This window comes from Lethenteron reissneri, chromosome 8 (assembly GCF_015708825.2).
Source record: "Lethenteron reissneri isolate LAM-NWPU_2019-01 chromosome 8, ASM1570882v1, whole genome shotgun sequence".
Taxonomy (NCBI): domain Eukaryota; kingdom Metazoa; phylum Chordata; class Hyperoartia; order Petromyzontiformes; family Petromyzontidae; genus Lethenteron; species Lethenteron reissneri.
Window position 1 is genome coordinate 7,485,424 of NC_083786.1, and position 288,358 is coordinate 7,773,781.

A 288,358-nucleotide genomic window follows, 5' to 3' on the forward strand; every position below is an offset into this window, starting at 1 on the left:
TTGGGTTAGGCCACGTGGTACTCGTTGTATTCCAAATTTCTTGTCGTTAGCCTTCCACCACCCGACACGAATGCTAGGTTCACACAGTTAGTTGTTGTTGTTAATACGTTGCCCAAGGCATTGATCAAATTGTGAGCGATACGGCTCCGGCTCATATTCGAACTTTTCACGACTGAATTGAACAAGAACAACATGATCATCATCAGTCGGTGAGCTCGGAGAATCAAGATTGACGACGGTCAGAATTTGACCAATACATTGGCACGGTATGAGCATTCATCAGAATCTGACTCTTTATTTAGACTGGAGGAATCCGATGAGCTATGAAGCTCTTCTTTTTTTTCAGATGTTTCAGTAGGGGCGAGTCAGAAAGTTACAACAACAACAACAACGAGACAATAACCGACGGGAGTGCAGAGTGAGCATGTCACTAAAATACATAAGTAAAAATAAAGTATAAATTGCAAAAGTGTATCAATTCCTGCTGATTATTCAACAATAAATGCAAGCTTGGGCAAGGCAGCAAAACAACAACAGTCACAGACCACAGCAAGATAACAATACACGGTCCCTCAATAGAATTGCACTTTACATAATATATTCATAAAATTGTTGTGACCGTGGCAATCTTGTCCGGTGGTGGAGGGTTAACGACAATAATACCACGTGACCTTACAACATATGGATCGGTGTACGCGTGCTGGGCTGCGAGAAACCTCTGCGTTTTGAATATGCATGGGTCGGCACACAGATGCACACATTGATTGCATACACAAACACATACATTGCATACATAAACACATACATACATATATTCAGCACACATACACAAAGCATCCCCTCCCCCACCCTCTCCTCCTCGCCCCTCATCGTCTGCTAGGCCAAGTGCTGTCAGCGAGCATCTATTAAGGGCGGAACGACGGACGTGGCGTGGCCAGTATTACGCCCGACCATCTTTGTATCCCCGCTACTGATGGTTTTATCACACGAAGTACGTACGCAAACCACTGTGCCACCACTATTCGTGTATATACGCAATCCATGCATGTGTAGTGACTGTACTTATCACTTTGTGAGATGCACACAGTGACAAGGACAGTCGCTACACATGTGAGAATCTCATTCGTTCATAATGAAGATGATGCTGGATGTAATTACCAGCGAAACGTCGTACTCAAACATGTAAATGATGTTGAGTCACTCTTCAACACACCGGTGGGCTAAAGTAGTGAACTTTTTTGTAAACGTGACACATTTTTTACTGTTTGGCCGTGTCGGGTGGTGGAGGGTTTACGACGCATTTATAAATAACGCGATCTAAACCAAAAATCTTTACTGTGAATAATATTGGACGCGAAATCCTACGTGTTAAACTCGCATTCATTTATCGATAGCAATGTTAGTGGTGGTGGTTGTTCGTTTTTGTTGTTGTTGTTTAAACGGAGTGAGAAGTCACGAGACCAGGGTAAGAACCACGAGTGACCTCGGTTCTCACGAAATTGACAAAAGAAAAAATAAAAACAACTCAAAGTAAACGAAGCAAATGGACATCAGACTGCTAGGCCAAGTAACTTGAGAAGTTGAAAATATCGCAGGAAGTTACAAATTCGATCTTCTCAAGCGCGACACCCTGTCTGTCGCGTGAGTAGCCGAGGTACAGATTCTCAGTCAGACCGATCACAGCACGATTGGGACATTAAGTTACGAACACGCTAAACAAATAGAGAGGTGGGGGGGGGGGGGTTGGCTATTGTACGAGCGTATAAACAGACGTTGATTGATCATACGCCGTCAGAATGGAACCTCACGTGAAATGATCACACAATCGACAGTTGACCATCGCAGGGTGGCTGTAGCCTGATGAAGCTCGTTGTAATCACTGGCGAAACGTCGTACTCAGATTGTAATCGTTGTGGATTTGCTCTCCAACGCACCGGTGTTGCTGTACTAGTAACGAATTGGCCCCGTTTTGTTTACGTGATAAACATTACGAATTGGCTGTGTCGGGTGGTGGCGGGTTTAACGACACATTTATATTTACACGATCTAACCCAAGACAAAACCTCTATTTTCTTGGTTCTTTCGGTAAAGTCGCGTAGAAGGGAAATAATAAAATAATAAAAATAAAACATAATAAAATAATTCTCACGACGTTTCGGCCACAACGCAAGCAGCCGTCATCAGGTGAAGAGCAGACGCTGTCTCCTCGACAGACCTGGTTTTCACCTGAGGACGGCTGCTTGCGTTGTGGCCGAAACGTCGTGAAAATTATTTTATTATGTTTTATTTTTATTATTTTATTACTTCCCTTCTACGTGACTTTACCGAAAGAACCAAGAAGATAAAACCTCTATTATGGATGATATTGGTCGCGAAAGCCTCCGTGTTAAAATCACAGGGTGATTTGGATGTGAGAGGAACCACCGACTTTGTTTGATGGGGTGGAATCCCACGTGGTTTGTGTGATTAAGGCGAAGTATACAAAGACAAAAGATCCCCCTCGTATAGCCTCAACAGGCTGTTGGGGCAAGTGCTGTCAGCGAGCATCTATGAAGACGGGCACGGCACAAGAAGGGGTGGGTGACCAGCACCACGCCCGGCCGCCTTTGTCTCCCGAGTGGCAATATTTACACACTGCACCAGGTACTCATTTGAGGCTGAGTCGACCTAGGCAGTTCCATCACCGGTTGAGATCATTGTCGCCGGTGTTGGCCGTGAGAGGGAATCGAACTCGGGTCGCTAGGTGCTGTGGCGCAGCGCGCTAACCACGACACCACAAATGTAGTACACAACAACAACAACCGACATTCGCCACTAAGTAGCGGTGATGTCACCACGGCGCTTGTGCCAGGCTAGGTGCACGTCGAGGCCACGTGAAGTGTCGAACGCCCGCTGGCAGCAGGAGGTCACGGGGCAGACCCAGCAGGTGCCATGGGTTGTCTGACTGAGATGGAGTTCGCACATACATATTCACTCGCACGCAGATACAATACACGCGATGCCTGAATACAAGCATCAGGTGCACACGCAACAACTATATAAATATACAAAGACAAAGATCCACTGTGTAGCCTGCCACAAACTGTGGGTGCAAGTGCTGTTAGCGAGACCCTATTAAGGCCGGTACGTCGAACGGAGGAGTGGGTGGCCAGCACCACGCCCGGCCGCCTTTGTCTCCCCAGTTCTTATGTTCGCAAATCGCAGCAAATAGACAAAGATAAAGATCCCCCGTATAGCCTGCAACAGACTGTTGAGGCTGAAAAAAATGTATTATTGATGATATTGGTCGCGAAAGCCTCCGTGTTAAACTGTTGGGGCAAGTGCTGTTAGCGAGTAGCACCTTTATGAAGGCCGGCACGGCGCACGAGGGGGTGGGTGGCCAACACACCACGCCCGTACGCCTTTGTCTCCCTCGCGGCGATGTTTACACACCGCACCAGGTACGTATTTGAGGCTGAGTCGACCTAGAGAAAGCCCAGGACCGGTTCAGATAATCGTCACCGGTGTTGGCCGTGAGCGGGAATCGAACCTGGCGAGCCGGGGATCGTAGCGCAGCGCGCTAACCGCTACACCACCGCTCCCCACACGCGTGCATACACACACATGTACATAGATCTAAACACACACACATGTACCTACATTTAAACACACACGCATGTGCATACACTTTAAACACACACGCATGTACATACATCTAAACACACACGTACACACACACACGCATGTACATACATCTAAACACACACGCATGTGCATACATTTAAACACACACGCATGTACATACATCTAAACACACACGTACACACACACACGCATGTACATACATCTAAACACACACACGTACACACATCTAAACACACACACATGTACCTACATTTAAACACACACGCATGTACATACATCTAAACACACACGTACACACACACACGCATGTACATACATCTAAACACACACACGCATGTACATACATCTAAACACACACACGCATGTACCTACATTTAAACACACACACGCATGTACCTACATTTAAACACACACACGCATGTACCTACATTTAAACACACACGTACACACACACGCATGTACATACATCTAAACACACACACGCATGTACATACATCTAAACACACACACGCATGTACCTACATTTAAACACACACACGCATGTACCTACATTTAAACACACACGTACACACACACACGCATGTACATACATCTAAACACACACACGCATGTACATACATCTAAACACACACGTACACACACACACGCATGTACATACATCTAAACACACACACGCATGTACCTACATTTAAACACACACAATTGTACCTACATTTAAACACACACGCATGTGCATACATCTAAACACACATGTACACACACACACGCATGTACACACATCTAAACACACACACGCATGTACACACGTCTAAACACACACACATGTACCTACATTTAAACACACACGCATGTACATACATCTAACACACACACGTACACACACACACGCATGTACATACATCTAAACACACACACGCATGTACACACATCTAAACACACACAGATGTACCTACATTTAAACACACACGCATGTACATACATCTAAACACACACGTACACACACACACGCATGTACATACATCTAAACACACACACGCATGTACCTACATCTAAACACACACACAATTGTACCTTGACGTCGATTAGTGGCGATATATAAAATATATAAAATGTGTGTACATGCATATCGATATAGACGTGAAGATAATGTCTAAATTATGCTGTATCCCGGCCGCCTTTGTCTCCCCAGTGCTGAAGTCGTGAGTAGTGCAACTGATGTCTAAGCCGCTCGACCCGAGACTCGACAAGCGGCTAGAACTTAAAACTAAAATAAAGACAGAGGTCACCCGTGTAGTCTACACAGACTAGTTGGGGCAAGTGCTCTTAATGATCACCCTTGCAGGCCGGTAGGCCGCCCTAGTTGAGTAATATTGCAGCCGGCGTTTTGTCTCCATAGTTCTGATGTGGCGCGATTGGCTGCGTACGGTGCGAAAGAAGTTCAACATACACGCTGCACGTACGCGGTGCACACACCACACTGCATGGGACGCGTCTCCAGGATTGCGATTTTGCGATGCACCGCTGATGTTAACGCGCGGCCGGGTATCTCGAACCAGGCTGGGTTCCGCATGGATTCGTAGCGCAGTGCGCTAACCAGTGCGGCCACCGCTCTCCAAACCACAGCCGATGTGAACACGAGACCGAAGGGAAAGTGGCAGCGGTTTCGCGAGCTCCGCTGCGAGCTTTAGCGTCGTGCTCCGAGCGTGGCGAATTACTCGGTTCACCCTGAACGATGGTGGGTGGTGGTGGTAGAGCGCGTTGAGCGTGCGACGCAACGGGTTGTTTTGACTTCAGCCTGAGCCGGCCCCGTCACTTAAATCGTTCATCAGCGCACGCGGCGCCGTTAATTTCTGGGGGGGGGGCCAAAATATTCGTATTGTTTTTTAAAATTACGGAACTTTAATTTGTCAGCATAAATTCGACCTTATGTCTAGATTTGAAGCTTTCGTGACTGCAAGGATTCATATTCTTCTTAGGTTTTTTTCGGTAAAGTCACGTAGGTAAAAAAATAAAATTAATAAAAGTAAAATAAAATAAAAATCACGACGTTTCGGAGGCAACACAAGCTTTCGTCTTCAGGTGGAACCGTCACAGCACGATTGCTGAAACCTAAAAATATCGACCTTATGTGTACAAACTCCCCCCCCCCCCGCCTGCCCAGCTCAACCGCCGAGCGAGATGTTAACTCCCTCGCATGGTATGCAGGTAGTCCGTGAGTTCGATCCCGAATCCTGACGCCTGCTGCATTTGTGGATTTTTTGCGGCGTCTTTCTCCGCCTACTGCGGGGGGCTTTCCCCTCGACTTTTAGAAACACGCGCTTAGAACATTTGGCTGCTGAACATGTCCACACGGTGATGAAGCCCGCTTCGTTGAGCTATCATTCTTGATAACCAGGTCGCTTTTGAAAGGACCCGTATAGCTCAGAGGCCTTACATGGTACAATAAAAAAAATATTTACAAGAACATTGCCTCCCCCGGCCCCGGTATAGTTTGTATATGTTTACGCTCAAACGTTCCCCACTCTCTCAACCTGTGTGTGTGTACTGGGTAGACATTCTCGCTCTGTATTACCTTGCCTATTACATTACCTATGACTTCTCTAGATTATATAATGCATGCGTTGCCTATGACTGCCAGTTATCTATAACACATCTACATTCCCTGTATATATATATATACCGTAATCGACAATCCATAGACAATCCAGAGATTGTATATGACTGTGCCTATGGATATAATACATATACGTATGCTCTGTATATATATGTGGACAGTAATTGACAATAGATGCATCCCTTCTATGTGACTTTACCGAAAGAACCAAGAAGATGAATCCCTGCAGTCACGAAAGCGTTAAATCGAAATAGATGCATTCTCTATGACTCTGTCTTATCTTTAACATATATACATGTAAAGTCGTAAACAATGCACAGATTGTCTATGCCAGTCCGAGACAATATATCCATATTCTATCAATGCGTTTTCTCTATATAACAAATACGCATGCTCTGTATATATACACATAGGCAATACACGCATTGTATATGACTGTGTCTTATCTATAACATATATAAATGTTAGTTTAACACATAGGCTTTCGCGACCAATGTTATTCATAATCAACGTTTTTGGGTTTAGATCGCGTTTATTTATAAATGTGTCGTAACCCTCCACCACCCGACACGGCCAATCAATTACCAGCGAAACGTCGTACTCAAATTGTAAATGTTGTGGCTTCAACACACCGGTGGGCTAAAGCAGTGAACTATTTGTCTTTGTCAACGTGACACATTTTTACTGATTGGCCGTGTCGGGTGGTGGAGGGTTACGACACATTTATAAATAAACGCGATCTAAACCCAAAAACGTTGATTATGAATATATAAATGTTCTTTATGTATATATACATTATTACATGATGCTCACCTCTGCAAGACGGCCTCGCCTGTATGGCAGAGCAGTTTCCAAAGGCACCCCCCCCCTCTTGCCGGGTGCTCTCTGGAGCTCCCTTTAAGTGGATGAGCCCCTTCTGCCAACAGCGACGGTATCAACACATTGCAGGGCTGCGCCCTTACCAGCCCGGCCAGCTTTTTAGATTACCCATGCTGACACATCCCTTCTCCGGAATACAAATCGACCTCACGTGATTACCTACTAACTATTCTATATAGTACATATACAATGTATGTATTGTGTATATATATATACATTGTATATATACTCATGTGTGTATAACCAGGTCTTAATTTCTCACGCGATATTTTACCAAAGGCTGCTGCTGCTGCTGCTAGACTGGACCGGGCTTAGAATTGACAGGGATCACGGGCGTATGGTACACTATCACTGGACGTGCGAGCTCTCCGCCTCTCTGTCATAATCCGATACTGTTGTACACCCCGTAGTATTGCTAGAATCTGATGCATATGTCAGTGCACATTGTAGATGCCTGTAAAACTCACCGTTGCGTGTCAGTGGGTGGCAAAGTTAATTCCTGGATGAGCGTTCCGTACTTTTTCCTCCGGCTGAAATTAATCAATGGCTAGGACGATATTTCTATTTTTTTGTTTTATAGAATCAACATAAATTAAATTATATTGTCTATAATATCACTGTGTTCTAGAACGCACATGCATGGATCTCTATCTCTATCTATCTCGCATTAGATACGCGTGTGTTTTAAATGGTGTACACATCTGGTCCCACACTATCCCACGCTAGCCCACACCAACGCACACGCGCAACCACCATCACACGCGAGCCCACACGAACACAGGTTATTCCCACCCTAACACGCGCTGTCACACATTCGCCTACACGAGCCCACGCTAGCTCAGGCTAGCCGGCGCCAGGACACGCTCCCACTCACTACTCCCCCCCAATATATATAGGAACCGTCCCAAGTCCCTAACCCTGGGGATCTGCAGGTCCTATCGATGCAAATCAATGCGCCCCCCCACCCACCCCCGTCCTTCAGCCCTTGTATGAGCTTCACGAGGGTTATGTCTCCCGTTAGAATGCGTCTCCCACAAGACTTTGGAAGGGTGTGGAAGGTCGCTTGGTGGGGGTGAGCGGGGGGTGTTGAGGCTGAGTCGACCTAGTGGTAAGGAGACCCACGACCTCTTCACGCATCATTTGAGCACTGGTGACTGTTAGCCGTGGTCGGGAGTAGAACTCGAGTCTCTGGGTTCGTAGCGCGGCACGCGGACCACTGCGCTGCTGCTGCTCCCCGCACGCACACACACACACAGGTGCACACACACACAGGCACACACACAGGCACACACACAGGTACACACACAGGTGCGCACACACAGGCGTGCACACACAGGCGCGCACACACAGGCGCGCACACACACAGGCACACACACACACACAGGCGCACACAGGTACACACAGGGCGCACACAGGTACACACAGGCGCACGCACAGGTACACACAGGTGCACACAGGTGCACACAGGCACACACAGGCACACAGGCACCGGTACACACACAGGCACACACAGGCACATACAGGCACACACACTCACAGGCGCACACACACAGGTACACACAGGCACACACACACACAGATGCACACAGGTATACACAGGTACACACAGGTACCATGAGGCACAGATCTCCCTGTATAGCGATCCGCGCCTACAAAAGCCGGCGCAGCACACGGCGGAGTGACGTGGCCAGTCTCACTCCCGACCCACGCTATCCTCACCGGCGCTGCTGTTTACACACGATCACGGGTCCTCGTTTGAGGCTGAGTCGACCTAGGGGAGGCTCAGAACCGGTCGAAACATTCGCCATTGTGATATTTTTTGTTTATTTGTGTGATTCGTAGCGCGATGCGCTAACCACGACTATACGGCAACACGCATGCTCACGCATCTACATTGCACACTCACACAACGCGTACGGGTTCGTAGCGCAGCGCGCTAATCGCTACACTACCGCTCCCCACCAATACTCGTCACTAAGTGACGGCGGCTGTCACCACGGCGCCTGTGCCAGGCCACGTGCACTTTGAGGCCTACGTGAAGAGTCGAAGGCTCGCTGAAAGTAGGTCTCGGGACATGCCCGGGTGCCATGGGTTGTCTGACTGAGATGACCGGTAGATGCACCACCTGTACCCCCTACTGTGCCAACTTGCTGTATTTTAGCCGCACAGCGCAGCGTTCGTTGTTGTGAGCGTCGCTCCTCCGCCCTCCGTTGTTGCTGGAGGGCGACTGCCTCTATCTGTCCAGCAGTAGCGTCCTTCACGAGCCTCCTCCACAGAGGCCGATCGTGACACCGCTGGTACCGGTCGTCGGCGATGACACTCAGCTCCCCACCACACTTACGCACACTCAAGACAGAAAGATCCTCAATAATCCGTCATACACACCTCACCACATCCTACTTGCTGCACTTGCATTTATAGTAGCATTGCGTGCACTGCCTTCTACAGCTGCCCTGTGGTTAACAGGCCATGCATGCTAAAGGCTACACCGTTGTGTGTTGCGGTCCGAATTAACGAATTCCCTTAAATTATTCATGGTTAATTAATGTCTAAGGAGAGGAGCGGTCGGTCTGCCGATTACCTGCCGAGAGTAATCTTGTTACCGCTGGCGGTACGGGATGATTGGCCCGCTAACGCGATCTCATTGCGGCGGCTCTCTGGAGATGCGTTTGATAATTTCGCTGAACGAAGCAGAATGAATAGATTGAGAAGACATTAGAATTCTGGGGTTGTTGTTGTTTTTTTGTGTTTTGAGATCTTAAAACGTATCCGGGATTGGATTGGGAGCCGCTGGTGGCATTTGAGTATTGGTGGTTCCGTTCCGTAATTGCGAATGGCAGCGATGTTGTTGTCCAGGAGGTCGATGACAATGTCGAGGTCTGCTGCTGTTGGCCACGACGAAAGAGCTGTAGCAGAGAGAGAGAGATCGTGTCGATCTGCTGTTCCTCCTCCTCCTACGTTGAAGGAGTGAAGACCACCATGGTCGTGACTGTGCGGTCAATAGTTTTGGTTGCATAACCACAGTCGCACTCATGTGGCTTTGTCTTCGTGAGTCTCTGTGTTCATAACAAGGCCGTAGCCATGGAGTCAACATTGGGGGGGACCAAATCTTCCAGATTGTCTGGGCCCCCCCCCCCCCCCAGAAAAAAAAATCTAAATTTGAAAACGAATTTCCTGCCTAAAATATTAAAAAATTCACTAACACATAGGATGGACTTTTTTTGTTTACAATTATGTCTAATAGTGTATTGTATTACATTGCTCTGTTTCTTTCTTTTCTTTCTTCTTTCATTGCATGTAATAGCAGAGATTATGGATTAATAAAGTACAGTACAACCATAACCACAATCATATAAACAGGAATCTATTTTGAATATTGCGCTACAAACCCGGCGACCCGAACTGATGCATGGCCAATAGCAGCTGGCACTGGCGAATGCTATATTTAAACCTGTCCCTAGCCTCCTCTAGGTTGACTCAGCCTAAAGAGGACCTGGTGCGATTTCTAAACACCAGTAATGGGGAAACAAAGGCGGACGAGCATTGTGCTGGCCACCCCCCCCCCCTTTGTCTACTGCGCCAACCTTCATATGTGCTCGCAAACAGCACTTGCCCCAACTGTCTATTAAAGTCTATACGGGGGATTTTTGTCTGTATCTGTGTCAGTGAACATGGAACTTCATCTGAAGACAATTTCCATGATAGACACCGCGTGGGGAAGCACCATTAAGCAGTGGATTATCGTAGGCGCTGTACATGCAGACATACGCACACGTACATGCACGGCTGGTGGTGTGTATATGTGTGTGTGTGTGTGTTAAAATCAGTCCGGGCGTGGTGCAGGCCACCCACCTCCTCGTGTGCCGTGCCGGCCTTCATAGGTGCTACTCGCTAACAGCACTTGCCCCAACAGTCTGTCAAGGCTGCACGGGGGATCTTTGTCTTTGTTAAAATCAGCACGAGCGGAGGCTCGTTAAATAGCTTCTAATTAAGCGGAAAATTGCGACTAACTCAGCCTTTATTGTGTGCTCATCCGTCCCCTAACGAGTGGATGCGGTCCAGAGGCGGCGTGTATACGTGCGTGAGTGTATGTGTGTTTTTTTGCCGGGCGTGGCGTTAGCCACCCACCCCCTCGTGTGCCGTGCCGGCCTTCATGAGGTGCTCGCTAACAGCACTCGAGGCTATATGTGAGCGCATTGCGCTAACGAACTCAACGCCGAGTTCGATTTCTTGCTCATGACCAACTAACAGTGGCGAATACCCGAACCTGTCCCGGGTCTCCTCTTGGTCGGCTCAGCCTAAATCGAGTACCTGGCGTAGTGAGTAAGCATTAGCACTGGGGCGACAAAGGCGGTCGGGCGTGGTGTTGGCCACCCACCCCCTCGTGTGCCGTGACTGCTTTAATAGGTGCTCGCAAACAGCATTTGCCCCAACAGTCTGTTGAGGCTACACGGGGGGTCTTTGTGCAGAGGAGCGGGGAAGCCAATGAACATCTGCCACAGGCACGGGGATGAAACCCCCAGAGAATTAGGGGTTGGCGTCGCGCAGAGAGATGGGAAATGGGACCTCCAGACCCTGGCCCCAGTACAATCCCCTCGACACTTAGGGGATTTCGCTCGCTCAATCATCGATCCTTCATTCACCGTTCATTCAAATGTCCGCCCATTCAAATGTTCAACATCGATTGTTCAAGTTTGGCGAGGTAATTGACCAGCTAATTGTGCCCGTTAATTGACGGGTCAAGTCAAATAGGGTGTCCGTTGTGTTCATAAATTGTTGGGAGCGGTAGCGCAGTGGTCGGCGCACTGCGCAAGCTGCCCCTGTGAATTTCGATTAACAAGCCACGGCTCGCATCAGTGGCGAGTGACATCGCAAATATATAAATGGACAAAATAAAAATTTCAGGGCGGGTAGGATTGCACAGTGGTGACGCTTGTGCTATATAACAGCAAGCCGGACATGGGTTCGATCGCCGACTCGGGCGCTTTTTTGTGCGGAGTTTGTATGTTCACCTTCCGCTGTTCTGGGGTTCCTTCAATAGCTGCACAAAATATCCCTGCAATGTAACTGGTATTTGGAAACATGCGTTTGGAGTATTTGGCTGCGATAAAATTCCACGTGATAAGCCACTATCTTTGAGCAATTATTTTTGATATCCAGGTCGCCTCTAAAAAATAGCTATATAGCTCAGTGGGCCGTATCTGGTAAAATAAAAAAAAATAGTTTAGTATTGGCCATGCATCCCAATGCTGAAAAAGTACATGCAGATTACTCAATTGAGACCACACACAGCAGCAACATCGTCACCCTACTGCGACAACTTGACAGGACCCTCCTGCAACGAAAGTCTTGAGACTCTGTGAGGCTTTCCTGGGTAAACTAGCGGAATAATTTTTTAAAAAATAGCGTCCAATGAAAATAATATGCAGGAATTGTTTGGAATAAGTTGAAGAGAATCCAGGAAAACCAACAACTCAATCGAGGGGGATCAACGCTCACATCTCCGCACAGATAGATTAATTAATCCACTGCTGTACTACCACCTCGCATACAATGAGACTTAGAAACGATACAAGCAAGAAATCATTGATTGCATACCCTGCAGTAATACGTGTAATTTATACTTAGCAGTAGTATAAATTACTAAAAAGTAGTATAAATTGCGTTGTAAATAAATAATCGATTCTTACACGTAAGATTCGATGATACTTAAGCATAAAATAATCGACAGATAGTTACAGGCATCTCGTAATTCAACTAATTTCCTTAATTTAAGATCACGGTTCCACTCAATAATCGATTCAAACAAATACTGTGGCCAATGTAGCGGCCTCTGGTGGCTGATGTGATCAACCCGTGACAGTGCTGCACACGATACGACACACACATAAACAAACACGCGCATCAAAATCAATCGATTATTTTCACCCGCGATTCGATCCGTGTATTTCGAGATCAAGTACTCGATTTTAATAGGTAGCCATCGATTGATATGTGAGCCTTGTGCAGTTCAGTGATTAATTTGCACGTCATTCGATCTATGTACAATATTGGGAGAGAAAATAAGTATAACCCGTAAAAACAAAGTTTTTCACTCTAAATCCTTTATATGCGTCGTGGCTAGAGTCCTCTCGTCCTCTGACTTGAGATGGCTGCCACCTATGGGTCAGATGATTGTCTGCCAGTATTAAGCAATTGGTAATTAAATATTAAATTTGTTTTCCCTAAACAGTGTAAAATTTTGGAATTTTTTTTTTCACGAACATTAATTGTCTCGCACAACGAGTCTGTGTGCAAAATGTCAGCTCGATTGGATCACGGGAAGTGGGTTAAAAAACGACCGAAAGGTTTGCACGGTCGTAAGCAAGCAAGCACGCAAGCAAGCAAGCAAGCGAACTTAATATAAAGGATTTAAAAACCTCACATTCAGTCAAGAAGTGAAACATATAAACAGAACAACGTTTCGGCCAATGGACCTTCTTCATGGTACACAAACATTTTGTTAAGGACCATTTCCCGAAAAGTCGCCTATTACATCCATCCATAATATAGGGGGTTTTTTGGGAGTTAGATCGCGTAAATATATAAATGTGTCGTTAACCCCGCCACCATCCGACGCAGCCAATTGTTAAGGTTTGTCACGTGATCAGAACGTGGCCAATTCGTTACGAGTACAGCGACACCGGTTGTGTGTTGGAGAGCAAATCCACAACATTTACAATCTGAGTATTACACACACGTTTCATTTCAATGCAGCGTAGTGTTGTTAATCGACGCTTCATTTGTGCGCTACTGCAAGCAATCACCGAGTAATCGATGATAATAATCGATTATCATAATCGATTACTCTTAATCGAATCGTCGGTCGATATCGAATCCGTGTTGCTTGCGGTCCCACGTGACCCCACCTTCACAGCCAGCAATGGCGCCGACCATCCAGAGTGCACAGAGAGACGCGGAGTCCAGGTTTGGTTCCCCTCCCGAATTCCCCGAACCCCCGAAACCCCAAATCGAGGGGGGCGCCTCTCGCCGGTGCTCGGGGATACCGCAATGGGGATATAACCTAAAACTTCCCCGGGGTCGCGTTCTCACGGGGTATAAATAGCGACTCGGCCTACGAGGACCGAGGGCGAGGCGCTGCTGGCCTAGAATCGCTGCCGCTTTGCGATGTGCGAACCCGGCGGGGAGACTAGGCGAGCACGCCCCCGTTTTTTCGGTGTCGCAGTTATTGTTCTTTATTATTAATTGCGTCGTTTCGCGTCGATATAATTGACGTGGTTTTATTTTGGCAGGGGAGGTTGTGCGGCGATGTCGGTATCGCGGCAGGGTTGCGTGTGTGGCGATTGTTAAGTTGCGTCTTAGCAGTGGTGGCGTTTGTGTTGTTTTAAATGTGGCTCGGCTGGTGCCGAGAATGATGGAGAAAGTTGGGCTCAGGATTTAAACGTCAACACAGCCAAGGTTGTGTACGGTATTGCAATAAGTTCGCGCAACAATTGGGAGACGCGTCTGTCTCGTCTTTGGTTAAGTCACGTAGAAAGAGAAACTTATAAATTAAATAATAGCATACGACGTTTCGATTGCAACGCAAGCAATCATCATCAGCAGGTCGCTATCTAGAATCGCAGTTGCAGGCGGATCGGAATGATAATTATGACACGTGCGGACGGGAACTGGCAAGTGATGGGAACTTGACAATGAAAAGTAACGTCCCATTGTGCCTCGAGAACAAACGGGTTTTACTTAGGAGCCATCCTTTTAGTACGTACGCATAGAGGGGGGAGGGGGGGGGTGAAACCTCGATAATAATTTGTGTACATTGGCCTTCAAATGAGTTAGTTAGTCCGGCGGTGGACTATCTGTTTGCTTAAACACGTTAATATTATTAATCCTTGATCGTTTTTGCGTGGATTAAATATCGACCGTTCTATAGGATTCGGGGGGGGGGGGGTGTAAAAAGTCCGCGTGCGTACAGGGAGAGGGGAGAGGGATCAAGTTTTGACAGATGTTTGCGTACCTACTAAATCGATGTCCCCATAGCGGTGCGTACTGCCTGCTGTGACGTGGTTTTAGAAATACTTTAATGAACAAAAACAAATAGAGTGTAACAAAAGCTCAAACGACGGCATTGTAATTGAGAGAGACTGCCAGGGGAAAACACGGATTGCAGAACATACGCAGGTTCTAGACAATTTAGAATGTTAGTAGAAAGTCAGTGCGCCTCGTCACAGGACACGTGGCTCGAAGGGAATGATGGCCGATAGTTAAGACTCGTGACGGGAGTGACAGCCAAGGAATATAGAACGCGTGTTAGAGAGGACATCCCCGCGGTGTTGTTTAACGAGACTAAGAATCAAGTCGGAACTCTGGCAGATAATTCCAACCTTTCGCGTTTGAAAACAAGCCCGCCTTAAACCGATATCTGGGAACTACCTCTGAGATCATTTTAAGCGACCTGTAACACCCGTGCTGCTACAGAGAGGGTTGTGTGCGATGCATGACATCAACATCGATATTTTTACATCTCAGTCATTTTGTTGTGGAGCTGGGACCATCAGTTCACAATACGTGAGGCCCCGGTTTAATTACAAGGTGGTTGTTTGGACTTAAATCCAGGTTCTTGGCAGTGGCAAATCAGCCACATTTAGATTCATAGTTGAATTTTGGGTCAAATCGAGTAAGTAAAATGTGTGCTGTAAACCCTCCTCCACCTGACCAAGCCAATGAATAGAGTTGTCACGTGAACACATTTCACTTACACGATCTGACCTAAAAATGCATTATTAAACAATATTGGTCATCAAAGCCTCTGTGTTAAATTCACCTCATAGAGTCCGTGTTTAAATCAAATGTTTTAATCCATTGCACAAATTGATGAAAGTGGATGTGATGTCCTGGCTACACACGTGTGCAGTTTTGTTGTTAACTCTGTCCTTGTTGTGTTCAGTAGGTCGAGTTCACACAGAGGAACTCCAGAGAGGTAAGTTCACCACTTCCTCACACTCAACCTACACAAATAACAAACATCCGTGATAATTTCTGGTCGCGACACATCACGTCCTTTTGCGTCCACATGAAAGTGATACTGGGTGGTCAATCCAGTGAGGTCACTGCAGTGACACTTGTGAAATGTATTACATTCAGCGGTGGATTGACACACGCCTGTGTATATACATCAGTAGTAATCGCGGTTGTTGTGTTTAAATCTCCAGGTCCGGGTTGGTATGCCGAGTCAAATACTGCAACACCCTTCCCGACATCCCTTTTGACCCCAAGTTCATCACCTACCCATTCGAGGCGAACAGGTGAAGTCTTAACACCAGTTTCACATAGCATAACATCCCTTATTAATTGCACTAATAGGTGTGGGTGCAGTGGTTAGCAGATTGCGATGTACATTGGGCGGCTTGCGTTTGATCCCTGGCCAATGCCAGTACGAGTGGTGAGTGATATCTGAACTGGTCCAAGGATACGATGAGGTCGACTCGACCGTTAATTACTATCTGGTGCAAGGCCGTAATTATAATATACTAGCTTTACTCCCCGGCTTCGCCCGGGACTTGGATTCACCATGCCCGGCCGCGTTTGTCTCCCCAGTGGCGATGTTGACACACCACACCACTTACTCGTTTGAGGCTGAGTCGACCTAGGGGAGGTCCAGGACCGGTTCAAATAATCGTCACTGGTGGTGGCCGTGAGCGGGAATCAAACTCGGGTCGCCGGGTTCGTAGCGCAGCGCGCTAACCACGACACTACAATGCGTTATGCTTCTACATGCGCCGGTCACATGACAGATTTGAAATCACAGCTCACTTGCCGTGCAAAAAATATATGCATTATTGAGCTCCCACCCCCCCCCCCCCCCCCCCCCCAAAAAAAAAGACAAAAGTGTGTTTTATAATTTTTGCATGGTGTACAGTCTGGAAAGTACCCACGTGGCAAATTTCAAGTGTGTTGCATGTTGGGAAGTACGCTAAACATTTTGAACAGACACACATACTCACAACTTTGCGTTTTATATATATGAAGATATTTGGGGGGACACATCCCCCCCAATGTTGACTCCATGGCTACAGCCTTGATCTGGAGTAACGTGTTGTTGGTCACACCACCCTATCGTGCACTGTCGTCAAGCCACACTGTCCAACGTGTGAAAGTATGGCCAAGCAACCCCATGACTGAAAGGAGTAGGAAGACCCTCATCCAGCAGTGGAGTGATAATGGACTCTACTGTATGTAATAATCATAACCAGAAATCAATAATAAAGTTCATTGGTTTTTTTACCCTTTTATCTGGCAACAAAACTGACACCTTTTTCTTTTACAAGGAGTCATGTTTGCATTGACCACAATACCTGCGGTTGGAATGCAAAAAACAACACAACTCTGATAATGTATGCACTGTCCTTGGAATTGATTGGTCCACACCCGAGACAGCTTTTCTTAGAGCCTAGTCTCACATGGTGTTGGACCAGATGACGCCAAAAGGCGTCGTAAAAAATAAGGTGTCAGTTTTGTTGCCAGATAAAAGGGTAAAAAAAACAATTATCATTTTGCTACTGGCAAAGGAGGTTCCAATGGAATAATAAGTTATTGATTTTAATAATAAAAGTAGTTTACAGTGATGAATAATTATAAAAAACACAAACACTGAAAAGTGTGCAAAGAAGCATGGAGTGATGCAAGCTTGCAATTACATGTAAATACAGAAAGAGGAACGCATGGATGAAACAGAGGTTAATGATTTTGAAACTATAAAGAAAAGTGGGCTTGGGCAATAAATGTCACTCGAGGGCAGTAATGACGGATGGTTAGAATAAGAATTGTTAAAATAATTATGCAGTGGTCACCAAGGAATGGAATGCTTAAATTTCGATTTAAAGCTTTCGTGACTGCAGGGATTCATCTTCTTGGTTCTTTCGGTAAAGTCACGTAGAAGGGAAATAATAAAATAATAAAAATAAAACATAATACAATAATTCTCACGACGTTTCGGCTGCTTGCGTTGTGGCCGAAACGTCGTGAGAATTATTTTGTTTTATTTTATTATTTATTATTTCCTTTCTACGTGACTTTACCGAAAGAACCAAGAAAATGGAATGCTTCTTAGAGGATGACTACCAAGGAGATGGAGCAATGAAATCGGTTCATGTCCATGTGCTCATGGGAGGTGGCGGCGGATAGGGGAGGCCTTCATCCAGCAGTGGATTTTTTGTGTGTTTAGTTTGTTGTCCTTCCCCCGCACCTCCAATTAGCATGGTTAGCTATGTGTATGGTGCAAAGAGGTTCAACAAACGTGCATTTAGATTATTTTGCTGTTTTCAATTTTCAGATAATAATCCACTTTGTTGAGCTGTCATTTATGACCAGGTTGCTTCTGAAAAATAAGCTAATGGGCTTTACATGTAAAGACATTTTTTGTGTGTGTGTATTTTTAAAGTGATTTGTTGACTTTTCTAACACTTTGCACTCGTATCGTGTTTTTGTATTGTTGGAACGTTCTGACCCTCCCCTACTGTACATCTTTAAAAAATAGCTTTATATCTTGTTGGATTCCTCCAGTATAAATACATATTCTGATACATAAAAGAATAAGCAGGAATTGTAACTGGCGTCCGCTGCAGGTTCGTGCAGTACAAGGCGACGTCGCTGGAGAAGCAGCACAAGCATGAGCTGCTCACAGAGCCTGACCTAGGGGTCACCATCGACCTAATCAACCCTGACACCTACAAGATCGACCCCAATGGTACGCAGCAGTTGTATAAAATCAACAGATTTAATTGTTAGGATAAGTACAAATAGTGAAATCAATCCAGCTGTTATTTTTCATATTTCTCCTAAGACAATGCCATTTTTTTGTTCATATTTTCCTGCCCTTTTCCCCCAAATTACATTTAAACTTGCAAGTGAGCAGTGTACCATGTTGTGTGTTAGATGTGGTCGCGTGATGCAAGTGTGCCTATTCTGTATGCAGCGTACCTGGACCCAGCTGACGAGAAGCTTCTGGAGGAAGAGATCGCAACACCACAGGGATCGCGGAGGTAAAGAGGCCCCGGGAGTCTTTATTCACCTGGAAAAACAAAATCGGACTGAAATTAAATATCTAATTTACACAGTTTGAGCATGCGTGCCACTGCTTAAGTCGTGAAGTAAGATGCAACTCACTTCGAGACGCAACACGGCAACAAGATAAGAGCTCTTCAACCTTAGCCTGGCCATACGTGGGCTCGCCCAAGGGGACACCCCCCGCTCAACCTGGTGCTGCCCCCAGATCATCGCACTCGATGATGCGGACCATGCTTATTCAGGCGGCCTGGCTCGGGACGATGGATTCGCAACACCTGGAGAAACATCCAACACAGCCCCGTTGACGGCTTTGCGACTGCTAACTACGACTACTACCAGAACGTGCACAAGTTAGAGCCATCGTAGGGACTTGAGGACAGCGTGTGGGCTTGGCTAGAACACGTCACGGTTAAAAAGGGATGATGGACGGTGGGCGAGGCTAGCGGCAGTGTGGCAGCCAAGGGAGGAGGGAACGGGAGCCAGAGGGGACGTCCACCGAGGTGAAATCAGCTCATGCGAAGAATCTTGTTTCTATGGGACTCTTTTATGCCAGTATCAAGGGTCCCATAGATATAACTCCTCCACCCGAACCATTAATGCTTTGATATTCGCATTGTTTTTGTGCTGTTCACCTTTTGGTGTTTTCTGGTCTGACACTGTTAAGACAAGGCCATAAAGGAGGCCGTCTCTGGTGTAGGCCAATCAGTTTCAAGGACTATTCTATTTCGGTTTTATAAAACGCTCTTTCCAGGACAGTGCATACGTGAGAAAAGCACGTTGGTTTGCATGTTTGGTGGAACCTGTGATAGGGGTGGTGGTGATGGTGGGAGATGTGTGATTTAATGCAAACTTGATGTCTTGTGATAGGCGTCTATTTGGCGATTGAACATCTCAACACCTCCTGTATTCTTTCCGAAATGGTAAAGCCTATTTATTCTTTCATCATGTGGGTGCTAGGTTAAACGTTGCATCGCAGGTTCATGAGAATTGGTGATGGCTTCACCCGGCAGTGAACTGTTTCTACTTTGCAGGTCCCAGCAGCATGCGAAGGTGGTGCCGTGGATGAGGAAGACGGAGTACATCTCCACCGAATTCAACCGTTACGGCATCAGCAACGAGAAGCCCGAGATCAAGTGAGTTTCTGCTGCCCCTTCACAGGCCCTCGGTTCACACACACACACCGACACACACCGACACACACCACTCCCCGGCTTAAAACTCACTGATACACGTAGAGGGTTGTGACGGACTGACACAGTGAGTGGCTTGTCCAGAAAGATTCTGTAAAGGGTTAGAAAGATGATCATTGCTCCTCCGTATAAAATGCTGAAGCATCGCATAGTTATATCAAAATGAGAATCTTGATTTATCCTGGAGGAATCCGATGAGCTGTGAAGCTCTTTTTGTCAGATGTCCTGTATACTGGCAGGTGGTACCGACCAACACTCTTGGCCCATGGGCTAAATTATTTGATTTACTGTGGCCTTAAAAAGAAAAGTATAGAACAGGTGCAGTTTCAAACAAAGTTTCAGTTTCATTTATTTGGTATAGCCCCGTGAGCCATTCAGCTCTTGAATCGGGTGCAACCGCAACAAACAAAAACATGAACAAGACAACATCTAAAAGTGACTGCGCAAACAGAAAAATCCAGGAAAAACCAGCAAAAGTCTTCCAGAAAAAAGCACCGTACACCGACGCTGTGTGCAAAAATCCCAGTAGGATGCAAGTCAAACAACAACCACAAGACAACTTAGATTAAAGCCACCAGTCTAACTCCGTACTACAACAAACAAACATGGCCAAACCAAAAAACTTTTCGAAATCACCCAAATAAAGCCATAAAAGCAATGTAACAGTGATCATAGCAGTGATAGAGAGGGCCCTTCATAGCACATGAATTGGAGAGGCCAGAGAGGTAGTGGATAACAGTTGGAGACTGCCCTTTACACCATTGGGCCTGGATGAGAAATCAGTGTTAATTCTAGATTTGAAGCTTTCATGACTGCAAGGATTCATATTCTTAGGTTTTTTCGGTAAAGTCACGTAGGTAAAACATTAAAATTAATAAAAGTCAAATAAAATAAAAATCACGACGTTTCGGAGGCAACACAAGCTTCCGTCTTCAGGTGTAACCGTCACAGCCACGACAGCTGTATTACTTGTATTACTTGATACAGCTGTCGTGATTTTTATTATTATTAATTTTAATGTATTACTTGATACAGCTGTCGTGGCTGTGACGGTTACACCTGAAGACGGAAGCTTGTGTTGCCACCGAAACGTCGTGATTTTTATTATTATTAATTTTAATGTTTTACCTAAGTGACTTTACCGAAAAAACCTAAGAATAAATCAGTGTTAAGAATATTATCCTGATGAGCGGTTGTTGTTGTTCTCGACGTGCGTGTGGAGTTTTTGTGTTGCTCGTGCTTTGTGCAGCGCACCGCCAATGCAGCAACAATGCCGCTGGATAATTTGTTCGACTCCGTTTGAGCTGCATTGGCTTCCGATTGCTGAACGAATACATTGTAAGGTCGCGCTCGTTACACGCAAAAGTGCTCGCCACAAATTAACCAAAATACCTGGCTGATCTCGTCAAGGAGGATAAACCATCACGCATACTCCGGTAATCCTCGCAGCGGCTTTTGGCGAACCGCCGAACAAAGATGGACACTGCATCGCGTGCTTTCAGATGTGCTTCTGCGGCCATCTAGAACGCTTTTCTGATGAGGAAGCCACTGGAGCTATGCACTTGTAAATCTAAACTAAAAACGGTTTTTATTTAGAACTGCTTTTTGTGTTTAGTTTGTTGTCCTTCCCTCGCACCTCAGATTAGCACAATTGGATATGTACTGTGCGAAAGAAGTTCAACATACATACTAAACACTCCCGTCTTTTCCATGCGTTATGCTAACCTGCCCTCCCTCCCGTGACGGCAGAATCGGCGTGTCCGTCAAGCAGCAGTTCACAGAGGACGACATATACAAGGATCGCGACAGCCAGATCTCCGCCATCGAGAAGACCTTCGAAGACGCCAAGAAGGAGGTGCTGTGCCCCCTCCCCCCTACCCCCCCACGTCGCTGGCGACGATTGAGAGCGATTTGGAAACTAACGGAGTAACGCATTCGTTCCATTTGAGATTGATCTCCCTCCTGTGTCTCCTTCGCCCTCACAGATCGAGGCGCATTACAGCAAGCCGCGGGTCGTCCCTGTGGAGGTCATGCCAGTCTTCCCGGATTTCAAGGCAAGTTGTGGAAGAGAGATGTGTTTTGCCAGTTTCGTTGTACGGTGATGCGGAGGCCTGGACGTTGCTTCGAGCTGATTTGGATCGGCTGCGGTCCTTCCATACGCGATGCCAAAGACGGCTTTGTTGACAGCCGATGGTTCAACTTGGTCAGAAATGTGACCGTTGCACCTGCAGCCGGTCTCCTCGCGATCGAGAGCTTCGGTCGAGGGAGGAGACGGCTGCCACTTTGCGGATACGTCGCCCCGTCTTGACACGCAAACTCCAGCAGCAGATTGCGCACTTTGGTTCGGGGTCAACGTTCGAAGTGAAGAGTGCGACCCTCAAAGGAATGGCGCCGCTCCCATGGTCCCCCCCCCCCCCCGCAACCCCTCCCCCCCCCGAGATCCGCGGATCAAACATACCGCTTGAGACACCGGTGCTAGACGGCAGCAAGAACAGTTGATGCGAATGCTGTCGCAAGAGGTCACACGTTTGGCGAATCGGTCCTTCGCTGACGATGCGTGATGAATGTGGAAGAGTTAATTTGCATTGAGACCGCGCGAGAACGTTTACACACCCGTGGTGTGACCCTCGGGGAACGAGCCCCGGCACCACCACCACCACTACCACCACCACTACCACCACCACTACCACCAAAGATGCTCTGGGACTCGGTGACGCGGTCCTGCGATTAATCTTGCAAAAAATGCCGTATTTGGCTGTTGTCCGGCGAACAGTATTCCTGTTAGCAAGGTGGGTGAGTAAACTGCTGCCCCCGTATGCGTGATGTCCGCTTGTGCGGGCCATTCTCTTAACATGATGGGGGTCGTGCTTGCTCTGCCAGATTTATCAACGGATTCTTCTTCTTCTTATGACGCGACAGTTAACAGAATCGTCGTGACAGGGACGAAGACAAAGCGTTTCAGTATAGATGGGTCGTTTAATACAATTATAACAATAATACATTTATGCAATAATTGTCTGTGTTTGCCGCCCCCCCCCCCCCCCCCACCTCCTGCAGATGTGGATCAACCCGTGCGCTCAGGTCATCTTCGACTCGGACCCGGCACCTAAGGACATGCCCGGGACGACGGCCGTGGAAACGATGTCGCAGGCCATGATCAGGTACGCCGCGTGTTGATCCGTAGGGCGTGGCGGTGGAAGATGTGATCGGAGTGGGGGTGGTGGTGATGGCGGTTGTGATGCTGTCAAAGCAAGTTTATTTTTGTTTACACATGCAGCACCTTTCTGGCACAAGTCTGCCACTCAAAGCGCCATCACAATCATACTGAAACACAAAATCTGAAAATTCAAAAAAATATGAAAATGTGTATATATGTATATTTACATACTATTTTTCGTTGTTTAAGATGTAAAAAAAACAAAAGCAAGTTGTGGCTGCGAGTTAGTTGTTGGTCGTGGAAGATGTGATCGGGGTGGGGGGGGGGGGAGGTGGTGATGGGGGTGGTCAAAGTGATAATGGTGGCGGCCGTAATGGTCGTGGCAGTAGGGGTGGTGGATGCCTACACGCCCCTCGGTAAGGAAGCGCTCTCCATCTGCTGCATTGGGCAGTCGACCGCTAAACCCGTCGGCAGCGTTACTCGCCGAGCGTTGATTGTCGAGCCGTCCGTCGTGCCTTGACCGTTGCCTTGACCTCCCCAGGGGCATGATGGACGAGGAGGGAAACCAGTTTGTGGCGTATTTCCTGCCGTCGGAAGACACGATGCGCAAACGCAAGCGCGACTTGGACGAGGAGCTGGACTTCATGGCCGAAGAGGAGTAAGGATATTTTCGTTTTTTTACTTTTACTCGTGCTTTCCAAGCACGGTTAAAAAGCGTTGGTGCATTAACTCCGTCCGTCTCTCTGTCTTTTTGTAATGCAGGGAGGGTGAGGGTGGAGGGTGCATGATAACTCCCAGAAAACGATCAGATAAGAATGAAACTCCAGGCCAAATTTCGATTTAAAGCTTTCGTGACTGCAGGGATTCATCTTCTTGGTTCTTTTATTTTTATTATTTTATTATTTTCTTTCTACGTGACTTTACCGAAAGAACCAAGAAGATAAACTACAGGCCATTAATAAAAACTGAAAAAATTACCAAAGATCACTAAAAACTGAAAAAATTACCAAAAACCGAAAAAAACCCAAAAACACTAAAAACTGAAAAAATACCCCAACACCACTAAAAACTGAAAAAATGACCAAAAACCGAAAAATACCCCAAAACAACTAAAAACAGACGAAAATACCCCAACACCACTAAAAACTGAAAAAAATGCCTTTGTGCTTGTTCGCCTTTTGGCGTTCTCTGCTCTAACAGTGTTGAAGGCAAGGCCACAAATCGAGCCGTCTCTGGTCTACCCCAATCAGTCTCAAGGGCAATGCGTGTTTAACCGCAAGCATGATGTGCGGTTAAAGCAGACTCGATGATGCATTGCAATAGGTGTCTGGTTGGTGTCGGAACGTCTAAACGAGCGTGGTGGCAGTCGTCGTAGCAATGACGCCCTCCTCTTCGCGGCCGTGTCCCCGCAGTTACGAGTACCGCATGGCGCGCGAGTACAACTGGAACGTGAAGAACAAGGCGAGCAAGGGCTACGAGGAGAACTACTTCTTCATCTTCCGGGAGGGCGACGGCGTCTACTACAACGAGCTCGAGACCAGGCGAGCACGAATCCCCCCCCCCCACCCCCTGTCTTGATTGTCTCTGCGTCCGTATGTCCCCTCTGTCCCCTCTGCCTGCCAGTTCATGGAAACCCATTGCGTGTCTTCTCGTCCATCTCACTGCTTGCCAGGTTGTCCGTCTGTCCACCGTTACATCCGTCAATTTGTCTGCCTGCCTGCCTGCCTGCCTTCTTTGTCTGCCCCTTTGTCTGTCTGGTCTGCTTGCCTGCCCATCTGTTTGTCCATCCCTCTGTACGTGTGCCTAATTACCTGTCTGCTCATCTGTCCACGCGTCCGTGTGTATGTGTTAATGGGGTCGCAGTGTAGCTGTTAGCGTGCTGCATTACGAACTCGGGAGACCCAAGTTTGATTCCTCACTCGTTGCCAACACCAGCAATGATCTTCTGAATCGGTCCTGGGCCTCCCATGGGTCAACTCAGTCTCAAACGAGTACCCAGTGCGATGTGTAAACATCGCAAAGGCGGCCGGGGGCGTGGTTCTAGCCACCCACCCCCTCGTGTGCCGTTCCGGCCTTCGTAGGTGTTCGCTAACAGCGCTTGCCCCCAAAAGTCTGTTCAGGCTATAGGGGGGTGGGGTGGGGGTGTGGATTTCCGTGGTTGTGCTAATGGAAAGTGTGTGGCTTTGTGGCTTCGTGCAGAGTGCGGCTGAGCAAGCGGAGGGCGAAGGCCGGGCAGAGCGCGCAGACGAGCGCCAACACGGTGCTCGGCGTGAGGCACCGGCACATGAACGAGAAGGAGCTCGAGGCACAGGTGCGTGGGCAGGGGTGGGGGTGGGGGCAGGTGCGTGGGCAGGGGTGGGGGTGGGGGCAGGTGCGTGGGCAGGGGTGGGGGCAGGGGTGGGGGCAGGGGTGGGGGCAGGTGCGTGGGCAGGGGTGGGGGCAGGGGTGGGGGCAGGTGCGTGGGCAGGGGTGGGGGCAGGGGTGGGGGCAGGTGCGTGGGCAGGGGTGGGGGCAGGGGTGGGGGCAGGTGCGTGGGCAGGGGTGGGGGCAGGGGTGGGGGCAGGTGCGTGGGCAGGGGTGGGGGCAGGGGTGGGGGCAGGTGCGTGGGCAGGGGTGGGGGCAGGGGTGGGGGCAGGTGCGTGGGCAGGGGTGGGGGCAGGTGCGTGGGCAGGGGTGGGGGCAGGTGCGTGGGCAGGGGTGGGGGCAGGTGCGTGGGCAGGGGTGGGGGCAGGTGCGTGGGCAGGGGTGGGGGCAGGTGCGTGGGCAGGGGTGGGGGCAGGTGCGTGGGTGGAGGGGAGGGGTGGGAGAACGGTGAGTGAAGGCTTTGGGCTCGGGGTTAGAGTTGTCGTCGTTGAGAAGCGGGTCTCTTGCGCTCACTGTGCGTGGTGCCATCTGCTGGTCGTCTCGGTCAGTCAAGGTCAGGGTCAGTCGTGTGACCTCGTGACAGCGGTGAGCACTTCAGCACTCGGCGCGAATGCCTCGGAAGTGCACATAGCCTGGCACCACAAGCGCCGCAGCGACGTCGCCGCCACTCGTGGCGACTGTTGTAGCGAGTAGACCTCCTGGGGACGCTGCCATGGCGGGGTAATGGTTCGCACAGCGGACTTGCAACCCCAAAGGTCGCCGGTTCGATTCCATCTCTCCTGGCGTGGCTGTTGAAACAATAGGTGCAAGTTTTTAGTCTCTGCACACAGCAGTATAAATTGCTTCACCACAGATAGTCTACGGTCGGTAGGTCACGTGTGGTGGGCTAAAGTGTGGGGGGTATTCCTGCCCACCTCTTCCAAAACCTCTCGCCAGTGTTGCAAATGGGCCGCATGCGGAATCAGAATCTTTATCTCAACTGGAGGAATCCCATGAGCTATGCAGCTCTGATTCACAGATGTCCAGTGGGGGCGGGTCAGCAAGTTACATCAACAAACGATTGGAGTGCAAAATGGAGAAAGGGCACGCAAGTCATAAATCATTTCACGCCGATTTGGGCAAGATGGCAAATTAACAACAATCCAAGACCCACAGCAAGACAACACAACACGCAGTGTCTCAATTAAATTGCATATTGAAATATAACTATCCGTACACGGGGTGAGAGAGGGGTTATAAGGTTCAGAGTTACAATACCTTCCGGAACGCCCTCTAGTGGAGCGTTGGTGTGACGTGGAGTGTTGACGCTGGCGCCCCTTTGCTCCGTGCAGGAGGCGCGCAAAGCGCAGCTGGAGAACCACGAGCCGGAGGAGGACGAGGAGGAAATCGAGCCCGACAAGGAGAATCGCGAATCAGGTGCGTGACCGTGATGATGATGATGGTGGTACGATGATGGTGGTGATTGTGATGATAATGATGGTGATGATTGTGATGATGATGATGGTGGTGATTGATGATGATGGTGGTGATTGTGATGATAACGATGGTGGTGATTGTGATGATAATGATGGTGGTGATTGTGATAATGATGGTGGTGATTGTGATGATAATGATGGTGGTGATCGTGATGATAATGATGGTGGTGATTGTGATGATGATGGTGGTGATCGTGATGATAATGATGGTGGTGATTGTGATGATAATGATGGTGGTGATCGTGGTGATGATAATGATGATGGTGATAATGACGGTGATGATAATGATGACGGTGATAATTGTAATGATGATGGTGGTAATGATGGTGATTGTGATGATGATAATGGTTGTGGTGGGGGGGGTGGTGGTTGTGACATTGACAGTATTGGTTATATTTGTGATCGTGGTGTTGATAACATTCGTAACACCAACCAAGATGATAACATTAACCATGTTGATGTGTGGGGTTGGGGGGCGATTCCGCAGGCGCGGAGGATCGCGCTAGCGGCGACGAGAAATCTGACAGCGACCGCGAGGATGACGCGGAGGAGGGGGCCACAGCGGGCAGGGGGACGCCCCCCGCGGGGGGCAGGAAGGGCGAGGAGGAGGAAGGGGGGCGGGCGAGGAGCAGGAGCAGCAGCAGCAGCAGCAGCAGCGAGAGCGGAGACGACCGGCAAGCGAGGGAGGCGCGAGACGAGGAGGAGATCTTCGGCAGCGGCATCGACGACAGCGACAGCGACGAAGGTCGGTGTGGGGGGGGTGGGGGGGTGGGGGGACGACACACGAGGCCGTGCGCGCCTGTGTGTGCGCGGAATGGCGGCCGCGCTAACCGCTGCCAACCCTGGCGACCCGAGTTCGATTCCCGCTTACAGCCGGTGACGATTATCTCAACTGGTCCTTGGCCTCTGCTGGGTTTGACTCGGCCTCAAATGAGTACCTCGTGCGTGCGGCGTGTAAACATCACCACTAGGGGAGACAAAGGCGGCCGGGCGTGATGCTGGCCACCCGCTCCCTCATGCACTGTCTTGGCCTTCATAAGTGCTGGCTCGCGGCACTTGCCCCGAAAGTCTGTTAAGGCTATAAGGGGGTTCTTTGTCTGGTCTGCATGTGTGTGCGTGTGTGTGGGCAGCGGTTGTGCAAGGGTAGCACTCGCAGCAAATACCAGTGACGATTATCTGAACCGATCCTGAGCCTCCTCTACATTGACTCAGCCTCAAATGAGTACTTGGCGTGATGTGAAAACATTACCACTGGGGAGACAACTGTGGCTGGGTGTGGTGCTAGGCACCCACCTCCATCAGGTGCCTTTCCAGCCTTCATAGTGCTTGCTAACAGCATTTGCCCCAACAGTCTGTTAAGGCTATAACGGGGGGATTATTTTTTTTCTTCATGGAAGTGGTTATATCGCACTGCGCTTCAAACCCCGCGACCCGAGTTCAATTCCCGCTCACGACCAACACTTGACAATTACGTGAGCCGGTCCTGTTGCTGTACGTGCATGGTAACAACTGCTTTCGTACCGTACCCAGCTGACCGTGCCAATCGGAGGTGCGATCGATACGCACGCGGCCTATAATCCCGCAGCAAGGGCTGACGGATCACGAATGCCTCTGCACTTCTTTCCCGTGGCCGTCGTGGTCGCCATGTCCGCTGGCAGCACAGCACGTTGAATCCCTCTCGCTCTGTCCGTCTCGTGCGCGCCGGAACAGGGGCTGAGAGCGGACAAGGGAGCGACAGCGACGGAGGAGCCGGCGGCGACACTCGGAGGAGCGGCGGCGGCGGAGCGAACAACAACAGCGGTGGCGGTGGCGGCGGGAGCAGCAGCAGCAGCGGGAGTAGCAGCAGCAGCAGCAGCGAGGCGGGGTCGGACGCCAGCGAAGCAAGCGACGACGACAACTAAGGGCAGCTCGGCAATCCTCATCGTCGTCGTCACGAAGAGGCCGCCGTCTTCCGCAGGTTGATGGCGAGAGTCCCCTGGCGTGCCGAGCCGCACCCTGGCAGTGCAGTCGCACCGCCTGCACACCTCGCCCGACAGCGCACCGTTCCTTCCGCCCGTCAGCCTGGACGTTACCACCCGGGGTGGCGCAACTTTCGCGGTGCCGCTTTCATTCTGCGTGGAAACGGTAACGGCGAATTGTGTGCGATAACCACTGGAAATGAGTGGGCGTTGGAGTAATAAATGGGTACCACTAGCGCTTTGTTAACTTGGTGTTGGTACCGATTTCTGCTCTGGCTCGGTGGACTATTGTTGATTTGCTTCGCCATGGAGCGTAGCTGCGATGCCCAACGCAGCCCATGTTAGAACACGCTAGGATCACGGCGGCACGTGCGTTCCATCTACAGCGCGTGTCAGAATAGGGGGGGAGGAAAGCCCATCACAATCGTTGCAGGGTGGTTTCTAGTTCACCATTTTTGAAGTCTATTGAGGGTAGCTGTTGTTCCGAAGAAAACCTGTCCGACTCGCGAACTGGATTAAAATTCACTTGCAGCCCCCTTCGTGCGATCTGCTTCTGGATAGAGGGGGGGGGGGCCCCCTCTCGATGCCACGCGAGTCATTAAGGCGTTGTTTGACCGTGCTTTGGCAAAGTACGTTCCGTGGCCAATCCATCGATCTTGATTGCAGCTATTCGAAACAGAACTGTTAACAAAAACCATCTAATCACCACGCAGGTGGTGGTGGCCATTAACCAGAAACCACTGCGTTTTGGGAGAATAAAAACAAAACACCTCTAACCTACTGCAAATGAAAACGGAGGCAGTTGAGATTCGAAAAAGTTTAGCTACGTCTCCTGTCTGAACGTGAACGTAGTCATGGTGGTCATCGTTGGTTCAATTTCAAAAGTCTAGGGCCAGACCCCCGCGCATGTTGATAAACAGATTAAATGTGCAGCGCATCGGCCATGTTCGATCCACTGCATCTGACCTGCACAAGCAGATTGACGCTCCATCTCCTCGTCAGGAGTGCTTCCAGAAACGCTCCATTCCTCGGCTGGCCGCTCCCATTATTCTTAACCATAGCCTCCAAGAAGAGTTGGGGAGGCCTTCATCCAAGTGGATAAAGCGTGGCTGATAAATAACAAAAAACTGCATTAATTTGGACCCCATTCACTATTGAATCAATAACTATTCGTCACCACTGTGAAAACAACCACCAATCGCATCCATTGACGTCTACGCTAATTAAGTGAACGCCACACTCAATTTGGGGCAACACCAAAGCAAGAAATCACCCGCCCCCCCCCCACTGGCAGACTGCTGCACAGTCACCTCGTGCTGCACAGGGACAGCTGCCACCTCTGGGGGGGGGGGGGTGCCCCTTTGCCCCCCCGCACGTTGAGCTGCCGCCACGTCATGCTCCGAGGGTGTTTGGGAAAATGCTTAATTAGAAACAAAATCGGTTATTATTTCAGGAGATTGAGTCTAACCATCACCGGTCAGAGGCCAATGCAGTTGCCACCATACTTTCACAGGTCGTGAAAGCATTGAATGATGGAAAAACCAAAGGCTTTACCCCTTTTCAGCAGAAACAGGGAGGCGTTTAGATGTTCCAACCCACCAAGGGAGACCTGTCACAAGGCACCGAGTGTGCATTAACCACGTGCATTTGGTAAACCGTGCAAAGAAATATGCGTTGACAATGCACGGTCCTTGAAACAGGTATGGCCTGGACCAGCGTCTTATTTTATGAGCTGGTCGAAGTACTACCGACCAAAGGACACCAAGAGGCAAACACACAAAGCAACCACCAAAGCCTTACTAGTTGGGGTTAAGCAGTTCTATGTAGGTCTTGATACTGTCTTAAAGGGCCCCATATCCTTAAAATTGTTCACCTTCATTAGGTCTATAACACCCAGAGCAAGGATCGGTGCAGAGAAACCTCAAAGGTTTCCCGCACCTCCGATTAGCACGGTGTGCTACGTACGGGCTCGGGGTTCCAGTTGACCTGTTGCACAGGCGGGTCGCTTGCTCACTCAGCGTGTGTTGGCGCCATCACGAGTGGACGTGACCTAAACCAGCCGTGTGCTTGGCAAGGAGCAGAGAGGCGTGTAAAAATATGTTGATATTACTTTACGCAAAGTCAACGACTTAGTGGGCGAGTGATTGCTAGGACTCTTTTTTTATGTAGAGTTGACCATTCAAGTTTCTCGTGTATACCAAGCCTGTCTATATTTTTAACTTGTGCCGAGAGTTTAATAAAAATTGTTTTAAGCCATGCAAAGCCATCCTGTGTTTGTCTGGGAAAACATCCCTTTAATTGGGGGGAGGGTACTGAAATGCTGCTACCACAGGGTGACAGCACACCAGGGCTTGCCATCCACAGGCCTGTCCGTCGGATTCCTTCTCCCAGCGTTGTTGAACAAATCGACATGCTTCTACTTTTTAGTTTGTGGTCCTTTCCCTGCACCTATGATTAGCAGTTGGTTCCGTACGCCGCAAGAGTTCATACACAAATCCTCTGCCCACCTGTCCACCCAAGTGTGTACACCAGTCGATCGGCAGCTCGCATTTGGGTTACTCCCACTTCTTCCAAGGGACTTGGTCATGGCACATGCCTGTGATCCAGCAGTAGAAGAAGAGGGTTAGTGGATCGCACAATGCTGCGAAACATCCTTCCCACGGGTGCAGAGGTCACCAAAGGTATGATAGCAAGTCAACTAAATATCTATGGGCATAGCGTGTTGGTGCCCCCCCCCCCCCACCTCGTGCAAGACCTGGGGTTTCCTCCCCACCGTGTATAAAACAACTCGGCTTCAATTTTATTTAGAGCAGTAGCAGCACCGTTACTAAAAAGACATTGTACTCACCGCATAGAACTAGCGACACGACCGCACTCTGATATCCGGCGTCAAACTGCCACACACACGCTTCTCGCACCTGGGAGCCACGGCACTTGTTATGACCGGAAGACATGCCCGTAAAGTTATCTAATTAAAAACCCAATGAAGCAGGACCATCTTGAAAAAAAGTTCAAGAGGGTCGGTGTGGCTTTCATGGATAAACAATTTATTGTATTTGTAGAACGTTTGGAGTGTAGTAAACAGGACATGCCAACGAGGTGGGGTTCAAGTGCTCTGGGTGGAGGACCTGCCTGCGTTTAATTTGTTGGCTACATACGGTGCAAAAGAAGTTGTAACATGCTTGTGCTGCTGCCAATGGCAAAATATGCAATAGCAGGCCTGCACCTTAATACATTAACCTCTGACGAAGCACTGCTGTACGAAAGACAAAAAAAACTGGCAAACCGGAGGTTATACAAGGTTTTTATTCGGCATCTCCAACATGTCCCGCTCTCCATTCATTCTCTCGGTAACAAATACCGTGTTACACGTTTAAAACAATAGCCAAAAGGTAAACACTTAAACAAGAATAACATGCTGTAAAGATTTATTCGAAAAATGTGCAGAACTGCATATTTTTTGTTTTTATATATATATCATCGGTCGGCAAAACCCTGTGGTTTGAGCTTTTTAAGAATAACATTTTATTTAAAAAACGGTGCGACGGGCCAAAAGTTAGGCCTTTTGTTAAAATGTATTTTTGCGGCCGATGATGCAATCGGCTGTGGTACCAACACCCCCCCCCCCCCACATTTTCTCATTGAAAACCCCAAATTGCGCAAGTTTAATTTTTTTAGTATTTTTATGAAAACTTTTCTATAAAAAAAAGCATGCTGCAAAAATCCTTTTAAAAAAATTCAACCACATCGTGAAGGGAGGGCTCTGGACGTGTCAAGCGTAAAAGGAGGCGCGGTACACCAGTGGGTAACTAGAATCGGCGATGAGATGTGCAGAATAATTTTAAATAATAAGCTATAATTGACTTAAACCAGCCTCCGTTTGCTTTCACGCGCCTCTGGGAAATAAAATCGGAAACATCTGGGTGAGAAAGTACGCATATAAAAAAAAAAAATCGGAGGCTTTACAACAATTTTATATTTGCCAGCTTGTCAATAGTTCGTCAAATACCACACAAACTCGCCTCCACCCCTCCCCCCCCCCAATAAACCAACAAGAAACCCCAACGTAAACCACCGCCGTGCATGTTGACAGCACCGCAGATCACCGCTGTCGAGTCAACACAGGGACGTACGTGGGAGAAATTCCTCCCGTCACTTGAATTTTGAGATCGTCGCGATACACAAAAAAAGAGGGGAGGAGCCGGGAAAAGAAACTCAACGGAACTAAGAAGAATAAACCAGACGTACATGCGCTCTTGCGAGCAATCCCACCGTCCCACCCATCCTGTGCGCGCACCTCCACTCCCTAAAATCTTTACAATTAAAATAAAACCACGTGTTTGCCCCACGCTCGAGGAGCGATATTTAGTTTGTGGGTATGGCTTCTCGATGGATGGTGGAGTGGTGACGAAGTGGGAGAGGGGGGGGGGGTGCTGGATTTAGAGAAATAGCCAGTGGGTTGGGCGACGCGATTCCGACATTAGGAGGTAAACTGCTGCGACTCGGGCACCTGGCCAACGCCTGGCACGGCGGCGGTGGCAGGACCCTTGGCTCTCTCAAGCCGATTGTGAAAGCACCGTGGACGGGCAGACGTGGCGGGCAAGACTGTGCGCAGAGCGGGGGGGGGGGGGGCGGCGGAGCCAGGGAGCGCTGCTCCCAACACACAACACCCCCCCCCCCCCCGTATAGGGGAGAGTTAAAAGCCCATTTTGGTCCTGGGTGCACAGACGTGCGATTAGAAAAGGGGGGTGTTAAACAAAAATAAACGAAATATCCAAAACAAAACGTCCCGACAAACCGGCTGTGAAAGTGTCTGAAAGAATTGGAGTCTCTTTGTTGTTGTAAAGGTTAAACAATAGCAATGGTGGTAGTAGTAATAACTAAACAAAGTATTTGGTGAGACTGCTGCGTTGGCAGTGGTGTACGAACACAACTCGTCCGTCAATAACACCGTGGGGAGGCCTTTAAGTTAACAAGTTGTGGATTAGTTTACACGTGCTATGAATTAGGACCATTCCACAAAACGGCCACCACTATTTGACGTTTAACTTTCGTCGCCACGGCGTTACCGAGAAACGTTTACATGTTGGCTTGCGCTTTTGTTATATAATAGTAACAATAAATGATAACGTAGAACTACAACTGAGAAGAGAATTATATAAGTGAAAAATTAAGTGCAGCATTATAAGAGAGTTAAAAGCCCTTTAGGTGAAAACCAAACTTCACAGCAAACGTCAGTAAGGCTTCTAGGAGGGATCGATCGATCATCCTCTGGGCCAGTGAGGGCATCCCCAGGCACATTGCCCCCATCCGCTCGGCCCCACTGGACAAACAAGCCGCTTGCTGCAAATCCTGCACGGCATAAGACAAGGGCAGCCCAATGTAATATTAACAATACGAGTTACGACACACACACACGCACGTATCGTTCATATAGGAGAGGACTCTTCTACACGCACTCAACACGGTACATCCATTGTCCTTGCAAGCTTTTTAGAAACAAAAAAACGAACGTGAAGTCTGAAAATGTTCCATCGTATGCGACGCGCGTGAGAAGGAGGAGTGCAGGAACACAACTTTGGCCGAGCATCGGCCGATGCATTTTGGAGTCGTACAAAAGAAAAGTTGCCCCGTGGCTCAAGTAATTTTTTTAAATATATTTTTTGTTTAAATCTCTTGACGTTAAAACAATTGGTTATTTGTATATACTTTTAACGCCATCCACCATCGCTTTTAGTGTAAGAACGTCGACGGACACAAAACCACCGGGCGTAGAGTGGGGCAGCGCTTTGCAAAAATAAAAATAAACCCAACACGTTGCATCCGCAGTACAAACGCACCGACACGCACGACCGATCTTTCGCGTGGGTAACAAACTTTATATTGTATCATTCCTTTTTATGCTTCTTCCTATGAAAATACGATTTTTTATATTTTCTTACATTTTTCTGCATTTATTTCTTGCGTACGTAAAAAAATTTGTTAACGGGGGAGAAAACAAAAACTACTACAAATGGTTGCCAGCCATTTACCATTGTTCTGCGTCGTCCAGGAGAAAGAGGAAAATAATATTAATGGAAAAAATTCGACGACGAAAATCTGCCCGAAAAAAACAGGAAGGCGCGGGGGGGGGGGGGGGGTGTTTACAATGCAATAAATATGAACATAAAAATCTAAAATTGGGGTCAAGGGGAAATATATATTTATATATATGGTTTAAGCAAATGACCAAAAAAAAACTTAGTTCGTACAAAATTAGTCTAAAAAAAAAAGTAGTAAGCTTAGCGTCAAAGTGTACGGGAGAGATGGGACAAGTTCACGCACTTTGGTCTTCCCGACTGCCGGTGGGAGGAGGTGGGGGGGGCTCTCCCGTGCGGGAAGATTTGCGTACCGGTGTTGATGCAGGAGGCGGGAGTTTATCCCAGTCTGCCAAGATGTTAGTGGATAAAAACTCAGCCACGCTGGGCACCGCGCGCTCACGGTCCAGTTTGGCCGCTGTCAATCCGTCAAATGTCGGTGCCAGCAGCACGCCGGTCGCATCTTCCGCCCGCACGGAGGGGGGAACAAACAACTGCCACGGTGCGGGGAGGTTGTTGTGCGTGTGCAGTTGCTCAAACTTTGTTGGCTTAGGTCCTGGCACGCCACGCACGCACTTCCTCCCCCCTCCCACCCCCCCACCCAATAATACCATGCCCGATTTAGCATTTTTGAAACGTGCGCATCCTAAAACTAGATAAAAACCCACATTCCCCAACGTAATACATCTGCCAGGAAACACGAAGTGCGGTTTTGGAATCCCATGCCATCGTTTAAAAAATAAAGAATAAAAAAATTAAAAATTTTTTTTTTTGTTATCCAACACTGCATTTTTCAAAAGTGAACAGCACAGCTGGCCAAGAGAATAAAAAAAAAAACTGCTGTTTGCGCAAGTTTTAAAATAAACGTAAATAATCATTTGCCATCTTTGTACAAATTCACAGCGCCTCATGGCGACGTGCCGATCTCGTTCCAACACCAAACGCCAACAGAATTAACCTACCGCAACACGGCCAACTCCGACGACGACATGCCCAAACACCCCCATCAGCCAACCACACCACAAGGACAACCCCTCAACGCCACTACGCCAATCGCTCTCCAAAGTGACACCGCCACCATCGCAATGAAAACAAACACTTCATTATGGCCATCTCCCAAGTTTCAAGCGGGGAAAAAAAAATCGGAGACAGGGAGGAGGAGGTTATTCGTGAACGTCATTCGATCGGATATCAAAATGGCTTTGCTTGGATTAAATGGGAGCGAATTTCGGGTTTAAAAAAATAAATCTAATTTTAAAAACGTGCGGGAGAGGGGGATGACGATAAACTCACTCCCCCCTCTCCCCCTCCTCCACCAAAAAAAACAGAGTGGACGTCTAAATAAACCCCGACGCTATCCTGGACCCTCCGTTCTTAAAACTCACAACGGCAAAAACGTAAAAACACGTCCTGAAGATCCCACACGCACCGAGAACCCCGTTCAACGACTTAATCCCTCGCTTCTTCAAAACACAGCCTCCTCTTGAGATTTCCTTAAACTTTCCCTTAAGCACCCACACAACGACAATCGCCAGCGCGGATCACACGAGGCTCCCCTCCCTCCCCACCACCCTACAGGGGTTTCTCTCCATCTGCTGCGACCGCCCCCCACTCCCCACCATCCTCTACCCCCCCCCCCCTTTTGGAAAACCCCACTTGATTTTACAAGACAAGAAGGAAGAGGAGGAGAGCCAAACACTCCGGCCAGCACAGATCCCCGGCATCTCCCCGGGCCATCCTTAAAAAACGCAAAACAAGCTCGCCAACAACTTAATGACAAGAAATAAAACTATTTAAAAACAAACAAAAAAGCGATAACTTTTAAATATCTTTACACAACATTTTAAACGATGGACGTCCCCGCAAGCCTGTACAGCCATATTTGGTTTCGGTAGAAAAATATTTTGGAGCGCCGAGGTCACCGGTCGCTCGCTTTAACCCCTCCCATCGCCTCCAAGGTCAAGCGGCGTCGCGCATCAAGCGGACAACACCCGAACCGGGCACCACGGCACCACGGTGCGTGTGTGTATATACACACACACACACGCACGAGCTGCAGGTAGCGGTCGCGCTGACGCTCGTTACATAGATTTGAGTTTCCGACCTTTTGTCAAGTCGTGCCTAAAAAATCTGAGAAGATTTAATAAAACTAGGCCAATCTCCGATTCCGGTTTGCATTGGGGAGAGATTTGGCAACCTTCTCCACGTTTTGGATGGTTAAAGACGGCCACCAAAATACAGCTGCCCCTGTCAATTTTACCCGGCAAATGAATCATTCATCGGATAGAGAGCAAGGTGGGGGGGCTTGGTGGGGCTAGTAATAACTCCCCGTTGCCACTGGCACCTGGGGCTGGTCCCAACCCCAGCACGGCACACATGTGCCAGTGGAAAAGACGAGGGAGGTATTGCTGTAGGCCTGCCAGTCTCACGGACAACTTTGCCCGTCCCATGTGCCATTTGTGCTCAATGTCGAACGTAAAAATATAAAGTTGCCGATTCCTTTTGTGCTGTTTTCACCAAACAAAAAAATGTGAGGTGCGGGGGGGGGTGTGCGAAGTAAAAAAAAACCATTCACAACAAATGCACCCAAACGTGCAGAGAAACGCAAACGTTAAAAAAACGCCACCACCACAGAGAAAAATAACACCCCGTGAGAGAAATCCACCGCTGTGCACTCAATGGAGGGTAAAGTGACCGTTAAATATTCCGTGATATTTCAAAACGTGAGCTCCAAGCCAAAGGGGAAGGAAAAGCAACATTATATTGAAACAAAATAATAATATTTAGTGTTTGAAACGCAAAACAGCACAGAGGAGGTGGCGACTGCGTTTCGCGAGCACTGTGGGAGTTGAAGAGCGCGATCCCCGCAACGTCGGAAGGGGAAACTCCCCACGCGGAGGAAGCGAGGACGGGTCGTCTGGAGCGGCGTGGAATGTAGCGACACGGGGGGCGGTCAACCTCTGCACGAATCCACTCGCGCCCCGCCACCGAGAGAGCGAGTCAATTAAAAATTTAAAAAAGATGGTAAAATTGGCAACGTTACCGAGAACCAACGAAATTTTAACACACAGACCTGAAGAAGAGCATTACGTGGACCGAATGGTGGAGCGCGTTCATTTATCTTGATAAGAACAGAACGAACCCGATAAGAGGTTAAAACGTTAAAAACTACTCGCGGCAGTTGCCCCCGCAGCGACGGTTACAAATTTCAACGTCATTCGGGCATTACTGCACGCGCGCCATCATAGTCGTCGTCGCCAGTCGTGGCTCAAACAGCACCATCCTTGCCCACACCCCCGGTGTGTCTTAAGCCACAACTGGCGATTTGAATAAGAAAAAAAACGGACGTGCAGCCGTAACCGAATAAAAGTCAAAATATTAATTCTAGAACTTTAACAAAACCAAACAAACCACTCAAGGCCCATTAGCCGCCACCATAGCTTACACAAGATCCCATTAGTGTCCTTTCTGAGAGAAGTTTGATTTTTCCAAGCTGGCTGAGCCATGAAAGTTTGAGTGAGATGGGGTCTGGAAAGGGGGGGGGGGGGGGGGGGGAGCGGTGGCGGCCCCCGTCCCTCTCGGTAAAAACTCGGCAACAAAAATCGGAGATCTCAAATCGTCGAGGTCCGGTCCACTCCATCTGTGGGCAGAGATATGAAAGACAAACTGAGATTCAAATTGCGAGCTTTCAATAAGAAATAATTTGAAGATAAACTCAATTCTAAAAACTAAACCGTTTTGTATTTTAGCAGGTTAAGGGCTACTGGAGCTGTACAGATTTTTTCAGAAGCGACCTGGCCACAAATGATCACTTACAGAAGTGGCTTATCAAGCGAAAACTTACAGCTGCAGCCAAAGACTCTAAACGAGTGTCGATTAAAAAAATCTGCTTCATCCTCCCGTTAAAATAAAACAAAAACCACGATTTGCATGTGGCCACCCCAACTCTTTATCCGCCCTCTCCCCGCAGCCCACTGGTGGACTTCAGTCACAGCCTCTTCCTCCCGTTCCTACCGCTTCCCATTCCCCCCCCACCACCACATCCCCCAACTACGCTTCCATTCCTGTAGTACGCCACGGGTAACATGTTCTGTGTGTATGTGGAACTTCTTCTGCACCGTATGTAGCTAACCGTGCTAATCAGGAGGTACGGTGGAAAGACAAACTACCCATGCGTTCACAAATCTCAAGCCAAGTGTTGTTTTTAATATACAAAAGGCATGTTCATGGAATAAGTTCGCACTTAAACAATTTTTACAATTTGGGGGAAAAAACATGCAACGGTGATAATATCTGAATGTGATAGCAAGCATGGTAGTGCGTTCGTTTGAGAGCAAGCGTCATAGCGAGTATACAACGGTAGGGGGCAGTAGTGTGTGCCAGCGTCCGTGTGTGTCTATGTGTGCCTGCGTGTCGCCGTGACCGCCTGCCAAGCGAGCCTTGACACTTCACGTGGCCTCAAACTGCACCCAAACTGGCACAAGCGCTGGGGGTGATGTCACCGTCACTTAAATGGCAGGTGGCGACTGTTATTGTGCCAGTACGTGCGGCAGCGCAAGTGCAGCAGTATTAAATGTTAGGCGGCTTTTCGTAGCGGTGTTAACAGGCACTTGTTAACAGCACTTGGCCAAAGTCCATTAAGGCGATGGGGGATCTTTGTCTTGTGCGCGTCGGTACGCGCTCGTTTCTGTACGAGCGGTGAGTGCGCTGCGCTACGAACCCGGCGACCCGAGTTCGATTCCCGCTCACGGCCAACACCAGTGACGATTAATAATCGGAACCGGTTCTGGGCCTCCCCGAGGTCGACTCGGGTCTCAAATTAGTACCTGGTGCGGCGTGTAAACATCGCCACTGGGAAGACAAAGACGGTCGGGCGTGGTGCTGGCCACCCACCCCCCCCTCGTGTGCCGTTCCGGCCTTCATAGGCGCTCGCTAACAGCACTTGCCCCTACAGTTTGTTAAGACTATACGGGGGATCTTTGTCTTTATTTCCATATCACATAATGATGCTCATTAGTAGTCCGTTTGGCAGCAAGCGTGTAGTAGTGATCGATCGTGTGTTGGGGGGGTGGGGTAGGCGGATCACTCTGAGAAGGGGGTGTGCCGCTCACCTCCGAGAGCGTGCTCCGTCATGCGCAGGCACAGCGACTCGAGCCGGTTGTTGATCTCGGGCTCCGTCACGGGAACCGGGAACTCTGCAACAGGAGGAGGAGATCATTCATGGCGCTGAACTCAGCTCTTGGAGCCAATTCCAAAAGACATAAGCTCATGTATCTCGGACGCCTAGATTATGAGGTATAACTTGCATTGGGGGGAGGGGGGGTTTCAATGGGAGAGGTCATAGACGCTGTCTTTCCGACAGACCTGTTCTTCACCTGAGGACGGCTGCTTGCGTTGTGGCCGAAACGTCGTGAGAATTATTTTATTAGGTTTTATTTTTATTATTTTATTATTTCCCTTCTACGTGACTTTACGGAAAGAACCAAGAAGAGGTCACAGGAGCTGTATACGGGATGTGTTGTGTGCGAGGATGTAGCACTGCATGTGTGTGTGTAATGACAATAGAGCCTGCATGCGGTGTGAGGGGACTAGTGGCCACGGGAGGTAATGACAGCAGGGGCATCAGCGGTGAGTGCTAAGGGACTGGTGGCTACGGGAATGTTCGAGCAGGGAGCGCAGTCAGGCGACAGAAGAGGTCGGGTCGAGTCTGCCAGTAGAGCGAGCGTCCAGAGTCAGCGAGAAGGATCGAGAAGGGGGGCGTGTGGCCTCGTGTTGATATACAACGGAGGAGATGTGAGGGAGACTTGGGGCTGTTGCAGTGGGGATCTTCGCCCGATGTCAAGTGAACGTGTCGTCAACAAAGTGGCATCTCAAGAGAAGTGGGTCAGGCCGTCATTACATGTGTATGCGATTTTATAGCAAACAGCGGGCACAGCTGGTGCATCTGTCAGTCAACCCATGGCATCTGGGTTTGTCCCGTTACGTCGCGTCAACGAGCCTTCGAAACTTCACGTGGCCTGGCCAGGCACAAGCGCAGTGGAATTGTCACCGCCACTTAGGAGGCAAATGGCGGGTGTTGTTGTTGTTGTGTAGTATGCGTCACTGTGTAGTGGGCAGTAGAGACCCACAGGTGCCAGTCTCAGCTAGTCAACCCGTAGCACCTGGGTCTGTGCCACGACCTCCGACCAGAGCCTTTTTACACTTCAGACAGCCTCAAAGTGCACCTAGCTTGGCACAAGCGTGCCGCAACAACGTGTCCACCACCTCATCGGCAAACGACGGGACGGTCATTTTCGCTGGTGCTGCCATAAGTTGCGGTGCGTGGCACCAATGGCGTCGTTAACCGCACCGCCACGGAAAACGCCGACTTGGGTCCCCACAATCTCCAGCCACGGCTTAACCAGTTACCCAGCACACCACGAGTTCGACTCAAGTGTGTGAGCAATGCCCCCGCCCGAACTCACCCATCTCACCTGGCTGCTGGAAGAGCAGCATGGCCTGTGGGGAGGTGTGCACGGGCAGCGATCGCGTCCTCTGCACGGAGCTGTGGGTGCGGCTCGGCATGCTGTTACTGCCGCCGCCGGCACCGAACCAGATGTTCTGCACACGCAAACAACAACAGCCATGAAATAACACGCAAAGATCCCGCACCACAGTGCAGGCCACACCACTGCCACCAACACTAGGTGGGCAACTGGCAAAAAAGACAGATTTTCCTCATGCACTAACTTCACAATAAGTTCACAAGACACACACGCATCATACATAGCGTAACAAATACAGGAGACTGGGACCGGATCATTAAAAATAATTGCTGTCACTTTTCAATTTGTGTTCTTAATATAATACTTAGCCACAATATAGAATTTTTAAAAACCATCTCACAATACACATGATCACAGCACATTTGTCAGATTATTTTTAGCGCTCCAAGTACAGGAACATTGAGAGAGGAGCATGCAACCGCCAGCCGTCTCTTACTTTCCATTGCAATGCAACGATGTTTCTCTGCTCGTGTACCAAACAGCAATTCCGATGACCTGCAACGATGTGACGAGAGGCCATCGTCCAGAAGTGGATCAAAGAGCAGCGCCGTTGCATGCGTGTGGCACCTCAGGCCTATCTCGTGACCTCCTGCTAGCAGGAGAGCCTTCGACACTTCACGCGACGGCTTCAAAGCACACCTAGCCCGGCACACGCGCCGTGGAGACGTCATGGCGGCGGCCGTTGTAGTACCTGACGTCCTTTGCTCAGCACGGCCGAGGTTCCCAGCATGGTGCCGGCCACACCTCTCTGCGTCGGACCCAACAGCCCCAGTCGGGTCCCTTGTGGCGCTGCGGGAAGGCCCCGGGCACCCAGCGGGAAGGGGCGCTGTGGCCTCCAGGGCAGACTCAGGCCACTGGCCAAGGCACCAGGAGGAAGGGGCAGGGGCTGCCCAAATACTCCCCACCTGCAGGGAGAAGGCAACGGGGTCGGGGGGGAGGAAAAGGTCGACGAGAAATGGGAACGGTTCGTCAATTTAAATTCCAAATTGTCCAAGTGTCGCACAGTGGGGTGGGCCGCTATCAAGTGTGCAGGTGCATCGGGGCCCACGGGGCCTGTGACGGAGGACAGGCTACAACCTGCTGAGCATCGCCAGTCAGGGAAGATGGGCTTCCGCGGAAAGGCTGCAGCCCCGCCGCCCACACTCTCCCAGCGTCCACGCAACGCTCCCCCCCCCCTCCCTTGTTCCTCCCCCCTTCTCGCCTATATAACCTCCCGTCAAGGCATATCTCCCACTTCAGCAAAACAAAAAATGTTTTTGCTGTGGTTTTCCCACCTGATGACGATTGCTTGTGTTGCAATCGAAACGTCGCGATTTATTTTATTTTATTCCTACCTACGTGACTTTACCGAAAGAACCAAAGAGTATGGATTCCTGCAGTCACAAAAGCTTCAAATCAAAAATTGAATCTTTCGATGCAATCAATAATAAAAACACACTTCGCCCAGCAATGGACTTGACGAGCGTCTCACCTCATTTGCAAAAGGATTGTCCCTGCTACATTGGAATCAGCCAAATATTCAACTACACATACAAGGAGGGGGCGAGGGAACAAAAAAAATGGAAATAGGGTACCCCCCCCCCACTCCCACACCATTTCATTTCCTTAAGCCAGGGCTCACGCCAAGCTCGTGACTGCATCAGGGTCACGTACAGGGTGGGAGGGGAGGGGGGGCATGGCACATTCCGAACACTCGCGGCTAGCAGCGCATCACCCAGTGTGTCGAGAACGGCCCTGGAAGATAAAGACAAACGGTGGCGGGTCCATCTTCTTGGTTCTTTCGGTAAAGTCACGTAGAATGGAAATAATAAAGTAATAAAAACAAAACATAATAAAATAATTCTCACGACGTTTCGGCCACAACGCATGCAGCCGGTCCCTCAGGTGGAGAGCAGGTCTGTCGAGTAGACAGAGTCTGAAACGGTGGCGGGTTCACGTCACCGTCGCTCGGTGGTGGCCGCCGTTGTTGTCGCCGTGTGCGGTACCCACCCGCGTCCCTGCTGCCGGAAGGCTTGCATCTCCATGATGGGCTTCCGGGAAAAGGCTCTGAAGAGCTTCTGCACCTGCTGCTTCCAGGAGAGAATCCTCTTCTTCTGGGTCTCGGTGAAGGCCTAAAACGCACACGAAAAAATCGACCGTCAAACTTTGTCGGCCAAACTTTAAAAAAACTATAGATTACCACCACGCTGGCCAAACGCAGCCAGGCAGATCGCTGGTTATGAGCAAGCAGCTCGCAAATCGGAACGTCGCGTTCAACTCCTGGTTGTGTGGGGGTGGTGGGTGTTTACTCTGTCCATCAGCCCTCTGGAGTAACTAAGCTTCGCAACATTGTGGGTAGGTCAACGATTTTGCCGTGGATAAATTAATCCCCGCCATGAGAATGTGGATTTTCCATCCAGTGCATCGGGGACATAAACAGATGAGAAACCAATGCCTCAATGGAAAATTAAGGCATTGACTTTTGACCATCAGATATGATCCATCTGGTGCTGGACAAAAGCTTCCCCCCAATGCCAGTCTCATCACCCACATTCATCATCATAATCATCAGACACGATTTAGCCACTGCTGTGTGAAGGCTTCCCCAAGCTGTTACCGCCTCATTATTTTACTCTGTTGAACTTGTTTTGCACGTAGCCAACTTGCTAATCAGAGGAAGTTCAAATTAAACAAAACGAAGTTCTAAATAGAGTTTTCAATCTAGATTATTTTTGAAAGTGCATAGCTCCAGTGGCTTCCTAATAATCGGAAGGTAGGTAAAAGCATTCCAGACGGCCGCAGAAGCACATTGGAAAGCGCGCAATGCGGCAACGAAACCAATTTGATCATTTTATCTCCGTGGAGTCAACCCTCTTCGTCCTGTTCAACAGGTGTTAAAAGATGGATGGAAACAGGCACGGGAAAAATACTACTAAACTATAACAAAACATGTTTTACCAGGTAAAGCCCACCAAGATAGACCTTTTTCAGAAGCGACTTTGCCACAAATTATAGCTCTACGAAGTGGCTCATCATAACGTGGACATTTATATAGCAGCCAAATAATCTAAAACGCATGTCGATTCTAAAATGGGGAACGAAATAACTGGACGACCCGGGAGGAAAAACCCACCCACCACGGGAAGAGAGACATGCAAACGCCACATACACAGCAAGGATCGGGATCAAACCCGTGACCTCCTGCATACCCAGCGAGGGAAATAACATCTCCACCATTAGTCTTGACTACCAACCATAGCCCCCCCTTCTAGCGGCAAGTATCACGCAAGAGTGCACTCCTTCCAACAGCCAAATGGCGGAATCTTCCCGCGTGTTCTGCAATGCACGCGGCCTTCTCCCCCCCCCATCCGCGCGTATTGCCATTAAGATGTTCGCACTGCTGCTGGCGATGCCGCCAAAAACACAAACCGTGCGACAACTCTGCCCCCCCCCCCAGCCCCCCCCTCCCCCGACGCGAGGTGACGCAATGCGGCGTTACACGCGGAGAAGAATGCCGTCGGTGGCATTGCTTTGCAAGGCAAATTAACGCGTGGCTGGGTTTGGGGAGGGAGTATCAAGTGCTTTTTCAAAGGAACACGACTTGTGTCTTTTTCCCCCAAGCTATGAGCCCATGGCCAAATCATCCAGAATGCGCTCAGAAGCCATGCAGGTTGGAGCCTGGACAGTGCACGGACCGACAGGTTCTTTAAAAATCTGCCGACTCGCAATCAATGGGCTTGTGAATGAGCACACACAAAGCCGAATGGGTGTGGTACAATACCCCTCTAGCCGACACAGCCAAACAAAAATCACATTTAGTAGGTCACACGGAGCAAAAACCACGTGGCCACTGGTGTTTGTTTACAGCAAAGCGGCTCTGCTGAAAGAAGCCAGGCAACGGCTCCATACTTTTGGCGATCGAACCCTCGCAAAACAAATGCGAACCATGACGTCGTCGGCCGTGGAACCCTACGCGTTTGTCATCACGGGCTGCTGCTGCAGGCCCATGTTATCAGCAGAGGGCAGCTAAACACATTGTTATACTGTAATTCTACACCCCCCCCTTCCAATACTAATACCCGCCATTCGCCACCAAGGTGAGGGTGATTGTCACCACGGCGGCTATGCCAGGCCAGGTGCACTTAAGAGGGTCTTCGACACCTCACGTGGCCTCAAGTCACGTGACAGACCCAGGTGCCATGGGTTGACCGACTGGGATGACTAGCAGATGCACCACCTGTGCCCTCCCCCTACCGTGCCAACGGGCGCCCACACCCCCCAACGTCCTACCCACTTTAACCAACATGCACGGACCAGCATGGTGAAGTATAGTCAGTGGATTTGACAAAACCCGCTGCGGCGTAGGTAGGGTGTGCGCGCGAGTGACGACTCGGTCCGGTCGCCGTCTGCCATCTGCAGAGCTGCGGGGGGGCCTGCAGGCATGGCACTCGCTCTCCGCCCTCGCTCACCGCGTGGGTGAGACACTTGTCCAGGAGCTGCAGGTAGGAGCTCACGTTCTCCTCGTCGGGCCGAGACACGAGCAGCTGCGTGCAAGCTGAGAGGGGCAGCGGGAGAGGGGGGAGGGATAGAGAGAGACATTTCTTTTGAACTGCTTTGTGTTTAGTTTGTTGTCCTTCCCCTCCCCCGCGCCTCCGATTACCACAGTTGGCTACGTACGGTGGGCGAAGGCAGCTCAACGTACATATACCCCGCGAGACAGTACACGCCGGGAGAGAGACACGTACGTCTTGTTCACACGCAACTATATCCATGTAAAATTTTGATTGAAAGCTTTCGTGACTGCAGGGATTCATATTCTTGGTTCTTTCGGTAAAGTCACGTAGAAGGGAAACAATGAAATAATACAAATATTAAACAATAAAATTCTCACGACGTTTTGACTGCAACACAAGCAATCATCATCAGGTGTGAAAAATTCACAGCAACAAAATAAAAAAAACAATACACATCCACGTTATCCAACTGGTCGATTAATTCAAGACAATAACGGCCAAAGATGGAACCATCATAGCCACTGCCGCCACCGCCACCACCATCATCATCACCTTTCCCGAGCACACGTGTGAACTGTCCCGGGATGTCCCCCTCGGCGATCAGGGCCGCCACCGACTCCACCTCCCCCCCGGGCGTCTGGTGGACCTGTGCGGACAAAGCCACAACCACGCACGTCAGTCACCACCCCCCACCATGCGAAACACCCGCGGGGCTGCGTGGCACAATCGTTACGCGCACAGCGGTTGCGCTTATCGTCATTATTATCATACTCCAGGTGAATAAAAATCCCAAACGTAATTTCAAATTGCCGAACAATTAACCCCTTCTCTTCAATAAGTTTTATTTGAAAGGGAAAAAAAATGTACGTGAAAGTTTAATGAGATTTGAGAGTCGAAGGAACTGCAATCCACCAAGACGCACGAACGGTTTTGAAATGTTAACGTCATCAGTCGTGTAAATCACAGCCGCCCACCCACCAATGGTCGCGACGCGTAAAAAAAAAAAATCACGAGCTGAACCGTAGCTCCGCCCACCTCCACCACAGCGCTTACCTCTTTGCCGTCGCCAGGCGGTTCCACGGAAAGGAGGCCACCGGCCGTGCCGGGCCCCTGGTCGGCGCGGTGTGGCCTGAACGGCTGGATCGGCGTGACGATCGTCTGGTGCAGCTCCGACAGCGCGTTGCGTAGGTTTCCAGTCTCCAGAACCTCCTGCCCGCACGCAGAAATACAAAGCGTTGTTATTACGATTATTTGTATTAATTCCGCTCGTTTATGTCAGAAGGCCTCGCAGAGTCTCACTACTTTTTTTCCCCCCCAGGGAGGGTCCCTGCCAAATTCTCAGTAAGGGGCAACATATGCCGTGTGTGTATAATCCTCATCGATTAATTCTTCGTGGCCAATTTGCGACCATCGCACGCCAGCACAATGGCCGACTCTTACGAATGATATCGCAGACCTTTTCGCACCGTACGTAGCCGACCATCTACTGCGAAGCTGATGGCACAGTATTAAAACTCGGGGAGGCCACCGAAATCGAACTGTGAACCTCTGCAAAGAGAGACAAACTCGCTACTGCTGGGCCGAATCACTGCCCTAAAATAGTGGACGACGCCGGCTAAAACGCACCATGGGTGGGACGGGCTGACGGGGAAGATTGGTGGATGGTTGAGTGGGTAAAGTGGTGGGTGGACTGGTGTGTTCATGGAAGGGCAGGCAAACGGATAGGACAGATAAATTAATCAATTGGTGGGTGGCCGGAAGGTGGACAGACACGTGTACAACTTTTTTAAAAACGGGTAGACGTTTGTTTGCCCAGAACACAAAATCATATCCCCGCTGCAGGAACGCGTCAAGGCAGGGGCCAAGTAGCCCACATCCTGTCGGCAGCACCACGGCATCACCGGCAGGCACGTCACGCGGCGACTCAATGGGCCGATTCTACGCGAGTCTCCCAGACGGTTTCGCGGTCTTCCGGCAAAAAAAAAAAAAAAAAGTGTGAACGGCAGCACCAGCTGGCACGGACACACGTGGGCAACAAACATACCCTCTCCAGCGCCCGCAGTGTGTTCTGCCGGTCCTTGAGCTTCTGTATGCTGAGAACGATCTTGTGCCGTGCTCCTTTTGTCACGTTCTGCAATGTACGTTACACGTATGTTGGTAGATCTTCCCTTTCGCACCGTACGTAGCCAACCGTGCTGAAGACCGCAACGCAGGGATTCCGCGCGGAAAGGCGGTGGCAAATTTAAGTTTTCAACTCAAGACCCTTTATAAATATGGGAGCGGGGTAAGAAAGTTGGGCGTTGGGGGAAAGGGGGCAGCAGTTCCGGGGAGGGAAACATGGGGGAGACAAAGCAACCAGGGCCCGGCACCGACGACGATGGAGAGCCACAAGGACAGCGGCTACGAGTGTCAGGGAACTCTCACAGGGGCGAGGGTAGTACACCTCCGGTGGTGATCTGCCAGTTTTACGAAGGACGGGGCTATTGGCACATTCCCCCCCCCCCCTCCACCATGGGAATTAATGGGGGAGGAGGGTAATTCTTTGACGGTTGAAAATTGCAATTCCTGCCTCTTCATTCAAGCAAACGGAATTTCTAAATATCGCCACTAGATGGCGCACTCAGCCTGCTAGCATCCCAGTCAAGCAAACGGACGAAAGCTGGCTAAGGCTTCTGGGTAGAGCCAAAAAGACAAAGGGGCATCCCTGCCCAGGGTCGCGATTCCATTCAAGAATCGATATGTTTAAGATTGATGGTCAATTACGAGTTACTGCCAAAGCCCACACTTCTGCTAACGGTTTAAATGACGCCAAACCTGCAACTTTCCAAAGCCTCCTTCAGTCTCGCACACAGATGTAGAATAAAAAAAAACATTACACTTGCGGTCCGATGCACGTATCGAGAGCATGACAAGCGATATTAAAATCGACACTTCCCATTAATTTTCATGCCCTTTGTCCTTTCACCGCCACATAGTTTGTTATTTTTTTTGGTTGCACATTTCATAAGCATCAGGGCCAAAAAGTGGGGCCTTAGCCGACACGCGTGGGATTGTGGGTAGAGGGCGGGGTACATCAGATGGCAGGAATGGGCACCAAAATCGAAGACTGCATTACACGCTCGTATGGCCCTGCGGAAACTCAACGATAAAAACAAAGAAATCCCCGTGGACGGGAACATCGACACAGAAAAACACAACCGGCAGCAACTCCTCCACCCCCAACCGCCCCACCAGACCGCAGTAAAGACGGCAAATAAACTCACCTGGCACTCGAGTTGCTGTTCGGACAAGGCCATCATCTCGTCGTAGTTGAGCTGAGAGAAGAGGCTCGCGTACTTGTGCAGCCTCAGGCTCTTGAGCCAGGCGGGAACATCTGCGACAAAAGAAACACGGGAGGCACCATACGGCCGATAGTTAGGGAGTCCGTCCCTACGAAGCACACGAAACTAAAAACCAAACCATTTTATTTTGCCAGGTAAGGCCCACCCCCCGAGCTATAAAGCTCAATCAAGAGGCTTATCATTGGGAAAATTTAGAACAGCCAAATACTTAAAGCGAACATTTCTAAAAATGGGAAAAACCGGAGGGCCCGGGAGAAAGATCCACGCAACCACGGTGAGACATCAGGGTCTGGATTGAACTCATGACTTCCTGTATACCAGACGAGGTAGTTAACATGGAGAACTTATTTCGCGCCGTACGTAGCCAACCGTGCTAAAATCGGAGGTGCGAAGGAAGGACAACAAAACCCAGATTCGAATTTTGGATCTCTCCGCGGTGATGGCCCAAGCGCTAGAATCCTCCGAGCCACTTGGCCAACATCGTTGCAAACGTGGTCAGCGCAGGGGGCCGAGTGGCTGCAAGGGTCTCACGCGAACCCGTAGGACGTACAAACCACGGACGGCCAAAAGGAAACCCCGGACCTCGGGATTATCCGCGATGCTGGCTCAGCCGGACGCATCAAGTACCCCGGCGCCTCCTCCGTGCCATAACTTTTTTTAGTTTGTGGTCCTTCCCCCCCCACCCCCACCACCTCCGATTATCACAGCAGTCTACATACGGTGAAAAAGAAGTTCAACGTGCATACACACACACCAACAAGAGCCACTTAACCATTTCATTCCAAACCTCCCAAAGCAGTCCACACCGCGTGGTTCAGCGGAAAGCCGTGCACGCCCGCACTCTCACCCCTCATGCCCGTGCCCTCCTCGTGGAACGTATTCCTGTTCGATGCCCCCGGCAGGAGGATCAGATCCTCCGGGTGCTCGCTACCTCCGCTGCCCGACGACGCCACGCTGCTCTGCGGGGAGAGCGGCGCGTGGTGGTGGTGGCCGTGGCCGTGCGGCAGCGGCAGAGGAGGAGGAGGAGGCGGAGGCGGCGGAGGCCCATGGTGGTGGTGGTGGTGGTGGTGATGGTGGTGGTGCGGCAGGGAGTGGTGGTCGGAGGAGACGTAGTGCTGCTGCGTGGAGGAGGACGAGATGGTGGAGGAGGGAGAGATGCCGCTGCCAGTCGAGCGCGGAGGCCGGAGGTCTTCGTGGGAGAGCCACTCGTTGGAGAGGCCCACGGTGGACAGGGAAATGGGCGGGGTGAGCGACACGGAGCGCTTCAGGGAGCCGTGCTGGGTCTGTCCCGACAGAGCTGCGATACACACAAAGACCCCCCCTGTTTAGCCGACTTGGAGAAAGTGCTGTTACAGAGCACCTATGAAGGCTGGACCGGCACAAAGGGGTGGGGGATGGCCAGCACCACGCCCAACCGCATTTGACTCCCTAGTAGCGATGTTTACACACTGCTCCAGGTACTCATTTTTTAGGCCGAGTCGACTTAAGGGAGGCCCAGGACAGGTTCAGATAATCGTCACTGGTGTAGGCGGTGAGCGGGCATTTAACTCGGGTAACCGGGTCCATAGGGCGGTGCGTCAACCACTACACGACTGCTCCCCTTGGACACGCACACAGTGAAACCCATAGCACTCTGGCGACGATCGAAACGATTTCAAACTCGCGTCTCGACACGGCAACATCAGCGGCTCCGCTTCTGTCTCCGACAGCCACGTGGCGCTCACCAGGGTTGGTGGTGTTGATGCCCAGGCTGTTGTAAGATGGGGAGTTGGTTCCCGGCGCAGCCTGGTGATGCCCGTTCTCACCGAGCCCGCCGTGGTCCTGCCAGCCGCCGCCGAACTCTCTCTGCTGCTGCTGCGGCTGCTGCTGCCACCCGTTGAGTTTGCTGCCACCAGAGCTTTGCCTCTGGTGGTGCGGCTCGAAGGTGAAGCTTGATGCCGTCGACTGCTTGGGGGAGGGGGGGTGGCACAGAGATACGTACAACCACGTGAAACGATAATAAATTATTGGAGTAATTATTTGGCGTTACACTGCTACGTTGACAGTGGTGGTGCACAAACGCAAATTTGTCATTGGGCCACTTCACATAAGCGGGGTGAGTTTAACCACCACCCCGGGAAGGGGGGGGGGGGGGCTGGATGGCCCTGTGGAATCGGAAACCCACAAGCGAACTTACCGCGGGATGATCGTGTCCACTCCCACCGCCGCCACCGCCACCGCTCCCGCCGCTGTACGACGTCGCGGGCCCCGGCACGGCCACCCGCTCCTCGAGGTGCGAGAACCAGCCGGCGAGCGAGCCCCGGTCCTCGAGCGAGACGGCCGGGTGGATGAGCGCGAACGAAAGCAGCTGGCGGCTCTCCTCGACGCGGTGGCCGCTCTCGATGGCGTGCGCCAGCACCCCCGGCAGCAGCTTCATGTACTCGGCCTTCGCCTCGGCGTTGCGCGGCTTGAGCAGCGGGAAGTGGGTCAGCAGCAGCGCCAGCGCCTTCTCCTTGGGCTCCTGCCACCACTGGCTTACGCAGGCTGAGCGCGTGCCGGTGACGGTGGGCGGGCGAGTGGTGCGTGCGTGTGGGGGGGGGGGGGGGGGGGGGCGAGCGAGCGCATGTGGGCGAGGAGTAGGCGTGCGAGTGGGTGGGTGGATGCGTGGGCGGGTGTGAATGTGCGTTCATGGGCGGTTGGATGCGTGCACGCAGGTATGTGGGTGGGCATGTGCAGGTAGGTGGGATGGTTATGTAGGTGCATGGCGGGGGTACGCGCATATGAGGAGTGTGGTCGCGTGCGTTTGCGAGAGAGACAGACAAGGGCAGCAATCTTTAGACAGTCATACTTCCACACAGGTGGTCATTACAAGGCACGTTATGAACGGTTATACATTTTGAAATGCCTGGTGTGTACTCGGCATTACTGGTGTAACAGATTCACCGACGATGCATATTGAATTGTACGTATTGTCGGCCAATGACCATTTGCGGCAATACAATAAAACTCACTACTTTGGTTATTTCGGTAAAGTCACGTAGATAGAAATTTAATAATAATGGAATACGACGTTTTGATTGCAACACAAGCATCACCAGGTACAAATGAATGAGTTTACTATGTTTGTTTTCTCATTCATTTGTACCTGATGATGGTTGCTTGTGTTGCAATCGAAACGTCGTATTCTATTATTATTACTACATTTCATTCTACGTGACCTTACCGAAAGAACCAAAGAGTAATTCCTGCAGTCACGAAAGCTTCGAATCTAATAAACCTCACTGTTGAACCAACATCGAACTCAGATTCCATTTTTGAAATGGAATTCGATCAATCAATTTGTGGCGACTCCAGAATAAATCCCCGTTTGCACGAGGACATCGCACGGAGTGGTGGTGGTGCTGCTATGGTTGAGCACACTGCCCCCTTAGGGCCGTCCATAAATGACGTCACGCGATTTTGGACGATTTTTGACCCCCCCCCCCTTCGTTACAAAAAGTCAGCCCCCCCCTTCAAAGACGTCACAAAGCTCTGCCCCCCCCCCCCCAAAAATAAAACGTGCTGCCAATCGCTTTAAACTATTGTCATTGTAGTGCGTATTTAATGTGGCGCTGCACTCTGATGTTGTAGGATAAAACATTTATTGAGAAGTCCATTTAATTAAGTAGAAAGTGTTTATATTTATTTAAAGTTGCGCATTTTAATGTGACGTCGCATTTCTCAAACCCCCCCCCCCCCCGGTGCATGACGTCATGTATGGACGGCCCCTTAACCCAGGTGACCCAAATTTGACTCCCAAACCACAGCTAACACACCAGTGGTGAATGATGGCCATTCCACTTCTGGGGGAGGGGTGGGGGGCAGGCTCCCCCCCCCGCCGTACAACCCACACCGTTATATTATGCATCACCACTTTGAGTTAAGGACACTTGCTAAAGAATCCTTTGTCTTTCCTGGCGCACATCGCAATTTTCTGTCAACAGCCCCCCCACACCCCTCCTACACAACCCTCATCAACAAAGCACTCGATGGGGTTCACCTTCACACAAGTGAAACGTGGAAACGTGAGCGCACAGACTCGTATGCACGGAAACAGGCACACGCACAAAGACAAAGATACCCCCCCCCCCGTATAGCCTTAACAAACCATTGGGGCAAGTGCTGTTAGCAAGCACCTATGAAGGCCGACAATGGGTAGGCAGCCAGCAACCATGCCTGGCTGCCTTTGACTCTCCAGGTGCTGATATTTTACACACACCGCCCCAGGTACTCATTTGAGAGTCGAAGCTGAGTCGATCTAGGGGGGAGCCTCAAGACTGGTTTAGAGCATGAAATATTATTGGTGACCGCAAACGGGAATTGAACTCTGGGTCGCCGGGTTCGTAGGTGCAGCGCGGCAACCACGACACACACACGGCGATGTTCACGCGCATAAACTTGGGCAGTGACACAAAACATTCAACTTAGTGTGTCCGCCAAAGTACACAAACACGACACACACGCACACAAGCTCATCCTAGTTTGTTGGAGTGTGTGTGTAGCCTGGCAACAATGTGCTACCACCATTTCCTCATTTGCCACGCTCCTGTATGTACATAGTCATTTAAAAAAACAAATACTGGAGGTGAAATGGAAATCTTTTGACAATGTTAAAGTGGTTTCTGGCCTCTTTCCCAAATCAGAAATCTTTCAGCAGCAGCAGCTGACATCACCCTCGTGCCATCTTAGACCCTACCAGCCAAATACAATAAAGACAAAGATCACCCATATAGCATAAACAGACTGTTGGGGCAAGTGCTGTTATCGAGCACCGATGAAGGCCGGCACGGCACACGAGGGGGTGGGTGGCCAGCACCACGCCCGGCCGCCTTTGTCTCCCTCGTGGTAATTTGTTTTATACCACGCCAGGTCATCGTGAGGCAGTGTTGACCTAAGGGAGGCCCAAGGACCAGTTCACGTAAAATAGGTCACCTGGTGTTGGCCGTGAGCGGGAATCGAACCCTCAGGTTCGTATCTCAGCCCGCTAACCGCTACACGACGACGACCTCTGCCCTACCCAGCCAGCCTCGCAGCACAAACACCTCGCGTACAAACAACGTGGTGGCACCACACACCAGTCTGCCCCCACACCAGCTCTCAAGTCTTTACCCATAACCACACACACACACATCATTCTTTCCAGCCTGGCTCCACTCACGGCAAACCGTGATGTTAGAGAGCATCTATTCAGGTGGGCAGCGAGCACGTAAAAACACAAACGTTGACGGCACGGCAAAACGCCCTACGCGCTAATAACCGGGAAAAAAGCTAACAAAATCAGAGCACAGGGACGCGTGCACGGAACAACGGTAAAAACAGAAAACTCCAACGTTGCAAAGGCATTTTCACGTGTGCGATAATGCCCCAGTGGTTTAATTGGCTTGTCATTATCAGATGATCCTGCTTTCACCGGGTCACTACAGTGGATTTATCAGCATCATTTTAGGGTCGTCCTCCTCGTGGCTCTTTTACTGCTACCATCTCGCCCGCGAACTTCGCACCTTGACATACGTGCGCTAAATGCCAAGGGCTCATTCCTCGCAGGCCGAGAGAAGCGAGGCGACAGGGGCCGGACAGAGCGTCCCCCGCCTTTAAAAAAAAAAAGCGCTCCCTCTCTGCACTCAGATTCGTGCCGACGACAGAAAATGAGTTTACGAATAACCACCACCACCGCCGCCAGACGGTGACATCGATAATGAAAAAAAAACACCGTGGTCTGGTTATAGTCACGGGCTTGCCAGGCTCCGGATTTCACGCGAGAGAACGGGAACGCGAGAAGGGGGGGGGGCGGCGCACGGAGTCCCGAGGCATCTGTGACCGCCGCGCGATATCCCGTGCTCCTGCACAGCCAACGAGCCGTTAGTGGGGGGGGGGTAGGGGGGTGCACCGACCCCACTCGAGCGACAAATTCCACCGTGGGACGGCAGAGACGGCGCCGCTCAGAGCCTCCTTGCACAGTAACGTATTCACTGAGCCGTCAGGAATGTTCCTTTACGAGATTCTTTTTACACGTCGGTTTGGGAAAGCACTATTATGGGACGGAATCGATTTCTGGGCTAGCCACCCGACTAGAGGCCAAGGCATTAACATGGGCGGTGTGTACAGCCGTTTAAACAACGGGCCAATTCCGTTTGAACAATTCCCGCAACCAAGCGTAAGCAACTTTAGATACTAAATCATACACGTGGACAATGCAATTTGTTTGCCTACGGTCCGTCCGGTGAAGGGTGTTACAGAAATTGGGCCAGATCGCTCCGAAGTCCAAACCAACATTCACGAATCGATATACGTTACTTTCATTTAAATTTGGTTAAAAATGCAGTGCGTGCAACAATGCAGCGGGTTTTCAACTCGTGGGTCGTGCACCCACTTGAAAGCCGCTCAGGGGTGCAGGCTGCGGCATGGATACCGTGCAGGAGAAAGTCTAAATGTGTCGGGGATTGTCGGGAAAAAAAAATATCATAAAATGCAAATACTACAACCTGCAAAACAAATGCCAAACTACAACCGCACGCGAAAGCCTCAGAGGCGTGTACATGCGATCGTTTGTACGTTTATGGTCATCTCGTGCATTGTGCCCCGAAGTGACCTATTCAGTAACCGATAACTTATACTATATTATCTGTTATTCATCAGCATCTTCTCCTTCTCCTGGATAGACGTCCCTCTCACCAAGAGTTCAACATTCCTTGGCTGCCACTCCGTTATTAGTCTTGTCCACCCATCATCCCTGCTGGCCATGACGGGTCCTGCCCAAGTCCACCTTTCCAACAATCCAAATTTTGCCACTTGTGGTGCCATGGTGGTGAGAGGTCAACTACCTCACGTAGTATACAGGTGGTCGTGAGTTTGATCTCGACCCCGATGCCTGCATATTTGTATGTTCTCCCCGCGGTGGTGTGGATTTCTCACATTTAGAAACAACATGCGTTTAGAACATTTCCACATAAGCCACTTCGTTGCGCTATCATTTGTGGTCAGGTCACGTCTGAAAAAGAACTATACGGCAGTGTGCCTTGCCTGATGAAAAAAAAAAAGCTGTAAGTTTAGCAATATTATTAACGTGAGCACGTTCTCCAATTCACGAGTTCCCGGGTCTCAACGTTATTCCAAAGCGCAATTCATTATTAAGAATATTAATTCGCCGTGCGGACTTGCGAGTGCCTCGGCACACGACGACCCTTGGCAAGGTACGCTTCAAAAGAGAGAGAGAGCCTTGCGAGATTTTCCATCCATCACTGGGTGGCAGGGGAACGTCGCAGGGGGAGGGGGAGACCATCCCCCCCCCCTCCACCTCCACTGCGAGCCAGTAGCTCGGTGTGAAGGCAAGGTTTTGTTCTGTCAAAACCTCTCGCTTACCCGCCCCTCCCTACCACCGCCGCCGCCACACGTAAGGATTGACAACTTTACACGCTAATAAATAATTAGATGCTCCACGCGGCCGATGGGACGTACGAGAATAAATGTATTTTAAGCGGAGGGACAGATGTGAAAGAGGCGAGGAGTTGGCTTATTTTTGTTGTGAATTATTTCTCCATGGACATGGATTAATTTTTTTAAATATTTTTTTAATTTGATTAATGTAAATTTGCATATACCAGGGCACTTTACTGCCCCCGCAATATGCCCCACAATTTCAAAGTGCCGTTCAATTTACCGGTTCCAATGCCCAACTGTATCTACTCCCGTTTTAGCCTAGAGGGACTGACCCCCCCCCCCCCTCATGGCAGGCATCCTGTGCGGCACAAGGCGACGCAGCACCGGCCAGCAAGCGGGCATTAGTCTGCCGGCAGGGGATGTTATTGGTTCTTTCAATCAAGCGATTTTTTTTTTTCTAATTTAGCAAATCTAGACCGCAACGCCAGCACACGTGGCCTACTACACTTTATCAAAACAAACGTCACGGCATCTTTAACGTCCGCATGACCATGCTTGCCCCTACAGGTGGGCCAAGAGTCCTTCAATTCAAATGTATGCACGAGGGTTTGGATAAACTGGATACACTTTTTTAATCATGAAAGGCAAAGGGCATCATTAATAACGTGCGTGGTGGTTTTTTCCAACTTGCGCTCACCCAACGGTAACACCTCGGCTCCCTTCACCACCAACCCTCCCATCATCATCATCAACAACTCTCCTCCTGCCCCTACCCCAGAACCACAAAGCACAGCTCCCATTTCTTTTTTTTGCATTTGACAAGAGGCCGGGCGGAAACGGCGGCATTGCCAAAAAATGCCGATGGAAGAGAGAGCGAGAGAGCGAGGAGAGGGAGTGGGGTGCGGGGGGGGGGAGACAAAAACCGTTTGCAGATGTGGAGCGAGTTTCGTTTTCGCGCAGCGCCTGGGCTCTGCGTTAGCAGAGAGAGGAGCAAATTCACGTCTCCCCTCCCACGCTCCGTCTCGAAGATTCGGGTGCGAGTCCTTGAATCCTATTGTTGCCGTTTCTTGGTCGCGTGGCGTAATGCCATTTCGTTTGTAAAAAGTCCGTCATCCGTCTGGGTCGATTGTTACGGAGGCACAACGAGTGTGTTGGTACTTATTGCTTGCACCGTCTCGTGTACCGCAAGTTTTTACACACCTAAACGCACCAACACGTTGGCCTAGCGTGGCTGCCATGGGGCCCCGGTGCAAGGAATTAATTGGCGTTGGCTGCGAGCAGGACCCCCCCCCCCCCCCTTTACAAATCAGCATCTTTATCTTAGACTGGAGCAGGAATATATACTCTTAGTTCTTTCGGTAAAGTCACGTAGGTAAAAAATGAAATTAAAATTAATAAAAATAAAACGATAAAATCACGACGTTTCGGAGGCAACACAAGTCTCCGTCATCAGGTGGGACCGTCATTTTTTACCTACGTGACTTTACCGAAAGAACTAAGAGTATGAATCCTTGCAGTCACGAAAGCTTCAAATCTGGAGCAGGAATACCATGAGCTACAAAGTTTTTTTTTGCACAGACGTCCAGCATGGGCAGATCACGACTCACTTCTCCCCAATCACACAAAACAAGACGATGCACGAACCGTCATCACCAGACTTCAAACTCAAAACGCACCGAAGGTTAGAAATGCACACTGGCCCAGCGCAGAGTAAAGGTCGAACTCATGGATTCGGTGGAAAAGACTGCCGGGGTTAGGGGGGAGGGGTGCGGGAGGCAGCGAGAAGCGAAGGTTGGCTCGGAGGGCTGCTGGTGGGAAGCGGCTAGGGCAGTGCTGCTGTGGGGGGTGGGGGCGGGGGGGAGAGGTGGTGGGTGGCTCGGCATTCTTGGGATTCATTGAGAATTGCCCCCCTGGCTCAAGACGCCAGAGCCGAGGATACCAGATGGGATATCAGAGGAGGAGCCGGCACTTTCTGCAGTTCACCATTCAATGCAGACGCTCAAAGTTTAGACTTCTCCCCACCATGAGGGAGGGAGTTTGAGACCCTGCGAGAAGAGTATGTTGGCCTACTCTTCCAAAATGGCCAGACGTTTTGAAAGACTATGGAGCAGTTCAAAATTAATAAAACCAAAACCCCGTAGGACCTGATACTTCAGCTCATTGGCCCTGCACTGCTTATAATGCTCTACGAAACACCTCCCCCCACCCCTTGCAAGCCACTCACATCGTCGTCATCATCATCATCATCAGGAGGCAAGCCCAGGAACGCTCGGGGAGGCGTGAACCACCGTGGGGAGGGGCAGGAGGGGGGTGGGTGGATCCATCGGCAACGAGAGCCCCACTCAAAATCCTACAATGGACAGACACGTGTAAAGGAATCTCAGGCTCGCCGCCCTCGCCCTCCACAAATGAAAATGAGATGGCAAGAGGTGGGGGGGGGGGGGAGTAACGCGTCAGGATTCCAGAGGACGTAGCGAGACTTTGGGAGGCGGCCAAGGATGCCAGCGAGGGACACGCACAATTTGAACTTGAAGTGCGGACTCCATTGCAATTCTCAAACCCTCAAAACAGGAAAACGAAAAACCACAGAAAAATGCGACCTGGGTCGGGGAGGGGAATCATTGTTTTTTACAATCCAGATGGGGGCCCTTAAAATCGGCATATAGGAAATCACGGTAAGAGAAGCCCCCCCCCCCCCACACCACTTTTTGGCCAAATAAAAATCTTAAATACAACAATAAAACAAATGTTTAGAGAACGATTCGCGGAAAGTTTCAACGACGCCAAGTGAACGCTGCGGATAGTCGCGCGCTGCGAACGGCCTGCGTTCGCCTCACTCCCACGACCCCCCCTCCCCCCTCGTTCCCAAACGAGCGCAGAATGAAAGTGAATGCTGTACAGCAAGGAGCGTGTTATAGAGACGTCATCAATGAAGGAGGTGGCTGGAAACGAAGAGGTGGTTACACAGCCAGGTTTACGAACCGATTTACTGGACTGCTGCCATCTCCTGGGTCACATGACCTTTGGGCCAGGGTTGTGCGATTGGTGGGGGGGAGGTGAGGACTAAGAACATCTCAGGTGGGAGGGGTGCTGGGCGGGCGGGCGGGCAACAGGGGAGGCGATTAACCCTCCCCGGTTGGATCCACCACCATCAACCGGTGAACACCACCACCAGTCTCACGCGGTCATCATCATCAGAGGGGAGGCGAGAGCCACGGTTGGGAGGGGCAGGCGAGTACGTTAATACATTTCTGGGCAATCGCGAATCCTCGAGTATTCCCGAGCCGAGAGTCCCGTGCCAAGAGTCGGTGTGAGCGGGGAACACCTTCCCCCCTTTGTTATCAAGGAGCCCCCCCCCACCCCCCCCCCGGCACGGGAACAATTGAACCGGCGGTGCCGATGACGACGGTGGGGACTTGCGCGTGCCGGCCGCAACGGAACGTTTTGTGTTTTTGTTATTTTTACTTGCAAAAGTCTCACTTATTTTAGTTTTATTACTTTATTTTACATAAGCCCACGTAACAAAAACCGCTTCCTGGAATTATTGCCGCGCGGCGGAGGTGCTGTGGAATTTCGGGTCGGGATGGCATAACAGCGTTGGCCATTTAAATATTATATATAAAAGTTACTTTTATTCTGAGTTATTATTATTCTGGAGCAGCTACTGTCAATCTATCAACGGGTGAAGGCCTCCCAACAAGACCATGTTCCACCACGCTGGTCAGTGCGTGAAGGGGGGTGGGGCATCCCCCCCCCCCAAAGTTAAATAAATTATTAAAATCTACATTGAAACTGCCCTATTTCTACGGTTCCCTCGCATCTACCCCACAATTGTTCCATTGGTCCAAGGTAACATTTGCTAATGCATTGTTGCGAATACCTCCAGTGGCCGGGGGGCGGTCAACTGAACCCGTTGCGTGCAATGAATACGAACAGAGATGTTTAGATCAAAAAAATTGCCAGGAGGGATGATGGGGGGGGGGGGTTAATGCGCCTCATCTGGGACGTTAACTCCGCTACCTTCCGCTCGCTCACACAGCCACACACCTGAAGAGATGCCAACGCTTGTGTTTTAGGCTAAAGGGAGTACACAAAACTCGAGACAAACGAGACCAAACAATCAAACACAAAAGCAAATGCGACAGAACAAAAAAAAGACCTAAACACTTTCAATCAAATCGCTGGGAATAGGAAATTGCCCTCATGCTTTGGGTTGTAAAATTAAATTCGTTATACGGTTCGCTCGGTGGCGAGATGTTAACTACATCGCCTGGTATACAGGAGGTTGTGGGTTCGATCCCAAGCCTGACGCCTGAATATTTGAAGTTGAGTGTGTTCCCTCCGTGGTCACGTGGATTTTTCTCCAGGTCCTCTAGTTTTTCCCCTCCACGGTTAGAAACGTGCATTAGAGAGTATTTTGTTGCGATAAATTTGCACACAAGCCGCTTATTTGGGCAATCATTTGTGGCCAGATCGCTTCTGAATACAAAGAGCTGCATAGCGCAAGTGGGCCTTACCTGGTAAAATACAAATAGTTTAGTTTTTACGGTAAAGTCACGTAGGTAAAAAAATAATTTAAAAAATGAATAAATGAAAATAAATCAATTAAATCACGACGTTTCGGAGGCAACACAAGCTTCCTTCATCAGGTGTAAAAAAGGGCACAGCAAAATAACTGTAGCTAGTACAGTTATTTTGCCGTGTTATTTTGCTGTGCCCTTTACACCTGATGAAGGAAACTTGTGTTGCCTCCGAAACGTCGTGATTTTATGGATTTATTTTCATTTATTCATATTTTATTTTTATTATTTTTTACCTACGTGACTTTACCGAAAAAACCTAAGAGTATGAATCCTTGCAGTCACGAAAGCTTCAAATCTAGAATTAAAGTTTAGTTTTTAATAGTATCACCCGCACCCCTCGCCACAAAAAATTGCATCACACGGCGACGACAGCCACAATACACCTCCTCAAGAATAAAGTGCATCAAAATAAAGCACGTGCATTCGAAATCTTTATGTATTTTTTTGGAAAGCTCAAAACGACACTGCCAATTTGTGTACGCGCGCGTGCGCTGCTCTCTGGCACAAATTGTACACGCCTACCCCCACCCCCTTGGATGATAACAGGATGTTGCCGCAAGAGATTTCCAAACGGTAAAAATCCTACGGCGACGGAATATTTTGCCCTCAACCCCCCCTTGTGCGCACACGCGGCTTTACGCGAGGAACAAAACTATTTACTCTGGAGCCGATCCCAGCCCCCGCGGCCGTCCAATTCGGCCTCGTGACGATTCGCCACGCACACACACGCATCACCCGCGACGACCCTCGATTCGGCGTTGCGATTCGCGATCGCCGTTCAGTGGGAAAGAGTCGTCGATACCACCGGGAGAGGGGGGGGGGTCTCGCTTTGGTTACCGTCCGGGTCTCCTCCGTACAGGTGCCACTTGCATGCCGTCAGCGTCATCAGTATGGCCTCGTCGTCCAAACCGTCAGTGTCATTAAAGGACTTGCCATCTCATCTGTAGGTAGAACGAACTTTTTTCGCACCGTACCGTAGCCAATCGCGCTAAAAATCCTAGTTAGTCTCATTTGCTTCCCATAGCATAAATACATACGACGCTATGGACAAATCTGAATTTTAAATACGTTTTTGTTTTCAAGCGCGACGAGCATCGAAAGCGACGCGTCGTCACCCGCCGGCACACTTCCATCGAGCTGCAAAACTCGATTGCCACGGTGGCGTCGTGGATTAGAGGGAGTTCGTCGTGCCAGCGACGCAGCCGGAGCACCACTGCTGCGATGCCAAGTTCAAGCCTCAGGGCTGGCGCCCATCACGGGATTAATGTGCTATACACTTCATATCATGACATCTCAGTCATCCAATGAGACCTGGGTCTGTCCCCCTTGGCCTACTGCCGGGCAAGCCACAGGCAATTTCACGTGGCCTGAAAGTGCACGGAGCCTGGCAAAGCGCCGTGATGACGTCGTCGCCATTCGGTGGCAAGTGGCAGCTATTAGATCGCTTCCAATAATAAAAGTGGAGCTCTTGGAGAAGGGCGAATGGAAGCAGATATAACAGAGCTACCGTCAAGATCTTTCCATTGACCTAGAGTCCACACATGGTAGAGGGCAGCACTTTATATCCGAGATGGCACAGCTAGTGTGGATTAAGTGGCCTCGTGAACGGGACTGCAGATGTGGTTTTACGGCATCGTCTTCCCGAGCTACTCAGCGACCACAAAAAGGTGGTGTACACACGCAGCGCGAAGGAGCTAGGTGGGAGCTCGGGAACAGGAACTCCGCCGCCGACATCGTGCGGACGACGCAACGCTTGAAAAACGAGGAGAAAAAAAATGAACACAAGGAGACGTACAAAGAATCCTGTGGAAATAATTCTAATTCAACATTTGGCCAAAACCCTCACACCGTGCCCTCTCCTTTCTCTCTCTCGGTCTGTATCGGGGCGTTGCCTACAGGCGGGATTCAACGGAATTCCGACGGCGCAGCAACGCACCTCTCCCGGAGAGCTACGTTGATTAAAAAAAAAAACAGAACGCCTCAACCGCAGGCCCATTTCTCTCTATCACCTCGCCCTTCGTCTTACGTAACAGTGGTCGGCTCGAGAATAGCAACACTCAAGTCTCAAACAACAAAGAGCAAGCAACCTTTAACAGACGACTCGCTTGGGGAGAGTGGTGGTGGTGTCGGTGGAGCAACTGTTAAAAAAGGCCAAGCACGGCACAGGAGGGAGTGGTGCAGTCGGCGCTACGCAAGCCCGGCCCACCTTCATCTCTTCAGCTGTGATGTTAAAACAGACGCACAATACCGGGTACCCATTTAAAAGGCCGAGTCAACCTACATTACACACACGATGGAGGCGTCCACGACCTGTTTAAATGTTTCACCGCCGTTATTGGTCGCGAGCGGGAATCGAACGCGGGTTGCCGGGCTTGGAGTGCAATGCACCCACTGCATCACCGCTCCCTAGTCGCACGGCAATGATAATGTCCGTGTTCTCCGTCTTTTGGCTGCTTTGCCACACACCATGCTACTTTTTAATATTTTACCACGGAGGACCCAGGAGGTATGTAACTATTTTCTTCAGAAGCAACCTGGTCACAAATGATAGCTCAAAGTGGCGCACGTGGAAATTTACTGCAGCCGAATGTTCTAAGACGGCATGTCGATTCGAAAACGGAGGGAAAACCCGGAGGATGTGAGCACGGCGAGAGAGAGAGAGAGAGAGCACGATGCAAACTCAAAATGTCCAGTGTCAGGCCTCCGGGTTGAACCCACAACCGCATGCGCAGGCCGGTGCTCCCACAGCAGGGATCAAACTCTGGGGGCGCCCCCCATCGTCAACACCGCGGAGGAGACAAAGGCGGAAGAGGAGAGGGAGCGAGGACGCGGGAGCAGGAGCGCGCACGCGTACAGTACAAAGCCTCTCGAGCACGCTCGCTTGCCGTGCGCCGGTTTACAGAACGCCCGAGCAGCCTTTTATTATAGCCAGAGGCATGCAAACGGCGAGTATTTTATTTGCGGAATGGCTATTTTAGTGAAGAGGGGTGGGGGTGGCCTGCAAAAAAAAGGGGAATTTAAAAGGGCGGCTCTCGCTAGGAATAGGTCGACCTAAAAATACGACCTCGACATCGTGCCGTCGTCGCAGGGACGCCGGCCCCTTTAAATGGTTATATTCACGGGAGGGGAGAGCGACGACGCAGGAGCGCTCTTCGCTCGCCCGCGAGAAGCGCTTTGGCAGGAAGGGGCGGGGCGAGCGCAGGTGGCAGGCCGCTCGTGCCCCGCGGCGACAAGGGCCTGGGGGTTCGATTCCAGACGCGTGGCGTGCGGAGTTTGTAGGTTTCTCCCCCTGGCTCTGGCATGGGATTCCGCCAGATTCTCCAGTTCCTCCCATTAGGTAAAAAGGGGAAAACACAAAAACACACCTCGTATTGACCATGCATCCCAATGCTGAAATATGACCTGTAATTACTCAATTGAGATTACACAGCAGCATAGCCCCCCCCCCCCCCCCCCGACTGTCAAACCGTTGGCAAGATCCTCCTAAAGGAGACATTTGAGATGGGCTTTGCTGGGTAAACAAGCCTAATAATATAGCAATAACCTACCGGTGTGGTGTCAAACCACCAAGGCTGATGATGCAATGCATAAAGATTCAGGACAAAATTATTCTTGGAAGTGGCCGGGTGGCTCTGAAGGGCCGATCCGGGACTGCCAACATCCATCATCGGTTCTAATCCAGGTCTCAGCCACGTACGATTACGATTAAACCAGAGCGAGTCTGAAGTCTCAAATCGGGTCACCAATGACCACACAACAAAGTGGTTCCCGCAGGACGTTCAGCCTAAATTCCCACTCCGAGAATTCAAATATCGGTTTGACGGCAATGCAATGAACACTCTCACATGCAGAGCGAGTGCCAAAGTGCTACCCCCACCCCACCCCTCCACTGTGTGGTCCAGAGGCGACTTGGGAAAGGGGAGCTCAGGTGGTAGCCGTGATATCCGCTTCTGGTGGCCGTTCTCTTGCACCGCTCTCTGCGAGGTCGGAAATGGATTATTGTCTCACAAGAAGATGCCGAGAGGACAATCCACGGCGCTGTCCATATAACTACATTAGGTCAGAGAGAGAGAGAGAGCAGAAAACCAACTAAGCAACTCAAAAAATAAGCTGCTGCTATGTGACACCAGGCGTGCGAGAAAGATGCTGGGAATTCCACGGCAGGACAGGATGAGCGATGCAGAAAGTCAGGAAGAGGAGGAGAGTGGCGTAGGTAGAAGACGGAAATGGTTGTGTTGGGTGGCACGCGGTAAGGATGGATGGCGGTAAAGACCCATCGCCGAGACGGGGACTGCAGCAAGCGCCACGAGTCCAGCGGATCCAAGGGGAGGAAGGCCTCCGGGCCAGGTGCTAAGATAGTGTCAGGGCAATCTTGGAGGTAAGAGCATTGACTCCGTCACATCTCGCAGCTGCTCCAGAGGGGAGAAAACGTTGGCGAGACGAGGCTGCATCAACAGCTTTGGCCATGATAATTGGTTTTTTACCCTTTTATCTGGCAACAAAACTGACGCCAAAAGGCCTTTTGGCATCATCTGGTCCAACCCATGTGAGACTAGGCTCTAAGGAAAGCTGTCTCTCGGGTGTGGACCAATCAACTTCAAGGACAGTGCATACATTACCACAGTGATGTGTTTGTTTGCATTACGACTGCAGGTATTGTGGTCTATGCAAACATGACTCCTCATAAAAAAGGTGTCAGTTTGGTTGCCAGATAAAAGGGTAAAAAAACAATTATCATATTTTTTACTGGAAATGAGGTACCAATGGTGTAAAAGCTTTGGCCATATTACAAATCGCCTGGTATAATTTGGAGTTTGCATGTTGCTTTCCCCATGGTCGCATAGATTTCTCCGGTTCCTCCAGTTTTCTATACACAATTAGAATGAACATGTGTTTAGAGTATTTTGCTGCTCTAAATGTCCACAAGCCACTTCGTTGGGCTATCATTTGTGGCCAAATTGCTTCCGAAAAAGAGCTATATTACTGTGGACCTTACCCGGCAAAATAAAAAAAATTGTTAGTTTAGATTTCTTGATCTTATTGATTTATAAACAGCCGATTGTGGGGGAGGGTAAGGCAAAGGTGAGAGAACTCCTTTTCATTAGGAAAGTTAATTTGCAGTCCCAACAGAGGACTGGTTAAAGCACGACCTTGCTCCATCAGTTCACGACAGTTCAATTTACACGATAACAGTCCAATAAAATCTACCCCAGGGAAAAATTACAAAAAGTGTGCAGTTCGCCAATAAAAATAGGATGTCAAATACCGTGCAATAACCGTCAGCTGTAATAGAGTGGGTTCAATGCGCATCAATAAAAATAAAATATTGCAATCACCCACGAATTGTATTACTTAAAGAACCGGTCGACACACGGGGTTTCCCTGCTAACGAAGTGTGGGCAGAGTTATCAACTCCCCTTTACAGCCGTGACATCATGGTGGCGACGGTAACGGTCCTACGGCCGGAGCCAGAACACCCATAGCGACTTCCGGATTAGGGATGGGCAAAGCCAACATCTAAGCCCAGGGATTTGATCTCACGACCAAGCAATTACAAGCCACAGTACTTGAGAGTACCACTACACCACATGGCAAGATTCATCATCTGTGATAAATATACTGCTAGATGAAGGCCCCCACTCAAGCAATGTTTTATTTTATTTCTTATATTATACAATTCAAAAGTAATCGAAGGATTAGCTTTTTACGTTGGCCAACACCAGCGCTGCAGTGATATCCATTCGTACCAAAGGCCTCGCCTCTCCCTGAAGGAATCAAATGTTATCAGAGCACGAGAGCGAGAGAAATAACGACGGGAGATCTGGTAGTGCTCCGTGAAAAGCGCGGCCTTGTTCACATGTGGAACGGGTTAGTCGTCCCTTTCAGGGAGTTTCCTGGAAGAATCTGTGGCTTTTAAGAAAGAAAAAAAATCGGCGCCAAGTGTCCGTGGCAAAGAAACAAAAGAAAAGTTCAGTTACCCCCCCCCCCCCCCCAAATACACATTTCTTTCCTCGCGGCATTTCACATTTCCACCACTTGCAAACAGGAGATGAGCACCACCTAAATGCTCATGCGAGCAAAGAAATCACCTTGACCGTGTATTATACGTACGTACATAAAAGACACATAGGGAGCGGAAGTCTAGGAGGTTATAGCGCGCGCTGGATTACGAACCTGGTATCCAGCGTTTAAATTTTTGCTCACGGCCAACACCAGCGACGATTGTTTAAACCAGTCCCGGGCCTCCAAGAGATTGACTCCACCTCAAATGATTACCTGGTGCAGTGTTTAAACATCACCACACTTGGGAGACGAAGGCAGCCAGGCGGGAGTGGTGTTTGGCCACCCACCCACTCATGTGGCATGCCCACCTTCATTTTTGGTGCTTGCTAACAGCATTTCCCCCCAACAGCCTGTTAAGGCGATACGGGGTGGGGGGGGGGGATCTTTATCCTTGGATACAACCAGTGGCCAGGCTAAAAGGGACCCATCAACTTGCTAAAGAAAAATAAAAATCACAGCAAGCCAAAACCTAGACTTAAACTCCGCAACTCAAGGCCGTCCCGGGTCCGTTGTCCGACACCATAATTTTACACACGCCCACCCAAATCAGAGCCACCTCAAAAACAAAACTATTTGCACTGCGGTTGATGCTAGAAACTAGTTGATGCTAGCAACGCCACCACGCCAGCCAGCTCCCCAGCACGCCCCACACCAACTCTGTAATCTACGAACGCAGCCTCGCGCATTCATCCTTCCATTTTTAGCATTTCCCTCGTTAGAAATACCGTCCTCCGCAACATCTCCGGGAATGGAGAAGGCACGCGTTTTGGCACAATAAGTGAGTCACTTTTTTAAAAAAGGGTTCGAGCAAATCTGGAATATTTTTTTTATTTATTCCAAAAATGCCTACAGAAATAAAGTCACCGAAAAACCATGGGACAGTCAGAAATAAACGCAGCGTAGGAATAGCAGCAAGGAACAAAAAAAATTCATAAAAATGCCACCGCCCTCCGTTTTCCAAACCGGCAACCCCCCCCACACAACCTCGCGGCCTGAACAGTGAAGGCAACAACTCTAAGTTGGAGAGAATGACAGAGGGACGTAGCAGGGCCAAATCTGGTCACTGGATGGCCAACGATGACGACGACGGTGCCGAACCCAACGGCCGCCGAAGGAGGGCACGCCACGTAGCCGATGGGGGGACGGTGCGACGATGACCAGGAGATGACCAACATTAAAAAGAAGAAAACCACAGCAGAGCGGGGGTTGTCGCAAATGCGTCTGGCAAGCAGACACGGGACCGCAAAAACAGGCCGTGCGGTGGCAACGCTACAGAGTGAATCGGCCGCCACGCTGGTCGAGAATGCAGAGGACGCACCGCGAGAGTCCAACGCACCGCACTCCTGTACAGTTTGAGCCAGCCAGGCAGGGACTTTTCCTCCAAGTGCTAGCAAGGAAAAAAGACCACGGGCCACACGCAAAACAGATGGGGCAAACACGGCGGCACTGCGGTCACAACCCTAGCAGAGCCGGCCCCCAAAACAGAAGAGTCTTTTGAACAAAGCTGGGCGACCCAACGCTGGCACCGCCAAGTCAAACACGACTCCGGTCTGTGACGGGGGGGGGGGGGGGCAGCAAATATTTTGGTTGCGACTTTAAAGAGAGGGAAAGACCTTGTGTGTAGATGCCTGTTTGTGTGCGACTGTGCGTGTACGTGTGGAGCGGTCAGCACGATGCGCTACCAACCCGGTGGCAGAGTTAGATTCCCGCTCACGGCCACCGACATCAGTGCGCTGATTATCTGAACCCGATCCTGGGCCTCCCCCTAAGTCGACTCGGCCTCAAAATGAGTTTCGATTTAAAGCTTTCAAAATGAGTACTTGGTGCGGGTGTGTAAGCATCGCCACTGGGGAGACAAAGGCGGCCGAGTGTGGTGCTGGCCACCTATCCCCTCGTGTGCCAACCTTCATTGGGTGCTCGTGAACAGCACATGCCCTCGCAGCACGCACAGAGCCACACGGGGAAACCTTCGTCTGTCTCCATTTGTAATGGAGAGGGGTGGCACGGCGATTTCATTGTATTTGTTTACGTGGGTAACGAACAAACATTTCAGCCTTAAGCCGATTTACAAGTACAACCCAGCAACGCAGTAGGTCGCTTGCACAATGCCGCTACAAACCCGGAGGCTAGAGTTCCATTCCCAACCACAGCCAACACTGGCGAAGATGTGGCGGTGAGAATGACGCCATTACTAATATAACGAGCCAACAATGTCCGTGTGTAACGCGCGTGACCTCACTCCACGTCCACCAGCCCCCCTTATTAATAATCACGAAGAGGGTGGGGTCCTCCACATCGACCCCCGTCATTAATAACCATGAACAGGTGATGGAAAGTAAAGCTAGTAAAGAAATCAATGCAGCAACTAATATAACGAGCCAAACAAGGCCGTGTGTGTGTGTGTCCCGTGCATGACGTCACTCCACATGCGCCTGCCCCCCCCCCCCCCCATTATTATTATCGAGCGGCTATAATAATTTTTTAATGCAAATTTGCTTTTGATTTTACGTATCTTTATAGAAAGTGAAGGCAACAAATAATTCGACGCCGCATCAGTGTGCATTTGGTGCCTTTATTTATTTTTCCGGCACGTCCAACAAAATGGAAAGTTTACTTTACGCTACAATAAAAAATTATCTGCTACTTTGCAGACATTGTATCGAATTCCAATTGTTTTCAACCCCTCAGCGGGCGAAAGCGGAAGATATATATCAGTATCAAAGCAGGTGAATTTCAAGTAATTGAACGTCTGTTAAATACAGTGCTACTGTGACATTACGTCAGGTTTTATGACAGTTGCGTGCAACAACCACTGCCATTAATGCAGTGCTGCGGTCAAATGCCGAGGTGTTTTACGACATTATTTATTTCAATAGTCCCTGCCATTACATCTAGACAAGATAAAATTATACTGATCATTTTAATAGTAACTCTAATGCCTTTCTTTGGTCTCCGTTATTTGCCAAGTTAGTTCAGACAGTATCAGCACTCTACTTTCTTCACCCTTTGCTATCAAGCGTCCATCGGTGAAGATCAATTTGTCAGTTAACAGCCGCAGGTGATTTGAAAACAGTGCTAAAGTGAAGTTACGTGTTTTTCAAATTATACAACCACAGAGATTGTTTGCCTTTGCAACCGAGGTGAAATCGTCTTCGTCCCGAGAATCGACCCAGCTCCAAGTGATGTCACTCTTCCGTTCCTACTGAAACGACGACAAATTCCGATAATTCCTGCGTATGCGATGGCGATGAACAAGTCGCAGAGTCAGCTTTTTGAAAATGTGTGTATTTATCTGAATGGACCCGTATTTTCCCATGGCCAGTTGTATGTGGCTCTGTCGAGATCTAAACATCCTCAGCGGATCAAAGTTTTCATCAAGAATGGCCAACTGCAGGGGAACCTTTTGAACAGTGATAAGAAATTCGCACAAAACATCGTATACCGATAAATCTTCCAAAGTCCATTTCATTTAATAAGTTAAGCATTTTCTTTACGTGCTACATTTCCTAATACAATTAGCAATAAACACAATAAAGCATTCATTTACATCTTGACTCAAAGCGTTCGTGACTGCAACAATTAATATTCTTTGGGTCTTTCGGTAAAGCCACGTAGATAGAAAAAAATAACAAAAATCTAAATTGTGACGTTTCGATCGCAACGCGCAATCCTTTTTTTTCACCTGAAGACGATTGCTTGTGTTGCGATCGAAACGTGATTTTGATTTTTGTTATTTTTTCTATCCAAGTGGCTCTACCGAAAGACCCAAAGAAAAATGTTAATTTACATCTTTAATATTACAGCTTCCGTCCTAGGATGGCCTAAAAAGCTAGTTTAGGTAAGAATATGGGAAAGGTGCAGCCCTGCAATTGCTCTGCTCATGCCACTGCTGGCGAAAGGGCTTCTGCGAAAGTGAACTCTTAGAGGGTATATTATTTTACTCGTCCACGCTTACCACTGTCAGGGCGAGTGATGGCCGACACACAAGCAAGTGGAGTGACCAACACCGCACTCGGCCGCCTTAGTCTCCCTTGTGGCGATATTGACACATCAGAAAACAATTTTAGGCCGAGTCGCCCTAGGGGAGGCCCAGGACCGGTTCAGCTAAAACAAAAAAACACCACCTAGTATTGGCTGCAAGCAGGAATCTAACTTCATTTGGTGGGTTCGTAGCGCAGGGCGTAAAACCACTACGCCACCACTCCCCGCATTGTACCACCACTGATCGAAACTTGCAAAGTCTGAAAAATCGTTCATCACGTAAGAGTGCCGTCCCAAGTCAAATACGATGGGGCGTTCAGAATGCAGTCAACCGCCAGCAAATTCCATTAGGTATTCCCACCACAGCAGAGCCCCGATCTTTCTTACGCGACGGTGTTTCTGTCGGCATTTCCTTATCGGCAAAGTTGTGTGCGTAGCCATGTGCAAATACGACGATGCAATTGCAGTAAGACACCATTGCCTTTATTATCATCATCATCATCATCATCGCCATGAGGAAGTATTCATGCTGCCAGCGTTTCAAAGCTGCACAAACTTCTGCGGAATTATAATTCTTTAGTAATGGACGCCATTGCTTGCAACGGGCTACGTAAAAAAAATGGGAAGACTCCGTTGCATTGACCGCCGATGACCGAGAGCCCCGTGTGGCACGGGGTAGAGTCCATCTAGCGTGGCCAAGCCACCACATGGCAGAGGGGGCAGGAAAGGAACGATTGACAACCTACAAACACTTTGTATCAAACTAGATTGTAACCCCCCCCCCCCACCTCCCCCACCGCGGTTTTGTTTTTCCTTCATTCCTCAATTAACATTCCAGCGTGCCAGCGGCACGGGGCTGGCACGAACCAGACGACTTTTTCCATTCACAAATTTCCTAAGAGGCGGCGGTGTGTGACAACGCCCCGCGCGTTGGAGAACAGACCCTGGGAATATGACGTCACAGAACGAGTTCCAACTGCCCCCCCCCACCTACTATGCGCGGTAGGGTGTTGTGTCCAGTCCATCACGTTTCTCCTCTCGCTTGCAAGAAACTCTTGAATGCAACAGGGCCAAACGTGTCAACGTAACACCCCCACAAACAAACTTGGAATTGGTCAAACAAGGGTCGCAGGACACAATACTAAAAAAAAATCGGCCGAACATAAAATGCAGGGAAGGATCGCATTGGGAAATTGTTCAAACATCGCAAGTAAATTGGCCAAACATCTCAAATGCTCTGCACGTGGAGATTTCGGAACGATTATCGCGCCCGCAGCCACCGCCACTGCCGTGAGTGGTGGTTCCAACCCCGCCCCCTCCTCTCCGTGCCCCCCCCCCCCACCCACTCCCGCAAGATTGCTTCCAAAAAGGTGGTGGGTGGTGGCTCTACGACGAGGATTCGCGGCGTTCAGTCGCAGACGGCAAATCCCCGGCATGTGCGGCGACCGCAGACCGAGTCACAGCTGCCGTAGGGGATGGCGCCGCCGCAACGGCGACGCCGCGAACTCCGCCGATGACGAGTCGGCATCCCCTCCCCACCCCGCACCGATCGGCACGCAGAACGGGCGGGCGTATGGCCGGCCGGCGACGCGTCCCAGCAGCTGTACCGCTGCCATGTAACCGGCCTCAGCGGGCTAACCACGGCACGGGCAGTCATCTACGAACCAGATGCCGCCGAATGCAGCCAGATTGTATAGACGGCGCACGGCAATCCTGTTATTAAAATGATAGATTTCAGTAACAATTATCATCGTTACTGAAATCTAGCAACCGATAATTATATATCGGTTGACTACGCAAGTAAAGGCGTTCCCACGTGTGCCGCTGTACAGGAAGGTCATTCATTGGCAGGGCATCGATTATTTACAGACTTAAATTGGCCAATTGCTCCAGCTCTGAACTAGTACACGAGGGACCATTCAGCTGTTCTGCAGGGGGACAAATAATAAAGTTGTGCTCATGCGCAAACCACGTGACTTTATGTGTCACGTGTACAAACACTGGGGGGGGAGGTCACGGCGTCATAAGATCGGTACAGGCAACCGCTAAAATCTGCCTCGAGGACTCACTTTCATCCTCACCAACGGCATTGTCATCCCACTAATCTCGAGCTCTCGTCTGCAGCTCGCACGTCTCTCCCCATTGTAGAGCCATCATCGCCAATCTGCATCTGTACATCCTCACGGAGGAGAGGCCCACAATAAGAGCCTTCCTCCGTAAGCCACGTCTGTCCCGCAGGCAACCAGTTGAAAAATAAGCCCGTCCCGAGGCAAGCAGTGTCGAGCCCGATTAGCGCACGTGGACGGGAGACCGTCTGCACGGGGAAAAAAACAGGCGGCAGATGCCCAACTTGGAGCCGCAAGGTTACTAGGAGAGGACACACAAATTGATTCTTGAAGCAATGTGTAGCTTTGCGTCGTTAACCCACCTCAGGTGGGGTATGTTCTCCAGAACCTCCGGTTTCCCACCCCCCCCCCCCCCCCCCCCCACACGAAGCCAAATCTCACATTAACGGAATGGGCTTGTTAGGCAATACGAGGCATTACCATCCTCATTTGTTCATTATTTAAGCGCAGGGGGTCTTCTACCGAGCATAGGCAGTCTGTTAGAGTAGATGCAGAGTATTTTACGATTACTTGAATGTTTCCATACACAATCATAATAATGTCACACTTCACCCGGCAACGGACTTGAGACTTGATGCGTCTCGCTGCTTTTCAAAAGGAGGGTCCCTGCTACATTGGAATTGACCAAATTTCCAACCACACACACGAGGAAGGGGATGGGGGGGGATAGAATAACAAGGCCAGCGGCACAAAACGGATTCAAGAATTCATTGCCGAATTGCCATCTCCTGGGTGGTAATGACGGGAAGGATCATTAACAAATTAACAAGCGTTTAAGGAGTGTTGCCTGCAAACAGGGAGGCCCATTCAAACAGTCCGAATCCAAGTCCCCGTGCTCGAGTCCAAAGAAATTCATTAAGTTGGCTTTCCCACCGGGCACTTTCCAACGCATTTTCTCAGCAGGGTGAGCACTTTGCAAGACGCATGGTGCCGTTCGCGAGCCCACGCATGCCGCGGGGGGGGGGGGGGGGGGGGTGTCGGATTGATGCAGAGAGTGGTGGGAGGCTGGGTGGAGGAGAGAGAGAATGAATGGGAATGTCGGCTAAGTGGTTGGAGGTGGAGGTGGGAGGGAGGTGTAGAGTGAGAAGGTAAGCGAATGTATGGCTCCGTTGGGCTAGCGAGTAGGCATTTGGGCTAGTGGGCGACTGAACGAGCGGCTGGAAACACGAGAGAGAGCAGGCGGACGACGAGAGTGGACCAGAGGGTGAGTGGGTGGTTGAGTGAGTAAGCGTCAAGGAGGTGGGCAAACGTTTGGCTGGGTGAAAGAGACACAAGGGAGTGGGATTTTGGATGACGGGATTGGCGGGGGGGGTAAGAGCGATGCGCGCGTGCTGGGTGCGCAGGGCGTCGAGGTTTGGTTCTTGAGAGACTGGCTGGAGATTTGGAGCAGGGCTTTGGGTTTTTCTGCGAAGAGGCAGGGCCCGGGGTGACTCCAACGGATAGGAATGTCGGCGGAGCCGGGCGCGCATGCGTGGCCGGGTGTATTTTACATTACAACCCCACCACCACCACCGCCGCTGCCTCCCATTCCGACAGACCCCTCTCGCACTCTCCCCCCCCCCCCCCCCCCCAAAAAAAACAGGAAGCAGTCGAACCATTTTTACCAAATAAGGCAGCTCGAGAAACATTTGCTTTACCCATTTTGGAAAGAGGATGGAGGGGGGGGGGGGTTTGCAAAAACGACGAAATCTGTTTTGGGTCCTACGACACACCACGCGAGTGGGGAACTTCAAAAAGACAAAATCGATAGTCGTCGTGGAGAATTAGTAACCAAAATAAATAGGCAGACAATAGCCCGCTGCCTTCACAGATGCATCCCTCCACGTAAATAAAGGATTTTCTTTCACGACCCCATCAGCCACACACGGCCCCTCTCTTGCGCGTGTGCATTCTTTCGGCAGCATTTGGTTCAATACAAGCAATACGTCCGGACAGGGTTTCGCCATTCGGCGTCTCATCAGCATGAGCAGGGTTTGCTTTAAACCCATGCTGGTGAACGGTTTGTCGGCGAGAAAGCTCTCCATCCCCATGCGTCAACCTCGACTTGAGCAACACCAAAACAACGACCGTGGCGCGTGGCGGTGACTGCGCGCACCGTGATCCAGCACGTTGTGGATCAAGTTGAGATTTATTAAACTCCCATAGTTACTGGGCTGCCAGGTGGCTAAGATATGTCGCCTGGTACGCAGGAGGTCGTGAGTCAAACCCCAACCCTTGTATTATTTGGGAGTTAACGTGCTCTGGTTTTACATTATTTAGCTGCTTCTATAAATTCCCACCAAGGACCATAAAAGCCACCTCTGATGAGCCATCGTGTGTGACCAGGTCGCCTGTCAAAGAGCTAATAGCCCAGTGGGCTTCATACGGAAAAAAAGTCGTTTTGTATCTGCAAGCCGGTCTAAGCCATCGGTTCCTGCAGCCATTCGCACTACAATCTGCCTAAATACGCACTGTACTCACAGGAACCAGACTCGCCAAAGGGCATTCTGAGGGCCCATATTGCTTCACTTTGCAAATGAAAACCCCGCTTTGTAGCCCGGCCCATGGACCCAAGGCCATGGAATCCACGGCGATGTAGCTCGCGCAGACCTCCGGTGACACCCACGGTGAACCGAGCCAGGCACCGCATGAACAACCACTCCTGTTTTCGAATAGATGGGGGGGGTATCCGAGGAGAAAAATTAAGTACAAACGACAAAAGTTCATAGTCTTAAAAATTATCATCGTTAACCAATTGCCAAATTAAGTCACGTCTTGATTTTCCAGGGTCACAGTGGGAGGTGCCAATCAACTTCCTAACAATTTATTTTTAGAAACGCAGGTTTCTCAGCCATGCCGGTTTGGTAGTCACACCCCTAAACCTAACAATGTCATGAAACTCATTTTATTTATAGATTATTTTTGTTTTATATATATGTATATACACACACACACATTACGGGTTTTGCACAATGGGACCGTTTTGGGTAACCACAAAGTGCACTTAACTCACATTCAAGCAATCCGATGGGATTGGGTTTAATGCGGCGATGGGCAACCCTGGCGGGCCACACCTCAGGTGAAACACAAGATCCCCCGTGTAGCCTTTACAGACTGTAGGGGCAAGTGCTGTTAGCGAGCACCTATGAAGGCCGGCACGGCACACGAAGGGGGTGGGTGGCCAGCACCACGCCCAGCCGCCTTCATCTCCAAGTGGTGATGTATGCACACTGCACCAGGTACTCATTTGAAGCAGAGTCGACCTAGGGGAGTCCCAGGACCGGTTCAGATAATCGCTAGTGTTGACCATGGAGCGGAAATGGAACCGTCAGGTCGCCGGGTTCAGACCAGGCCACCGCGAGGGGGTCCGTGGGACGCATGAGACCTGCAGGTTGCCCACCGCTGGTTTAATGTTGAGTGCCCCCCACCCCCCACCAAGTTTTCCTGCACCGCATTATTGGAGGGCAAAGGAGCAGAGATCTTGGAGGGTGGTGTCGGTCCTGCCCAGGCGATGCCATCCACGCCTTGTTACCCCGCGTCATTTGTCCATCACGCCGGGTTTGCCGTGCAGCACAAATTTACTTAAACTAAAACATTTTTTGTACAACGCCTCATTTTGATACTACATTATGGAGGTGAAATAAAAAAGGTAACCATTGAAAGCTTTACTATAAAATCCTCATTTGGTTTGGACGCGCGTGCACTCGCAGGTGAACGCACCGTCACCATCCCAGCACTTCAACTTTTAAGAAAGGTGGACACATCAACTAATTTGGGACGACGTTCTTGAAAGTCAGAGCGATTTCCTGCTCAAATTAACATCGAAGCGGCACTCATCTTCCATCAACAACCCAAAGCCAGTGGTGGAAGTTCCACATTACGATGGCAGGAGCAGGTCCAACTCGAATAACCACTGTTGATTTCTCCACACCACAAAGTAGTAGCTATTTTATCTACCCGTGGAAGGATGATGGGCCGAGCCAATTGCCAGCTACAATTTGAATTCGTAACTTTCCGATTGCGAGCCACCTTATCAAAAACCTTCTCCCCCACCCTCACAAAGTCACTTCGCAATTAAACTAAACGGATTAGCCACCCCTTGAAAGTATTCGAAACGTACGTCCACATTCGAGGAGGGTTTCCCAGTACCAAAACGCACGCACAGCAAGCCTCGGGCACGCCACGGTGTAGAGTAAAAAAAACACCAAGATTCCGTAGCGAGAGAAAGGAGGTATGTAGGAGACACGCTGTTGAGGACGTAGCCTCTACCCCGCCCCCCCTCGAACTCCTTCCCATGTAAACATTGACCTAGTTTTTTTCCTTTCCTCCAAGCTCGGAGGGAAATTGAACAGGATGTGATCTCAAGACCAAACAATGTCTACGGACTGACCGTCCAAGGCAGACAAACCCCAAAAAGCAATAATGTCCTGCAAGTCCACGGGGCTAAAATAAAAAAAAGCCGCTCTACTTTCACAAGTGGCAAAATAGAAAAAGATTATCAGCGGAACTTTTTCGGGAGAATCCCCCCGTTCCCGGCCAAAAGTCATTATTTACTTTAGGCCGCGTCGTGCCGTGTCACCGTCAATCGGCAGCAGCTGCCGTAAACCGCCGTTGGTCGCACCATTGTAGCGCAAAGTACAACGGAGGTCGTTGGTTCGATCCAGACCCTGGACGGCTGCTGTATATTTGGGGCTTGCGTGTCCCCGTGGCCGCGTGCATTTTTCTCCAGGCCCACTGGGTTCCCCCCCCCCCCCCTCCACATTATAGAAACGTGCGTTTGGAGCATTTGGCTGCGATATACAATTTCCACGTGATAAGCGACCCACTTCGGCGAGCTATCATTTGTGGGCAGGTCGCTTCTGAAAAATAGCTGTATAGCTCAGTGGGCCTTACCTGGCAAAATAAAAAGTTTTAAAGAATTGTTGCTTGAATCAAACCCAATTCCATCCTTACCTCCATTCGTGTGCAAATGGAATGGCACTCCCGTCAGACTCACACAATGAATGGGTGTGAATACCCCTAAGTTTTGTATCATGCAGAGCAACATCACCGGTCGGGAGACACTTGACGACAATCACCGCTGGACGCGGCCCAGCGGTCGCAGTGTCGCCGCTTAGTGTGGAGGCTCGCGGTTCGAATCGAGCGACCTCCCCGATCATTACCGCCGCGTGTGTATTAACTGCATTGCTACGTGCCGTCTGCTTCGCACTGGATGTTAAAGATCCCGTGACGTCATTCGCGAGAGCAGGCCAGCGTGCCAGCATGCGGCGACAAATATGCAAAGTTGGAAAATTCTGCAAATTTACTTAAGTAGGATTATGCACCAATAGCAGCAATCATTGCCCCCCCCCCACCCACACTGACACGACTAACGCACACCCCGAACGACAAAGGAGAATCCTGGTCGAGGTCTCACCTGGTTAAACAAAACGTAACAGTTCTCATTTGCTAGACAACTACACGGGCACCGCCGTGCAAAGTTGCCATAGTTTCAGCGAAAAACACAATGCCGGCGGTTATTGCCGGTGGTAGAAAATTGACCGAAAATTGCCCACCCCACCCCACTGTGTTTGGTCACAGCCTTCACGCGCCGTCACCTGGAAATCGGCGGAACCCCGCCGTGCTCGGGCAGCAACCGCGGGGGTTGCCACACAAGCGCCCGGCGCGGGACGCCAAAAAAAACCACGTTGGCGGCGTGCGACGTGGATTGGCACGGCAAGCTGCGAGCGAGCGGCTCTCGCGTGGAGAGGGGCCATGACCGCCACTTGGCCGCCTGCGACCGTTTGAACTCTTTGTTGTGAAATCCGCAGTAAGCATGGCGGCTTGACCCCCCCCCCTCCACCAGCCCCTCCCGGGGGAGAGTTTCTAGACTGACCGTGGGGGGGGTGGAATCGCGATGTAGACAAAGTGCACTAATTTTGATTATTAAAAATGAAAAGTCCTTTCCAAACAAGGATAAATTAGAGGCAAGCCGATGAGCTGCTCACAAGTTGTTTTTTAAAAGGCAAGACAGACGTTAAGGGGAGGGAGGGGTGGTGGCACAGGGGTCCACGCGCTACACTATTGACCTGATTAGTTGAAGGAGGAATCTCATCATTGATTACCTCCAGTTTGGCAGTTTCATTCCCACAACCACATAAGACCCACCCACCTCCATATAAGTCCCTCCACAATACAAATAGTATTTTATTTTTTCACAATTCCAATTAGCCACATGGCCTATGTTGAGCATGTAATTTTAGCAGCATTGGTTCAAATAAAGCGAACTCTGCAGTGGTTTCGACAATCGGTGACTCATCAACAGGGCAAGGCAAACTTGAACCGTTAGTCCGAAAAAAGAAAAACAACTCTGGAGCGGTTTCGACACATCAGCATCTCAAGAACCGAACGAAGCTCCCGGCATATGGAATGAAACGTCAGGCATCGCGAACACGCGGCACGACCCGCAGGAGTACACACCAAGGGCTACGTGGCACAACGGCGGAAAACCGACGCGGCCGTAACAAACCAGTCATTGCCGTTCAATTCCTCAGCCCTCTGGTTTGGAGCAACGACAAAGTTCCACGAGCAGCAGCTGGCAAAGGGGCTCAAAAAACAGCCCTAGTCCGACTTGGGGGTGGGGAGGGGGGGAAGCGATGCAAAAACAAAGCGGCTCTTTATCAGCTGGTGACGGAGGGCACCAATGCGGACCGCAGGCGACCGACGGGAGGATCCTCCAGCGACATTGACCGCGGCCGCCTCGCGTTTAAGCCACGAAAATAAAATTAAAGCTCCGCCAGGGTTATTCCAGGACGAACTAAAGAAAAGGCAAAACTGAAGAACGCCCAAACAACGAGACCGCTCTCACGTTTTGGTGACGATAGTTTTTTTATACACACGCACCGCACGCCAGTTCATTTATAGGAATTAACTTTAGCGAGCCGTATGGAAACAAACTATACTGAGAGAGATGCGAAAATAAATTCTAAATTCAAGTGAACACACTGCACAACTATGTGCAAAAGAAGAAATGGAAATGTTGTACCACTCCATCTCCGCAGTGGCGGTACCCCAGGCAAGTTCTTCTCCCTTCGGCTGTTATTCCCTCACTCAGAGCGATGTGGCCTGCCCAAAACCACCTCACCATTTTCAACAAAACGCAAACAACACGGGACGGGTAAAGTAGCTCTAACCCGGGAGGCAGTATTCAGAGGCACGGCCCAAAAAAATAAAGGTGTCGCAACACACGACAAGACAGGGAAAACCCAAAGTTGAGAGCCAATTACGACCATTAAATTTGTACACAAACAAATCTGTTCTGACCAAACCACTTGCAGTCACTTTTGGCCCCGATGCCGTGTTGCAAAATTCCAGAAAATTCACAAAGTGTTCCCTCTCTCAATACAAGCCGCTCACATGAGCCAGGTGATGATGCATCCAATTATAAACACGAGAAACAGAACTCGCCGTCCTACACGAGGGAGCTTGGATGCAGGCAGAATCCAAAAACCAAAGGAGCTCTTTATCTTGCACGTACAAACCCTCGGCCGCCGCCACACGTCCCCGGGAAATTCAACAAGTGCCGTGCTGCCCAACTTGTCACCGGCACTTGTAAAACACATTGTCCTGCTGCGGAGGGAGCTGGTAGGAACGGTGGGTTGCTCGGTCAATGGCCAGGGTCAACGGCGGCGTGGTGTATTCCGCAAATATGCCCGACGGTGAGGGCGGGCACAAGCCGGCGTGAGTAGGTTAAACGTTGAGTATAGGCCCACCCAGCCCCTCCCCACCCAGCCCCTCCCCACCCAGCCCCTCCCCACCCAGCCCCTCCCCACCCAGCCAGCCACCCCCCACCCAGCCCCTCCCTGCACGACGCAAGGACAGAATAATCCCGTGGGCTGGTGTAACCAGGAGGTTACTACCAGTGCGAGACGACATCTTCCTAGTCCAAAACTGAGAGCAAACGTCAAGATCGCACACATTCTTCAAGATCGTCCATGAGGAACTCATCCCCCCCTCCCGCCCCCCCCATCTAGCTCCCTTCTTTCTCTCAGCTCACTCAATACTCCCCTCCACCACGTACTGGTCCAAGACTCGGGTCGAAACCCGCAGCCAAACCATCGGCTGAAGTGCGAGGGCCGCTTGACCTCCTCTGCTACCACCAGTCTGGAACTCAATGCCTCCAGCCATCTGTGCAAGCAACTCGCTGTAGCATACTTTGAGATGATTCGGCGAGATTAAGTTGCAAGTCAATTCGTTACAGGTTGCAACCAGCGGATGATTCGTCCATGGGCCAGAGCGGGAAATTGACAACCAAATTTAGTCATTTAAATATTACGGACGATAAGAGTGTGCAACGCAACCGACTAATGTAAATGACTTGCGTACCTTCCTCTACTTCTTCACTCTTACCACTTATTTGTATTTATTGTTGCAACTTGCAGAGCTGCCCTACTCGACATGTGAAAAAAGAGCTTCATAGCTCATCGGATTCCTCCAGTCTAAACAAGACTCCTATTCTAACTAACGATAGCATGGTTTATTGACAAATTGGGTGTATTGACCACAACGTAATTGGAACCACTCAAATCTACGCCCCCCTCAGGTGGCACTGTCAAGTCCACTGTATCCGAGCTCGTGGACTAGCTTTCTAAACAACTCATCAGTGTAGTAGGGAGCCTTCATCTCCATTTGAAAATCGGCACTCTACATCGCACGCAGCGTATTCGGCAAGCAGTTAGGAGGAGTGTTGCGCAACCGTGCTCGAGACCAACGGCAGTGGCAGCCAACGGAGAAAAAGCGCCCAAGAAGATTGGCCCACTGCAGAGGTGTGTATGTATTTGAAACTTCTTTCGCAATGTACGTAGCCAATCGTGCAAAAAAAATCGGAGGTTTGGGGCTACTCGGAGGTGCGGGGGCCATGAAACGGGCTCTCGTTTGCAGATGCTAGGTCGGACTGTTACATCACAAGCATGCGATATGGCGATGGCTCAAGGAGGCCTTCGGCCTTCACAAAGCCGTAGATTGACCAAGGATGACAAGTGGGACACAAAGTACAAGGCCACAAGAACCCCATCTTCAGGATTACAAAATTGCTGAGATCCACACAATTAGCAATTCGCCGCGAGTATTGCGCAACTCAAATTTGGATTTGACCAGACGACAAGTGGTAAAGCACGGAAAGGTGGACCAGAGGAGCAAGGACCGGAGTTGTCGAAATAACTTCATTGTCATTATGCTTGTTTACACAAACACTGACCGAGTGTCAAGATTCATTTTCAAGAGGATCCTGCCAAGTTCACAGTAGGGGACGACATTGCCATGTGCAATCGCGGATAGAGATCCGGTTTACACGCACAAAAAAAAAAGCCTCTTTCGGAAGGACAACCTGTGCATAGAACAAGTCATTCGTAAGGCCACTCGGGCACAAATGTGGCGCCATGCCCACGCGTGGTGTCAACGCGAGCCAAGGCCACGGTGGCGGCTAGCGCCGCTTACCCGGATCGTTGGCCTCGCGCTCCAGGGCGTGGATCTCGGCGCACTCGGCGAGCGAGTGCTCCAGGCAGAGCTGCAGGAAGCGCGCCTGCGTGCGGCTCACGTGCTTGAGCAGCGACAGCAGCGCCACGGTTTGCTCGCACTCGTTCCAGCCCTTGAACCAGGTCGCCAGGACGCCGACCTGGTCGCGAAACATCATCGCAGACGCCGGCGCCACCGCCGCAGCAGCAGCAGCGACCGCTGCTCCCACCACCTCCGCTGCCGGCGCTACAGCAGCAGTAGCGGGAGCGCCGGCGCCGGCGCTCTGCCCCCACGCCGTCACCGCTCACGAACTGCGCCGGCCCGTCGTGGCGCGCTGGGTTGGTAGCGTTTGGCACGTTACAAACGCTTGCCAACCTGGAGATGGGAAGGGAAAAATCAATACATATTTACTTTACGTTCCAATATCACCCATAAAGTAGGAGTCCGCGCACATAGCAGAACAGGGGCATACAGCAACAGGAATATAGCAAACAGCAACATCCTCCACAGTCAGCGATGCAGGATGTGCAGACAAGACAAGATTTGAGCGATATGGTAACAGGCAGTATTGCTTAGAGCTGTGTTCCAGAATTTTTCTTTCAGTTTGTAATTTTCCACCAATTGTAGCGAGAGTTTGCCGTCGGCATCACGTCAAGGAGACGAAGAACCCCATTCGGAACGGACGCAGAGCAAGTCTGTTAGATAACCGCTCGCGGAAGTGGACATCACAGAGCTACCGCCCAAGGTCTCTTCAAGACAACCTTGAGTCGACATGGTATTAAGTGGCACTTTCACACCTACCCTGGTACAAGAGCGCACTACAAAAGCCGATATTTTTACAGCTGGAATTTTATTTAAAAATAAAAGCGCAGGACCAACTTTATTGCAATATTCTTCATTTTGGTGTCGTCATTGGTGACTGGGCTGAAGCCATCTGCTCCGTAGACATGAGAAGTCCTACTGGACATCTTTATAGCTCATCGGATTTCTACAGTAGAAAATATTCTGATTCGGAGAACCTGGTTTAAAACAGGCAGCTGTAGGAAGCGAGATGTGAACCCGGGGTTTTGACTGGTGGGTCCCCGTCTATCCATCTGGTTTCTTAGAATCTGTCTAGTGAACGCGTGAAGCAGCTTTTCCTGAATGCAAATCAACATCGTTAAAATTTATTCAGTTTAATTGAAAAGACAATTTCAAAAATGGACCTTCAGAATGGAACTATCGTAGGTGTTTTCATTAATCTGTTATTCATTGCATATGTTCACTGATGGCACAACTTTATGCAAAGCAGAATGCAAAAGCTTGAATGTGTAGTGTCATAATCTGCATGCATGAATAAACATTACATTTGCACACAAACTAGCACCATTCGACATTACAAGGATGCGGAGGACCGTGATGTCAAGCGAGCACCTACTCAGGAGTGCAAACAGGGCCAGTGGCGCGGCCAGCACCACACATGCCCAGCGCTGCCGTTGACGATGCACCAGGGGGGGGGTTACTCATTCAAGGCCAAAGACTTTGTTGAGACCCAGCACAGGTTCAAGATACCACCTGCCACGGATGTTGTTGCATCGTTGCCAGGAATGGAACCCAGGCCACTTGGAGCACTGCCTTAACTAGGCTTACCCCCACCACAGCACCCCAAGTCACACACTTGTTGGACAAAGGGCCCCCTCCACACAATCTAGTGGGTCGTGGGATTTATTAAACCATACTTCACCACGCTGGGCTGGTGAGTTGAGGTTGAAGGTGGGGAGTAGAAACGTGGAGGGGGGTATAGTACATTACAACAATGGTCTTTGCTGCACTGCCTTGTATTGCCCCACCAAGGAGCCCAACAAGCAGCCTACGGAAAACCTGTTGGAGGACTGTGGCCATCCCCCCCCATCTAATCCAGGTTCAACCCCCCCCCCCCTCCTTGGCTTCTGAGATATTTGATTAGAGCATTTGCATTTTTTCCCACTTCATTAAGGAAATAAATATATTTCCACACATGTACGGATCAAAAAGTGTCTTAATGCAAGTGGGGGATGTGAACTTTCAAGCATGTAACTTGGTAAGTGTACCTTATAAAAACCAAGGAGTCCCATAAGTTGTATACCTGCAACACACACTTGTTGACACTATCTCTGTAGGAGGTTATCATGCCGACATGGTCTCTTATTAATCTGTTCGAACTTTCCCGTAATGATCCCCCCGTGTAGCCTTAACAAACTGTTGGGGCAAGTGCTGTTAGCGAGCACCTATGAAGGCCGGCACGGCTCACGAGGGAGTGTGGGAGGCCAGCACCACACACAGGCGGCCTTTGTCTCCCTAGTGGCGATGTTTACACACCGTGCCAGGTACTCGAGGCAGACTCGACCTCGGGGAGGCCCAGGACAGAGTCAGATAGTCACCGGTGTTCGCCGTGAGCGGAAACCGAACTCTGGTCGCCGGGTTCGCATTGCAGCGCACCAACTGCTCCACCATCGCTCCCCATAAACACACGGAGGAACCCACCACGTGCAAAGTTGACATCTGGGCACTTCCAAACTAATCACGTGCCCTCGCACACACACACCCGTTTTGTCGCCACATTTATCTTATGGAAACAAATTATTTAATTTTGCTGCACTCCCCGCATGCAACCTTAACTCATCTCATAAAACAATGATAGCCACACAGATTTAAAATGCGCACACTTAGCACTTATCCCGCGTCTTCTCACACCATTCATACTTTTGCGCCACGCACGAGGGCAACTGCCTGAAACGTCGACCATCATCTACTTTTTTATTTTAAGGGTCGCAGCTTTATTGACAAGTGTAAGAGGTGCGTTGTCGTCTTTGTTGTATCTTAACGCGTTAAAACGTGGACGTCCCCGTAACAGACAGACCGTTGTCCTCAACCTTCAAAAAAGGAAACCCCACACCGAGACACTTTTTTTACACCACCTCTGCAAACTTTGCACACTCGCGTTAACCCACACACACAGGCAACTTGTAGGGCAACTTGTGTACAATCTCTCCCCTCTGCCCAAGGTTCACCACATTCCACACAACACGCGAAACAGACACATTGCACAAATGACATACATAGAACATAAGCCCCCCACCCCTACATAATCACGCTCGGCCGCCTCCGTCTCCCCAGATGTTGATGTTTACACACAAACAACAGCCGCCAGTCGCCACTAGTTAGCGGTGACGTCACCACGGCGCTTGTGCCAGGCTAGGTGCCCTTTAAGTGCCACGTGAAGTGTCGAAAGCCCGCTGGCAGGAGGTCACGGGACAGACCCAGGTGCCATGGGTTGACCGACTGAGATGGCCTGGCCGATGCACCACCTGTGCCCCCCCCCCTACCGTGCCAGGCACTTAATCAAGGCTGAGTAGACCTGGGGAGGGGGGGGGGGTTCTTAAAAAGAACAAATCTGCATGCACACTTCGTTACGTACAGGCGATAGTGCAACTGTGAAGCAAGGGGGGTGGAGGTTTGGTGATGCAGTGAGCCCGCCACAGCCGTCACTAGAAATACCGCGAGCCTCCGAACAAAAACTTACCCGGCACGGATCGTCATCTGTGATCTTTAAAACGCAACTTCAAAGATTTAAGAAAAAAAACTGCAGACGTTCATCGATACATTCATAAGAATTGATCGCCGCGCGTGGTAATGACGAATGGGCTTATTGTATCGCTGCAGTAGTGTGGGAGTAGCGAGTCGTGGTGGTGCCACGGCTAGAAGCTTTGCTAGAAATCCTGGAGACTGGGCTCGCAACACGTGCGGAGGGGGGACTGTGTGGGGGGACTGTGTGGGCTCGCAACACGTGCGGAGAGGGGACTGTGTGGGCTCGCAACACGTGCGGAGAGGGGACTGTGTGGGCTCGCAACACGTGCGGAGAGGGGACTGTGGGCTCGCAACACGTGCGGAGAGGGGACTGTGTGGGCTCGCAACACGTGCGGAGAGGGGACTGTGTGGGCTCGCAACACGTGCGGAGAGGGGACTGTGTGGGCTCGCAACACGTGCGGAGAGGGGACGGCTCGGGCTCGCAACACGTGCGGAGAGGGGACTGTGTGGGCTCGCAACACGTGCGGAGAGGGGACTGTGTGGGCTCGCAACACGTGCGGAGAGGGGACTGTGTGGGCTCGCAACACGTGCGGAGAGGGGACTGTGTGGGCTCGCAACACGTGCGGAGAGGGGACTGTGTGGGCTCGCAACACGTGCGGAGAGGGGACTGGGCTCACAACACGTGCAGAGAGGGGACGGCTCGGGCTCGCAACACGTGCGGAGAGGGGACCGTGGGCTCGCAACACGTGCGGAGAGGGGACCGAGGGCTCGCAACACGTGCGGAGAGGGGACCGAGGGCTCGCAACACGTGCGGAGAGGGGACCGAGGGCTCGCAACACGTGCGGAGAGGGGACCGAGGGCTCGCAACACGTGCGGAGAGGGGACCGAGGGCTCGCAACACGTGCGGAGAGGGGACCGTGGGCTCGCAACACGTGCGGAGAGGGGACCGTGGGCTCGCAACACGTGCGGAGAGGGGACCGAGGGCTCGCAACACGTGCGGAGAGGGGACCGTGGGCTCGCAACACGTGCGGAGAGGGGACTGGGCGGGCTCGCAACACGTGCGGAGAGGGGACTGCGCGGGCTCGCAACACGTGCGGAGAGGGGACTGCGCGGGCTCGCAACACGTGCGGAGAGGGGACTGCGCGGGCTCGCAACACGTGCGGAGAGGGGACTGCGCGGGCTCGCAACACGTGCGGAGAGGGGACTGCGCGGGCTCGCAACACGTGCGGAGAGGGGACTGCGCGGGCTCGCAACACGTGCGGAGAGGGGACTGCGCGGGCTCGCAACACGTGCGGAGAGGGGACTGCGCGGGCTCGCAACACGTGCGGAGAGGGGACTGCGCGGGCTCGCAACACGTGCGGAGAGGGGACTGCGCGGGCTCGCAACACGTGCGGAGAGGGGACTGCGCGGGCTCGCAACACGTGCGGAGAGGGGACTGTGGGCTCGCAACACGTGCGGAGAGGGGACTGGGGCTCGCAACACGTGCGGAGAGGGGACTGGGCTCGCAACACGTGCGGAGAGGGGACTGGGCTCGCAACACGTGCGGAGAGGGGACTGGGCTCGCAACACGTGCGGAGAGGGGACTGTGGGCTCGCAACACGTGCGGAGAGGGGACTGTGGGCTCGCAACACGTGCGGAGAGGGGACTGCGGGCTCGCAACACGTGCGGAGAGGGGACTGCGCGGGCTCGCAACACGTGCGGAGAGGGGACTGCGCGGGCTCGCAACACGTGCGGAGAGGGGACTGTGGGCTCGCAACACGTGCGGAGAGGGGACTGGGCTCGCAACACGTGCGGAGAGGGGACTGGGCTCGCAACACGTGCGGAGAGCGGACTGCGGGCTCGCAACACGTGCGGAGAGGGGACTGTGGGCTCGCAACACGTGCGGAGAGGGGACTGCGCGGGCTCGCAACACGTGCGGAGAGGGGACTGTGGGCTCGCAACACGTGCGGAGAGGGGACTGTGGGCTCGCAACACGTGCGGAGAGGGGACTGTGGGCTCGCAACACGTGCGGAGAGGGGACTGTGGGCTCGCAACACGTGCGGAGAGGGGACTGCGCGGGCTCGCAACACGTGCGGAGAGGGGACTGTGGGCTCGCAACACGTGCGGAGAGGGGACTGCGCGGGCTCGCAACACGTGCGGAGAGGGGACTGTGGGCTCGCAACACGTGCGGAGAGGGGACTGTGGGCTCGCAACACGTGCGGAGGGGGGACTGGGCTCGCAACACGTGCGGGGAGGGGACTGGGCTCGCAACACGTGCGGCGGCGAGACGGCAGAGAGAGAGACCGTAGCCCGGACGGGCGCGGCATGGTCGTTTTATGCCGTACGTGCAAATCGTCGTACGGGGGGGGCGGTGTTTGTGCGTCTGAGCAAATGTCAGTGTCCGTCGTATCGTTTGCCAACAGCAACACAACCCAGCGAGCTTTGTATATTCCGTCGTGGTGGCCAAGAGTCGGCACGCCGACGGACGCGAAACGATCATTAACTGGTACAGTAGCAGCCGAACCACCTCCATCGCGTACCCCCCCCCCTCCACACCGATCCCTTCTTTAGAGCCGCTTCATCAAAGCTAATAAACCATTATCCCGCGGTGGGGCACGGCCAGTTAACAGTTTCCCTGTCGCGCACAAACGCAGCGAGCTTCGATATCGGCGACGACTCCCAAAAACGCAGCGGCCGCCGCCGCCGCCTTCGAAAACCGGAGACCGAAGAAAGTAGGCCTCGACCGCAGCCTTACGCCTTTCCTAGACGTCCGGCGGGCTCTGGCTGCGCGGAGAGCCGTCCAACCGCGGTGGCCCACGCCCACCCCGCCCAGTCGGAGGGGGGGGTAGGGGGTGGGGGGGGCGGTTGTGGCGATAATTTCACGTACGAGGAGGGCCGCGAGACCTCCTGCCCGTCCGCACCGCCGCGACCGGCATTGCGTGGTTACCTGCGAGGACGAGGAGAAAGACCGGGAGGGAGGCGATGTGCGTGGGGAAGGGGTCACGGATCCTCACGTCTCCCTGCGCTCTGCTGATGCTCCGCCATCGTCGCGGGCGGCCGCGTATGGGGTGGGGGAGGTCTCTTATATAGGGGGGGGGGGTGGAGCGTGACGTCACTGACGATTGTATTTCGCAGTGCGCTTAGACAAAGGCGGCGAGAGTGACAGAGGTGGTGGGGGGGGGGTAAGCGATGGAGTTGGATTTGTTAGTGCGCTTAGGGCAAGACGGCGGTGGCGGGGGGGGGCGAGAGTGAGAAAGCGAGGAACGTTGGGGGGAGATTCCTTATATGGGGTGCGGATCGAAACGTCACCACAGGTTGTATTTGGTACTGAGCTTTGGCAAGGAGGGGGGGTGCTGGGAAGGGTGGTGGGGGGAGGAGATCAGTGGAAGGGTCAATGTGTGTGTAAGGTATGTGTCAGTGCGTGTGTGTGTGGTGGCTACTGGGCAGTTGGAGGCAGTCGCCCTCCAACAACAACGGAGGGCGGAGGAGCGACGCTCACAACAACGAGCGGAGCCCCGGGTGGCTAAAGCACAGCGAGTTGTCACAGTAGGGGGCACAGGTGGTGCATCAGCCAGTCATCTCGGTCATCTCGGTCAGTCGACCCGTGGCACCTGGGTCTGCCCCGTGACCTCCTGCCAGCGGGCGTTCGACACTTCACGTGGCCTCAAGGTGCACATGGCCTGGCACAAGCGTCGTGGTGACGTCACCGCCACTTAGTGGCGAATGGTGGCTGTTGTTGTTGTGTGTGGTCAGAGTCCCATCAGTTATAGCTACTCGGACGCGCCAGGTATGCTGCGTTGGCTGGGTCATTGTAGCCCCCCCGTACCCAGCCACCGCATGCCCAAGCAGCTTCTGTTTGGCCGGGTTGAGGGGGCTAAACGGGCGCGGCACGGGATGGGGAGGAGATGGAGCGATGTGGTACAGGAGGATGTGGGTCAGAGTGGACTATCTGATGAATGGTACCAGCGGGGTCAAGATCGGTCTCTGTAGAGGAGGCTCGTGAAGGACGCCACCAGGCGGTTGGAGGCAGTCGCCCTCTAACAACAACGGAGGGCAGAGGAGCGATGCTCACAACAACGGGCGGAACACAGGGCGGATAAAATGCAGCAAGTTGCGACAGTGGAGGGCACAGCTGGTGCATCTGCCCGTCATCTCAGTCAGTCAACCCATGGGGCACCTGGGTCTGTTCTGTGACCTGCCAGCGAGCTTTCGACACTTCACGTGGCCTCAAAGTGCACCTAGCCTGGCACAATCGCTCTGGTGACGTCACCGCCACTTAGTGACGAATGTCGGCCGCTGTTGTTATGTCAGCGTGTCATTGCGTGGCTGCGTTACGAGCCCGGCAACCCGAGTTCGATTCCCGCTCACGGTCAACTCACCCTCAATTGAGTAGCCAGTATAGGGGAGACAAAGGCGGTCGGGCTTTGTGCTGGTCACCCAACCCCTCGTGCGCCGTTCCGGACTTCACGGATGCTACTCCCAAACGGCGCGTTTCTCAACAGCCTTGTAAAGGTATATTACCGTACTGGGTGTCCATTTAGCAGCGCAAAATATAACTCGAGTCAGACGCTCTTCCTGAATGCAATAGTTGTTTTTTTAAACATTTGTAGGAGTTACGTTGTGAACAGATGGCAGTGCAGAAAAAACATCCATTGTTGTCCTGTACTATGCCCCTGCGTCTATGCCCCCCCCCGCCTTCACCAACGCGCACTGACAAGCGAGAAGTTGGCTCAAATAAACCCCCGGGACCGACTCGGCACGGGGAAGCCCTCATCCAGCAGTGGATTGACAACGGGGCTGTACGTGTACCAAAAAAATACGAACAACTATGTTTATTTCGATTTAAAGCTTTCGTGACTGCAGGGATTCATCTTCTTGGTTCTTTCGGTAAAGTCACGTAGCATGGAAATAATAAAATAATAAAAATAAAACATAATAAAATAATTCTCACGACGTTTCGGCTACAACGCAAGCAGCCGTCTGACAGACCTGTTCTTCACCTGAGGACGGCTGCTTGCGTTGTGGCCGAAACGTCGTTAGAATTATTTTATTATGTTTTATTTTTATTATTTCCCTTCTACGTGACTTTACCGAAAGAACCAAGAAGAACTATGTTTTATTTTATATCAGGTAAGGCCCACTGAGCTATACAGCTCTTTTTCAGAACCGACCTGGCCACAAATGATAGCTCAACGAAGTGGCTTATCACCATCATGTGGAAATTTACAGGAGCCAAATACTCTAAACGCATGATGTTGATTCTAAATGTGAAGGAAACAACCGGAGGACCCGGAGAAAAATCCACGCGACCACGGAGAGAGAGACACGCAAACTAAAACTATACAGCAGGCGTCAGGGTCGGGATCTAACCCACGACCTCCTGTACACCAGGCGAGGTAGTTAACATCTCGCCACCAACACTGCATGTCTTGGTGGCACCATCGTCAACCACCATCATAATCAGCGGTCTCCCTCTCTCTTGCCTCTATGTCTCAACCCAGAGAGAAGGTGACACAGTCCAACCCTTAATGTATACTACACTTGATACAGCTGTCGGGCTGTAACGGTTCCACCTGAAGACGGAAGCTTGTGTTGCCTCCGAAACGTCGTGATTTTTATTTTTTTATTTTATTTTACTTTTATTAATTTTAATTTTTTACCTACGTGACTTTACCGAAAAAACCTAAGAATATGAATCCTTGCAGTCACGAAAGCTTCCAATCTAGAAGACAGAACTTAATTGATCCAGAGCGTTATGATATGGGCACCGCGGTGGCGAGATGTCAACTACCTCGCCTGGTACACAAGAGGTAGTGGGTTTGATACAGGCCGTGACGCCTGCTGTACATTTGGAATCTGCGTGTCTCTCCTTTTCCCGTAGTCGCGTGGATTTTTCTCCGGGTCCCGACGTTTTTCTCTCCACATTTAAAACGTGCGTTTGGAGTATTTGGTTGCTATACATTTCCACACGAAAATAAGGCAACTTCGTTGAGCCGTCATTTGTTGCCAGTTCGCTTCTCAAAAAGAGCTATGCAGCTCAGTGAGCCTTACCTGGTAAAATTTATAAAAAGTTTAGTTAACGTTTTTTTTTTACCGAGCGGTGGCGCCGTGGTTAGTGCACCACGCTTGAATACCGGCATTCCGTGTTGCGTTGTTGTTGTTTGTGCACCAGCTGCAGCAGCACCACCAAATCACCTGGTTAATAACATCGTTCGGGCTCCTGGTAGAACGCATCGGCGTAGGCAGGTGTGGCGGCGCCCTCTGGCGGACACACTGCGTATTGCAAGCAGCGCAAACGAAGCTCACCCACCCACCCCACCAGTGTTGAACCAAAGTGCGTGGTGATGTTACCGGCTGCGTACGGCGGTTTTTCTCTTTGTTTTCTTGAGCGTGGCCGCGATAAGTTCAAGAGCTCGATGCCCAATGTCGAGGTGCTGTTGCTGCTGCTGCCACGACGAGACGGCGGCGGCGGACACAGACTGAGTTCAAAGTTAATTTATTAGGAATAGCCCTGTGAGCTATTCGGCTCTTGAATCGGGTGCAACCGCAACAAACAAAAAAACAAAAACATGAACAAGAAAACATCTTAAAGAGACTATGTGCAAACAGAAAATCCAAGAAAAGACAGAAAAATATTGCAGAAAAACTCACCGTACACCAACCCTGTGCAAATATCCCAGTGGAATGCAAGTCAAACAACAACAACAACCACAAGACAACTTAGATTAAGGCCATCAGTCTAACTCTGTATTACAACAAACAAACATGGCCAAACCAAACAACTTTTCGAAAATCACCAAAATAAAGCCATAAAAGCAATGAGACAGTCGTCATAGGAACTGTGACCGATTTTTCACAATAAACGACTTAAACAACATGTACTACCAAACTCTGCAGCCAGAGTTCGTGTCGTGTGGCTGCTGTTCCTCCTCCCCCGTTGAAGGAGAGCGCAAACCGCAGTGGGTTGACTGTGTGGGCCACAGCTTGTATTGATCACCTTCCTGCTACAGCTTGTCCTCGATGTAACTCTATTTATTTCCGTGAGTCTCTGTGCAAATCTACGGGTCTCTATTTGGTCAACGATATGGTCCCATAGTTTCGGTGACACGGGCCAAGATCGCACTCACGTGGCTTGTGTCTGTATGGAGTGTTCATATCGTAAATGATCTGCGGCGCAGCATCGGCTTGTCGAAGACGTTCCGATGCTGTTGATGGTTACACCGCCGGTGTCTTCGAGGAGGAGGAGGAATGTCAAAGCCAGGTGGAGGTGCGATTCATTTTATGAACCGATTCATGACCGTTGAGATGAACACGCAGTCGGGCTTTCGCGACCAATGTTATCAATAATAGAGATTTGGGGGTTCGATCGCGTAAATATGAATGTGTCGTCAAAACCCGCCAACACCCTAAACACATGTAAATGTTGATTTGAAGCTTTCGTGACTGCAGGAATCCATACTCTTTGGTTCTTTCGGTAAAGTCACGTAGGTAGAAAAATAATAGATCACGACGTTTCGATCGCAACACAAGCAATCGTCATCAGGTGGGACAACCACAGCAAGACGATTGCTTGTGTTGCGATCGAAACGTCGTGATCTATTCTTTTTCTAGCTACGTGACTATACCGAAAGAACCAAAGAGTACATGTAAATGTTGTGGATTTACTCTCCAACACACACGTTCTGTTCACGCGACTCATCTACTAATTGGTTGTGGCGGGTGGTAGGTGGCCAGTTTATATTTACGCGATATAACCAAAAAAGCCTCTGTTATGAATAATTGAGATGTTCCTGACCCCATAGTTCAAGCGGTTTAACCTCCACGCCGTAATTTATGTGCATGATGGTGGGGGGGGGGGGGGGTGTCCCAAGTTCGATGAATGCAGTTTTGTTATTTATTTGAGTTCCAAGCAACAGACTCGTGCCAACGTTCAGCTCTTTAGCCCTTCGAGAACGCCGTTTTTAAGCGACGTCGCTCAGGATCGAGATTATTTTTAGTTTTTAACAACAACAAAAAAGAGGATAGCATCAGTCTTCCAGGCGCACATTGCTTTTAAATGTATTATTATTACTACCTATTGTCATCATTAGTTAACAATTGCTGATGCTGATAATTTATCCAGGAGGTGATAGAGAATTAAGATTTTTTTATTTAGTAGTTAATGACTGCTGCTATTCATGATAGGGTGATTCATGCACTGTTGCACAGCATTCTCTATGAACTGGTGGTGTGATTATTATTTCTAGATTTTAAGCTTTCGTGACTGCAAGGATTCATACTCTTAGGTTTTTTCGGTAAAGTCACGTAGGTAAAAATTAGGTAAAAAATATTATTTATTTATATTATTTATTTTTCACCTACGTGACTTTACCGAAAAAAAACCTAAGAGTGTGATTATTATTATTTGTATACAGGGTGGCCTAAATGTCAGAACACATAGGGTTATTGTATTTATTTTAGCAAATCAAATATGGCTATTAAATATATTTAAATGAACGTTTAAATTGACTCCCATAACCATCAATGCATTATATATCTTTTGAAATGAATTTAGGACTTTTTTAATATTACGAGTGTAATCTTTGAAATTTTCTATCAGGCGAGACCCTACGGGCAACACAACTCGACACTAAAGTTAAATTCGGATCAGATCATCTCCACGACCGTTGGCAAAGTGTCCAATATTTGAGACAGAATTACAAACAAACTGCTTTTCGTGTTCAGTTTGTTGTCCTTCCCCGGCAACCTCCGATTTGCACGTTTGGCTACGTACGGTGCGAAAGAAGTTCAACATACATACGTACAAAGCGATAACACTCGCATGCATATCGAGCCCGTAACTGTAGCAAATTGTCTTCTAGCCGAGGGGACCCCCCGCAAATGGAAGCTTGTCCTCCGTGCGTTAACGCGTTTTACCCAAAGCTGTCAACCCATACGGTTTACTCCGTATTCTTGTACAGGTAAATTGGGTTTTCAGGGCCGTACGGCGTACAGCCGTTTCAATACGGGCACAAAAAAATGTGACTCTTTGTTTACGTATCTCCCTTGTGATGGGGCTTTGTAGGAAGCACGTTGAGATTCATAAGGACACGGGGTGGCCAATAAGGTCTTAATTGGTCTGTAATAAGGTCGGCACTGATAAGGGGTTGACAGGTGTGTTTGCCTGTGCGGGAAAGCGCAACGCACCAAGACAAAAAAAATATACAGAAAGCGACATTCGGGTCCAAAGTCATCATCACTTATTTTTGTGAAATCAGCAACAAACAACAACGACAACGTAGACAACAACGGGACAAAAACAACAAACACACAAACGCACAGACACGACGGATGTGGCAAACAGCTTCCCCCGGATGCTGCACCTTTTAAGACATCAAATATTCATCCCAATCCGCGGAACGCCGCCCGAGCGTTTCCGAATTGTCGCCCCCGCCTCCTCGAGTCTCCCCGGAGAGACTGGGAGAGACGGAGGCAGGGAAGAGACAGGGAACGGGAAGAGACAGGGGACGTGGAGAGACAAGGGGACAGGGGACGAGGAGAGAGAAGGGAGACGGGGAGAGACGGAGGCAGGGAAGAGACAGGGGACGGGAAGAGACAGGGGACGAGGAGAGAGAGAGAGAGTGGAGACGGGGAGAGACGGAGGCAGGGACGAGACAGGGGACGTGGAGAGACAGGGGACGTGGAGAGACAAGGGGACGTGGAGAGACAAGGGGACGGAGGACGAGGAGAGAGAGAGAAGGGAGACGGGGAGAGACGCAGAGGCATGCAGCAGGGAGCGCTCGCAGGACATGAACTCTCGACCCGACCCCAACTCTTGGCTCTAGGGGGGGGGGGCACAGCCAAGTTGGGGGTCATGAGTTTCCGGATTTCGTTTTTTTTTAAATGGCTAAGAGACGCCTGCAAAATGTTGGACAAAACTCACGACAAAGCTCTCCCACGTGTTGTTCGGCACGGTGTCCGACGTTTCGCTGCACGGGCTGGGAGCTTCCGCGCGCGTACGTCGCCTTGTGTGTCCGGCCTTTGAGACCGGGTCCCGGCACCGGCGGTCTCGTGGCGCACGCACGCGCCGTCTCTTCTCGGGCTCTGCAGACAAGGGGTTTGGTGGATCACGGTCGACGTTTGTGAAACTTTCATAACTCGCTGCGAGCCCTGTAAGGTGGTGGCCAGTGGCGGGCAGCGCAGCAAGCACGATGTGACGACGGTGCTGAGTGTCTGTCACCCGCCCCACTGAATAGGGTAAGTCCTCGCTTAACGCGTGTTCGCACAACGCGTTTTCGCCATAACGCGCCAGTTATAACGGGGAACGCGCGCCGTTATAACGCGGTTACTGAGCGGTCGACGACGAACTACTTTCTTGACCTGCGCGGCTGAGCGGTACGATTCAGTACTCGGAATGATACAGTAACGCGGCCGCGTACGCTCGGTCATTTGTAGCGCCATCTCACCGTGCGTGTGCGTAGTAGTACATCGTATCTCGCCGAACTTCATCGTTATTATGACGTTATTTATTTAGAAATTGTTTTCGCTTAACGCGTTTGTCGCCGAGCGCGGATTTTTTCAGGAACTCGTCTATTCTACTTACTGTTCAGCAGGGTCTTTGATATTCTCCTCCTCCCACACACACAAAGCCAAACCTCTCATTAAGGGAAAATTCATGGTCAAATATCCCAACGTCTGAAGCTCCACTCTCGCGGCCATACGGCGCTCTAGTTGCTGAGCAATTACAGGGGCTGCGCATTCATAAAGGTCGTGTGATGTTAACTTCCTCGCCCGGTATGCAGGAGGTCGGGGGTTCGATCCCAACCCTCACGCCTGTTGTATATTGGGAACTCGCGTCTCTCTCTCTCTCTCTCCCACCGTGGTCGCGTGGATATTTTTTTTTTAATTTCCGGGTCCTCCGGTTTTCCCCTCCACATTTAGAAACGTGCATTGAGATTATTAAGATTGTTTTGCTGCTATAAATTGCCACATGATGGGCCACTTTGTTGAGCTATCATTTGTGGCCAGGTCGCTTCTGGAAAATAAGTTAATACCTCCGTGGGCTTTGCATGGCAGGATAAAAAAAAATCTATTAATTTCGATTTAAAGCTTTCGTGACTGCAGGAATTCATCTTCTTGGTTCTTTCGGTAAAGTCACGTAGAATGGAAATAATAAAATAATAAAAATAAAACATAATACAATAATTCTCACGACGTTTCGGCCATTCTACGTGACTTTACCGAAAGACCCAAGAAGAAAAACTCTATAGTTTAGTTTTACTTGTATATATATTTTTAGTGATGTTTTTTGTGTTAACTTTCCTATACTCTGCACTCCTACAATGTTTTTTTTTATTGTCATAACATTCTTACCCGCTCCTGCTGAATGTCTGTGAAAAAAAAAAACATTGAGCTTCGTAGCTCATCGGATTCATGCTGCGATAAAAACTAAAAAATTCGTGTGATTCGAACGGACCACGGTGTGGGACCTTTGTCGGATTTCCGCCTGTCACTTACTTTAAACCCACTGCTCCTTGGCTGACATTCGAAACGGCTGCCAAGCACTGATGTGCCATCACGCGCACACACACACACACAGGCGCGCTCGGACAGCCCCGCAATAAATTATGCTGGCAGCTGTCTCGCAACATTTGCGTTCCGGCGTCTGAGATTGCAATTTTGATTTTCAATTCAGACTGCGTTGTTTGTGTGTGTGTGTCAGCGGTGGGGGTTGCTTTGTCTTCGTTGTACGTGTGTCTGTGTACGCTTTGTTTTGTGTTTTGCACGCAGGCTGGCATGAATGCACACGCGCACGCGTTCATATCCTTCTAACATGAATAAATGACAACCACGCATTTTGCTGAATTGACGGAATACTTTACAAACAAAATGTTTTGGGGGAGCCCCTAACTCCTGGATAGGTCCTTCAAGGTGAGTGTGTCCCCCCCCCCCCTCCCCTACTTGGAACTCCGCGACTCGCGAAATATGATTGGGAATTTCATCATCATCATCATCATCGCCGTCATTACCATCATCATCAGCCATGCAAATCCAGCATCATCGGGCGATTTTCCCCGAAACGTCTTACTACTCAAATTGTAAATGTTGTGGATTTACTCTCCAACACACCGGGGGCTGAAGCAGCAACTATTTGACGTTTTGTTTACGTGACAAATCCCTTGCTAATTGGCTGTGTCGGGTGGTGGAGGATTACGACACATTTATACTTACGCGATCGAACCCCAAAAAAACTTTATTTTTAATAATATTGGTCGCGAAAGCCTACGTGTTAAAATCTCAATTTATCTTTGTCTGTCTGTATACTATCTATATCTCTTCTCTCTGCAACTCTGTCTCTCTTATCCATCTCGATCTCTCTCTCTGTACCAGCGTGGACGACACCCTCGTGTTCACCTTCTGAAGTGCTCGCTCGTCACCGTGGCGTGCGCGATGACCACCACCACAACCACGTGACTTTTCTTTCGTGTTGTGTGCGGTGCTTTTAGCGCCACAGCGCGTGGATTTGTAACGTTTAGTTTCATTTGTTTGCTGGTGACTGTGTATTTCATATCTAAATCGCCTCCAGTGCTATTACTGCTGGCGGCAATAAAAGTTGCTTAAAAGTCAAAGTCTCTTTCCGGCCTCTTCTGTCTCTTATTTATCTGTCCACTGTCTATTGCTTTTTTTTTATCTGTTTTTCCCTATCTCTCGTGTCTCCCTCTGCGTGCCTATCGACCTCTCTCTCTCGCACTCTGTCTCTTGACCTCACAATTCCAATCCGATTTGTTTGAAATAAAAAAAACTGTAATCTTTCAAGCCCCTCTCGCCTTCATCTCCGCGCGTAGCTCGTGTCGCATTTTACGACTCCACTCACATGGAAGAGCGCACGAAAGAGAGAGTGAGTGAGCGGTGGTGCAGCGGTTAGCGCTACCACTGCGCTACGAACCCGGCGACCCGAGGTTCGATTTCGGCTCACGGCCAACACCGGTCCTGGGACATGGGACGCCTCTACGTCATCTCAGCCGAAAATGTGTACTTTAACCGGAGTGGTGCGCAAGCATCAAATAGGTGCTTGTGGTTGGTGAGGATGGTTTGTAAGGTGGTTGTGCGATGGTTGTGATTGTTGTGATTGCTGTTGTGATGATGATGATTGTGATGGTTGTGGTGTGGTGACACGGAGGGAGTAATTCAATGGAAACGCGATCCCGGAACTGACCCGTATCCGTGTCAACACGAGGGTTTACTGCGGCACTCCACGTGAAACAACTCACGCACACACTCGCACACATACACACACACACACACATTCAGACCCATACACTCACACATACACACACACACACACATTCAGACCCATACACTCACACATACACACATACATACACTCACACATTCAGACCAACACACATTCAGACCCATACACTCACACATACACACACACACATTCAGACCCATACACTCACACATACACACATTCAGACCAACACACATACAGACCCATACACTCACACATACACACATTCAGACCAACACACATACAGACCCATACACTCACACATACACACATTCAGACCAACACACACACACAGACCCATACACTCCCACGTATACACACCAACACACATACAGACCCATACACTCCCACGTATACATACTAACACACACACACAGACCCATAACACTCCACAAAAGCCGACATTCGCCCGTCTGTGCGTACGCGAGTGCGTGTGTGTGTGTAGCGGTTAGCGCGCTGTGCTGCGAACCCGGCGACCCGAGTTCGATTCCCGCTCACGGCCAACACCGGTGACGATTATATCTGAACCGGTCCTGGGCCTCCACTAGGTCGACTCAGCCACAAATTAGTACCTGGTGCGATGTGTAAACATCGCCACGAGGGAGACAAAGGCGACCGGACGTGGTGTTGGCCACCCACCCCCACGTGTGCCGTGCCGGCTTTCATAGGCGTTGCTCGCTAACAGCACTTGCCACAAAAGTGCGTTCAGACAAGACGGGGGGAGGGGGGGGGGGTGATCTTTGTCTTGTCTGCGTGCGTGTGTGTGACGATGATCGTGTGTGTGTGCGTGTGGCCATGACCGTATGTGCGTGGCCATGACTGTGTGTGTGCGTGTGTGCCTCCGCGTGACTGCGTGCGCGCGCATTCGTGTGCGCGCATGGGACTGTGTGCGCGTGTGTGACTTTGACCGTGTGCGCGTGTGTGTGTAAATAATTAATGGTCAATTGGTGGGAGGGAGGTAGGGAGGACGAAGGGAGGGAGGGACAGACGGAGGGAGTGAGGAGGTCGGGACAGACGTGGGGAGTGAGGAAGTCGAGGAGGGCGGAGGAGGAGGGGGGGAGGGAGGAGGAGGAGGGGAGAAGGGAAGAGGAGGGGGGAAGAGGAGGGAGGAGAGAGGAGGAGGAGGGGGTAGAAAGGCGTGAGCTACAGAAGCGTCGCGTGGGACAACCTGCAGGTGCGACTCTGGGACTATTTGCGTTTTCAGCGCCGAGACGATGACACGCGTGACCCGGTGGTCTCCATCAGCAGCAGCGGCAGCAGCGGCACCACCACCACCAGCAGCAGCAGCACCACCACCAGCAGCAGCAGCAGCAGCATCGCCATCAGCGTCACTTTGGGCGAGCAAGGTGATGTCGTCTTCTTGAGTGGCGTTCTGGTTTTATGTTCCGTGCGGAGCAGCGCCGATCGACATCGTCACCGTGGCACACGTGTTAGCGTCGCAGCTGTATCGGAGGGGCGATGATGATCATTATCATTAATCGATTAATATCATCATTACGGATGATGATGATGACAGCAGGCCTAGTTCCCTGTTATTAATTAAAATAAATGCTTAAGTGAATATCGATAAATATTTGGTGATCATAATGATAGCATTCGTGTTGTGCGACTCAACGAAAGATTTGCCCGAGTCTCAAGACTGCCCCGCAGGAGGTTCCTGCGTGGGTCAACGTGCCAGCTTCCCATTGTCTTAAGCAAAACAACACAACAACAACAAACAACACAACAATAGCAACACAACAACACAACAACACACCCACAACAACACAGCAACAATAACACAACACACGACACCGACAATAACTTAATCACAATCACCATCAGCATTTCCTTACTTAACGAATCGATATATCTTACATCTAAACATCTTAACACAATCCTGCCTTATATTGCACAATTTGGCAGCGACGTTTGTTGCTGACCGCTTGGCGTTTTTGAGACCAGTTTCGGGCGAATGCGTTCAGAAAACCACGATTTTAACATTTTATGTAAAACAGATCGATTTCAAAGCATGACGCACCAATTAATGAGTTAATTAGTCAACGCTGAGTCATTAAGCAACGCCACCTGTAGCAACAACAGCAGCAGCAACCACTCAAAATCGCAGCTCAGCGCTAAACATTCCTTCTTATAGGATGGTGGGGGGGTAGAGCAACAATCTTATAAAACATTGCATGTATGCGCGATACAGAAGGGCCAGTGCCCGAAACGTCGCCTGTTACATATAGACTTTCCATTTTGCAAAGCCGCAAGCAAGAGCGTCATTGACGAACGCCCTGAGTTTTATCGTTCGCCTACGGACTTGTGCGACGCGGTCGGGGGCACACGCAAACACGCGCACACACACGCACACACACACGCACACACATGCGCACATACACTCACGCATACATAGATCCCCCGTATACCCTTAAAAGACTGTAGGGGCAAGTGCTGTTAGCGAGCACCTCACACACACACGCCTGTTACATATTGATTTTCACACACGCGCACACACACACACGCGTACACACACACGCGTACACAGACACACACGCGCGTACACACACGCGTACACACACACGCACACACCTACACGCACACACCCACACGCGCCTAAACCGACCTCGGCCGGGTATCGAACTGCAAGCTCCGCGAGCCTCGGTGGTCTCGGACGCATTGACGACGACGAGGAGGAGGTGGTGGAGGATGATGAAGATGACGACGGGAAGAGGCGAAGGAGGGACGATGGGTTCTGTGCGACTCTTCTTCGGATGCGCGTGCCTTTGCGCGCAACTCCTCGTGGCCCGCAGTTTCGTTAGTCTCGACTACACCGCTGCTCCCCACTCATCATCATCGGCAGCAGCAACAGCAGCAACAGTATCAACATCATCATCAGCAGCAGCAGCGTCGTCGGAGGCACCAGCAACAGCGCCGTCACCATCATCACCGTCGTCTGCGTCAAGGACATCAACAGCAGCAGCATCAGCAGCGTCAGCAGGAGCAGCAACATCATCTTCAGCATCGTCAAAGTCGTCATCGCTGTCGAATGCCGGCGGTGATGGCATCAGTGGCGACTCGCTGATGGTGACGATGGCGATGGAGTTCACCGTTTCCGCGGAACTGCGCGATCGCCTTGCGGCAGATGCGTCCGAGCTCATTGCGGCTCAGCTCGCAATCAGCTGCCCGTCATCATCATCAGCAACAACATCATCATCAGCAGCGTCATCATCGGCAGCATCATCATCAGCAGCAGCAGCATCAGCAGCATCATTATCATCAGCGGCAGCATCAGCAGCAGCAGCATCATCAACAATAACAACATCATTATCATCAGCAGCAGCAGCATCAACAGCATCATCAGCAGCAGCATCAGCAGCAGCATCATCAACAATAACAACATTATCACCATCAGCAGCAGCATCAGCAGCATCATCATCAGCATCAGCAGCATCATCATCAGCAGCATCGTCATCATCATCATCATACGTTTGGAGGTCTCCGCTAGCCGGCACGGCCTTGCTTCACGACCTGACCGGAGAGTCGACCCTCGGGGAAGGTCGTAACGGATCGACTCCGGGTCTCGACCTCGACCTCTCGTTCCCGCGGCACGAGGTGGACGCGGCGTGCGGGCCCCGCGGGTCGGGCGTCCTGGCTCGAGACGTGGCCCGGCATCTGCGGCGTTGGGCACGCGGTGCCCGGGGCAGGGAGCCTCCGGTCGCCCTTCGTCTCGGGGTCTCGCTGTTCGCCGCGGGGCCCGTCGGCTCCCAGCCCTCCATAGTGCTCCGCGTGTCTCTGCCCGGTGGGTGTTTATGTATTTGTCTGTCTAGCTACCTGTATGGTCGTCCACCTACCTACCTATCCAGATACCTTCCTACATATACAGGCTGCTTCCAAACAAATGTTGGCACTGAAATGGGACTTTCGTTTTTAATGGACAAAGAACGGATAATACGCTGCAACGTGATAACAAATGTAATGTTATTAGCTTCAAAAAGTCAAAGGGTATTTCCGCTTGTTCGCCATCATCATCAACGCGTGCCTGAAATCTTCTCCAGGTGGTCTCCAAAGCCCCGAGGCGCATTTCTCGTGGTTGTTGCAAATTCTCCGAAGTGTTCACATTTTTTTGAAGCACCCTGTTCATTGTGCGCATGCCTACCTATACTCATACAAATGTCTATCTGCCTGCCTGCCTGCCTGCGTACCTGCTCACCTACCTTCCTGTATATACACCCCCTCCCCTGCCTACCTACCTGTATGCATGCCTGTTTAACACGTAAGCTTTCGCGAAACAATATTATCTCTACACAATATATTGGTTAGATCGCGTAAATATGAACGTGTCGTTAAACCCGCCTCCATCCTATACGGCTAATTAGTAGTGTGTATCACGTAAACAAGAACGTGCAGAATGAATTGTTGCTATTTCTGCACACCTGAGCGTTGTGAGAGTGAACCCACAACACGTACAACTCGAGTACGACGTTTCGCTGGTGATTACAGACAGCTTCATCAGGCGATTAGCCAGAATTGTGAAGATGTCATCCTGAATACCTCCTCCCGTTGCGGTCATGCCTACTACCTGCCTCCCCCAAACGCCTTTACCTTCCACCCACCCCCCTCCTCTCTCTCTCCACCCAGCCGACATGCATCAGAATCATAACATTTATTTATACTCGAGGAATCCGATGAGCTACAAAGCCCGTGTTTTTTTTAAACAAATGTCATTACATGGGTAGCCGCACCACAATTATCAACGTGGTCATTTCGCGTGTGGCGGGGGGTGTAAGTGTGGGAGCGTGGGAGACGCCACTCCGCCGAATGAAGAGGGCCAGCGAGGGATGCACGGCTGAGTTTGACACCCGACCAGGGCTCGAGAAACTCGCTCGCTCTTCCCCCACAGAGGCTCCCTCCTGGGGCTGGCGAAACGTCTTCGTGGAAAGGGATGCGAGCACGTGACGGGGAACCCTCATTTAAAAGACGTCCCAGAGACTCGCCGAAGCCTTTTCGCACGTGATAATCATCATAATCATCGCACAGTGGTGATATTGTTATTTAAATCAGCTCAAGCCTTCCGTAAATCACGTGACTTTTCTGTAGCCCCCGCGCCCCCGCCCCCCGCCCCCCGCCAATCTGAATCCATTTACATCTCCCTGGCCGCTCACTGTGAAGAAAGACGCTCCATCGTGCAGCTCACATTCTCTCGCTCCTTCATTCTCCCTTCTCGCTCACTCTCTTCCCTGCTCATCATCATAACCACTCTCTCATCACCACTCGCTCATCATCATCTTCACCCTCTCATCACCATCAACACTCGCTCATCATCATCTTCACCCTCTCATCATCATCATCACCCCTCTCTCATTATCATAACCACTCTATCATCATCACCCCCCTCTCATTATCATCACCACGATCTCATCATCATCTTCACCCTCTCATCATCATCACCCCCCTCTCATCATCATAACCACTCTCTCATCATCATAACCACTCTCTCATCACCATCACCACTCGCTCATCATCATCTTCACCCTCTCATCATCATCACCCCCATCTCATCATCATCGCCACTCTCTCATCACCATAACCACTCTCTCATCATCATCACCCCCCTCTCATCATCATCACCACGATCTCATCATCATCACCCCACTCTCATCATCATCACCCCCTCTCATCATCATAACCACTCTCTCATCATCATCACCCCCCTCTCATCATCATCACCACGATCTCATCATCATCACCCCACTCTCATCATCATCACCACCCTCTCATCATCATAACCACTCTCTCGTCATCATAACCACTCTCTCATCACTATCACCACTCGCTCATCATCATCTTCACCCTCTCATCATCATCACCCCCATCTCATCATCATCACCACTCTCTCATCCCCATCATCACTCTCTCATCATCATAATCATCACCCCCCTCTAATCATCACCACCACCACCACCACCTTCTCATCATCCCTAAAATCTTGGCCCCGTCGTTCCTTCTCCTCCTTCCTCCTTCCCGCTGCTCATCTTGAGCCGCAGCCTTCTTCTTCTTCCGCACGGCCCATGTGGATGCAGAGCAACAACAACAACAACAACGCCACATTCGGGTGGTCAAGCCAGACAACCGCGTCAGGAACAGCGGCATCGTGCATCACCGTCGCCGTGATTTCTCCTTCGTATTTGTGGATCGGCGCATTGCGTCGTTACGCGGTTGTCCGCCGTCTGTTCCGGAAGACCGCCACAGTCGCACCCGTACCCGGGGCAGAGTTTTTCACGTTTCCATTCGTTACAGCATTGGGGTATCATCCCAATCCGCTGCTGCCACGGTTTGTGCAGTGAATGCGGTTTTAGAGTGGACCGTGATTTTTTTCGGCAAAGATCAAAACCACGGGGATCTTCTTGCGTTGGGTGTTGAGCCGTGCCCTACCCTCCCTGTCTTGGGCACTTGCTCCGGCAGTACTTCTACTAAAATTGGTACGGATAAGATTAGCATGGCCCCTGCACAAGGGTGCCACGCAAATTCTCTGTCTTGGGTTTCTCCTCCTCCTCCCTCTCTTCGTCTCTCCTCCTGAGCAGCTCTGCTCCCGTTTCTAGGTTCCTTCTCCACCCCTCCCTCGTATTCCCCATTCTCTCTCTGTCCCTCTCTGTCTCTCATTCGTTTAACTTCTCTCTCTTCCGTCCCCCTCTTTCTCTTGTTCTCCATTGCATTACATCCTTGACTCGTCTCCCCTTCGTGGTGTGCCGCGGGTTAGAGGAAGACGATCATCATTATTATTATAATCATACATATACAATAGGCGGTAATTGCACGGACAAGCATGCACATGTAACACACCCAAACAAAGGCAAAGATCCCCCGTATAGCCTTGCACGGACTTTGAACAATTGCCCCAGGCACACACACACACACGTGTTGAAGTTATTCATAGACTCGGGCTCATTTTGTTCAGAAACTCTATGGAGAGGGGAGAAATGCAAAAAAAAAACGTCAAGAAATAACATCGTTTTTAAAAGTCATTTCAAACCAAAACTATATTGTGTGCGGACGGAAGAATTGTGCTAGCCAGCTGCCACGCGAGCCTGGCTATGATACGGGTCACGCACAGTCACACAGAGAATAACTGAATTTCACACACAGGCACAGGAACACACACACACAGGAACACACACACACAGACGAGAGATTGAAAAGTCAAACGTACAAAGGGAAATCAATGGAGGGGGCGAAGCTTCGACTGACATCACGAAGCAATGACTCGGACGACAAAAAGGGTACACAGCTAAAGGCGCAGGGCCTGCAATTGCTCGCTCGCGTCCCTGCTGGCGGATAGAGGCCTCCACTATAGGCAACTCTGCAGTGCGCCTCTAAGGAAGCAATTTGGCCTACTCTTCCCACGCTACCGCGAGTCATATCGGGCTGTAGCGCGAGCGGCTATAAATCGGAAGCGTTGCGAGTTCAAATCCTGGTTGGAAGTTGAGAGGCCATCGTGCCTCCGGTAAATGAAACGAGCGCCACGGTGACTAGGAGATGTTAACTACCTCGCCTGGTGTACAGGAGGTCGTGGTTTCGATCCCGACCCTGACGCCTGCTGCTGTATATTTGGAGTTTGCGTGTTTCTCTCTATCATCATCATCATCATCACGGTGGCTAGGAGATGTTAACTACCTCGCCTGGTGTACAGGAGGTCGTGGTTTCGATCCCGACCCTGACGCCTGCTGCTGTATATTTGGAGTTTGCGCGTTCTCCCCGTGGTCACATGGATTTTTCCCCGGGTCCTCCGGTATTTCCCTCCACGATTTAGAGTCAACTGCTGTACATTTCCACGTGGTGATGATGATGATGATAATCCACTTCGTTGAGCTATAATTTGTGATAGAGCCAGGTCGATTCAGAAATAAATAGCTACATAGCTCAGCGGGTCTTGCCTGGCGCAAAAATAAAAAAATAAATAGTTTAGTATAGTTTTAAGTACCATAGGCGAGAGGCACTTCCACCACGGGGCTTCTAGAATGTAAACAGAGCTGGATTATCTCTTGAGCCAGGCAAAATCACTTTTTCACTTCCACGCCGGCCAACGAGCAAGAAAACAAAAACACCGTCTTGGAAGACGTGGTCGAATACCCACTCGTTAGCACGCCGCACGCGACCTGCCCCGATCGATGCAGCCGTAAAACAATTCATACTCAATGCTGGTGGAACAAAAGCGGTGGCAGATCGTGGCCGGTTGGGGGGCCGGGGGGGGGGCGAAGGGGAGGGGGCTGGGTGGATTTTAAGAAACTCGCCCCCGTTGTTTCAAGTGCTGCGCCTGGGAGAGATGGAGTTACGGAACCGCTACTCGTGCGCGTGTGTGTGACTATCGCTCCGTCTTCTTGGTTCTTTCGGCAAAGTCACGTAGAATGGAATTAATAAAATAATAAAAATATAACATAATTAAATAATTCTCACGACGTTTCGGCCACAACGCAAGCAGCCGTCCTCGGGTGAAGAACAGGTCTGTCTTATATTTTTATTATTTTATTATTTCCATTCTACGTGACTTTACCGAAAGAACCAATAAGATGAATCCCTGCAGTCACGAAAGCTTTAAATCGAAATGTATCGCTCCGTCGTTTTGTATTCGCAATGCGCGACCGTGGAAGCGCACAGACGCGGATCCATTACGGGTTGCGCTGGCGACTGCAAGACAAACAAATACATGAACCTTATGGCCGTGATGCAGTCATTAAATCCTTTATATTAAGTTCACTTGCTTGCGCGCTTACGACCGTGCAAATCTTTCGGTCGTTTTTTAACCCACTTCCCGTGATCCAATCGAGCTGACATTTTGCACACAGACTCGTTGTGCGTGACAATTAATTTTCGTGAAAAAAAATTTCCATAACTTTCTACTTTTTAGGATTTTTTTTTATATTTAATTACTAATTGCTTAATGGTGGCAGGCAATCATCTGACCCATAGGTGGCAGCCATCTCAAGCCAGAGGACGAGAGGACTCTAGCCGCCACGCATATAAAGGATTTATAGTGAAAAACTTTGTTTTTACGGGTTAATTATTTTTTTAGTCTGTTGATGTTCGACGATGCGGCAATCGACTCATCTCGACGAGATTGTACACGATGAGGCACCACTACGGTGCGTGCTGCGAGCATTCAGGGTTTCAGCGCAATCGTCCTCGCTGCGTTTCGATATCGTGGAGTGGCACCACCGATTTCGGATTGATTGGTTACCCCAGTCGCGGAGTTAAGTACACCCCTGGGGGAAAAAGTGTCCCAGAAATAACACATTTAATTGCCTCGGCCCCTTTTGTATTATTTGGCACCCCGGGGGAGGGGAGTCATTGAGCCTGAAGCGTCGTTGTCAAGAGGATCCTGCCGGGCACACCGCAGAGGTCAAGTGCGGGATTATCCTCGTAGCAAGAATCGCTACATATGAGAGGGTGAAGTAGTAGTGTATAGTGTAGTATATAGTTTAGTGTATAGTGTAGTGTATAGTGTAGTGTATAGTGTAGTGTATAGTGTAGTGTATAGCAGTGTAGTGTATAGTGTAGTGTATAGGTGTGTAGTGTGTAGTGTAGTGTATAGTGTGTAGTGTATAGTGTAGTGTATAGTGTATAGTAGTGTAGTGTATAGAGTGTAGTGTATATTATAGTGTATAGTGGTGTAGTGTATAGTGTAGTGTATAGTAGTGTAGTGTATAGTGTAGTGTAGTGTGTAGTAGTGTAGTGTATAGTGTAGTATAGTGTTGAAGTAGGCGAGAGATCTGCCGTGACACGAGGTTATATCGGCCTCGGCAGTAGGGGGGGGAGCGACGTGGGGGGGGGCAGTAATCGGGGTAGAAAGTGGACCCCGTATCAGCACCCGGGTCGCTGGGGTAAAGTGGACCACCGCAACAGCATTGTTTCTCTACCTACGTGACTTTACCGAAATATACCAAAGAGTATTCTTAGGTTTTTTCGGTAAAGTCACGTAGGTAAAAAATTAAAATTAATAAAGGTAAAATAAAAATAACATAAAAATCACGACGTTTCGGAGGCAACACAAGCTTCCGTCTTCAGGTGGAACCGTCACAGCACGATAGCTGTATCAAGTGAGAGAAATTCCAAGAAACAGTATTTGTATATATACTGGTTGAGGGTGGGAGGACCCAAGGTAGGCCCTGAACATTATTTTTGTGAGGTTCGGTGCGGCTGAAGCACGCTGTTAGGAATGAGCCTTTGTTGTGTAAACTCGGTGCGGATGATGTAAATGTGCGTGTAAAAGGGGACTGAGCCTTTTTGTTATGTAGAGATGATGCGGCTGAAATCGCTGCCAGGAAATGAGTCTTTGTTGTGTAGAATGGTTGACTGAGCCTATTGTTATGTAGAGGTGGTGCGGCTTAAATCGCTACCAAAGAGGGTAGAGGCTCGAAAGGTGAATGTTTTGTACCCCCACCCCCCACCCCCTCTCCGATCCGTGCAGAGAATTGCAAAGTCGCTGAACACGACACGTTAACGGAGTGGACTGACTGTGTGCTATATTGTAACAAAAAATATTTTACGTAACAAACAATCTATATACTTTTCACATTGGTTAAGCTTTGACGTGTTTCTATTTTTTTGTTGTTGCTTTGCTGTTATTTTTGTCTGAAAGCAAAAAAGAAATCTATTGTACATTGAAACCTTCAAATATGTTGGATTCAAAGGGAACGAGGGGGCGTGTGGGTGGGTGGGCGGGCGGGCGGTTTGGAGGGAGGTGGGGGGAGTGGGGGGTGAGGGGGTGGGGCGAGTGGGGGATTACGTCCAACCCGGAGATGGAGCGATGTGATGGAGAGGTCTTCATCCAGCGGTGGATTGGCCCTGGCTGATGAAGATGATGAACACGTTGAAGAAAGTCGCATTTTTTCGGCTGATAAACTGTTTTCACACGCAGGCAATAGACAAAGACGCAGTTCCCCCGTATAGCCCACACGGACTTTTGGGGCAAGTCTCTGCTAGCGAGCAGCACAGTGCATGAGTACGCCGTATTGCCCAGCGCCCGACCGCCTTTGTCTCCCCCGTGCTGATGCTTAGCCACCGCACCAAATGCTCATTTAAGGCTGGGTCGACATATGGGAAGCCCAAAATTGGTTCGTGATTAAACGCCACTGATTGTTGGCCGTGAGCGGATTTCGAACTCGGGTGGTCGGGGTCGAAGCGCAGCGCGCTAACCGCTGCGCCACCGCTCCCCACGCATTCACGCACACACACACAGACACCACACACACACACACAAGTTCAAACACACGCCCACACACGCGTCAAAAATCACGTTGGCTGTGTGTGTGGAGTGCAGTTAGCCCCATCAAAGACAAAGATTCCCCCTGTAGCCTTCAATAGACTGTTGGGGCAAGTGCTGTTAACGAGGGGGTGGGTTTCGATTTAAAGCTTTCGTGTCTGCAGGGCTTCTTGGTTCTTTCGGTAAAGTCACGTAGAAGGGAAATAATAAAATAATGTTGTTGTTTCGATTTAAAGCTTTCGTGACTGCAGGGATTCATCTTCTTGGTTCTTTCGGTAAAGTCACGTAGAAGGGAAATAATAAAATAATTCTCACGACGTTTCGGCCACAACGCAAGCAGCCGTCTTCAGGTGAAGAACAGGGCTGTCGGAAAGACAGCGTCAGACGCTGTATTCTATTTTGTCCCCTAAAAGAGGGATGACATTGTCATCCTCTCAGCCGACAAAGGCAATGCCACTGTCATCATGGACAAAATAGAATACAACAACAAAATTATTTTATTACTTCCCTTCTACGTGACTTTACCGAAAGAACCAAGGAGAGGGTGGGTTGTCAACACCGCGCCCGGCCGCCTTTGTCTCTCATGAGCGCTGATGTTCTACACACCACACCTGGTACTTATTTAAGACCGAGTCCACTTAGCAGAGTCCCAGGACCGGTTCAGATATCCATTCATCAGTGATGGAATCGAACTTGGGTTGGCAGATCACAAAGATAAAGATCCCCCGTATAGCCTCTAACAGACTGTAGGGGCAAGTGCTGTTAGCGAGCACCTATGAAGGCCGGAACGATACACGAGGGTGTGGGTGGCCAGCACCACGCCCGACCGCCTTTGTCTCCCCAGATAATCGTCACTGGTGTTAGCCGTGAGCGGGAATCGAACCGAGGTCGCCAGGTTCATAGCGCAGCGCGCTAACCACTCCACTACCGCTCCCCAGATCACACACACACCTACACACACACACAATCATCACACACAATCATGAAAAAGATTACAGGATTGAGAGTCTGCGAGGTTTCCCTGGGTAAACAAGCGTCGTCATAAAAATAAGAATCATGAAAAAAAGAATCACACAAACTCACGCATTAAATGCACAGGCACACAAACTTACATTCACTCTCATCGTCACTCACACACGTAACACACTCATCCACATCACTCGCAAAGTAAAGGTTCCCCGGCTAGCCTGTTGGGACAAGTGCTGTTGGCACACGGTCATACAAACTCAAAAGACAAAGATCCCCCATATCGCATTAAACAGACTGTTGGGGCTGTTTCTGTTAGCGAGCACCTATGAAGGCCAGCACCACGCTCGGCCGCCTTTGTCTCCCCAGTGGCGATGTTTAAACACTGCAACAGATATTCATTTGAGGCTGCGTCGACCTAGAGGAGGCTCGGGACCGGTTCGGACAATGGTCACTGGTGGTGGCCGTGAGCGAGAATCGAACACGAGTCGCCGGGTTCGTAGCGCAGCGTAGCGCCTCACAAAGACAAAGATCCCCCGTATAGCCTTAACAGACTGTTGGGGCAAGTGCCGTTAGCGAGCACCTATGAAGGCATACACGGCACGCGAGGGGGTGGGTGGTCAGCACCACGTCCGACCGCCTTTGTCTCTCCAGTGGCGATGTTTACACACCGCATCCAGGTACTCATTTGAGGCTGAGTCGACCTAGATGAGCCCAGGACCGGTTCAGATAATCGTCACTGGGTCGCCAGGTTCGTAGCGCAGCGCGCTAACCGCTACACTACCGCTCCCCACTACACACACAACAACAACTAAGTGGCGGTGCCGTCACCACGACGCTTGTGCCAGGCCATGTGCACCTTGAGGCCACGTGAAGTGTCGAACGCCCACTGGCAGGAGGTCACGGGGCAGACCCAGGTGCCACGGGTCGACTGACTGAGATGACCGAGATGAGTGGCTGATGCACCACCTATGCCCCCTACTGTGCGAACTTGCTGTGCTTTAGCCACCCGGCGCTCCGCTCGTTGTTGTGAGCGTCGCTCCTCCGCCCTCTGTTGTTGTTGGAGGGCGACTGCCTCCAACTGCCCAGTAGCAGCGTCCTTCACGAGCCTCCTCCACTGAGGCCGATCTTGACACCGCTGGTACCAGTCATCGGCAAGTCTACTACACACTCACACGCACGCAAGACAGAGGCACAACGCACGTGGGGTAGTGTTTGTGTGTGCCAGGAGAGTGTGTGACACCCATCCACTCGAGTACCGTGGCGGCATTCACACGTGCTCGCGAACAGAAACTTGCCCATAAAGTCTGTTCGGGCTGTAACGGGGTAATCTCTGTCGAGTGTGTGGGGAGCTGTGGCGCAGCGGTTAGCGCGCTGGCACTACGAACCCGGGGAGATCCAAAGTTCCATTCCCGCTCATGGCCAACACCAGTCATGATGATCTGTACAGGTCCTGGGGCCTCCTCTAGGTCGACTCAGCCTCAAGTGAGCACCTTGCGCATCGCGCTAACCCCCCCCCCCCTTCCCCATGGACCTTGTTGGCTTTCACAGCTTTCTCGAAAACAGCACTTGCCCCTAGCAGACTGGCGAGACTATACGTGGGGGGGGGGGGGGTGGAGGAACCTTTGTCTTTGCCTGTGTGTGCGCAGCGGCGTTGATCTGCCACCTGCATTCTCGCGCTTAGCAACCGTCGTGTGCCTCTCTGTGTGTGGCCGCGTGTTTTCACGCCACCTCCGTGTTTGCACGGGGAAACGGCGTTGCGCGTGAACGTCCGGCCGCCTTTGTCTTCCCGTATTCACACGTGGTGAGATGGTGGTGGGGGGGGGGAGTGTGTGTTGCTGGGAGAAGTGGAGGGTGGGTGGGTGGGTGGGGAAGAAGATGAAAGTGCGGGAGGGGGGGCGCTGCCGATCCGCTTATCCTAAATGATATATGGGTGTTGTGACAGTGCCCTTCAATACCGCCACCTTGTGTGTGTAGGTGTGTTAGTGTAGTGGTGTTAGCGTAGTGGTGTTAGTGTAGGTGTGTTGATGGGGAGCGGTGGTGTAGCGGTTCGCGCGCTGCGCTATGAACCCGGCGACCCGAGTTCGATTCCCGCTCACGGCCAACACCGGTGACGATTATCTGAACCGGTCCCGGGCCTCCCTGAGGTCAACTCAGACGCAAATGGGTACCTGGTGCGGTGTAAAAAATAAAAATAGTTGCCACTGGGGAGACAAAGTGCGGTCGGGTGTGATGCTGGCCATCCCATGCTGTCTCGCTGACAGCACTTGCCTCAACAGTCTGTTTAGGCTAGACGGGGGATCTTTATCTTTGTTGGTGCAGGTGTGTTAGTGGAGGTGTACATGCGTGAGTCTAGGTGGAGAACGGTGGCGCAGCGGTTAGCTCACTGTGTCCATCCAGCCCGTATTGAGTGCTCGGCACGACGTGCAAACATCAGCACCGGGGAGACAAAGGCGGCCGGGCGTGGTTCTGCCCACCCCCATCGTGTGCCGTTCTGGCTTTAATAGGTGCTCGCTAACAGCACTTGCACCAACAGTTTGTGTGGGCTACACGGGGGGTCTTCGTATTGTGTTAGTGTACGTGTGTTTGCGTACTGCGTAATGGGGAGCGGTGGTGTAGCGGTTAGCGCTACGCTGCGCTACGAACCCGGCGACCCGGGTTCGATTCCCGCTCACGGCCAACACCCAGTGACGATTATCTGAAACGGTCCTGGGTCTCTCCTAGGTCGACTCAGCCTCAAACTGGGGAGACAAAGGCGGTCGGGCGTGGTGCTGACCACCCACCTCCTCGTGTGCCGTTCCGGCCTTTCATAGGTGCTCGCGAACAGCACTTGCCCCAACAGTCTGTTAAGGCTATACGGGGGGTCTTTGTCTTTGTACTGCGTAGGCGTGTGTTAGTGCAGGTGGTGTGCTCGCCGCGCTACGAACCCGGCGACCTGAGTTCACACCCGTTGGCGCGTGCTATCTAAAGCGGTTATGGAACTGCCCTAGATCGACTCAGCCGAAATCTTCGGTGTGTAAACATCGGCACTGGGGATATAAAAACGGCCGGGAGTAGCGCTGTCCACACCTACCCCATTATACCTCGTTCCCGGGGCTTCGTAGGTGCGACTCGCTAACAGCACTTGCCCCAACAGCCTGTGTGGTCCTTCACGGGGGTCTTTGTGTGTGTGTACATCATTGTGTGTGTGTGTGTGTACATCATCGTCTTTGTGTGTGTGTACATCATTGTGTGTGTGTGTACATCATTGTGTGTGTGTGTACATCATTGTCTGTGTGTGTGTGTACATCATTGTCTGTGTGTGTGTGTACATCATCGTCTTTGTGTGTGTGTGTGTACATCATTGTGTGTGTGTGTACATCATTGTGTGTGTGTGTACATCATTGTGTGTGTACATCATTGTCTTTGTGTGTATGTGTACATCGTTGTCTGTGTGTGTGTGTGCATCGTTGTCTGTGTGTGTACATCATTGTCTCTGTGTGTGTGTACATCATTGTCTCTTTGTGTGTGTACATCATTGTCTCTGTGTGTGTGTGTGTGTACATCGTTGTCTGTGTGTGTGTGTACATCGTTGTCTGTGTGTGTGTGTGTACATCGTTGTCTGTGTGTGTGTACATCATTGTCTTTGTGTGTGTGTGTGTACATCGTTGTCTGTGTGTGTGTGTATATCGTTGTCTGTGTGTGTGTGTGTACATCGTTGTTTGTGTGTGTGTGTACATCATTGTCTTTGTGTGTGTGTGTACATCGTTGTCTGTGTGTGTGTGTACACCGTTGTCTGTGTGTGTGTGTGTGCATCATTGCATTTGTGTGTGTGTGTACATCGTTGTCTTTGTGTGTGTGTGTTCATCGTTGTCTGTGTGTGTGTGTGTGTACATCGTTGTCTGTGTGTGTGTACATCGTTGTCTCTGTGTGTGTGTGTACATCATTGTCTTTGTGTGTGTGTGTACATCGTTGTCTGTGTGTGTGTGTACACCGTTGTCTGTGTGTGTGTGCATCATTGCATTTGTGTGTGTGTGTGTGTACATCGTTGTCTGTGTATGTGTGTGTACATCGTTGTCTGTGTGTGTGTGTACATCGTTGTCTCTGTGTGTGTGTGTACATCATTGTCTGTGTGTGTGTACATCATTGTCTCTTTGTGTGTGTACATCATTGTCTCTTTGTGTGTGTACATCATTGTCTCGGTGTGTGTGTACATCATTGTCTTTCTGCAATCTCGCTCCGTGGCCTTCAATCCCTGGCCGGCCGACTCATTGCATCACCCCCCTCCTCGCTTCCACCCCTTATACCCCCCCACCTCTCCCCTTCTTCCTTAACCTCCACTCACCTCCCCCTGACCTCGACATGTCTCCACTCACTGCTCCCAGGGCCCCCTCCTCACCTCTGCTCCCTTCATTTCACATCTCGCCTCCCCCTCCACCCCCACTCTGCTCACTTCTCATCATCTTGCCAACTCCTTTAGTCACCACTCACCTCTCCCTCCCCCTCCCTCCCTCTCCCTCTCTCTCTGGAACCCCCCCCCCCCTCGTCTCCCTAGCCCTGTGGTGCGACTTTGAGGATCAGTGCCGGTGGGAGGTGAGCAGAGAAATCCCGGACTGGATCGTGAACTCATCCGACACGGATTCTGGATCGGGTGAGTGACCCACTCCCCCCCCCCACCCACCGCCCTTAGCGACAGAATACTCCAACCGAGAGGTTCGGTTCCAGGATATCGAGAGGGTGGCCCTAAATGAACCACGACACCTCGCTTGCTGATCTCGTTAAGGAGCATAAACCACCATCAAGCAAACTCGGTTGGACATCCTCGAAACAGCCACTTCTGGGCCGGCACATCGAACAGCAACGGTGGTCACCGCATCGCGGGGCGCTTTCTGATGCGCTTCTGCGGCCGTCTGGAACGTTCTCTTCCATTACGATATTAGGAAGCCACGTGGAGCTAAGCACTTTTTAATATCTAGATTTGCAAGGTTATTCCTTTAGAAGCAGCTTTTGTGTTTAGTTTGTTGTCTTTCACCCGCACCTCCGATGAGCGCGGTTGGCTACGTACGGTGCGAAAGAAGTTCAACTTGCATGCATGGGGTACTTGGCCTTCTCTTCTACGCTGGAGGAAGTGGGAGTACCCACACTTCTCCCCGCCACACGCCACCAGCCGATCGATAAATGCGGGTGACGACTTTAAGAAACGTTACAAAAAATATATGGCACTTGGATTTGTAAATAATCAGCGGTTTGAAATTACGTAATATTTCAGTCCCTCCAGAAAAACGCGATTATGCGATCGCAAGATTCCACGCAAAATCAGCCAAAGTCCGCATATTTATGCGGGGGGCGCGTTTTTTCAAATACGCCGCACTTTCGCCGCATAAATTGCAGATTTCCGCGCGCAAAATATGCGGGCTTGCATGATTTCATAATCCCCGCATTTTCGTTGCAAAAAGTCACATATATCTTAGCAGAAAGTTGAAAAATGTTGCGTTTACTTCACACAAGCGCAGCCATTTCCCCTGTTGCCATGGGAACGTTATGAAGTGTTAGAGGCTACGTAGTTAGTTTTATTCAGGAGTTTATGCAACTTTACAGTTGAAAGATTGCACTTTTTTGTTAGTAGTATGTAAATTTACATTACTGTAAGACTGTACTGTTACTGTATTGCTTACGTTACTGTGCACTGAAAACACTTATTTTAACAGAAGATGTCTGTTTTGTATAGCTACCTCTGTAAAACAGGAAGCACACATTTTATTTTTTAATATTTTATTTATTCATTTTTACAGAAGTTGTAGCATATTCATTTTGTAAAGCTACAGAACTTGTTCGACTCAATGTTTTGTAAGTTTGAGCCATCTGTTTGTTAAGGTCTGAAATAAAACAAGATGAGAACTTAAATATTCCCAGCACTTTCTGTGATGTAGTATGCTTGCTTATCATAGGAAGTAATAAGAAATGACTCTTTACATTAAAGTAGTAGCCTAGTGAATAGGGTGTTGGGGGAATCACTTTTTTTTCTCTTTTTCATCAAACCGCAATTTTTGCAAGTTTCCGCAATTTAATCGCATAAAACTGCATAAATATCCCGCATATTCCATCGCATTTTTTAAGAAAACGTGCCGCATAATCAACGATTTTTGCCCGCAACAATCACCAAAAAACTCCGCGTTTTTCTGGAGGGACTGATATTTATGCACACCACATAAAACATCCCGCGTATAGCCTCATTGTATAGAGTGCTGTTAGCGAGCACCTATTAAGGCCAGCATGGTCGCTCCAATGGGTGGCGTGAACAGTACCAAGCCCATCCGCCTTTGTCTTCCCAAGTGCTGATGTTTCCGCACCGCACCAGGTGCTCGATTTAAGGCGGAGTCGACCTCGTGGCGGCATATCCACGGTTCAGACAGACAGTATCGCCACTGGCGGTGAGCGGCAGTCGACCTCGGGTCGTAGCGCAGTGTGCTAACCACTACCTCCACCGCTCCCCCTCCCTCCCTCTCCACCCTCCCTGTTGCCCCAGGACACTTTCTCACCCTGAGCCCCGCTAGCCACCACCACCACCAGTGGCCCGAGGATGGGGACGCAGGGATCGAGGGAGGGGAGGATCCCGGTGCGGTGCCGGTGCCGGGGGGGTTTGACGCGCGGCACGGTGACCACGCGGTCCTCGCGACGAGTCCGGCTCTGGGGTTCGCCGCCCGCGGCTGCCGCTTCTGTGCCGGGGTCGCGGCCCGGCGACTCGGGGCCACCCGGAACGGCCCCTCGTGGGACCTGCGCGTGTCCGTCCACGGCCCCTCTAACGCGCGTGTCATCGCCTTCGCGAACCTTACCCTCGGTGAGGAACGGTGAGTGGCTTCTCTGATCTTTATGTATCTACCATGAAGTACTCCGCTATTTGTACGACGATCCCATCAGATGGAACATGTCCTTAGTGCACGTGTCCAGTAAATCTGTGTAGTGACTGAGTCAGAGACACGAAGAGTGGGAGGCACTCTGTTTATTAACGCGGCCTGACAGTGACACTTGGTAACTACGGCTCCCAGTCAGGACAGCTGCTAGGCTACCTGACTGGCGACGCCGAGACGGTGAAGACTCCGGCAGCAGCAGCAGCACAACGGTGACCCCACTCCACACGACAGCCCCGAGGTCCCCTACCGGAGCCCCTCTATTAATCTCAGCGCGGCCTGGCCCCGCCCCCGGCCACGCCCCCTTTCTAGAACCTACTAGCGGGTTCCTCGATGTGCCACTTTTACCTTTCCCCTAGATCCCGCTCTGGTCTATCACGTGACCTGCTGACGTCAGGGCTGCTCTAGCTGCAGATCCCCTTCCCCGCCAGCAGCCAGCGCTACGCTGCTACGTGACCGATTCTATGTCACTACACTTGCAGTACGCACACACCGTACACGCACAGTACACACACAATGTTGTCACACGTCCGACCGCATAGCCACATGTAGAGTGAATTCAAACCACATAAAATAGCGAATCGTGGGTAGAAATAGGTGAGCCGCATATAAGCACCGCTGCCAACACAGCCATCAGAAGAAGCAGCGAGGCCATTATTGTATCCGTGCTCATAAATCCACAACACAAGTTGCAGGGTTAACCCTACGGGAACCCTGGCACGCAAAGATGGAATGGTCGTCCACGCGGCGTGTGTGTACGCGCAATGAGAAACAAGCACTCGCATCACGACACCGCGTTCACAGCGTAATACTATTAATGTAGACGACGACGATGATGACGGTGAGAGGTAAGAATGTATTACTGCCCCCCCCCTCCGTGCGAATTTACAGAAATTGACCCGAGCGTTGACCCCAATACGGAAACGAATTTCCGAGCAAGGGGCAAAACATTGTTTCGTGAAGAACATCTACAGATGCAGCACGTGCACAATAGGCATAGACAAAGATCCCCCATATAGCCCTTAGCAGACTGTTGGGGCAAGTGCTGTTAGCGAGTAGCACCTATGACGGCAGGCGTGATGCAGAATTGGCTGGGTTTGGCCTCTGCACCACGCCCGGCCGCCTTTGTCTCTCCCAAGCGCTGATGTTTACACACCGCACCAGGTACTCGTGTAAGGCTGAGTCGGCCTCGGTGGTATCGCCTAGGACCGGTTCGGATATTCTCCCCGCTGATGTTGGCCGTGAGCGGCAGAGCGCGCTAATCACTGCGCCACCGCTCCCTGTACATACATACACACGTGAAATCACGTGTTTAATTAATAAACATGTTCGTCGATAACACTGTCCGACCTTACAATAAAACAAATAGATGAGAGGAGTGTATGTGCTATCAATAATTGATGCGCTATGAAGAAGGGCTATTGCTCGAAACGTCAACTCTCATATTTATTATTTTCCTTTGAAGGCCACACACACACAAGCATAATTATTATTGGTGAACCCGTTAAATTGTTGGTGATTGTGTTTGTAGTGCAGCGGTTAGCGCGCTGCGCTACAAACCTGGCGACCCGAGTTCGATTCCCGCTCACGGCCAACACCGCCGACGATTACCTGAACCGGTCCTGGGCCTCTCCTAGGTCGACTCAGCCTCAAATGAGTACCTGGCGCGGTGCATAAAAAATATCGATACTCGGGAGACAAAGGCGGCCGGACGTGGGTGCTGGCCACCCACCCACCCCCTCATTATAATTTAGAATGTCAACAATTTGTCGCTACGATCAGGACATTGCTGCTACTCACACACTTACACCAACTCCATGACGGGGGGCTGGGTGGAGGTCGGGGTGGGGTGTCAGCTGGGAGGCGGGGATCGCTCACGGGCGGATGTCGTTACGTGGCCTCGAGTTATAACCTCCGGGAAACAATCGCGAAAATATGACCCTGGAGTCGCGATAATTTTCTCGCAGGGCAACGCGCAAATTCTTGATCTCGCATAGCTTCGACAAATAATTTGGCGATGCCGCAGCTGCTGCCGCTGTTGATTTAACAGAAGTACAAAGACAAAGACCACCCCCCCCCCCCCCCCCGTGTAGCCTTGATTTGGCGCTTTCGTGACTGCATGAATTACTCTTTGGTTCTTTTGGTAAAGTCACGTAGAAAGAGAAAATTATGAATTAAATACTAGCATGCGACGTTTCGATTGCAACACAAGCAATCATCATCAGGTACAAATGAAAGAGAAAACAAAACCTAGTAAGCTTAGAAATATAATGCAATACAACACAGAGAGTCGGCTAACATAACAGTCAACACCCTACCTGGTTGATTACGTTCTTCCAAAGATTGCAAAATTTAAGAGAGAGATTAAACACAGAACCACTACACACACACACAGGGCCACTGATGGCTGGCTCTGATGGCGCACTAACCACCACTACACTACTGCCCCCTCCCCAACACACACACACACACAGGGTTACTGATGGCTGGCACTGATGGTGCACTAATCACCACTACACTACTGCCCCCTCCCCAACACACACACACACACAGGGTAACTGATGGCTGGCACTGATGGTGCACTAATCACCACTACACTACTGCCCCCTCCCCAACACACACACACACAGGGTTACTGATGGCTGGCACTGATGGTGCACTAATCACCACTACACTACTGCCCCCTCCCCAACACACACACACACACAGGGTTACTGATGGCTGGCACTGATGGTGCACTAATCACCACTACACTACCGCTCCCCTCCCCAACACACACACACAGGGCCACTGATGGCTGGCTCTGGTGGTGCACTAACCACCACTACACTACCGCTCCCCTCCCCAACACACACACACAGGGCCACTGATGGCTGGCTCTGGTGGTGCACTAATCATCACTACACTACCGCTCCCCTCCCCAACACACACACACAGGGCCACTGATGGCTGGCTCTGGTGGTGCACTAATCATCACTACACTACCGCTCCCCTCCCCAACACACACACACAGGGCCACTGATGGCTGGCTCTGGTGGTGCACTAATCATCACTACACTACCGCTCCCCTCCCCAACACACACACACAGGGCCACTGATGGTTGGCACTGATGGTGCACTAATCACCACTACACTACCGCTCCCCTCCCCACCACACACACACACAGGGCCACTGATGGCTGGCACTGATGATGCACTAACCACCACTACACTACCGCTCCCCTCCCCAACACACACACACACAGGGTTACTGATGGCTGGCTCTGGTGGTGCACTAACCACCACTACACTACCGCCCCTTTCCCCACCACACACACACACAGGGTTACTGATGGCTGGCACTGATGATGCACTAACCACCACTACACTACTGCCCCTTTCCCCACCACACACACACACAGGGTTACTGATGGCTGGCTCTGGTGGTGCACTAACCACCACTACACTACCGCCCCCTCCCCACCACACACACAGGGCCACTGATGGTTGGCACTGGTGGTGCACTAACCACCACTGCACTACCGCTCCCCTCCCCACCACACACACACAGGGCTACTGGTGGCTGGCACTGGCGGCGCGTGTGCGTGGGCGTCGGGCGGCTGGAGTCTTCGTCCAGGCTCTCCCTCTCTTGCCGCGGCTCTCCGCGGACAGCCCTGGCTCTTGACGACCTGGGACTCATCGACTGCCAGCCAGGTGCAGTGAGTGCCGTGGGAGTGAGCGGTCAGCACCCGCGCCCGATCCTCCGTTTGACTCCCCCGCCGTCACGATGTTTACACGCCGCGCCAGTTTCTCGTTCGTGTTTGTTGAACTTCTTTCGCACCGCACGTAGCCAACCGTGCGAATCGGAGGCGCGCGGGGGAAGGACAAGAAACTTAACGCGAAAAAAAAGTTCGAACAAAAATTTTATTTTGTCACTATAGGTGATGATTTAAATGTGCACTGCTCCAGTGGCTTTCTAACAACGGCAGGAAGAGCGTTCCAGACGGCCGCAGAAGGGCCGTGACCACCGTTTTTGTTCGATGGTTAGACAAAAGCCATTGCGGGGATGGTGTGTCCGTCCGTGTGTGTGTTGTGGGGAGCGGTGGTGTAGCGGTTAGCGCGCTGCACTACGGACCTGGCCACCCGAGTTCGATTCCCGCTCACGGCAAACACCAGTGACGATTATCTGAACCGGTCCTGGGCCTCCCCTAGGTCGACTCAGCCTCAAATGAGTACCTGGTGCGGTGTGTAAACATCGCCACTAGGGAGACAAAGGCGGTCGGGCGTGGCGCTGGCCACCCACCCTCTCGTGTACCGTTCCGGCCTTCATAGGTGCTCGCTAACAGCACTTGCCCCTACAGTCTGTTAAGGCTATACGGGGGATCTTTTGTGTGCGTTAGCGGTGGTGTGGGGGGAGCGGTAGTTTAGTGGTTAGCGCACCGCACTACGAACCCCTGCCGCCAGAGTTCGATTCCCGCTCGCGACCAACCACAGTGGCGGATATTTGGACCGGTCCGGAGCCTCACAGAAGTCGACTCAGCTGCCTTTAACGAGTACCTGGTGTGGGGGAGACAAAGGCGGCCGGGCGTGGTCCTGGCCACCCACCTCCTCTGTGTGCCGTTCTGGCTTTAATAGGTGCACACAAACAGCACTTGCCCCGACAGTCTGCTAGTGGCTATACGGGGGAATCCTCATCTTCGTGGTGGTGTGTGCGGTGGTGGTGATGATGATGATGATGTGTGCGATCAATAATGGCCGTCGCCCATGACGTTGTTTTTGTTTTCCTTTCAAGGCCACACACACACCGAGTGCTGTTGACGACCGCATTGCGATTGGCTGTTTGTTTGTTTGTTTGTCACTGAACGCACAACACAATCGGGCGCAACGTGTAGAGGTAACATTACAGCAGCAGCTTAAATAAATTAACAGACAATTACTAACACTCCTTGCATCTTAACATCGCGATTGATGGCGACTAAATGCGATGGCGTTCATCATCCAGCAGTGGATCGACAAGGGTGGGGGGAGGGGCTGCGCATTAATTGTATCAGTATCATGATCGTTGCCGGTAGTAGTAGTATGCTATTATTATTAATAATAAAGTGAAGTTACGAGTGTGGTGGCCGCGTGTGCACGCGCTCCGGTCTCGAGGCTGGAGTGCCCCTCGTGTGCGACTCGAGCCAGAACGAGCCGCTCGCCGCGTCCCACTCCGCGACCTCAAAGGGCCCAGAGGGGTGGGGGGGGGTACGGGGTGGGGGGTACAGAGGTGGGGGGGGGGGGGGTACAGAGGGGGGGGGGGTAACAGAGGGGGAGGGTACAGAGGGGGAGGGTACAGAGGGGGAGGGGGGTGCAGAGGGGGAGGGGTTACAACAACATCATCATCATCAACATCATGAAGATCATCATCAACAACATCAACATCATCAACATCATCATCAGCAGCAGCGTGCTCACAAACGTCGCGATGCGCCACCGCCTCACCAACGTGTCCTGCAAAGGCGCACTCACATTGATGAACGCTCAATATTGTTATTCATATTATTATCATCATCATCATTGTTATAATTCTGCTGGTTTACCTGCAGGAAAGCCTCACTGAGTCTTGGGACTGTTTTCACGGGGTCCTTTCCAGGTTTTTGCAGTACGGGGGGGGCGGGGAGCGATGATTGCTGCTTTGCTTGTGATCCCAATTGAGTAATTCACGGTGCAACTTTACGATTTTTTTTTCTAATTAAGGGGGCTGGACATTTTTTGCTACTATTGTGTTTACATTCCCCCCCCCTCCCAATTCGTTATTTTAATCCCGATTGCGCAACGGGCGTCACGGGACGAAGAATCCATTCGGAAATCTCTGCGGAGGCAACGCGAACGGTCAGCGGAAGTTGATGTCGCAGAACTACATCTGTGAGATCCCTTCGCACGGTTGGGAGCGGTGCAATCTCACCGGCTCTGCCACCGAGTGGAATGTTTGTCGCGTGACGGTCAAAGCGATGTTTAATTTCATCGGAGCTGGAATGTCACCGATTGCTACGCGATGGGTGTTTGTCCGTTAGTCTGGGAGCGAGGGTGGTGACGAGTGTTGATTGCTCTGCGTGCGTTATATGATTTGAATATTGGTAGGAACCTCCTGGTTACACCAGACCACAGGGGATTATTGTGTCCGTCCGTCCGTCGTGCATCCAAAAATGGGAGGGGTGGGGCTGGGTGGAGAGGGGAGGGTGGGGAGGGGCTGGGTAGGGAGGGTGGGGAGGGGCTGGGTGGGGAGGGGAGGGTGGGGCTGGCTGGCTGGGGAGGGGCTGATCACCCCGTGGTGCCCTTATAAAACTCAACGTTTAACCTACTCACGCCGGCTTGTGCCCGCCCTCACAGTCGGGCATATTTGCGGAATACACCACGCCGCCGTTGACCCTGGCCATTGACCGAGCAACCCAACGTTCCTACCAGCTCCCTCCGCAGTAATGTGTTCACACTCGTGGCCGTTTAGAGTAATTTGGCTGCTATAATTTCCACATGATAAGTCACTTTGTTGAGCTATCATTAGTGACCAGGTCGCTGATGAAAAAGAGCCGAATAGCTCAGTGCGCCTTACGTGGTAAAAAAAATTAACCCGTAAAAACAAAGTTTTTCACTATAAATCCTTTATATGCGTGGCGGCTAGAGTCCTCTCGTCCTCTGACTTGAGATGGCTGCCACCTATGAGTCAGATGATTGCCTGCCACCATTAAGCAATTGGTAATTAAATATAATTTTTTCCCTAAAAAGTGTAACATTTTGGAAAAAAAACTTTCACGAAAATAAATTTTCACGCACAACGAGTCTGTGTGCAAAATGTCAGTTCGATTGGATCACGGGAAGTGGGCTAAAAAACGACCGAAAGATTTGCACGGTCGTATACGCGCAAGCAAGCAAGTGAACTTAATATAAAGGATTTAAAAATATATATATTCGTGGTTCTTTCGGTAAAGTCACGTAAAGTCACACCTGATGATGATTGCTTGTGTTGCAGTCGAAACGTCGTGAGAATTTAATTGTTTTATATTTTTATTATTTTATTATATCCCTTCTACGTGACTTTACCGAAAGAACCAAGAATACGAATCCCTGCAGTCACGAAAGCTTTAAATCAAAAACATATATAATTAAGTTTTCCACGTCGTTGAGCTTGTAATTTGTGACTGCCAGGTCGCTTCTGAAAAAGAGCTACTGAGCTCATTGGGGCCTTACCTGGTTAAACTAAATGTTTAGTTTAGTTTCTGAGACCCGGCGAGATGGCGGGCATCCGGACTGACATGGGTTGGCGTGCATCGTTGTTTTTTTCCGGGTGTTACGTTCATCGCACGAGCAGACAAACATCCTTGAAGTAAATCAATCGGGTCCCCACTCATGGCGGAATGTGTGACCACGTGTCTGCCCCCTGGAACCACTTGAAACGCGAGAACCACGGCATTTTGTCCCATGCATAAGGTCCTTCCTCTCCCATGATTGCCCTCTCGCTCGCCCGCCCGCGCGAAACTCTCCAATCGCCATGCAACCTGCCCAGACACGCGCTTGCGTTTCAAGCCAAGTGGTTTGTGCGTCTGTGTGTGTATACGTGTGTGTGTATACGTGCGTGTCTGTGTGTGTGTACGTGTGGGGAGCGGTGGTGGAGCGGTTAGCGCGCTGCGCTACGAACCTGGCGACCCGGGTTCCATTCCCGCTCACGGCCAACACCAGTGACGATTATCTGAACCGGCCCTGGGCAAACATCGCCACTAGGGAGACAAAGGCGGCCGGGCGTGGTGTTGGCCACCCACCCCCTCGTGTGCCGTGCCGGCCTTTATAGGTGCTCGCTAACAGCATTTTCCCCTACAGTCTGTTAAGGCTATACGGGGGATCTTTATCTTTGTGTGTGTGTGTGCGTGGAGCAGTAGTGTAGTGGTTAGCGCGATGCGCTGCGAACCCGGCGACCCGAGTTCGCACGGCCAACACCGGTGACGATTATCTGAACCGGTCCTGGGCCTCGCCTAAGTCGACTCAGCCTCAAATTTAATGATGCTACGTTGGCACTGCGGTTGCATAAGCACAAATCATATTTTAAAAAATTGATACATTCGTCAAAAAGCACGACCATAACGAGGAAACCATTAGTATATAAAATAGGCAACGTTTCGGGCAAGGGCTCTTCTTCATGGCACATAAACAGAAAGGCCAGGGAGAGGATGATAAGACTTGGAGACTGCACTTAACACCATGGAGCCTGATAAGAATGAAACAAATATATTCTGATAACCACTTTCTAAACAATAGTTAGGCTTACATAATAGTAGCGATTGAGTCACAGACAATAATAATCATACTAAAACTCATTACCCATTTATATTAGTAAATATTGCTGGGACATTTGAGCAAGGAATCGATGTATCTTTCTGATGAGATGCAACGCATGATAGCAGACAACGTGTGTGTGCGTGCGCGTGTGTGTGTACGTGTGTGTGTGTGTGTACACGTATGGGGAGCGGTAGTGTAGCGGTTAGCGCTCTGCGCTACAAACCTGGCGACCCGGGTTCGATTCCCACTCACGGCCAACATCGGTGACGATTATTTGAACCGGTCCTGGGCCTCCCCTAGGTCGACTCAGCCTCAAATGAGTACCTGGTGCGATATGTAAACATCGCCACTGGGGAGACAAAGGCGGTCGGGCGTGGTGCTGGCCACCCACCCCCTCGTGTACCGTTCCGGCCTTCATAGGTGCTCGCTAACAGCACTTGCCCCTACAGTCTGTTAAGGCTATACGGGGGATCTTTATCTTTGTGTGTATACGCGTGTGTGTGTGTGTGTACACGTGCGCGCGTGCGTATGCCAAACTTCTTTCGCACCACACGTAGACAACCGTGCCGATCGGAGGTGCGGGGCTACTCGGGACGTCCCAGGAGGAGACGGATTGCTACTCTGCGCCCCAGAATCCCAGGACGAGCATCCGGCGGCGGCCACGGAGGGGCGCCGCGCGGCTCGGCGGGAAGAGAAGGCCGCAAACTTCGAGTTCTCGGAGAAGCGCCCGTCCCTGAACACCGAAGGCGAGCAGTGCGCATGCGGTCACCGCTCGCCCGCACGTGCACGGAACAATCTGCACGGGGCAAAGGTCCCCCCCCCCCCCCTCCGTGTAGCTGTCGAACAGGCGAGGGAGGTTGGGTCAAATTCATATTCTCGGTTCTTTCGGTAAAGTCACGTAGATAAAACAATAAAAAAATAAAAAATAATAAAAATTACAAATAAATGAAAAATAAAAGCAAAAAACCCACGACGTTTCGACCGCAACACAAGCGGCCTTCATCAGGCGGAGAGAAAAGAGGGGGCAAGCCTCCAAATGCAACTGCTTAGAGCGCTGTTGGCGGAGGGGGGGGGGTACGTGTGAGGACGAGATGCGTTCGTAATAGAATGAAGTTAGCAAATTCCTCGGGGGTTTTTACCCCCGATATTAGGGAGCCACTGAAGCTGTCCACTTTTAAATCGTCGTCGCGATTGAAAACTAATTTCTCTCGAGAACTGCTTTTCGCTCTTGGTTTGTTGTCCTTCCTCCGGGCAACTCCGATGAGCGCGGTTGGCTACGTACGGTGCGAAAGAAGTTCAACACGCATACGTGGGGTACTTGGCCTTCTCTTCTACGCTGCATGAGGTGGCAGTACCCTCACTTCTCCCCGCCACACGCCACCAGCCGATCGATACATGCGGGTGACGACTTTAAGAAACGTTACTAAACAAATATACGGCACTTGGATTTGTAAATAATCAGCGGTTTGATATTACGTTATATTAATGCACACCACATAAAACATCCCGCGTACAGCCTCATTGTATAGAGTGCTGTTAGCGAGCACCTATTAAGGCCTGCATGGTCGCTCCAATGGGTGGCGTGAAAAGTGCCAAGCCCGTCCACCTTTGTCTCCCCAATGCTCATGATCTTATTGGTTCTTTCGGTAAAATCACGTAGAAGGGAAATAATAAAATAGACGCTGTCTTTCAGACGCTGTCTTTCCGACAGACCTGGTCTTCACCTGATGACGGCTGCTTGCGTTGTGGCCGAAACGTCGTGAGAATTATTTTATTATGTTGTATTTTTTATTATTTTATTATTTCCCTTCTACGTGACTTTACCGAAAGAACCAAGAAGATGAATCCCTGCAGTCACGAAAGCTTTAAATCGAAATGTAATGCTCATGATGTTTACACACGACACCAGGTATGCATGCATTTGAAGCCTCCCCCAACCCCCCACCCGTCCCGTGGTAGCGAAACGTCGGACATCTTGCCGAACTAACTGAAAACACATAAGGGGGGGGGGGGCATGCAGCAGCATCAGCATCAACACAACCGCGAAAGAAAAAAAAGATATGACATCACGTTGTCGTATTTTTGAAAGTTAAGATGGCTTTTTTTTACGTGAGATCATCGGAGGGCGAATCTTTGCAGGAACCGCCGAGGGCGATGATTTTCGGGGGCGAGCATCGTCTGTGGATTCCCAGGGCAGGCGGGCGGCACTGCAGCACAGTTCACTCCACGTGTTTGCCCAGATGATGACGATGACGATGAGGAGGAGGATGATGTGTGCTTGATTTTGTTACACTGCAGGGCCGTCGAGGTCAAATGAAGACACGGCGAGATGTGGCACTTAAAATGAGTTTATTGGAAAGGGAAAACAAGAAGGCAGGGCACATCCTTCCCATATCCCGTCTCTCCACTCTCTCTCTCTTGTTTGTTTTTATACGTCCCATCAGCCACACGGCCTTTTTTGACAGTGATTTATCGGCCGAAGAAAAGCGCCATTCTGGCCCGGTTTCGACGTTCACTTTCTCATCAGCAGCAGAGCCAGACAAGGACCGGTTTCGACATTCAGTGGCTCATCTTCTTGGTTCTTTCGGTAAAGTCACGTAGAAGGGAAATAATAAAATAATAAAAATAAAACATTATAAAATAATTCTCACGACGTTTCGGCCACAACGCAAGCAGCCGTCCTCAGGTGAAGACCAGGTCTGTCGGGGAGACAGCGTCTGAATGAAACACCACCACGCTTGGAGCGTATATTTAAGCTGGATTGAAACCCCCGCCCACTTCCTACGCATTTCACAAGTAGTACTAATCACATATCTGCATTTCCCATAAATATGCTAAATTCCTCTTGATATGCAAATTCTTTAGTCAAGGCGCCCTTCCCCCCTTCCAACCCAGCTTAAATATACGCTCCAAGCGTGGTGGTGTTTCTTTCAGACGCTGTCTCCCCGACAGACCTGTTCTTCACCTGAGGATGGCTGCTTGCGTTGTGGCCGAAACGTCGTGAGAATCGTATTTTATTATGTTTTATTTTTATTATTTTATTACTTCCCTTCTACGTGACTTTACCGAAAGAACCAAGAAGATGAATCCCTGCAGTCACGAAAGCTTTAAATCGGAAAATGCAGTGTCTCATCAGCAGCAGATTCAGGCAATGCTCGAACCAACGCTGTGGAACTACCAGATGCATATAGGCAAGAGGGTGGGGTGATGTATAACATTTCACAAGGAAAGCCGCGGCAGTGTCAATAATAATGAATGTCATTGCGTTGTTTCAGTCGAGACTTTTAACCGCGTGGTTCATGGGGCTCGCAATGAAAACACGCGCGTTTGTGAGCAGAGTCGTCCCGCCTCATTAGTCGGGACTCGCTCTGCCGCTCGGCTGAGTCTCTCTCGCGGGTGTCGCAGATCTCCTCTGTCGCTCGTGTGACTCGGTAAAGTCCCTCTGGAACATTCTTGCCGACCGCCCGCCCGCCGACACACACACGCGCGCGCACACACGCACACACACACGCACACACACACACGGACACACATACACGCAGACACACACACACACGTACGCACACACATACACACACGTACGCACACACACGCACACGCGCGCACACACACACGCACACACACACACGCACACACACGCACACACACGCACACACACGCGCGCGCGCGAACGCGTACTCACGTGTGCACGTATCTATGCACGTGCAATGCGCTCACACCCGTGCATTGCACGCATAGGGACTGACGCAAAAACTGACACACACACGGACATATGTGCAATGTACCCACGTGCACTGACACACACACACACGTGCTCCGACACACACGTATAATGCGCCCACATGCACTGACACACACACACGTGCACTGACACACACAAACACGTGTGTGTGTTTTTGTGTGCGTGTTGCAGACATCGTTATTGCCAAGAGGGACCACATTCCTGATCCCAGCGCCCTGGGAGATCCTCTGAGCCGTGGACCGGGTAACAAATAAATAAATATACACACACCCCCATCCCACTCACTCGTCACCTTCAGGATTAACCCCCCCCCCCCCCCGTGGATAGGCCGCATGCTGTCAGAGTTGCCGCGTTGCCTGACAAACAGAATCAGAATATTTATTTAGACTGCAGGAGGAATCCGATGAGCTATGAAGCTCTTATTTTTTCTCTCGCAGATGTCCAGTTAGGGCACGCGGTGAGAGCGTTACAACAACAATAGAAACACATATTTATACAGACGCACAGAGACACATAGAGACCCACAGAGACCCTTACTCCATAGAGACCCATAGACCTACAGAGAAGCATCGTAAAACTAAACTTTTATTTTTTATTTTACCGAGTAAGGCTTCACTGAGCTATTACCTTACTTGTCAGAAGTGACCTGGCCACAAATGGGGGCTCAATGAAGAGGCTTATCGGGTGGAAATTTATATCAGCCAAATTATCTAAACACATATTTCTACAGACGCACAGAGACTCATAGAAACCCACAGAGACCCTTACTCATAGAGACCCATAGACCCACAGCAATGTATAGCAGCCAAATATTGTAATTCATCTAAAATATATATTTTTTGGTTCCATTATATGTCTGAGTAATAATGCTATTATTAGAATTACTTATTTGTCCAGGATAGCGGCACTGAGTCATGGGACTCTCCTTACGAGGGGCCCTGCTGTCACACTCGGTTTTTATTTCAAAGATTTTTTCATCCAATTATCGACGAGCTGTTCGTTATACACGTGGGGAGGAAAGCGGAGCACCTGGAGGACACCCACACCATGCGCAAGGGAGCAACGCTCTATCCCCCTACAGATGGATTAAACCTACCCCTCTCCATATCCATCTCTATCCATCTCTCTCTCTCTTTCTCATTCCCTCCGTGTGCGTCTGTGTATCATCCAGTAGATGCCCGCTACCAGCACTTGCCCCAACAGTCTGTTATGCCTATAACGGCAATCGTTGTCATCCAGCGGTGGATGACACACGCACAGTGGTTAGCGCACTGCGCTCCGAGCCCGACTCCCGCTCACCGCCACCAACGCCAGTGGCAGCGATTAAATTATTATAAATTATCTAAAACCGGTCCTTGGCTTTCCCCGAGGTCAACTCGGCCTCAAATGAGCAACCGGTGCCGCGTGTGTGAACATCGCCACGCGGTCGCCCCCCACCCGACCTCCCTCGTGCCCCGCGCTCAACCAGCACTCACTGGCCCCAGACGGGTCCTTCGGCGGCAACGCGGGTCACCTCTGCCGCTTGCTCCGGCAGGAGGGGAGGACGCGCTGCAGCACTGGCTCTTCACGTCGTGCGGAGCGAGCGGGGCGCGCGGCCCCACGCAGGCGCAGTGCAACAACGCCTACCGCAACAAGAACCATAGCGTGCTGGTGGGGGGGGCTCGCCTGCGCGGGGTGCAGGCCTGGCGCGTGCCCTCCACAAAGAAGTACCAGTACGTGGCACAGTCACGCGTGCTGCTGGTGGTTGTCACAGTGGTTGTGGTGGTGGTGGTGACCGTGGTCACAGTGGTGGTGGTGGTGGTGGCCGTGGTCACAGTGGTCGTGGAGGTTGTCGTGGTGGTGGTGATCATGATTGTGGTGGTGGTGGTTATGATGTTGGTGGTCATGATGGTGGTGGTCATGGTGGTGGTGGTCACGGTGGTGGTGGTCACGGTGGTGGTGGTGGTGGTGGTCATCGTGGTGGTGGTCATGGTGGTGGTGGTCACGGTGGTGGTGTTGGTCGTGGTGGTGGTGATCATTCTGGGTCTGTCCCGAGACCTCCTGTCAGCAGAGAGCCTTCAACACTTCACGTGTCCTCAAAGTGCACCTAGCCTGGCACAGACGCCGTGGTGACGTCACCGTCACTTGGTGGCGAATGGCGGCTGTGTTGGTATTGGTGGTGATCGTGTTGGCGGTGGTAGTTATGGTGATCCTATGTATGTTGAACTTCTTTCACACCGTGCATAGCCAACGTGTGCTTATGTGGAGAGCGGTGGCAGAGCGGTTAGCGCGCTGCGCTACGAACCCGGCGACATGAAATTGATTCCCGCTCACAACCACCAACGCCAGTGACAATTGTGTGAACCTGTTCTGGGTCCTTCCCTGCGTCAGCTCAGCCTAAGATGAGTACCTAGTGAGGTGAGTACATATTGCCACTGGGGAGACAAAGGTGGTCGGGCGTGGTGTTGGCCAACTACCCCCCCCTCTTCATAGGTTCATAGGTGCTACTCGCTACCAGCACAATCCATAACATTCTGTTAAGGCTATAATTGGGATCTTTGTTTTTAGTGGTGAGAATAGTGGCGCGACTGGTAAGTTGGAAGCAGTCGCCCTCCAGCACAAACGGAGGGCAGAGGAGCGACGCTCACAACCACCAGCGGAGCGTCGGGCGACTAAAACGCAGCGAGATGGCGCAGTAGGGAGCACGGGTGGTGCATCTGTCAGCCGTCTCAGTCAGTCGACCCGCGGCACCTGGATCCTGCCCCGTGACCTCCTGCCAGCAGCGAGCCTTCAACATTTCACAGTGGCCTCAGTGTGCACCTAGCCTGGCATAAGCGCCGTGGTGACATCGCCGCCACTTTCGTGGCGAACGGCCATTGTCGGTGAGAGTGAAACATCCGAACCAAGGGTTTGCGCCGATCGGGACGGAAATACCCCGGGACAGTCGTGGTTGTGGCCCGATAGTGGTCACGTGTCGTCTCTAGACGTAGTTCGCAATCGGGCGTCCGGCAATTGCCCGAACCCTGCAGAGTCCTCTACCCATGCAAGTTTAGTCGCTCAATTCATTTTAAAATTAAAAACAACAACATTCACGCGGGAGGAAAGGTCTCCCGTCAGACCAAGGCCCTCTCTCTGGCTAAGACGCAGAGTGGCCGAGGCACCCCGTGTAATAGCCGATCGTCTGCGACAGCTGCGGTGGTCAATTCAAGGAAGCGACAACACGAGACGAATAAATGATTGGGGGTGTGGGGAAGGGTGGGGTGTGTAGGGGTGGGTGGGTGTGGGATTCCCATCCCCACGAAGCCGATCAATGACATTCAGAGATCGCGGGCATCGTCACATCACCCAGCAGCCGCGTACGTTGGTGTGTCCGGGGAAATCTTCACCGGTTAATGACACCAGGAGATATGTAGCAATATTTATTTAGCGATTTATTTTCTTATATTTTTTTACAAAAAAACGTCATCTGTCACCTTTTTCTTTCTCACCAATTATATTCCGGTTGTTGCTATCGGTGTCATGTTTCCAAGATAAGGAAAAAATAAACGAAATATTTCCTTTGGGTACTCTTGCAGGCAGAGGTGCATCACCCCCGTGTCAGAGAGCGGCACCCAGAGGTTGACATTGCAGAGCTACTTCTGAGGTCACCTCGATAAGGCCCCTTTCTCCGCACTTGGGGCCCAACGCATCCCTGCCCTGCTGAGAGTCTCCGTCATTCGGCAATTTGGCCAACATCGGGCTTTTTTATTGTTATTATTCATGCAGCTGGAATTGTGCGAAATTCAGTGACCAGGCTGAGACCATCAGCTCTCTACACTTTATGGTTTAATCACAACTTTGTCGGTCTACGTGTGAGTCTATGCGGTCGCTAAGTTTTTCGATGGGTCGAAAACAAGTCTTTGGGTCTCCGGGTGAGTATATGGGTCTCTAAGTGGCTCTGCGGCTCTCTGTCGAGTCCATGACTCTCCAGGTTTGTTTCCCTATGGGTCTAAAAGAGACCTATGGGTCTCTGTCCAAGTCATCAGTGACCGAGTTAAAACCATCAACTCACTGCACTTCTAATCACCGGTGGCTAAACCCCAGACTCCAACTCAGCTCTCTCCGCATCTCTGAACCACCTGGCCGCTTGAACTCCTGAAAAAGCTCCCGGCACGCGGGGTGAAACGTTGGACTTCACATTGAACGACCGGCAAGTGCCCTACCCGAGGAACGCCACGGACAGCACTGCGCTTGGGGCTACGCTGACACTTTAAATTAGATGCGTATCGACGATGTCTGAGTTGCAGGGATCGTGTGGATTTGTCAGGATATCATTTTCAGATGAATGTGGATTCGCGGATTCGATGTGCTGCTACCCTTTTCTGCCCAATTTTCACCTCACCAGGGCGCTTATGAATAATCACATTTGTTCGTGTGCAAGTCCCCCTGTACGCGTACAGGTACTCTGTCAATCCACTGCTGGATGAGCGTCTCACGTCTGTGCAGTTGGCGGGGTGGTTATTTGACCATACTTCACCACGCTGGTCGCCAGGGCGTGTAGCGTAAGACGTCGCACGCGGTGGTGGTCACAGTAGTGGTGGTCTTGGTGGTGGTGGTCATGGTGGTGTTGGTCGTGGTGGTGGTGATCATTCTGGGTCTGTCCCGAGACCTCCTGTCAGCAGCGAGCCTTCAACACTTCACGTGTCCTCAAAGTGCACCTAGCCTGGCACAGACGCCGTGGTGACGTCACCGTCACTTGGTGGCGAATGGCGGCTGTGTTGGTATTGGTGGTGATCGTGTTGGCGGTGGTAGTTATGGTGATCCTATGTATGTTGAACTTCTTTCACACCGTGCACAGCCAACGTGTGCTTATGTGGAGAGCGGTGACCGCGTCGTTAGCCCCTGGCCCTGCTGGGCCCCAGACCAGATTCAGCGCTTGTTGCAGCAGAAGAGGTTCGCGGTTCGAATCCAGCAGGCCACCCTGGTTTATCACTGCCGTGGGACAGCGTGTGAAAAAGAGCTTCATGGCTCATCGGATTCCTCCAGGATAAATACAGATTCTTATTCTGTGTCAACGGTTGAGAGCCAGGGTCACGGGACTTCCTCAACGCAAGTACCAAATGTACTCAAGTAGTCCGGTACCACTGCCCCCCACGTCCCCTCGCTCCCCCCCCCCGCCCCGTCACCCCCATCCCCTCCCTTGCCCCCCAGCCCACAATTGGTAAGTTTCCAGTTGTAGCTGTGGGGGTTATCGTGTTTACAGGGAGCGGTAGCCTAGCGGTTAGCGCTACGCTGCGCTACGAACCCGGCATCCTGAGTTCAATTCCCACTCACGGCCAACACCAACACCTGTGGCGAATATCTCAACCGGTGTCTGGGCGTCCCCTAGGTCGACTGAGCCGCAAATGAGTGCCTGGTTCAGTGTGTTCAAAACATCGCCTCGTGTGCCGCGCCGGCCTTCATAGCCGTTGCTCGATAATAGCATTTGCCCCAACAGTCTGTTAAGGCTACGCGGGGGATTCTTTGTCTTGAGAAGCTCGCCGCCCGCTCTCCCAGGATCTCCGCGTACGGCGCGGCGGGCGGCAGCGGCGGCAAGAACAGCAACCAGCGGTCGCACGGCGTCTTCATCGCGGCCATCTTCACGCTCTACCAGGACGAGGTGCTGCACCTCCTCGTGGGCCAGCAGGGCGAGGACGCCTGCCCCTCGGTGAGTTGAGCCCCCCCCCCCATCTCGCGGGACCCCACCCCCACCACCCCCCATCCCCCCGCCCCCACCACCCCCCCATCCCCCCGCCCCCACCACCCCCCACCCCCCCCACTCACCATCCCCCCCACCCCCCATCTCGCGGGACCCCACCCCCACCACCCCCCACCACCTTCCACCCCCACCACCCCCCACCCCACCACCTCCCATCCTTCCCGCCCCCTCACAGTTCCTATGATCACTGTTCACAGTTCCTATGACCACTGTTTCATTGCTTTTATGGCTTTATTTTGGTGATTTTTGAAACGTTTTTCGGTTTGGCCATGTTTGTTTGTTGTAGTACAGAGTTAGACTGATGGCCTTAATCTAAGTTATCTTGTGGTTGTTGTTGTTTGACTTGCATCCCACTGGGATGTTTGCACAGCGTTGGTGTACGGTGCTTTTTCTGCAATATTTTGCTGTCTTTTCTTGGATTTTCTGTTTGCACATAGTCACTTTAAGATGTTTTCTTGTTCATGTTTTTGTTTTTTTTGCTTGTTGCGGTTGCACCCGATTCAAGAGCCGAATGGCTCACAGGGCTATAACTAATACATGAAACTTGAAAACTCTTGCTCCGGGAACGTGGAGCGCGCGGCTCGCCGACGTAGAACGACGCGGCGATTGGACGCAGGTCGTTCCGCTTGCAGCTGCGTCGAGCATCGTCACAAGCCGAGAGTTCGATTCCCGGTCGTGCACGGCTAACGTCAGTGGCGCGCGGTCTCGGCGCCGGTCCTGTGCTACCACCCCCTGGACCAACCTCCCTTACAATGACGGTCGCCGCATCGCGCGCGCGTTCAGATGCCCTCCTGCGGCCGTCTGGATCGATCTTCATTCCGATGTTAGGAAGCCACTGGACCCATCCACCTTCACATCATGTCGATTGAAAACTCTTCTCTTTAGAACTGCCGTCTGTGTTCAGTTTGTTGTCCTTCCCCCGCACCTCCGATAAGCACGGTTGGCTACGTACGGTGTGAAAGAAGTGCAGCATGAACACGAATATACGCGGTTGAGCAACGCATGCACAGTGCGGGGAAGGCCTTCATTCAGCAGTGGATTAACTGTGCTATGGATTATAAATGATTATTATTACATTTTGCCCGCTGAGTCTCAGAAGTTATCCAGAGATAAATCCATCTGACCACAGGGAGAAAGGGACTTGGAAACTCTAAATATACAAGCAGGCATCAGGGTCTGGATCGAACCCACGACCTCCTGTATACCAGGCGAGGTAGTTAACATCTCCTAGCCACCGTGGCACCTCCAAAGATCTTCACCGTCTAAAGTTGCTCGTTCTGCCTAAAGAAGTTGCTCGCCCTGTCTGAAGCTGCTCGCCCTGTCTGAAGCTGCTCGTCCTGTCTGAAGCTGCTCGTCCTGTCTGAAGCTGCTCGTCCTGTCTGAAGTTGCTCGCCCTGTCTGAAGCTGCTCGCCCTGTCGTGCCGCTCTAGACGGTCGAGGACATCCAGGAGATCTGCCTCGGGGAGTCCGATCGCATCGAGGAGGAACATCGCACCAACGGCAGCGTCAGCTGGTGGGCGGGAGGCGGCGGCGGGGGCGGCGGAGCCACTTTCGTCTTCCGGGTTCGCCCCCCCCAACCACCCCCCCACTCCCCACCCCGACCCCCACCCCCCACCCCCCCTTCAGCCATCCCGCTAGAAAGTATCGTAAAATATCTCCACGAATGACGTGGCATTGGGAGACCTTTGTAGACCTACCATTGCCCGCAGACCCACGTTGCCCACACACTGACATTGCCCATTGAATTTCGATTTAAAGCTTTCGTGACTGCAGGGATTCATCTTCTTGGTTCTTTCGGTAAAGTCACGTAGAAGGAAAATAGTAAAATAATAATAAAACATAATAAAATTCTCAGGACGGCTGCTTGCGTTGTGGCTGAAACGTCGTGGGAATTTAATGTTTTATTTTTATTATTTTATTATTTCTCTTCTACGTGACTTTACCGAAAGAACCAAGAAGATTGCCCATAGACTTACAATGCCCAATGACTGACATTGCCTTTAGACATGCATTGCCCCGATACGCACATTGCCCATAGATTCACATCGCCCATTTCACATCATATCTCCTTGCCTATGTATATGCTAATACAATAGTGATTCTAGATCTATCTTGATTTGAAGCTTTCGTGACCGCAGGACTCCATACTCTTTGGTTCTTTCGGTAAAGTCACGTAGGTAGAAAAATAACGAATAGAAATCACGACGTTTCGATCGCAACACAAGCAATCGTCTTCAGGTGAAAAAAACTACAGCAGGCGGACTGCTGAGGCAGGAATAAATATAACGAGAGAGCTACTGCAGCCAGAGGTTATATAGGTTTGTAGTAGGGGCAACCCAAGGGTAAGTGGGCGGGGCTAGAGATAGAATTTGCAAGTCAATGTAAGATCGCAGAGCTCGGCAAACCTCGGCTAATCCGAGGGGGGGAGGAAGGGGGGGGGGCTGCCGTAACGGGCGAGAGGGGGGTAGCCCCGCCCACTTACCCTTGGGTTGTACCCACCTCAAACCTCTATAACCTCTGGCTGCAGTAAATATCGCTGCATTTCTTCCTGTATCTTTTCACCTGAAGACGATTGCTTGTGTTGCGATCGAAACATCGTGATTTTTATTTTATTTTATTATTTTTCTATCCACGTGACTTTAGCGTAAGAACCAGAGAGTATGATTCTCGATCTGTTTAATGTTCCTGTTACTTCATTTTGTAATTGTGCTCTGTTCGGTCCATAAATATCTCCGGTTTGACTTGGGCTCAAGGCAAGTTGTTATTATGAACGTTGATCGACGTTTGTGCAACATCTTGCATTTCTCGTCCAACGCAGTTGCTTTTGTGCCGATTCTTATTTGCATCATCGCTGAAAGTCTTTGTCCTATTTTTATTTGGTCACTATGGCAAATGAACCTCACATCCTGGTTGAACAACACGAACTTGAGACTTGAACCTTAGCCCACCCCCCCGCCCCCTGCCCCCTCGTCTCCCCCCCCCCCCCCAGATGCAAGAGGGAGTCCCAGTGCCGCTGTTGGTTGCGGCTGGCGGAGGAGGCAACGCGTACCTGGGCAACCGCGAGGGCGCCGTCGAGGAACGCTACGAGCGAGACCCATCCGTGCGGCCAGCCAGCGGGCACACGGGGGCGGCCGGTGACTCCCCTTACCTCTCCCCCTACAACGCCCCCTCCCCCCCCCCCCGCCCCGCCCTCTTGCCCCCAAAGGCTGAGTCGCACTTTGTAAGTTTGGAAAAAAATGGGTAGCACATGGGTTTTGTTGCTATAGGTGGATCACCCTGTGCAGTGGTCGTCAATTTAGCAGCGAGTGTGACAACCGCTTGGACATAGCGAGCCACGACTTTGGTTACACTTCACTGCGGGCGAGTGAGTGAGTGGGTGAGAGATCGAGTAGGTGAGTGGGTGAGTTAGTGGGGAGTGAGTGAGAGAGCGAGTGGGCAAGTGAGTGAGAGACCAATTGGACGAGTGAGAGAGTGAGCAGGCGAGCGAGTGGACGAGTGAGAGAGCGAGCACGTGAGTGATTGAGTGAGAGGCTAAGAGAGTGACCAGGCGAGCGTGAGTGAGCCGGTGGGCAGGCAGGCGAGGGAGCGAGCGAGTGCCTCATACAGGTGTCACCGTGATCTGCATTTAAATGGACGAATGGCTCTGCTGACACAATTTCGTGCAGGTGGAAGCGTCTCACTTCGGGAGGGGAGGGGGTGGTGGATAAACAAGGGGGAGTGTGTACAGAAGCTTCTTGTATACGTCTGTGAATACATCAGAAGATCAGGCAAGAAATGATTTAGTGTATGAGAGAATGAGACAGAGGATGAATCGGTGAATGAGTCTGTGAATGAATCATATTATGAATCGGCGAATGAGTTGGTGAACCGTCATCTCCAGACCTATTGCTGTCCACTTCAGCACCACCACCATCGCTACCCCGCCTTGTTGCTGTCGACTTCAGCACCACCACCATCGCTACCCAGCCTTGTTGCTGTCGACTTCAGCACCACCACCATCGCTACCCCGCCTTGTTGCTGTCGACTTCAGCACCACCACCATCGCTACCCAGCCTTGTTGCTGTCCACTTCAGCACCACCACCATCGCTACCCCGCCTTGTTGCTGTCGACTTCAGCACCACCACCATCGCTACCCCGCCTTGTTGCTGTTCACTTCAGCACCACCAACATCGCTACCCAGCCTTGTCGCTGTCCACTTCACCACCAGCACTATCCTCCCTATCCTTGTCGCTGTCCACTTCAGCACCACCAACATCGCTACCCAGCCTTGTTGCTGTCCACTTCAGCACCACCAACATCGCTACCCAGCCTTGTCGCTGTCCACTTCACCACCAGCACTATCCTCCCTATCCTTGTCGCTGTCCACTTCAGCACCACCAACATCGCTACCCAGCCTTGTTGCTGTCCACTTCAGCACCACCAACATCGCTACCCAGCCTTGTTACTCTACACTCACACCTCCCTCCTTAAGTCCCATGGCGCTGTAATCCCACGTTAATGTGTTCCGTTGTCAGTGATTGTTTGCCTTATCAGCAGGTTGCACGCCGCTGCTCACGCAATTCATCTATAAGCGTTCATTTGGTGATTCATTTATTTACTCATTCATTGCTGGGAAACGGAGCAATCTGATTCCATTAATTAATTTGGTCATATATTTACGAGTGGCGGCTGTTGTTGCGTTTGCCCGATGACGATATATCTATGCACAATTGACCAAAGTGGTGGCAGCGGTGGCGACGACACTCACGCCTCACAGTGAGTAGGCCCTTGGTTTGATATTCGTGTGGGACGCCATTCTCTTGACTCGGACCCGGTGATTCATTGAAGGTGGGGGGGGGGGTGGGGAGCGAGATTGGGGGTGAGGGGGGGCAGTAAGGGGGGGTGGGGGAACACCTGCTGTTCAAACGGGCGCTCGCTGATTGCGTTACGCACGGACCGAGCGTTTCAATTGACAATGGACGAATGTTTTTTTTAATTTCCCCAGATCGAGTTGTCCTTTTGTTTGTGCCCATGGCACACTCGCAGCTGAAATGCCATCCCCCGCTTATTCCACTTCATACCTAACCTCAGAGTCAACGCCCCGTGATCGTCTTATTGACGGGATGCAAATGTCTCATAGTGTTTATATTGATGGGATGCCAATACTGCATCGCATACTGTTGATATTGATGGAATTGATGGAATTCTCCCATACTTTTCATATTTATGGCAATATCCCATGTTGTTCATATTAATATGGTGGCTATATCCAATGGTACTCATCCATGGTATGGCACTCACCCATAAGACAGTATTCATATTAATGGGATGAACTGATGGGCGAGTATTTATACGTGTGTGTACATGCCTATATGAATGCATGTGTGTGTGTGTGGTGGGGGGGGGAGCGGTAGTGTAGCGGTTAGCAGCCTGCGCTATTACAACCTGGCGACCCGAGTTCGATTCCCGCTCACAGCCAACACGGCCAACACCAGTTACGATTATCTGAATCGGTCCTGGGCCTCCCCTAGGTCGACTCAGCCTTAAATGAGTACCTGGTGCGGTGTGTAAACATCGCCACTAGGGAGACAAAGGCGGTCGGGCGTGGTGCTGGCCACCCACCCCCTCGTGTACCGTTCCGGCCTTCATAGGTGCTCGCTAACAGCACTTGCCCCTACAGTCTGTTCAGGCTATACGGGGGATCTTTGTCTTTGTTTGCAACGGCAAGATCACATGGAGCTTGGGTATCGGTTAGCTGCAGGATGCTGGTATGACGACGTTATACTAGGTACTGGTAGGGACTGGTATGATGATGATGTTGTTGTTGTTGTACTTGGTAGTGGTAGGGACTGGTATGATGATGATGTTGTTGTTGTGTCGTTCCTTTTTTATACCGTTGTTGCTGTCATTGTTGTAATCGTTGTTGCTGTTGGACGGTCATTGTTTTTTTATTGCTGTTGTTTATTAAATGTTGTCGTGGTTGTCGCTATTGTTTTAACCATTCCAGCAGCAATAGCTAAAGTACTGCTGCCAATAGTAACATAAGGGATGTATATTCTTGGTTCTTTCGGTAAAGTCACGTAGAAGGGAAATAATAAAATGATACAAATATAAAACAATAAAAACTACACCCCAACCCCCACTCATCCCCACCCATACTACACCTCAACCCCCCCACTCATCTCCACCCTACACCCTAACCCCCCACTCATCCCCACCCATACTACACCTCAACCCCCCCCCCCACTCATCTCCACCCATACTACAACCCAACCCCCCACTCATCCACACCCTACACCCCAACCCCCCACTCATCCACACCCACCCTACACCCCAACCCCACACTCATCCCCACACTACAATTTAATTATTTCCCTTCTACGTGACTTTACCGAAAGAACCAAGAATATGAATCCCTGCAGTCACGAAAGCTTTAAATCAAAATATAAGGGATGTAGTTGTAATGATAACGGTTATTGTTGTTGTTGTTGATGTTCTAGTTGTTGTTGTTGTTGTTTGCGCAGGAGGGGGCGGGGGCTGGAACGACACGGCAGTTGCTCCCCACTCGGGCCGCTCGCTCGTGGAGGGGGCCGCGGGGGGCTCCGGCTGCGCCCAGGCCACGAGGGCCTGGGGGTGGGCGACCTCTGGCGGGTTCGGTGGGGGCGGGGGAGCCTGCACCTCCGGGGGGGGTGGCGGAGGATACATTGGTACGGTGGGTAGGGGGGGGCGGTGTGGTAGCTAAGACTATGAGAGGTCTTACTCTAAGGTTTTTTTCGGTAAAGTCACGTAGGTAAAAAATAAAATTCAATGTACATTTTTTATTTTTTACCTACGTGACTTTACCAAAAAAACCTACGAGTATGAATCCTTGCAGTCACGAAAGCTTCAAATCTATGAGAGGTCTCACATCGTCCAAGTCAGGGGTCGGCAATCAAAACAACGAGGGCCATAATACGGGGAGGGCGGTTTGGGGCGGGGGTGGTTAGATCGCGTAAATATATAAATGTGTCGTTAAACCCGCCACCACCACCCGACACGGCCAATTAGTAAGGTTTGTCACGTGAACAGAACGTGGCAATTCGTCACTAGTACAGCAACACCGGTTGTGTGTTGGAGAGTAGATCCACAACATTTACAGTCTGAGTGTACGACGTTTCGCCAGCAATTACAACCGGCATCATCAGGCGGCAGACAGATTTGTGGAGAAATCCTCCTGTTTCGTCCCTTAAATAGAGGGGGGTAGATGTGATGGCGTCACTTGTTTGGAGACATTATTTTGTTTAAAATTCGGTAAAAACAACAACCAATATTTTAATAGCCCCGCAATGCACGTGGTGAATACGAGACGGACCTCCACGAATGACATCACGGCCCGAGTCCTCAATGAACCGCATGCGGAAATCAAAATAAACAAGAAGGGCCATTTTTTTAATAAAAAATCGAATTTCAAGAGCAGCACCACAATCCTTGAAGAGGTGAACGCAGCTCCGGTACCGAAGGTTGTCGCCCCCTCGTCGAAGTCATCTCACAAAGGCGGCCGGGCGCGGTGCGGTGCTGGCCAGCCCACCCCCCTCGTGCACCATGCCGGCCTTCGTAGGAGCTTCTGCTACTCGCTGACAGCACTTGCCCCGGGTTTCAAGAAGGCGACGTGAAACTTGCGAGCGGCAGTGTAGCGGTTGGCGCGCCAAACTACGAGTCCGGCGACCCGAGTTCGATTCGCGCTCACGGCCAACACCGGTGACGATTACCTGAACCGGTCACGGGCCTCCCCTAGGTCGACTCAACCTTCGATTGGCACGGTGGGCTATGTACGATGCGCAAGAAGTTAAACATACGTACAAATGATGCGGTGTGTGAACATCGTCACTGGGGCGGCAAAGGTGTGGTGCTGGCCACCCACCCCACGTGTGATGCGTCGGCCTTGATAGGTGTTCGCTGACATCACTTGCCCTTAACAGACTGTTGTATTCTTTGGTTTTTTCGGTAAAGTCACGTATAAAAATAAAATAATAAATTAAATAATAGCATACGACGTTTCGATTGCAACACAAGCAATCATTATACCTGATGATGATTGCTTGTGTTGCAATCGAAACGTCGTATGCTATTATTTAATTTATTATTTTATTTTTATACGTGACTTTACCGAAAAAAACAAAGAATAATTCCTGCAGTCACGAAAGCTCCAAAATTAAGATTAGACTGTTGTATGTCCGTATGTTGCATTTCTTTCGCACCGTGCGTAGCGGCCAACCGTGCTGATCGGAGGGGCGGGGGAAGGACAACAAACTAAACACAAAAAGCAGTTTCGATTTATAGCTTTCGTGACTGCAGGGATTCATCTTCTTGGTTCTTTCGCTAAAGTCACGTAGAAGGGAAATAATAAAATAATAAAAATAAAACATTATTAAATACAATTCTCACGACGTTTCGGCCACAACGCAAGCAGCCGTCCTCAGGTGAAGAACAGGGCTGTCGGAAAGACAGCTGCTTGCGTTGTGGCCGACAGCCCTGTTCTTCACCTGAGGACGGCTGCTTGCATTGTGGCCGAAACGTCGTGAGAATTGTATTTTATTATGTTTTATTTGTATTATTTTATTATTTCCCTTCTACGTGACTTTACCGAAAGAACTAAGAAGACAAAAAGCAGTCCTGAAGAAACGAGTTTTCAATCTCCGGGTGCTCCGGAGTTTTCCTGCACATTTAGAAACATTCGTTGAGACTGTTTAGATTTTTGATGATGAGCCGCTTTGTTGAGCTATCATTTGTGGCCGGGTCGCTTTTGAACCACAGGATGGGGACGGTTTCGTGATATTTGCACGCGGTTGGGTGACTTGTTTAAACCTGTTGTTGTACTTTGCACTCCGAGCGCGTTTCTTGTTCTGTTTACTCCGGTAACGTTCTTACCCCGTGCCCCGACGGGACATCTGCGTAAAAAAAGCTTTATAGCTCATCGGATTCCTCCAGTACAAATGAACATTCTGATTAAAAGTGCCATAGCTCCCAGTGTCTTCCTAACGCACGGGGGGATCTTTGTCTTCTGTGTGTGCAGGTGGGGATGCAGACGCTGGGAATGGGATGTTTTCAGACGGACAGGATGGCGTGTCGTTCGTCAGCTCGCTGGGCGAACTCTACACATTCCCCCTGGCCGGTGAGAGACGGACGATCAACAACAACAACAACATCGTCAACAACAACAACATCGTCAACAGCAACAACAACATTAGTATCCACGACAACCACGAAAACAGTCCCAACACCGCAATGCCACCATGAACCACATCAACGACAACATCGTCAACAACAACAGCATCGTCATTATCCACAACAACCACGACAACAATCCTTACACCGCAACGCCACCATCAACCACATCAACAACAACACCGTCAACAACAACAACAACGTCGCCGCAAGCAAGAGAGAGAGAACGCGAGCGAGCGGTTGAGGTAGCGGTGAGCGACGAGCGACTGTGCGGTAGTTGTGGTGGTTGTGGTGATTGTGGTGGTTGTGGTGGTGGTTGTGGTGGTTGTGGTAATTGTGGTTGTGGTGGTTGTGGTGGTGGTTGTGGTGGTGGTTATGGTGGTTGCGGTGGTGGTTGTGGTGATTGTGGTTGTGGTGGTTGTGGTGATTCTGGTTGTGGTGGTTGTAGTGGTGGTGGTAGTTGTGGTGATTGTGATTGTGGTTGTGGTGATTGTGGTGGTTGTGGTGATTCTGGTTGTGGTGGTTGTAGTGGTGGTTGTGGTGATTGTGGTTGTGGTGGTTGTGGTGGTTGTGGTGATTCTGGTTGTGGTGGTTGTGGTTTTGGTGATTGTGGTTGTGGTGATTGTGGTTGTGGTGGTTGTGGTGATTCTGGTTGTGGTGGTTGTGGTGGTGGTGGTTGTGGTGGTGGTGGTTGTGGTAATTGTGGTTGTGGTGGTTGTGGTGGTGGTTGTGGTGATTGTGGTGATTCTGGTTGTGGTGGTTGTGGTGGTGGTTGTGGTGATTCTGTTTGTGGTGGTTGTGGTGAATCTGGTGATTCTGGTTGTGGTGGTTGTGGTGGTTGTGGTGATTCTGGTTGTGGTGGTGGTGGTTGTGGTGGTGGTTGTGGTGATTCTGGTTGTGGTGGTTGTGGTGGTGGTTGCGGTGGTGGTGGCGGTGGTCGTCGCGCAGTGACGGAGAGCCATGGCGAGGTGTTTGTCCGCGAGCACGTCGACTGCCAGCGCTGCGAGTCGGGCGAGTGCCGCAGGGACGACGCCACGGGGGGCCTCGTGTGCCTGTGCCCCGCCGGCACCGCGCTCGCTCCAGACGGCGTCCGCTGCCTGGGTGAGGACCCCCCCACACTCATACTCACTAACCACCCCCACACTCACACACTCACCACCACACACACACACTCACTCACACTCACCACCCCCACACTCACACTCACACACTCACCACCCCCACACTCACACACTCACTCACCACCCCCACACACACACTCACACACTCACCACCACACACACACACTCACTCACACTCACCACCCCCACACTCACACACTCACTCACCACCCCCACACACACTCACTAACCACCCCCCCCCCCCACACTCACCACCCCCCACACTCACACACTCACCACCACACACTCACTCACCACCCCCCCCCCCCCCACACACACTCACCACCACCCCCCCACACACTCACTCACCACCCCACACTCACACACTCACTCACCACCCCACACACACTCACCACCCCACACACACACCCCCCCCCCACCATCCCCAACATCCCCCCACCCCGACATTCCCCGCCCCACCATCATTTCCCCCCTTCACCCCCTTCACCCCCCCCCCACCATCCCCCCACCACCCCCTCACCGCCCCCCCCACCTTCTCCTCCACCCACCAGCCTTCTTTTACGTCTTTCACAAAAACGTCGTCACTTGATGATTAACACCACTACCCCGATGAACGTCGCCTTGACCCCCCACGCTGACGTCGCTGACATCATCATCATCCTCCTCGTCCCTCTCCTTTTTCATTATCGGTCGCCTCTCAGCCTTTGCCGCCACCACCACCACCACCCACTAATACCACCACCACCACCCACTACTGCCACCCACTACCACCACCACCCAGCCACTAATATCACCACCACCCACTACTACCACCACCACCACCCACTAATACCACCACGACCACCCACTAATACCACCACCACCACCCACTAATACCACCACCACTACCACCCACTACTGCCACCCACTACTACCACCACCACCACCCACTACTGCCACCACCCACTAATACCACCTCCCCCACCCACTAATACCACCACCACCACCCACTAATACCACCACCACCCACTAATACCACCACCACTACCACCCACTACTGCCACCCACTACTACCACCACCACCACCCACTACTGCCACCACCACCCACTAATACCACCACCACCCACTAATACCACCACCCACTAATACCACCACCACCACCACCCACTACTGCCACCACCCACTAATACCACCTCCCCCACCCACTAATACCACCACCACCACCCACTACTACCACCACCCACTACTGCCACCACCCACTAATACCACCTCCCCCACCCACTAATACCACCACCACCCACTACTACCACCACCACCACCCACTACTGCCACCACCCACTAATACCACCTCCCCCACCCACTAATACCACCACCACCCACTACTACCACCACCACCACCCACTACTGCCACCACCCACTAATACCACCTCCCCCACCCACTAATACCACCACCACCACCCACTACTACCACCACCACCACCCACTACTGCCACCACCCACCTATCCACCCACCACCCACCACCCACCCACCACCCATCCACCCACCACCCACGAATAGTGCTACAGAAATAAAGTTTGATCGATCGGTAACCACCAACCCCCGTAATGTCGTCGTCGTTGTTGTTGTCGTCTGTTGTTGTCATAGCGAGGCCAATAACGATCACGACTCCGCGTGCGTGTGTTGCGTGCCCGCCAGACATGGTGACGGGAATCCCCGAGGGGCATCTCTCGCTGCCGCTCGTGCTCGCAGTGGCGACCGTGGCCACGGCGGTCATCCTGGCGCTGGCGTGCACGGGCATCCTCATTGGTGCGTGCTAATTATTATAATTTATTATTATTATTATGATGTTACAATCATATGCAATTATATAGCGGCATTATGTATTCGTTACGTAATAGCATTCACATTTTTTTGGTGTAATATAAAATTATGATCATATATTGTTGTGTTATATTGACAAAATACATAAATATATAATATAAAGTCATTTATATATATCTATTTATAACTATAATTAATATATAATTATTATCATTTTAACACGTAGGCTTTCGCGACCAATATCCATAATACCGGGATTTTCTTTTTCGGGTTAGATCGCGTAAATATATAAATGTGTCGTCAAACCCGCCACCACCCGACACAGCCAACTAGAAAGGGTTGTCACGTGAACAGAACGTGGCCAATTCGTTACCAGTACAGCACCACCGGTTGTGTGTTGGAGAGCAAAACCACAACATTTACAATCTTAATACGACGTTTAAAAACCTGTATTATGAATTATAAAAAAATGTATATTATGATGATCATGAATTACATTATCATCATGCTTATTGGTTATTATTAATCGTTATGATAATTATTTGCAATATTTCATCTGCCAATAATAATCATTACGCCGCACATTTTTACATTAAATAAATTGCCTCTTTTTTCGCCCATCGCACCTGCGCAGGCTTCGTACTGAAATACAATGTGAATGATTCACGATAGTAATGGAGTGGGCTATTATTATTATTTGTGCAATTCTTAAAGCGGCAGGACGATATTGTCCATCACAGACGCGGCCTGCAGTACGCTCACAATCACTTGTTGAGTCACCTGTAATCCCAGTTGAGTCATTTGCAATCCCGGTCGAGTCACAATTCTCACCGGCGAACGCCACGGTGGAACCGCCGGCCCAAACCGTCGTCACCGTCGTTGTCATCGACGTCGATGTCAACATCGCCGCGGAGTTTGGACAAACATCGCCCCCAGCTATAGGGTCACAGAGCTTGGGCAATTGCTGCCGCCAGTTGCGGCAGAGTGGCGGGCGCTGCGTGAGCAAAACAAATGCAGCTTCGTTGTTATTTTTATTCAAACCGTATCATCATCGCCGGGCCTCTGCGGTGGATAAAATCGGTATCGCCTCGCGAGGCCCCGCCACATTCTTGGGAAGTCAAACGGCGGTTGCCGTACGGACGGCCCGAGCCCCGCCATATGGATGTGAAATTTCTTAAAAGCATCAACGACGACTACTGTTCGTCTCATTATCCCAACCTTCCCTATCTCTCTCCCTCTCCCCGTCTCCCTCCTCCTAACATCATTCCTGGCCTTCCTCCTCTTCCCGTCACCTCCTCCCCCCTCATGTCCCTTCCTCTCCCTCACCTCCTTTGTTACTCATCTTCTGCCCACCCACTCTACCACTTAGATATGCCGCGTGCGTGTCTCTGACCTTGTAAGGTCTATTCAAATGTGGTAATAGTCATGGAGGTGAGGGTGCGGGGTGCGGGGGGGGGGGGGTTTGCGGTTTAATTCGTTCTTGAAATTTCCATATGTGGGAGTACAATGTGGAGCGGAGGTGAGGATGAGCCATTTGATGTGCATTCACATTGCACAGCCACACCTATTGTGAGCCGTGCCTCCGACGCTGAGTAACCTTAGTCCTTCAAGAGAATTGCAAAGCTAACCCCGAACAATGTCATCCACGTGTCAGTGCGTCCATCCGTCTCGGCTCGTGTCTTCTGTCTGTCCATCTGTCTGTCTGTCTGTCCGCGTGTCCATCTCTCTGTGGGCATCTCCTCTCATCCGTGTGTCCAATCTGTCCGTCGGTGTCTCCGTCCATCCGCGTGCCTGCGTGTCTATCCGTGCGTGAGCGGTGGTGCAGTGGTTAGCGCAATTGGCTATGAATCCAACGATCAAAGTTTCGATTCCTGCTAACGACTAATAACGGTAGCGAATATTTGAACCGGTCCTGAACCTCCCCCCTCCCTCTCCAAGGTTGACTCAGCCTCAAATGAGTACTTAGCATGGTGACTAAATTTCCCAATTTGGGGGGTTCGGGCGTGGTGCTGGCCACCCACCCCCCTCGTGTGCCGTGCCGGCCTTCATAGGCGCTGCTCGCTGACAGCACTTGCCCCGACAGTCCCTACACCGTGGGCGTCGCGTTGGCGAGATGTTAACTACTTCGCCTGGTATACAGGAGGTCGTGGGTTCGATCCCGACCCTGAAGCCTGCTGTGTAATTGGAGTTTGCGGTGTCTCTCTCTCTCACCGTGGTCACGTGAATTTTTTATCCGGGTCCTCCTGGTTTTCCCTCCACGCTTAAGAATCAGCGTCACCCCCTTTTCGAGTATTTGGCCGCGTCGACACTTTCAGATGTTCCTTTGTTCATGTTATTGTTTGTTGCGGTTAAACCCGAGTCAAGGGCCGCATGGCTCACAGGGCTATACCTAACGAATGAAAGTGAAACTGAACTGGAACTATATTCTTAGGTTTTTTTCGGTAAAGTCACGTAGGTAAATTTTTTTTTAAAACTAACAAAAGTAAAACAAAATAAAAATCACGCCGTTTCGGAGGCAACACAAGCCTCCGTCTTCAGGTGGAACCGTCAGCTGTCGTGGCTGTGACGGTTCCACCTGAAGACGGAGCCGTGTGTTGCCTCCGAAACGTCGTGATTTTTATTTTGTTTTACTTTTGTTAGTTTTAAAAAAAAAATCTTTTTTTTTACGTGACTTTACCGAAAAAACCTAAGAATATGTATCCTTGCAGTCACGAAAGCTTCAAATCTAGAATGAACTGGAACTGATTTCCACACGACGAAGACGACGACGACCACAACAAGCCGACTTTCGTTGCACTCTCGTCGTGTGATAGCCAGAGTCGCTGCTGAACAAAAGGGCTACGCGGCTTAGTGGGGGGACCCTTACCTGCTTTGAAAAAAAAAATGAATTAGAGTTAAGGCTAATAGTGGGGTGGAGAGGTGGAGGTGGAGAGAGGGGGGGGGGGGGTAATACTCTTTGTTTTTTTTTTCGGTAAAGTCACGTAGGTAAAAAAACTTTAAATAAATAAAATCACGACGTTTCGGGCGCAACACAAGCCTCCTTCTTCTTCACGCTTGTTGTGTTGCGCCCGAAACGTCGTGATTTAATATATTTTAATTTTTCACCTAAAAATAAAAATAAATAAAAATAAAAATGAATAAAAACCAAAAAACTCACGACATTTTGTCGACCATAATAATAAGACAATATATGTATTCTTATTCTTGGTTCTTTCGGTAAAGTCACGTAGAATGGAAATAATAAAATAATAAAACATAATAAAATAATTCTCACGACGTTTCGGCCACAACGCAAGCAGCCGTCCTCAGGTGAAGAACAGGTCTGTCGAGAAGACAGAGTCTGAATGTCTTCTCGACAGACCTATTCTTCGCCTGAGGACGGCTGCTTGCGTTGTGGCCGAAACGTCGTGAAAATTATTTTATGTTTTATTTTTATTATTTTATTATTTCCATTCTACGTGACTTTACCGAAATAACCAAGAAGATGAATCCCTGCAGTCGCGAAAGCATTAAATCGAAATATATGTATTATTATCATTATTTTATAATTTTCTATCCACGTGACTTTACCGAAAAAACAACCAAAGAGTATGAATCCTTGCGGTCACGAAAACTTCAAATCTAGGGGTTGGAGAGGGGAGGGGGGGGTAATTTTCGTCTTCGCGTGTCTGCGCCGTGCGTCCGAGCAGCGTACAGACGCAAGCAGCGGCAGCTGCGCGCCTTCCGTCTGGAGCTGCTGAGCCCCGAGTACAACTTGAGTAAGGTGCGCGCCTCCACCATCATGACCGACTACAACCCCAACTACTGCCACGCGGGGAGGGAGCCCCACGGCGCGGCCACCGTCGGCTCGGCCGGAGCACTCAGCGAGCTGAAGGAGGTGCCGCGGCGAAACATCGACCTCGTCAGGTGCCGCGCGTTGTCATGTTGGCGTTGTAGTTGTTGTTATCGTTGTTTTGTTGTTGTGGTCATCGTTGTCGTTGTTGTTGTCATTGTTGTCGTCGTTGTTGTTACTATTGTCGCTGTTGTTGTTGTCGTTGCTGTTGTCGTTGTTGTCGTTGTTGTCGTTGTTGTCCATGTTGTTGTCGCTGCAGTTGGTGTTGTTGTCGTTGCTGTTCTTGTCGTTGTTGTTGCTATCGCTGTTGTTGTCGTTGTTGTCATTGATGTCGCTGTTGTTGTTGTCACTGTTGTTGTTGTCGCTGTTGTTGTCGCTGTTGTCGTTGTTGTTGTCGCTGTCGTTGTTGTTGTCGTTGTTGTTGTCGCTGTTGTTGTCGTTGTTGTTGACGTTGTTGTTGTCAATGTTGTTGTGATCCAGAATCATAATTTCAGAATCAGAATATTTATTTATACCGGAGAAAATCCGATGAGTCCAGTAGGGACACGGGGTAAGAACGTGACAACAACAACAAACAATACAAAACCACGACTGTAGAAATGTAAACAAATCATCCCAAGACATAGAAATACAATAAACCATCCCCCATCCTACCAGGCAAAGCCCACCGGGGTATTGTTGTTATCATGGTCCAAATTGTTGCTGTTATTATCAGTGTTGTAAGCAGATTCATTTAATCTTGATTTGAAGCTTTCGTAACTACAGGAATCCATACTCTTTGGTTCTATCGGTAAAGTCACGTGGGTAGAAAATAAAAGAAATCACGACGTGAACTATTATTGCAATGCATATATATTATCAGGGTGTGTTTTTTTGTTTGCATTTTGACCACAAGTATCGCGGTTAATGCGCACATGATTCCTTGTAAAAATGTTTCAGTTTAGTTGCCAGAAAAAAGGGGAAAACGCCAATTATTATTATTATTATTAGATCACGACGTTTCGATCGCAACACAAGCAACCTTCATCAGGTGAGACAAACACAGCAGGGCAACTGCCTGTTTCAGCAGACTTTACCAAAAGAACCAAAGAGTACAGATTTATTTATTTTATATCCATTTCTTTGTATCCACTCCCCACCCCCGCAAGTCGTTAAGGCCAGAGTGTTAGAGTAGGCGAGAAGTTAACTACCTCGCCTGGTATACAGGAAGTTGTGGGTTCGATCCCGACCCCGATGCATACTGTGTATTTGGAGTGTCTCTCTTCCCGTGGTCGCGTGGATTTTTCTCCGGGTCCTCCGGTTTTTTGTAACTCCACATTTAGAATCAACGTCACCACGCGCTTAGAGTTATTTGGCTGCTGTAAACTTCCACGTGATGCTGATGATGAGCCACTTAGTTGAGCTATCGTCTGTGGCCAGGTCGCTTCTAAAACAAGAGATATACAGCTCAGTGGGCCTTACCTGGTAAAGTAAAAAAAACATTTATACTGGTAGGAATCTCCTGGTTACACCAGCCCACAGGGGATTATTGTGTCCGTCGTGCAGGGAGGGGCTGGGTGCGGAGGGAGGGGCTGGGTGGGGAGGTGAAGGTGGGGAGGGGCTGGGTGGAGAGGGGCTGGGTGGGGAGGGTGGGGAGGGGCTGGGTGGGGAGGGTGGGGTGGGGCTGGGTGGGGGGATTGGAGGGGTGGGGCTGGGTGGGGAGAGGCTGGTCACCCCGTGGTGCCCTTATAAAACTCAACGTTTAACCTACTCACGTCGGCTTGTGCCCGCCCTCACAGTCGGGCATATTTGCGGAATACACCACGCCGCCGTTGCCCTGGCCATTGACTGAGCCACCCAACGTTCCTACCAGCTCCCTCTGCAGGAATGTGTTGAGTTTAGTTTAATACCACAATGCGCGCGCACGCACTCACAAATAGTAGCACGGTCCGCTCTTCTATAACGGCGGGAGTAGTTGCGTTCCTGAAGAACACCGCGTTATGGAATAAATCACAATTCATGTGGGGTAAAGCACACTCCGCGATGACACGCACGCTGCCTCGGCAGGCCGAGCAAAGACCCGAGGCGCGTGGGTAGCGTCTGCAGAAGCATCCAGCAGCATCCCGTTACGAACCCGCGTGTCCCTGCTCGCGCGACGCGGTTCCGTTCACTCGATCGCGTCACATCCAATTGGCGTCGTTGTAAGAAGAGACGGGGGGAAAAAACCCCGAAACAACGCGCTCCCCCTTGAGTTCGCACACCCGCCCGCATATCCAATCCGCGTTACGAAAACACCGCGCGCGTTAGGGCAGAAAGGACGCAAGCGTAAATTTCCACCCTCCTCCTCTTCCTCCTCCTCTTGAGCTCCGTCCGGTTGGGGGAGGAGGAGGCGTCAGAGAAGCGACTACTGGAGCGGGGGGCCATCGGCGCCTTTATAACCAGTGCCCCCCCCCCCCATCTCCCGGTGTCGCTGTGCGCAGGGCGCTGGGTCACGGCGCGTTCGGCGAGGTCTATGAGGGTCACGTGACTGGGAACCCGGGGGACCAGAGCCCCCTCAAGGTGGCCGTGAAGGTGAGTCGGGCACGCTGCCCCCCCCCCCCCGCGATGTCGTTAAAAAATAGACAACTTTGTTCGTATCAAACAACAAGAACAACAAAGCTGCCGTGTATATGCGACAATGTTATTGTTTCATTCACGCTGGCGAATAGGATTTAGTGGGTCGGGGGGGTGAGGCAATCCCTGGTATCCAACGCCCCCCCCATCTCCCCCCCCATCACGCCCCCATCTCCCCCCCCCCATCTCCCCCCCATCTCTCCCCCCCCCCCTTGTCCCTTACCCGCTGTGCAGGGGAGCGTTGGCGCAGCAATTAGCGCAGCACCACCGCTACAAACCCCGGAAACCAAAATTGGATTCCCGCTCACGGCCACCACCAACACCACGCGGGCCGAGCATCTCAACCGGTGCTGGGCCTCCCCCTAGGTCGACTTGGCCTCAAATGAGAGCTTACACCCCTCGAGACGCACGCTAATCGAGCTCCTTTCCGTGCGTAGCCGCAGCGTGCCGCTAGGAAGGTGCGAGATGCGTGGACGTCGCCACTGGGGAGACAAAGGTGGTCACGAGAGGCAGTGCCGGGCTCCATAAGAGCACTTGGCCCAACATTCCGCTGAGGCTATTGGGGGGGGGATCTTTGTCTTTATCTTTGTGCCGCTGCGCAGACGTTGCCGGAGATTTGCTCGGAGCAGGACGAGCTGGACTTCCTCATGGAGGCGCTCATCATCAGGTAGCGAAGGGGACCTGGGTTCGAATCCCCCCGCGGGTGTTGCTGCGATGACTCCTCCCCGGCCACGTCGTTCGGTGATGCTGTTGCTGCTGTTGTTACTGCTGCTGTTGCTGTTGTTGCTGTTGTTGCTGCTGTTGTTGCTGTTGTTGCTGCTGTTGCTGCTGCTGTTGTTGCTGCTGTTGTTGCCGTTGCTGCTGCTGTTGTTGTTGCTGTTGTTGTTGCTGTTGCTGCTGCTGCTGTTGCTGCTGCTGCTGTTGTTGCTGCTGTTGCTGCTGTTGTTGCTGTTGCTGCTGTTGTTACTGCTGCTGTTGCTGCTGTTGCTGCTGCTGTTGCTGCTGTTGCTGCTGTTGCTGCTGTTGCTGCTGCTGTTACTGTTGTTGCTGCTGTTGCTGCTGTTGCTGCTGTTGCTGTTTCTATTGCTGCTGCTGCTGTTGCTGCTGTTGCTGCTGTTGTTGCTGCTGCTGTTGTTGCTGTTGTTGCTGCTGCTGCTGCTGTTGCTGCTGCTGTTGTGCTGCTGTTGCTGCTGTTGTTGCTGTTGCTGCTGCAGCTGCTGTTGTTGCTGTTGTTGCTGCTGTTGCTGCTGCTGTAGCTGCTGTTGTTGCTGCTGTTGCTGCTGCTGTTGCTGCTGCTGTTGTTGCTGCTGTTGTTGCTGTTGCTGCTGCTGTTGCTGTTGCTGCTGCTGTTGCTGCTATTGCTGCTGCTGCTGCTGTTGCTGCTGTTGCTGCTATTGCTGCTGCTGCTGTTGTTGCTGCTGTGGCTGCTGCTGCTGTTGCTGCTGTTGCTGCTGCTCCTGCTGCTGGGTTTCTGCGCTATTAATTACGACGAAATTCGGACAGCGGGTGAAAGCACCCGTCAGCGTCGCTCCGCGGAGAGTTTTCCGAGCGCGTTTCTTCGCGTCGTGACGCCCAGCAACGGAGCGCGCGATCGGGAACAACATTTAATTTTTATTTATTTTTAAACATCGGGGGTCGGGGGGGGGGTCACAGTGAAGTCCCACGACACAAATAGACGCAACGCCGAGAGGCACTCCTCCCGGCGATTAGCGCCGAGGCAGACGTTCCACGGGACGTCGTTGGCACGATTCCTACCACGGAATCCAAATCGGTGCCGTCATTACTGTGTTCCCACTCGGCGGGCTTGCGGGAGGGGAGGGGAGGGGGAGAGCGCGGTTCGGCAGTAACACTCCCGCAGAATGTCGTTCGCGGGAAACGCAGCGGGCGTCAAACTCGAGGAGAAAGCGAAACGACGACCCAGGACCATTACCGGATCCCGCGCTACGAACCCGGCAACCCGAGTTTCGATATTCGCACCAACACCCAGTGCCGGATTAAGCTCGTGCGGGGCCTGTAGCATATTTAATAAAGGCGTCCTAAATAAAATAAAAAAAACACGTAAATATTTAAACAAAATGTTTTACTTGCACAGTAAAGTAATTTTATTTTTTCATTTGATATGCACTCAGATAACGTTCATAAAAGTTGAAGGCGGTATAGTACTATAGTAATAGAGCAAGTGCAGAATCACTGAACCGGGATTGATAGCTTGAAAGTGTGGGGCGCCCGTAGCATTAGCAGTAGCTACTACATATGTTACTACACTACATATGTAGTAGCTACTACATATGTAGTAGCTATTTTTGCTCCTACCATAATCCGGCACTGCCAACACCGGTGACCGAACCGGTCCTGGGCCTGCCCACCCCCCTACTCCCCTAGGTCGGCTCAGCCTCAAATGAGCACCTGCTGCGGCGTGCAAACGATCACCGCGGGGGAGACAAAGGCGGCCGGGCCGCGGGTGCTGCACTTGTCTCCCCAGCGGATCCGTGAAGGCTGTTGCGGGCTCCCGTGTGCGTTATTCCCTTTGTCGCCGTGACAACCAGCCCCCCCCCCCTCTCTCCCCTACCCCCCCCCCCCTAGTAAGTTCAGCCACGGGAACATCGTGCGCTGCGTGGGCGTCAGCCTCCAGCGCCTCCCACGCTTCATCCTCCTCGAGCTCATGGCCGGCGGGGACCTCAAGTCGTTCCTGCGCGAGGCCCGGACCGCCTGCCTCGTGAGTGGCCCCCACTGTGGCCGCGTCGGCCCCGCCGCCCGGTTGTGGACGCGCTGTACCATGTGGTGGCACGCGGCGATGTGACGCTGTCGCGGTGTGCCGTCCTACACCGCGCCGCGGTGGCTCGGAGATGTTAACGACCTCGCCTGGTCTGCAGGAGGTCGTGGGTTCGAGACCGACCCTGACGCCTGCTGCTGTTTATTTGGAGTTTGCAGTGTTTCTCTCTCATCATGATCACGGTGGCTAGGAGATGTTAACGACCTCGCCTGGTCTGCAGGAGGTCGTGGGTTCGAGACCGACCCTGACGCCTGCTGCTGTTTATTTGGAGTTTGCGGTGTTTCTCTCTCATCATCATCACGGTGGCTAGGAGATGTTAACTACCTCGCCTGGTCTGCAGGAGGTTGTGTGTTCGGTCCCGACCCTGACGCCTGCTGCTGTTTATTTGGAGTTTGCAGTGTTTCTCTCTCATCAACATCACGGTAGCTAGGAGATGTTAACGACCTCACCTGGTCTGCAGGAGGTCGTGGGTTCGATACCGACCCTGACGCCTGCTGCTGTATATTTGAGTTTGCAGTGTTTCTCTCTCTCTCATCATCATCACGGTGGCTAGATGTTAACGACCTCGCCTGGTCTGCAGTAGGTCGTGGGTTCGATCCCGACCCTGACGCCTGCTGCTGTATATTTGGAGTTTGCAGTGTTTCTCTCTCATCATCATCACGGTGGCTAGGAGATATTAACGACCTCGCCTGGTCTGCAGGAGGTCGAGGGTTCGATCCCGACCCTGACGCCTGCTGCTGTATATTTGGAGTTTGCGGTGTTTCTCTCTCATCATCATCCCGGTGGCTAGGAGATGTTAACGACCTCGCCTGGTCTGCAGGAGGTCGAGGGTTCGAGACCGACCCTGACGCCTGCTGCTGTGTATTTGGAGTTTGCGGTGTTTCTTTCTCATCATCATCATCACGGTGGCTAGATGTTAACGACCTCGCCTGGTCTGCAGGAGGTCGTGGGTTCGATCCCGACCCTGACGCCTGCTGCTGTGTATTTGGAGTTTGCGGTGTTTCTTTCTCATCATCATCATCACGGTGGCTAGATGTTAACGACCTCGCCTGGTCTGCAGGAGGTCGAGGGTTCGAGACCGACCCTGACGCCTGCTGCTGTTTATTTGGAGTTTGCGGTGTTTCTCTCTCTCTCTCCCCGTGGTCGTGTGGATTTTCTCCGGGTCGATAAGCCACTTCCGTTGAGCTCTCATTTGTGGCCGCTCCTGAAAAAGAGCTACATCGCTCAGTGGACCTTACCTACCTGGTAAAATAAAATAAATAAAAAATTTGACATTTTGGTTTAATCCAACAACGCACGTGCACGCACTCACAAACGGAGACACCGATCCAACCTCTCCCTCCCCCCGTATAGCCATCAACGGGCAGGTAAAGCGCCGTTAGCGAGTGCCTGTGAAGGCCGGCATGCCACACGAGGGGGTGGGAGGCCAGCACCACGCCTGGCCGCCTCTGTCTTTGATGTTCACACAAGTGAGCTCATTTGAGGCTGAGTCGACCTAGTGGAGGCCTAGGACCCCGTTCGAATATTTTCCACTGATTGCTGCTCATGAGCGGGAATCGAACTGGGGTGGCCGGATTTTCAGCGGAGAAGCGCCACCGCTCTGTTCTGCCGTGTGTCTTTGCTTTTCGCGAACATTGTCAATTCCTCACGTGATGTTGTTTCTGTGACGGCGTGATGTTGTTGTTGTTGCTGTTCTTGGGTTTTTTTCATGCTTTTGTCGTTTTCGTGACCCCAGATCACTCTGGCAAATTAGACTTATGTCCTGCACTCATGAGTCTTCACCTGGATTGAACAAAACACGTCTCAAACCGGCGTGCACACACACAGCACACACACAGCACACACACACACGCCTAAACACGAATACACACACAACACACACAAAACGCCTAAACACGAATACACACACACGCGCCTGAACACGAACACACACACACACACGAATACAACAACAACACTTCACCACTAAGTGGTGGTGAGGTCACCACGGCGCCTGTGCCAGGTGCACACGAATGCAAAGGCAAAGATCCCCCGCGTAGCCTTAACAGACTCTTATGTCAAGTGCTGTTAGCGAGCACCTATTAAGGCCGGCACGGCACACGAGGGGGTGAGTGGCCAGCACCACACCCAGCCTCCTTTGTCTCTCTAGTGGCGATGTTTATACACCGCACTAGGTACCCTTTTGCAGCTGAGTCGACCTAGGGGAGGACCAGGACCTGTTCAGATATTCGTCACCGATGTTGACCATGAGCGGGAATCGAACTCGGGTCGCCAGGTTCGCACCGCAGCTAACCGCTACACTACCGCTCCTTCCCACACACACAAAGATCCCCCGTATAGCCTTAACAGACTGTAGGGGCAAGTTCTGTTAGCGAGCACCTATGAAGGCCAGAACGGTACACGAGGGGGTGGGTGGCCAGCACCACGCCCGACCGCCTTTGTCTCCCCAGTGGCGATATTTACACACCGCACCGGGTACTCATTTGAGGCTGAGTCGACCTAGGGGAGGCCCGGGACCGGTTCAGATAATCGTCACTGGTGTTGGCCGTGAACGGGAATCGAACCCGGGTCGCCGGGTTCATAGCGCAGCGCGCTAACCGCTACACTACCGATCCTCCCCAAACACACACACACGCAAAGACACTCACACACACACAGTACGTACGCGTTGTGAGTCAGCAGCCATGCTCCCCCTTCTCACCCACCGCCTCACCCACCCCGTGTCTCTGCGCCCACCCCACTGCCCGCCCCGACTCCCAGCCGGGTGGCGCGTCGCTGTGCACGCTGGAGCTGCTGCAGATGGCTCGGGACATCGCGCAGGGCTGCTGCTACCTGGAGGAGAGCCACTTCATTCACAGGTGCTGTGCGCTTCGTCTGGGCGCGCGGGCGACTCGTGAATGGGTGGGGGGTGTCCACTTTTCACCCAGGCAACTGGCAAATGAATGAAAGGGAGAGAGAGACATAAAAACTGTGGTGGCTAGGAGATGTTAACTGCAGGAGGTCATGGGTACGATGTTGACTAACGCCTGCTGTATATTTAGAGTTTGCGTTGTCTCTCTTATCATCATCACGATGGCGAGGAGATGTTAACTACCTCACCTGGTATACAGGAGGTCGCGGGTTCGATCTCGACCCTGATGCCTGCGGTGGCGAAGAGATGTTAACTACCTCGCCTGGTATACAGGCGGTTGTGGGTTCGATCTCGACCCTGACGCCTGCTGTATATTGGTAGTTTGCCGTGTGTCGCTCTCTCCCGTGGTCACGTAGATTTTTCTCCGGGTCCTCCGATTTTTCCCTTCACATTTAGAATCATGCGTTTAGAGGTTTTGGCTGCTATAAATTTCCACGTAACGATAAGCCGCTTCGTTGAGCGATCATTTGTGGCCAGGTCGCATCTTTAAAAAGAGCTGTATAGCTCAGTGGGTTTGGTTGATTTAACTGGACAGCGCAGAGTCTTTCTAGCTAACATTACGACTAACAATAACACATTTCAGGATCACAGTTTAGCGAGTTGACAGGCGCACGTGCGGCAACGCCAGCTGGCCTGGCCCAAATTAAATTCACCAAAAAAAGTCGATTTCGAAGTGAGCCCACGAAGCACGTGGTGTTCATTTCTTGTTCCCAGTCCTTCACAGTAAGTTGTGGAAATTCCACATTCCTATGATGGTGGGGAGGTGGGGGTGAGTTTTGCCATAGGACATCCACTGTTGACTTCCCCATTACAAATTGGTGCTCTTTTATCGACCCTGGAGGGAGGGAGGGAGGGATGATGGGCTGAGTCAGCACTCCCCCCCCCCACCTGCCTCAATCAGGATGTGAACTTCCGACCTTTCGATTGCGATGCCGTTCGCTGCTCTACCTGGTCAGAAAAACCACGACCCCGCAAATGTAATCCTTTCTTGTGCCGATGACGTGTACGTCATCGAATTTTCTTCTGATTCCGTTCTGATTCCGTTCTGATAACGTACGCGTATGTCATCGAAACGAATCCGGAAAATTAAAAAAACTGTATCGGTACCGAGGCTCCCACAAGGCCCTACGGGAGGGCGTGTGTCACAGTTTGGCGCCAGCTATCTTAGAGGGCGGTGGTCGTGTTGCTACAGTTCTTTGTGATGAGTAAAATGTCTTTACAAAGAGTGACGCTGCTACGCCTCTCTACCTAAAATGTACGCTGAGCCGCTTGCACGGTCCGAAATTCAGAAGTGAACGGGACACACCACACCATAAAACTTGCACCTAGTGGCAGACTAATGATCCATCTTCAATTCCTAGCCAGTGGAAAACCAACCGTGCCACGATGACCCCGTGCTGGCACGGCTCCGGACGTGCCAGTGGACAAATGTCGGTTTACTTGACCCGGTGTGGTGTTTTTTATTTGTAATAAACCTTGCGCAGGGACATCGCAGCGAGGAACTGCCTCTTGACCTGCAAAGGGCCGGACAGGGTGGCCAAGATCGGAGACTTTGGGATGGCACGAGACATTTACAGGTGCGTGTTGCACGCGCGGCGGCGGTGGTGGTAGTGGCATTGGTGGTGGTGGTGGAGGGTGGTGGTGGTGGTGGAGTAGGGTGGTGGTGGTGGTGGAGGGTGGTGGTGGTGGCGGTGGTGGTGGCGGTGGTGGTGGGGTAAAGTGTGGGTAAGCCCCACCTTTTCCGAAGCGTCTCCGGCCAGTGTGGAAGACGAGGACCCAAACATCCACTCCAGGGCCTCCCTTGAGCTCTTATTTGTATTCAAGAACTTTGAATTGTTTATCTTGTTCGCTCAGTCTTGGTGTAGGTTTCGTGTAATTAACGTCTTGGTTTGTGTTGCTCTGGTTATAGTTTGTACAATCCCTACACCCTGCAATGTCCTGCAATTGCCTCTACTGCCGATAGTCTTTGGCTGTCGTCTACGAGTCTCTGTATAACTCTATTGATCTATGGATCTCTGTGTAACTCTATGTGTCTCTGTGTCACTCTATGGATCTCTGTGTCACTCTATGGATCTCTGTGTCACTCTGTGTCTCTGTGTCACTCTATGGATCTCTGTGTCACTCTATGTGTCTCTGTGTCACTCTATGTATCTCTGTGTAACTCTATGTGTCTCTGTGTCACTCTATGGATCTCTGTGTCACTCTGTGTCTCTGTGTCACTCTATGGATCTCTGTGTCACTCTATGTATCTCTGTGTCACTCTATGAGTCTCTGTGACACTATATGGATCTCTGTGTCACTCTATGTGTCTCTGTGTAACTCTATGGATCTCTGTGACACTATGTATATCTGTGTCACTCTATGGATCTGTGTCACTCTATGGATCTCTGTGTAACTCCGTGTCTCTGTGACACTCTATGGATCTCTGTGTCACTCTATGTATCTCTGTGTCACTCTATGTATCTCTGTGTCATTGTATATCTCTATGTCACTCTATGTATCTCTGTGTCACTCTATGTATCTCTGTGTCACTCTATGGATCTCTATGCAAGTTCACGGATCTCTACACAAGTCTATATAACTGCGATGTCCTGTAAATGTCGCAAGTCTGAAACAATAGAACTTGCGTCTGAACCCCGGGTGATGCGCTGCTCACTGCAAACAGCAAGCACTTGGCAGGACCCTCCTAAAAATGAGTGGCGAGACTCGGTGAGGCTTTCCTGTGTGAAAGAAAATGAAAAAAGAGAATAAGAAAGTTTGTCTCATCGCAGAAAGTCGATCTCAAACTTGGAATTTAATTATGGATGTAACACACCCAACATTTATTTTTACTGTTTAAATATTGAAATTTCACTCTAGTCAAGCTAAGCCCGTGCCTTTTCAAACGCATGCAAATTAATAATTGAAGGAGCGTATTAATTATGCGGTGATTCAGCTGATAAATCCCACATTTGTCTCACCACGGTGTGACCTCCCGATCCCAAGCAAGCACTCTCAGACTGCCCCCACCACCGCCCCGTCTAAGCCCCCCCCCCCCCATCTCCTCCAGCTGCTGACCCAATTAATTAACATCATTATCGTAATTTAAATAATTGTTCGTATCATCTACCTCGTCAATCACCGCCGTCACAGTTTTCGTCGTAGCCGTCATCATCACAGACGCCACTCTCACCATGATCATTATCTGCAGCAGCAGAAACGTCAACATCGTCATCATCATTATTCAAAAGAAATGAGCAGACAAGACGCCTGTCCCTCCACGTAACACATTCCTGCGGAGGGAGCTGGTAGGAACGTTGGGTTGCTCGGTCAATGGCCTGCAGGGTCAACGGCGGCATGGTGTATTCCGCAAATATGCCCGACTATGAGGGCGGGCACAAGCCGGCGTGAGTAGGTTAAACATTGAGTTTTATAAGGGCACCACGGGGTGACCAGCCCCTCCCCACCCAGCCCCACCCAGCCCCACCCCTCCCACTCCCCACCTAGCCCCACCCTCCCCACCCAGCCCCTCCCCATCCTCCCCACCCAGCCCTTCCCCACCCTCCCCTCCCCACCCAGCTCCACCTTCCCCACCCAGCCCCTCCCCACCCTCCCCTCTCCACCCAGCCCCTCCCTCCCCTCCCAACCCCTCCCTGCACAACGGACGGACGGACACAATAATCCCCTGTGGGCTGGTGGAACCAGTGGGTTCCTACCAGTAAAATATATATTTTGCACACATCCCATCAGCCACACAGTCTTCTGGGAGTTCATAATTTGAGCGAAACTGGTGCGGTTTTCGGCACGTGATGTCTCATCAGCAGCAGAGTCAGGCTTGCTTGAACCAATGTCTGGGCCCTGCCACGTGAGCATAGGCAGGGAGCCTCTCCTTAACATTTTAGTTCTAGTTCGACGCAAAACTCTGTCGCACACGGCACAGAATAATCACCGCGGTCGTTGAGGAGAATCTAGATAACGCTGTAAATAATCCCACATCCGCCCCTTATCATCATCAATTATCATCAGGACCATCATCATCGTCGTCGTCGTCATTATCATTACCATCGCGTGCGGTTCTGCATCTCGAAGCGTCCCGTTACCGTGGGAACACCCCAGGCGTGACCCATCGCGTCACAACGAGCGAACCTGATGGACCCTCAAGGCCGGGGGGCGGGGTGGAGGTGGATGGGGAGGGGTGGGGGTGGAGGGGCGGGGTGGGGTGGAGGGGGTGGGGTTGGGTGGCTGGGTTAGTGTTGAGGGGTTCACAATGGCCGTGTCATCTCCACCGTTTGAGGTCGTGGTCTTTTCCGTGAAGGCGAATGGACGTTCACCGCGGACTGCGAAGCGCTCGGCGCGGTAGACATTTTTTTCATTCCGGTTGGTCGGGGGCTCCCGGATTAAATTCAGTGTTTTTTTTATATCCATCCAATTAAATTTCCAGCGCCCATCTCTGGGAGCGAGATAAAAAAAATATCCACAGTGCAAACTTTGTGCCGCGTGTATCAGATGATTGGCGCGTGGAAAGGCTTTCTTTACACAGGAGACACAGGAGCGAAGGGCGGTGGTGTGGTGCGGAGTCGAGAGCGGTGGTGTGGCCGGAGGACTGGTGGCGTGGAGGGAGAGAGCGGTGGTGTGGCTGCCAGAGTGGTGGTGTGGTGGCCGGTCTGGTGGTGTGGTGGCCGCAATGTCGGTGTAGCGGCCGGTCCGGTGGTGTGGCGGTGAGGGTGGTGGTGTGGCCCGCCACACACGGTGCGCGTGCGAGGTTGCCAGAGGGCCCTGGCGCAAGGAATTAAATGCGGCCGCCCCCTGTCCAATATCCAGATCCTCTCTCTTGTAGCCGGGCGGTGATGGCTCCACGCCTATAATCCGCGCACTGTGGTGGTAGGCAGCGAGGGATGATGGATCACCGCACGCGGAGCGGTGAGCCCTAACCGTGGCTCGCCCGGCAGAGCGCGGCGCAGCCAAGTGGGGACCAATCTCCGTCTGTCCCATCTGCACGGGATAAAGCGTTGCCCCCTCTCGTGCGCGCGCGCGCGTGGTTTCTCCCGGCGCCCCAGCCTTCCTCCCGCACGCACGGACAACTCTCGTCGTCAATTCTCGCGCGAACTCCGTCCGGTCGTCGTCACAGCAGTAGCGGCGGCAGCGGCGGCTTCTGGCTTGCCGTCGAACAAAGGCGGCGGTCACCGCATCACTTTCAGATGCGCTTCTGCAGCCGCCGCCTGGGACGCTCTCGTCCTTCCGATATGAGCAAGCCACTTGAGCTATGCACTTTTTAATCATCTAGATTGAAAACTCGTTTTATTTGAACTGCTCTTCGTGTTGTTGTGCTTCCCCCCGCTCCTCCGATTAGCACGATTGGCAATGTACGGTGCAAAAGACGTTCAACATACGCACATACAATTGCCTGGAAACATCGCAATCTGTGCACGTGCCTCTGCGGTGTGAGATGCTGAATGATGATTAAGTCACCACTCTTGAGAACCCAGTTCAATCAGCTGCCAGAATCTGACCCGGGAGTGTCACCGGTGCGGCTGCCACAATCTGAGCCAGGACCTCGCCGGTGCCAGCTCAGCGACCCGACCTTTCGAGCCGCTCACCCAGCGGTCCGCACTCGTGAAGAATTCACGCTCTCACGACAAACCTCCGCGTGTCCCCTGCTGACTGTCAGTCGAGCCGCACGCCTCGCCGGCGCCCTCTGCCGCTGCGCGCCGTTCGGCACGGTGCCCGGCGACCCTTCGCCCCGCGCGCCGGCAGCCTCTTTCAGCAAACGACTACTGACGAAGACCGAATGCCGAAACGTCGGACACCGTGCCGGACTGCTAGCGGCACAACCCGCAAGCACATCGCGGAGCCCTGGGCTCAGGATATTAACTGATGCACCTCCCGCCCCCCGCCCCCTCCACACCGCTCCCTGTCCTGTCCACTCTTCCTGCAGGGCCAGCTACTACAGGAAGGGCGGCCGGGCAATGCTGCCTGTCAAGTGGATGCCACCGGAGGCTTTCCTCGAGGGCATCTTCACATCCAAGACTGACACGTGGTACCGTAACCCCCCGCGGCTACCACTCGATCTCACAAAGACAAAGATCTACCCCCCCCCCCCCCCGGATAGCCTTAGCAGAGTGTTTGGGGCAAGTACTGCGCACGGGGCGGTGGGTGTAGCAGCACCACGCCCGGCCGCCTTTGTCTCCCCAGTGGCGATGTTACACACACACCGCACTGTGTACTCATTTGAGGCTGAGTCGACCCAGGGGAGGCCCAGGACCGGTTCAGATAAATCGTCACCGGTGTTGGCCGTGAGCGGGAATCGACCTTGGGCGGCCGGGTTTGTGGCGCAGCGTAGCGCTAACCACTGCGTCACCGCTCCCCACTCGATTTCACACACACACTCGCTCGCTCGCTCACGCGCACACACATCACCGTACTCTCTGGAGTAGCAGCCCAGCGAAGGCCTGTTGAATGGAGGCAAGCACCTGTTCATATGGTGAAGGTGGATTTTATATCACGTGTCGTTGTGTGTCCATGACCCCGTGTCCCCGTGTATCTGTATGTCCGTGTGTCCGTATGCATATTTGGGTGTCCATGTGTCTGTCCGTGTCTCCGTGCGTCCCCGTGTGTCGGTGTGATTGTGCGCCCGGGTCCCCGTATGTTTATGTCTCCGCGTGCCCGCGTCCCCCGTGTGCTCACGTCCGCGTGTCCCCACGTGCCCAGGTCATTCGGGGTTCTCCTGTGGGAGATCTTCTCGCTGGGCTTCATGCCCTACCCCAGCCGCAGCAACCAGGAGGTCATGGAGTTCGTGATGGGCGGAGGCCGCATGGACCCGCCCGGCTCTTGCCCGGGCCCCGTGTGAGTCTCTCCGACCTCCCTGCGTGTTGCCTGCCCACAGAGGCCGATCTTACCAGCGGTGTCAAGATCGGCCTCTGTGTAAGAGGAGGCTCGTGAAGGACGCTGCTGCTACTGGGCAGTTGGAGGGCAGTCGCCCTCCAGCAGCAACGACGGAGGGCAGAGGAGCGACGCTCACAACGACGAGCGGAGCGCCGGGTGGCTAATACGCAGCAAGTTGGTAGAGTAGGGGGTACAGCTGGTGCATCTACCGGTCATCTCAGTCGGTCAACCCATGGCACCTGGGTCTGTCCCGAAATCTCCTGTCAGCAGCGAGCCTTCGACACTTCACGTGGCCTCAAAGTGCACCTGGCCTGGCACAGGCGCCGTGGTGACGTCACCGTCACTTAGTGGCGAATGGCGGCTGTGTTGGTATTGGTTGGAATGGGCCCTCTACTAGCCCACTTTACCCCCCCCCCTTTCTCTCCATAGCCCCACTCTCATAGAGACCCATACACTCTCATAGAGACCTACACACTCATAGACACCCGCACTCTCATAGAGACCCACACACTCTCATAGAGACCCACTCTCATAGACACCCACACACTCTCACAGAGACCCACACACTCTCATAGAGACCCACTGTCATAGAGACCCATAAACTCTCATAGAGACCCATACACTCTCATAGAGACCCATACACTCTCATAGAGACCCACACACTCTCATAGAGACCTACACACTCATAGACACCCGCACTCTCATAGAGACCCACACACTCTCATAGAGACCCATACACTCTCATAGAGACCTACACACTCATAGACACCCGCACTCTCATAGAGACCCATACACTCTCATAGAGACCCATACACTCTCATAGAGACCCACACACTCTCATAGAGACCTACACACTCATAGACACCCGCACTCTCATAGAGACCCATACACTCTCATAGAGACCCATACACTCTCATAGAGACCCATACACTCTCATAGAGACCCACACACTCTCATAGAGACCTACACACTCATAGACACCCGCACTCTCATAGAGACCCACACACTCTCATAGAGACCCACACACTCTCATAGAGACCTACACACTCATAGACACCCGCACTCTCATAGAGACCCACACACTCTCATAGAGACCCACTCTCATAGACACCCACACACTCTCACAGAGACCCACACACTCTCATAGAGACCCACTGTCATAGAGACCCATAAACTCTCATAGAGACCCATACACTCTCATAGAGACCCATACACTCTCATAGAGACCCACACACTCTCATAGAGACCTACACACTCTCATAGAGACCTACACACTCATAGACACCCGCACTCTCATAGAGACCCACACACTCTCATAGAGACCCACACACTCTCATAGAGACCTACACACTCATAGACACCCGCACTCTCATAGAGACCCACACACTCTCATAGAGACCCACTCTCATAGACACCCACACACTCTCACAGAGACCCACACACTCTCATAGAGACCCACTGTCATAGAGACCCATAAACTCTCATAGAGACCCATACACTCTCATAGAGACCCATACACTCTCATAGAGACCCACACACTCTCATAGAGACCTACACACTCATAGACACCCGCACTCTCATAGAGACCCACACACTCTCATAGAGACCCACTCTCACAGACACCCACACACTCTCACAGAGACCCACACACTCTCACAGAGACCCACACACTCCCATAGAGACCCAGGCACTTGCATAGAGATCCACTAAACTAGAGGGAGATGGCAGTGGCTGCATCATCATCAGCAGCATCAGCAGCGCTCTCTCCACCAGTCAGACGCACGTGGCCCGCGCAGCTTCCAAGCTGAACTGGTGTGGTGGAGCCCAGCGCCGGTGCAGCTTCATCATCATCGTCGTCATCACCGTAATCATCGTCACCACGCGCTTCCCTTGCGTTCCATACGATCAACGGCTCCACCTGCATGCGTCGTCACCAGGGCAAGCGGAAAACCCAGGGTGGGCTTCGAAAGCTTCCTCAACCCGGAGCCGAGTCACCTCGCGACTCGGCGCGCGCCCGTGACCCCTGGTGACCCCTGTAACCTATTGCGCCACCCCCCCCCCTCCTGTCGTGACCTCGTCGGCAGGTACCGCATCATGACGCAGTGCTGGCAGCAGCGGCCCGAGGACCGCCCCAACTTCGCCTCCATCCTGGAGCGCATCGAGTACTGCACGCAGGTGTGGGACGCCGCCAGTGTCAAGCCCAGCGTCTTGTTGTGTCACACGCACACACGTGCATGAGTGGGTGGGTGGGTGAGTGAGTGGGTGGGTGAGTGAGTGAGTGAGTGGGTGAGTAGGTGGGTGAGTGGGTGAGTGAGTGAGCGAGTAAGTGGGTGGGTGGGTGAGTGGATGAGTGAGTGGGTGGGTGAGTGGGTGGGTGGGTGAGTGAGGACGTGGGTGGGTGAGTGGGTGGGTGAGTCGGTGGGTGAGGTGGGTGAATGAGTAAGTGGATGGGTGAGTGGGTGGGTGAGTGAATAAGTGGGTGGGTGAGTGAGTAAGTGGGTGGGTGAGTGGGTGGGTGAGTGAGGACGTGGGTGGGTGAGTGGGTGGGTGAGTGGGTGGATGAGTAAATGAGTGAGTAAGTGGATGAGTGAGTGGGTGGATGAGTGAGTCAAGTCAAGCCCAGTTTGTTGTTGTGTCACGTGTGTGCTGTGCCTCTCTGGCACAAATCTGCCACTCAAAGAGCTATCGCAGTCATAATTATAAACATAGATAATTATATGCTCCATTGAGTGGGTGGGCGGGTGCGTGATTGAGTGGGTGAGTGAGTGGGTGGGTGAGTGGGTGGCTGAAGGCCGAATGCCAAAACGTTGGACATCCTGCTGAATGTCACTACGATGACGAATACCTCCTCGGGTTTTCCCAGTGAACGAATGCCGATGTATCTGTCGCTCCATCTCTCTCTCTCTCTACCTCTCCCTGCCTCTCCCCAATCTCTGTGGACGCTAGGATCCAGACGTGATCAACTCCCCTCTCCCGATGGAGCTGCTGCACGTCCCTCGCGACGCCCCGGCCGGCCGTCCCAGCGGCCCCACGGAGCCCCTCCTGCCTCGCCGCCCCCTCTGCACCCCGGCCCCGCGCCCCGACCCCGCAGGTGGGTCGCGCCGGCGGCCCCGGGGGACGCAGCCCACCGGCTTCTACCTCCGGGACGCCGGCGCCGACGTCTCCGGCGTCGCCGCTGCCGCCGCCCCCTCCTCTTCCTCCGACGACGAATCCTCAACCGCGTTCCTCGGCTGCGAGCGGGAGGCCGAGGGCCCCCGCAGGCCGCCGCGGCACTCGTGTAACGAGTACACGGAGATGGGCGCCTGGTGCCAGCCGGCGCCACCGGCGCCACCGGCGCCACCGGCGCATCCCGGAGTCGGCGCCGCCGCCACCGCCGTGGTTTCGACCGGGATGCTGACCAAGAGCCACAGCACCAGCCTGTGGAACCCCACCTACGGATCGTGCGTGCGCGAAAAGCCCGAGCGGGCGTGCACGGCGCGAGGGTGCGGCGCAGCCGCCGGCGGGGGGTCCGAGCCGAGCAACGCGCAGCAGCTCCCGCGGCCGGCACGCGAGGATTCCGGAATCGGAGGGTGCGCGGCACCAGCGCTTGGCGATCAGCGGCGGCCCGGCTCGCCGGGGCGTGACGGCAGCGACGCCGAAATGAGCGACTCGCCCACCTCGCCCGCCTCGCCGTCGTCGTCACCGTCGTCTTCTACGTCGTCGTTATCTTCGCGGGCGACGGCGGAGGCAGTCGATGAACCGTCGCAGCCGTTCCTGGCGGCCGGGCACTGAACTGCTCCGTCCGTTCTCCCGCTCGCCGCCCGCGCAGCGGCAGCGATGACCCTCCGGACCGCCGGTCGGCCCCGCCGGCGCAAGCAATGGACAGCCACTGGGGCGGGGGAGGGGTGGGCACATGACTCCCCGTGGACGCACGTGCGAGATGGGGCAAGGCGAACGCTGAGGATCGTTCTCCGAGGCCGGAGCCGCTTTACATGTCGCCGTCGGTTTTGCGTTCGGAACGAAACGGGATCGGCTGCCCGAGCGCGCAGGCGGTGCAGTCGCACCGACCGAAGAACCACGTGGTGGAGGGGTTCCGAGCGCCGGGTTACACAAAGGGTGGGGGGGGGGCGGGGGGTGAGGGGGGGTGCATTGAACAGAGCTGGGGGTGGGGTGCTCTTTCGATCCTTGGCACCGGGGGTCCGTGCCAACCACGCTGCCATGGCACGGCACGGCACGTTCACGCAACGCAGACGCGAGCCGGAAACGTTTGCGGTGGTCTGTCCACGTAAGGTGCACGCTGCACGCATGAGAGAGAGAGCATGGGCACATTTTTTTATTGTTTAAACAACGTATCTCGCTTGGGACGCCACCGTCACGGCGGAGTAAAAGTTCGCACACTCGGACCGGCGATCCAGGGGGCCACCGGTTCCATTCCGTCTCCCGGCGAAGCGGTCGAAACGATGGTGGCGAGTTTCTTCAACCTCTCCAACCCCCCTGCCCGCCCGCCCGCCCTACTCTCTTCCCTGCCCCGCCGCCTCTGTCCCACACCCAGCGATGTGGAAACATGGGAACAGTCGCGGTCCGTCGATGACCTGCAGGACACGCGCGGTGGGGTGTGACGCGTGAGTGCACCACACCCATCTCTTCCATCGTGGCTGAGTCGGCCAAAATATTCTTAGGTTTTTTCGATAAAGTCACGTAGGTAAAAAATGTAAATTAATAAAAGTAAAATAAAATAAAAAATAAAATAAAAATCACGCAAGCTTCCGTATCAAGTAAATGATACAGCGAGCGTGCTGTGACGGTTCCACCTGAAGACGGAAGCTTGTGTTGCCTCCGAAACGTCGTGATTTTTATTTTATTTTACTTTTATTAATTACAATTTTTTACCTACGTGACTTTACCGAAAAAACCAAAGAATATGAATCCTTGCAGTCACGAAAGCTTCAAATCTAGAATCGGCCAAAATACTTCACTTGTAATGCAGGGGCTGCACCTTGGCGCTCTTACCTACGTGTGACTTGTTGGAGTTTGAATGATGCTACGGTGATAGATATATATATTGTATATGCATTGCGTGCACGACAGAACGTCACTGTAAAGACGACGGATTGTACCGGAGGAGAACTTACGAATGAATGGAGGACTGTAACACGTAGGCTTTCGCGACCAATATTATCATATAATCGATGTTTTTGGGTTAGGCCGTGTAAACGATACATTTATATTCAACGGCGCATTCATATTTATGCGATCTAACCCAAAGGCGTCTATTTTGGAGAATGGAGGACTTAAGAATGAATGGAGGACTTTTTAATGAATGGAGGACTTATGAATGAATGGAGGACTTGTGAATGAGGGGACGCCGCCCAAAGCTGCCGAAGCGCTTCGCGCGAGGTTTTGGGGGAATTGTCACGTGCGTTAGCAAAGTGCCAACGCGAAATATGAGTTAGAGTATGGTCAAATATAACCGTGTTAGAGGGAAAAAATACGTGCTTTCCTATATACGTTGAGATGCAGCTGAATTTTCGATATTTTGTATATCTACTCTGGTGATAATGAATTACTACGATCTAGTGCATTTGGTATTCGCGCAATGATTTGAACGCGGGGTGCGATCGCCGCGGAGGAGAGACGCCGCTGTGTATCGCAGACTCAGGCCGGCAGTAGTCTCGGCGCAGTGGGGACCGACGTTGCCGCGTGTAATCTCAAACTGAGTTTTTTGCGGTGTCATTTTTTTTGTCCGCGCATTTTTTGTCGTTGCAATTTTGGACTTTAACCACGGGCGCGCAAACGGCCCGCGCTTTTCAAAGTGACGTCGAGGGATAATTGCAAGAGCCCACTGTGCAACGGACGGCGAGTAGTACTACCACTGTATTTTGCGGTTAATACCACGGCATTAACCAGGGTGGCCTGCCGAGTTCGAACCGCGAATCTTCTGCTCCGGGCGGAGGCAAAGCTAACCGCTGGGCAGCGTCGCAGTTCCAAAATGTCACCTTGCCGTGCCGGTAGCGGGGATGGTTTTCGACCATACTTCGCCACGCCCGCCGGCCGGCCCATTGCGTGTTCACACATCGCTCGCCACCGATGTTAATTCACCGCTCTGTACGGAGTTGAAACTCCTGGGCTCATGAGCGTCGTAGCGCGGTGCGGTAACCACTGCGCAGAGGTCGCAAACGGGGTTTGATTCATCTTCTTGGTTCTTTCGGTAAAGTCACGTAGAAGGGAAGTAATAAAATAATAGAAATAAAACATAATAAAATTATTCTCACGACGTTTCGGCCACAACGCAAGCAGCCGTCCTCAGGTGAAAACCAGGTCCGTCGAGGCGACAGAGTTATATTATGTTTTATTTTTATTATTTTATTACTTCCCTTCTACGTGACTTTACCGAAAGAACCAAGAAGATGAATCCCTGCAGTCACGAAAGCTTTAAATCGGGGTTTTGATTCCTTACCCATATCCGTACCCGGCCGCACCAGGGTCGCAAACGGGTACCCGTACCCGGCCGTACCCGTACCCTACCCGTACCCGACGGGTACGGGTAGGGTACGGGTATCGGGTACCTGATTGCGACCTCTGGGATGAAGCCACGTTGCAGGCGCGGGTGGGTTGATTCTAGGAACTTGAATTGTGAGAAGAGACAAGACGTTGGGAAATGATTGACAAACAGTTACTCACCAGTGACTCACGGTCTACCCATACCCGTACCTGGCCGCACCAGGGTCGCAAACGGGTACCCGTACCCGTAGCCGGGTATCGGGTAGGGTACGGGTATCGGGTACCCGGTTGCGACCTCTGCCGCTGCGCCACCGCTCCACCCCGGGTGCCATCCGAAGCGCGGGGCATTGTGTATATACGTGGTGCGTTCACCCAAACGCCGCTGCTTAGCTCATTCACTGTGAAATTGTAATCGCGCGTCGTTAGGTGGAATTAATCGGCACTTTTCACTCCCCCACCTACCCCCACCGCCACACCCTCGATTAAAATAATTGCCAGCCACACTTTGTAATCATGATCGTCACATTTATCACCAAATCTTCGATGTTGTTTTCGGGTCCTACCGCGTGTTGTTCGGCACGATGTCCGAGGTTCCGCCTGACACCGCGCCGAACCAACACGCGATGAGGTTGGTACAAACCCAGAAACACCGGACAGAGAGAAAGAGAGAGAGAGGAGCGAGCTATACGGCACAGCCGCGAAAGCCCTCCGCAAGGATGTTCGCATATCGTGTTATGAACGTTCACCGATATGTGCTTGTGTTAAAAAAAACAATAAAAAGGAACAAAATAGACACCGTGCGCCTGTTTCAAAGTCACACGTCACACGAAAGACGCACACTTGTGTACGACACGGAAGCCAATGTTTGAGAAATTGTCAAACAAGTTTCAAGTTCCGAGGTTTCAGGTTCATCTTGTTTCGCACCGGGGGACACTTTAAGGGACCATGAGTCCCACGTGTGCAAGAGTGACCGGGGCATTCGTCTGACAGTAGGGCTTGATGATTGCTGTTGCTGTGTATGTGTGTGTGCGATCCCAAATGAGTAATTTTCGAATTTGCCAAAATCTGGACCCTGACGCCGGCACACGATGACTTACTCTTGCGATTGACGTCACTGGATCTTTATGCAGGATATGTATTTATACTGGGAGGAATCCGATGAGCTATAACGCTCTTTTTCACACATATCCAGTATGGGCAGGTCAGAACGTCTCAACAACTAACATTGCAAAAACACGATCGGAATGCAAACTATTGGAAGGGTAAAAAAATCACTTAAAAACCTGCGAATTAAACTTTTTTTTCATCTTACCAGGTAAAGCCCACTGAACTATTAGATTATTTTTCAAAAGCGACCTGGCTACAAATGATAGCTCCACAAAGTGGATTATTACGTGGTAATGTATAGCAGCAAAATTATGTGAATGCATGTTTCTAAAAGTCTGCCGTGAGTTTTATTACGGGTATTACACACGACGCAATGATAACCAGGGCGGCCGCTAGATTCGAACCGTGAATATCTGCAACAGAACGTGGCGAACTCGATACACCACGAGGCAACCGTCACCGCCTAATATAATCAAATCAACTGCGGCCCTCTTGTCACTCCACTGCTGGATGAAGGCATCCCCACTGCGTGTCGGCCTAGGGTGGGTTTTTTACTGTAAGCCACTTCATATTCTTGGTTCTTTCGGTAAAGTCACGTAGAAGGGTAACAATTAAATTAAATAAAAAATATAAAACAATAACATTCTCACGACGTTTCGATTGCAACACAAACAATCATCAGGTGTGAAAACCACAGCAATAATTTTTTTCTACCACAGCAAGCAATTTTTCTGCTGTGGTTTTCACACCTGATGATGATTGCTTGTGTTGCAATCGAAACGTCGTGAGAATTTTATTGTTTTATATTTTTTTATTATTTTATTGTTTCCTTTCTACGTGACTTTACCGAAAGAACCAAGAATATGAATCCCTGCAGTCACGAAAGCTTTAAATCAAAATGTAAGCCACTTCGTCAAGCTATCATTTGTGGCCAGGTCGCTTGTGAAAAAAAGAGCCACATAGCCCAGTGGGCCTCGATTGGCTTCCCACCCTCGTCAGCAGGGCTAACCTCCTCCTCTTCTTCTCTACACCAAGGGCAGAACCGGTCCGGGACTGGACCAGGAAGGACCATGATGGATGCTTACGCACGAGGGCAGAAACTGGAGCGCCCGGAGGAAACCCAAAGCCTACGTGGGGGCAACATTAGTATCCCAGACAGAAGGGACAGATGGATATTATGTTCTTAGGTTTTTTCGGTAAAGTCACGTAGGTAAAAATTTAAAATTAATAAAAGTAAAATAAAAAATAAAATAAAAATCACGACGTTTCGGAGGCAACACAAGCTTTCGTCTTCAGGTGGAACCGTCACAGCACGATAGCTGTATCAAGTGAAAAAAATTCCAAGAAAATTCCAAGAAAACAGTCCTTGTATATATACTGGTTGAGGGTGGGAGGAGCTAAGGTAGGCCCTGAATATTATTTAACCGAAAAAACTTAAGAATATGAATCCTTGCAGTCACGAAAGCTTAAAATCTAGATGGATATTATTCTCTACACTTTGCTGGACCACCTTCTCCCGGTGGGCCACGATATGATGTCTAAACGGGGAATGATCGTCAAGCCCCTCTCCTCCACGGTGCTGGATTGCAGGCCACGTGCCTCGCTAGCCGCCACTCGGCTACATTTACCGCAGTTCAAATAGCCGGCTCATTTAAAATTAATGCGCGGTGCCGCTAGAGGGCTCTTAAAGCAAAGTCGTCGGACGAATGATGAGCCAACTGGTTCACCCCACGCGTGAAATCATTTTCCGCAACTGCTTCATCAAATCACTCATCTATGAATTCCAGATGATTAAATTGCCGCGGCCAGAACCCTCAACCGTACCTGTAAATGAGACCACATCGCCCCAATACTTTGATGGTCCCTCCACTGGCTCCCAATCCAAATGGATCAATATCTAAATCACCGCCTTTGCAGATCCTTCATGAACTTACCCCTGCCTGCCTCTCGACTATACTCCCATTCACACAGTATTCTCTCTGATCTCACTCTACACCCCTCCACGCACTCTCCTACCTCTCCCCTCTCATCTCACTCCACTCCCCTACACGCACTCTCCTACCTTTCCCCTCTCATCTCACTCCACTCTCCTCCACACACTTTCCTACCCATCCCTTCTCATCTCACTCCACTCCCCTCCACACACTCTCCTACCCATCCCTTCTCATCTCACTCCACTCTCCTCCACACACTCTCCTACCCATCCCTTCTCATCTCACTCCACTCCCCTCCACGCACTCTCCTACATCTCCCCTCTCATCTCACTCCACTCCCCTCCACGCACTCTCCTACCTTTCCCCTCTCATCTCACTCCACTCCCCTCCACACACTCTCCTACCCATCCCTTCTCATCTCACTCCACTCCCCTACACGCACTCTCCTACCTCTCCCCTCTCATCTCACTCCACTCCCCTCCACGCACTCTCCTACCTCTCCCCTCTCATCTCACTCCACTCCCCTACACGCACTCTCCTACCTCTCCCCTCTCATCTCACTCCACTCCCCTCCACGCACTCTCCTACCTTTCCCCTCTCATTTCACTCCACTCCCCTCCACACACTCTCCTACCTCTCCCGTCTCATCTCACTCCACTCCCCTCCACGCACTCTCTTACCTTTCCCCTCTCATCTCACTCCACTCCCCTCCACACACTCTCCTACCCATCCCTTCTCATCTCACTCCACTCCCCTCCCCGCACTCTCCTACCTCTCCCCTCTCATCTCACTCCACTCCCCTCCACATACTCTCCTACCCATCCCTTCTCATCTCACTCCACTCCCCTCCACGCACTCTCCTACCTCTCCCCTCTCATCTCACTCCACTCCCCTCCACGCACTCTCCTACCTCTCCCCTCTCATCTCACTCCACTCCCCTCCACGCACTCTCCTACCTCTCCCCTCTCATCTCACTCCACTCCCCTCTACGCACTCTCCTACCTCTCCCCTCTCATCTCACTCCACTCCCCTCCACGCACTCTCCTACCTCTCCCCTCTCATCTCACTCCACTCCCCTCCACGCACTCTCCTACTTCTCACCTCTCATCTCACTCCACTCTCCTCCACGCACTCTCCAACCTCTCCTCTCTCACCTCACTCTACTCCCCTCCACGCACTCTCCTACCTCTCCCCTCTCATCTCACTCTACTCCCCTCCACGCATTCTCCTACCTCTCCCCTCTCATCTCACTCCACTCCCCTCCACGCACTCTCCTACCTTTCACCTCTCATCGCACTCCACTCCCCTCCACGCACTCTCCTACATTTCCCCTCTCATCTCATTCTACTCTCCTCCACACACTCTCCTACCCATCCCTTCTCATCTCACTCCACTCCCCTCCACGCACTCTCCTACCTCTCCCCTCTCATCTCACTCCACTCCCCTCCACGCACTCTTCTACCTCTCATCTCACTCTACTCCATATTATGTTGTTTTTTCCAATTGTCAGATATCTAAAACAAACGGTTTATCGAACCTGTTGTTTGGTATCCTTTGTGTTTCTCGTAATTGTTCTGACTTCGCAGCCTTTTTTAATCGGCTCTAGCATTTACCGCGGTCAATGCCCCATCGGACGTGACCATGGCCACGTCGCCAGTTCATTTAAAGATAATATATTTTCCAAAACTTGTATTGCAGAAATCAAACGCAGACATATGCCAACGAAGCAAACATCAACCGCTTAGTCCTAAACGTCGTTCTCTAGTTACAGAACACAAGCGGCCAACAACAAACAACACTATTAACAAGTATAACCCGTAAAAACAAAGTTTTTCACTATAAATCCTTTATATGCGTGGCGACTAGAGTCCTCTCGTCCTCTGGCTTGAGATGACTGCCACCTATGGGTCAGATGATTGCATGGCAGCATTAAGCAATTGGTAATTAAATATAATATTTTTGTCCTAAAAAGGGTAAAATTTTGGAGAAAAAAATTTCACGAACATTAATTGTCACGCACAACGAGTCTGTGTGGAAAATGTCAGCTCGATTGGATCACGTGACGTGGGTTAAAAAACGACCGAAAGATTTACACGGTCCTATGCAAGCAAGCAAGTGAACTTAATATAAAGGATTTAAAAATAGTTAAAGAGTTAATAGGGTAATGACGATTAAAGTGAGACAGCGCCCCCATATGGGCACTACGAGAAAAGTATTTACAGTAATTGAATAACACTTTTATTTAAAATGTCTCATCTCATGCAATTACTGCCGAGCAGAATTACGTTTGCGATGCCACTAAGACCTTTGAGTCCAGGGCTGCTTGTGCTAATGTAATCAAGGATGTGCCGGGTCCTGCCATGTGAATGTGGAATTTTCACAAAAACTGTACTTATAAATGTGTGGGTACGTACTCCCTTCCAAGACGTCTGGCCAGCGTGAAAGAGTAGGCCAAAACACCGAGGAGTTAGTGGCTCTCTAGAGCTCCTTCTTGTAGAAGCTTTTCCATCAGCATTGGTGTGAGCAGGAAATTGCAGGGCCGCACCCTTACCTCCTGAATCTTTAAGTAATAAACATTCAGCCCTTTGTCAATCCACTGCTGGATGAAGGCCTCCCCACGCCGCGTCAGCCGTTGTGACCAGACTTCACCATTCGCCACTGATGTTAGCCGTGGCCGGGAATCGAACTCAGGTAACCAGAAATGGCCAGTGCACGAGCCACTGCACCACCATTTCTAAATCTGCACAAATGTAATTAAATGCAATTAAAATGCATTACTTGTGGAATGCCGGACAATGCACATTTGTTACACGAAAAATCACATGCAGCCAGCTACCCAGCTAGTTTCGGTGGCAACGGCCCGCAGCCACGAACAATGGATTTATTGTTTCGGGAGGAGAAGAGCCCAGCCAGCAGCCAGCCAGGAAACTCATATTATTAAATAATAGTACTTGAGTATGATGTATTATTTTAATTTCATGACGGTATTTGCATACCTATCAACGCCTTATCAATGCTGCCTACCTTATTACAGACCAATTCAGACATTATTGGTCACCCCGTGCCCCTTTAAATCTCAACGTTCATCCTGCAAAGTCCCATCACAAGGGAGAAACACAAATAGACAATCACCACCACTACACTCACCACTACACGCCTGTCAACCCCTTATCAGTGCTGGCTACCTTATTGCAGACCAAAGAATACGGTGTTAGTACTGGTAGGAACCCACTGGTTCCACCAGCCCACAGGGGATTATTGTGTCCGTCCGTCGTGCATCCAAAAATGGGAGGGGTGGGGCTGGGTGAAGAGGGTGGGCAGGGGCTGGGTGGGGAGGGCTGGGTGGGGAGGGTGGGGCTGGGTGGGGGGTGGGAGGGGTGGGGCTGGGTGGGGAAGTGCTGTTCACCCCGTGGTGCCCTTATAAAACTCAACGTTTAACCTACTCACGCCGGCTTGTGACCGCCCTCACAGTCGGGCATATTTGCGGAATACACCACGCCGCCGTTGACCCTGCAGGCCATTGACCGAGCAACCCAACGTTCCTACCAGCTCCCTCTGCAGGACAATGTGTTTAAACCGTACGACTTGACAGCTCTGTGACTTTGTGTTGCATTCTTGTCAGGCATCGCCGCGGACAACCACAACTTGTGTGCGCGTGTTTTTTTTTGTTGTTAACAGACCCCTTTTAATTTCATAGCGCGGATTAACCCAACGGCGAGGTCACAGACGCGCGCCCATTGGCTGACGCGTATCCCCCCCCACTCCCCCCCCCCACACGCGCCTTCGACCAATGGGCGAGCGCGGACGTCGTGCCCCTGCCGCCTATCCGCGCTATTAAATCTGAAAGCGGCGCCAGCCGGTTTGGGGTCCTTCAAAGAGACGCCCGCGACTCGGCCACGCGTAGCGGAGCGGCGCCTCAGGTTTTTGTTTTTGTTGTAAAATAGTTTTTTAAAAATTCTATAACAGTATTAAAATTACATTTCGTACAAAGTTACTAGCAATTCTCATCGTCACGACGTTTTTTTTTATTTTATTTTTGAAAAAAAATCTACAAAATTAAGACATCCGGCGTAGCTGAAACCTTCAACTTTTTAGTTGTTTTAAAGACGTCAATATTAGCGCGAGTCGAACGTCGTTCGTGTCGCCCTCACACGCTCAAGACGACCGCCGCCGGTGGGTTACAGCTCCCGGAGGCTCCCCCCGGGGTTTGTTGAGGAAAAGAAAAAGGTTTGAATGCATTTGGTTGACACTTTAACCAAACGTTTAAAGTCGCCGTTCTATGTATCGCTTCACGGGGGGAGGGAGTTGCCTTCATCCAGCAGTGGACCGACCACCGACGGCCGTACTTTAATAATCTTTTAAAAAATAAGAAAGTTGTTGCAATTCGCCTTAGCCCCGCTTGAGTTGTTTGTTTGTGTGGCACACGAGGGGGTGGTGTTGGAATTCGTACAGCGCATACGCGCGGGGGGTGGTGGCACCCCACCACCACCCCTATCGGAGAACGCGCGTTGATTGGCCGCAAGTGCAGCACGTGACCTGGCCAACGTTAACACACGATTGGCCGGGACCGAGGGGGGGGGGGGGGGCTTTCCAATGCGGTTTATGAAATGTAAACGGCCGTGGCTTATTTCGCATGTTCGTAGGAAGTGTCGTCTCTAAAGTGTTTTATTTTAACTCAGGTAAGGCCCCAACAAGCTACGTACTTGTTTTTAACAAGCAAACCCCGCCTATCACGAGTTGGTAGCTCAACGAAGTGGCTTATGCGGACATTTCTAGCGGATAAATACTCTTCTAACACGCGTTGTCGGCTTGTGTTGTAATCCCACTGCTGGTAATTCAATGTCCAACAATGCTGTCAAAGTGCTTCTTTATGTCCTTGGTGGCGCGTCTTGTACTAAGCCGGTGTGTGCGTCGTAATGGCGCGAGAGACACGTGTTTTGTACGAGTTTACGGGGCACCCGGCACACGCTTTATTTAAGAGAGGGGGTGGGGTGTGTGCCTATTGCATTGCCGGAGGAGTGTTGAAACGAATGCGCTACAAGACACGGTTCAGTTAAAGCAGCGATTAAAGTGCATTCATTTGCGCGAATTACTCTGTGTAAAGTTACTCGGGCTCTGGAAGATTCGAATTGGGGGGGGGGGGGGGGCTGATGATAAATTCCAAGGTTTGAAGACTTCTAAAATTGTTGGTCATTCGTTATTCTATATTAGTCCCAGGTTACGCAAATAATTCTGAATAAAGTAGCTTATGCCCTAACTGACGAGAGTTATATATTTTGTAAGTGTATTAATGTGGTGTTAGGACACCAATATGTGAATGACACGTTATAATACGGTGTGTAATTCAGTCCGATGATAATAATCATATCGTCCATTAACATCCGAAAGCGGTTGCATCCACTTGTTAATCCCACTAAGAACAACAGGCATATGACATGCCCATATTTAATACCCGCTTAATAGTTCGTCACTTCGAGTATCGCAGAAGTTCTGGTATCGAGTTACCTTGTTCTATTAATGGTGTTGTGGTGATGTCCCCTTGTCCCTGGCCAAAGGGGATTGCGGTATTCACAGTTCAACGTCATTGCCCCGCTTTGCGCGTCTCTTGTTGTTGTTGTTGCTGCTGCTGCTGTGAACCAGCGTCGTGAATTCCACATTCCCGTGACAGAACCCCCCCCCTCCCCGAAGGACACCATGCCCGCGCTAACCTGTCGTCCTCGACGATCGCAACATCGATCGACCCGAGTTCGATTCCTGGCCACGATCAGTCCGCAGCTGGGATGAAGGGCCTCCGTCCTAAATCGGCTGTCACCTCTCACGGCCCTGCCATAGAAAGTATCCGCCGGGCACCTGCGCACGAGCAAGGCTTAATCGCTGCAATTTCCACGGCGACGGTACTTTAGGACGCGTAATGGCAGTGGCATTTACACGCCAAGTTGTGGACATTTTACTGGATTGTGTAGTGGGTCCAGTCAGTTATTGACCAAGTGAAGGACCGAAAAACAAGGGGCAGATATGTGAAGGAGACGCATTGTATGCTTATTTGTTTTGTTGTTGGACAGATGTTAACTATCTCGCCTGGTATGCAGGAGAGGTCGTGGGTTCGATCCCGACACTGACGCCTTCATATTTGGAGTTTGCATGTTCTCCGGATCCTCCCGTTTTTCTGTCCATATTGAGAAACATTCGTTTCGATTATTTGTCTGATATAAATTTACACATAAGCCACTTCGTTGAGCATGGCCAGGTCGCTTCTGAAAAAGAGCTATATAGCTCAGTGGGGCCATATCTGGTAAAATAAAAAGTTATTTTTTAAAAAAATATATATATATTCTCCCTAACGGTTAGAATGTGCACAATAAAAGACAGCAGGGTGTGGAGCGCTTAGCGGTCATCATGCTATGAACCCCACAACATGAGTTTGATTCCTGCCCATGGCTAACGTCAATAATCAAAGCTGTAAATAATTAGAAAAACCCATAATAGTATTAATAGTGTATGCCAGAAAATCATACTTTTTAAATAATCTGCAATTATGTGTAAAGAACACACAGCCTTTGTCCAGATCCAAATCCATTAGCATGTTGTGAAGAATTGCCTTGTGGTCTTTACGTCATTGATCAGAGGTCAGCAGCCAAAATAACAAGAAAAGCCTTTTTTTATTCGAATGCGTTAAACAACTCTGTGTTTCAAGAGCCGCAACGCGCGTGAATAGGAGGTGGTGGCCCTTAATAAATAATCTCATGAAGCATTCTTTAATAAGCCACGTGTGGCTTCACAGCAACAGGTTGCCAAACCCTGTCGTAGATCATTAAAATAAATGTGAGGAATGAAGAGTGATGTCTTGACCAGTCCTACCCAACCTCGCCCGTTCAACCCAAACTGACTAGCGTGGTGAAGTATGGTCAAACAACCCCCATGACTTAGTGTGGGGACGAGGAGGAGGCGCTTTTCATTCACAGGCAAAGCAGAGGACAGTATAGCAAAACCCATTGTTGTCCTGTACTTCTATGCTGCCATGTCTGCTCTCCCCGCCTTCGCTGGCCAACATTGACGAGTGCAATGAAGTTTGATCAGATAACTCCCACGACGCGCGTGGCATGGGAAGGCTCTCATCCAGCAGTGGATTACCAAAAAAATAGCCGTGCAAGACCAGGGCAAGGTTAGTATTATTATTATTAAACGCTTCCCGTCGAACTGTCGTCAGTGTGTGAGAAAACAGCGCTCGCTTCCATGGGCAAGGCGGTGCACGCTGGACGGACGAGATGATGGCGTGAGAAGGGGTTGGGAGGAGGAACGAGGCGAGGGATATATACCAAAGCACAACTGGAGTTCACTTTTTTACCCGGTGGCCACTGGAGGGTGGGGGGGGCGTGGGTGCGACACAGGAAGCAGCCATGCTTCGTTGGACAACGCACCTGGAGGGCGGCCCCCGCAGGGTCAACCACGCCGCCGTCGCCGTTGGGCACAAGGTAGCGCGCCACGCTGACTTGTGTTATGGGCCATGAGCCCGAATATACAGCCTGCTGCTTGATTTCACATGGCCCCGCGATTTTGTTTCACTCCGCCCCGCTACTTAGTTTTATACTGCCCGTGGCTTCGTCTGTATGCATGTTTGTATGTATGTGGAACTTATTTCACACCGTACATGGCCAACCCTGCTAATTGGAGGTGCGGGGTAAGGACAGTAAACTAGACACAAATCAGTTTTATACCGCCCCGCTGCTTAGTTTCATATGGCGCACGGCTTCGCTTCATACGGCAAGCGGATTCTTGTCATATGGCCCGTGTGACTCCATGAGGCCGACTACTTCGAACTGACCAAAATGCAGTTTGCGATGAGGAGACGTTGGTTGGGCTGTGTTTTTTTTTTTATAAACCGACGTCTTTGTCAACTTCTTCATCATCACACACCCCTCTTTGTGGTTGACCATCAACTCATTAACAGGTGGAAACGGTGTTTTTTAATTTATGGAAAAACTGGACCTGGGCAGAACATTTAGTTATTTTTGTCTTGGCACATGTCTTCTGTGTATTTTATTTTTTGACTGGGTGTGGCTGTGGTTAGAGCTCACTCTCAGTATCTGAAGGTTGCGGGTTTGAATCCTGCTTGGGGGTTGACTTGTTCCCTAATCCTCTTCAAAGTCAATCAAATAGACCCCCACCACCCCATTGTGAGAAGTCAGCAGTGGTTGTACTATGAATAGACTCACCCTGTCATGGGAATGTGGATATTCCACCAATGACCCATGGCTTTAAACAGGTGATGAATCGCCCCCTTACCCCCCATGCATGCATTGCTATGGGAAACCACTCTGACTTAAACGTTGCATAATTTAATACAAACCCAGGTCCTTTGACCATTTAAGATAGGGGTATTAATCTATTGTCCATTTTTCTATTGTTTACCGAATCTGTTATCGATTCCAAAAGTCATGGAAATTTATACTCGAATCCAGTTCAACTTTGGTAAAGATCTAAACAATTGTCACACGATTTAAAGCTTTCGTGACTGCAGGGATTCATCTTCTTGGTTCTTTCGGTAAAGTCACATAGAAGGGAAATAATGAAATAATAATAAAAGAACAGGTCTGTCGGAAAGACAGTGTCTGAATTCAGACACTGTCTTTCCAACAGACCTGTTCGTCACCTGAGGACGGCTGCTTGCGTTGTGGCCAAAACGTCGTGAGAATTATTTTATTATGTTTTATTTTTATTATTTTATTACTTCCCTTGTACGTGACTTTACCAAACAAACCAAGAAGATGAATTGTCACACGGTATTTGAAAACCTCTCTGCCCCATGTCATGGATGAATGCCCCATCACGCCGTGTCACACTTGGGACTTACTTGTTTGACCGTACTTCACCGTGCAGGTTGGTGAAGGTCGGTGAAGGTTGGTAAACGGATAATCGTTTTTTTTACTTCACATGCGGGCATGGTAAAGAGAACATTTAAATAACAGCGCTAATCTGAGAACAGCACCTGGGTGCCCTGTTAGCCTGCCTGACAGTGCTGTGGCTCGCACGTATATTCTCAACATAAATAGATGTAACCCTCACGGCGGGGGGAGGAGGGGGCCTGCCTGTGACCACAACACAATTCGTCTGTGGGGGGTGTTCGTTTTCTCCAAATGAGACTGGTTCAACTTTGTTTACTTAATTTATATAATTAACCTTGTATAATTATCCAGACCTGTAGACATAACCCTTACTTTTTTTTGGTAAGAGTTTTAATGTTTGCATCAATTGATGTGATTTATACAACAGTGGTTGTGTTATTCATTTATTTGCCCACACCCAACCATAGAAATGTGGAAATTTCAATATTGGCTCAGGGCTCTACATAAGTGATGGATGCCAAGCGGACGTGCGCTTGAGCAGGAAACAACTTTGAAACTTTTTTGCATCGATTTCCTTCGTAACAAAGAAGGGCTCGAGTTCGATTCCTGAACTTTGGCACCTGTCTGTGTGCAGTTTGTATGTTCTGCATGGTTTCCCTCTGGGTTCTCCGTGTCCTTGCCATAGCTAGATGAATAGCACACAGTGTAACATTCCAGTGCTCAAAACATTACCTGCAAATAACTGAGGATTACAAGAAGCAACATCACGCGCTGCAAACAATGAAATCTTTGCAGGACCCTTCTGAAAAAAATAATTTTTTGATATTCGGTGAGGCATTCCTGGGAAAACGAGCGTAACAACAATAATTTAGCAATCCATGTAAATACAAGCTGGGTTTGTATTACATGTATTAGGGAGTTACAGATTCCCTAACGTCTATAAGAGTTTACAGGTACTCAACAGCATATTTTCAACTGTAGAGACTTGTCCAGTCCAGTATATATACGGTTGTTAAACAGGTATAAACGATTTCAAAACTACGGAATGCTAACTGTAGTGAGGCACTCGTTAAGATGTTCCATCAAAAGCCAACCACGATCCTACCCTTTTAAAATGGAGTTGTCGCATTTTGCGGTGTGGACACACGCTGCAGCAGGGGTGAGTTGAGTTAAGATCTCTCCCAGAAACTGGTCGGTGGCTTTTGTTGGGAGATCTGAGATGACACGTCACACTGCGTTTAGCGCCACGTCGTCTTCGAAACATACACGATTGTGTTTACATCGGTAATGTTTCACCCCTTGGAGCCGAACTCCGTAAAAAAAAATTCCCATAAAGTGAGATGCGATTGATCATTTTTTGGCAGGTTTACTCGTTTGGCGGATACTGCTCCGGTGAAGATTACGAGACTCTGCGGCAGATCGACGTGCACATCTTTAACCTGGGTGAGTCTCGAGCGATGTCAAAGTGCCGTGTAAAGTTTGTGTCGCTCGGAATAGAAGCTGCCTTAATCGGCGTCGTATTACGAAGTTTACCACTGTTAAAATACATTTCACATGCCTCGTGCATGTATGCAGGCTTCTTTTGTAGTATGTATGGCTATGTATGTTGAACTTTTTTCACGCCGTACGTAATGTTTGTGAAGTAAGGACAATGAATTAAGCCCGATTAATTGTTATGTATTTTTTTTTATTATGGTGTAGATTATTGTTGTTGGTTGTGCTTGTGCATCACTGCCAAATGGAGCATCACCAAATAATATTTCCTGCGATAAGCATCTGTTTGTAAATGAATAACTGGTTGAGTTTGTGGATTGTTATTTTATGAAGATTTTCTCGTTTCTACGAGATTGTCCAGGGTACGAAGTGGGACATACACATAGCAAACTCGTAAGCACACTTAAGCACAAGCATGTTAAAATCTACAACTTAAAACCCCGCACAGTTCTACAATGCCCAAAATAGGCATGCCACACCTATTCTCACGTCGACTCTTTAACACATGCAATATTTAAATTATAAAAAAATATATATAACATACCCTGTGAGTTGTTTATCGTTTCATCATGGTTATAAATTTGCCAATGTTGTTTGAAAACTAAAGTGCGTTGTCAGCATTGTTAAAATAGCCTTGACGAGTCTGAATGGTTGCGTGTTTGCGAAATGCCTTGTTTGTAACATTGCACAGCAATACATCTTCAACTGTTCACCCAGATAGAAACAAACTCGGCATGCTCGTGAACAACACTGGCCTTCGAAGATGTTTCTGGCATTGGCCTTTTGTTCATTGCCAAAACCGTCGGCAATCATAATAATTTATCTGTCAAGGCCACAACGTATCGTGTGAGCGGGTGAGGGTTCCTTCTATATCGGGCATGTAACAAGGCATTGATTAATCGGTTAACATAGATTAATACGCTCACGATACATACATTGAATTGTGTTTGTAGGAATCTATTATGATTAATGCAAACGCTTACAGGAATCATAATGAAACTACTAGTCTATTGGAGCAAACAACTGTACAAACGCTATATAAAACCAAAAATACTATATAAATGAGACTAAAAAACATAATTCCAGCCATTTTCAATTCGCCAAGGGGATTAGGACTTCCCACTCCATGTAAGTCATCGGTTTTTTTATGTTACAACTAGTCTATTGGAGCAAACAACTGTACAAACGCTATATATAAAAAATACTATATAAATGAGACAAAAAAAACATGAATTCCAGCCATTTTCAATTCGCCAAGGGGATTAGGACTTCCCACTCCATGCAAGTCATCGGTTTTTTTGTTACCATACTTCACCACGCTGGTCAGTGTGGGTTTGTGAATAGGTGTCGGAGGGCAATGCCAGCTTTCATATGCCACCAATTTTAGCCGTGGCTAGGAATTGAACTCTGGCTGCCTGGTTCACAGCGCGGTGCCGCTAATCACCGTACCACTGCTTCGGCGGGCACCGCAGTGGTGAGACGTTAACTACCTCGCCTGGTATTCAATAGGTCACGGGTTCAATCCCGACCCTGACGCCTGCTATATATTTGGAGTTTGCGTGTCTCGTTGTAGTCGCGTGGATTTTTCTCTGGGTCCTCCCAGTTTTTCCCTCCGCATTTAGAATCGACTTGCGTTTAGAGTATTTGGCTGCTGTAAATTTCCACATGATAAGCCCCTTCGTTGAGCTATTATTTGCAGCCAGGTTAATTTGTATGCCCATGAGTGGGGAGATGACACAAAACCAAAGTGTATTCTATGGGAACCTCATTTGCCAGTAAAAATATGATAATTGGTTCTTTACCCTTCTATCTGGCAACAAAACTGACACCTTTTTACAAGGAGTCATGTTTGCATAGACCGCAATACCTGCAGTCATAATACAAACAAAAGAACATAACTCTGATAGTGCACATTATCAGAGGTATGTTCTTTTGTTTGTATTATGACTGCAGGTATTGCGGTCTATGCAAACATGACTCCTTGTAAAAAGGTGTCAGTTTTGTTGCCAGATAGAAGGGTAAAGAACCAATTACCAAAGTGTATTCTCAAGTGTTTAAATTAATCTTGACATGATGTTATTTAAAATCTAAAGTGTATATATGTGGATTATCAGGTTATTCGTGCTCGCCCCTTCATTGCATCAAATCATAAGGGGGGGAGGGGGTGTGGGTGGTTTGTGAATCGTCACACGGGTTGTTGAGTCGAAGGAGATTGACACCCATTGCGTGCCCGCTCGTTCACATCGCACACGTACGCATTAATGGAGCAGCGGATGACGCGTGGGTTGTCATTTATGAAATATATATGTGGGTTCTCAAGTGTTTTCAGGACACCCCCTCGGTTCATAACATTGCAAGGACAGTGGATATTCCACATTGCTGTGGCCGAGTCCAAATAATCCCAATGTTGAATTCCCTGCACTGGTTCAACAGATGAATTACACCGTAAGAGGTGGGCTGGCGGGGGGCAAGTGGGTGGGCACGGATGGTCACTTGCCGAACTCGTACGTTCGCAGCACGGGTAGATTGCGAGTTGAGTGACACCCGTTGTTTGCCCTGTCGCTCACATTCACACGCGCACCATGTAGTGTCGATGCGGTGGAGCAAGCTGCCACCGGTGATCGGCCCTAAGCAGATGCCGTACATGCGCTACGGCCACACGGCCGTGCTCGTGGAGGACGCCATCTACGTCTGGGGCGGACGCAACGACACAGATGGCGCCTGCAACGTGCTCTACTCCTTCGACATTTGTGAGTGCCGCAGTGGATAGATCCTGGCTGATGAAGATGATGCTGGTCGTTCTGCCAGAGTGCTCGATTTAACCACTCCATAACACCTCTCTTGATACGTGAAACGTTACTACTCTGATGCTTTTTTGTTGATGGCCGGTTGACGTCCTGGGCCTCTGGGCCTATGCCCAGAAACTGTTTGAAAAAGTGTCTATATATATCGCACCTGCCATGCACGACATCTCAAGGCACCAAAGCAAAAGCCGTTGTTGAGCTCCATTTACTCATGCGATGGGAGCGATTGTAAAACAAACAAAAAATACGCGACGTTCGATGCGCGGACGTGCGTGTGCGTGCGTGCCACGTGTTTTCCCGTTAACCCGCAGACACCCACCGGTGGCTGCGCCCACACGTGTCCGGCCCGGTGCCCGGCGCCAGGGACGGTCACTCCGCGGCGGCTCTGCGCAAGTGCATGTACATCTTCGGCGGGTACGAGCAGCTGGTAAGCCCCAGCGTTCGCCCGCGACCATGTGTCGCCTCGTTTCGTCCAGACGACGACGATGGAGATTGACATTGAGCACAAAACCATTGATGATGATAAGTACACGTAAAACATGGTAACGTTTTTTTGGTTTGGTCGTGCAAATGTGCCGAAAAACTAAAGACCTTTTTAATTTTGCCAGATAAGGCCCACTGAGCCATATAGCTCTTTTTCGGAAGCGACCTGGCTCCGTATGATAGCTCAAGGAAGTGCCTTATCATGTGGATATTTGCAGCAGCCAAAAAGCCGAAACGCACGTTTCTAAATGTGGAGGGAAAACCCAGAGGACCCGGAGGAAAATCCACGTGACCACGGGGAGAGAGACACGCAAACTCTAAATATCCAGCAGGCGTCAGAGTCGAACACACGAGCTCCCGTATACCAGGCGAGGTAGTTAACATCTCCTAGCCACCGTGGCGCCACCGTGAACCCACCTCCACCCGACATTGCTAATGGTCAGGTTTGTCACGTGAACAAAAAGTGTCAATTAGTTACTGCTTCAGCACACCAGTTGTGTGTTTGAGAGCAAACCCACAACAAAACGTGCCACTTAATAGTAACTAATTGGCACATTTTGTTCACGTGACTAACCTTACTAATTGGCTGTGTCGGGTGGAGGTGGGTTTGCGACACATTTATATTTCAGCGATCTAACCAAAATTTTTTTATTAATCATATTGGTCGCAAACGCCTACGTGTTAAAGACACGTTAAACAATAAATGTAATACACAACGCATTATTTCTGGAGGGTAAGCTGCAAACTTCAAACCTAAGTTGTAACCTGCTGTTTGCAAACCGCATGTGCTCTTAACGACTTTGTTAGCCGGCCGGATTGGAATAATGATAAAGGAAAATACATGTTTGGTTCAAGCAGAATTGACAGGCCGTGACATGGTTATCCTTTTGCTCTAGTTTAAACAGTTCCCTTGTGTTTGCTTACAAGTGACTTTGCATTGATTTTCAGGTACAGCGTATCAACAAAATATATGCACAAGGTAAATAAATGTTGGTATGGGGGAGGATGTTTGTGATTATTTTTTTTGTATATTTCTCACAGGCCGATTGTTTTTCCAACGACGTTCACAAAATGGACACCACGACGATGACCTGGACACTAATCCACGCACTGGTGAGTAAACGGTCGTGCGATTCCTGCGCTACGGTTGTTAACGTATTTTCACACGACTACCCGTCCATCAATGCACTGCTGAAGGAAGGCCTCCCCACGCAGAGCTTATCGTGGGGGTTGTTTGACCGTCCTTTCACCACGCTAACACGTTCGTCGATAACGCTGCCCTAAAATGGAAAGCGTATAAAATAGGTTATGTTTAAGACCGTGGCCCTCCTGCATGACAGATCATCTCTTAATGTTTTTGACAAATTTGGTGAGTTTGTGCTTGTTACACCACTGCCAATAAACCATCTCGTTGAGCTATCATTTGTGGCCAGGTCGCTTATGAAAAAGAGGTACTACATAACTCAGTGGCCCTTACGTGGTAAAATAAAAAATATATAAAAATAGTTTAGTTCGTGGAAGAGTTGTATCTGTGTCACTCAGTCCTTGCTCTGTGCGTTATACGCGTTGCACCCGGAACGGCAAGGGGGAAAAAAAATATTTAATAGCATTGACTTTAAATGCCGAGTGCGTACGTGCGTGCGTGCAGGCATGCGAGCGTGTCTGGGTGGGGGAAGTTTGGAACTCGGTTCAGAGTGTCCCTCAGGCTTTCATAAACAAATTAAGGGTGCGACGTAGTTTATCACGGCTGCTCTGCCGTAGCTCTCCAACGTGCTTTCGGTGGGGTGGGGGTGGGAAGGTCATGTGCTGCGTGTTCGGCACGTTGTCCCGACGTTTCGCGCCACCTCCTGCCGGGAGCAGACTCGACTCTTCGAACGTCATGCGTGACACCACACGGTACAAATTGACAAAATAAGACGTCATTCACACATCGAGTAAGTTAAATGGCAGTTGATTTTTTTTTTGCAAAGGTTATTTTATAGTGTTCTTAAAAAAAATGCCTCGATTATGATTGAGGGTTTTGTTACGACTGCAGTGTTGTCAAAACTTCAGAGCTAGCTACAAATCTAGACGGTTCAGACGTATGAAACGTACAAATTGTTGAACGGGTTTGGCTGCGTTACCTTCTGATCGACTTAAAGCCGACACGTTCATGTGTGTAATGTAAATAAATGCTGCATGTATTCGTGCGAAGCAAATGATTTGGCGATGCTGCTGCGTTGGCACTGGTGCACAAGCACAATCAACAAAAAACGCAGTAAGTTTCTCAACACTTTGGCCTTAAAATGAAAAATCGATAAATAGGTGCTGTTTGCAGCAACAGCCCTTCTTCATGTACATATATTACTCGTAATATTTGTCAATCTACACTATGTGTGTGTCCCCACCTCAGATGGACACGGTTGGCTATGTACGGTGGTAAAAGAAGTTCAGCATGCATAGACTCGCACAGACCCATAGTTTGATGTTCTTCCCCCTCACCTCCCGATTATCACGGTTGGTTGCGTACAGTGCGAAATAAGTTCAACATACATACAGACATACATACGAACATCCATCCACATCTAGAGGTAAATAAAACCTCTCGTCTGTCAACCGCGCTGGAGCTCATATCTTTTTATCGTACAAATTAATTGGTTAAAACTAATCTTTGGCGGGGCGAGGGGCGGGGCTTTAATAAACCACCACGTGCCACGTCGTTGCCGCAAGTTGCTCGTCATCCCGGCGTCGATGGAAACGCGCCCCCCATGCATGTCTCGATCGCCAACTGTGGCGTAAGTCACAGAGGCAAATGTGCGTTGGCTCGTTTAAGGACAAGCGAATCGGTCCCCGGGCGCTGTGTTTGACTCAAGGTCCAACTCTTCGCAATCCCAATCCCCTCCCGTTTCACCACCCTCCCCCGATGTACTTGCCTCACCACGAGCCAGTCTTCCGCCCGCAACTGGCCACTCTTCTGCGCTTCAGTGACGGTGTCTAAACCGGTGCTCTTTATTTCAGGGCCCGCGGGCCACTGGCAACCCCTGGTGGCCTTTAGTGCGGCCCCTTTGACGTGCAGCCCCCGACAATACGCAACGTGTAAAAACACCACCATCACCGTGCTGCTGTCAAAGCCTATTGGTTTCAAATGTGCGGTGGCCCTCACTCACACTGATGTCACATCGGCGAAAGTGGGCCCCCCCCTCTGAAAATTAGTCAAGAACAATGATCTAACACAACCAGCAGAGAGTCTAGGATGTGAGGATTTCAAACGATGTTTGACTCTGCTATACTACCTGAAAATTCTGTACGTAATACAGATTGATAAAATTATGTAAGTTGCTTATAGCTTATCCAAAAGAAAGCTTATCGCGTTGCATGTTGGTGAGCAGACTTTTTATTGAAAGAACGCCTGCTGCGATTGGATGTATTAATAACCTTAAATGGGTTTTCGCTCTACGTAGATTACTCAAAATGACAAAGCATATTTTTCGCTCGAGTTTTCTACACTGCCACTGGTGTTCTTTTACAACCAACGCATGTGAAATTAATTTACATAAATCAAAATTTCTCCCTTGATTTTTTTTACGCCTTTTAAAAAGTGTATTGTAACATTTATACCCGTAGCCTGTGTCCTGTCTAACGTCCACTAGGTGGCAGTAGAGGACAGCGCTCGTGCTTTCATCAGTGGAATTTAACCAAAGCCCAGTTGACTTTTAAATCGGTACACAGGTGTGAATGTGTTATTTCAGAGTAGGTTAGTGGTGGGTAGCTTTTGGCTTGTAATATATGGTATTGCAAATTTTAGTGTCTCGATCTTCAGTGTCTTCGCTGGAATAAACTGCCCTTGCACGTCAAACAATCACCCTCTATCACTACCTTCCGCTCTTCTCTTAAATCCCACTTAACACATTCCTGCGGAGGGAGCTGGTAAGAACGTTGGGTTGCTCGGTCAATGGCCAGGGTCAACGGCGGCGTGGTGTATTCCGCAAATATGCCCGACTGTGAGGGCGGGCACAAGCCAGCGTGAGTAGGTTAAACCTTGAGTTTTATAAGGGCACCACGGGGTGAGCAGCCCCACCCCTCCCATCCCCCACCCAGCCCCACCCTCCCCACCCAGCCCCACCCTTCCCATTTTTGGATGCACGACGGACGGACGGACACAATAATCCCCTGTGGGCTGGTGTAACCAGGAGGTTCCTACCAGTATTATTTTCTCTTGCCCACCCATCCTTCTCCCCTTGTTGTCCTCCCCACTCGTACGAACGCCGCCTTCCCTGTCCCCCAAACTCCCCATGGTCACCCGTCATCAATCCACTCATCTCATTTCCATCTTCGTTTATTGCACGCATCATCGCCACCACCACCTCATTTTACATATCACATCCACTAATCTCATGCCCTCACGCCAACCATCTTGTACCATAGTTATTTCACTGTACGGTTGCCTTGGTTAAGGCGCTGTATAAATGTATGATAAGATCTGCCATAACCTTTATTTTAAAACTCAAGGTAGTTCATTTAAAACATAGCGGAGAGTTGTGCTGCCGTATATTTATACGCAAGTCTCCCTTGCCGTAATTTTTTTTCTTAGAACTGGAATTTCACGTTGTTAAGTGTAAACCCAAATTTTATGTCATGGGTTTTGTGTGTGTGTTTGCACACAGTCATCAACTGGGCTGAGGCCATAAACTTGCTCCATTGAGGGCCCAGTTTAACCCTTAAGACTGATGCTGAAATTTAAACCAAGGATGTCAATGGTCCCAGCTCAGTGCTCTGAAACTGCGAGCCATCCGGCCACCGTGATAATTGATTATACAGTCACAGAATAACTACTAACTTTAACGACAGGGTAAGTACAAGTGTGTTACACTTTAGAATATTAATGAATGCAACTCTGCCATTGTCGACAAATTGCAACAGCCGCACCACTGGTTCGAACTAAAATTTGCGTGCCCCCCCCCCCCCCCCCCCCGAGTACCTCGTGCAGTGTTGTAAACGGCAGCACCGTGGAGACCCCCGGCCAGGCGTGACACTAGCGACGCCACCGTCTCGTGCTGTGCCGGCCATCGTAGGTTCTCGCCCAACAGGACTTTCTTAGATGGCCCCTTGCATGCTACGTGTGGGGTATCTTTGCCCCTTTTGTTTGTTGACCTTTGCGAGAGCCGCTCCTTAACCCACTTTCTTCCGCGTTCGCCGATTCGATCGACGCAGGGCGGCCTCCCGCGCTGGCGGGACTTTCACTCGGCCACCTTCATCGGCCAGAAGATGTACGTGTTTGGCGGGCGGGCCGACATGCTGGGCCCGTCGCACTCCAATCGCGAGATCTACTGCAACCGCATCAAGGTGTTCGACACGGAGAAGCGCTACTGGTTCGACCCGCCCGTCAACGGCACGCCGCCCGACGGACGCAGGAGCCACTCGGCGTGTAAGCACACGGCGGTCGAACAAGCCCCCCGGGGAGTTATTCACGGCGCCACGCGGATGTTACGTGGAGCTTCTAGACGCGCGCTCATCGCCATAACTTATTTTAATGAGGGGTACGGAAGTCGAGGCACCACGGTGGCGAGATGGGACCTACCTCGCCTGCTTATACAGGAGGTCGCAGGTTCCATCCCCGACCCTGACGCCTGTATATTTGGAGTCTGCATGTCTCTCTCCTCCTGGTCGCGAGGATTTTACCCCCGAGGCCTCCGGTTTTTCCGTCCGCATTTAGGAACATTCTTTCACAGTGTTTGGCTGCTATACATTTCCACATAAGCCACTTCGTTTGAGCTATCATTTGTGGCTAGATGGCTTCTGAAAGAGCTTTATATAGCTCAGTGGGGCCTTACCTGGTAAAATAAAAATAATAGTTAATATCTGTCGCGGTAAAATGCGTGTTCATATTTCTGACGAGTAGCTTCCATGGCAAGGTGCTTCAGGCGTTGTTACAAATAGTCCTGCGTTACTTTGGTTTGTGTCTTAAGCTGCAGGCAACCCTTCCATCAATGTGGCCGATGTTCAGTAGGGTAAGTCCTTCATAGCAACACAATAGTGAACGAAAGTTACATTTGTGTTGGATCATCATTAGACTTACAGTGCCCTCTCCCGTTAGTGATGGACAGAGAAAATGCATAAATGCTTTCGACCCTAGTTGGAAAGCGTAAAAAGTAAGAATAATGTTCGATATTCTGATCAAATTTGGAAAGCACATTCGTAGGCGGGGAATTGATTTAAAGTACGTTTATTGATTTGACATCGATATGTTACGCTCACTGATGCTGTTGATGAATTGGGGAAAAAAGTGAATTGTGAAGACTATGACCTGAGAATCTAAACAGTCATCATCATCAATCACGATCTATCCACTGCTGGATGAACACCTGCCAGTCTCGCGATGCGAAAATGCGTCCAGCTCCTGCGCACGAGCTGATCTCATCTCTATACTCTTAGGTTTTTTCGGTAAAGTCACGTAGGTAAAAAATTAAATAAAAATTAATAAAAGTAAAATAAAAAATCACGACGTTTCGGAGGCAACACAAGCCTCCGAAACGTCGTGATTTTCTTTTATTTTGCTGTATCAAGTACTTGATACAGCAATCGTGCTGTGACACAAGCCTCCGAAACGTCGTGATTCTTTTTTTATTTTGCTGTATCAAATACTTGATACAGCAATCGTGCTGTGACGGTTCCACCTGAGGACGGAGGCTTGTGTTGCCTCCGAAACGTCGTGATTTTTTATTTTACTTTTATTAATTTTAATTTTATTTTTTACCTACGTGAACTTACCGAAAAAACCTAAGAGTGAATCCTTGCAGTCACAAAAGCTTCAAATCCTGATATCATCGCTCCATCTCCGCGACGGGAGGGACTCTCTGGCGTGTTTCTTCATTTGGCTGTCAGTCTCCACCACCGGCCCTCATCCCCTTGAGCGATGTGTCCTTCCCAAGCCGCCGTGTTTTTCTTAACAGTCCATAACGTTTTCAACTTGCGTTATCATCTCTTAATCCACGTTTTCCTGCTCCTGTCCCGCTTCCTGTTACCGTTTTAATATGGCCATTGAACAAAGAAAAATACAACAGTAGTTGAACGGTGTTCAATGAAATACGAAGAGGCACATGCTTGGTATTAAACTCGTAGACACCAAGAGGAACGCGTCAAACCTCGAATGCTCACATTATTAACAAGTTATATGATTACTGTGAAGATACAACTCTGGTATCTGCCAGTAGGGGGTGCCTTTCTGCCTTTGAGCAGGGCACAGCGAGCAGCAGCTTGTACTCCCTGACCGATACGGCACAGAGACGAGCACCAGCCAATAAATTATGGACAATTTGCCTATAAAACTGTGTACTTTAAACACAAATATGAAGAGTTAGCTTGATTTAAAGTATGCCATACAGAGAGTGCCGTGGGACCTTATAAAAAATGTTTATGTGCTCTGTACATTAAATCAGGGCTGAGCACATAAAATAGAGGTACAGAAAGATGGTTATATGGGAATCGATAGATGACCTTCGTTGGTAACCTGGTACACTTAGTCTGCAGAAGTGATTAGATGGGCAACCATCCAGGCACAACAGGTTGTTTATAGGCTGTGGCGGACTCATGTGTGGACAAACGAGAGCAGTGCAGCAGAATGCATTCTCCAACCCACACTGAATGGCGCGTGGAGAGTACGGTCACGTGACACCCACTACCACGCACGGCCGACATGGGGAGGCCCTCATCCAGCAGTGGATTGGCGAAGGGTTGACTGTAAGATGTATGCGAGTTCAGAAGACCTTGTTTGGAAGAAGAAGAAAAAGAAACGGGTTTAAAGATGTAGAGGGCACAATAATGAAAGCTCTGCCGGTTGAGTTGAAACGAGGGAGGAAACGTCTGGACATGAAAAGGTGGAGCACAGACATCACGTGGGGATGGGAAATCAAAAAGGCGATTGAGCACCCCACCTCCACCCACACCTGCTCTCAGGCAAGGAATCTTGATTGATGATTTTTTGCCCAAGTGCAAACAGATTGACGTCGCGTGCGCTGGTGCGATCCGTTTCGTTCATGGACACCCCACTTAAGCGATGGTTAGAAATTACACGATGTTAGATTGTGATTGAAGTGCTGTCAAGCAATGTGGCACGCTGTGTGTGCAAAAACTTATTCTACACAATCCTTCACAGTTTTTTTGCTCGTTTTTTTGTAATTGAGCCCACGTCCCAAAAATCTGCAGTCCGGTATGGATAGTTTTCCTTTGCAGTGATTCACACCTACATTTTTATTGGAATTGATGTTGTGTGTGTGCGCGAGCCACAGGTCTGAATCTCCATGCGTCGCTCTGTGCATATGGAATTAACGCTTTCACAATATTGTCACCTGTTGAGCTGAATGTAGTTTAGGGGCATTACAAATCGGCTTCGTGTCTGAATGGATGAGCTTGTGTGTGTCTTTATAAAAAAAAAACTCAATACATTTGTCAAATAACACTTGTGGCTTTTAAATGAAAAAATATAACGGTGACGTTTCGGGCAATGTACCATCTTCACGGCAGGTAAGTAAACAAAGGGTCATGGCCCAAAACGTCGCCTATTGTACATTATTCCTTGTAAGGTCTCGGTGGTTGTTGACAAATGTGAGTTTTATTGTTCGTTGAGCTTGTGCACCATTGCCAATGCAGTGCTCACCAAATAATTAGTTTGAACTCTCTATATATGTGTGTGTTACGTGTGTGTCCCATTAACTTATCCATTTGATTTTTCCCATTGCAGTTGCCTACAAGGGAGAGCTGTACATCTTTGGAGGCTACAACGCCCTGGTGGACAGGCACTTCGATGACCTGTGGAAATTCAGTCCAGGTGAGATGTACACCTGCAACACAGCAAAGTAAAACTATGAACTTTATTATTCCAGGTAAGGTTTACTGAACTATATAGCTCTCTTTCAGAAGCGACCTGACTATCACAAATGATAGCCCAAACGATGTGTCTCATCACCTGGACATTTATAGCAGCCACATGCCCTAAATGCACGTTGATTCTAACTTTGGAGGGAAAAACTGGAGGACCCATAAAAAAATCCAAGTGACCACGGGGAGAACTTGCAAACTCCAAATATACAGGTGTCAGGGTCGCGATAAAACCCATGACCTCCTGCATAGCAGGCGATGTAGTTAACATCTTGCCCTGTACTTGTATGCTCCCTCGCCTGTGCTTTCCCCGTCCTTTCACCAAGCCGCACTGGCCAGCGTGGCGAAGTATGGTCAAATGACCCCCACAACTTGTGTGGGGCTTGAGCAGGCCCTCCCTCATCCAGCAGTCGATTGACAAACGGGGTGTACGTAAGGTGTACATGAGGTGTAGAATAACCTCGGTGGACTCTTCGTGAGTTCAATGATTTGTATCCCCCCCCCCCGTGCTGGCGATTCGATGAATTATTTGCAATTCATAAAAGTAATTTAACAAAAAATACTTTTGTGTTGATTGATGGTGCATAAATTGTGTACCGTTGATTATTGAATGTGCAATTCAATGCATGAATTGTGTGAGCTTAAGAAGCAAAAAGCATTGAATCAATGGTATCATTATTCCACCACGAGTTATTTAAAATTTAATTTTTTTCATTAATCCCAGCTGCTGTTAAATTATATTAAAACTGTACAGTAGCCGGAGGTCTATATTGTTGCACAGCGATGTTGGGTTTAAGAAATTATAAGCAGAACTCCATTCTGTAATTACACACAGACAAGAATGTTTTAGGTCGTCAATCTCGCCTAATATACAGGAATTCTAGATTTGAAGCTTTCGTGACTCCAAGGATTCATATTCTTAGGTTTTTTCGGTAAAGTTTTTACCTACGTGACTTTACCGAAAAAACCTAAGAATATATATACAGGAGGTTGTGGGTTCGATCCCGACCCTTGAACGCCTGCATATTTGGAGTTGGAGATTGCATGTTCTTCCCGTGGTTACATGGATTTTTCTGCGGTTCCTCCGGTTTTTCCCTCCACTTTTAATTTCGACGTCCTTTCAGCATTTTCGGCTGTAATACATTTCCATGTGATAAGCCACTTTGTTGGGCTATCATTTCTTGCCGGTTGGCTTCTGAAAAAGAGCTATGTAGCTCAGTTACCTGGTAAAATAAAAAATATTTAATGGTTTAAAGTTTTTGGCTTTCCAGGCCAATATTATCCAGCAGTTCTTGTATTGGTCCTCAGTGGTTGACCACATTGGCGTTGGTGTGTAATAGTTAACAATTTTGCAAACATTTCAACCAACGTTTCTGTTTTCGTCGTGCGTTTTGGCTACTCTAGTAGCTGGAGACAGAGAAAGGGGGATTGCGTGTACGTGCGTGCGTGTCTAGGAAACCGCTGTAGCCATGGCGATAGCTCTCTTGTAACTATGGAGATTAAAAAGGTAAAGTGCCTGGAAGTTCCTCTTTCATTAATTGGCTCGTACATGTTTGAATTTACGACTGAATTAATTTCACAGAAGCGGAGTGCCAATTAATTGACGTCTCTCATTAAAAAAACAAAGCGATGTGACGTTTGCTTGCATTTTAATTTGATTTTATGTAAAACGCTAGTTTCAGGCGATTATTAAGAACTGCAGATTGGCGGCTTGATACGTCGGATTTTTTTATCATATTTCCGGAGATACCTGGTGAAAGAACCTTGTAATCGGGGCACAAGTGGGCACGCAATGTGTTTCAAATGCGTACGACGCAGAGTTGCCATCATCCATCGGTGTTTCCTCAATAATTTATCAGCCGTGCTCAGTCCACCGCTGGATGATTGTGTCACTCCCCGAGCCATCGGCGTCTCTCGCGGCCCTGTGATGTAGCAACCCATCTGGCAGCTGCACACGTGACCAATCTCACCGCTCCCCAGAGGTCGCAACCGGGTACCCGATACCCGTACCCTATCCGATACCCGGCCGGGTACGGGTAGCCGTTTGCGACCCTGGTGTGGCCGGGTACGGGTACGGGTAGGCCGTGAGTCACTGGTGAGTAACCGTTTGTCACTCATTTCGGGTAGGGTACGGGTAGGGGTAGGGAACGGGTACCCGTACCCGGCCGGGTACGGGTACCCATTTGCGACCCTGGTGCGGCCGGGTATGGGTACGGGTAAAGAATCAAAACCCGTTTGCGACCTCTGCCGCTCCCATCTCCGCTGTACGGACTCGCTCTCGGGTCCTGTTCCCACCTTTGGTCTGCCATTCGTACGTCAGGGGCGCCGCAGTAGCGAGATGTGAACTACCTCGCCTGGTATATAGGAGGTCGTGAGTTCGATCATGACCCTGACCCATGTTATATATTTGGGATTTGCGTGTCTCTCTCTCCCCGTGGTCGTGTGGACTTTTCTCCAGGTCCTCCGGTTTTAGACATTTAGAAAAACGCGTTTAGAGCATTTGGCTGCTATAAATTCCCACATGATGATAAGCCACTTCGTTCAGATGTCATTTGTAATCGCCAGGTCGCTTCTGAAAAAGAGCTACGTAGCTGGTAAAATAAAAATTAATTTAGTTTCAGCTAGGGTCTCGACCTCCGACCATCACCATCCCTTGTAGCATTCTTGTCCTGCCCAAGCCCACGTTACTTTTAACGTTTGTGTGTAGCCAAGAGAGAGATCCGGCAGTGAGTCGTCGCGCTGCGAAGGTTGCGCGTTGATGTCGCGCGCAACATTGAAATGTTTTTTTCTCTCTCATGAAACCGTAATCTTGCAGCGACCCCCTTGTTCGTCTTCTCGCATCGTTCATACGTTAGTCATAACGGGGAGAAAAATAGACTCGCGTCCGCAACACAAGACCACGCGCCGTTATAACACGTACTTCATCATCGCGCCGCTGGTTTCACAAAGGCCGCATGCGTCCGCTACTCACGTGCTAATGTGCGACAGAAAGCGCGTGACGTCAGCGGGTGTGGGCGGTTGCTCATTCGTTTTCCTTTTTGTGTTTTTTCAGTTTCTCCCCCCCCCCGCACCCTGCTCTGTAACTCCCCGGAAGGACAGCGTCGCATCATTTCCGTATATGGCACCGTTGACGTTTCAAAAGGGAACGGAGCGTCACGGCTTGAGGCAGCTCTCCAGTTATTTATAAGCTCCTCTTTTGTACGAATTCAATTGGGAGGATTTTTTTTATTTGAGTGCTTTCGTACAAACACGGTGGTTTCTATACACGTGACAGGAACTGTGTAATATTCTACGGAGCATTACGCATTGTACGTGACTAATTGTGCCAGACGTTTGCTTTGGTTAGCGTGTGAAGATGTAACACCTTTGACCAAATCGCCCGGATTGGCGTCAGATCTCGGAAGCTAAGCAGGATTGATTGCGGGTACTCATTCGATGGGTGATCGAATGAGTACCCGCATTGCAAGAACTGGAGCATAGTCATTTGTAGGCTGTGGGGCTACATGGTGAACAGAGCAGCAACATCTATTGTTGTACTGTATTTCAATGCTCCCCATGTCTATGCTTCCCTTTTCCACCGAACCACACTGACCAGTGCGGTGAAGTATGGTCAAACAACACCCAAGACCTACATGGGGGAGTACATCGTTATCCATTTAGCAGAGTTTCATTGTGTGTGAAAAACACACGGTCACGCATCATTTTTTTTATATGGTGTGTGTCTATGATGCGTATCTGGAAATATTATGAATCCACACTTTCCTGCGACTGATAAGCATTGCAATGCTGCAACAAAGACGTCCTGTGTGAACGCTGTGCAAAGCCCGAGATTGAAATGCTGCATTTTACGATGGGGTTGCAGGCATTTTGTCGCCAAAACAATTGCTGCAGATGTTGTAATCTGTCCAAACCTCACTTGGGCATCATTGAAACCGTGCAAAGGCCAAGCAAAACCCTTTGTCATCAATCAAGTTATCTCCATTCACACGGCGAGGAGCGGGAGTGAAATATTTTAAAAGGGTTAAGTCATAGCTTGAGATAGAATGTCGCATTTGCATGTCTGTCGAGGGTTCAAGGCAAACTTGACAGTGAAATCCTCGGGGGGGCGGGGGGGTTGGAATGCAAATTCAATGTAACATTATTATTGTACCATCTTAGGTGCAAATAATCCCTATCATGTGCTGGGAGCTTCGTAATTTCCTGAAGAAGCTCCCGGAACACGTTAGAATATCACGCCGACCAAACACGCGATACGGCCAAAATAACAAATGACGACATGTGCAGTGGACACCTAAGATCTATCTGCCCATGGATCGTGATGATGATGAATGTATTCATCCAGCAGAGCCTCGATGATTCAGAAGATTCTGTTTGTCAGGGGCTGCCCTGCATCAAATGTTTTGGGGCAATTCCATTCTTGAGAATCTCCTTGCATGCGGCGCAAAACGTCGGACAAGATTCCGAAGGGTGGCGAGCTGTTAATTACCTCGCCTGGTGTACAGGTGGCTGTGGGTTCGACCCCAACCCTAACTCCTGCATATTTCGAGTTTGCGTGTTCTTCCCGTGGTCGCGTGGATTTTTTCTACGGTTCCTCCAGTTTTTCTAAACGTGCGTTTAGAGTATTTGGCTGCTATTAATTTCCACGTGATAAGCCACCTCGTTGAGCCGTCATTTCTGATAGCCAGGTCGCGTCTGAAAAGACCTATATAGCTCAGTGGGCCTTACCTGATAAAGTAAAAATTGTATAGTTTAAAAAATAGAACAACACGCGGTAACGGGCGGAAAATGCAGCGCTGGAGTTTTTTTTTCGCGCAAATCTTCACGTGATCCACAAAGCCGTTGCCTTTTCCAAAAGCGCGAGCTTAGAGACGTGCGCCACCACGTCCGCATCTGTTGACACCAAGCCCCGGGCTCCCGTCCCGAGCCACGAGGTTGAGCTCCCCCGGCTCTGTGGCTATGGGCGTCTATTCGGTAACCGCGGTGGCGAGGTGTTAATTACCTCGCCTGGTACAGAGGAGGGTGTGCGTCGACCCCAACTCTGACACCTCTTTTTTCGGAGTTTCCTTGTTCTCCCCTGTGGTCGTGTGGATGTTTCTCCAGGCCATCCCGTTTTTGCCTCCATGTTTAGAATCGGCACGCGTTTTAGAGTATTTGGCTGCTAAAAAAATTCGCATGATGATAAGCCACTTCGTTGAGCTATCATTTGCGATAGCCAGGTTACTTTTGAAAGAGCTTCATAGCTCAGTGGGCCTTACCTGGTAAAATAAAAATAGTTTCGTGCTAACCACTGTTTTCCATCTGCTTTTCAGAAACGATGACCTGGCAGCGGATGGAGGTGCGTGAGAAGGGCCCCTGCCCGCGCAGACGCCAGTGCTGCTGCCTGATCGGAGACCAGGCCATTCTGTTTGGCGGAACAAGGTCAGCGGAACGGAGAAAAATAACTCCCCCCCCCCCCCCTCCTCCCCACAGCAGCACCCCCAATTAAACTGCGGTGTTAAGAGCAAAGTCGCTGCTAAGTAAGCCAGCTTTTTAAATGTGTCGCTGAATAGAAACAGCTTTCCCGGGTTCATCCGGAACTTTGTAAATTTTTTCCAATCCCTATCACGTGCTGGGCTTAACTTTTAAATGTTATAATTTGGTACTGGTAATAGGTAGAGGCGCAGCAGCACTGCAATGTCTTGCTCACACATGTGATGACACAGGCGTCTCCACTAGAGGGAGCTCTAAAGAGCCCCCCTCTTCAGAGGGTATCACATCCTCATCTTGCACGCTGGCCAGATGCCTTTGAAGACGTTCGCTACTCGATTTGCAATTCAATTCACAGTTGCTAGAACTTATATCGAGTGTTTTTATATAAGGCCTTTGCTTTCTCTCTGTTGTCGAGATATCCTCACGTGACAGTCAGACGCTGGGTTACTGCCCTGTGCGATCCACCTCCTAATTGCACGGACGGCTATGTATGGTGCGAAAGAAGTCTAAACGTACATACATTGTACATTCATTTGGCAGTACGCAAGCCCCCACGGGGTTTATTTGATGTCTTGCAAGGGAGAGCCGGTCAATAATCGTTACATAGTAAAACAGTAACCTTGCGAAAAAAAATTCACATCTTTTTATTATTTGCTTTTTTTGCGTGGTGAAATAAGAAACATGAAGACGTTGCCTTTTATTTGCAAAAAGAACATTGTCACTGTTGGACATGTTGCCAGGGAGGGTCCACGAGAGGTGAGCATTACATCACGCCTCTTCCCGGCGTAGGCAACGTGCGTGTGTGGGTTTTTTTCTTTCAAAATAGTCCTGACATTCAAGCCTCTCTACTCGATATTCTGCAGACATCAAACACTGGTGCTCACAACAAAGCTGGTCAGCTTTTGGCCAAAATAAACCTCTAAAAAGATGAAGGCTTACTCGAGAGACACGTTTCCAAAATAAGAGTCGCACACGTGCGGTACGAACGTCGTCGTGGTGCTCTCCGCGCTGCACTCGATGTTTCCGGTTGTTTGTACGTTCTTAAAGGTCGATTGTGAAATATTTATTGCATATTCAATGTTGCTCACTGTATGATTCATTGCACAGTACCACCACTGATAACCATCAACAGGAAAATCATTCACTTCAAAGGAACGCTCTCAACAGCGGTTAGATTTTTTTTCGTGCGTTCACCGATGAAAGATTAATGGTTTTAAAACGTGTTGTGATCCGTAATATCTGACCCACTTCTACTGGACATGTGTGGAAAATAGCTTCATAGCTGATCGGATTTCTCCAGTATTTAAAAAAGATTCTGATTCTGAATAACTAAATAGCACACAAATAATAATGCGATTGCTTTGTCAAAGCAAGAATTGTGTTTGGGGCTACAATCTATTACAATTGTGCTGTCGGCAATCGCCCTGCGGGGTTGATTCCATATCTGCTTCCGTTCATAACCCTGCAGCGAGCACTGCACCCAACCACTACATACTGTGGCAGGGAATGTCATGTGAATGATTACGTCACAGAACTGTTACTGAAATCACTTCAAAAGGCCTTTTTATCCACACCAGGGGGCATATGATTTATATTCGCCGACAAGCAGTGTTTGTCACATATAGCCAACTTTAATGCGCTGGGTGTTTGTGTAATTTCCAGGTCACCTACCCAGAGAGACTGGGTTGATGTTAAGCCCTGACTGTAATGCATGGTCACCCGTTTAGCGAAACAACATTGATTGCATGTAAATAATGTTTTAATTGCGATAACTTTAAATGTATCTAAAATGAAACGCGCATTGGTAATGATTCATTGATAATTACGCAAGTTGAGAAAAAAATTGTCCGTGGCATGCAATAAAATATTTAAGCGGACAAATTAAATGTTTTTTTAGTCAACCAGTCGGCACCATGGGCTTCTTCTGGAAGCGCCATAGTTTCAACAGCATTGCTTGAGTACAAGCAAACGGTGCACCGGTTTCGACAACAGTGTCTCATCAGCAGAGTCGGGCTCGCTTGGATTCCCTGCTTGTAAACTGCCGGACGTTATCGGAAAGGAACCTTCCTTTAAGAGACATGGCTTCTAGATCAGCCTCCGGAGCCACATGCGGCTCTGTAAGGACTGCTCCGTGACAGTTATTGAATCAACGGCCACCGTCTCGTATTCACCACGTGTCCATTGGCGGTTCTTGAAATATAGATATTTTTTCTTATCGAATTGGAACAAAAATGACTCCTTGTTATTTCGGTTGCCGGAGCCGCCTCTTCTCGATGGGCGCAACACAACACAGCATAATCATTAGCGTCTATGTACAACAGCTGTTTAATCATTTGGGTAGGGGGGAGGTGTGGGGGGGGGGTTCAACACGCGCGCTGCACATTTCCCCGCGCGCGCTACACTTTTCTCCACGCGTTGCTGCATATCGAAGCGAGAACCTTAACCTGCGGCGGTGAAAAGCGAGCCTCGCCGTTTCCTGTGTGCGTAACCCACCCCCCCACCACCACCCCGCCACCTCGTTCTGGCTCGTTAGCAGCGCACGCGCCGGTGTTTTGCTCGGCTCGCTCAGGACGCGGTGGTAGTGGTGGTGGTGGGGGGGAGGCGGTAACCGCTGCTGGGCAACCTCAGTCAAAACACTGTCACTTGTTGCGTTTTCCTTTTTCCTGTTTGGCCAGCACTTAACCCTCTCCTGGCTGGCTGGCTGTCTGTCTGTCACCACGCGCACACCGCCTGCTCCCGCCCTCTTACGTTGTCGTGTCGTATCTGTGCCTCGTTCTCCTTGGGGATGAGTCGGCGAGGAATAGATATAAAAAGGGCACCACGGTGGCGAGATGTTAGATACCTCGCCTGGTATACAAGAGGTCGTGGCTCCGACCCGGATGCCTGCTCTATATTTGGAGTTTATGTAGGTCTCTCCCCGCGTGGACTTTTTCTCCGGTTCCTCCGGTTTTTCTCTCCACATTTAGAATCAACGTGCGTTTTAGAGTATTTGGCTGCTATAAATTTCCACAAGAGGAGCCACTTCGTTGTGCTATAATTTGTGATAGCCATGTCGCTTCTGAAAAAGAGCTACATAGCTCAGTGGGCCTTACCTGGTAAAAGAAAAATAGATTTAGTTTTTTATTAGTTTAGATAGATGGTGCTGCTTCTCCTCAAATGTTTTTTTAAGCTGATTAGCGTCAAGAGCAGATCGTTGCTTCCTGTAGCGTGCGGAAAAATTCATTTCTTTTTATTCCGGCACGTGATTGAAAGAGATTTGACGACTTTACGCGATTGTGCATTGATTGCAATTAGATTGGATAATCAATTTCATTGTCTCGTTTTTGCCGCTGTATCGTTTCGCACTCTGTTGGTCATTTTCTCCCGTAGGTTTTCGTTTGTTCAGTCTGCCTTTTAATTAATATGCAAATATACTTTTTGAATAAATCTTAATAACTGATTTCTACACGCACAATTCCATGCGTGTTTCCTGAGCTTAAAGGTTCGTTTTAACCCACGAATCTCTGCATTGCAGATTGCCCACCTTCTATAAAAGCAACATGTATTGTTTTACAAATGAAATTTTTTTTTATTAATTCATCACCAAAATGTCTTCCTGACGATTCATTGTGAGCAGCCGAATGAATGTCAGCGTCACTTACAATTGGGAGCATCTTATTCAGTAATGATCTGTGAGCATTGCGACTCTAGAAAAACCAGAAAGTATGAACTTCTTTTGCACCGTTCATAGCCCACCGTGCTAATTGGAGGTGCGGGGGGGGGGGACAACAAACTAAACACAAAAAGCAGTTCTAAAGAAGTGAGTTTTCAATCTATATTTAAAAGTGAATAGCTCTGGTGGCTTCCTCATCGAGGTTGGCAGTGAAGTTGAATCTCTTGATCTCCTCGGCCTCGTGTCTCCACGCCCGGAAGTTTGCCACTGCTCACGACAGGACCCCTTTCCTCGGACAGGAAACAGCTGATTGAGGGCTCACGGTTTGGCCTCTCAGGTTGAACAAAAAAAAGAAAACAATCCCCCTCGTGCTTTTTCTCCAAAAACATCGTGGGGCCGTTAATTCGCTAGATTAGCTCCTCTCTCTCACTTCCCCTTCCTCCAATGACCCCATTTGGATCTCTCCTCCTTTCTCTATCCCCGTGTATGCCCCCCCTTCCCTCCGTGTAATCTCCTCGCACTTGGTTTGAGCGAGACGATTGTTTTTATTCCTTCTTCCTTCACTGTGCGCGTGTTTTTTGGAGGCTTTGCCCTGTTTAAGTTTCGTTTTTGGCTGATTGGAAGGTTGCAGCGCTGCCACGGCTGCTTTGCGCTGCCTAATAATGCGGAGGCGTTCACGACGTCAATATCAGCTTTAATAACAATGAGTTAAACTGCCTGAGGTTTTCAGCGCCTCAAGTTAAATAAATAACGCCAACTTTGTTAATTCGTCACTAAATATGCCAATAAAGGATACCAATAGATTCCTGGAAGAGAAATATAGGTGTAAGAAAATGTAGTAATTTGAGATCACGATTATATATACTCTGATTTGAAGCTTTCGTGACTGCAGGAATCCATACTCTTTGGTTCTTTCTGTAAAGTCACGTAGATAGTGATCTGTTATTTTCTACCTACGTGACTTTACCGAAAGAACCAAAGAGTATGGATTCCTGCAGTCACGAAAGCTTCAAATGAACACGATTATATATTTAAGAATTGATTATCCTTTTGGCAAATTTTAAATTACAACAGCCACTGGTGGCTGCAGTGGTTATGTGAAGCCATCGTGTCCATGTTTTTACATTCATTTGTCACTCCACTGTTGGATGAAGAGCTCCCCACATGTTTTTGTTCCTGGGGGGTGGTTTGACCATACTTCTCCATGGGGGTTAGTGTGGGTTGGTGCCCTGCACCAGTTCAGATTTCACTCGACACTGAAGTTAGCCATGGCTGGAAATCAAACTCACATGGCCAGGTTCATAGCACGGCACCACTCCACCCAAAAAAGAATATGCAGTAAAACCTTGGATTGCGAGCATAATTCGTTCTGGAAACGTGTTTGTAATCCAAAGCACTCGTATATCAGTTGTGATCACGTGACGCTCGGCAGACAAAGCGTGTACACGTACTACTCGAATTGCAAGACCTCGCTCGTTTATCAAATTAATAATTATTTAAAAAAATTGCTCGTCTTGCAAAACACTCGCAGACCAAGTTACTTGCAATCCAAGGTTTTACTGTATACAAACCTAAAAAAAGTCGATTCTTATTTTTGCACTAACTATTCAATACATGAGCTTTATAATCATTTTTAATCCACGAGTCAAAGTATTATTATGCATCGTAAAAGCGTTTTGTATGCGTATCGTATAGTTTGTAAAACAGGAATTACATGTTAATTGAAGGCCCTCACTCGATCCTTGTATTAAGTAAATAAGTAATACAAGCTCGAGATGGGAAGAGTGTACATTTTCTTACCTTTGTCATCTCATTAAGCCTCCCTATATGTGCCCAAAGATGTTCTCCAGAGCCCAGATTGAAAATGAGAGTCACTTTAACTTTGCAAAAATATCACATTACCCCCATATTTGTTACATGTGCGGCCGCTTTGTCAATCCGCTGGTGGATGAGAGCCTCTCCCCACCCCGCGCGGGTCATGCGAGTGATTTGACAATGCGTAACCGTGCTAATTAGTGTGGGTTTGTAAAGGCAGGGAGCATAGAAGTGAAGTATAACGGTGGATGTTTTTTTTCTGCACTGCCTTCTGCTGCCCACAATGTAGTTGAGTTATTTAAACAGTCCGATTAATTAATCTGTTAAAATACATAATTTTGTGATACAGCTGCATTGCCAATGGTGCATGTCAAAGCCAATCACCAACAGCACAACCTCAACACTTGTCTCGTTCAGGCATTGTTATTGACAAATGTGGGTACCGCAGTGGTGAGATGTTAACTCCCTCGCCTGGTATGCAGGAGGTCGTGGGTTCGATCCCGACCCTGATGCCTGTATCATTGGAGTTTGTACCTTCTCCCCGTAATCGCCGTGGATTTATCTCCGGGCACTCAGGTTTTTTTTCCCTCCACATTTAGAAACGTGGCATTTTCACATAATAAGGCTACTTGGTTGAGCTATCATTTGTGGCCAAGTCTCTTCTGCAAAAAAAGCTATACAGCTCAGTGGGAATTACCTGGTAAAATAAAAAATAGTTTAGTTTAATTCTTATGTTCATGGATAGTCACCTTGTCACAGCAAGGAGGTAAACTTTTTAATGCGCTGCTGCGGTTTGGTTATTTAATTCGCAACGACAAAAAACCAGCGCAAGACATTTGTGTTCCACCAGCGACGCAAATGATGTCATCTATCGAGCGACTTCTTTGTGCCAAGGCACCACGTGAAGCCAATTAAATGCGACTGCTGTCAATCAGTAGGCTTGCTGCCCCCCCCCCCCCCCATTGCATACTTGCACAGAGGCTACCGGTTGGTAGATTTCAAGCACAGAAGTTGCTTTATCACTTGCAACAGTTGTCTGGCACGAGATAAGCATGCAGAAGAAATGCCCAGCTGGAATAGGCCTCCAGTCTTAATTAAGGAGAAAAGGCCAACTGCCTGTGATAAGCCCAACTATTTCCCTAATGCCATTTCTTCATTACCAGCAGGGAGTGGGATTATGTACATTATCTTCCCTCTTTCTACTCGCTTCTAAGTTCACCGAGGGAGCACTGGCGTCTCCCATGCATATCCTTGTCTCTTGTTGACGTCTCTGGTTGTTTTATTTCTACTAAAATATCTCAGAATTACCGTTGCACGATGTGCTGATTTTTGCTCGCGCTCTGCGGAATTTCATTCAAAGATCCCAATGTTGCCTTGTATGGAAAGTGGGAAATTAACAGAACCAGGGCAATGGCCAGAACGGAGGGGTAAAAAGGCCAGTTTAAGGAATTGTTGTCAAAGACGTACTTGGAGTTGGTAACCCTCTCCGTGTGCCTGCCGTAGCAGTGCTGGCACAAGGACGGGCTGTGAAAGGTTTCGGTGAATTAATGTCGGCTATTACTGTGGACTTGGGTGGGCGGAATCGGTGTCACATCGGTTAGCACACTGCACTGTGAAGTTCTATTCCTGACCGAGGCTAACTTCGGGTGGCAAGTTGGTTGAGAGAGGGCACCTTTCCTTCACCAACCTGACCTCCAACCGGTGTGGTGAAGTATCGTCAAACAACCCATATGAAAGTAGCACGGTGTAGGGGGAAATCCCTTTGTCCAAATCTCGATTGAAAACTAATTTCTTTAAAACTGATTTTCGTGTTTAGTTTGTCATCCTTCCTCCGCAACTCCAATTAGCACGGTTGGCTACATACGGTGCAAAAGAAGTTCAACATACATCCATCTTTTGCGGCCAACATAGGCCATGTAGTCTTATAATTCTAGACTTGGGAGTGGCCGGCTTCGTGAGTGAATGAGTGAGTGCTTGTTAGGCTGTCAGATGTGTGTGGCAGGAGTCGTGTGTTGGAAAGGTATGGGGGCAGGGGGGGGGGCTGGTATGGTCGATGCTACAGAGGATGAGGAGCAGAGTGAGATGTGATAAGCTGGCTTGTGGCGGCCGCCCGCCCACAATGCTCCCTGGTGTTGCAGCCTTGTAAACAGTAGCTCTGAGCAGCTGGTGGCTCGTTGTCTGGACTCCACCCTCACCCCCCATACACCCAATGTAGAAACTTGGTGGTGTGGTGGGGGGGGGGGGTGATGGCGGTGGGAGGGGGGTGTCTTAATGATGCCTGCTTAATGTTGCGTAGCAAATCAAGCTCTCGTCTTTCCTCCACCGTCGTTTAATTTAACTGGGGTTTATTAAGAGAATGTGTTACTCACTGAAATACCTTGTCACTCGAGGTATGTGGTGTTTTTTTAAGTTTAAGATCATTCCACTTTCCTTTAGTGATCAAATCAGTCATCGATATGTTAGAAAAGTAATAAAAATAAATGCAACAATATAGCCACCGTTGGATGAAGGCCTTCCCAAGCCATCGCCATCTCGCATGATCCCGCCATGTGACAATCCCACGATGTAACAATCCCATCCGGCCCCCACGTGCGGTAGCGTGTTTGTCACGTGTTGCAGAGGTTCGCGGTTCAAATCCAGGCGGCTGGCCTGATTTTAATCCTGCGTGGTGTAACAGCTGTAATAATGTGGCCTTTAAAGATTCCGTGACGTAATTCGCAAGAGTCAGCCGTTGCGTGCCGGCAAAATTTGGCAAATTCGAAAGTTAGCAGCAAATTACTCAATTGGGCTTGTACATGGCAACCATCACCACATACTGGCAGCAGACTAATGTGCCAGGTCACTGTTGGAAACGAGACTGGTCCTGGTCTCTTGGTTAAACAAAATCAACTAAACCACACAGCTTTTCAGATTTTGTTCCCTTCGCCTCATCAATTTCCATACGCCACTCGGGTACTATACACGCGTTGAGAATAAATCTTAAGTAAATATCTGTCGTAGGGACACAACAGGGAGAATGTGTCGGTATAACGCGAGTCGGTTTTGACAACCGTCCATCATTTCTGCTGCCCTTTTACAGTCACTACGATCGGCAAAAAAAAAAAATCCGATTCTTAAACAATCTGAGCCGCGCCTCGCCTCTCCCGTTCCATTCCAAACGTCTCCGCACTTCAGTTTCTCCGCCACCACCGCCGCCACTCTCGGGGAAGACCCCGGGGGGCCGATGACACGGTAAAGCTAAGCAGGCCCTCGTCCCGCCCTCGCAGACGCAGACACGCCGGCACGGCGCAGACGCGCGCAGAAACACGCGCGGGAGAGATAGCGGCTCTCCCCGAGAGCCTGAGCGAGCGGGCATGAAAGAGCAACGGTGACTGACACAAAGGCACCCGCGCACGCTCTCCGAGATGGAGACGGCTGATAGGACCCGCGCAGATCACAGGCAGCGGCGCTGGCGCGTGCGGGGCCGGCTTCACCCAGCGTCGTCTCGCCTTGCGGCGATCTGGATTGCGATCGCCCTGGCCACGGCCGCCGGTGTCTGTCGGTTCGGAGCCGTTGTCTCCCTCGCTCGTGCACTCGGGGGTTGGTGGTCTTGATAAGGCGGCTTCAAATGGCCCCTGCCATAGGAATATGGACAATACACCGGCAGCTGGCTGGGCTTGCCGGCGGATTTCCCGTACAAGAAAACATCTTTGCGCGGTGGAAAGCTTCTAACATTTGTACTCTTGAAACGCGGCGAAATATGCATCCCCCCGCCCCCGTACACCGACGTTGAACGTCTCAAGGTGCTGTAAATACATTGGGTGTAATTTACCACGATAAAATCCTTGCTTGTAAAACTTGCCCTTTTTTGGGGGGGGGGGGGGGGTGATGCGGGTCGAAACACGTGTAGGCAGGAAGGCAGGCTCCCCCCTGCCCTCCCATTCCTGGAAAGATGATCCCCTTCCTGGTGTTTACACATAGCTGCTGTTTCCGCCGTTGTTTTATTTTATTTTATTCTTTTATTTGTTTTATTTTCCCCCTTTTTTTTTTACACGCTTCCCTCGCACCAGATTTACAGCCGAGAGATTGAAAGGGGTTGCGGGGTGGGCAAGGGGCAGGCGTAGAGAGAGGGAGTTCGCGGGGGTCCCGAGGTCACCCGCCAGGCTAAGAGGGGTCACGGCAAGATGGTTTTTGTTGTAGGAAAATTCGTCGGGGCGTTAAGTGCGGGGCTGATTGACAGGGAGCAGTCGTTTGTGTGGTTTGCAGTCGGATTTCGCAAAAAAACATTTTACATTTTGCAAATATAATCTCGGCAAAGATGCTTATGTGATAAAAACTGCCTATTCATATCAGACATAGACCAGAGTACAGATTTCAGATCGTGAATTAAATTTCCCACGCGTACAAATACATAAACTTTACGATGACGATGGTGGCGGTGGTTGTGCTGTGGCTGCTGATAATAATGATGGTGGTGGTGCAGTTGGTGGCAATAACAATGAATACAATGACGGTGATGACGGCAGTGGTTGTGTCGTACCGTGGATGATGAGAATGATTGAGTTAGTGGTAGTGATTTGGATATGGCGATGATGGCAGCATATGGGTGTTGGTGCACTTTGTAAAAAATTTAAAAACATAACGATGATGTTGTTTTTTTTAATGTTTTTCGCAGTCCCTGTCCAGAGCAAGGCATGGGGGATGAGTTCAACTTGATGGATCACTCGGACCTCTACATCCTCGACTTTGGTACGTAGTGAATCTCCGTGCAACATTGGTGCATGATCTCGATAGTTGCTAACATGGTGCTTCGTGCGTACCAGAAACATCCATCGATAATAAACATTCTCGGGGAAATAAATGATGATGATAATAATTGCAACTTGTAACGCGTTCGCACACAGAGAGAGAGAGAGAACGACTCGGAGGCGCGAGGATTCAGAGGAGCGGGGAAGGCAGCAGCCAGGCGTCGAGCCAGTGCCAAATTCCCCCACCCCAAGCGCTCATCATCATCACCATGTCCCTCGGGGCATAGCAGTCCCCACGAGCCACTACCAGGCAATCCTGTCCTGCCCTAGCCGCCACTCTGAATGCACGCCAAGGCCGTGGTGTCGAAGATCGGCCCTCGGGCCGTCGACGATCGCGCGCAGGGCTCTGGCGCGATCCGTCGATGCGTCCGCCCGGGCGACGTGTCCGCAGAGCGGCTTAAAGTCTTCTGGCTCTGATCGTTTCGTGCACTGCCGGGCATCCCGTGCGAAGGGCGAACCTCAACATTTGTGATGTGTACACTGAAGCTCTGGGGGAGCTTTGCCGAGCCTCGACGCTTTTGTGTCAAGGGGTGTCCTGCATTGGGACGGTTGGCCAATTTCCGCTAACGAGTGGTTTGGTGTGTGGGAGGAAACGATCGAGGGGAAGGTGTATTTATAAAGGGGCTCTATTGTACACATGCGACGTGTATACCCTCTTAGGGCGAAGATCCAACAAACCTGCTCATTATACAGCTGCGAGTGAACTGCTATCAGTGCGCCAAATACACTTTCACTCCCCGTTTCCGCTGACGTTTGAGATGGCCTCGGAAAGCCGCCGCCGTGAGAGTAAAAACGTGCGTCCGCCTCGACCGCGCGTGATCTGGCCGGTGCGTCTTGAGCGTTGGCAAGACTCGAGTGTGCTTACTTATTCGGAAACGTTCACCAGAAACAACGGGACATCCGTACCGTACCGTTGGATGCAGCGGTGTACTGGAGACTGAAAACATAAGCACCGTCCGTATATTGTCTAGAGCAGGGGTCTGCAACCTGTGGCTCCGAAGTCGCATGCAGCTCATTAACGACTCCTTTTGTGACGTTATTTATTAAGAACCACCGTCCCGTATTCACCACGTCCATTGCGGTTCTTGAAATATTGGGGGTTTTACCCAAGTCGAAAACACAATGGCTCTTCGTCTTGGTTCTTTCGATAAAGTCACGTAGAAGGGAAGTAATAAAATAATAAATTATGTTTTATTTTTATTATTTTATTACTTCCCTTCTACGTGACTTTACCGAAAGAACCAAGAAGATGAATCCCTGCAGTCACGAAAGCTTTAAATCGAAAAGAAAAACAATGGCTCTTGTTGTTGTGGATGCCGACCCCTGGTATAGAGCATGACGTTAAAGGTAAAGGCGCAGCCCTGCAATGGCCTGCTCACGACCCTGCTAGCGAAAAGGGGTCTTCATCTGTAGAGGGCTCCCCGGAGGGTGTTTGACCTACTCACTGACAATGTCTCAGTAGAAATAGGAGCTACCCACACTTTGCCCCCATCGCACGCGATCTGTCGATTGACTAACTGCGGCGGTGTGTCGTACGATGTTTATTCGTTGTATCCTATCACACACTTCGTTGAGCTATCATTTGTGGCGAGATCGCTTCTAAAAAAGAAGCTTTAATAGCTCGGTGGGCTTTACCTGGTAAGATAAAAAAAATCTTTTTTCAAATTTGTATATTATTTTTTAAGTGCTTTGTTTACCTTTCCTATATATGCCACTCCTATCGTGTTGTATTGTTGTTGTAACATTCTGACCCCGTGCCCCTACTGGACATCGGTGAAAAAGAGCTTCATAGCTCATCGGATTTCCACAAGTATAAATAAATATTCTAATTTTGGTAAATGCCATCACTAAACTCAGGAATGACAAATTAATATTCACTATTACTATGCCTGGTTTTAATTATGAAAAGATAATCTGTTCATCATCTGAACTAAATGCACACAAATGATCAAAACCTAATTGCCCAGAAAGGTCTGCTGCATTGATAACGCTTGAAGAGAGCATTAAAATACAAATCTCAAGAGGAGTCGGGTTATTGGCGAAGCATTCGCCAAGGCAAATCAAGACGAGGGTGCCACGGTGGCGAGGTGTTAACTACCTCCCCTGGTCGTGGGTTCTATCCCGACCTGTATATTCGTTGGTTCTTTCGGTAAAGTCACATGGATAGAAAATAATAAAAGAATGATAATAATACATATATTTTCTTAAAATTATGGTCGACAAAACGTCGTGAGTTTTTGGTTTCTATTAATTTTTATTTTATTATTTTCTACCTACGTGACTTTACCGTTTGAACCAAAGAATATGAATTCCTGCAGTCACGAAAGTTTTAAGCCAAAACCTGACCTGTATATTTGTAGTTTGTATGCTCTCTCTCTCTCCCCGTGGTCATGTGGATTTTTCTCCGGGTCCTCCGGCGTGTCCCTGTTCATTTACAAACAACGTGCGTTCATATTATTTGGCTGCGATAAATTTCCACGTGATAAGCCACTTTGTTGAGCTATCATTTGTGGCCAGGTAGCTTCTGAAAATGAGCGCTATATCTCAGTGGGCCTTACCTGGTGAAATAAACAAAATTTTGGTTTATAGTTTTAGTTTAAAAAATTAGTAGATCTTATCTCCTATCGTTTAGTTTAATATTTTAAATCGCAGCTACGTTAGAACTCCAAATTGCGTTGAAGAAACATCCAATTCTAACTGTTGTGTGTAGATGTGTAGACTACTGCCTTCTCTTGTGGATCATAACCGTTGTGTTTGTGCGTTTTATCTTTCAGCACCAAGTTTGAAAACCCTTTGCACACTGGCGGTCGTGCAGTATAAGTTGGATCTGTCCAACCTCCCTCATGACATCCGGTAAACTATTGCAGGGACATTTTTTATCGTCTTAAATGTACAAAAAAATCGCAGCAGGCGGCAATGTTGCAATGTCTAATCTCAATTTTCACATGCGTCTTAAGGCACAATTTCATTTATTTTCCCTCAATATCGATGGCACAACCTCAATGCAGCATTGTTCACCGTTAGTGCTCGGTCGGTATCTCCGAGTCTCTTTAACCCCTTTCCCCGTTGCGAGACGTCTCTGCAAGCTGCAGGGCGAGGGTCCCCTTCGCCGGATCTCGGAACGCGCTATCGGCTCGGCATACATTTTACTCGCAGCGGTGTAGGAGCAGCGCCGTTGTTCTTAAAAACGTTGTTACTCACCGCAGAGAAGCGTAGCGACACGACCGCCGCCACTCTACGAAAGCCGGGGGGGGGTGGGATTTCAGATGTTTGTCGTGCGGCAACTCTAGAAAGTCGTCCACTGACTGAACTCGCTCGCCAACATCGACGTGAACATACAGACGTGTCGCTGATCAACTCCCCGCCTTTATCTGAACCAATAACAATAATCCCCGTTATCATCATCATCAGAGTTGGTATACAGGTGCAATTGCGCATCGTTGGATTTGCACAGCTTGCGTATATTTCAACGTTCGTTATCTCGGCTGTAATCTGACGCCCGCCCCCACCGCCCGCCCGCCCGCGCCAAAATTCTCTGCCGGAGAGAGAAAACCGGCGAGAGAGGCGCGTGGCTCCGAGATGCCGTTACGCATCTCCTCCACGCATCCCCCTCGCCTCCTTCGCTCCGTTACGTTGTCACCACCCCGGGTGTTGTCTCAGCTGCAGGTTCGCCAAGTGAAATGCGCTCCCCCCCCCCACCCTTTCTCAGAGAGGTCTATTAACTCCGTGCTCGTCTAAAAAACAATAAGCTCCGATGATCGGATTTTGTTTTCGGATGGAGGTGCGTTTGTGTCAACAGCCCATTCTCTCGTCTCCCCCCCCCCCCCCCCGCATCTCGCTGGTCCTTTCTCTTTTGTTTTGCCTTCCACCGCCTCCTTAATGCCATAAGACGGAGAGATCAGACGCGGACAACCCGCATTCGATTTGTTTTACTCACTTGTGTAATCTGTTGAGGCTTTTGCCGACGCGTGACGGTGTTGTTTGTTTATTGCCCATTGCCGTCTGTTGCCACATGCGGTTCAATCCCCCCGACTTGAAGTATTTGCCGCGAGATGCATGGCGCCTGATCTGGAGAGGCGGCGGCGGCGGCAGCAGTGGCTTGGGTAGGCCCTCATCCAGCAGTTGATTGACCATGGTTGTGTATGTATGTTGACATTCTTGCACACGGTACGTCGCCAATCGTGCTAATCGAAGGTGCGAGGAAGTTGGAGGTGCGTGGGAATCCGAGGTGCGGGGGTGATGATGATGATGATGTGTCACATGGTGGTGGAGCGGTGGCACAGTGAGGGTTAAAACTTTGCTATGAACCAGCTGAGCCGAGTTCGATTCCCTGCCACGGTTTGCATCGGTGGCGAGTGATATCTGAATCGGTCACGGGCTGCTCCCATCTTCGCTAACCCCGCTATCATTCTTTGCTTTCTTATCCAAGTGTGGTACGTGACGACATACCCTCCGTGTCAATTTAAAACATGTTTCTCATTTACGAAGTGTTGGCAAATCTGCAACATCCAGCCCAAGGTACCCGTGTGTATAAGATAAGAACTGCGTAGCAGAAGATCTACTTATTTTTAAACTGAAACTATAAACACATTTTTTTTTTGTATTTGACCAGGTAAAGCCCGCTGAGTTTGTAGCTCTTTTTTCAGAAGCGATCTGGGTATCACAAATTATAGCTCAACGAAGTGGCTTATGTGGGGATTTATAGCAGCCAAATACTCTTAAACCCATGTCGATTCTAAATGTGGAGGGAAAGCCGGCGGATCCGGAGAAAAAACCAGACTACCACGGGGAGAAAAACATGCAAACTCCAAATATACAGGCGTCATGGGTCTGGATCGAACCCACGATCTCCTTTATATCAGGCGAGGTAGTTAACAACCCGCCACCACAGCGACCCTCTTAACCAAGTGGCACATGACGACGCACCCTCAGTAACTTTAAAACCTCTTTCTCATTTACATAGTGTTGGGCAATCTGCGACATACAGCCAAGGTAACCCTGTCTATAAGATAAGAACTGTGAAGGAGATAAGATCTACTTGTTTAAAAAAACTATAAACTAAACTATTTTTTTGACCAGGTAAGGCCCACTGAGCAATAAAGATATTTTTCAGAAGCTAATGGCCACAAAATAATAGCACAACGAAGTGGCTTATCACGTGGAAATGTATAGCAGCTAAATCGTATAAACCCATGTTTCTAAATGTGGAGGGAAAAACCTAAAACCCAAGAAGAACCCACGCTACCACAGAGAGAGAGAGACATGCAAACTCAAAATATACAGGCGTCAAGGGTCGGGATCGAAGCTGCGACCTCCTGTATACCAGGCGAGGCAGCTAACATTTCGCCACCGTGTCGCCCGTCTTTAACGCGCATCGGTCATTTGAGTGGAGCACAAGCAAAGCCACTTAACAATCGCTCGGGTGCCCAAATCGTGTTCCTGGAACCCCGGAGCGAACTCGCCGCCACGCCAACTTGGCACCCTCGCCGCCCCGAAGGACAGAACACAGCCCCCCCAAATTGCCTTGGCCACGTGCGCCAAGGGGGCTTGGGTTTCCAGTGCAGATATTGCAGGCACGCGCCGCCGGCGGCGGGCACAGCAGCAGCAGCAGCGGTGCCTTTTAGTGCCGCTTCCGAGCATTGTTAAGCATTTATGGCTCGGTTGAAGGTAACAGGATAGCCCCATTTGAAGTGGTGATGGTAAAAAAGAGGGTACACGCAGACACGCGCACATACACCCCCCACATAGCCTGACACAGATTGTTGAGACAAGTGCTGTTAGCGAGTGCTTATGAAGGCCGTCACGGCGCACGAGTGGGTGGTATGGCCAGCACGACGCACGCCTGGCAGCCTTTGTCTCTCTAGCATTGATGCTTACAAAGCCCACTGGCTACTTATTTAAGGCGTAATTGACCTAGGCGAGATCCAGTTCAGAGATTGCGCCACTGATGTCCGCTTTGGCTGGGAATTAAACTTGGGCTGCCTGGTTCATAGTGTAGTGGGCTAATCGCTATGCTACTGCTCAAGACAAAGATCCCCCCGTATAGCCTTTACCAGGCTGTTGGGGCGAGTGCTGTTTGTGAGTAACACCTTTGAAGGCCGACATGGGACACATGTATGTTGAACTTCTTTCGCACCGTACGTAGCCAACCGTGCTAATTGGAGGTGCGGGAGAAGGACAGCAAACTTAACACAAAAAGCAGTTCTAACGAAATTTGTTTTCAACCTAGATTTAAAAGTGCATAGCTCCAGTGTCTTCCTAATATCGCAGAAGCGCATCTGAACTACCCGCAATAGGCGGTAGTGTGGCCCGCACCACGCTCGCCTGCCTGTGCCTCTCCCAGCGCTTCACTTTACTGAATGAACCCAGGCGAGATTCAAGACCGCTTCGGAAAATCTGTGCGCCGTACCTGGTAAAATAAAATAGCTTAGTTTCGTTTTAATCGCCACTGATGTTAGCTGTGGCCAGGAATCAAAACTTGAGCAGCCAGATTTGCAGTGCAGTGCCCTAACCACTACGCTACCACCCCACAGCCCCTCCCCCCGCCTCTCGCACACAAGCAAATACATGGCGGCGCATGGGCACGCACCGTGCACCATTCCCCAGAAAGGCAGAGGAGAACCCTTCGATGAAATTGATGAATGGAGAAGCGGAAAAAAAGGTCTCGTGCGGTGTCGGCGTAGACAAACAACCGCCGCTAATCCCCGAAGCAGCGAAGCAGCAGCGGCGCACACGCGTCTCTCAGTGTGGGATGTGTCGGGGGTTAAAGGGGGCCACCGGCCCCTGCTAGGATGACAGGACTCCACTGGAGCCGAGAAGGGGGGGGGGGGGTCCTTATCAGCGGCCAGCATACGGGCCAGATGGTTCTCTCGTTATCAGCCACCAACACCCGACCCCTCCCTCCCTCGCTCGCTTGCTCCCTGCCTTCCCCACACCCCTTCTCCTTCTTATTCACTACTGCCTGCAAGAGCAGCTTAAGTAAACACGGATTCCCGCATGCTCTCGCTAGGTGCCCCGTGCTGTGTGGGTGGTTCTTTTTCGTTTTCCCCAGAACGGCTGCCCCTCCGTATTGTACGCACGCACGCCTCCTACGGGGGACCCACCACTCGACACCGGCGGCGGTGTTGATGATGTAACCCGCGCGGTGTGCCGGCTTAATTGGCGGAGGTGGTGGTGTATTTTTTTTAAGAATGACTTTCGGCAAACGTTGTGTGCGTGTGTGTGTCTGCTTGGGGGAGCGGTGTAGTGAAATGGTTAGCGTGCCAGCGCTACGAACCTCTGACCCTGAGTTTGATTCCTGGGCCACAGCTGATATGAGTTGGTGAGTGATTTCGGAACCCCCATTTCTGACACGGCACAGGGGGAGGCCCTTCATCCAGCAGTGGATTGACAAGCTGTGCCCCGGGGGGGGGGGGGGGGGGGGGGGGGGGCAGTAGCATCGTGGTTGGTTTATCGCTGTGCGAACCCTACAACCCAAGTTCGATTCCCAGCCAGGGCCAACGCGATTGGTGAATATTTTAACTGGCCGTGGGCTTTTCCCCTAGGTTAACTTGGCCTTAAACATCGACTTAGGTTCGGTGTGTAATCGTCGTCCCCGTTGAGACGAATGCAACAGTGCGTGGTGCTGGCCTGGCCACACCAGTCCCCTCGTGTGCCGTGCCGGCCTTCGCGTAGGGTGCTCGCGAATAGCAACAGTCCAATATGCCCTAACGTGGCCGATGTTTATCATTGTCCGTTCTCTTTTTTTTTTTACCCATCAGGTGGGAGATTACTGCCATGACGACCAACAGCAACATCAGCCGGCCCATTTTCTCGTCGCACGGATGAATTGGAGGCAAATGTTGAGCCCTCGCTGCTCGGCGATAGTTTGTGGAGGTTTTTATTCTTGGGGACTGCGACTCGCCTGGCATTTCACCCCGGACATACCAGATGCTTTCATCATCAGGGTCTGGCCTGAGTCTGGCCTGAGTCTGGCCTGGTTCGGGTCTGGCCTGGGTCTGGCCTGGGTCGGGTCTTGCCTGGGTGTGTCCTCGCTTCTCGACGTGACGTCGCGTGGCCTGGAGAGAGAAAGAGAGCGAGCGGGCTGTGACCACCAGCAGATGGATAGACATTTTGTCTCTTCCGAGCCTCTACAGCTAACGCGGATGATGGAACGCTTTCGCTGTCGGAGCGTGAGAAACAATTCAAAACACACAGGGACTCGTACTCAAAGGGAAATGAATAAAATGCTACACAAATCGGAAATGTCGTATTTTATTTTTCATCGCTAGTCCGATTGCATTATCGTTTCCTCTTAAAATCAGTATTTATGGTGATTTAGTGTTCTTTAAGTACTGGATAGACTAGCCTGAATTTTAGAAATGACAATTGGAAGATGTCGGTTTTTTTTGTTCCGATGCAAACATTTTTACCCGTGCGAGTTACGAGTGCATTCTCTCACGTCGCGTACAGGCCACGCACACGTTCTACATATATAAACACAGTGCTCCGACAATCAGGACACACGGGATTATTATATTTTAACCGATCACATTGCATTACGTTCATTTATTTTAACAAGTTTAAACTTACTGCCATTAACATGAAAGCATGCAACGAATTTTTTGTGAGTTGAGTTTATACTTAATTCTTTGGTGTACTCTTAGACCATTCATCAATTTTTGTTTTGGCAATTTTCCTGCCATTTTTGAATGTCGCCTGAAAAGGAAGACGGAAAATGTATTTAAAAATAAAAATAAAACAATTGAAGTTATTTTAATGCCAAATATTAAAATTCCTAAAATAACCCCTACGCGTCCTGACTTTTGGGGCCACTGGACACATGCATACACGTCCAACACACACATCTCTTGCGTGTGCGTGTATGTGCGCGTGTGTACACGTACAACACGCGTCTCGTGCATGCATATGTACACGTACAACACACGAATCTCGTGCGTGTGTGTACGCACGCACAACACAGGAATCGCGTGCGTGTGCGTGCGTACACGTACAACACAGGAATCGCGTGCGTGTGCGTGCGTACACGTACAACACAGGAATCGCGTGCGAGTGCGTGCGTACACGTACAACACAGGAATCGCGTGCGTGTGCGTGCGTACACGTACAACACAGGAATCTTGTGCGTGTGCGTGTGTACATGTACAACAGGAATCTTGTGCGTGTGTACACGTACAACACACGAATCTCGTGCGTGTGCGTGTGTACATGTACAACACAGGAATCTCGTGCGTGTGTGCATGCGCGTGCGCTCGTCCACTTGAACTCGCGTTGCTCTCCTCAATTTTTTTTTAAGCCAAATGTCGAGAATTTCACGACGCTGTCACTTTCAGTTTTTGAACAACAGAATGAAGCAAAGCCAAATGACGTATATTCTTGTGCGGTGAAGTTGTTTACAGTTTGGTGCTCCTGTTCTAAAAAAAAACCCTCCAGGTCTCGTGTGCGTGTTGCGTAGCGCCACGGGGCTTGCCCGTAATCGAGAGTTATTATTTTGATGCGTGTGCCGTGTTCAGCTTTTGCCTTTTTGAGAGCTAGCCAAGAGAGCTAAGCTCGCCGTGTGCGCGGATGTGTGTCGCGTGTGCTGTAAATGTGCAGGTTTGAAATTGGAGAATAATTATTAAAGTCTCCACCCGTTGGTTAACTCGTCGCGTTGCGTGTGGGTTTATTTTCCGTCATAATAATTGGTACGTTTTGGTAGTCGCGGCATTCTTATTACGAAGTAAGGAACGAAACTAAAAGCGAAACTTTATTTTACCAGGTAAGGCCCCACTGGGCTATGTAGCTCTTTTTCAGAAGTGACCTATCTGCAAATAATAGCTCAATGAGAAGTGGCTTATCATGAGGAAATGTATATCAGCCAAATGCTCTTAAACGTGATGTTGATTCAAAATGCGAATGGGAAAACCGGGAGGGCCCGGAGACAAAACCACGCCAGCACGGTGAGAGAAGAGAGCGAGACACCGCAAACTCCAAATATACAGCAGCAGCAGGCATGAGGGTTGGGATCAAACCCATGACCTGTATACCAGGCGAGGTAGTTAACATCTCCTAGCCACCGTGATTATAGAGAGAGAGAGAGAGAGACACGCAAACTCCAAATATACAGCAGCAGGCGTCGGGGTCGGGATCAAACCCACGACCTCCTGCATACCAGGCGAGGTAATTAACATCTAGTCTAGATGTGAAGCTTTCGTGACTGCAAGGATTCATACTCTTGGGTTTTTTTGGTAAAGCCACGGAGGTAAAAATAAATAATTTAAATAAATAATATTAATAAATAACCTCTTTTATTTCTATAAAATAGGTATTTTATTTCTATTATGTCGATTTTTTAATTATTTTATTCCTATTCAACTAATTATTTTATTCCTATTATTTCTATTTATTTTTACCTACGTAACATCTCCCAGCCACCGTGCCGTTTCAGAGAAGAACCCTCTGCAAGAAACGGCGTGCATGCTCCGTACGGTGCGAAAGAAGTTCCACAATGCGACCCGTGTGTTGCCTGCCATGTGCAAAAGCAAGTTGAGTTAAATTTCGATTTAAAGCTTTCGTGACTGCAGGGATTCATCTTCTTGGTTCTTTCGGTAAAGTCACGTAGAAGGGAAGTAATAAAATAATAAAAATAAAACATAATAAAATAATTCTCACGACGTTTCGGCCACAACGCAAGCAGCCGTCCTCAGGTGAGGACGGCTGCTTGCGTTGTGGCCGAAACGTCGTGAGAATTATTTTATTATGTTTTATTATTTTATTACTTCCCTTCTACGTGACTTTACCGAAAGAACCAAGAAGTCGAGTTAAATTGTCAGAACATTTTGTTGTCAAATTTGCTACATTCGTTGTAGCGCGTCACCGTCACGGGACATTGGCCCCCACACGTGTCAAAGGGCGTCTCGCGGGATCTTCTAGCGCCCGCTCTGAAGCAGGCGGCGCGTGGTACCGACTGGTGAATTCGCGCGCCGCAGCAGTAAGCCGAGGCAGCCTGCCCGATTGGAATCCACGAGCCTCTGCTGCAAGAAACGGCGGACGTCGCTACCACCTCGCAAACGCCTCCGCCACGAGGTGCCTGAGATGGTGTTGTTCACTCTAATTGAAATCTGTTAAATTTACCATACACCACAATTAACTTTCAGGGTTTCAATGTGTGTATGTTGAACTTCTTTCACACAATGCATAGCCAACCGTGCTAATCGAAGGTGCGAAAGAGTTGTAATCGTAAAATAAATAAGTCTAGATTTCGATTTAAAGCTTTCGTGACTGCAGGGATTCATATTCTTGGACCTTTCGGTAAAGTCACGTAGAAGGGAAATAATGAAATAATAAAAATAGAACTATTAAATTCTCACGACGTTTCGATTGCAACACAATCATCATCAGGTGTCAAAACCACACCGCCACTTTTTTCTAAATTTCCTGTGGTTTTCACACCTGATGATGATTGCTTGTGTTGCAATCGAAACGTGAGAATTTAATAGTTTTATTTTTATCATTTCATTATTTCCCTTCTATATGACTTTGTAGATATTTATTTATTTCATACAGGTGATCGTATTACGTAGTGATCTGTTGCAAGCCTGTTAGATTGTAGGAGCATTGCCAATGACCAAAGTAACAAATAACGCCGGATCTCGCCAGATCCTGGAAGGCTAAGCAGGCGTGAGCCTGGAAAGTGCAGTGAATGGTTGCCTGCCACAATGCACGCCGGTTGTGGTGAAGGCCACTAGGGCTAAGTGGTGAGAAGTCGAGGGCAGTGCAGATTTCAAAATAAATATATAATCCCGCACGTCCTCTGCTTTCCTGCACTCAACCCGCACTGACCAGCGTGGTGAAGTATGGTCAAATAAATTTCGATTTAAAGCTTTCGTGACTGCAGGGATTCATCTTCTTGGTTCTTTCGGTAAAGTCACGTAGAAGGAAAATAATAAAATAATAGAAATAAAACAAAATAATTCTCACGACGTTTCGACCACAACGCAAGTAGCCGTCTTCAGGTGGAGAACAGGTCTGTCGAGAAGGCAGAGTCTGAATGTTGCGAGTAGCAGCAACATCAAATAACCACCCCTCGACCCCCCACGCCCTGGGGAGGCCCTCATCCAGCAGTGGATTTACGAAAGAGCTGTACGCGTGCACGCTTTCTGTTCAATGACCGTCCACTGGTAGCATTCACAGAGTTTGTTCAAATAATTCTTCTTTTTTTTAAGAGTTGTGTTAAGCATAGAGTTTCATATTCTTAAGTTTTTTTGGTAAAGTCACGTAGGTAAAAAAATATAATTAATTAACCTGAAGACGGAGGCTTGTGTTGCCTCCGAAACGTCGTGATTTTTATTTTATTTTACTTTTATTAATTTTAATTTTTTACCTACGTGACTTTACCTAAAAAACCTAAGAATATGAATCCTTGCAGTCACGAAAGCTTCAAATCTAGAATCATAGAGTTTCAGTGTATATTATTCTAGAAATCAACGGGTTACATCGCAGTGTGGAATTTCCACGATTGGCTTAAGGATATCGGTCTCGGAGCACGGATACACTGCTTGCTAAAGGTGAGAACCTAATTTTGTCTCCCCAAACATTGGGGTGGCGAACGTCCGGCCCACGAGCCGTACAAGGCCCGCGAAATCATTTGGTGTGGCCCTGCCAAGGCAACCGCAGGCTGGACTCGAAATTCAATAAATCTAGGAGCGAACCTGGAAAAGCAGTTGCGAGTAGCAGCAACATCATCAATACCAGCTAACATCACACGCCTCGCCAAAGAGAAGCAGTTCCAGCCCATCACATTATGGTCGAGTTAATTAAATGTTTGACCAAATATAAACAGGCTAATTTTAAGTTAATAATTTAGTATGGCCCGCGAATGATGTTATAAATATCTAAATGGCCCTTGGCAGAAAAAAGGTTCCCCACCCCTGGCTTAAAAGCTCCACACACGTCAACAGCAGTGGCCTTCAAAGGGAAACTAATGGGCAACATTTCGGGCAATGACCCTTCATAGCACAACTGAGAGCACTCCGTGTGATGAAGGGCCATTGCTCGAAACGTCGCCTATTTTTTTTCCCTTTTATGCCCACGCACCGTGGTATAGGCCGTGCTTGTTGCACCATTGCCAACGCAGCAGCAGCAACAGCACAAACAATTTCCCTAACCTACATGATGGCCCACAAGTTAGAACACCCATGGGTTATTATTTATTTTAACATATCACAAATGGTCAAACTGACGTATTGACATTCATGTGTGCGTCCGTGCATTAATTCTATTTTTGAAAGTAATTCAGGACGGTTTTTTTTAAGATTACAAGTGTAATCTTTGAAGAATTCATCAATTATATTTAATCTCAAATCAAAACATAATTAGCACACGAGGTGGTGGGTGGGTGGCCAGCACCACAGCCGCCCGCCTTTGTCTTCCCAGTGGCGATGTTTTGCACACCGCACCAGGCACTCAGTTGAGGCTGAGTCGACCTAGGGGAGCCACAGCGCCGGTTCAGGTCAATCGTCACTGCTGTGATGTTGGCCGTGAGCGGGAATCGAACTCGGGACACGCGGTTCGTGTCCTCGGCGTGCGAACCGCTGCACCCCCCCGCGCCTCCCCCAAACCCCCCTAGACCCCCACACCCGCCGCACTCCGATGCTAAAAATAGCCCCCGTGGCTAAAAATAGCATTGCGTGACGTCAGGGGCAGTGTGGAGGTGCGCGCGCGTGGGAGGGAGGGGAGTGACGTGTGGACGGATGAGGGAGCGACCTCGTGACCCGAACCCACAACACGTTAGAGCAGAAAGGGCCATTACCCGAAACGTTAGCTTAGAACAACAACAATACGATGCGGATGGCCGTTGTTTTTTTCCCGGGAGAGCCTCGTTTGAGGGTCGAGGTTCACCCATCACAAGGGCCCGGCTACATTGATGATGGTTTTTGGGCGAATTATATATTTTTTGTTCTTTTTTTAAATCCATACATTATTTCTAGACTTGAAGCTTTCGTGACTGCAATGATTCATATTCTTAGGTCTTTTCGGTAAAGTCACGTAGGTAAAAATTTAAAATTAATAAAAGTAAAATTAAAATCAAATAATAATCACGACGTTTCGGAGGCAACATAAGCTTCCGTCTTCAGGTGGAACAGCACGATATCGCTTGTCTCCCGGATAAGGCTCCATCGAGTCTCATGACTCGCGTGTTCATCCCCTTTAGGGTCCTGCCACGTGTTCGCAGCAGTAGGGGGGTGGGGGGGACGATAATAGCTGCTGCTGAGCGTGTGTATTCCTCGTTGATTAATTTGCGGAGTTGCTTCAAATTTGGCCAATTTTGGATCATTGACCGCCGACACACAATGGCCTACTCTTGCGCGAAAGACCCAACTGGATCTTTAACGTCCACCGCGATGCAGGCGGCGCGTCGGGGTGTGTTTACCGTGAATACGCAACGCAGTGTTGATCAGGGCGGACGCTCGGTTCGAACCGCGAACCTCTCGCATCGCTCGGCCACGTCACCGCCCAGTCTATGTGGGTCTTCCGTGTGAGCGAGTCGATGTGTCTCTGTGTGAGTCTATGAATATCTGTGAACCTACCGTTCTCTGTGTGGTGAGTCTATGGGGTTTCTGTGTGAGGAGTCTATGGATCTCTGTGTGAGTCTATGGGTCTCTATGTGGTGAGTTTATGGGTCTCTGTGTAGTGAGTCTATGGGTATCTGTGTGGTGAGTCTTTGGTCTCTGTGTGAGTCTATGAGTCTGTGTGAGTTTATGGGTATTTCTGTGGTGAGTCTATGGTTCACTGGTGAGTCTATGGGTCTCTGTATGAGTCTATGGGTCGCTGTGTGATGAGTCTGTGGGCCTCTGTGTGGTGAGTCTATGGGTCTCTGTGTGGTGAGTCTATGGGTCAGTGGTGAGTCCATGGGTCTCTGTGTGAGTCTATGGGTCTCTGTGTGATGAGTCTAAGGGTCTCTGTGTGATGAGTCTATGGGTCTCTGTGTGGTGAGTCTATGGGTCTCTGTGTGAGTCTATGGGTATCTGTGAGTCTATGGGTCTCTGTGTGAGTCTATGGGTCTCCGTGTGATGAGTCTATGGGTCTCTGTGTGATGAGTTTATGGGTCTCTGTGTGTGAGTCTGGGTCCCCCTGTGTTAAGGACTTTAAATAACCCCGAAAAGATGTGTTTGGTTAATCCAATATACAAATATAAACGTCTTATCCACGTTTCCAATAATGCATTGACAGCCTTTTAAATCCACTGCCGGATGAAATCCTTCCCACGTCAGGACCGCTTCAGATGAGGCCAGCCACTGACGTTAGCCGAGGCCCGGGAATCGAACTCGGGTGGCCTGGCGCAGACCACTCATAATATCGACGCAAAGAAAACATTCCGCTAAACAGCAAAGACATCGTTCGGCATGATTTGTCGGGCGAACTGACATCACCGCAATGCCATTCAACAAACAATGTGGTGATGTTTCCGCTGTTGCGTTGGCAGTGATGCACGAGCACAATTAGCAACAAACTCGACGTTTCCATACCGTGTCAACCCGTACGATTCATCCCGTATTTTTGTCCAGGGAAATTGAGTTGTCAGTTCCACACGGCGTGCAGCCGTTTCAATACGGGCTACAACAAATATAATGTGTCTATTTGTTTGTGTTTCTCCCTTGTGATGCGACGTTGTATAGGATGAACGTTGAGATGTATAAGGGAGGGGCACGGGTGACCAATAAGGTCTGAATGGTTCTGTAATATTAAGCTAGGCAGCACTGATAATGGATTGACAGGTACGCGTTTCGAGCAATGCCCCTTCTTCATTACAATCATCCTCACCATCGCCGTAGCGTTATCGATGCTGCTGCTGCTGCTGCGGCGTCGTTGGAGGAGTAGGAGGAGGAGGAGCCGGGGGGCCGCGTGCTCTTCACGATTTGCGACAGCCAATGGGCTGGTCCCCTGGCTCCTTGGCGGAGCTTCATAAAATCCGCGCTCTGCGCGCACCGCGCTGCAGAGAGCGCGAGGAGGGAGTCCGTGCCCCCCCCCCCCCCTCTCGTGGTGGTGGTCGTGGTGGTGGTGGTCGTGGTGGTGGTGGTGGCTGAACGCGGACTGCAGCGGTGGGAGGGAGCGATCATCTCGGCACGTGCGCGCGCGCGCGCCATCTGCCGCTCTCACGGTAAGTGGGTGTAGATTATAGAATGAATGTCTTGATGAATTGCCTATTTTTCTCCATCTCTCTCTTTCTGTGTGTGCCGGCCATGTCATTTCTCATCATTGTCTTGTTTTCAATCACCCCGTTTCCATGATATTTACTCAAGATCTTATGGGTCTGTGGGCAATGTCAATCTACGGGCAATGTCAGTCTGGTCAATGTGGGTCTATGGGCAATCATAGTCCATGGGCAATCATAGTCCACGGGCAATGATAGTCCATGGGCAATGTGAGTATATGGACTGATAGTGTATGGGCAATGATAGTATATGTGCAATTGAGTCTGTGGACAGTGATAGGCCATGTGCAATGTTAGTCTTTGTCATTTCCCACCAACTTTGCATTGGATACTCCTCCCAGTTGCATCCAATGATTGTGCTTATGGAACTCAATTCACTCTCTCTCCACCCAAACTTGGAAAAATATAGTATATATATTTTTAAATGTCATAATTATTGTTGTTGTTGAGACGACTGTTTGGCATCCCATTTGAGTGACGGAAAGAGGAGCCCGTGCATTTGGGGAACATTCGCCGATGAACTGAGATCATTCAACACCCTGAAGACAAGCGTACATGTGGTCGTGTTTAGAATGGATGATGGACTGTGGCTAACCACAACAACAACAACAACAGAGCTGCAGCCGCATGGAATTGAGCGCGTTCGAGAGAGGACCTAAACCATCGATGGGAGATGGAGCGATTAAATCTGAAATCAGTTGCGGGTGGTTGGGGGCTTGGGTCAATCCTTGCATCGCCAGGATCGTGACACGGACGGCGAGTGGCGGCTTTTGAGAGGCCTTCATCCAGCAGTGGATCGCTCAATCGCACTCCCCTTTGCACTGGACGCGTGCAGGCAGCTTCATGCATCGCGTCTCGCCGTGCCTACCTTTTTTTCGCCCTCCCGAAGCGTTGGCTCTGTGGTGGCTGTCAATGTCCGTGGCTGAGATCCGCATGATGCTTAGCTCCCCCCAAACCTTCACGCAATCGACGATATAAATGAATGAAATAGAGAGCAACTAAAACATTTCGATTTAAAGCTTCTTTCGTGACTGCAGGGATTCATCTTCTTGGTTCTTTCGGTAAAGTCACGTAGAATGGAAATAATAAAGTAATACAAATAAAACATAATAAAATAATTCTCACGACGTTTCGGCTACGTGACTTTATCGAAAGAACCAAGAAGATGAATCCCTGCAGTCACGAAAGCTTTAAATCGAAAAATGTGTGTCCTGCCTTGTTAACGATCCATCCAGCAGTAGAGTTAGCGGCGTGTGCGCGTTGTTCTCCAGGTGACTGGGAGATGATGGAGCTCCACGGAGGGGAGAGGTCCCCTCGTGAGCTTGGGGGCTGCGCTGATGGAGAGAAGACCCCGTCGCCCACAGGAGGGGTCCCTGTAAGCAGGACCCACTCAGCAGCCAGCCACCGGCCACGGAAGCCATTCCGGTGGGTGCGCGCGTCACGTGATGGCGATGATGGTGGTGATGGTGATGATGGTGGTGATGATGGTGATGATGGTGGTGATGATGGTGGTGGTGATGGTGATAGTGGTGATGGTGGTGATGATGGTGATGATGATGACGACCATGGCGATGATGGTGGTGGTGATGATGGTTGTGATGATGGTGGTGATTATGGTGATGATGGTGATGATGATGGTGGTGATGATGGTGGTGATGATGGTGGTGATGGTGATGATGATGACGACCATGGCGATGATGGTGATGATGGTGACGATAATTATCACCATAGTGATGATGATAGTGATGATGATAGTGATGATGCCATGTGATGATGATTATGTGGATGATGCCATGTGATTATAGTGATGATGATAGTGATGATGACCGTGGTGATGATGGTGATGATGATCACGGTGATGATGATTGTGATGATGGTGATCGCGGTGACGCTGTGACAATACAATACTCTCCGGATTTATGAAGACGTCGTAATCCCGCATCTCAAGACGATGAACAGCAGCAAGAGTGAAAAGGGAATAGCGGGGAAAGGGAGGTTTGATGAGAATTATTGATGTGATTATTATTCTGCTTGATTACCCAAGAAAGCCTCACCGAGGCTCATGACTCATGTTCAGGAGAGGGTTTTGCCAAGTTTTCGCCTGGGTTGTTATGCATCATCCAAATCGGCTAGTGGATGAGTGCGCGTGTGCGAGTGTGAGTGGACGGATGTGTGAATGCGCGCGTGGGTGTGATTGCTGGCCACCCACCCCCTCGTGTGCCGTGCCGGTCTTCATAGGTGCTGCTCGCTAACAGCACTTGCCCCGACAGTCTATTGAGGCTATACGGGGGGCCTTTGTCTTTGTAGGTCAGTGGTTAGCGCGAAGCTTGCGACCCGAGTTCAATTCCCGCTCACGGCCCAAACCACTAACGAATGCTAAACCAGTTCTGGGCTTCCCCTAGGTCGACTCAGCCTTAAATTAGTACCCCGTGCGCTGTATAGTAAAACAAACAAAGCCCATCAACAATGGGAAGACAAAGGCGGCCGAGCGTGGTGGTCGCCACACCGGCCCGTCGCGTACCGCTGCCGGACCTTCGCAGGTTTATCGCGCTCGTTAAACGGCACTTGCCCCGACAGCGTGCCGAGGCTATCCGAGCGCTCAACCCTTTTGCCTTTGTGCGCAGGTCGACGAAGGGAGCGTCCAAGGCGCGCCGCGCGCTCCTCGGCGCGGAGCTGCGCGCGCTGCGGGACCTCCTCCCCGTGGCGCGCGGAGAGCGCGCGCGCCTCTCGCACCTGCACGTCATGGCGCTCACGTGCGTGCGCGCGCGCGCCGCACGCACGCTCGGCACAGGTGAGCGCGCGCGTGTGCGTGTGGTGTGTGTGTGTTGTGCGTGTGGTGTGTGTGGTGTGCGTGTGTGTGTGGTGTGTGTGTGTGTGGCGTGCGTGCGTGTGCGTATGCGCGTGTGTGTGCATGTGTGTGTATGTGCGCGTGTGTGTGGTGTGCGTGTGTGTGTTTGTGCGCGTGTGTGTGGTGTGCGTGTGTGTGTATGTGTGTGTGCGCGTGTGTGTGGTGTGCGTGTGTATGTGCGTGTGCGCGTGTATGTTTGTGCGCGTGCGTGCGATGTGTGTGTCTGTGTGTGCGTGGTAGCGTAGCGGTCAGCGCACTGCGCTACGACCCCGAGTTCGATTCCCACTCACGGCCAACACCCAGTGCCGATTATCTGAACCGGTCCTGGGCCACGCCCTAGGTCGACTCAGCCTCAAAATGAGTACCTGGTGCGGTGTGTAAACATCACCACTGGGGAGACAAAGGCGGCCGGGCGTGGTGTTGGCCACCCACCCCCTCGTGTGTCGTGTCGGCACTTCATAGGTGTCGCTAACAGCACTTGCCCCAAGAGCCCGTTGAGGTCAAACGGGCGGATTTTGTGTGTCGGTGTTTGTCTCTGCGCGTCAGTCCGGATGATGCTCATCCTACCTCCTCCTCCTCCTGCTGCTGCTGACGTCTGTGTCTGTGCCCGTGCCACTGCCTCGAGTTCATGTCGCGTAACCCCGGAGAGCGAGTCGCGATTGCAAGAGTCGCCTGGGTCACACAAACATCAACAACAACAGAAAACAACAAAATTATGAACAACGAAGCGAATAGAAATCGACACAAAAAAAGAAACCGCGTCACGTGATCAATTATCTGACCCCCCCCCCCTGTCCTCGCTGTGCCTCTGTCTGTAGGAGTCGCAGAGGGGGGCCACTGGGACCCCATCCTCGCCGACCCCGCCTCAGCGCTGCCCGGGTTCCTGCTGCTGCTCACGGTGCACGGGAAGATCGTGCACGTGGCCGACTGCGTGAGCGAGCACCTGGGCCACAGCGTGGTGAGTGCCCGCGGGGGGGGGGGGGGGTGGTGAGTGTGGTGGTGAGCGTGGTGGTGAGCGTGGTGGTGAGTGTGGTGGTGGTGAGCGTGGTGGTGGTGATGACAGTGATGGTGAGTGTGGTGGTCGTGGTGGTGTTTCTGGCAGAGGTGGTGATGGTAGTGATGATGATGACGATGTGGGTGGTAGTGATGATGAGGATGTTGATGGTAGTGATGATGATGTTGATGGTAGTGATGATGATGGTAGTGATGCTGATGAGGATGTTGATGATGAGGAGGATGTTGATGGTAGTGATGATGAGGATGTTGATGGTAGTGATGAGGATGTTGATGGTAGTGATGATGTTGATGGTAGTGATGATGATGAGGATGTTGATGGTGGCCAGCGTGGTGAGCGCGGTGGTGATGATGGCGGTGGTGATGGAAGTAATTCTGACAGTGGTGGCGAGTGTGGTGGTGGTGGTGGTGCTGATGCGTTACCTTCTGCTCGTGCCGCCAGGTGGAGCTGCTCTCGCAGGGGGACAGCATCTACGACGTCGTGGAGTCCAGCGACCACGAGGAGGTTCGCCTCTCGCTGCAGGGCCCCACCGCGCAGAGCCACCGCGCACGAGGTGACCACCTCCTCAACCCCGCACTCATCCCACCCACTCACCGACCTTACCACGCGCTCACTCACTCACCAACCTTTCCATTCACTCACCAACCTTCCCACGTACTCATTCACCAACCTTCCCACCCACTCACCAAACATCCCACCCACCCACTCACTCACCAAGCTTCCCACTCACTCACTCACCAACCTTTCCATTCACTCACCAACCTTCCCACCCACTCACCAACATTCCCACTCACTCACTCACTCACCAACCTTCCCACTCACTCACTCACCAACCTTTCCATTCACTCACCAACCTTCCCACCCATTCACCAACCTTACCACGCACTCACTCACTCACCAATATTTCCATTCACTCACCAACCTTACCACGCACTCACTCACTCACCAACCTTTCCATTCACTCACCAACCTTCCCACCCACTCACCAACCTTCCCACCCACTCACCAAACATCCCACCCACCCACTCACCAACCTCACCCCCCCCCCCCCCCCCCCCACCGTGACACCACCAGGTGCCGAGGTGTCCTTCGTGTGCCGCATGAACACCGCGCGCTCCATGCGGCGCCCGGGGCTGGGAGCCAGCCGGCCCATCCTGGTGCGCGGCCGCTACCTCCGGCGGCACGGAGGAGGAGGTGTAGGTGTAGGGGAGCCCGGTGGGGGGGGGCCCTGCGACTCGGAGTGGTGGGGGGGCGGGCCCCCCGTCCTCGCCGCGTTCTGCACCGCGGTGTGGCAGCCCGGCCCCGGGAGGGAGATGGAGGCCGCCTCGGCCGGCTGGGACCTCTCGTTCCAGTCGCTCCACTCGCTGGACATGCGCTTCCAGCAGCTGTCGGACAGGTACCCTCACTCACCCCCCCCCCCCGTGTGCAGCCCGTGCCCCCCCGTGTGTAGCCCATGTCAAAGAGCTTCGTAGCTCATCGGATTTATCCAGGATTAATCACGATTCCGATTCGGCAAATTGACGAGAATGTCGGAGATCGGCGCTAAAAGCAGCAACATCGTTCCAGTCGGAGTGTCGGCGTCGTTTAAACGGCGCGCAATGTTCAAGTTCATCTCTCGGTGTCACGGGGGGGTGAGCCGGGAGGTTGGTGAATGGGTTGGATTTGGATTTGAAGCTTTCGTGACTGCAGGGATTCATCGTTTTGGTTCTTTCGGTAAAGTCACGTAGAATGGAAATAATAAAATAATAAAAATAAAACATAATAAAAGTATATAATAAAATAATAACATAATATAATAACATAATATTATGTTTAATTTTTTTTATTTTATTATTTCCATTCTACGTGACTTTACCGAAAGAACCAAGAAAATGGGTTGGATGTTTGGTGAGTGCGTGGGAAGGCTGGTGAGCGGGTGGCAAGGTTATTGGGTGGGTGGTAAAGTTGGTGAGAAGCTCAGTGAGCGGGTGGGGATGTTTGGTGAGTGAGTCAGTTTGTCTCGGGAGAAATTTTTTTAAAAAGTGCGGGTCCTTTACTTTAAACAAACAAAAACTTACCGATGGATTCATGACTGGCGGTACTGATGGACTCATCTCTCGACGTGCCTTTGTCCGATCACGCGTTTTTTGTTGTTGACTGGCGGTGGTGTTTTTTATTGTCTTCTTCATCGTCGTCGTCGTTGTTGTCGTTGTCTCCCCGTCGCAGCGTGGTCTACCACCTGGGCCACGAAGCGGCGGCGCTGCGCGGCCTCTCGTGGTACAGCCTCGTCCACCCCCTCGACCTCGCGAGGGCGTCCGCTGAGCACGCGCGCTGCGGTGAGCCCCCGAGCAGCCCGCGACTCGGAACGTCGATTTGCTGCCCCAGTGAAGCCCGCTGAGCCGAGCAAAGGCAAAATCGAAAAATATGTTTTTGTTGTTGTTGAAATTTTGTCCCAGAAGCCACGGATGGTGGCCCAACGAAGTGGCCCTCGTGGTCGTGGCCTCGTGATCGCGGCCTCGAGGAGTTTGTGTCGCGGCAGCCGAGTCGTCGAAACGGCGGCACGATGTCGATTTGTAAACGTGGAGTGGGGGGGGGGGGGTGGTGGGATGCGGGAGACGCATCCACGCGACCACGGGGAGAGAGAGACACGCAAACTCCAAATATACAGCAGCAGGCGTCAGAGTCCCGGGCTCGAACCCATGACCTCCTGTATACCAGGCGAGGTAGTTAACATCTCCTAGCCACCGTGGGGCCATATACAGAGAGAACCGCAGAGCTGGAGCAGTTGTTATGCGTGCGCTGGCTCCTCACCGCTGCGTGGCTGCTGCTGCCTTCCCACTCCTCGTCTGTGGCTCTTCCTCCTGGCGCCTCCTCCGAGTCGTCCTCTCTCTCTCTGAGTCGTCCTGTCTCTCTGAGTCGTCCTGTCTCTCTGAGTCGTCCTCTCTCTCTGAGTCGTCCTTTCTCTGCGTCGTCCTCTCTCTCTGCGTCGTCCTCTCTCTCTCTCTGAGTCGTCCTCTCTCTCTCTTGAGTCGTCCTCTCTCTCTCTCTGAGTCGTCCTCTCTCTCTCTCTCTCTCTGAGTCGTCCTCTCTCTCTGTCTGAGTCCTCTCTCTCTCCCTCTCTGAGTCGTCCTCTCTCTCTCCCTCTTTAAGTCGTCCTCTCTCTCTCCCTCTTTAAGTCGTCCTCTCTCTCTCTCTGAGTCGTCCTCTCTCTCTCTGAGTCGTCCTCTCTCTCTCTGAGTCGTCCTCTCTCTCTCTGAGTCGTCCTCTCTCTCTCTCTCTGAGTCGTCCTCTCTCTCTCTGAGTCGTCCCCTCTGTCTCTCTCTCTCTCGCTGAGTCGTCCCCTCTCTCTCTCCCTATACGAGAGCGAGGAGCGGACACCGTGCGGCCGTGGTGCAGCGCTGCGACCTGCCGTTAATTCTTATCATCGTCACACTTCGTCGACTTCATCTCCCGTCTAATCACGTGGCCTCCCTCTCTCCTCCCGTCCCACCCGCTCCCCTCCTGCTCCCTCTTGCTCCCCCACCCCACCCTTCACCACCACCACCACCACCCCCTTGCCCCCCGCGCAGTGCGAGGCGAGGCCGCTGGCCGCCCGCTGGAGGTCGTGCTGAGGCTGCAGACGCTGCAGGGCGGCTGGTGCTGGGTGCTGGTGTCCGGCGCGAGACTCAGCGAGCAGCTGCCGCTCGTCCAGTGCTGCAACCGCGTGCTCAGGTGAAGCCTCCCGGGGGAGATCATCTCAAAGGGCAAAGGGGGCGACACCCCGTGGCCCTAGCCCCCCCCCCCCACCCCGCCCCCCTCGTCCCCCTCGTATAGCCGCCCGGCCCTTAGCTCACGGACGCTCACGTAACCACCCCAAGACCGCATCCCGATGCACCAATGGAAAACGTTGGATCGCCTGAATATATAAATGTGTCGTTAAACCTGCCGCCACCCGACACGGCCAACTAGTAAGGGTTGTGGCTCTGCATCCACTTCGGCAGGCGTACGGAAAGGGAGAATGCTCACGCACAGAGACACACACGGACACGCTCACTAAACCTTACCACCCACTCACCAACTTTTCCACCCACTCACCAACCTACTCACCAACTTTACCACCCACCTACTCACCAACCTTGCCACCCACCCATTCACTAACCTTGCCACCCACCCATTCACCAACCTTGTCACCCACTCACTCACCAACCTTACCACCCACTCACTCACCAACCTTACCACCCACCCACTCACCAAAACTTCCCACCCACTCACCAACCTTACCACCCACCCACTCACCAAACCTTGCCACCCACCCACCCACTCACCAAACCTTCCCACCCACTCACCAACCTTACCACCCACTCACTCACCAACCTTACCACCCACCCACTCACCAAACTTTACCACCCACCCACTCAGCAAACCTTACCACCCACCCACTCACCAACCTTGCCACCCACCCACTCACCAACCTTGCCACCCACTCACCAACCTTGCCACCCACTCACCAACCTTGCCACCCACCCACTCACCGACCTCTGCACCCACCCGTGTAGCCTCAGTGGGCTCCTGGGGCAAGTCGCTGTTGGCGAGTGGCACCGTCGGGGTGCGCGGGAGGGGGGGGCAGCAGGGCACGCGGCGCGGTGGGTGGCTGTGGCCAGCGCCACGCCCCGGCCCGGCCGCCTTTGTCTCCCTTAGGTGCTGAAATTTACAACACCGTTCCAGGCGAGCATTTTAAGGCTGATTCCAGCTACGAGGGTTTCCCGGGAACTGGTTTAGATAGTCGCCACCGGTGTTGTTGTCGTTGTTGTTGTTGTTGTCATTGTTGTTGTTGTCGTCGTGAGCGGGGATCGAACGCTCGGGGTCGCCGGGTTTGTAGCGCAGCGCGCTAACCACTGCGCCACCGCTCCCCCAAACGACGTGCGTGTATGTACGTGGAACTTCTTTCGCACCGCACGTGGCCGACCGTGCTAATCGGATGCCAACGTGCGCGTGCGTGTGCCTGCTTATTGTAGCGATGCCGAGGCCAAGTTCATGATCCAGCAGCTGCATGAGCGGAGGGCTTTGGCGGAGGGTGATGCGAGCGGGCGATCGGCCCCTCCCCTCCCAGCCCCCCCTCCCCTCCCAGCCCCCCGTCCCCTCCCAGCCCCTCCAACGTCAACTCCAAGTCGCCTCGCAGATCCAACCCCGCTGCAACTCGCGGACTCGACAAAGCAACGTCATCGACATCACCATCAATACCTTCATCCTCGCTGCCATGACGACGATCGCCATGAAGCAAGTGTCGGTTGCTCAATTGAACTCCGTAGTCAGGACAACCAGCAGCAGCAGCAACAACAGCATCATCAGCACCAACATCAGCAGCAGCATCCGTACCAACAGCAGCATCATCAGCAGCAACAGCAACATCAGGACCAACATCAGCAGCAGCAAAAGCATCATCATCAGCAGCATCATCAGCAGCATCATCAGGACCGACATCATCAGCAGCAGCAACATCATCAGCAGCAACATCAGCAGCAGCATCAGGACCAACATCATCATGAGCAATTTGTGCAGTGGTCGTGCATGATGGCTGCCACGAAACGTGGGGCGGAGCGCGATCACCAGCAGCCAGATGATGAAGAGTTCGTGTTGGGGGCGAAGCGGGCGAGACTGCAGCAGCATCAGCATCATCATCATGATCATCAGCAGCAGCAGCAGCAGCACGATTCTTCCGAGCAGCATCATCATCAGGATCATCAGCAGCAGCAAGATTCTTCCAAGCAGCATCAGCATCATCATCAGCAGCAAGATTCTTCCAAGCAGCATCAACATCATCATCAGCATCATCATCAGCAGCAAGATTCTTCCAAGCAGCATCAGCATCAGCAAGTGGAGCTGCTGCAGCTGGGGGTGACGTCGCCCGCTCCGCCAGCGGGCGACGTCTCCCCTCTCTGCACGCCCCCCTACACCCCCGGGGGACGACTCCCACAATTCTTCGGTGCCGGCTCCCCCCCGGCTCCTCCGACAACCGACGCCACGACCACCTCCTCCTCCACCTCCACCTCCTCCTCTTGTCTCGCCGATGTGTACGGAGAGTCCGACGCGAAGAGCCGTCCATTGTCATCATCATCGTCGTCATCGTCGTTGTTATCATCATCGTCGTCGATGACCAACGACTTCGTCTACGACGTCCTCCCTCCCACGCCCGAGAGCCCCGCGGACCGAGAGCCGAGTTGGATTCCCGGCACGGCCGCCGCGTTCGAGGACGAGGAGTGGCCGCGTGTCCTCGCCACGGCCTCGGAGATCAAACTCGGCCACAGCCACCACCACAACCACCACCACAACCACCACAACCACAACCACCACTACCACCGGCACAACCACGACCAGCACCGCCGCGTGGTCTACATGCCCGGCGAGAAGGAGCGCATCAACGTCATATTCGAGCAGATCAGCCGGATGGCCGAGAGCTTCGAAGGGTGCAGGACGGGCACGTCGTCATCATCTTCATCGTCGTCATCATCTTCATCGTCGTCGTCGTCATCTTCATCGTCGTCGTGGTCTCCGTCGCTCGATCACTCCAACTGGAGAGGCGACGCGTGGACTCCTGGCGTCAGCGAGTGGACACCACCGCCTTCGGACGGAGAAGGATCGTCCACCATCACCACCACCGCCAACCTCCTCCAGGAGAACACCATCGAGAGGATTCTGCAGGAGGCCATGAGCGACGAGGAGGAGGAGGCCCAAGACGACGAAGAAGTGGTGGTGGAGGAGGAGGTGGACGAGGCAGAGCGAGAGAAGAGGTCCCGCGGATTGTGCCGGCAGGCCGTGGGTGGCGAGGTCTCGGTGGACCTGGCGGAGGATGGTGGCCGGGCGGCCGAGGAGCTGCAGGCGCTGTTCGAGACTCTGGAGGAGCTCTTTGCAGGCTGGGGCGGAGACCCCGAGGGGCCCCCGAGCGAGTTGCATCAACTCAACGCGCCCGACGTCGTTTGCGGCGCACACCCAGGTGGGCAACACCCAGATATTAACTACCTCGCCTGGTATGCAGGAGGTCGTGGGTTCGATCCCGACCCTGAGTGACGCCTGCTGTATGCGTGCAGTTTGCGGTGTCTCTCTCTCTCTCATCATCATCACAGTGGCTAGGAGATGTTGACTACCTCGCCTGGTATGCAGGAGGTCGTGGGTTCGATCCCGACCCTGAGTGACGCCTGCTGTATGTGTGCAGTTTGCGGTGTCTCTCTCTCTCTCATCCTCATCACGGTGGCTAGGAGATGTTGACTACCTCGCCTGGTATGCAGGAGGTCGTGGGTTCGATCCCGACCCTGAGTGACGCCTGCTGTATATGTGGAGTTTGCGGTGTCTCTCTCTCTCTCATCATCATAAAAGTGGCTAGGAGATGTGGACTACCTCTCCTGGTATGCAGGAGGTCGTGGGTTCGATCCCGACCCTGAGTGACGCCTGCTGTATATGTGGAGTTTGCGGTGTCACTCTCTCTCTCATCATCATCACGGTGGCTAGGAGATGTTGACTACCTCGCCTGGTATGCAGGAGGTCGTGGGTTCGATCCCGACCCTGAGTGACGCCTGTTATATATTTGGAGTTTGCGTGTCTCTCTCTCATCATCATCATCATCACAGTGACTAGGAGATGTTGACTTCCTCGCCTGCTATGCAGGAGGTCGTGGGTCCGATTCCGACCCTGACTGACTCCTAAAATATATTTGGAGTTTGAGTGTCTCTCTCTCTCTCTCCCCGTGGGGTTTTCTCCGGGTCTTGTGATGTCGATGACGGTTATTCCCTCCACATTTAGAATGAACGTTCACGCGTTTAGAGTATTTGGCTGCTATACATTTCCACGCGATAAGCCACTTCGTCGAGCTATCATTTGTGGCCAGGTCACTTCTGAAAAAAAGCCACCTCGCTCAGTGGGGCCTTACCTGGTCAAATAAAAATGTTTAGTTTAATGACCTTGCTCTTTCAAGAAAACGTGTCGGGTGGTGGAGGCCGTTGACGACACAGATTTGGCTAGACCATTAACGTGGCGGCCAAACCTAAAACAACATAAAACTCCCCGTAGGCGATGCAAACACAACACAGTCGATGCATTTGAATCGCGTGTTACGCGGCGCTCACGAGCTTGTCAACCCATGCGGTTTACCCCGTAATCTTGTCCAGGGAAATTGAGTTGTCAGTCCTACACCGGCGTACAGCCGTTTCAATACGGGCAGAAAAAAACTTGTTTTGTCTGTTTGTGTTTCTCCCTTATGATGGGGCTTTGTAGGATGAACGTTGAGATTTAAAGGGGCACGCGGTGACCAGTAGGGTCTGAATGGGTCTGTGATCAGTAGGAAGCACTGATAAGGGGTTGACAGCTACGGGGATAATCCACTCGCTCGCCGCAACCTCAGCTCACACCACACTCGCGTTCTCTCCTTGCAGATGGGCGAGGAGGGAGCAGCCTCTTCTGCACGTGAACATAAGTCTGTGACTTACACGCATCGTATGGCATATTGTCATCGCGCAAGAGTCGGCGGACAACAAACAACAACGGCTTGACACCGTCTCACTGGCGTCAGACCCTTGTCCCCACAACACCCTCCCCCCACCATCCCCCCACCATCCCCCCCCATCCCCCCCCACCATCCCCCCCACCATACCCCCACCATCCCCCACCACCCCCAACACCCCCCACCATCCCCCCCACCATCCCCACCACTCCCACCACCCCCCACCACTAACCCCCACCACCCCCCACCATCCCCCCCACCACCCCCCCCAACACCCCCAACACCCCCCACCACCCCCACCCACCCCCCTCTGCGCTTTTTCAGCAGCGCAGTTGTGTTGTTAATCGTGCGGTTGTGTACACACACACACGGTTGTACACACACACGGTTGTACACACACACACACACGGTTGTACACACACACACACGGTTGCACACACACACACACACACGGTTGTACACACACACACACGGCTGTACACACACACGGTTGTACACACACACACACGGTTGCACACACACACACGGTTGTACACACACACGGTTGTACACACACACACACGGTTGTACACACACACGGTTGTATACACACACACACGGTTGCACACACACACGGTTGTACACACACACACACGGTTGTACACACACACACACACGGTTGCACACACACACACGGTTGCACACACACACGGTTGTACACACACACACGGTTGTACACACACACGGTTGTACACACACACGGTTGCACACACGGTTGCACACACACACACACGGCTGCACACACACACACACACGGCTGCACACACACACACACGGCTGTACACACACACGGCTGCACACACTCACACGGCTGTACACACACACACGGCTGCACACACACACGTACACGAGGGTGATCCGTGTAACTGCGGCAAGCCCCTCACTTTAATGCGCTAGTGCGGTAGATGCGTTCCTAAAAAGTGCCCGCGCTGAGCGGAAACTAAACTGATGTCCACGTGAATAATCCGGTGACGATTATGTGTGGCGAGGTACCACGGACTGCTTAGAAGCCGCGTTATATCGGCGTGTGTTGTAACGGTGTGTTTCCGCGTTGTAACGGTACGCGTTATAACGAAGGTGTGTGTTGTAACGGTTCGTGCTCCGTGTTATAACGGTGCGCGTTCCGCGCTGTGCGGCACGTGTTCCTGAATGGAAGAACCGCCTCTGTAGCGAACGACACGGAGTGTGAACGCGGCCACGCGTTAAGCGAGGAGTCGCCGCACAGACGCCCCCCACTCACACAGCGGGGAATGTTTCACTGCTGCTGTTATTGACGCTGCTGCGTTGGACGTGGCACGCAGACTGAAGAACAGATAGTCAACACGCTTGTCAATAACACATTGGCCTTAAAAGGAATGTGTGTATATGTTTTATATATGTACAGGGACTCATCTACTTACGCACGAGTTAGGTTCCAGAGGTCTGTTCGTAAGTCGATTTGTTCGTAAGTCCAACTTTACTCCTGTCGATTCCAAACTTGTTATACGGCGTGTACACTAAACACTGGGAATGGCTTTAGAAGTTGTATAATCTCATGTAGATGCCACTGGTTCTTCACGTTCTGTAGATACCACTGGTTCTTTGCGTTCTGCAGATGTCACTGGTTCTTCATGTTCTGTAGATGCCACTGGTTCTTCACGTTCTGCAGATGTAGATGCCACTGGTTAGTCACGTTCTGCAGATATAGATGCCACTGGTTCTTCACGTTCTACAGATGTAGATGCCACTGGTTCTTCACGTTCTGCAGATGTAGATGCCGCTGGTTCTTCACGTTGTGTAGATGTAGATGCCACTAGTTCTTCACGTTCTGCAGATGTAGATGCCACTGGTTCTTCACGTTCTACAGATGTAGATGCCACTGGTTCTTCACGTTCTGCAGATGTAGATGCCACTGGTTCTTCACGTTGTGTAGATGTAGATGCCACTGGTTCTTCACATTCTACAGATGTCGATGCCACCACCGCCATATATTGCGCGGCGGTTGAACTTACGACTCTCGATCTGAACAGGCAACTGGATATATAGATCAGGTTCGTTCGCATCTCTGAAAGTTCGCAAGTCGAATGTTCGTAAGTAGAGAAGGAGTCCCCTGTATAAAGTAGGCGATGTGTCAATGGCCCTTGTCATTGACCCCACGTTTTGAGTTTGTTTTCATATAAAAGGGAGAATATTTACAGATCAACATAACGCGATTGAAAAGCCTCAAACACGTCTCTGCCACCGATCCCAATCGCATAAACGCGTTAACATCCCCTCTTCACTCTCCCCTCTGTCGGCCGGCACTTTCACAATGCAGTATAGTACCGTACTCAATCAACTGTTGAAAACAAAGAGGGTTGCATTACAAATCAGTTAGGTATCGATAAGCGGATCACCATTGTACATTGTCGGTTGTGTTGTTTATTGTCGAGGTACGGATTCGTGTTGGTACTTGTCCAGCCACGTTGAGCGTTCACCGCGTGGCTGCCTAACTTTGAAGAGAAGACGGTATCCGTGTGTGTGTGTGTGTCTTATGCACATCTCTGGTGTGTGTGTGTGTGGCAGAGGTCGCAAACGGGTTTTGATTCCTTACCCGTACCCGTACCCGGCCACACCAGGGTCGCAAACGGGTACCCGTACCCGGCCGTACCAGTACCCTACCCGTGCCCGGCTGGGTACGGGTCGGGTACGGGTATCGGGTACCTGATTGCGACGTCTGGGATGAAGCCATGTTACAGGCGCGGGTGGGTTGATTCTAGGAACTTGAATTGTGAGAAGAGACAAGACGTTGGGAAATGAGTGACAAACAGTTACTCACCAGTGACTCACGGCCTACCCGTACCCGGCCGCACCAGGGTCGCAAACGGGTACCCATACCCGGTCGGGTACGGGTAGCCGGGTATCGGGTAGGGTACGGGTATCGGGTACCCGGTTGCGACCTCTGATGTGTGGGGTGCGTTGTTTTAGCAGCGATAGTCGAGTGGTCAGCGCGCTGAGCCGACGAAGCCGGCCATCCGAATTCGTGTTCCCGCTCACGGCCACCAGCAACCGGTGACGATTATTCTGAACCGGTCCTGAGACTCCCCTAGGTGGACTCGGCCTCAAATGAGTACCTGGTGCGGTGTGTAAACATGGCCAATGGGGAGACAAAGGCGGCCGGGCGGGCGTGGTTGCTGGCCACCCACCCCCTCGTGTGCGGTGCCGGCCTTTATAGGTGCTACTCGCTAACAGCACTTGCCCCACCAGCCTATTAAGGCTATACGGGGGATCTGTGTCTTTGGTACGGAATTCTATTTTCAACGGTTCAATTGTACGGTACCGTTCGCTGGCCGTGATGACATTATTGTGTGAAACGTCATATTTATCTATTGTACATAAAACCAGAATTGAAAAGTATTTCTATTTTACACGACTTAAGAGGTGAAACTGTTATTTTTTGTAACTGTCAGATGTGTGCTATGACTGTGATATATTAAATTTGCAAAACCAAAAATGTTGACCACTCCAGTTTATTTTTTCATGTTAGCTACCTCGCCTGGTCTACAGGAGGTCGTGCGTTCGATCCCAACCCTGACGCCCGCTGCTGTGTATTTGAAGTTTGCGGGGTCTCTCTCCCAGTGAGTCGTGGTGCGGTTTTTCTCTGGGTCCTCCGGTTTTTCCCTCCACATTTAGAAACATCACGCGTTTCGAGTATTTGGCTGCTAAAACTTTCCACGTGATAAGCCACTTCATTGAGCTATCACTTGCGGTCAGGTCGCTTCTGAAAAAGAGCTCAGTAAACCTTACCTGGTATAATAAAAACACATTTAAATAGTTGTAATGGTTTATTTTATATCATAGAATAGGTTTGGCGTTAATGTTTTTCCGAACCCTACATTCACTTTTTTTGAATCCATGACTGGATGATTACCCGAAACGTTTTACCCATGGTACACAGCGGGTTAAACAAAAAGTTGCTGACGCGCCCCTACTGGACATGTGTGCAAAAAGAGCTTCATAGCTTATCGGATTTGGCCAGGATACGATGGGTTAGGCTGTGACGGCATCCGCATCGCACTGGGCGTGGCTTGTATGGGGGGGGGGGGGGGTTCCAGCCTTCAGGAGACGGGATGTGGGTTAAGGGTGGCTGTCGTAATTTAAGCGGCCCAAGCAATCAACCTACAAAACACATTCCTGCGGAGGGAGCTGGTAGGAACGTTGGGTTGCTCGGCTAATGGGCAGGGTCAACGGCGGCGTGGTGTATTCCGCAAATATGCCCGACTGTGAGGGCGGGCACAAGCCGGCGTGAGTAGGTTAAACGTTGAGTTTTATAAGGGCACCACGGGGTGACCAGCCCCCCCACACCCTCCCCACCCAGCCCCTCCCTGCACGACGGACACAATAATCCCCTGTGGGCTGTGTGTAACCAGGAGGTTCCTACCAGTGAAAGTCGATTATAATCAAGCAATTACATAGGCGTGAACCCGTACGGTTAACCCCGCAATCTTGTACAGGAAACCCGATTTGTCAGGCCCATAGGGGCGCACAGCCGTTTCAATACGGGGATTTGTAATTGTCTATTTGTGTTTCTCCCTTGTGATGGGACTTTGTAGCAGAGATGGGACAAAGTCATTGTTATGCAAGTCCAAGTCGAGTCTCAAGTCATCAAATTCATGACTCGAGTCTGACTCGAGTCCAAGTCACATGACTCGAGTCCACACCTCAGAGGTGGGACAAAGTCATTGTTATGCAAGTCCAAATCGAGTCTCAAGTCATCAAATTCATGACTCGAGTCTGACTCGAGTCCAAGTCACATGACTCGAGTCCACACCTCTGCTTTGTAGGATGAACGTTGAGATTCACAAGGGGCACGGGGTGACCAACAATGTCTGAATTGGTATGTAGTAAGCTAGGCAGCGCTGATAAGGGGGGTTGCAATTGAGCGACTCTCGCTATAAAGCATCCAGTTGGCAAACACCGCCACACGCCGCGGAACGTACAGACCCAGAGTCGTACAGGCAGAGACGTCGTGCAGTCAAAGAGTCGTACAAGCACAGAGTCGCAGAGGCTCAGAGTCCTTCAGGCACAGAGTCGCACAGGCACAGAGGAGTCGTAGAGGCACAGAGTCGAGCGGCAACGTCGTTTTCCGTGGAGGCAGTTTATAAAGGAAACCTGCAGAAAGCCCAAGGATATGTAACAAATCATTTAACAAACAGAAACCATAAACCAGTGTTCATCATCGCCAGGGGGGCTGGTGGGGGGGGATGTTTAGACCGCTTGTTTTGATGCATTTTTTTCTCACGAGTGTAATATTGTAAATAAATAACTCATGTGATTGTTGAAACAGTACATTTTAGATTACGTGTCATATATAATAGAAATAAAACTGCATTTGAACGCATTCAACACTTTTCCCAATAACGACTTCATCCTCCATCCACAGAGTACAAAGTGGTTTTTAAAGTAACGACACCTCGGCAAAACGCCAGGGGTCAACAACAAGTAGCGAGTACGACCTTTGTCGAGCCCAGCGGCTTCGGGACTTAAACAACAAGCAAGTGCCGTGCAGGCAGCGTGTAACAATTGAGGATCGTAACATTTACCGCGGGGGAATCCGCTGGAGCTTCCAAGCTCTTTCTCACAGGCGTCGGAGACGGCGAGCACCACAAACTGTGGCTTCGCCGCTCAAATTCACGAACAAATTCTCTTCGAGAACGCTTCACGGCGGCACGCAACACCGCCTCTTCAAGTCGTGGCCGCAAGGGATGGGGTTCTGGTAATTAAAATAAAAAAACCCCCACGGCACACACAAACACGGATCGAGCAGCAAGAGCTTCTCTTGCCAGCTCCACGTCAGCACGCGGTCGTGTTGATCGACTGTCATCGATGGAACCGACTTCTACTGCTGTCGTCATTTCAGAAGCAAGGGGTTGGGGAAGCTACTCGCCCTTGGACCAGACGTGACCCACAACTTCAACTCAAGCGGTCCGCAGGCCACACAAGGCCAAACCAATTTCAGACGGCCCCTGGGCGAGATGTTAACTACCTCGCCTGGTATGCAGGAGGTCGTGGATTTGATCCAGACCCTGCTCTATATTTGGTGTTTGCGTGTCTCTCTCTCATCATTACGGTGGCCAGGAGATGTAAACTACCTCGCCTGGTATGCAGGAGGTCGTGGGTTCGATCCCGACCCTGCTCTATATTTGGAGTTTGCGTGTCTCTCTCATCATCACGGTGGCTAGGAGATGTTAACTACCTCGCCTGGTATACAGGAGGTCGTGGGTTCGATCCCGACCCTGACGCCTGCTGTATATTTGGAGTTTGCGGTGTCTCTCTCTCTCTCTCTCGTCGTGGTCGCGTGGATTTTTCTCCGGGTCCCTCTGGTTTTTCCCTCCACATTTAGAATCAACATCACGCGTTTGGAGTATTTGGCTGCTGTACATTTTCAAGCGATAAGCCACACAGTTGAGCTATCATCTATGGCCAGGTCGCTTCTGAATAAGAAGCTGCGCATAGCTTCAGTGGGCCTTGCCTGGCGAAATTACTAAAAAAACGTTTATAAAACGAAATTTATTCACGGCTCAAAATTTGATTTTTCGGTTCGGCTGTGTAATGATTTTGTCAAGCATATGTCGTGAGAGCGTGTTGACACCGGCCACAAATCGAACGTGAATTTGCCACTTGCACGAGCGTTGACTTAGGCCAGATCATGACGGAGTGGTCTCACCCAAAAAATTTATCTTTTGAATCATCATATAGGCTGCGAAAACCGATGCTACGCTATTTATCAATCACTACCAGCATCTCAGCCGCACTAATCAGATACCAGAGGCGATATATAATTAACCTGTAACAACACCTAACTGAGGAGCTCCCTCTAGGTCCACTCGGCAAAAAATAGCCAGCATTAGCAAAGTGCGTCCACCCATTAACCGGGTGCTGAAGCTGCCCTCTGTGCTGCTCCGTGAGGCGTGCCCTCCCTAAAAGCGAAGCACCACAGATATGCCCAAGCACGTGTGCTTGTGTGCACGACGTGTATCTGTGCTCCTGGATGTATGTGTGCATTGTGTACACGTATCACGTCGTGTCTTTGTATGCTTTAGTTGTGCACGTGTCGATAGGTGGGCGGGCGTGATGCTGACCACATCGTGAGCCCTTGTGTGCCGTTTCCAGTCCTAGCAGGTGCATGCGAACACAATTTAAAGCCCCAATAACTTATTGAGGTTATACAGGTCATGTTTGCCCGTGTGGACGTGTGCTTGTCCATGTGTGTGTTAGTGCGTGCGTGTTAGTGTGTGGGTGCGTGTGTGTGTGTTAGTGTGTGGGTGCGTGTGTGTGGGTGCGTGTGCGTGCGTGTGGGTGCGTGTGGGTGCGTGTGGGTGCGTGTGGGTGCGTGTGGGTGCGTGTGGGTGCGTGTGTGTGTGTTAGTGCGTTCAAGAGCTGGGTCAACGTGGAGTCGCCAGCCCTCATGGCACCCAGTGCTCCCGAGTTCACACACCTAGGACACACGCGCACACACACACACACACGGAGTTACACTGAGCGACTTCACACTGAACACCATGACAGTTGTTCGAGTAGCAAGGGCCTCGACTGCGATGGGAATCTGTCAAGATGTCAGCGCTTGGATGGGCGTTGGTGATGCATTAAACAGGCTTTTACAGGCAGCTGCGTGGCTACGCTGTCGGAATCAGGAGGACGGTGCAGCAAAAATCCACCGTTGTACTGCGTGCCTATGCTCCCACATCAATGCTCCCCGTCCCACCAGCCCGCACTGATCAGCGTGGTGAGGTCTGGTTACACAGCCCTGCGTGACCCGCACGCTATGGGGAGGCCCTTGTCCTGCAGTGGGTTGTCAAAACGGCCGTACTCATCAGGAAGGTGGAAGCCGGGCAGTCTGGTGGTGGTGGTGGGTTCTCTGTTCAGGTGTGTCTAGAGATAGATGGAAGCCAGGCGGTCTGGTGGTCGCCTGCTCCAATGTTTGCTGGGCACGTTGCTTGCAGCCCATGAGTTGGTCCGTGCCGTTCGGATGCCGAACTCCGCATCACGCAGAGTTTGTTTATTGCTCACCGCAGGGTGGAGACGTCCATGCGGTAGCCTCACCCTTCACCCACCTCCACTCCAATCGGTTACTCTCCTTGGTGTTCTCGACGAAGCTTCTGTGGGGATGGCAGTCGTTATGGAGAAGGGTGATTGCGTTGAACGCGTGTGCAGAGAAATGTAGACATTCGTAAAGGATAATTGAAAGTTGAAAAAGTTAAATGAATTACTTTGTGAGGTGGCTCAAAACGTTGAGCTGGCACAGCAGAAATCCTGGGCCGGAACCCGGCTTTAGAGCGCGCGTGATTATGCCAGGATCTCAGCTCTCGTGAGTTGATGGTGTCAGTGTAACCCTACGTCAATATTGGCTCAAGGGGGGCAATTAACTTTCCCCACTTTGCCTATTTTCAACAAAATAAAGATTTTTTACAATATATATTAACCAATATAAATCTATGCACTCGCGCACCCATACACCCACGCACTTACCCACCTACACAAGGCAAACCCGCCCCCCTCCCCGTACAGCCTACACAGTAAGCTGTTGAAACCGCTGTTAGCGAGTACCTATTAAGGCTATCATGGCGCATAAGGGAGTGATCTTGCCAGCCCCAAGCCCGGCCGCCTTTGTCTCCCCAGTGCTGATGTTTACACACTGCACCGGGTACTCATTTAAGGCTGCGTTGATCAGCGCCGATTCACTTTACTCACTGGACCAGTTTCAGACGATTCATCCCTGACGTTAGCAGCTTTGAGGAATCGAAACGGGGGTCTCCAGGTTAATAGAACAGTGCACCAACCACTATTACACCGCTCCAATACCCCGCCCATCGCCACCAAGTGACGGTGACGTCACCACGGCGCCTGTGCCAGGCCAGGTGCACTTTCAGGCCACGTGAAGTGTCGGAGGCTCACCGAAAGGTCACGGGACACACCCAGCAGGTGCCATCGGTTGACTGACGTGAGATGACTGGCAGATGCACCAGCTGTGCCGCCCCCCCCCCCCCCCACTGATCCACCACTCCCCACACCCACCCACACGCCCAATTTTGATTTCTCAACCACGAGGCTTCAAAATGCCTGTCTGAGAGAGAGCCCCGGGCACCCAGCCTAGGTGGAGTTCGCATCCGCAAGGCGAGGGCGATCTCGTCGCTTCTGTTCGACCGCTGTAAACCGACGGAGGGCACCGTACCGCACGATGGCGGGCAGCCTGGGGTCGCGCCAGATGTGCTGGTGCCGGTACCCGCACGCCGCCGGGAAGCTCGCGAAGCGGACCGTTTCGCTGTGTTGGGGCCGCGCCAACATCATCAGCAGGTACAGCTTGTGGCCCATGTGGTAGGGCACCACCGGGTCGTCGCGCGAGTGCAGCACCAGCAGGCGGCTCGTGACGTGTACCAGCCTAGGTGGGGGCGGGGTGGCAGGTTTCATCTCAGCCCATGAATGTACGTACATATGTATGTCGAACTTCTTTCGCGCCGTACGTAGCCAGCCGTGCCCCACTGGGGTCGAGACAATGAGCACCATTTTGCGGCGAGGTCAACGGCGGTTGACTGGACATCCGTGAATATACTGGAGGCATGTGAAAAGAGCTTTATAGCTCATCGGATTCCTCAAGCCTAAACAAATATTCTCATTCTGGTCGTTCTATGGATCCACTCAACCACCACACCTCCCCCCCTCACCCCCCGACATAGGAATGTGGAATTTCCACCACCGGCTCAGGGTTTGACTTTGAACTGAAACTCACTTTTCATCAATGGCAAAACGTATTCCGTTGTCCTCCAGGGGTTTGACGAAGAACCAGTCGAATGCTGGGAAGAACCTGTAGATCTGCACGCGTGGAGGTAGGGACAGACCAGGACGAGCACAGGGTTCATTGGCCGAGATCCATGACTCGGGCAAAAAGATCGCAACACAATCGATTCCGACGGACGGAAAGGTAACGTAGCCCAGACTTGTTCAAAAGAGCAACTGACAATGGCAAGTCGCATTGATATCACGGCTCCTGAAATGTATTGCTACGGAACGATGCTGCATCCAAGCTGGACCCAAAGAGTGGCCAACGTAGAACTAAGAAAAAGGTTGCACATTGATGAGGACCCGACGCAGGCAGTGATGAGAAGTAAATCGGCACACGTGTAGGATAGGCAACAGGGAAATGAAAAGGAAGAAACTGGAAAGAAACGAAGTCCTATTCTTGATTCTTTCGGTAAAGTCACATAGAAGGGAAATAATAAAAGAATAAAAATAAAACATCATAAAATTCTCACGACGTTTCGGCCACAACGCAAGCAGCCGTCCTGAGAATTGTATTATGTTTTTATTATTATTTTACTATTTCCCTTCTACGTGACTTTACCGAAAGAACCAAGAATATGAATCCCTGCAGTCACGAAAGAAGCTTTAAATCGAAACGAAGTGCTAACAGAGAATGGCTTGACGAGGACCACATAAGAGATTGGTGCCGGAGAGATGCGGCCACGACTTGATCATGTTGGCACAACACAGAGAAAAGTGGAAACAAAATGACGAAATGCACATTGGACATCTGTCCATGGATCGTGATGATGATGGTGATGAGCGCAGCCCACAAGGGACACAAAAACCACCAAGCGACCAGCAACAAACGGCACTGTGGAAGGTGTAATGTCTAAGGAGTCAACACGTTTCTTGAATTGCTCAGGGTTATGATCCGAAATTTGCAAAAGAGACAACGGGAGGACATTACAAAGTGGGGCATTGCGAGGGGAGAAGCATAAATAACTGTCGTGAGCTGCAATGTGGTGAGTGGGTTGAGTGTGAGACGTTTGGGTGAGTGAAAGCATGAGTGAGCGAGTGAGTGAATGCGTGCGTGAGGGAGTGGGTGGGTGGGTGAGTGGTGAGTGAATGAGCGAGTGGGTGGGCGAGTGAGTAAGTTGGGGAGCGGGTGAGTGTGTTGTCGCAACCTGCAGTGTTGCGGTGGTTGAACACAGCGGTGGATGAGACTAAACAGTCAATGTCTGATAGACCCGAGTCCTCGACACGTGAGGAGGAACCAATGAGTGAAGTTCACGGGAACAATAACCACGGCAGTAGCAACGGCAGAGTACTACGGAGGCAACTGACCGCCGGTAAGCGAGTGGCCACCAGAGTGAACGAATCAGCGAGTGCTTGATCATCAAGCATCCCGACAGCTACTCGATGTTGAATTCTATCGAGCGTAGTGACGAAGCAACCGGGTGCTCCATCCCAGATATGACGACGATGACAACGACAACATCCCAACCTTAGCTGAGTATGCAGCAACACGCTCAGCGGAGGTGTAACACAGAATGACTATCGCCCGAATCGTCACCTGTCACAAAAAAAAAGTGTCAGGCCACAGTGGTTATTGACGAGCGTGTCGAGTGTTTTTTCCCTGTTGTTAAATAATCGTGCTCGTGCACCGCTGCCAACGCGGCAGTATCGGCAGCAGCATCGCCGAATAAATCGTAAACGGGGGAGCGGAGGTGGCAGTGTGTTCGATGCTCACCAGGCTCATGGGGTGGTTCATCCAGGTCATGGGCCTCCCCTAGGTCGACTCAGCCTGTAATGAGTACCTGGTGCAGTGTGTAAACATTGCCACTACGAAGATAAAGGCGGTCAGGCATAGAGCTGGCCACCCACCCCCTCGTGTACCGTTCCGGCATTCATAGGTGTTCGTTAACAGCACTTGCCCCTACAGTCTGTTAAGGCTAAACGGGGTTGTATTTGTCTTTGATGCTCACCAGGCTCATGGGATGGTTCCTGATCTCATCGCGCAGATTCGTGAACGGAGACTCCAGGACGAGGCCATCCAGCCGCCCACCTGGGCACGTTCCACACATTTTGGTAACAGCATGGTCAATAAAAAAAACCAATATATATTGCCATGACAATGTATGTTTGTTCTTTAGTTTTGCGGAGGCAATGCACGGGCCCGTTACATCACGTTGTGACGCACGTAAATACCATCGACGTAAGCCAAACCGGTTATGAAAAGCAGGGGATAGAAAGATGGGGAGGGGGCTCGCTGCCCCAAATATGTGTGTATGTTGAACTTCTTTCGCACCGTACGTAGCCAACCGTGCTCATCGGAGGTTTGGGGAAGGACAACAAACTAAACACAAAAAGCAGTTCTATAAAAATGAGTTTTCAATCTATATTTAAAATCACATAGCTCCAGTGGCTTCCTAATATCGGAGGGAAGAGCATTCCAGACGGCCGCAGAAGAGCATCTGAAACAAAGGGAGCTGCCACAGTGGTGTATTGCTCAGCAGCGCACTGTACTCGCAATCAAGAGGTCGCGAAGTTCCATTCCATCTCCCGAATCTACGTACGCCTGCGTATGCCAATCGGTGCATTCGCGACTAAAACTCCACCGGAAACAATAACCGGCGGTTCGTAGCATCTGGGAGCTGGTGACCGATTCCGGAAACAGTTCCCGGTTTTAACGGGCAGTTGTGCAACAACCCTAACACTGTGTGAAGGTGAATGTGTGTGTGTGAGATCGCATTTGTATCAAACGAGTAGGAAGTGAGAAAGTCTTACCTTCCTTGTTGATTTGAAGAGCCAGGTTCGTGGCAACCCTGTTACAAAATAAGACAACAGTTAGCTATTACAACTCGACAACTCTGTTGCACAAAGAATACGGGGGAAGGAAATATGATCACATCACATCGGTAAAATGGGAAAAAAAGAATTGCATTGGCTTCCAGTAAAAAAACGCCTCAATTTCAAAATCTAAACACTGAGTTTAGGCGATCCATGGATAGACATGCACTTGGTCGTTTCATTGAAACTCATTTATGAAGACGTTTCAAACAAAGTTCAAACCTCTATATGTCTGTCTGTCTGTAAATTGGGGTCACAATAACTCTCCATAAGTGAAGGCCAATGTATTGCCGTTAGGGGACTTGCCCTCAGTAAAGCCCAGCCAAATTGATCACAGGGTTGGTCCTTTCAGGATCGAACCCATGTCCTTCTGCATACCAGGCGAGACAGTTAAAATCTCGTCAACGTGGCAACCACCGTGCCTAGATGATCAATCACAGTTAAAGGATCAACACGGTGGAAAGCAATTACAAAATCCATGCGGGTGCGTGATTTGTCTTCCTCATCATCATCATGATTATTGTCATCACCACCGGCGTACCCGCTGCCGAGCGAGTGTCCCCACACGAACAGGGGGCTCTTCTGGCTCCGCGCAACAATCCACTTGTACGTGGCGAGGGCGTCCTCCGTGATGGCGACCTCCGACGGGGAGCCCACCGAGTCGCCCCACCCTGCCCGGCACACGTGGTTTAGGAATTGAGAGATGGCAGTTGGTGGGAGTAGGAGGGAGGTGGAATGAGGGCATGGTGAGGAATAAGAGATGGCAGTTGGTGGGAGTAGGAGGGAGGAGGTGGAATGAGGACACGGTGAGGAATGAGAGATGGCAGTTGGTGGGAGTAGGAGGGGGGGGAATGAGGGCACGGTGAGGAATGAGAGATGGCAGTTGGTGGGAGTAGGAGGGAGGGGGGGGGGGAATGAGGGCACGGTGAGGAATGAGAGATGGCAGTTGGTGGGAGTAGGAGGGGGGGGAATGAGGGCACGGTGAGGAATGAGAGATGGCAGTTGGTGGGAGTAGGAGGGGGGGGGAATGAGGGCACGGTGAGGAATGAGAGATGGCAGTTGGTGGGAGTAGGAGGGGGGGGAATGAGGACACGGTGAGGAATGAGAGATGGCAGTTGGTGGGAGTAGGAGGGGGGGTGGAATGATGGCACGGTGAGGAATGAGAGATGGCAGTTGGTGGGAGTAGGAGGGGGGGGAATGAGGGCACGGTGAGAAATGAGAGATGGCAGTTGGTGGGAGTAGGAGGGGGGGGAATGAGGGCACGGCGAGGAATGAGAGATGGCAGTTGGTGGGAGTAGGAGGGGGGAGGTGGAATGAGGGCACGGTGAGGAATGAGAGATGGCAGTTGGTGGGAGTAGGAGGGGGGGGAATGAGGGCACGGCGAGGAATGAGAGATGGCAGTTGGTGGGAGTAGGAGGAGGGGAATGAGGGCACGGCGAGGAATGAGAGATGGCAGTTGGTGGGAGTAGGAGGGGGGGGGGGGAATGAGGGCACGGTGAGGAATGAGAGATGGCAGTTGGTGGGAGTAGGAGGGGGGGAATGAGGGCACGGCGAGGAATGAGAGATGGCAGTTGGTGGGAGTAGGAGGGGGAGGTGGAATGAGGGCACGGTGAGGAATGATAGATGGCAGTTGGTGGGAGTAGGAGGAGGGGGAGGAGGAATGAGGGCACGGTGAGGAATGAGAGATGGCAGTTAGTGGGAGCAGGGGGAGGTGGAATGAGGGCACGGCGAGGAATGAGAGATGACAGTTGGTGGGAGTAGGAGGGGGGGAGGTGGAATGAGGGCACGGTGAGGAATGAGAGATGGCAATTGGTGGGAGTAGGAAGGAGGGGGAGGTGGAATGAGGGCACGGGGAGGAATGAGAGATGGCAGTTGGTGGGAGTAGGAGGGGGAGGTGGAATGAGGACACGGCGAGGAATGAGAGATGGCAGTTGGTGGGAGTAGGAGGGGGGAGGTGGAATGAGGGCACGGTGAGGAATGAGAGATGGCAGTTGGTGGGAGTAGGAGGGGGGAGGTGGAATGAGGGCACGGCGAGGAATGAGAGATGGCAGTTGGTGGGAGTAGGAGGGGGGGGGGTGGAATGAGGGCACGGTGAGGAATGAGAAATGGCAGTTGGTGGGAGTAGGGGGAGGTGGAATGAGGGCACAGTGAGGAATGAGAGATGGCAGTTGGTGGGAGGGGGGGGGGGGAATGAGGGCATGGTGAGGAACGAGAGATGGGGGGATGGCAGTGGGGAGGGAAGGAGGGAGTGGAGGGAGGGAGAGCCCACGTGTTCTGGAGAGAATGAAAAGTTACAACTTCCCAACGCCCTACCCCCCCCAGCCCCTCCACCCCAGTGATTTCAGGAATTCTCACGATGAATGATCGCGAGTCGATTAAAGGATTGATTCGTTTTCAAACACTGCGGTGAATAGTCGTGCCACTAGCGCATGGCGGGGTCAAGTTAACCCATTACATACAAGGTGTACGGATCGAAACACATCGATACGTGCACAAGTGAATCGATGCAGTTATTGCGAGTTGTAGAATAGATATTAACAGGATGATTTGATGCATCGTTCCACCGTTAGTGCCTAGAGCAGGACTACGGGCTGCTGTAATTTCAGCGTGGAATTATTAACGTAATTTGGTTGTCCACGGAAGCCTCGCTTGAGTCTCAAGACTCTTTCTCAGGAGGGTCCTTGATTTTGATGTTTGGCCAATTTGATTAAGCGAGGTGGGGGGTTGAGGAGGGGGTGATTATATTCGAGGAAACCAATAATACAAAAAACCCACTGAGCTTACGAAGGGATACCACTCAAAGGTGGACTTCTCTATTTTTATTTTACCAGGTAAGGACGCACTTAGCTATATAGCTCTTTTTCAAAAGCGACCTGGCAATCACTGATAGCTCAACGAAGTGGCTTATCATCATGTGGAAATACATAGCAGCCAAATACTCTAATGTGTGTTTATTATCAATGTGGAGAGAAAAACCAAAGATTTGAAGCTTTCGTGACTGCAAGGATCCATACTCTTTGGTTTTTTTCGGTAAAGTATTAACCCACGTGACTTTACCGAAAAAAAACAAAGAGCATAAAAACCAAAGAACCCGGGGAAAAATCCACGCGACCACGGGGGGAGAGAGAGACATGCAAACTCCAAATATACAGCAGGGGTCAGGGTCCAGATTCGAACCCACGACCTCCTGTATACCAAGCGAGGTAGTTAACATCTCATAGCCACCGTGGCAAGATGTTAACTACCTAAGAGATAGGTAAAGAACCCATTTTCTGTGCTGCCATTTCACAGCCCAGTGGATTTGGAATATTCTCAAATCAAATCCGTACCGCCGACGCATGCCTCCAAGTGCCAACGTCACAGGTGTGCACCACCGCATGCGCGTTTGTGTTGCGTGCGACGATCATTCGGAAAAAATGCAAGCTGGCATTACCTCTGTAATCCACAGCCACGATGTGATAATCAAGAGCACTTATGACCTGCAGAGACGAGAGAGGTTTAGAAGTCACGATGAGAGTGAACTGGAAACTTGGTTTAAGTTTATTGACATTATTTATAAAGCGCTAAAATACAAATTGGATTTACGTAGCGTCAAAAATATTACCGCATCTCAAGATCCTGTAAAGAAACATTGGGAAAATGTATTTTGTAGAAAAGCAGTCGGTCATCGGCAGGAGACAATTGAGAATATTGAGGCTAGACATGAACAGGGGGCAGGGAGCCGACAACACAGATGGCTGGGGGAAGGGATTTCCAGACGGAGGGCAGCAGAAGAGAATGAGTGACCTCCTGCTGAGTGAAAGATTGACTGGTTGCTGGAGCTGAGAGAGTGTATGGAGGGGGGGGTAAGATGAGAGAGGAGAGGTAAGAAAGTGCGTGGAGTGGAGTAGAGTGAGATGAGAGGAGAGAGATAGGAGAGTGCGTGGAGGGGAGTCGAGTGAGCTGAGAGGGAAGAGGTAGGAGAGTGTGTGGAGGGGAGTGGAGTGAGATGAGAGGGGAGAGGTAGGAGAGTGTGTGGAGTAGAGTGAGATGAGAGGGGAGAGGTAGGAGAGTGCGTGGAGGGGAGTAGAGTGAGATGATAGGGGAGAGATAGGAGAGTGCGTGGAGGGGAGTCGAGTGAGTTGAGAGGGAAGAGGTAGGAGAGTGTGTGGAGGGGAGTGGAGTGAGATGAGAGGGAAGAGGTAGGAGAGTGCGTGGAGGGGAGTACAGTGAGATGAGAGGGAAAATGTAGGAGAATGTGTGGAGGGGAGTGGAGTGAGATGAGAGAGGAGAGGTAGGAGAGTGCGTGGAGGGGAGTAGAGTGAGATGAGAGGGGAGAGGTAGGAGAGTGTGTGGAGTAGCGCGAGATGAGAGGGGAGAGGTAGGAGAGTGTGTGGAGTAGCGTGAGATGAGAGGGGATAGGTATGAGAGTGTGTGGAGTAGCGTGAGATGAGAGGAGATAGGTAGGAGAATGCGTGGAGGGGAGTAAAGTGAGATGAGAGGGAAGAGGTAGGCAGGGATGATTGCATGGAAGGATATTGAAGATGATGGGTGCATTCTGCAAGATCATCCAGGACTGGAGTGCGGAGACAGTGGAGGAGATGGCAGTACCGGTGCGACGTGTTCTTGTTTACAAGTGTCTGCGAGAAGTCTGGCAGCGGTAATTATGAATCAACAAATTATGCAAAGTTTTCAAGGATCACAGCGGGCACAGATTAGCTGCCAACCGCTTTAGCACGCTACCTTGTAGAGTTCCACTCGGTACGCTCCAGCCCTAGGAGAGAAAGGACGACAGGCCGTGTCAACTGGGAGAGATCACAGGAAGGGGCAATCCAAAAAATAAACCGGTCTTGCCCCGTAAATATGTACGTAGCCTGTGTCCCAGGGTGTCTGACACGAGTTTGAAGCTTTGTTATTGAAGGAGATGAAAGGACTTGAAATCTTGACTTACAGCTTTCGTGACTGCGGGAATTCATATACTTTGGGTCTTTCGGTAAAGTCACGTAGATAGGTTCAAATTAATAGAAATAAAATAAGCAAAAACTGCGACGTTTCGGTCACAACACAAGCGATCGTCATCAGGAGGAAAATAAGAGAGAGAAAGCTGCTGAGACAGACAGAGAACCCTGTGGTTCTCAATAGTAAAATGTTAATAAATACATAGGTTTGATGACACAAGTACTTGTACTTACGTGCCCGTGTGCAATTTATGTTTTCGATGATTACCTTATAAAACAATCTGGCCATGTCTCGCACACTCCCGGGAAAGGGCATCTCGCACCCCCAAGGGGTGTAAGCACCCCAGGTTAAGAACCACTGGGCTAGAGGCAGGGCTACGTACTAGTGGTTGATACAATCAGTGTGATTAACCCGCAAATTGCTTGCACTTGCTCTCCAGTGCAGTGTTAACGAAGAAGTGGGGTTTCAGTTTGTTGGCGCACTCTTCACTGCTTGTGGATAAGAGTGCAAAGAGGCGATTCCGATCGCATGAGAGGTTCCAGTTCGCATGGTGTCTCACCGCGAAGCCGCATTGCCGTGCAGGTAGAGGATGATGGGGCGACCGGATCCCAGGCTGTCCTCGTACCAGCCTGAGCCCTTGCCCCGAGCCTGCTGCCCAAGGGAGGCGGGCACCGTGTGCCTGGTAGCGTCCAGTCAAAAGCCACACAAAAGACAAAGATCCCCCCGTGTAACCTTAACAGACTGTTGGGGCAAGCGCTGTTAGCGAGCACCTATGAAGGCCGACACGGCACACGAGGGGGTGGGCGGCCAGCACCATGCCCGGCAACCATTGTCTCTCCAGTAGTGATGTTTACACATCGCACCAGGTACTCATTTAAGGCTGAGTCTACCTAGGGGAGGCCCAGAACCGGTTCAAATAATCGTCACTGATGTTGGCCATTAGCGGGAGTCGAATTCAGGTCGCCGGGATCATAGCGCAACGCGCTAATCGTAACGCCACAACACACACACACATACGGCATAAGTTTTTTTTGGTTTGGGTTATATTGCGTAAATATAGATGCGTCGTTAAACTCGCCACCACCCGACACAGCCAATTAGTCAGGTTTGTCACGTGAACAAAACGTGCCAATTAGTTACTAGTTCAGCACACCGCTTGTGTGTAGGGAGAGGAGACCCACAATATTCACAATTCGAGCACGATGTTTCACCGGTAATTACAACCAGCATCATCAGGCGACAGCCAGAATTAACGACACATTTATATTTACACGATCTAACCCAAAAAAAACCTCGAATGTGGATAATATTGGTCGCGAAAGCCTGCGTGTTAAACACACACACGGCAGCTTGCCATCACGAGTAAATATGACTTGTATCAGGGTTCTTCAACTACATTTGCCGGTGGTATAATTGGCATGTGCTGCCAGGCTTTTTGATGCGATACGTCACGCGTACAAATGTTAGGATGTCACACGGCATCGTAACGTCTGCACGTGACTACCAATGCGTGCCTCTTGTCTCAAGATCTCTCATATCTCTCTCGTTTATCTCGCTTTCAACTCGGCAATCTCTTGCCTACAGCTCTCCCATCTCTATCCCTTGTCCATCTTTCTTTCATCTCACGAATCTGCTTCTCTTCACATATCTTCGAGAGCCATATCTCTTGGCGAGCCGTAGCTCAGTAGGCCTCCGTGGGATACATCTGGCCCTCAGGCTTGCCAGCTGTACAACCCTCACTTATAAAAAAAAAAAAAGACCAAGATCCTCTGTGTAGCCTTTACAGACTGCTGGTGCAAGTGCGGTAAGCTATTGCCTATTAATGCCTGCAAGGCACACTAGAGAGGGGAATGGCGTGGCCAAGCAACAAGCCTGAAGGCCTTCGTCTCACCAGCGCTGCTGCTGTTCATACACCATACCAAATACACTAATTCAAGGCTCAATCGACCAAAGTACATTTTTAAACACTTCACTTCGCTGCCCACCACGTAGCCCGATAGCAGTTTACATGGTTAATTCCCACGTGGGTGCGAGTAAAAACGAAATAGGGAAATAATAAAATAATAAAAATAAACATAATAAAATACAATTCTCATGACGTTTCGGCCACAACGCAAGCAGCCATCCTCAGGTGAAGAACAGGGCTGTCGGAAAGACAGCGTCATTCAGACGCTGTATTATTTCCCTTCTACATGACTTTACCGAAAAACCAAGAAGATGAATCCCTGCAGTCACGAAAGCTTTAAATCGAAATTTTTTAAGATTTTTTTTTATATTACCAGGTAAGGCCCGCTAAGCTATCTAGCTCTTTTTTAGAAGAGATCTGGTCACAAATTATAGCCCAATGAAGTGGCCTATCACGTGGAAAATTATAGCAGCCAAATACCATAAACGCACGTTTCTAAATGTGGAGGAAAAAACCGTAGGACCCAGAGAAAAATCCACATGACCGCGGAGAGAGAGACATGCAAACTCCAAATACACAGCAGGCGTCAGGATCAGGATCAAACCCACGACCTCCTGCATACTAGGCGAGGCAGTTAACATCTCGCCACCGCAGCGCCTTGTGTGTGCGAGCATCACGTACCAGACACCGAGGGTTACGCCACTCTCCGGGTGAAGGTAGAAATTGCGCGTGTGGTTGAGACCGAAGTGCGTTTCTGGATCGAGCAGTTGCTCCGTGGTTGGAACGCGCACTGAAAAATAAAACATACGCATGCACGGCGTAGCCCCCGGTTCAACAGAGACGCACATACGTGGGTGCACAGTAAGCATGTGACACATCGAATCGTCCACTAAAATCGATTCCGATTGTGAAGTTTTGTTGGTGAGTTCTGAAGGGCTACAGAAACTGGTAGAAAGCCTGAACAATTCTGAGCGACTTTGGAATGAGAATGACCGTTTGCACAGCACAGGTTTTGTATTACACATGGGTGCAGAGTAGGGGAAAAACAACATATCGAATAATCCACTAAAATCGATTCTTCAGGCTTGTGATAGGTGCATAAAATCGTGTACATGAGAATAATCTTAATATTTGGATCTACCACCCTTCAAACCCCCCAGATGCAAACTTTTGTAGTCTAGGTTTCAAAACAAACATGTATTTTTTAAATGTGCCCCCCAATTTTGGGAGGTCCAAAAGGTTAAGTATTTGGTTGTCAGATGTTCTTGTTTAACAATAAACTTGGCTAATATTTGGACCCGTATCGCCGATCTAGAACATCCTCAGAATTGGCATAATCAAGTCACAACTATTAGATAACTAAATGGAAAATGCACACATAAAGTGTGTTTCATAAATTTTACCCAAACATTCAGTTAATAATAATACTGACGACATAAAACTACCCAGTGCACTCCTAGTGTTGATGAAGAGATGAAGTGACATGGCCAGCATCATTTGCGGGGACTTCGAGATTTCTAAATTTAACTCGTTTCATCTCATGACATGCCTTTAAAAAGAACTTGTCTATTAATAAGGGTGGAAAAGCTACAATTATTCAAATATTCCCTTCGTGATTGTTTTCGAGAGAGTGCTGTTTTTGCCAGAGCATATTGCATGCATGTTTAACTTATTTTGCACCGTACGTAGCCAACCGTGCTACTCGGAGGAGTGGGGAAAGAACAAAACACAAAAATCAGTTTTAGAGTGCTCTACAAAAATATAAGCAATTTACATTACATCTCGTCTCAAACTTTTGAAATGGCACCCTCAGCGGCAGCTGTCCCCTGTGCAGCACAAGGTTACTCAGCGCATGCATGGCCTGCAAGCTGCGAAAGTGAAGGCAGTAAACCAAAGCACGCGCATGGATCAGAAGCGCCCGGCACGCACCGAAGTTATTGAAGACCAGTTTCATTGCAATTGCGGGGAACAGCTTGACGATGAACGGAACAAGGACGTAGAAGCCCAGGATAACCAGGACAAATCTGCGTGCATGTTTCATCACTCGAGTGTGCCTGTGAAGACATCATGGGGGGGGGGGGGGGGAGGGGTCCATTATTCTCAGCTTTGTACGCAACAGGAACTTGGACTATGAGAAAGGACATAAGAAGACTCGAAGGCTCTTGAGATGTGAGTCGTGGCACCGAATGAATGAAAATGTTTGTTTAGACTGGAGGAATCCGATGAGCTGTGAAGCTCTTTTTCACAAATGTCCAGGGCAAAAAGTTACAACTACAAACATTACAAAGAGTAGTCTGATGGCGAGACAGAGTGAGCAAGAAGTTCTAAAGGAGGCTTAGGAGGAGAGAAGTCTCATTGAAACAATTCAGAAACAGCAAAAAGAAGTGGAATGGACACTTTTTCAAAAGCCCGAAGGTCGATTAAGAAAGTTGTGAAAGCATGCAGGGGAGTCCAATAGGCAGAATACTTGACTGCTGCTTTACTTGAAGAACTGGAATAAAGTAGAAAACTCAAGTTTGGACAGTATGGAGGGGAGGTCTGACCCAATGACATTTGACAATAGACTAAAGAATACATTTGTCACTTCACGTATTGCCCATTGTTACACAGGCAAAAGGCGGTTGGACCTGCATACAACACGTGTTGGGTTTTCACAGCATTTGCTTATTCTGCAGATTGTATCGTAGCTGCTAGCTGCAAGTTTATATGAAACAAAGGTGGTGGTGGGGCAGTGGCATTGTGATTCGTGCTTTGTGCAATAAACCCCTCGTCCCGAGTTAAAATGTCGAGCCCAAAGCTCGCGTTGTCGGCCAATATCCGAATTCCGTTTAGGGCACTCCCCATTTCACCAACTCGCGTTGACCAACGCGGTGAAGTATGGTCAAAACGATCCCGATGATGACACGGGTGTGGTCGGGAGCCTTTCGTTTTGGCAGAGGTTATTGTGAACAAGTGGCCGTATAGCACGACGGTGAATCACGTAGACATCGACTAAAGATTCGTTTGTGCTGTTCATCAAACAATTACAAGATCTCAGTCTCACACCCCGGAATTTCAATTGGAGGCATGAGAAATTATTTAACGTAATAAAAAAAAACTATCCTCATTCTCTCTCTTAAATGGCATGTCTTAATGCGAGTACTGTAATGCATACACGTTACAAGTAGATTCTAATTAATCCACACAACGATTACCAGAATAGCCCTAGAGCCCTGATACGTTTCGAAACACTCCATCAAAATGATAATTCTGGAGAAAACAACGAATTACTTCAAAGCCTCTACCACCTCTGCCACGAATGCCAAGAGTTCTGCACACTTATCACCTCTGCACGCTTATCACCTCTGTAACTATTTAACACTTCTATGCAAGAGATAAGAGATCACTTTCACACGACGTTCAATCAGCTGCTCAGAAGCGATAGAGAGAGACACACACATTTTAAATCAACGAATGCCTTCCACCCTGCACTTAATCGAGCAAAATAAAGGAAAATTACGAAGCTAATTTTTAAAAATCAATACCAAATTATCTCAACGGGTTCTCCCCAAGGTTAATCTAAAGGCAAAAGACGCCACTCGCAATGTGCACTGCACGTCCCGTCGTGTTGACACGACAGTAAAACACGCTACGTTTGCCTTTCTTTACGCTAATGTTCGCTGGTTATGGCACAACAACAAAATAGCCGCGGTATACACAACAACATACGTTGAAGCTGCGCATCGATATGTATAAGTTAACAAGACTTGATAAATAAACACGCGACACACACACGCGGCACGCACCTCGTCACAACCGCGCCCGCTCAGAATGTCAAAACACCACAAATATAAACAATTCTCATACAACTCTCATACAGCTTCGACTGCAACACAAGCAATCATCATCAGGTGTGAAATCCACAGCAAGAAAATTTGCTGTGGATTTCACACCTGACGATGATTGCTTGTGTTGCAGTCGAAACGTCGTGATAATTTTTTATGGATTTTTATTATTTTATTATTTCCCTTCTACGTGACTTTACCGAAAGAACCAAGAATATGAATCCCTGCAGTCACGAAAGCTTTAAATGAAAATGTTTCTCATACAGCTGTTACACTTTAAACTCATTTGCATAATGGTGTGGCTATCGCCTGATGAAGCGGGTTGCAATTACTGGCGAAACGTCGAACTTTAGATCGTAAATGTTGTGGCTTTGCTCTCCAACACGCCGCTGTATCGGAGAGCAAATCCACAACATTTACAACCCGAGTACGACGTGTCGCCTGTGATTACAACCGAAACGTCGAACTTGGATTGAAAATGTTGCGGCTTTGCCCTCCAACACGCAACCGGTGTTGCCGTACTGGTAACGAATTACACGTTCTGTTCACGCGACAAACCTTACTAATCGGCTGTGTCGGGTGGTGGCGGGTTTATCGACACATGTATATATTCACGCGATGTACATTAAGGACGGAGAGGCAACAACAACAACAACATCCTCGACAACAACAACAAATGACAAAACAGCGGCAACCTTCCGCGTTCCTCAACTCTGTTCGCAAAGGCCGCAAACTCTCTCGCCTACTTGGGCCCCGCCGGTCGGTGTCAAATAAAATTAATAAAACACGCGCACACATCCACATCCCTCGTCGATCTTAAATACATTTTCCTTTTCTCAACAATTGCGCTTAAGAGGGGGGTCGCCGAGACTCACATTCGTTCTCGCCGCATCAGGAACTGAGGGCGCCGGGCGCGAGACGCTGACGGCGGGCGGAGCCTTCAGGCGAAGGCGGAGGCGTCGACGGCTGAACTAGGCCCGTCCCCATGGCAACCTCGAAATTAACATATTTTTTTAGCAAGGCGCAGCCCCTGCAACGATTTAAAAAATTACCAAGGCGCAGCCCCTGCAACGACTAAAACAATTACCAAGGCGCAGCCCCTGCAACGACTAAAAAAATGACCAAGGCGCAGACCCTGCAACGATTTAAAAAATTACCAAGGCGCAGACCCTGCAACGATTAAAAAAATGACCAAGGCGCAGCCCCTGCAACGATTTAAAAAATGACCAAGGCGCAGCCCCTGCAACGATTTAAAAAATTACCAAGGCGCAGCCCCTGCAACGATTTAAAAAATTACCAAGGCGCAGCCCCTGCAACGACTAAAACAATTACCAAGGCGCAGCCCCTGCAACGACTAAAAAAATGACCAAGGCGCAGACCCTGCAACGATTTAAAAAATTACCAAGGCGCAGACCCTGCAACGATTAAAAAAATTACCAAGGCGCAGCCCCTGCAACGATTTAAAAAATGACCAAGGCGCAGACCCTGCAACGATTTAAAAAATTACCAAGGCGCAGACCCTGCAACGATTTATAAAATTACCAAGGCGCAGACCCTGCAACGATTTAAAAAAATTACCAAGGCGCAGCCCCTGCAACGATTTAAAAAATTACCAAGGCGCAGACCCTGCAACGATTTATAAAATTACCAAGGCGCAGCCCCTGCAACGATTTATAAAATTACCAAGGCGCAGACCCTGCAACGATTTAATTTTTGTTACCAGTGGGTAAGGGCCCTCATCCACACACACACTCAGGTTTAATTCGTAGCAGGCTTTCGCGACCAATATTATTCATAATAAAGGTTTTTTTTGGGGTTCGATCGCGTAAGTATAATGTGTCCTAGATTTGAAGCTTTCGTGACTGCAAGGATTCATATTCTTAGGTTTTTTTCCGAAAAAACCTAAGAATATAAATGTGTCGTAACCCTCCACCACCCGACACAGCCAATTAGTAAGGGCTTTGTCACGTAAACAAGGCGCCGATTCGCGACTACTTCACCCCACCGCTGTGTATACTCCACACGGGTGCTGCTACCGTAGCTCTCTCTCTCTGTTTCTTCTTCTTGGCTGTCACACCCGTTGGCCCAAAATTAAAGTGGCTTACGATCGTGTGGACATTTATACATTTGCAGCAGCCAAAAAAATACCATAACGGCGTGATGTTGATTCTAAAATGTGTTTCACTATAAATCCTTTATATGCGTGGCGGCTAGAGTCCTCTCGTCCTCTGGCTTGAGATGGCTGCTACCTATGGGTTAGATGATTGCATTGCACCATTAAGCAATTGGTAATTAAATATAATATTTGTCCTAAAAAGTGTAAAATTTTGTAAAAAAAACTTTCACGAACATTGTCACGCACAACGAGTCTGTGTGTAAAATGTCAGCTCGATTGGATCACGGGAAGTGGGTTAAACGACGACCGAAAGATTTGCACGGTCCTAAGCAAGCAAGCGAACTTAATATAAAGGATTTTAAAAAAACCTCCCCACGCGTGTGCCACGTGCAGGCAACATGCGTGTGCCACGTGCAGGCAACATGCGTGTGCCACGTGCAGGCAACATGCATGTGCTTGGATTCATTGGGCAAAGCCACGAAACGACAAGCGGCCCCTGGTGGCTCCATCCGCCAGTGAGACGCGGCGCCCTCTGCGATGGCTTTGCGATGGAGCGCGTCGTCTTCGATTCCATGTGTGTTACGAAGTCTGCGGCCGTCCGCGCGTGTTGCCATCTCGAAATCGCGAGGCAGGAACCGCCGGGCAGGTTTGGAAGGCATCGGTGGCCAGGCAAGGTGAGCCGCCGCTGCCAACAAGTTGCCCAAGCTCTGCGACGCTCTCGATATAGTGAGCCGCTTTCAGCCAATGAATGAGCGACTATACTGCACGTGGGAGGAAAACCGCAGAGACCCCGCGTGTGTGAAGGGGGAAACGCTCTATCCCACACAGAAGGGGACAGATGATATGAATCCGCACGTTGATGTTACCCTCGGCATCTCCACACCGTGCTGGTTTGCATTGTCGGGCGCGTGATTCAGCCACACAAGACGTGGTCAAGAACGCGTGTTCGTAGTCCAACGTTTATTGAAGATCTTAACTTGCAGTTTATTTTATGTTCCGCCTAAACAACGGCAAACGATCGCTGCACGTAACACAATCCTCGTGTCTGCAAATACAGCCGCGCGCGGCTGGAACACAGGCAACATTGTTCGGTGATTAGTGAACAAAGACTGCAACGCAATATACGGGATTGCGTACGAAACTTGTTGACGCAATCTCGTGTATTGGTGTTGCGCAATTACTCTTATCCATGATAGCCCAGCAGCTGAAATATCGCAACTCTCGAATAATCCCACGTATGGAGCGGTGGTGTTGTGCTTTGCTCGCTTGCACTATGAACGCCGCGTCAACCCGAGGTGTTATGCCCGATCACGGCGAACATGGGTGGCGAGTGATACCTGAACCGATCCTGCCCCGGCTCCCGACAACTTCACAAAACCTGCATTGACCAGCGTGGCGAAGTATGACCACACACACCTCCCCCACCCTCCCTCCGAGAGCAGCGTTCTTCATTGCCACGTGCGCGTGCCTGGTGCTGCTGTCAAAACCTCCCGATGGGTTTCAAATCGCGTGGCGGTCCTCTCGCCTGTCGACGTCTTATCGGTGGACGTGCCACCCCCCACGCCCCCCGCTCTGATATAGTGAAGAACACTGCTATAGACGAAAACAGCATACGGACAGGCCTTCGTCTAGCAGTTTTATCATTTTTAACTGGATATGATCTGTAATTGAATCACATTAGAAGCTAGATGTATATTTCCCTTCAATCGATTTTTTTCTTCACAGAATTGTTTTTTTTGACCATTTTCATTATTTACAGCCCTTGATGAATAATCCACTGCTGGATGAAAGTCTCCTCCCCATGCCACGTTGGTTATAGAGGTGGTTTGACATACTTCATCATGCTGGTCTCCATCGGTTTGTTGGGGGGAGGGGAGGCCGGTTGAGATATCTTTCGACACTGACATTATCCATGGCTGGGTTATCAAACTCGCCATCGCTCCAACACAGTGAACTGTGGCCAAACAACCCCCATTATTACCAACATGGCAGGAGGAAGCCGTTATCTGGCTCAGGGTTGACAAAAGGGCGCTCACAATGTCTTTGTTTCTGGAAATCACGTTTTGATATTAAACTAGCAACCTGGATGTTCTTTAAACGTGACCGTCCGTCTCTCCCAGCCAGCCATCCAAACTATGAATATTAAAAAGTGCAGAGCCCTCTCTCCACCTTTCTCTTGCCTTCCCCCCTATTGTAACGTTCTGACCGGCTCCTACAAGACGTGTGAAAAAGAGCTTCATAGAGCTCATCGGATTCCTCCAGTATAAATAATATACGTCCCGATATCCCAATTTATCTCGATACTTCACTTTGCTTATTTCTAATCTATTCTTCTTGTCCCCTATTCTATCTCCAACACCCCCCCCCCTCGATCTTTCCCCTCTCTCATCTCACCCTCACTCTCCTTATTTATAGATTTGAAGCTTTCGTGACTGCAATGATTCATATTCTTAGGTTTTTTCGGTAGTCACGTAGGTAAAAACACTAAAAAGTAAAATAAAATAAAAATCACGACGTTTCGGAGGCAACACAAGCTTCCGTCTTCAGGTGGTACCGTCACAGCCACGACAGCTGTATACAGCTGTCGTGGCTGTATACAGCTGTCGTGGCTGTGACGGTACCACCTGAAGACGGAAGCTTGTGTTGCCTCCGAAACGTCGTGATTTTTATTTTTTAATGTTTTTACCTACGTGACTTTACCGAAAAAACCTAAGAATACTCTCCTTATTCTCACTTTCCCGTGACGTCAGCTCGCACGAGCACGGCTCAACGCTGTGGAATGCGGGTGACGCCACCACGCAGACGTGGCGCGTTGACGTCACCACCGCGCCAGCCAGCCAGGCAGGAACCCAGCCAGCGCATTTTGTTTTCTAATTTCGTATGGCATGATACATCACAATTCTAGTTCACTCGGCGATGTTTACGATCTACATTGCACACTCTGCTTAACCTTCTCTGTAGGTAGATCAGAATCCGACTATTTCTACTCGAGGAATCCGATTAGCTGCAATTTTTTCCCAGATGTCCAGAAAAAATAATTCGGGCCGGACCCAAATCACGATAAATACTGCCAACTATCCCAGCGTATTGAAAGAAAACGATCTTACCGCGCGGGATTGATCTAACGTCTCAGCTGCAGGGAAACGGGAGACTTCCAACGAAACCACCATCTCCCACTGACAAAACATTCCTTGCAAAAAAAATCGAATTCTTTGTGCGACACGCCACTTTCGAATCTCACCTACATGAGCACAGAAACAACACGGGGTGCACTGGATAACGTCTTGGCTGACCGAGAAAGACTGGAGATTGACTGCCATGAGAAATTTGACCTTTTCGATGCTCGTGTAACCGGCTCATCACGCCCGATGCTTTATGTATACGTCAATGTAGTGCGCAGTGACCAAACGACGCAAACAGAACACACCTTGAACATTAACCCAGGCTGTTTGTCCGTGGGCGAAGACACAAACTCAAATCTTTTGTGCACAAGGGAAGAAAAACGTTCACGTCACGATCCATCGCACGGAACAGAACTGGAGACAGATCTCTGTCACTCCCCCACAAGCTTCGGTCAATGACCAACCATATGGTGGACTGCTGTGACATCACCACAGCGATAAGGCGGCGTGCCCCGACCCTTGAATTGTAAGTTTTTATTTATTTAATCGAAGCTTCACATTGGATGAAGAAAAAGGTGACGAACGTGAAAGCAGGCCGAGAAAGGTGGTCGAAGCTGCGAGTTAGGATCAAGACCCGAATACGTTATAAGGTCACGCTCGTTACCCACAATGCGCTTGCCACAAATGAACCACGATAGCTTGCCAAGCTCGTCCAGGGGCACACACTATCACTCGCACTCCGGTCATCCTCGCATCGGCGGCTTTTGGCTGGTCGTCGAACAAGGACGGTCACCGACCGCATCTCGCGTGCTTTCAGATGCGCTTCTGCGGCCGTCTGGAACGCTCTTGCTTCCGATATTAGGAAACCACTGGAGCTGTGCACTTTGAAATCATCGAGATTGAAAACTCATACCTTAGGAACTACGTTTTGTGTTTGGTTTGTTGTCCTTTCCCCGCACCTCCGATTAGCACGGTTGGCTACGTGCAGTGCGAAACAAGTTCAGCATTCATAAATGAAGGATCGTTGAGTGGACTTAGAGATGGCAACCCGGGATAGGAATGAGTGGAGAAAGCAGAGCAAGGCAGGCAGACGACACAAGAGTGGTAGGAAATGCCAGGAAGAAGGCCTGACGAAGCTTCAGATTCACTACGGACATCCTGGAGAACCCAGGGGGGCCGTTGTGTACACCTTCAAGACGTTTGTTTTGATTGCGGTCGAGTCTCCGACCTCCCACCCCCTTCCCGAATGAAACGCGACAAGGTAGTGGTGACATGCACGTGAAATGACAACAGTTTATGCAGCCAGGTGGAGGGTTTTCCTTGCGAAATAAAAACGAACCGGGCACGTAAAATAAGCAGTAGAAACGTTTCCTCTGCTGTGGCGAAGGCGCTGTCATCGAGCGGCAAACACTGGCAGTGTTACGGAATGTCCAGTCATGCTTCACACCGGTATGAACAACTCCCCAGTGATATTTTGCGGGTGCAAGTGAACAGCCGGGTTTTGTCGCGCCTTGCATCCTACGCACGAGCGTTCCCTCGATTATGTTACACTCGTACAGGTGTGAGCAACACTTTACTGCGGTAATACTTACGCGATAAACGATCGCTGAAAACAAGACCTTCGTAATCTTACTCCGCGCACACCGATCCTTTCACGAATATCACCGTATATTTATACTGTCAAATAATATATAAATACAAACGCACGTTTAATAGGATACTTATGAGTTTTTCTGAGTTTGTAAAAAAATATTTTCCGGCTTAAGGGAGGGCGGGGGGGGGGGGGGGACACCGCGAGCGATCGTACCATCCTTGCGGCACGCGAACGTCCTCTAATGTACAAAAAAAAAACTGAAAACACCGAAACGTACGACTACTTGTATGTACAATCACGCTGGCAGTGCGCCCTTGGCAACGGCACTACCCCGGTAGGCAAGGGCATGTTGGCACTTGACGAGTTTCACAGCGCTCGCGTGCATGCGCGTGTGTGCGTGCGCGTGTGTGCGTGCGCGTGTGCGTGCGCGTGCGCGTGCATGCGCCTGTGCGTGTGCGTGCACCGTCAACAGCGGGGGTCCTCGATGGAGAGATAAAGACACCACATCACACATCACTGTGCCAACACAACCCTGACGACGCGACCACGCCCTCCCGCTCAATAACAGGGGAGCCTCCGATCTGCGAAGTACTGCGCGACACGCACTTTCGGCAAGACCAGGGGAGGCAAACGACCGACGTCCATGGCATTTCTATATATGTATCGGCGTAAAAAAAATCGACGCGTAACGAACGGACGGACGCCCACGGCCTATTCCCCGCACAGCTGCGTTTCCGCCGGCTGTGCTTCCAGGGACGCCTCCATCGTGAGCAGCGCCTGAACGGTCTCCAGCGGCAGCCGCTCCGTACATCCGTCCGGCCGGCCCGGCGCCACGGCAACGTCTGCCCCCTCGGGGCCGCGAGGGTACGACGCGGCGCACGGCGCGAGCTCCCCGGTTTCGCCGTCCCCACCCTCCCCCACCGTCGTCACGTCACCGGCGCCGTTCGGCACGGCGCCGCCGCTCGTGGGGCGCGCGCAGCCCGGGGCGACCGGCACGTCCGCGACGGCGCCGCCGACACCGCCGGCGCATTCGTCCATTGCTTTGTCCGGTGGTGCCACGTGCGACAAGGAGCCGCCGTTCGTCGGCAGAGCGTGGCTGGGTATTGCCGCCGGCCTCTCGCCGTCGTTGCCTTGAGGAGGCGGAGGAGGAGGAGGAGGGGGGGGAGGCCGACCGTCGGACGCGTCCGCCACCGCACTCATCCCGGCCGAGTCGCGAGACCGGGGCTCTTCCAGGTCTTCGTCGCCAAAGCTGGGCGCGTGAATGATGTGGGCCACTTCGTGCGTGTCGCTCCCCGCTAACCCGTCGCTCCCCGCCAAGCCGTTGTCCCCCCCGCCGTGAGCGTTTCCGCCCAGCAGCTTCTCGCCCTCAAGGTCACCCATCATCACCAAGTCGTCCTCACCGAAGCACGGGGCTTTGATGCGCCCAGGGCTGGGTTCTCCGTCGCCCGAACCTGTCCTGGAGACGATTTGCCGCGACAGGGTGGCGCCGCACGAGTCCACCGTGTCGGAATCGGCCGCTTCTCTTTCCTCCGGCAGCTGGTAGAACACGGAGCTCTGCTCTCCATGCTGCTGTTGATCCTGCTGCTGCTGCTCCTGCTGAGTGTCCTGCAAGCCGGTCAGCTGTTCCGAGTTGGAATCTGTGGAGATCTGGTAATACACCGAGTGGAGCGTGTCGTGCTGCTGAACCACGTTGGGTGACGAAACAGTGCTGGCCATGAGCTGCTGCAGGGCGCCGTCGTCTGCTGGCGCCATCTGCTGGTCAGCTGCATCACCGGACGCTGTCGAAACAAACAGACATACAAACATCGCCCCTTTAGTCTTGGGGCAAGTGCTGTCAGCAAGCGCCTATGAAGGCCAGCACAGTGCACAAGGTGTTGGGTGGCCAGCACCATGTTCCGACCGCCTTTGTCTCCCTAGTCGCGATGTTTACTCCACACCGCACCAGGTACTCATTTGAAGCTGAATTGACCTACGGGAGACCCAGGACTGGTTCAGATAATCATCACTGGTGTTGGCCATGAGCAGGAACCGCATTTGGGTCGCCAGATGCATAGTACAGCAGACTTAACTGCTACACTACTGCTTCCCACATACAGACAAATATCACCCATTTAGCCTTAATGGACTGTAGGGGCAAGTGCTGTTAATGAGCACCTATGAAGGCCAACACAGCACAAAGAGAAAGATCCCCCGTATGCTCGCAATCCAAGGTTTTACTGTATATCAACCTAGATGACAAAATATCACTTTTCTCAGCAAAACTAAGGAACAGCAGTGATCATGAGACAAGAGAAGTTTGGGGCGCTGGTGGACATTGCTCTAACAACTTGCTGGTAGGCCCCTGCTGTAGCTATTACTTCGCCATGTTTGCCGAGTAAGTGCATTTATAAACGCGCAACTCTTACAACCAAGGTTATCACGAGCGCGCAGAACACCTGGTACACGAGTCTACCTAGCAGAGGTTGCAAACGGGTTTTGATTCCGTACCCGGCCGCACCAGAGTCGCAAACGGGTACCCGTACCCGGCTGGGTACGGGTAGCCGGGTATCGGGTAGGGTACGGGTATCGGGTACCCGATTGCGACCTCTGCTACCTAGCCCAGGGGTCAGCAACCAAAATAACAAGAGCCTTTGTCTTCGAATTCGGTAAAAATATCAATATTTCACGTGGTGAGTACGAGATGGCGGTCTCCTTAATAAACAACGTCACGAAGCAGCCCTGAAAGAGCCGCACGCGGCTGCGGAGCTGCAGGTTGCAGACCTCTGACCTAACCTATGAAATCAACAGAACATCTTGCGTGCGTGCGTGTGCACATGCCAAGCACGTTAAGACCACGTGAAGTGTCGAACGCCTGCTGGCAGGAGGTCACGGGGCAGACCCAGGTGCCATGGGTCGACTGACTGAGATGACTGGCCGATGCTCCACCTGTGCCCCCTACTGTGCAAACTTCACGTGGTCTTAACGTGCACATGGCCTGGTACAAGCGCCGTGGTGACGTCACAGCCACTTAGTGGCGAATAGCGGTTGTTGCCGTTGCTGCGCGTGCCAAGGCCTTACCATCTCCCGGCACGGACAGTACTTCGTCTCCTATCTCATCTTCAACGCGAGGTCTCTTTCCATTCGGTTCGCCCTCTGCCTCGTCCTACAACACCACCACCACAGAGAGCACACCGACCTCTGAGTTCAACTCCCTGGAAGTTTAGGAGCCGGCCTGCGAGGCTCAGGGTTCAGAGCGTTGAGCCGGCACAGCTGAGATCCTGGGTTCCAGCCCGCTGCTAGTGATGAAACCAGGTTGTCCCCCCAGGTACGCATGTACCTGCCCAGTCACCGATGATGACGAGACATAAAACCCATCATGTACTTCAACACGACGGTCAGCCCTGGTTAGTCAAGGCAGTGAGGGACCAGGACCGGTTCAGATATCACTGATAGCACTGATAGCACTGATAGCACTGAACCTACCAGCTGCTGGGTTCGTAGCACAATGCTCTAGATGTTGCGCCACCGTTCCCCACCGTCCCCCCCACCCCAATTAGAACACAGTTCGGAAAAAATAAATACGTTTAGTTTGTGTGCCTAAGTGTACGTGCGTGTGTTTGTGTGCGTGTGTTTGTGTGCGTGCGTTTGTGTGCGTGCGTTTGCGTGCGTTTGCGTGCGTGCGTTTGCGTGCGTGCGTTTGCGTGCGTGCGTTTGCGTGCGTGCAGGTGACCTGGGAGTGACGCTTGAGGGTCGAGGTCAGGTCGATGCGCGCGGGGTCAACCAGCACGAACTCGTAGCGGAGCGTCGAGGAGTCGAGCGGTGGGCCCACTGCGGAGTTCTCGTCGAGTCCGAGTAACTCTGGGCCCAACCCCAGCGATTGGGCCACCTACAAAGACAAAGGTGCCCCCACATGCAGAGCCTCAACAGACTTTTGGGGAAAGTGCTGTTAACGAGTAGCACCTACGAAGGCCGGCACGGCACACGGAGGGGGTGGGTGGCCAGCACCACGCCCGGCCGATCCTGGCCTCCCGAGTGGCGATGCTTACACAACACACCAGGTACTCATCTTAGGCCGAGTAAACCGCTCAGAAACCGCGTTATAACGATGCACGTTCCACGTTGTAACGGCGTACGTTGGAACTTCCACGTCATAGCGAAAAACGCTTTGTGGCGTGAACACCGCGCGTTAAGCGAGGACTCACGGTACGACGACACGAATGGTCGTGCAATTGTCAGCGTTCGCGTTCAGCTAAAACGAACTCCGTCACCCGCAAGTGGCCGTGGGTGATGGCGGCGCGTACCTGCGTGTTATTGATCTGCAGCGGCGGCTGCGGTGGCTGGCACGGCGGGCTGCTGAAGTGCTCCTCTGCCATTGTCTTCACGTGCCGGTGCAGGGTCTCGAACTCGCGGTAGACGTCCGGGAGGCACGGTCGCTCCGACCGGCCCTTCTCCACCTGCGGCAAAACAAGAGGGGCTCGCGCCAACGGCCTTCGACATCGCAACACGTGCCCTGCCTTCTGTTCGGCAAGCTCTGCCCAGCTCAGTGTTTATTTTTGTTGGTGTTGTTTCTCGTGTCACGGTGGCGAGGAGATGTTAACTACCTCGCCTGGTACACAGGAGGTCGTGGGTTCGATCCCAACGCCTGCTGTATATTTGGAGCTTGTGTGTCTCTCTCTCTCATCATCATCACGGTGGCGAGGAGATGTTAACTACCTTGCCTGGTACACAGGAGGTCGTGGGTTCGATCCCAATGCCTGCTGTATATTTGGAGTTTGTGTGTCTCTCTCTCTCTCTCATCATCACGGTGGCGAGGAGATGTTAATTACCTCGCCTGGTACACAGGAGGTCGTGGGTTCGATCTCAACGCCTGCTGTATATTTGGAGTTTGTGTGTCTCTCTCTCTCATCATCATCACGGTGGCGAGATGTTAACTACCACGTCTGGTACACAGGAGGTCGTGGGTTCGATCCCAACACCTGCTGTATGTTCTCTCTCCCCGTGGTCACGTGGGTTTTTTTTCCAGGTTCTCCGGTGTTTCCCTCAACATTTAGAAACAACGTGCGTTTAAAGCATTTGGCTGCTATACATTTCCACGTGATAAACCACTTTATTGAGCTATCATATATGGCTAGGTTGCTTCTGAAAAAGAGCTAAATAGCTCAGTGGGCCTTACCTGATAACATAAGATAAAAGTTTTAGTTTATTATTTGTTCTGTATGCTATCGATGTAGCATCTCTTATAAGGTGGTCTCTGTGGGTATTTCTTGCCAAGTAGCCTACGGCTCAATGTTACTCGTCCACATCAGCATTTCAAATTCAACTGAGGAACACGCCAGGTTTTCGCAGCCAATATAACGGGTGCGTAATTCACTTTTGGTTTCAGCCATAGAAAAGGTGTGGCCCAGTGTTTGCCGTAACACCCTCCCCGCCACCACCGCCAGCGCCACCGCCGTCACCACCACCGCGTGCCAGCGATCGACACGCCAGTTATTATTATTACCATTCTGGCTCGCGTACCGTCGGGTGACGAGTCGAAAAACAAATCGCATGCGAAATATTTAGCGATGTTTCGCTTGATAAATCACGGGAAGCAGGGTCAGGACACGATCCACGGAGTCGGAATAAAATCCAGGAAGTCATGTTTTAATCAGTATTTTTGTTTGTTTGTTTTTAAACCACAGTTGCTGAGCACAGGCTCAAAATGCGCAAAACATCACGCGGCCAGCAGCAACACGTGCCGATTTCGTATTGTGCACCCTCAGGCAAATTAATGAAGCTGTCATGCAAATAAATGCGGCCAGTTTATTATGACTGCTTCAGCAACGCCGGTAACGCCGGGAGAGCAATCCACAAAATTTTACTATTTGGAACTGGACTGCTGTCCAACACACCGGTGGTGCTGAAGCAGTAATAAAGTATTGTCACCTTGGTTCACGTGACAATACATCTGGCTGCGTCGGGGTGTAGGAGAGTGTATGACGCACACGTCGGGATAGCACTCGTCGTGCGTGGAAAACATGTGGGCTTTCATGACCAATATATCAGCCATAATGGGTTTTTTTGGGTTAGATTGTTAAACCTGCCACCTCCCAATTAGTTTTGGTTTGTCACGTAAACAAAACGTGGCCAATTAGTTACTCATTCAGCACACCGATGTATTGGAAAGTAACCCCTTCAACACTTAGAATTTGAGTACTCGCATGGCAAAGTAACCCGAACAATAAAAAACTAAAATCAACTCTAAATGAGATTTCCCATATCTCGGAGGGTCACGGACCTTCTTAAGCAGGAATTGCCAGAGCGTAAGGATGCGGGTGAGACGTGGCAGCACCAGCTCCAAGAGTTCCTCGTCATCGCACCCCTTCAGCAGCTGCTTTGCCAAGAAGACACACAACAAAGAGACAAAGACCCCCCGTATAGCCTTAACAGACTGTTGGGGCAAGTGCTGTTAGTGAGCACCTATGAAGGCCGGCACGGCACACGAGGGGGTGGGTGGACAACACCATGCACGGCCGCCTTAGTCTCCCTAGTGGCGATGTTTACACATCGCACCAGGTACTCATTTGAGGCTGAGTAGACCTAGGGGAGGCCCGGGACCGGTTCAGATAATCGTCACTGGTGTTGGCTGTGAGCGGGAATCGAACCCGGGTTGCCAGGTTCATAGCGCAGCACGCCAACCGCTACACTACCGCTCCCCACACACGCGCACACGCACACACGCAATACAGTGGTGAGATGGGCACCGCAAAGTGGAGAGATGTTATCTACCGGTATACAGGAGGTAGTTCACTTCATTTTTTGCCTTTAGTTTGTCCTTCCCCTGCACCTGCGATTACCATGGTTAGCTACGTACGGTGCACAAGAAGTTTAACATACATAAAGGTCATGGGTTCAAACCCGAACCTGACGCCTGCATATTTTGAATTTCATATTTCTCTTCCCGTGATCGTGTGGATTTTTCTCCGGGTCCTCTGGTTTCCCCCCACCCCTCACATTTATAATCAACGTGAGTTTGTGGAGCATTGGCTACTATAAATTTCCACGTGATAAGCCACTTCACTGAGCTATCATTTGTGGCCAGGTCACCTCTGAAAACGAGCGATATAGCTCAGTGGGCCTTACCTGGTAAAATAAACTGTTTGGTTTTAGTTTATACAATACAATAGGGATTTACACAGGGTCCGTGTGTGACCACATCTCAAGTGGCTGTACAAAGGCAGTGGGCACAACTATTTTACAGACAGGCAGTCAGTCATAGGCCTTCATGCGAGTCTCTGCGTGAGTCTGTGGGTCTCCGTGAGAGTCTATGGGTCTCTGTGTGAGTCTATGGGTCTCTGTGTGAGTCTATGGGTCTCTGTGAGTCTATGGTACTCCGTGTGAGTCTATGGGTCTCTGTGAGTCTATGGGTCTCCGTGTGAGTCTATGGGTCTCCGTGTGAGTCTATGGGTCTCTGTGTGAGTCTATGGGTCTCTGTGAGTCTATGGTACTCCGTGTGAGTCTATGGGTCTCTATGCGAGTCTATGGGTCTCTGTCAGTTTGCAGTATAGGCATCTAATGTGCATCTACGTCAGTATGTGGGTCTCTATGCTAATCTACGGGCCTCTATGCGGGTCATGAATATATTGTATCAGTTTATACAATACAATGACAATGTGGATTATACAGTGCATAAATGCAACTGCATTTAAAGACACTGTACAGAAACAGTAAGCATATTTATTGAATAGAGAAGCAGTTAGTCATCGGTCTCTATGTGAATCTATGGATCTCTATGTAAGTCTATGGATCCCTATGCAAGTTTATGAGTCTCTATGTGAATCTATGGATCACTATGTGATTCTATGTGAATCTATGGACGTCCCTCCAAGTCTATGGATCCCTATGTGATTCTACGGGACTATGGATATCCGTGTGAGCCTACGGGTCTCCGTGTCAGTCGCCTATACAATACGATGCAACGCGTATTCACAGAGCAGTGTAAATGGGGCCGCGTCACCTCGACGCGCGAGCACGTCACACCTCTCTAAGCTGCGTCTTCTTCTTCTGCAGCTGCTGCTCCTGAACGGAAGGCCCGCCCGGGTTCTTGGGAGGCCTTCCAGGGCGACGGGCGGAGGGCACGGGGGCCACGGCTCCGACAGGCGACGGCTCCTAAACGGAGGGAGGCGCGCACGCGTCACGTTGGTCGCAGAGGGACGAGAGGGTGGTCAGCTTTGACGATCGCGGGGTGCTGGGTGGAGGGTGAACAAATCCTGGTGAACTGTTAAAAATGTTTTCAGGCAAGGACCATCTCTTGTTATATTTGGGTCCATATAATACACAAGCACGGTTGCTACATACGGTGCGAAAGAGGTTCAACTTACATCATTGTGGGATTTTTTTTGGTTTACTTACCTTCTCCACAACTGCACTCGTACTTATTTTGCATTTCATGCCTAAGGTCCACACAATCCTCAAAAACAAAAGGCCACTAAGCATGTGCCACCACTCATACCTGCTGCTGCTGTTGCTGCTGCAGCTCAGAAACAGACGGCTGCTCCGCTTGCACAAAGTCAGACGCGACGATGAATTCCGGCTCCGTCAAACTTCCTGCATTGGCCACACTCGCCGGACCCTTGTCCGCCAGTACCTCCACCGGCGCAGACAGTGACGCGGCCTCCCCCATCATCTCACCACCATCACCACTGCCACTGCCACCACCACCGTCCCCATCATCACCACCACCACCCCCGTGTTCATCACAAGCCGTGGCGGCAACGGCATTGTCCTGCTCGTCTGCCAGCGGCTCCAATCGTCCGTGCGTCGGGTTCAGCCGGTAGTGGCGCGCCAGCCCGCCGCGCCCGATGTACGACTTGTCGCAGTTCTGGCAGAGGAAGTTCTTGGGCTTCACGGTGAAGGTGAGCGGCCCGTGGAGTCGCTCCTCCTGGGTCTCACCCACCTTGGCCTTGCGCTCCTCCTCGCCGCCACCCTCCTCCACGCTGTAATCCGAGTAGTCATCCGAGTCCGACTGGTGCCCGTCGGCGAGGTCCTCCATCCTGATGAACTTGTAGTCCTTGATCTTGTGCAGCGGCGGGCGCGAGATGCGACCGGAACGCGTCTTGATCTTCGCCAGCCTCTTCAAGTGCTTGTTGCCGGCCGACCTGCGAACGTTCCCGGGTCGTCCCGTCACTACCGCTGCCTGCTGCTGCTGCTGTAGCTGCTGCTGCGCCGTTTCACCGGTCAGCACGACCCTCTGCCCGTTGGTAAGACCAATGCCCGGCACCAGCCGGATGGTGGACACGGGCCCGAGCGGAGGAGGCTGGCGCTGAGATAGGATGCGGATCGCGCTGGTGCCTGTGCCTGTGGTGCACAGGATGAACTGCTGAGGTTGGTCCTGCCCCACAGCCTGGATGTGAAAGATCTGAGCGGCGGTGCTGGCAATGGGAGCCATGGTGGTGGTGGTGGCGGTGGCAACGGTGGTGCCGCCGGACTGGCTCGACACTCGCGGTTGAACGAGCGCCAGCGGTGGCATCGTCCGCTCCTTGTCCTGTGGGACACACAGATCACAACGCCGATTGGCAACGTCGTCATCATCAGCCACGATCAGCCACGATCTCATCAAGGAGCATAAACCATCTACGTCACGGTGGCAGCAGCGGCGGCTCTTGGCAGGCCATCGAACAAAGACTGTCACCGCATCGCGTGCTTCTGCGGCCACTTGGAATGCTCTTCCTTCCAACATTAGGAAGCCACATGAGCTATGCACCTTTAAATGTAGATTGCAAATTAATTTAATTAGAACTGCTTTTTGTGTTTAGTTTGTTGTCCTTCCCCAAACCTCCGATTAGCACGGTTGGCTACATACGGTGCGAAAGAAGTGTCAACATACATACGTCACGGATAGGAGACAATTCTAGGCCAGAGGAGAAAATGTACATGGGTGGGCAATCATCAACAGCATTAATGAGGGAAGGGAGTATGTACTTCTTGGAAGGCAGCAGAGGAAAATGAGCTATGATGGCAATCATTGATGATGATAACGATTGTTTAACACAGCCCAAGCGCACCTCTGCAATCACACAACAGATGTCAAAGAGCTCTCCCACGTTTTCACGGGCACACTTGGGCCTCAACACAGCACACGAAACCCCAACGGTCCCCACAGTGACCAGGGAGGGCCTGTCCACATACAGCTTTCACGAAGCACGTGGCGGCTGGTGACATGTCCACTAGGTGGGGCTGTTGTGAGTGACCTCTGATGAAAAATATTGGTGTTCGAATTAAAAAAAATCTCGGTATGTTATTGGCCTTCCCGTGAAAGTGATACGGCTGTATTTTCTACCAACGGTAGGCATTTATAAACAATGCGAAGCTAAACAACAAAGTACTCAAATGCTGTCTCCATGACCCTCAAGTCCACACTACATCCCCTTTGACACTGCCAAAAGCTGCTATATTTGCACAACATCGCGATGTGACATCGTCTAATTACAGCCACGGGTGCATTGTTCACCACCCTGAATGGGTCTCAAACGGCGTGGCTTCTTCAAACTCGGACGCCTTCACAGCCGTCCCGAAACCTCCCCGAGGCACAGATCAAGACTGTGGCGTTGCAGACGTTTCTAATACGAACTTAAAATGTTATCTTCACGTTGAAAGAATCATTCTACTTTTAAAAAAATGTTTTAAACGCAACAAAACTATTTAAAGAAAAGTTTGTTTTTTCTAGAAAAATAAATCTCCAGCTGCCCCCCCCCCTAGTGGACGAAGCGCGCATGGGGGGCAGTCGGGCACTGGTGGCTACACCGCACTGATGATTCCTGAAATCGACGAAACCTGTTAGACGTTCATTGCTGATGCCGTCTTAAAATAATTCCGCAACAATTTGAGCTCCAATTGTTACCCTGCCTGCATGCACTTTTGTGACTGATGATTATATTTGTCATAATTTTTTAAAGTTATAATTGAATTTCGATTTAAAACTTCCGTGACTGCAGGGATTCATCTTCTTGGTTCTTTCGGTAAAGTCACGTAGCAGGGAAATAATATTGTATTTTTATTATTTTCCTTCAACGTGACTTTACCGAAAGAACCAAGAATATAAGTTATACTGTAATTGGTTTTTGTCAAATATTTTTTAACAGTAGCATCCACCGGCCGTGAATAAAAATCACAAACACGAAAATACAAAGACACACAAACACAACCAACACAAAACACAATACCACAGAATGACACAGACAACACAAACACACATACAAAGACAACAAATATCCCCCCTACAGTTTTAACAGACTGTTGGGGCAAGTGCTGTTAGCGAGCACCTATGAAGGCCGGCACGGCACACGAGGGGGTGGGTGGTCAGTACCACGCCCGGCCGCCTTTGTCTCCCTATTGTCTCCCTAGTGGCAATGTTTACACATCGCATCAGGTACTCATTTGAAGTTGTCAACCGGAGACCCAGGACCAGTTCAGAACACGCACACATACGAACAGACACACACAGACAAAAACACATACATTCGAACACACCAACAAACACAATATTGGCTCACACACAAACAACAACTTACAAACATACAGACGCAAACACGGACAGCACCAGTGAGGAGGCTATGGTAGCCACGTGCAATCCTCCTTGGATCAGCCGGGCAATGCGAACCTCATGCTCCTGTTGCTGCTGCTGCTGTTGTTGCAGCTCCTGTTGCTGCTGCTGCTGTTGTTGCTGCTGTTGCAGCTCCTGTTGCTGCTGCTGTTGTTGCTGCTGTTGTTGCTGCTGTTGTTGCAGCTGTTGTTGCTGTTGCTGCTGTTGCTGCTGCTGCTGCTGTTTCTGCTGCTGTTGTTGTTGTTGCTGCTGTTGCAGTTGTTGTTGCTGTTGTTGCTGCTGTTGTTGTTGCTGCTGTAGTTGTTGTTGCTGCATCAGCACCTGCGCCACGCCTTGCAGTTGCTGAGAAGCACTCTGAACAACCACCTGCTGTTGTTGTTGCAACTGCAGTTGCTGCTGCAGCTGCTGTTGTTGCTGCTGTTGTTGCTGCTGCTGCAGTTGCTGCAGCTGCGACAAGGGCAACTGCAAGATCTGGGCGCTCCTCGTGCCATCAGTGGCCATGTGATGGTGGGTCTTGGTAACGTGGGCGATGACCCGTTGGAGTTCGTCTGGCCCAAGTCCAATGTGAATCTGCTGCTGCTGTTGTTGCTGGTACTGCTGCTGAACTTGTTGATGGTCTAAGTGTTGCTGTTGTTGGTGAACTTCATGCTCCTGCTGCTGTTGTTGGTGAACTTCATGCTCCTGCTGCTGTTGATGCTGAACTTCATGCTCCTGCTGCTGTTGATGCTGCTCGTGTTCATCTTGTCCTTGCTGCTGATCATACTCCTCCTCCACCACCTGCTGCTCTTCATCTTGCTGCTGCTGCTGCTGCTGCTCCTGATGCTGCGTTACCTCCTCGTACACGTGCGTTTCAACATCACCATGGCCACCATCACCACCATCATCACCATCGCCGCCGCCGCCGCCCATCATCTCCATGAAACCCTGCTGCCTGCCCAGTTGCTCCGCCATCTCTTGGGTCAACCCCTCGCCCTGGAGGTAAGAGCCGTCCTCCGCTTGCACGAAGATGATCGTGCCTTCCATGGTGGACATTTGCACGGCGTGGACATCACCATCACCACCATCACCACCACCATCATCATCACCACCACCACCATCATCATCATCACCACCATCACCACCACCACCATCACCACCACCATCATCACCACCACCAGCACCACCACCACCATCATCATCACCACCACCACCGCCGCCTTCGTCTTCATCACCAGCAACCTCGCTCGCCTCCATGCCCGACCCTTCGGTCACCTCCGTGTCCACGTAGCAGAGGCCACGACCGTCCAGAAAGAGGTCGCCGCCTCCGCTGGTCGCCGCGGCATCGCAGCCCAGTTGGAGTCCCACCCCAGGCAGATGCACCTCCTCCTCCATCTCCTCAACCTCCTCCACCTCCTTCACCACCACCACAACCATCTCCTCCTCCTCCTCCTGCCGTAGGCCCGTGTCTCCTACCATCGCCGCCACGTGCGCAGGCGGCTCCTGCGTTGACGACGAGGTGGTTGAGCATGTGGGGAGGTGAGCGAGAGGTTGTTGTTGTTGCTGCTGCTGCGCTGGTTGTTGTTGTTGTTGTGGTTGTGTTGTTGTTGTTGTTTGCGGTCGAGGCTCGGTACCACATCTCTCGCTGTCGGCCATGTTGGTTGCGAGGGCCTCGCCAGTCGGGTGATGTCACCAGACGGAGGTTTTACCTCCAGATTCGGAAGGATCGGAGGCGGTTGAGAGAGCAGAGGTTTCTTTACCCTCCAGATGCGGAGGGATGTTGGTCTGCGTGTGTGTGTTAGTCTGTGTGTATGTTGGTCTGTGTGTGTGTTGGTCTGTGTGTGTGTTAGTCTGTGTGTGTGTTAGTCTGTGTGTGTGTTAGTCTGTGTGTGTGTTGGTCTGTGTGTGTGTTAGTCTGTGTGTGTGTTTGTCTGTGTGTGTGTTTGTCTGTGTGTGTGTTAGTCTGTGTGTGTGTTGGTCTGTGTGTGTGTTAGTCTGTGTGTGTGTTTGTCTGTGTGTGTGTTAGTCTGTGTGTGTGTTGGTCTGTGTGTGTGTTAGTCTGTGTGTGTGTTAGTCTGTGTGAGTGTTAGTCTGTGTGTGTGTTGGTCTGTGTGTGTGTTAGTCTGTGTGTGTGTTAGTCTGTGTGTGTGTCGGTCTTTTTGAGTGTTAGTCTGTGTGTGTGTCGGTCTGTGTGTGTGTTGGTCTGTGTGTGTGTTAGTCTGTGTGTATGTTGATCTGTGTGTGTGTCGGTCTGTGTGTATGTTGGTCTGTGTGTGTGTTGGTCTGTGTGTGTGTTAGTCTGTGTGTGTGTTGGTCTGTGTGTGTGTTGGTCTGTGTGTG

At 50.6% G+C, this 288,358-nt stretch overlaps 8 protein-coding genes and 1 pseudogene across 17 annotated transcripts; 6 read left to right on the forward strand and 3 right to left on the reverse strand.

The window, feature by feature from the left end:
- The first annotated feature begins 13,992 nt into the window (after window positions 1–13,992).
- PAF1 (PAF1 homolog, Paf1/RNA polymerase II complex component) lies at window positions 13,993–31,580 on the forward strand. 2 transcript variants are annotated; one of them, XM_061581429.1, is made up of 15 exons: window positions 13,993–14,083; window positions 16,062–16,094; window positions 16,327–16,419; window positions 18,739–18,860; window positions 19,089–19,155; window positions 20,212–20,313; window positions 22,120–22,225; window positions 22,356–22,424; window positions 23,428–23,531; window positions 24,069–24,185; window positions 24,940–25,068; window positions 25,727–25,838; window positions 27,223–27,307; window positions 27,854–28,111; window positions 29,077–31,580. In XM_061581429.1, exons 1-15 carry the CDS (start codon window positions 14,040–14,042, stop codon window positions 29,265–29,267), a joined length of 1,632 nt encoding a protein of 543 aa, XP_061437413.1. In that variant the 5' UTR covers window positions 13,993–14,039; the 3' UTR covers window positions 29,268–31,580. The 2 variants fall into 2 exon arrangements, with proteins under 2 accessions (XP_061437413.1, XP_061437418.1); XM_061581434.1 differs by having other exon boundaries at window positions 14,037–14,083; window positions 16,065–16,094.
- A 1,034-nt stretch (window positions 31,581–32,614) lies between these two features.
- LOC133362197 (protein Smaug homolog 1-like) lies at window positions 32,615–89,990 on the reverse strand. Of its 4 annotated transcripts, none has more exons than XM_061581155.1 (15): window positions 89,872–89,990; window positions 83,382–83,774; window positions 51,957–52,303; window positions 51,505–51,724; window positions 50,628–51,077; window positions 49,703–49,812; window positions 48,484–48,570; window positions 47,493–47,648; window positions 46,992–47,085; window positions 46,395–46,480; window positions 43,936–44,057; window positions 42,638–42,851; window positions 41,875–42,001; window positions 40,513–40,596; window positions 32,615–39,041 (listed from the first exon to the last, which is right to left on the reverse strand). In XM_061581155.1, the coding sequence occupies exons 2-15, from the start codon at window positions 83,575–83,577 to the stop codon at window positions 39,013–39,015; spliced, it is 2,322 nt and encodes a 773-aa protein (XP_061437139.1). In that variant the 5' UTR covers window positions 83,578–83,774; window positions 89,872–89,990; the 3' UTR covers window positions 32,615–39,012. The 4 variants fall into 4 exon arrangements, with proteins under 4 accessions (XP_061437139.1, XP_061437130.1, XP_061437133.1 ...); XM_061581146.1 differs by having other exon boundaries at window positions 41,866–42,001; XM_061581149.1 differs by having other exon boundaries at window positions 51,505–51,727.
- A 7,009-nt stretch (window positions 89,991–96,999) lies between these two features.
- On the forward strand, window positions 97,000–174,344 carry LOC133361896 (leukocyte tyrosine kinase receptor-like). Of its 3 annotated transcripts, XM_061580877.1 has the most exons (25): window positions 97,000–97,160; window positions 101,402–103,978; window positions 116,937–117,032; window positions 118,908–119,229; window positions 122,840–122,982; window positions 128,133–128,321; window positions 131,489–131,560; window positions 132,852–133,029; window positions 136,832–136,982; window positions 138,464–138,595; window positions 140,023–140,167; window positions 143,538–143,720; window positions 146,066–146,164; window positions 147,166–147,318; window positions 149,015–149,125; window positions 152,830–153,046; window positions 155,432–155,522; window positions 156,167–156,231; window positions 158,148–158,280; window positions 161,098–161,195; window positions 162,733–162,825; window positions 167,163–167,264; window positions 167,936–168,070; window positions 170,194–170,284; window positions 171,056–174,344. In XM_061580877.1, exons 2-25 carry the CDS (start codon window positions 102,886–102,888, stop codon window positions 171,878–171,880), a joined length of 4,917 nt encoding a protein of 1,638 aa, XP_061436861.1. In that variant the 5' UTR covers window positions 97,000–97,160; window positions 101,402–102,885; the 3' UTR covers window positions 171,881–174,344. The 3 variants fall into 3 exon arrangements, with proteins under 3 accessions (XP_061436861.1, XP_061436872.1, XP_061436868.1); XM_061580888.1 differs by lacking the exon at window positions 128,133–128,321 and having other exon boundaries at window positions 97,001–97,160; XM_061580884.1 differs by lacking the exon at window positions 97,000–97,160 and having other exon boundaries at window positions 101,353–103,978.
- Window positions 106,626–106,723, forward strand: LOC133339305 (U6 spliceosomal RNA; annotated as a pseudogene).
- A 7,151-nt stretch (window positions 174,345–181,495) lies between the features above and the next one.
- On the forward strand, window positions 181,496–225,470 carry KLHDC3 (kelch domain containing 3). 4 transcript variants are annotated; one of them, XM_061581689.1, is made up of 12 exons: window positions 181,496–181,857; window positions 184,838–185,102; window positions 187,838–187,916; window positions 190,556–190,717; window positions 191,083–191,198; window positions 192,296–192,367; window positions 196,445–196,658; window positions 199,971–200,057; window positions 205,417–205,525; window positions 215,698–215,771; window positions 218,605–218,683; window positions 223,591–225,470. In XM_061581689.1, the coding sequence occupies exons 2-12, from the start codon at window positions 185,028–185,030 to the stop codon at window positions 223,655–223,657; spliced, it is 1,134 nt and encodes a 377-aa protein (XP_061437673.1). In that variant the 5' UTR covers window positions 181,496–181,857; window positions 184,838–185,027; the 3' UTR covers window positions 223,658–225,470. The 4 variants fall into 4 exon arrangements, with proteins under 4 accessions (XP_061437673.1, XP_061437682.1, XP_061437698.1 ...); XM_061581698.1 differs by having other exon boundaries at window positions 181,496–181,803; XM_061581714.1 differs by lacking the exon at window positions 223,591–225,470 and adding an exon at window positions 219,870–223,246.
- A 6,407-nt stretch (window positions 225,471–231,877) lies between these two features.
- LOC133361762 (neuronal PAS domain-containing protein 4-like) lies at window positions 231,878–237,081 on the forward strand (the record flags this gene model as incomplete). Its single annotated transcript, XM_061580763.1, has 6 exons — window positions 231,878–231,968; window positions 233,294–233,447; window positions 234,647–234,813; window positions 235,689–235,828; window positions 236,327–236,423; window positions 236,960–237,081. Coding segments are annotated over exons 2-6 (669 nt in total), but the record flags the coding sequence as incomplete, so codon positions are not given.
- Window positions 237,082–241,820: 4,739 nt separating this feature from the next.
- Window positions 241,821–244,407, forward strand: LOC133362842 (uncharacterized). Its single transcript, XM_061581787.1, has 2 exons — window positions 241,821–242,834; window positions 244,267–244,407. The coding sequence occupies exons 1-2, from the start codon at window positions 241,994–241,996 to the stop codon at window positions 244,299–244,301; spliced, it is 876 nt and encodes a 291-aa protein (XP_061437771.1). The 5' UTR covers window positions 241,821–241,993; the 3' UTR covers window positions 244,302–244,407.
- Window positions 244,408–249,457: 5,050 nt separating this feature from the next.
- Window positions 249,458–268,945, reverse strand: LOC133362795 (lysophosphatidylserine lipase ABHD12-like). The gene is made up of 13 exons (XM_061581742.1): window positions 268,526–268,945; window positions 265,756–265,880; window positions 264,508–264,616; window positions 262,480–262,599; window positions 261,705–261,735; window positions 260,416–260,461; window positions 257,524–257,653; window positions 256,920–256,957; window positions 256,118–256,197; window positions 254,119–254,201; window positions 253,564–253,770; window positions 252,402–252,490; window positions 249,458–251,829 (listed from the first exon to the last, which is right to left on the reverse strand). Exons 1-13 carry the CDS (start codon window positions 268,540–268,542, stop codon window positions 251,822–251,824), a joined length of 1,083 nt encoding a protein of 360 aa, XP_061437726.1. The 5' UTR covers window positions 268,543–268,945; the 3' UTR covers window positions 249,458–251,821.
- Window positions 268,946–272,458: 3,513 nt separating this feature from the next.
- Window positions 272,459–287,681, reverse strand: LOC133361943 (uncharacterized). The gene is made up of 8 exons (XM_061580921.1): window positions 286,100–287,681; window positions 282,953–283,984; window positions 282,481–282,609; window positions 280,739–280,831; window positions 278,763–278,915; window positions 278,192–278,347; window positions 277,540–277,624; window positions 272,459–276,260 (listed from the first exon to the last, which is right to left on the reverse strand). Exons 1-8 carry the CDS (start codon window positions 287,672–287,674, stop codon window positions 275,194–275,196), a joined length of 4,290 nt encoding a protein of 1,429 aa, XP_061436905.1. The 5' UTR covers window positions 287,675–287,681; the 3' UTR covers window positions 272,459–275,193.
- Between the last annotated feature and the right edge of the window lie 677 nt (window positions 287,682–288,358).

Bases quoted from the DNA above. Each gene is read 5' to 3' on its own strand.
- LOC133362842 (XM_061581787.1), top strand. From the start codon at position 241,994: ATGACCAACGACTTCGTCTACGACGTCCTCCCTCCCACGCCCGAGAGC. The intron at 242,835-244,266 runs GTGGGCAACACC...CTCTCCTTGCAG, and splicing joins CGTTTGCGGCGCACACCCAG to ATGGGCGAGGAGGGAGCAGC.
- LOC133362795 (XM_061581742.1), bottom strand. The intron at 256,958-257,523 runs GTACGCCGGTGG...ATTTTGTAACAG, and splicing joins GGACACTCGCTCGGCAGCGG to GGTTGCCACGAACCTGGCTC. The intron at 254,202-256,117 runs GTGAGCATCAAA...CCACGCGTGCAG, and splicing joins GGAACCATCCCATGAGCCTG to ATCTACAGGTTCTTCCCAGC.
- LOC133361943 (XM_061580921.1), bottom strand. From the start codon at position 287,674: ATGGCCGACAGCGAGAGATGTGGTACCGAGCCTCGACCGCAAACAACA. The intron at 278,916-280,738 runs GTCCGTGACCCT...GTTTTGCCGCAG, and splicing joins GGCAATTCCTGCTTAAGAAG to GTGGAGAAGGGCCGGTCGGA. The intron at 278,348-278,762 runs GTACGCGCCGCC...TTGTCTTTGTAG, and splicing joins TGCAGATCAATAACACGCAG to GTGGCCCAATCGCTGGGGTT.
- LOC133362197 (XM_061581141.1), bottom strand. From the start codon at position 83,577: ATGATGTTTCGCGACCAGGTCGGCGTCCTGGCGACCTGGTTCAAGGGC. The intron at 49,813-50,627 runs GTGAGAGTGCGG...CTTTTGTCGCAG, and splicing joins GGAGGGCACGGGCATGAGGG to ATGTTCCCGCCTGGCTCAAG. The intron at 39,042-40,512 runs GTGAGCGGCACA...CTCTGCCCACAG, and splicing joins GACGGAGCACGCTCTCGGAG to ATGGAGTGGACCGGACCTCG.
- PAF1 (XM_061581429.1), top strand. From the start codon at position 14,040: ATGGCGCCGACCATCCAGAGTGCACAGAGAGACGCGGAGTCCAG. The intron at 22,226-22,355 runs GTGCTGTGCCCC...TCGCCCTCACAG, and splicing joins TCGAAGACGCCAAGAAGGAG to ATCGAGGCGCATTACAGCAA. The intron at 22,425-23,427 runs GCAAGTTGTGGA...CACCTCCTGCAG, and splicing joins CAGTCTTCCCGGATTTCAAG to ATGTGGATCAACCCGTGCGC.
- LOC133361896 (XM_061580877.1), top strand. From the start codon at position 102,886: ATGATGAAGATGACGACGGGAAGAGGCGAAGGAGGGACGATGGGTTCT. The intron at 103,979-116,936 runs GTGGGTGTTTAT...TCGTCTCCCTAG, and splicing joins GCTCCGCGTGTCTCTGCCCG to CCCTGTGGTGCGACTTTGAG. The intron at 156,232-158,147 runs GTAGCGAAGGGG...CCCCCCCCCTAG, and splicing joins ATGGAGGCGCTCATCATCAG to TAAGTTCAGCCACGGGAACA.
- KLHDC3 (XM_061581689.1), top strand. From the start codon at position 185,028: ATGCTTCGTTGGACAACGCACCTGGAGGGCGGCCCCCGCAGGGTCAAC. The intron at 185,103-187,837 runs GTAGCGCGCCAC...ATTTTTTGGCAG, and splicing joins CCGTCGCCGTTGGGCACAAG to GTTTACTCGTTTGGCGGATA. The intron at 191,199-192,295 runs GTAAGCCCCAGC...TATTTCTCACAG, and splicing joins TCGGCGGGTACGAGCAGCTG to GCCGATTGTTTTTCCAACGA.